Below are 271,298 nucleotides of genomic sequence, written 5' to 3' on the forward strand. Positions count from 1 at the left end.
AAAACAAAAAATGGGGGAAATCCAGTTAATAACATAAACCTTTCTTCTCCTGTAAAGTTACCTTTTTTGGAGACTTTAACAGTGATGATATGTTGGTTCACCTCATGGAGTTTCAATCTGCCTGAAGCAGTTGTCATTACTGTAATACATATGGAGAGTGTTGCGTTATGAAATTCTGTGAGTACACATGCTTCGTGGAAGTGATAAACTACTGTGCTAATGCGTGTACTGACAGCCTTCTCAGCAGTGCTCATTATAATACAACCAGTGGAGCACAGCCTTGGCACACATATGTAGAATGCGGTTCACAGTGTTTCACCATGTGCTGCTCTCTGTAGGGTGTTAGCTGTGCTGCAGGATGTCCACTTTCATCGTCGCCAGCCGTGCAAAATCAGTAGGGGCCAGTAATGTGGAAGCTGATGTGCAATTTCTTTTTTCTGTGATGTTTTAATTGCTTTAATCCTTTACAGTTGTAGTTGTAGCTGTAGTAGTTTCATTTAAATTACATTATATACACACCAGACTGCGCAAAAGTCTTAGTCATCACAGAAAATGGTATGTAAAGACATTTACCTTTTTGGCATTGTAGTAAGCATCTATTTGTTTGTAACTGGGATCTTATGGGCCCCAGTGCAAAAAACAATTAATGGGCCCCCAACATACAAAAATGACTTTCAATCAATAAAAAAGGACTATATAATTTGCATGTTTATTTGGTATTGTTCTGTCTCAAATGAGTTGGTGCTCTCAAGGCACTGCCACTTCAGCCCATACCATCTAATGTGTGTGGTATGCTATATAACATTGGAACAAATGCAAATAAACATAAATGCAGTTCAAATAATGTGTTGTTTGGCACTATAGTTGTTGATTATGTAGGTTAGATGAATACAGTTAGAAGAATGCAGGTTTGTTTCCTGACTTTTCGCTGCAGCACCTGATTTAATGTAATGAAGGACTGATTAGATGAAATGGAAATTGTATGGTGACTGTAAATTCTGGACCTCATCCAGAAGAGATCGGGAAATGGTTTCACTAACACACATTAAATCACAATGGATTTTGATTTGTTTAGTAGTATTTATTCTATAAATACTATAGAGCAAATACTTGGAGCAAATAAACACATACCGTCTAGATAATTAACTTTATGACGTTATATTAAAGAGCCTAATTAATCCATACATGAAGTGTGTCAGCCCTATAATCAGCTCAGTTGCCTAAACATTCCAGTTTAAATAATACTCCATTACATAAGATACTTTAAATACTTGGACATGTGTAGTTTAAGCTTAGTGATAACTTTAATGCTTTAAATGTAACAATATTTTTCTATGTTTTCTATTTTTCTCTGTAGAACTTGCTGGTATATGCTGAGCTTTACCGAGCAGAAAGTGCAGAAAGGGAGATATTGAAATAGTGATGTTCACTGCATTGGTAAGTAAGTAAGTTTCTGGGCCTTTTTGGTCCCTGTCATGCATTATTAATAGAGACAGGAAAGTTAGAAAGCCAGCTGCACAGTGTGTTTACATGCAGAAGGGCTAATATAGCTTTCCTTTTACTAGAGCCATGAATATCTTCAGCTTAGAGAGGGTCATTTCCTACAAATGGGTTGACATGGGTACATTGCAAAAGTCTGAAACTAGAAAAGGTCAGAGGCTAATTGGAAGTGTTTGTAAGACATGTTGATGAACATGTTGGTGAACATGTTGATTCCTCACTCTCATTACTACATAACTTACTTACCTTAATAACTGATGAATAATAGGGCTGCATTATATATGGTTGGTTAGTGTTATCATGATATTGACCTTAGCAATACTGCACAGAAGGCTGGGATATGCAAAGAAGCCTCTAATTAATCAGTGTGTTTTGTTTTTTTTTAATGTGTGCTGTGAGTATCTTGACCAATCACATGTTTCAGATAAGTGTTTCTGCTGGCATTTTTATGATGCATTGTATTCATGCAATCCACCCCAAGTCACAGATTGCAAGCACAATCCCTGTGTAGCTGGTTCCTTCACAGTCCCCACCAGTGGGATTCAAGCACTTGGTTATGGATTGTTCAGTTTCGAATGCTAATGCAAGTTGATTCATTTCTTGTCGATAGTGATCTGTGTCATCGGAGGTAAGATATAAATAAAAATAAAAAAAAACAAACATTTCCACACGTGCCGTGGCATAATGCTTTTGCTAGACTGTTTTTCTGCTAGACTTTGTTTTTTTTAAGTTTGCTGCTTTTTCTGTCTTTATGTACATTTTACATCATATAATTTATGTCCTTTTCATTAGGTTAAATATTTTGCTGGTCAAAAATGGATGCACGCTTTATAGGGAAGTCTTGTGTTGGTTGATGGATTTATGTTAACCTGTGTTCTCATTAATGTGTACATAATCTTTCTACACTGTTAGAAATAAATGTTCTGTGCACTTACATTTTTCATTCATCAAGGTACAAACATTATAATGTACCCTCAAAGATACAACAGTGGTTTTAAGATCCAATTAAGGACCTTAAATATATTTTTCCCAGGTGAAAAGTACAACCTCAATTCCAAAAAAGTTGGGATGCTGTGTAAAATGTAAATAAATGTAAATAAAAACAAAATGCAATGATTTGCAAATCTCATAGACCCATGTATTATTCACAATAGAACATAGAACACATATCAGATGTTTAAAAAGTGAGACATATTACCATTTCTTGAAAAACATTAACTCTTTTAGAAAATGATGGCAGCAACGCATCTCAGAAAAGTTGGGACAGGGCCGTGTCTACCATTGTGTAGCATCTCCATACACTGGAGACCAGTTGCTGCAGTTTTGCGTGAGGAATGTTGTCCCATTCTTTTCTGATGTAGGATTCTAGCTGCTCAACAGTCCTGGGTCTTCTTTGATGTTTTTTGCGTTTCATGATGCGCCAAATCTTTTCTACTGGTGAAAGGTCTGGACTGCAGGCAGGCCAGTTCAGCACCCGGACTCTTCTTCTGTGAAGCCATGCTGTTGTGATGGATGCGGTATGTGGTTTAGCATTGTCTTGCTGAAATATGCAAGGCCTTCCCAGAAAGACCGCTGTCTGGATGGCAGCAGATGTTGCCAAAAGCTGTATATTTTGTTCAGCATTAATGGTGCCTTGACAGATGTGCAAGACACCTATGCCATGTGCACTTATGCTCCCCCATACCATCATAGATGCTGGCTTTTGAACTGTGTGCTAATAACAAGCTGGGAGGTCTTTACTTTGGAGGATGCTGTGTCCATGATTTCCAGAAAGAATTTCAAATTTTAAATCATCTGACCACAGGACACTTTTCCACTTCGCCTCGGTCCATTTTAAATGAGCTCGGGCCCAGAGAAGTCAGCGGTGTTTCTGGATCCTGTTTATATATGGTTTCTTCTTTGCATGATGCAGCTTTCACTTGCATTTATGGATTGCACAGCGAACAGACAATGATTTCTGGAAGTGTTCCTGAGCCCATGCAGTGATTTCCAGTACAGAATCATGCCTGTTTTTTAATGCAGTGCTGCCTGAGAGCCAGAAGATCACGAGCATCCGATATTGATCGTTGGCCTTGTCCCTTGTGTACAGGGATTTCTCCAAATTCTCTGAATCTTTTGATGATATTATGTATGGTAGATGGTGGGATATCCAAAGTCTTTGCAATTTTACATTGAGGAACCTTTTTCTGAAATTGTTCCACAATTTTTAGATCCAGTTTTTCGCAGTTTGGTGAACCTCTGCCTATCTTTGCTTCTGACAGACTCTGCCTCTCTAAAATGCTCTTTTTATACCCAGTCAATGTGAGAGTTAGTTGCAAATTGCTCCTCCAGCTGTTTTTTTATTAGTACCAGTTACTTTTCCAGGCTTTTGTTGCCCCGTCCCAACTTTTTTGAGATGTGTTGCTGCCATCAAGTTATAAACGAGTTAATGTTTTTCATGAAATGGTAAAATGTCTCACTTTCAACATCTGATATGTGTTCTATGTTCTATTGTGAATAAAATATGGGTCTATGAGATTTGCAAATCATTGCATTCTGTTTTTATTTACATTTATTTACATTTTACACAGTATCTTAACTTTTTTGGAATTGGGGTTGTACTTTACTTGTTCCTTTTCATAACCTAATGTTTTAAAACGGAACAATAAAATAAAAAGCCCAGAGACGAGACGGGGTGTGTGGAGTCAATACAACTTAGAAAATATAATTTCAATGGATTATGGTACAATTATGTTCCCTGACTAAAGGTACTGAGATGTACCCTTAAGGGTCCCCCTCCCAGTGACAAGAGGGGTACTGCCCCAGTGACAGTTTTGTATCTTTTTTTTCTGAGAGTATACTGTTTTGTCTCAATGCGCTCATAGTGGTGATGTGCGTACACTGCGGTTAATATGCTGCCATTGTGGTGCTGCATAGACCTTCTTTAACTTGCTGTGATATCATACAAAATCACTGACCAGCCAAAAAGGTAGTCAGGTAGGAGTGCACCAGACATTTGTGCCCAGGGGCCAATAACCTGATGATCTGGACCCACACTTAGAGCCCTCAAACGTTCAGAAACAGATAACTTTACAACGTGTATGTGTCATGTTTCCAACCACTGTGTCAAAGCGAGAGCACATTACAGCCCTTCAGACAGCACCCTTGATTTCTGGTGTGTGTTTAGGAAAAGAAAAACTCTGTATTCAGTCCACCCAATTACAAAGAGCAATTAGAACTGGAGCGTCTCCGCTAGTCAGGCCCACTATGATTAATGTTCTGACGTCTGCACCTCCCTGTCTGGGTCTTTTCACTTGTTTGATTACAAATCAGGTTGGAGGTGAGGTTTTTTCAGGGCAGTGAGTCCTCATGGAACCTTCAATTGAGTGGATTGAGGTGTGATGATGAGGTTTTGGACGTGTACTGCGGAACCTGTGGCGGTGGGAGTGGCACCTTTGGCTGCTGCCGCTTTTTTCATTAAAGGGAACACGGCAGATCAGCCTGATAAAAGGCAGTGACGCGCAACGCTGCATGCAAATGGCTGCTGGCCCGCGGTGGATGTGGTACAGCCTCCTAAAATGCTGCTGTTGTTCTGCTCTGTCCACTCACATTAACTTCTCACCGGAGGGGAGGGAGGAGGGGTTGCACAATGCAAGCAAAAAGATGTACGCTTAAAGAGTGAAGAAACAATCGAACATATTAATCAAATATGTCAGAGTAAGAAACACTCATCTAAGATCAAATCTCTTGAGTCCATGTAGTCCTATTCAGTGCTTTGTAAAATGTATAAAGTAAATATAGACCAGAATCTTTACTTTAAGAAGTTTTATGATATATAGTTAAATTTGGGCACACAAATGAAGACTTCTTAGACTCAAACAGTGCTAGTTGAGAGCATCCTTCTCCTATTATAGTCTTTAAAATGAAGGTTCTGAGCCATTAAAAAACCAAACTTATCAGACTCTCTTGACAGTCTGGCAAAAAACAGCAGCGCAATTAAAAACAAAGACCACCATCATACACTCTCAGAAATAAAAGTGTGAAACTGTCACTGGGGCAGTACCCCTCTTGTCACTGGGGTGGTACCCTCAAGGGTACATCTCAGTACCTTTAGTCAGGAAAATAATTGTACCATAATCCATTGAAATTATATTTTCTAAGTTGTATTAATTGCACACATCCCGTCTCGTCTCCAGGCATTTTATTTTATCGTTCTGTTTTAAAACATTAGGTTATGAAGAGGTACAATTATGTACTCTTCACCTGGAAAAAACGTATTTAAGATACACAATTGAACCTTAAAACCACTGTTGTACATTTGAGGGTACATTTACATTGTTCGTACCTTGATGAATGAAAAATGTACCTGCACAGAACCTTTATTTCTAACAGAGCATAGTGAAAAAACTGAATGCTGACTTGTAGGTAACTGCAAGCATGGGCCAAGAATTAAACATGTAGCTTAGTCAAATGCATTTTTTCTCAGTCTCTGTCTCCTACACTTTTCAAAACATCTTACTCAAGCAAATAATATTGTTTTTTTAATACAACTGGGGAACACTGACTCTGGTTGATGATTCAGAAAGTTGATTCATTTATCAATTTATGCATTTTTATCGCTGAGTAAACTCAATAGTTCCCCCTACATATCACAATATTAATGAGGGAGCAGGGATCCATGTCAGTTATAGACCAGGATGAACATTTGATTGGTGTAAAACTTTTACGTAATGTGGAGCCATCAATGGAATCACTTTATGAGAATTCTTGTTAGCACCTTTGTACTTAAGTGTGTAGCATCATAAACTTATATTAAACTTATATTAAAAATCTTCTAGGTCCAGTTGGCTGGGGAATAATTAGAAACTGTAGCAAGCAAGCAAGCAAAGTTTATTTATATAGTGCTTTTTACAATAGGTGTTGTCACAAAGCAGCTTTACAAGGAAATCAGCATTACAGAAAGAAATCCGGGTCCAAGCCCCCATGAGCAAGCCAGAGGCGACAGTGGCAAGGAAAAAATCCCTAAGAGAAACAGGAAGAAACCTTGAGAGGAACCAAGACTCAGAAGGGGAACCCATCCTCCTCTGGTCGACACCGGATAGTAAAACATTGTTAGTATAAAGTATTATAGTACAAAAACAGGGAAAACAGGTGGAGCAAATGATTAATTTGATTAGTTTAATTCATGCAGCAGCAGCGGCAGCAGCAGCAGCATCAGTGGGATCAGGTTGTGAGGGTGAGGTCTGCACGGCGAGCAGTGGCACCCGATCAAGGCAGAAGAGGCAGCAGCATCAGAACGCACAGGATGGGCAGCTGTTCAACTCGGCAAAGAAAAGAAAGAAAGGAAAAACACACAGAGTTCTGTAATGGGTGACTAATTAATTTGATTAGTTTAAATGATTGATTCGTTCAAATGATTCATTTTGATTAGTTCATGTAGCAACAGCAGTAGCATCAGTGGGGTCGGGTTGTGAGGGTGAGGTTTGCTTGGCGCTGTACAGCAGGAGGCTCAGTGGTGGTAAGCCGGTCCAGAGGGCTGGCGAGCAGTGGCACCTGATCAAGGCAGAAGAGGCAGCAGCATCAGAACGCACAGGATGGGCAACTGTTCAACCCGGCAAAGAAAAGAAAGGAAAAACACACAGAGTCAGTTCTGTAATGGTTGACTGATCACAGGTTACAGTGTTAGCAGAGCAGCAGAGACTCTGGCAGGTATAGAACTGACAGGGAAAACTAATTACCAAAGGCTTGACTATACAAGTAAGTTTTCAGCTTAGACTTAAACAATGAGGCTGTGTCTGAGTCCCGAACATTAACAGGAAGATTATTCCAAAGCTGGGGGGCTTTGTATGAGAAGGCTCTCCCCCCTAACATAACTTTATTAATTCTAGGTACTAGTAGTAAGCCAGCATCTTGTGATCTAAGTAGGCGTGATGGTTCATAGTGAGAGAGAAGTTCACTCAGATACTGAGGTGCGAGTCCATTTAGTGCTTTGTAAGTCAGTAAGAGAATTTTATAATCAATGCGAAATTTAACTGGTAACCAGTGTAAGGTTGATAAAACTGGGCTGATATGGTCAAACGTTCTGGTTCTAGTAAGAACTCTGGCTGCAGCGTTCTGGACTAGAAGCTGTAGCCCAACTGATGCCATGTACACGTTGCATTGCCCATCCTCTAGTCCAGTGGTTCCCAGTCTTGGTCCTGGAATGTTCCTGGCTTATACATTTTAGTGTTTTCACTACTCTAACAGGAACTCAGGAAAGGCTTGTTAATTTGCAGATTAGTTGGTGTGGCACAACAGGAAAAAACATCAAGGTGCTCTGTAGTGCTGTGAAAAAGCCATGATGTTTTCTATTTTTGTATATTTGTCACACTTAAGATCTTTCAGATCAAGACAGAGACAACCTGAGTAACACAAAATGCAGTTTTTAAATGATCACTTAATTTATCAACCAGTTAACCAAATTTAGTTTATAATTGGAATCAATTCAAATGGACACACCCAAGCTTCCTGCCAGCACTGTTCAATCGAAATTTCCATCAATGTGAACTAATATAAAAAAGATCTGAACAAGCAGACACTATGCCATGATCAAAAGACATTCCGGAGGAGATGAGAAAGAAGGTTATTGAAATATATCAGTCTGGAAAGGGTCACAAAGTCATATCTAAAGCTCTGGGACTCTAGTGAACAATAGCAGAGACATTATCTCCAAATAGGGAAAACTTGGAACAGTGGTGAACCTTCCCGGAAGTTGCCAGCCTATCACAGCCTATCACAAGAGCACAGCTATGAATCATCCAAGAAGTCATAAAAGAACCCAGATGAACATCTAAGGAACTGTAGTCCTCGCTTGCAAACCACTGCTAATCAAGAGGAACATAAAGGCCTGTCTCACAATTGCCAAAAAACACCTTGATGACCCCAAACCTTTAGGAATAATGCTCTGTGGATGGATAAGTTGAAAGTGGAACCTATTGGAAGGACCACTCCAAACCTCGTCTCACTGGGCCAGATGTGATCTTGTAATGATAATACACATCTGGGGACAACCTGTAAAACCTTTTTGCTGAAAAAAAAAAAAAGAATGCAACTAGATTGCTCTTAAAGCCTGAAGTACTACACAACACAAGCCAAAAAAGCTATCTAGAAAATTGCTATGTTTAACTAAGAGAAATGTTTTTCTCTCACAAAAGATTGCATTTATTTTTACATCATTTTTTTCTCCACACACTCGAAACACATCTAGGCACTTAACGAGAGTTCATGGGGGGCTTTTCAGTGATGCATTACATCCGCAGGCAAACAACAGACAGTATTAATAACAAACGCACTATCATGCCTTCACAAGGCATCGGATTGGTTTAAAATTTTCCTCACAGTTTGTTCCCATAATAAATTCCCATAAGTTCCCTAATAAGTCTGTGTTCCCATCAACATTTAGCTCAATTTTCTCATGGATGTCCCCAGATGTTCTTGTTACAAGATCACGTCTGGCCCTGCGAGACTATCTAGTGACGTGTATAAAAAAAAACAGCAACACTGCTATGTCTGATATACTCATACCAGCACTATACACACTACCATGTTACTATCACTGCTGAAAATGATCCAGTCCCCAAATAATATCAGCTTAACAGAGGCCCTGTGGTCAAAAACTGACCATTAATCAATGGGGGGTGGAGGTTGTCTGACAAATTATGCATGACAACAGATACAGTCTGTAAATGTAGTGGACCTAGTTGCAGCTCATAAAGTGGCCAGTAAATGGAAGTACTAGGTAGGTGTTCTATGGTGGAACAAGTGGAAGGTGCGCTAAGATGCCAATATTGACTTTATCTGAACTGTACTGAATCCCTACTCAATTATGATCACTTTAAATCACTATAATCCCTTCTGTCTATTTAAGTGAGTGTTGCCAAGGTAATAAATCAGAGTATGAATTGAATTTCTCAATAATATCTTCATATGCATCAGAGGAAGATTCTGCTGTGTGTCAGTTTAGATAATAAAACCTCTATTTGATTGCTTTCTTTTTTAGTTTTAGGTGAGTTTTTCTTTTTTGTCTTTGATTAAGCCCATTGGCTTTTTTGGAATATATACATATATACATATATACACACAACCCCATTTCCAGAAAAGTTGGGACGCTGTGCAAAATGTAAATAAAAGCAAAATGCAATGATGCAAATCATTTAAACCCTATTTTTCAGTGATAATAGTACAAAGACAAAATATGAAATGTTAAAACTGAGAATTTTTATTGTTTTTTGAAAAATACATGGCCATTTTGAATTTGATGCCAGCAACACATTCCAAAAAAGTTGGGATGGGGACAACAACAGGCTGGTAAAGTTGAGTAATGCTAAAAAAACACACCTGGTGGTTGATTGGCAACAGGTCAGTAATATGATTGAGTATAAAAAGAGCATCCCAGAGAGGGTCTTTTAGAAGTAAAGATGAAGAGGAGTTCCCACTCTGTGAAAGACTGTGCGAGCAAATAGTGCAACAATTCAAGAATAATGTTTCTCAACATAAAATAGCAAAGAAGTTCTGCATTTCATCATCTACAGTACATAATATCATTAAAACTTTCAGAGAAACTGGAGAAATCTCTTTATGCAAGGGACAAGGCCAAAAACCAGTGTTTGCTGGCCATGATCTTTGGGCCCTCAGGCAGCACTGCATTAAAAACAGATATGATTCTGTAGTGGAAATCGCTGCACTGTCTCAGGAGCACTTCTGACAACCGCTGTCTATGAAAACAGTTTGTCGCTGCATCCACAAATGCAAGTTAAAACTCTACAATACAAAGAAGAAATCATATATAAACAGGATGCAGAAACGCTGCCACCTTCTCTGGGCTTGAGCTCATTTAAAATGGACTGCAGGGAAGTGGAATAGTGTCCTGTGGTCTGACAAATCAACATTTGAAATTCTTTTGGAAATCATGGACACTGTGTCCTCCGGACTAAAGATCACTCAGCTTATTATCAGTGCACAGTTCAAAAGCCAGCATTCATGATGGTATAGTGGTGCATTAGTGCACATGGCAAGGGTGATGCACATATCTGTGTAGGCACCATTAATGCTGAACTAAATATACATGTTTTGGCAACATATGCTGCCATCCAGACGACGTCTTTTTCAGGGAAGGCCCTGCTTATTTCAGCAAGACAATGCTAAACCACAATCTGCATGTATTACAACAGCATTGCTCCATATTAAAAGAATATTAAAAGAGTCCAGGTGCTAAACTGGCCTGCCTGCAGTCTAAACCTGTCACCCACTAATAACATTTGGTGCATTATGAAATGAAAAATATGACAAAGAAGACCTCGAACTGCTGAGCAGCTAAAATCCTATGTTAAGCGAGAATGGGAAAACAAATCACTTTCAAAACTACAGCAGTGTCTCCTCAGTTCCCAAACACTTACAGAGTGCTGTTAAAAGAAGAGGTGATGAAACGCAGTGGTAAACATGCCCCTGTCCCAGCTTTTTTGGAATGTGTTGTTGGCATCAAATTCAAAATGGGCATATATTTTTCAAAAAACTATCAAATTTCTCAGTTTCAACATTTGATATTTTGTCTTTGTTCTTTTTTCAATTAAATATAGGGTTTAAATGAGTTGCACATCATATATATATAATTTTGCACATCATATATATATATATATATATATATATATATATATATATATATCGGGGGGGGGAATTGGTGCACTGTGATGTTGGGCTTGTTAATGCTGAGAGAGAGAGAGAGAGAGAGAGAGAGAGAGAGAGAGAGAGAGAGAGAGAGAGAGCACTCTGCAGCTATCTGGCAGCCTTCCAAGGGCACTGTTACTTCAAGCGAACAAACAAAATACTGGTCAGCTAAATATAACATTTCCCTTTATGAGCAGGCCTCGGGTAAAAGAGGGAGAGTGTGATAGAGTGAGGGGGAGAGAAAGGGAAAGCGAGGGGAAAAGATGGAGAGCGATGTAGCCTTGCTGCTGCACCAACATGCCAACATGAGGTGTGCGGCGTGTGCTGCAGAAAACTTACCTGAGGTGAATGTAGCTTTGATAGCTCAGATATGCACTGGCCTCTTCTCTCCTGAGCATCGTCTCCTGGGCCTCCTTTTCTACGCACATGAAATTTGCATGCTCTGACCTTTCCCTGTCTTCTGCCTGTTTGCTCTTATCTTACACTTTGGCACAGATTTTCTTATTGCCATTTTCACCCCAAAACTACAGTCTGGAAAAGAGCCCTCACCACAGGGACGGTCTAATAATAATAATGCACCCTGAAATCAAGGCTTTGTAAAATTAAACGCTGGTTAAACAGTTTTTTTGAAGCCTGTGCCAGAGGCAGACACTCGTGCGCTACATGAAATGAACTCTAATATTTTATCATTGGGGGAACTGCCCATTTAAAAAGCACTACAGTGATTCTCTGTGCATTAAGCACCGCAGATCAAATTGAGGAATTAAAATAAACACTCTCAGAGGAGAGAGAAAGGTTGTAAAATACACACAAGCTTATCGTTATTATTCCGGTTGAGCCTGGAACCTGCCTGAAGTGGATTTTCAACCAACTTTACTTAATCCCTCTTTGTCTCTGTGGGAAATTTGAAGCATGGAGAAGCTCGCACGGAGAGAAAGCGTCTCTGGCCAACGGCTATGTCCCTCTTCCAAGAAAGAGATATGGCCGTGGGAGAAGGTCGTGGACAGACGAGGCCCACTGCTTGATGCAGGCAGAGGCAGACAGTGCTTTTCTAAGGGGAGTCTAGTAGGAGAAAAAATGCACTTCACTGTACAGTAAAAAAACTAATGTGACTTCTGCAGGGGTTTGGATATGAGGTTAATGACACTTAACTGCTGTCTCAAAAGTGCCTGGTGTGAGCCCAGCCTCAGACTGAAGAACTGTCTCAGTGTGACAGCGTCAGTCTGCCTCTGAAACTTGCTGTCTGTTAATGTTCAAATCAAGACCTTCAAATGAGGAACATATTTTACTTGTTACTGTTGCTGTCATGTTTGCCCCACCAGAGCTCCTTTCCACAATAGCACCATACTGAGTCAACTCCACACTGTCTCAGCATTGCCTGCTCCACACGGGCATAGCGCCACTCCAGTTTCATCACTGAGTTAATTACAGTTATTATGTTCACCTGTGTAGGTTCAGGGTGTTGGATATAATCACTAAACACTGGGCCTCGTTCACCAACTGTTCTTAAGAAGAAATTTCTTGCGCAGTTTTCATGATGATTCAGACATTCACCAGTGTTTTCTTATTCAGGATTTTTTCTTAGGTATGAACAGAATCCACACACACTCAAGAGCACAAAGCTGCGAACGATTCTGTGGTTTAAGAACACCTCATGAATCTCATGTAGACCTTTCCTTAGAACCTTTCTCAAGAACAAATTTAAGAAAAAACTTCAGAAGATATTGGAGAATGAGGACCACTGTCACAGTTGGCACAACACCTTGTATATCCAAAATATAGAAAAAAAAAGCATTCTTAACTTTGTATGGAAGTCAACTTTTGCCCAAGTAAATTTAGACCATTTCTATTGGTCTATTTATTATGAAATTTCAATATATTATAAGGGATCATTTGCATTTTCAAATTCTGTAAAAAAAAGAAATTTCGAGTTTTTGTCCTGACAGTGATGCTATTTTAAATATTTATATTTTACCATAATTATAAATTAATATTACCACATATATCATGGTAACACAGTGTGATGATGTCTAAGTCTGCATTTCTAAAGGAATACCTTGAAAAAAAATTCTGCTTTTTCAAAATTTTTGAATAACAAACTGCAATCAATTACTGCAATGTAAACAAAGTCATTCAGATTGGTTTAATGTGAACTTGTGCACCGTAGAGAACGTAACCAATTTATTTCAATTGTAGTGGAACCAGGGGTTGTGAAGACTTCAACACAAATATAGCCATTTATTTACTGTCCAAAATAACCACTGAACCTACACACATCCTCTGAGTTTTATATGTAATCTTGATAATGGTAAAATAACAATAAATAATAATAATAATAATAATAATAATAATAATAATAATAATAATAATCATAATAATAATAATAAATCCAAAAAATACATATAGACTAATTTGCCTTATGCCCTGCATGTACCACTCTGCCATGAATGTATTGTAAAAATATGCTTTAGACCAAAACATTTTCTTAAAGCCATCGCAAACCTTTCAGGCATCAGGCAGCGTATTCATAAACATTTTATGTATTAATTTCCTGTGAGGTAGCTTTTAGAGGCAGTAAATTCTTCAGACGTCTGGTTCCCTTCACCACCTCTATGAACAATTCTGATTCTAGAATAGTGAATTTCACATCAAAGTATTCTGAATGACATTGTTTACATCTTTATGCTAAGAAAATGTCTTATGAACAACTTATTTTAATTGTTCTGGTTTGTTTTGTTCTGTTTATCCCACCATTACACCCAAGAGAATCTTACACGGCATTGTAAAGGCTAATCAGATACAAAACAGATTTGTATAAAGACTTTAGTTTTTATGTAATTCGAACTTTTCTTTCAAAACAATCTGCAGCACCCAGCAAATCACAACCACTGCAGTTTGCTGACTTTTGTTATCCATAAATATGTCTATTTATGTGTGTGTTAGTGTGTGTTGTGCTGGTCTGAGTGGATCAGACAAAGCAGTGCTGCTGGAGTTTTTAAACACCTCAGTGTCACTGCTGGACTGAGAATAGTTCACCAACCAAAAATATCCAGCCAACAGTGTCCTGTGGGCAGCGTCCCGTGACCACTGAAGGACTACTGGATGACAAACACAAACTGTGCAGCAGCAGATGAGCCATCATCTCTGACTTTACATCTACAAGATGGACTGACAAGGTAGGAGTGTCCAATAGAGTGGACAGTGAGTGGACACAGTGTTTAAAAACACCAGCAGCACTGCTGTGTCTGATCCACTCGTACCAGCACAACACACACTAACACCCCACAACCACGTCAGTGTTACTGCAGTGCTGAGAATGATTCACCACCCAAATAATACCTGCTCTGTGAGGGTCTATGGGGGTCCTGACCACTGAAGAACAGGGTAAAATGAGGCTAACAAAGTATGCAGAGAAACAGATGGACTACAGTCTGTAATTGTAGAACTACAAAGTGCACCTATATAGTAAGTGGAGCTGATAAAATGGACAATGAGCATAGAAACAAGGAGGTGGTCATAATGTTATGTGTATATGTGTATATATGTGTATATCAGCCAGTACTTGGTTGTCTGTTTGTGCTTCAGTATTGGCTGTTCCCTTTGTTTGGCTTTAGCTTGTGGTTCATAGCCTAGCTTGTTCTCCTAAGCCCAGTATTGTTGCTGCCTCTGTATATCTCCTCTCAGTTTGTTTTTTGTTAATATGAGTTTTTTCTGCGAATATTGCACCTACTGGAGACGTATCTTTGACTTAGTAAACAGCTTTCTGTTCTGGAGGGACCTAATAAAAAACCTCCGCACTTGCATCCTAGCTCTGTGCCTCCAATGTTACACTTGCTTATTTTTGTATATCGCATTTATTGACTTCAGTCAAATGAACGTCTTGCATGCTCACAGTGCTGTGGGAAGTAAATGAAGAATGCCATTCTTTTCCATCAATATTTAAATGCTGATGTGGATGTGGAGGTGATTTTTTTTATTTAATTTAAAAAGTGAATATCTTTTCCAGCAAACTTGACAACCTTAGCTAATGCTGATGCAATCTTCAACATTTCGTTTTCATAAACAGTTTGCAGGTATTTATTTCATTCATTTGGCAACTGTCTCCCTCAGCTAAACTATGCCTCACAGTTGCTAAGCTGGGCGCTTTCAGTGCTTTGAATTTATCTGCCATGCACATATTATCTCTGGTGCATTGCCAAGCTAAATAAGTAGCAGGTTACATTGCAGTAGCATGGCTTTGTTGATGTCTATGTGGTGAATTGCAGCAGGCAGAACGGGGGTCAGTGGAGAAATCGGCGGGCGCAGTTGCTTTGTTAATGAACGTAAAGAGTCTGTAGTAGACAGTTGTTACCAATAGGCCTTTTGCCTAGACAGCTCAGACAGAAAAAATATGGGAAAACAAATAACAGTTCTTTACAAATAATAACAGCACAATGCTTCAATAAAGCTGTTGATTAAAGCTTACACACATCCAAGTGTGGAATATTAATCTGCTCTAGGCATCTATTTTTCATGGCCACCGGTGAGGCACTTCATGTTTCCAGTCAGCAACACATTCCACTGTCTAACCACAGTAAGACAAATAAGTAATAATGCACAGATACAACTCATAAAGAAACAAAGAGAGAAATATGGCCACACACAAGTCCATGTTGCCAGAAGCAGGCCGCATCTCTTCGGAATGGCATTTAAAATGTGTGGGCTCTAATTAGAAGGGGTACGGAAATATTAATAGAAATTCTTGCCTTGGATGAATATTAATCATGACGGAGAATTCACACCTCCGCTTTTGTCGGCCCTCTCTCCTCAGCAAACAGACATATGTGGACAGATAGGCGCTCGCTGGCCTGCAGCTGCATATATACGAATTGACATTTCTATGTAAACATTACAACTAATGATAATATGTCTGAAATATTTTTAGTGGCAAGGCTTCACTGACATATGGGGACCAGACAGTGAGCATGTCACGCCCTCTGAGCTGAGAGAGGTGATACATTGAAGGACAAAACTTCTTTTGGCATGAGCACCTACACACCCCATAATTGCTATATTGCCTTTTTGTTCTTTCATAAATGTTCTCATTCATAATAATATGACTGGTTTAGATCAGTCACATGGTGTAGGATATAACATATGCAAGAAAATAGTATCTGAACACACAGCATAATTTCTAGGGGTGTAACTGTAAATACATTCAACTCAGGATTTGATTCAGTTCACAATACTAGGGTGGAACATGGTCTTGTGAGGCCCCCTACACCAATGTTTATGTGTAAGTAACACTGGAAATTTGAGTATTTTTTGTTTTGAAACTAAATAAAATGAATTATTAATATGTAATACCCTATTGTGTCTACACTTTTACAGTTTGTGTTGAAAAATATGAGTGAAGATTTCTTTTTCTTTCAAGCCAGGCTAACTCCTAATACAAAAACAGAAGAAGTCCTAAACACATGGAGGGGTATTAGCTAACATCCCATTTAAATGGCAACAACAACATCCCCTGATGTTCAGTCAGTAATGACTGAAAACATAAAATGCGTCTGAGAACAGATAATATTTCTTTATGTATTTACTTTACTTTAACATACATATTCACAACTCATGCTTACATCTGCAGTGGACCATACCAAGTACAGAAAGCAGTGCTTAGTAAATTCTGTTTATGAAAGGTCACATTGTTGGGATGTTGTAACTTGAACTAATGTCATCATAATGGCAAATTCATTTTAAGTCCTGCTAATTTCGATTAGCTACAGCAACTTAATCCAGCTCAGTATATAACTCAGTATTATGTAACAAATCTAAAAAAAAAAAGATTGCTATAATTTACTATTATGCTACATAGGATTCGGTGAAGACAGTTCAACCTGGCAACAGCAGCTATGAAAGATTGCATTTGAGGGCGGAGCATGGATAGGTCTTTAGATGAACTGTTAGATGGCATATTAACTGCCAGCTGATAATGATATCTCCGCAGTGGTAATGATGCTTTTTGCTTTGTGATACATTTTGCCACAATATATTGTTGCACCCGTAGTCATTACCCTCCTGCTAAAAGATGCAGGATGTGTTAATGATGTTGTGTGCTTTGTGTTTTCCACCTCATGCAGCGCTTGTCTGTTGGCTCAGCGTGACAGCATTACTGAAGGGGGATTTACCCCTTTGGCTGCCACTTGTATGACTGGCAGGGGTGCAAACATCTCCAAGGGCAATGGTGATCATTTAGTGTGAGATTATCATGGGGCTGTGATCCAAAAGCTCTGGAGGTGGCAATCGTGTGCATATGCGTGTAAGCGTGTGTGTATGTGCGCACGTTTGTGTCTCAGTCTGAGAAAGAGTGTGTGTTTGTGCATGTACTCAAAGGCACATAATCCCCTGTGGTGACACAATGGGTGAGATGACATGAGATATGAAGTGTAAGCGTGTCTATGATGCAGTATACATCATATGGAATGCATGGAAACAGTGTACTGGTGAGCTTTTAGTAGCTCACACAGGAAAGGGGCTGTCCTTTATTTAACCACAGGCAGTATTCAGTGTTACATAATAGCAGCCTCAGCATACAGCATGCAGCTGCACACCCTTGGAGGCAGTCTCTTACACTGTGGTTATGAAATTATTGCACACTTCTGCTACAGAAATCTCTGTATATTGCCAAAAATGTTTAATATAATGCAGTGGTTTCTAAAGCCAATTTTACACCAGAAGTGGCACAGCACACGCTGCAAGCTTATATTTAGTATTGTGGGCCCAAAAATATTCTTGTATCGAGAACATTTAGGGCCAACCATGAGACATTTGGGGGTAAATGTGGGTGGGAGTATAGAGTTATTAGGATAGGAACTAACAGAGTGTAAAATTTCTAAACCAGTTCAACAACCCAAAATGGAAAATAAGTTAGCATAGCTGAAAAGCAGCCCAAAAAACTCCAATTAAGCATGCAGATGTGTGTTGCATATACGGAGAACACGATACATGCAGTAAAAAGAAACATGACCTCATACAAGCGAAAACAGCTGTGTTAGCTAATACTAGCATTTTGCTAGCACATTAAAAGAGCATGTAGTAGAAGAATTCATGGGGGCAGTCCAGCACCAAAAGTTGAACAAGTTGTCCCTAAATCTCATTATAATCTCAGTATGCTTTGCCCACAAGTGCTTTCGCAGTAACCTTTGGTAGAATGGACAAACTTTAAAATGTTTAAACATTGACAAAATACCTAAAAAAATACCTGCTCTCCCCGTGTCTGTGTGGGTTTCCTCCGGGTACTCCGGTTTCCTCCCACAGTCCAAAGACATGCAGTCAGGCTAATTGGACATGCTAAATTGCCCCTAGGTGTGTGTGTGTGTGTGTGTGTAAATGTGTATGTCTGTCTGTCTGCCTTGCGATAGACTGGCGACCTGTCCAGGGTGTATCCTGCCTTCCGCCCGATGACAGCTGGGATAGGCTCCAGCACCCCACCGCGACCCAGAAGGATAAGCGGTTTAGATGATGTGTGTGTGTGAAAGGTCACATTGTTAGGATGATGCTGTTTCACACTAGACACGACTCATGCGTCTCATGTTGATGAAGAGAAGAGCATGTTCTGATCACATTTGTTTATCCAGTCACCAATAGGTTAATACAACCTGGAAATGTCTTTATTGAATTTACAAATAAAGTAAATATTTTATAGGCAACTTTTGAGCATAGCTTTTAGCTACTAACTATTTGAAAGTGGTTTTGATTGGCTGATTGCTCAGTTATTTCCATCATCGGCCCAACAAACTCTCATCTCGTGGAAAGAAAGTAGGAAAAACAACACAAAGTGGAAAGCTCTAGTTCCCCTCAAAACAAGACGTAACATTGTGGTATAAGAGCAAAAAGCTACAATCCCAGAAGAGCTGAACATCTAGCCACTGTTGCTCTCACTGGACATCAGTGAGAAAAAGTGGAAACTGTTTTTGTGTTTATATGAGTTTCATGTCCAGGTTCATGTGAACTCAGCAGTTACCCAAAGAAAACAGTGTTTTATTGAATTATTGAAAGTAATAAATACATTCTGATGTAGCTTATTTTGTCCACTCATAATCTTACAACGTTGTTTAATTACTATAAAATATTCTGTAATCAATTTATTCACACTGCACCCATAAATGTGCTCTTTTAACGTAATTGTTGCAAAATTCAACAAGCCTTATAAAATCTTATTAAACCTAATTACAAGATCCTATTCAACTTAATTGTTATTGTATTGAGTTTCCAGTTTAAAATGTTACATTTCACTGGTCTATATTGTTGCAGCAAATACTACTACTACTACTAATAATAATAATAATAGTAATAATGATAATAAAAATAATAATGTTTTATTTATACAGTGTCTTTTTAAAGCTCAAGAAAGGAGGCCAGCAAAGAAGGAAACTATAAGCAAAGCTAGGCAAGAAGGTTGTAAACGACAAATTTGTAACACTGGGTTGATGAATTAGACACTCGCGGATATAAAATAAACCTGAAGCTTTATTTAAAAAAGGATTGGTACAGAAAACTGGGTTAACACCAGATGACAGCAAAATACAAAAGAGAAGAACGCAATACGCTGGAGCAGGCAAAGCCGTAGTCAAAAACAAACATGGGTCAAAACCAGAATATATAACTACCATGCAAACTAAGCCAATCCGAAAGACAAAAAGAGATAAAACTCCCCAATATGTACTCAGGTGAGCTGGATCTGCTGTACTGAGTTGAGAGTCCGAGTGTGAACCAAGAAGCATGATTACTTCAGTTACTCACCAAACAAAAATTCAACCTGTGCTACCCTTTCACATTCATAAAAAAACATAATTTTTAATTAATAACACACTGTATTTTTTAAATTTTGTATGCTACAGTTTCTCATTAGGCTAACCTAGGCCGAAGTAGACATAAGATCTAGTGGCTGAGCATAAGATCAGTTACTTTGAAATGTATGCATGTTATGTAATATACTTGTGTGTGTGTGTGTGTGTGTGTCACAGCCGGGCCTATAAACAGACACCTTGGGGGGGCAGGAGTTCAAGGGGAAAAGGAATGAAACTGAATTTATGAAAAAAATTGAATTTAATTTTCAGCTTATTGCAGTTCTATCAGGAAACAGTCATGTGTCAGAAGAAAGCAAACACAGTGATAGGACATATAAAATAAAATCCTAACATATAAGCCTGTAGTGTTACCCACCACACTAATTAACTCTTATGAATGAGTTCTAACTTTTTAAGAGTTTTGTTTTTTACAATAACAAAAGCTTTATTAGGTATTATCTTCCATTATGCTGATATTATGTTTGGTTGTTGTTCAAAATAACAATATTATGCAATGTGATTTGTGTTTTATTGGTGAGATTTCCATTGCCATGGTGATGAGCGATTGGTCGAGGTAGACCAAGGTGAAATCTCCATAGGCAGCCGGTACTTCACCAGAGGGGGCTCACAGCAGTGATGAAGCTCGCTGGAACGCATCTTGAACAATGGCAGAAGCAAAATAAAACTCAATTATTATGCACACCAACCTGGAGGACATTGCTGCAGTCTGATGGCAAAAAGGGCAGGGGGTCAAGCCCACCCATACACATGCCTGATAACTGCTGTACTTGGTAGAGAGATGCTAGTAGGTACATAGGGATACATCATCGGCATCATCGGCAGTGTGGAGCCTCGTTAGTTTGGAGTATTAGCATTCATATTGGGGCAAATATGTCTGCCAGCCGCATGGGGAGCGGAGCCCTGTTTATATCATATTTAATTTGGAGGTGGGTGAGTGAAACAGGTGTCTGGGCCGCTGCCTGCAGGCAGATCAGCACCTCTCTTCATGCCCCTGTATCCTCAAATGCCACACCGTGCTGGCACTTCACTTACTCCTGCCGCTAAACATGCTTTAATCACCCTGCCTCCCACTGTGGGCCACACAGCACTGGCGTAAACAGTAAGAGCCACATTAATGCATTTGTTCAAATCCACATCACCACGTTTGCCTAAATTGCACCTCCTGGGGAGGCAGAAGGGTGGAATGGTGAATGCAGCTTTCTTAGCCTTACAGAACAAGCTCTGTGAAAATTGGTCTGCTTGGGGAGGTAATTGTAGATCCGTCATTTTGTTAAAATGTTTTTATCCCTCTGTAGGAATTATTACCATTTCACATAAAGAACTCCAACAGTGCTTTATTGCTGACAGTGATAAAACATGCAAAAATGGTTTACGCTTTAAAAAAAATGTATTTACGGGCAGGACTGTTCTGCATACAAGGGCCTATATCACGGAAAACCACACTTGCTCTTATGGAATAAAGAGCTGGATATACTTTGTAGATATTGTTAAAAAAATAAAATAAATAATACATTTACTTTCCATGTATAGAAACCAGGCTGCAAATGCGGCCTGTTTTGAATTTCTCATGGTTGTGATGTAACAGCAATGAACACACTTGCATATGATCACTCATTTAGCCTATAGTGGTTAAACCACCCATGTTCGCAAGTAATAAGAAGAGTTGTTTCTGTTGACAGTCTGTTTTCGAGTTATTAGACTGAAATTAGATTGACCTCCTTTGTGAAGGAAAATGTAGAAAGTAAATGTTGTACTGTTCCCACCTTTTGTGAAGAAAACATATCACTGCAGTCTTCTAAAGAAGAATTTGACTTTTTTCTGATATCCCTGAGGATTTCAGTCCGAACTTACCGGTATATTCAATACATTTCATCACAGACTTGTATTTTGAGACGACATACAGGGTAGCCAATCAGAACCAAGCATATTTGCATATGAGTCTTAATGACACAGTGACAAAAAAAGTCTGTTTAATTCTAAGATATAAATACAGATCTGAACATGTGAAAATGTGTAACAAACAAGGTAAGGCAGGATGCATGTATGAGACAGTTTTATTGTAGGGGTGCTGGGAGTCAACATCAGTGTGGTAATCTCAGGTCAACAAACATGTGCAATTGTACATTCAAACAAAGAAGAAAAAATACAGACTTGAAACAAGTTAAACAGTGAAACAAACCAAGAACTAAACAACCTAACTTGGCAACAGACTCTGGTATGTGGTAGGTAATTGGTCTACAGCGGTGGTTCTCAAACCTTTTCCATCATGCCCCCTGAAGGAAGAAAAGTTTTTATGCCCCCCACCTCAACAAAACAGTGTCAAAATAGCCCATGTTTAACTTTGCTGAAATAGCATCAAGATCCTGAACATTCCTTTCACCTTTATTTCATCATTTCTGTTGTGCAAATAAAGAAGCAACTTCCACTTCAACTTTGTCTAACTACTTTTTGTGATTTGTGTCAAGATTGCTCAATCAGTCTGTGTGCTTTTTTCATAAATAGAGAAAAATGAAATAAAATTGGCAACACTTTGCTAGAATGATAACAAAAAAAAAATATTTGGCAAGAAACATAAGCAAGTCAATTTGTAAGAAATCGTGTATCATCACTGCATTAGTGGCTGCAATAAGCCTGTTTTGCACTGCACATCTTTTCCAAACAGGTTTTTGGTTGAATAATGTCTCTTGTTTTGTTTGTCTCGGAAGAATTACCTGTTTTTCTTTTCATCCCTGTCAAATATCTCTCCATTCTGTAAACCAGAATGGACTATCTGTCTGAACGAACACCATTGCTAATGTGTAAGCACGGATCGTTTATTGTTCTACCCTGAAAAAGATTCCAATATCAAAACATTGTTTCCACACTACATTTTCCACCCAGTCACGCACAATCACCCTACCGTGCCTCTGTGACCCCCCCCCCCGATGTGTGTAATTGAGGAGTGGGTGGAGCCATGGTGGAGCTGGAAAAGAAAGACAAATAAAAGGCTATCATGCAGGCCCAGGAGGGGAGAGTTTATTACAAAATGAATTAAGACTAAGTTTTAAACTGCGCTATGTTTTTTTTTTTTAAATGAAAGAAGTAGCATTACTCATTCAGGAGAAGAAAACATGGTAAAATATGGAGTCTGTGTGCTACTGTGAGACACATGCACAGGCTCAACAAGAAGGTCTGGCTCAACAATAGTAGATAATCCACTTACATCCTCGGAAGACACATCGTATATCAAGTTTTGATTGAATACTCTTGATTTCTTTGAATACTCTTTCAGTGCGCTTGCAAGCATCAGACTCATCCACTCGGGGGAAGGGGTCCAAAGCACAACCGACTTTACAAAATGTTCATGTTGCAGGCAATTACACATTTCTACCAGAGAGGTCTCCAAATCCCCAAATCCTCAAATCTTACATAGTGTAGCTTAAAGTGACCATGTGCTTGTCTGTTGCATCAGAACTGCATAAAGCAACACTGAACATGTTTAAGAAGAAACTGGTAGATGATAGTATCCTTTGTGCTAGACCACTATATAGCGGAGCATTAATCCATAGTAACCTTTAAAACTGTGTACCTTGAGGATGCATGGTGAAAATCTGTGGTGGGTGAAAAGGCCTTGGGTGACAGAGTGTATTATTTCAGCAGCTGAGCACAATTGCATACAATCAGTTTGAACACCCACTCCACTCCCACCGTCGCTCATCCTTACAGAACCGGCTCTCTCGCACTCTGTTACCTGCTGCCTGCTACAGATTACTGCAGATCTGTGCATTCATTTAAAATAGGAGATATGCAGAACACCATCTTCCCTCTGGTTGAAACTCTGCTCAACCTCTTAAATCCCACGGGCCTGTATGTGGGTCCATACTTCAGTTCCTCACTCTCATAAGTGCACAACATTAGTTTCACAGTATCTTCTAGACTACTGACATTAGTAATATGCTTATCAGCCAATCTTGACTGTGGAACAAGCATGAATCATCAAGACTGATTGCCTAGGCACAGAAAAAATGTATTGAATGCCACAGAATTTTTCAATACCAAATTTCAGCACCTGAGTGATCATTAAGATTGATTGCTTAGGTAATGAAGTTTGGTTTTGAATGAGACAGAATTTTTCAATACTCAAACATAAATGTACTGAATTTCATCCAGTACTGATAGCCACCCTGCACATGGCTGGGCCCCTGGACAATTCTGCTGCCTACCCCCCCCCAAACTAGCCACACAGTGTACACTTCAAGTACATGAACATTAATACCAATGTGATTTAGTTGAGATACTCTATGCTGCTATATACTTTTTAGGATGTGTGTAATGTGACATGCTAAATTGATTCTTTTTAACCTGTTTTTTTAATAGCCATTTTATAGTGTGATTACTATGATCCAATTTGATTGATGATGATAGCTACCAGTTTAAAACTGGCATTGCTGGACATAGTTCTTGGCGAGTAAAAGAATGAAGTTTGACGCTGAACTCACAGCATTTCTTCTAGACTAGTAAGTAAACAGGGGGAGGGGGAAAGAGGGAGGAGAAGGGACTGTTAATAAATTCAACAGGTTGCATCATCTTACATATTGCTCCTCTGAGCTGGACCAAAAAAAAATTCTAAGCAATGATGACCCATCATAGACCCTATGGTTTTCTCTCTCTCTCTCTCTCTCTCTCTCTCATCTCATATATATATATATATATATATATATATATATATATATATATATATATATGTATACAGAAATAGAACCAGAATCAGGCTTTATTGGTCATGACTAATAACTGAATAATAATAAGCCTAGGGCTCAAAGTATTCTTACATATCACACACCATTCATTTCTCTAAAACAGAAACCCTGTAGGAATCAAACACAGAATTTAAATTTTTTGATTAAGAGCAACTCCATATTAATCCCCATATTAATCCCCATGGGTTTGGAATGGGAAGTCCAACAAGCTCATACGGCTGCGATGTACAACTGTCCACATACCTTTGGCCATATAGTGTATTTTGTATGGAATTGAAAGGTCTCAGTGTTGGGTTAGATGGGTTTAGTGTTTTTAGGCCTGTAGTGTAGCTAACGTTAGCATGGTTGGTTGTGTTTTTTAACCTGCTTAGTTTTGATTAGCTACAAGATAATCCAACTCTGCAGTTTAGAATTTTTAAACTGGAAAAGCAGGTAAAGAGTCATGCAAACTCATGTAAGTGACCTACAAAATTCATAAGGTTGAATGAGATTTTTCTTGACGAATCTCGTAACGGTTGCTACAACTCATTTATGGAGCGTGAAGGGGTCAATTGCTCAAGGACAGATCAGTCGTTTTTCTTGGAAGTTGTAAATCTATAAGAGCAGGTGTGTTATCAAACAATGTGTAAAGTGGTTCTATATGGGAAGCAGTAGTGGACACGGAGAGAGGACATTAGCCCAGCGGCTCTGTGGCTGAGGAGTCTTTTATAGGCACTAGTCTCCTCACATTAGCCCCATAGCACTGGACAGAAGAGTGCCAATCTCTCTCTTGTTCTCTCTCTCCCCTCTCCTCTCTCTCTCTCTCTCTCTCTCTCTGTTGCCACTGCATTCCTCTGTCTTTTTCCTAGTCCATCTCCTCCGCATGACTGAGTCCTTCACTTGCAATTAATGCAATGCCTGCTATTGGCTGTGTCTGTCGCAGTATGACATAAGGAACAAAAATAACAACTCATGCTGTATAGTTTACACTGAGGCTCCTGCCACCTACTCTCTAATCAGATGAAATAGCAGAGGCTGATATGTGATGCTTTTAATAATAATTTCATCTCTCCTCGCCACTGCGATGAAGTGCCAACACTGACAGCCATTCCCTTCTGTGATCTTTTAATTAAAAGCTCCACCTAAAATGACTGAGTTTATAGTTTCACTGGTTGTTTAAAAGCAGTAGTCATGTTTGGATTTTCTTTAAACATTGTTTAGGAATGTTGAGAAGGATGTATGCTTGTCATTTCTTTTGTTATTCATTTTGTTATTCATTACTTCTTGAAAGCAAGACACTTGTTTACTGTTTTAAGGACAGCTGATGCTATAGGACTATAATAATAGTAGCCCTAAATTATATTATTAGACAATAATAACCTCATGCTATTTTTATCCTTATTACAGTCCTGTAACATAATAATTATAGGACTGTAATAATGTCCCAGGTTGCGATATAATGGAATACAACTATGGGAGTATGTATTCAAAATACAGAAATGAAGTATTCAGTAAGTGGCATCAGTGTTGTACTGGACCTCTGTGTGCATTTTGTGGTATGATGTTACGTATATTTCAGTAACTAATAATGATTTTGTTATTGAGATATGGAATTGTTTATAGAATATATCTATTAATTTATTTGAATTTTGCCCAGCTGTCCAGGGTGTTTCCGCCCAGTGACCACTGGGATAGGCTTCTGCACCCCCCGCGACCCAGAAGGATAAGCGATTTAGATAACGTGTGTGTTTGAATTTTGTAGTATGGTCAGTTTAGTGAAAGGACAGTACGAATTTAATGATATGTATAAGTATTGTGAATATTATAGTTAACTAACTGACACATAGGGTTTTAAGTGCTGTCCCACCTTTGTTGAAGATAAAAGTAGGACACAGTAATGTTATACATTACTGAAGACATTTAGGATACTGTATTCAATATTTAGCCATCAGTACTTAACTCTGGGAGTGTCTAGTAATGACCAAAGCCCAAACTGGGCAGTAACAGACATATAAGTTTATTGCATGTTACACATAAGTCTAAGAAAGCTGTTTCACATAGAGAATGAATTTACAATATTAACATCTAGAATGTCTTGTATTTGAAATATGGTGATCAAATATAAGGCAGATAGCTTATCAGAAATTACTGTAAATAAATAATTACAGTATATTGACATCATTTCATAACTTCTTGATTGTTCCAAAAATAGAAAACATTGAATAAAACACATCCAGTGAATAGTGAATTAAAGTGCATTGTGGTGTCTAGCTTACAGTATTTCAGTATACAGTGAGTTATTAGTGAATAAAATATGAGTAATTATTATTAAGACAAGTGATTCCAATCTTTGAACAGTAGAGTATGATCCAAGAAAATGACTATATTCTGCTTGAGTCATCCATCGACACCACCTACTTGAGTTGGCACAAGTTGTGCATCATTCCGTGTCATTCTTCTATTAGTGGCTTTTTAGACATGCTTGTAGTGAGATTTTGGTCAGAGATGTTTGACACTGTCAGCTCTTTTTCATATGCTGTCTTTCATTACAAAAGCACTAAATTATAGGTGAGTCACGTTACGTTCTGAGACCACAGTTTAAACTCACCATTAGGAAAAGAATTTTTGGTGAGGCTTCACTGGAGGCCAGCGTTCATAAGACTACACAACACCTACATAACAACTGAAACATACACCTACATAGACCTTTATATAGACTTACTCCAACAAGGATCAGTTGTCATTATGCTGGATGAGGTGAAATGACTTTGAAATTGACCAATCGAGCAGTTTATTTAGCGTTTATGACAACTGATGCTTGTTGGAATAAGCCTCTATGAGGGTTTATAGGTTTATATATATCCAGCTTTCATGAAAGGCTTGAGTAACTGTCATGTGAACTTACGAAGCCCATATGTTGCATATCTAAATGTTTATCTTTACTGCTACTTTCCAAAACTGCTTCAGCAACTTCAGTGGCTGTAAACTTTTTGCATGCCATTTCACACATGTCTCTGATGTCGACTGAATAAGGAATGAAAAATTATAACTTATAACTGTGGTTGTGAGTCATGGTCGATCTCACGAAAAGATGAAATCAAAAGGGCGAGTCTACAGATTCAGGAAACGTTTGAACCATATTTCTGTACTGTATTGTTGCAAAGATAGTAGAAACTTTGTATTTGACACACGGGCAAGTTCATGGGTTAAAGACCCATGGAGTTTAAAGAACCTTCACATTTCCATAAACATGCATGCTAAGTTGTGCAACATTTGCTGTTTTGAGTGATGAATATGCCATTTATGTGAACCATATGGACTTTATTAGTTTTTAATTTTGAAAAGAGGGGGTGGGGATCATGTTCATATATTCAGATTTCTTTCTTCAATTACAGTCAGCAAAAAATGTTAAATTAAAAATGCATAACTCATATTGGTATAGCAGTGCATTTCTTTTGTCTAAAACTGATTTCTATGATTTCTGTGGACTGCTGTAACTGCTATAACAGCTTAGCAGCCTAAAATTATATGACAAATAGCAATCATCGGGACCTGACACGCCGTTCTGGAGCCAGTAGAACACAAACTATAAGCAAAGTAGCCTCTATTTATAACACATGTGGCCTCTTAAAGAAGCTGTATGCCAGTTTGACATTTTAAGAAATAGATTTTTAACAAAAAGTCAAAGAACTCTAAATAAAATCAATTTTATCCCAGCTATGATACCACTGGACCCCACTGCAGGGGACTGGTTTCAGAACTTTTAACCTTTTTGCCACTTATGAGTTTTCATGTCTGTAGGATGAACCTGAAACTGGTATAGAACCTTTACATTATGTGAAGGTTCTTTAAACCTTTAAAAGGTTCTTCACTGTCACAAATCTCTTCAGGGTACCTAGAGTGGTTCTCCTCTGGCATCACTTAAGGAACTCCTTGATGAATCTTTATTTTTAAGAGTGTTGGAGACTAGTTTCCTTAGGCGTTAGGATTGTTTATGGATTTTGCTTGAGTTCATTATTTCATCTTTTGTTTGTTGTTGATTTTCTTTTCCACTGTCAGCCATTTTTGTTGTTTTTCTTTTTGCACATGGAAGCCATTTTGGGAATAAATCTTCACATTTTTGAGCACTACTCCAAATGCACTTTGTATTTTATGGCCTCTGCCAATTTTAGCAGTCTCCCCTCTCACAGCCACCTATTTAAAAGAAAAGACAACTCTGCACTTCTGCCTGTCTCTGAACTTGATTCAGCATGCTGGGATCTGATGCATCTCTTTTTTCCTCACTCACTACTCACTTCTTTCTGCTCTCTTTTATTGCTTTTCATTTTCTATGACGGACTGAAAATTTATTTTGGATGTTTTGAATATCTTACTAATATTAATGCAAAACAAAGAGAACCGTTAGTAAGACACACAGGTCCTGTTTAGCTGAGCAGAAAGCCGTGCGTAGCTCCTACCTTTCCATTAAGATCCATCCAGTGCCTGGCTTTCCAAACTTCTTCATTACTGAAACTCAGTTTGCCTCCAATGATTCTGTTAAATGAGCAGTTCATTTAGATATGACAGCTGGGTTGAATTCCAGGAAGATGCTAAAATACAGTCATTATTTCCAGTGAGCACAACATTAGCAGCAGTGGTCCATCTCACAAAGGACTGCCTGATGGTTCATGGAAATACAGCTCATTATTGATATTGATTTCATTGTAACACACACACACACACACACACACACACACACACACACACACATATATATATACATACACACACACACACACACATTAATCTAAAACATATTTACTAATATATACTTTTGTGAGCAGTGGATGATTCTGAAATGACTGCAATTAAGATCCAGAATTCATCATATTTATATTAATTTGATTATTTTATATATCCTTGCTGTCCAAAGAAAAACAAGTATCTCCAAAATAGTAACTTTACAGGAGAGGGCAAAAACACTCTCAATTTTGGAGCTTTTCTATTGGTCCAATCGTCATGAAATTTTCACACAATGTAAAGCACAACTGCTGAGCTCAAATGAGATACATGTTTTTCATTGGACAGTGATGATATTTTAAGTGGAGCTTAAATCTCAAGGCAATAACAAGATTATAAATGTATAAAGATATAATTACAGTAAATAATTTACCATTTAAAACATCTAAAATTGCCTCCGTTCCAGTAATACTTGCATTGTTTTTTCATTGCTTTCTGTAGAAGTGCGCTCATTCTGCAATTGAAGCCTGCAACATGTTCCACAAAATGTTGGGACAGGGCAACTAACATTGTGAAATGTTAGAAAACAGGTAATGTAATCATTCTTGGTTATAAACAGAAGCATTCAGGGAAAGCCTGGTCCTTAATGAGCAAAGATGGGTTGATGACTCCAAATTTTAAACAGTAGTATAAAAAAAATCATAATACACACAAACACAATCACTCAGACACATGCATGATTTTTTCCTTTTATATATATGGCACAAAATATTCTTGATGCTCCTGTCCTCAAAAATATTAGTATAATATTAGCATTTTTTCTAAATTTTCTGCATGAAAATATTCATTTCTGTCACTTTATGTACATAAATTGTTTGAAAATAAAAACATTTAAGCAATGAGATTTCCAAAATATGATTTATTTTGCATTGGCTGAAATAAAATGCCTTTGAGATAGCGGACAGATGAAAGCAGTGAAAGCATTGCTCGTGGGATTGAACACTACACTCATATTCTTACAGAATTTATTGAATGGGCGAAACAGTAAGCAACTTACAAAATGCAATTGGCTTGACAACAAGCCCCCAGACATCCAGAAGCCATTACTGGAGCACTGTGCCAAGCTAATGTGTACTAGACCTGAATAAGTAATGACGTACATTTTCACCAGGAACTCCTCTATAATATTTGTAATTAGAATGCTTTCAATGCTAAATCTTCTCAATAAAATGAAACAACAAAGTTCTCCTGAGTTTGGAGGCATCGTTAATGGTGTCTGAGTGAGATGCAGGTTAAGGCCCTAATCTCAAACAGCAACGTTAACACATATAGCATGTTTGTCCTAAACCAGGTCATGAGGCAAAAATTAGCCTCTGCAGGGAGCGAACAGTTCTCATGAACATTTCGCTTCATTTAGCATGCAGAGCAATAGTACTGCGTAAACAATGCCTCTAATTCCACGCTTACGTAAGCCAGGCCTTACTGCAGCGCTTGTTCTCCTAGCTACCTTGCTATGTGTGTGGTACAAATGGGTCAGCAGCAGCAGAGATAAGCAAGCTTGCCTGCATCTTTGTTATGGCCTTCAGATGTTTAGCTGGCTTCTCTGTGGAGCCGCGTTCAGAGGCTTCTCTGTAAGCAGGGATCGCCAGAGATGTTTGTAGAAATGCCCCCGGATAGCGAACGTCTTCCCCAGAGAGGGCTGGTGAGGCTGCGATCACAAATGGCCCCGCGTGACCGTCTGATCGGAGCAGAGAGGATCTTTTCCTTCAAAAGCCTGGCTGAATGAGCTGGCGGTGAAAGCAACACACACACAGGTCATACCCACATGCCGGAAAGAGCTTAATGTCATTGCTAAGGAGACACTGTGTACAGTTTTACATGGGGAAGTGGGGTAATGTTTCTCAGTGATTTTAGTCTTGTCCGAATACACAGTCTCATTTTTATGGAGGTCTGTAAAGATTCCGACCCCTTTTACCTAGTGTATTAATATATCACATAACCTGGGATTAGAAATATATTACTATATTAATCTTGTACAATTTGTAGTGTCAGTATATATTACATCATATCCAGTGGAAAATGAGTTTTCACTGTTTTTGGCCCAAATATAGCTGATATATTCCTAACTTTGCTGTCCGACTCCATGTAAAACGATAGAAAAAATGCCTAATTTCATGCAGCGATGTTTCCAAAGGACATGTTTGAGTGTTTCCTTAAAGTTGTAAAGCTTAAAATCTTAGCGTTTTTGGGCTTATACAACTTCACAATTTGATTTCACATAAGCAGGTTCAGCTGGGTACACTGAATACCCAAGTAGCGGGAGCTCACAGTGTGAGTGAGAATATAATGATAGCAGAGTGGATAACAACACTGATCGACACATAGATGACTGGGAGTTTGATTCTGCATCTAGGCAGGAATAACACTGCTATACCAATATGAGTCCAAGACACTTAATGCTGTATTCGCCAACTTTTGTATAATGCCGGAAAACTAGCGCTTGAACACACTGCAAAGTCTACAGCTAACAGTTAACTCGGTATTAAAGAAAATGACATATGAAACTCCTAAAAAATTTAGGAGAATTATAGACTATGGTTTTATAAAAATAGGCTAAATCTTCAGAACGTAACAAAATATCTTAGCCTACATATCGGCACGGTCGCTACTTAATGCGAAACTGAGCACATCTTGTTTACATCATTCTTTTTCATACATAAGAACTTTTTTAACCCTCTAGACCCCACAGCGGCCTTTACCTGCTGCTCTGCATTTGAGCATACTGGCCATAGACAACCGTGATTTAATGATATGGAAATACATTCAAGATTCAGGTCTTTTAAAATGTTTGTTTATCAATGTGTTTTCACAGTTATGTTTGCTGGCTTACTGAATATGTCAGTTCATACTCCATCATGACTGAAATAAGTTCTGCAGGTGATCATAAATCAGTTCAGTATTGATGAGTTGGATTATAGGGACATTTTAGATGTTATAAGAATGAACTGAACAGGTTAGCTAGTCTGTTATCTCTGTTTCCCACAGCTACACTGACCAAACGAGTTAATGAGTAGAGGAATTATGCACCTTTTAAAATGAACTACACTAGTAATTGTCATTTTATGATATAATGTTTATTGAAAACAGTGATGAATAAATCTCTTTATAAAATGGATAGTTCCTGTCCTAAAATCTGATTGGCTGAGCCACGTTCAAAGCTGTTGTAAAATCCATGATATACCACGACTATAACTGCCACACAACAACTGAACTCTGTATTACTGTGCCATGGCAGGAAAAAAAACCCTGTTGTTAATGGATTAATCTTTGAATCTAATGCTGATCGCACGGAGCACCGAGTGCACTGTTGAAGTAAGAACCTGTTTTTGCTTAAACTGAGGGGCTGGCATCGTATTTTCTTAACTAGAACTAGGCTGGTCAGTTAGCCAACAGACTAAAAGATAGCAAACATGCTAAACAACTCCAAAATTAATATCACAGGCTTGAATTAAAGTACTCACCATATGATTCACTGAAAAATGGCAATATAAATTCTAAAGAATCCCAAACGGCTCCATACTCCCTAGCTAAATAGTGTGCCGTGTAACATTAAGTTTAGAAATTCTAGCTTCTGTTTTCAAATTGTGCACCGCTTGTCGGGTATGGATGTGGAGGAATCCCAAATGACCAGTGTTTAGCGATATTTTGCATTATTGGGGTGCAGCGGTCAGTATTTAAATTCCTACGTAGTGCACAATGTAGGGAGCAGAGAGCCGGTTGAGATGCAGCCCCAGTGTGAGAAAAGCGGCATCGTCAGACTGGCAGAAGAAGACTTGCGGTGGTAATTTGGTGACCAAATTTAAAGAGAGCTGTGTTATCATATGTTCACTGTTATACGAAAATAGTTTTAAAAAATTATGAAATGTCTGTGGTGTACAGTGATGGGCAACTGAACGTTCTTGTGCTCATTCAGTGGTCAATGGTTGCTTAGCAACGATACCATACTCTGAAGGAACTACATTTCTTGGCAGAAAACTTGTTTATGTTGATTATTATTAATAATTACTCAATTAAATTATCTAAAACATTGTGCATTTTAATATATTTTATGTTGGCTGCTGCTTTATAAAAGCAATGAGCCACTTGAGGCAGTGTGTTACTGCGATTTTATCACAGGGAAGGGAGAACACCCAAAGAACACCCTTCCCGTGATAAAATCGCAGTAACCCATGGCCTCTCGGCTTATTGCTTTAGTTTCTGATCTCTGAAAAGTGTTAGGAATCCACAATCCAAAGAGTGTTCTAGAATGGAGGGAGGGGACTCTGTAGGAGTCAGAAGGCTTACGTTAGTTCTCTATAGGACTAGATTCCATATAATATTCCATACAGCCAATTCACAGCAGGTTAACAACAATGTGCTGTGGGTAGTGTTATTAAAACAAGACAGTTCAGTAACCCCACCCCCAACACACACACACACACACACACACACACACACACCAGGAGAAGTCTATGTTTGTGATCCAAGGAACACCAAAAGATCTAGTGTCATGGAAAGGTTAACAAACTAGCTTAGTTTATGATTTTCGTGCTGCTGTGAATCTGCTTAAGTGATCTTAATAAATAAGTGGTGTTGGTAATAAAACATTACCAATTGCACTGGCTTTGAAATATGAAATACTCTATGTTTGTCCTCTTGAATGGGTCATTTGCTTGCTTTGTACATCCCACAGATGCTCAGTGACAGTCCACAGCCGGCTCGGTGTCCCAGGGCCCTAAAGCCGCTTGTTGAACATTTGGAAACGGCCACCACAGTTGCCCAGATTGATTCGTCTGGAGTGAAACTAATTTTACTAAAATGTTCTTGCAATTCCATATTTCCACCAGAGAGGCCTCTAAACCTTTTAACTTATGTAGAGCGGCTACATTAAATGTAGGCTTGCAATTAAATGAGCAAGAAAACAGATAGGGCTCAAACTGCATACATATGTGTTTGTGTCATGCTGACCTTATGTACTATGCATGAGTGAGACCAGTAAGAACTCTGCCCTTTCTCTTGAGGGGAAAATATTTTTCACCTCTTGCAGAAGTGCATATAGCAACATTTCAGACAGGGCCTTTTAGAGCTTTTAGAGAGAACATGAAGTGATGTAATTCTGTCTTGTTATTGCCATTCTGTGTGGTTTTGTCCTTAACTGCCAAAAAAAAAAGTCTAACAGAATGTAGTTAGGTCTAACAGTGGGGTCGGGTAATATGTGGCAATATCACAAATGACTGTCTGAGCAAAATATTGTTGTCATTTTTACAAAATGTCCCTGTAATAGCTTTGCTTTTTCTTTAGAATTTTCTTCATAGGTCACTTACAGCACTCACGACCTGCAATTGAAGTGCCATTTTTCAGAATCAACTCAGAAAACTGAATTCAAGCCTTTGACTCTATCTTGAGAGGTTATTCCTTTCACTCATGCTGCTACCTGAAAATACACGAGACATACATAATTCAAACAATTTTATGTTACAGTGCCTTCCACAAATATTGGCACCCCTGGAAAACATGAGTAAAAAATATGGGAGGTAAAAAATTCTTTATTGCTTATCCTTTTGATCTTTTATGCAAAATATTAACAAAAATCTAACCTTTACTTGAAGTACAGTGATTTAAAGAAAAAAATGAATCTTATCAAAAAAAAATATTTTTTACAAATGTACATGTGTGACATTTGTTGGCACCCCTAGAAATTCTTATGAATGAAATCTAACTGATGTATATTTCCATTTATATTGTATGTTTTTAAGTTCACCTGAGTGATTAGGAACACTTAAATGGTCAGCCATAACTTCCTGTTTCCCTATGGAATATATATGAAATGAAACACAGGCCAAATTCCCTCAGCCATCCATCACTATGAGAAAGACCAGAAAATACAACAGCAGTGTGTGACAAAAGGCTGTTGACCTGCATAAATCAGGAAATGCCTACAAGAAAATATCTACACAGTTGAAAATGCCCATTTACACTATTAGGGCAATGATTAAGAAATTTAAAGCAAATGGGGATGTTAAAAATCTGCTAGGAAGAGGATGCATGCATAAACTGACCCAATGCAAAGACAAGATTATGGTTCAAGTGGCCAAAGAATCTCCAAGGATCACAGTTGGTGAACTGCAGACATTAGTTTGGTCTTTGGGTCAGAACGTCTCCCAAACTACAATCAGACACCACCTACATAACCACAAGTTGTTTTGGTGAATTGCCAGAAGAAAGCCTTTGCTGTCATGGGCCAACAATATCAAGCACTGAATGTTACAGGAATTTTCAGTGTAATCGTGTTCTATGTTCAGATCAAATAAACATCAGAGGTGAGTTTGGCATAGATGCAAAGATAGCCATGCAGAAAAGTACCTCATCCCCACTGTGAAGTATGGTGGTGGATCTGTGATGTTTTGTATGTTTTTGTGATATTTTGGAGCTTTTCTTCCAAAGGCCTTGGACAACTTGTTTGAATACATGGTATCATGGTTTTTATCAAGTACCAGCGGATATTAAATAAAAACCTGACTGCTTCAGCCAGGAAGCTTAAACTGAGAGGTGGTTTGATCTTCAAGCAGGACAATGAATCAAATCACAAATCAAAATCAACACAAAAAGTGGTTCACTGACTGAATGAAGATTTTGCTGTGACCATCCCAGCCATCTGACCTAAAATCCATATAAACCTGAAAGAGATGACCTGAAAAGGAGAGTCCACCTTGGAATCTGGACCTCGAAATCTGAAGGATCTGGACAGATTTTGTGCAGAGGAATGTTCTCAGATCCCTTGCCATGTGTTGTCTAGTCTCGTTAAGCATTATAGGAGAAGACTCAAAGCTGTTATTTTTGCAAAAGGAGGCTGTACAAAATATTAAATGAAAAGATGCCATAATTGTGGCCAGATTTAAGTTTTTTGTTTTAATCATTGCACTTCATAAATGTTAGATTTTTGTTATCTTGGTTTTGGAATGGAATGTCTAACAAGCTAATATACACTGTATAGCCAAAAGTATGTGGAGACCTGACCATTACACCTGCATTAGCTTGTTGGACATTCTAAAACTATGGGCATTAATACAGAGTTGTAAAACTATGGGCATTAATACAGAGCCTCCATACTTCTGAGAAAGCTTTCCACAAAATTTCTGAGGGAATTTGGCCCCATTCAGTCAAAAGAGCATTTGTGGGGTCCGACACTGATGCGGGCTGAGAAGCTCTGGCTTGCAATTGACACAAAGCTGGAAGCATATAATTGTCTAAAATGTCTTTTTATGCTGTAGCATTAACATTACCCTTCACAGGAATGAAAGAGCCAAGCCCAAACTCTAGAAAACAGCCCCAGATCATTAGCACTCCTCCATCAAACTTTGCTGTTGGCCCTGTGCATTCTGGTAGGTAGCATTCTCAGCATCTGACAAACCCAGATTTGTCCATCAGACTGCCAGATAGTGAAGCGTGATTCATCAATCCACTGAACATGTTTCCACTGCTCCAGAGTCCAGTGGTGCTGTGCTTTACAGCACTCCAGCAGATGCTTGGCATAACGCATAGTGACCTTGGGCTTGTGCGCAGTTGCTTGACCATGGAAACCCATTTCATGATGATTTCAATACACAGTTCTTGTGCTGATGTTGCTTCCAGAAGCAACATCAGCACATCAGTTTGAAACTCTGCAATGACTGATGATGAAGAAGATAAGTTTTACATACTACATGCTTCAGCACTTGGTGGCCCCACTCTGTGAGTTTGTGTGGTTTATCATTTTGTGTCTGAGCTGTTTTCATTTCTAGATGCTTCCATTTCACAATAATAGCACTTACAGTTTATGAAGGCAGGTTTAGCAGGACAGAATTTCCATTTGTGGCAAAGGAAGCAGCAAATGACAGTGCCACATTTAGTCACTGAGCTCTACAATATAACCCATTCTACTGCCAGTGTTTGTTTATGGTGACTGCATGGTTATATGCTTGATTTTATACACCTGTTAGCAAAGAGTGCGGCTGAAACACCTCAATAAGTAGGAGGGGTGTCCACATGTTGTTGGCCATAAAATGTATATGCGCTGGTCGGGTGTCCACATACATATATATACATATATATATATATATCCCTGTTTCCCAAAAAGTTGGGATGCTGTGCAAAATGTAAATAAAAACAGATTGCAACGATGTGCAAATGAATTAAACCCTATATTTAATAGAAAATAGTATAAAGACAAAATCTTATAGTTTTTTGAAAATTACATGCCCATGTTCAGTTTTATGCCAGCAACATGTTTCAAAAAAGTTGGCACACAGGCATGTTTACCACTGTGTTGCATCACCTCTTCTTTTAACATCACTCTGTAAGTGATTGGGAACTTAGTTTTGAAAGTGAAATGTTTTCCCTTTCTTGCTTGTTGAGCAGCTGAAATCTTATACCAAGCCCCTGAAAAAGACATCATTCAGTATTAATGATGCCTTCACAGATGTGCAAGTCACCCATGCCATGTGCACTAATGCATCCCCATACCATCATGGATGTTGGCTTTTAAACTGTGCGCTGATAAGAAGCCGGATGGTTCCTCTCCTCTGTAGCCCAGAGGGCTCAGCATCCATGATTTTCAAAAAAATCCTCTTTGCTACGTGGATACATTGATGGACTGTGTTCACAGACAGTGGTTTTTGGAAGTGTTCCTGAGTCCATGGGTTTGCACTTACAGTTTATCAGGACAGTTTATAAGGGGTGATGTCCACTACAGAATTGTTTCTGTTTTTAATGCAGTGCCACCTGAGAGCCCAAAGATCACAGCCAGCCAATATTGGTTTTCGGCCTTGTTCCTTGCACACAGAGATTCTCTGAATCTTTTAATAATCTTATGTACTGTAGATGATAATATTCTGAAGTTCTTTGCTATTTTACATTGAGGAATGTTATTCTTGAATTATTTGCCCAGGAAGTCTTTCACAGAGTGAACCCCTCCCCATCTTTATTTCTGAAAGACTCAGCCTCTCTAGGATGCTCTTTTTATCCCCAATCATGTTACTGACCTGTTGCGGGGCAAATGTCCCATCCACTGTCTTGCATCACTTTTTCTTTTGACAACACTCAATATACCAGCCTTTTGTTGCCCTGTCCCAACCTTTTTTGAAACATGTTGCTGGCATCATATTAAAATGGGCATATATATTTCAAAAAACAATAAAAAAAATCTCAATTTCAACATTTGATATGTTGTCTCTGTACTATTTTTAAGTAAATGTAGGGTTTACATGATTTGCACATCATTGCATTCTGTTTTTGTTTACATTTTGTTGCAACTTTTTTAGAAATGGTGTTGTATATATTTCAATAATATATATATAACAGTTTTGTGCAGTTTTTTTAAGAGCCAGGAAAATGATGGCAGGGCATAGTTACCATTAATAAATGAACAAGTTTCCACAGAGCAACCTGAGTAATAGCACAAAAGATAAATGGATCAATTTTCCCCTCATTTTCGCTCCCATTTCGTCTTACCATTTTTGATATATAAGTGATAAGATAATGAGGCAGGGAGGAGGGACAGTAATAGTAATAGTACCCTAATTAGCTCATGCGCTTTGAATGCTAATATCAGTGCATAGTGATGTGGACCGGCTGGGCGAGAACACTTCATCACTGGAGCGGCTGTGTAAAAGCACCGGGTGGCCACTCCAAAACAGAAGGGAGCTCCATCCTCTCCTTCAGCTTCACTCGCTGCTTAGAGGCAAACATCATGGCATTTGGACTGGATTCAAAAACAGGCTCAAGAAAGCTCTTCCTAACCATTGAATGTTGCACGGCAGTTAATTGGATGGGATCATAAACTTGCCATTTCATTTTATATGGTCAAAATAAAGCATAATAAACAGAATGCAAATTATTATGTTGTGGTATTACTATACAGCACGTAGCCTTTGTGCGCCTGAATGTGGGCACCCTGGTATCTTCTAAATCATCAATGAACAGAATGACTATTGTCCAGTGATTGCATTTCATGTTATTGATAAAAGCTCTGAGCACATACAGGGCCTTGTTCCATTCACAATAACATCTGCAGTGCGTCTTTGCTCATGCCAAACCTCAGTAAAGCTCAAAACACTAAACCCAATGTCCTCTTATACCTTCCCTTTTCCTTAAAGGGCCCATATCATCATTATTTTAATAAAAAGAAATTGATTTAGCATGTTAATAAATTAGCATGTTTCATAATGTACCATACTCTCTTCAGTTCATGTGATCCTTATATGAAAATTCAGCTGCAAAAACACTTTTAAGCTCAATGTTTATGTGAAAAAAAATGCATTTGCATACGGTCATTTGAAAAAAAATAAACTCCAGAAAATATTTCCTTTTTGATATATTTGGGCATACTAGTATTTGATCATCAGCTAAACAATATGTAAAGATAAATATTATGTAATAGACCACTTCTTTATTCAGAATTGTCTCAACTGTGCAATGTTTGAGGGCTTCTTGCATGTTCAGCCCCTTTCAGATACCCACACAGTATTTCAAAGACATTCAGATCTTTTAACTAGGCATTTCCACAACCCTACATTTCTTCCTTTTGAGCCATTCCTTGGTGAATTTACTGGTATATTTGGGATAATTCTCCTGTTGGAAGGTCCACTTCTTCAGCTTCAACGTCATAGCAGATGGCCTCACATTCTCCTCAAGCACTCTCTGGTGTGAAAGAGAATTCTTAGTCGATTCCATGACTGCATATTGTCCAGGCCCTGAGGCAGTAAAGTCACAGCAAACCATAACATTTCCACCATCATTCTTTACAGCTGGAACACTGCAAATTGATTTGTGCTTGCCAAGATTTCAAATCTTATATCTGGAAATATGAGATGAATTATCTTGTTTAAGAAGTTATTTTCTTGTTTCTATCTTTGAATTTTGTCATATATAATTGATCATGAATATATCTTTTATATTCTTTATTAGGAAATCTTAAAATTGAGTAATTTACTGGTAAAACAAGCTATATTAGATATAGTACCAATTTGTACCATTCTCTTTTACTTTCAGATTCAGCGACACTCAAGGTCAATTGCTTGTTTTAAGAAGCACACATAAGACATTAAAAAAAAAAAACATTTTTATTCAATGACAATGGTGTGCTTATCGATCTATTTGTGCTCTCTTTCAATCACTTGTTATCGTGCACCTGTGCCTGAATGGCAAGCTAGGACATCCATTTTTCCTTCAGTTTCCTCTTCTAAGGTTTTCTTATTCATGTACTTTCATTCCATTCAGAAATATTTTTCTCTCTGATGTTCAAACAGTATAACCTTTTTCTGTTCTTTAATCGTCCAGTGTCATCTCTCTCTCAGTCTCTCTCTATCTCACTCTCTGTCTCTCTGTTCAGTTGTCAATAAATGTTGAGGAAATTTCACTTGCAGTCCTGGTTGTGATTTCAGTGAAATCAGTTTCCTGTTTAAAGATGTATGCTCTGAGATTAAGGACTGGTTTTATATTAAATATGGGTTTAGGCCTTCTTATTTCAACTTGTTTCAAATAACAGCATAATTATATTAGTAATCATCACATCATATAATTAAGTAATTTATAAATTAGTGATTTATTTTCTTCTTCCCTGGCCTTAATTTTTTCAAAATTAAGAAAGCAAAAAATGAGATCTATTTTCTTATGTTCAGTGTATTTCACTTATTACTGTGCAATAGTCTGATCTCAAGTAATTTGATCTAAAAGCCAGCATTTTCTACCTTTAAACACTCATCAGAGCCTACTTATTTCTAGATTTCAAGATTTCTTCTCAAGTAAAATTATCTTGCTACATGGACAGACAATTTCACTAGTATTAAGTCATTTTCTCCTCAAATTCAGTGTTTATGTCTTGTATTTTAGCTAGTCTTTTTTGCAGTGTATGAGGTTCTTCTGATCAAATGCTTTCTTCGACAAACTTGGCTTCTGGTACTGTGGCCAAAAAACTGTCTTTGACTGGTCTGTCCATAGCACATTGTTCTAGAAGTCGTTGCCTAGATATTGATTAGCAAACTTTAGCCTTGCCCTGATGTTCTTTTTAGACAGCAAAGGCTTCCTCTTAGTGCACCTTCCATGTAGGTCACAGTTGTGCAGTCTTGTTCTAAAGGTAGATGCATGGACTTTGACATCTACAGCTACTTGGATATCCTGTAATGAACTTTTAGCATCTTATGGTCTGCTCTCAGGTTCTGTTTGCTGGGGTGGATTGGCCTGGACATGTTGGCAGTAGTTTTAAATCTTCTCTACTTGTAGATGATCTTCCAGACAGTGGAAGGAAAGATTTCTAATATTTTGGGAACACTTCTCAAACTCCTTCCCAGCCTCATAGTCATCTATAATCTTCTTTCAGGCTTTCTTTCTTTATACTTTCTTTCTCAGAGAGCTCTTTTGATCTAGGCATGATGATACCCCACACTCCAATAACAAAGATTGAACTAGACCAGATATCTGAGGTTTAAATAAGACAAGTTTCTCCAAGATATTCTCCTTAGCACCTGATCAGGTGCACCTGTTATCAATTTGACACATCTGAAATAGTGATATATGTAGGGGTGTACTTACATTTTCCACATAAGGAAATTACGTTTGTGTTTATTTCAATTATATAAAGGATGGCAAAAATGTTAATTTTAGGTGTTACTTGTTAAATTATATCACTTTCATCTAACAACTTTGTTTAAATGAAAACCAGATCTGTATATCTGGATGTACTTACTTCCTCACATGACTGTATATCTGCCTATTTAGGCTACAGCACATTAACCCTGCAAATTCATGCTGAAGGTACAGTATAAGGACAGTCTTACGCCAGACTGCTTTACAAATTAGGCATGAAGATCAGAGGCCAGAGGTTACATATATCGTTTTTAAAAGCACAGTAAAAAAAACATCCTGATTCATTCTAAAGGAGAGACAGAGGTTTGAAAATGGCATGTAAAAATGAAGTATGACTCTTTGGTCCACAAATGTCATAATAAAATACGAGACAAATATAGGATATGGGCCCTATAGTATCATTCGGTATCATTGCAAGACCATGTTCAGCAGCACAGGGTCACAAGAGACCGGCAGTTATCCTCAGTGCTCAGTACGCTGTGCATTAAACAGACAGATCAGAGCCCTCTGTGGTTACATAAAGCACCCCTCTGCTGACTGCTGGGGCTTGCGATCTAATTCACTGAGACACAGGCCTATTGATTATGCCCGTGCACCAGCACAAACCTATTCCCTTCATGCAATCAAACCGCGCTCAGCGTGTGGTGCACAAAAAGAGGTAAGCGATCACTGATGTGACAAAGGGGACGCTGTGTGCGTGTATGTGTGGGAAGGGTAAAGTAATACTGTGGGCACCCAGAAAACCACATAAGGTGTGAGTAACTATTGGCTGGCTCCTTGAGCTCATGGGTCAATAAGAAAATCAATTTCATCTCTGGAGAGTTTGAATAAAAATAGGACATTTTCTTATCGGCCGTTTACCAAGTCGAGGGTGTCGGGGTCACCCAGGCGGCAAAACCTCTATGACGGCTGCGGTGTGACATTTATATATCCATTAGTGCTTGGTCTTCCTCTTCCCCACGGTGTCCGGCTGCGGCCGGGGACACGCCGAGCTTATCGGCAGCCCGGGAGCTGTCGGCAGGACGAGTCTATTTTCAGCTTTATCTTGAGACGAGGCCTCGCAAAAACATGGGCCTGGAGCACTCGCTCTTGCAGATAAGCAAGACACAGACACAGTAACCCATGTGTACGGACAGGGTGGGACTGACAGCTTCTCTTGCCATCCGATTCGGTCTCTGTGGCTGCTTCCTAGTCTGGTCAGTGGATATCCATGTGCTTGGGCAGGTCTGGGGGTTTTTGCTCTGGTAAAAGTGGGTATTACCTGCAGGTGGTCTGCATCAGTGACAACCATTGGCAGGGAAGTTGCACTGCAGCCTGTAGCGCAGGGGCTTAATAAACCCACGACTCACGGAAACCTATGATTACTTAATAATATACTTTAGCTGTTAGCCTACATTACTTCTTGGTTGAGACATTGCAATAGTGAGTAAGCAAGCATTTTACATTGTCATTTTTAGCATTGAAGGTCTTTCCATTAATTGTTTTTGAACTGGTGCCCATAAGGTGAAACCATGCAACTTCAGTTGCTTGAAACTTCAATGAAACTAAATTGCATGAGTTGCATAATGTAAAATATCCTGCAACCTGAAACTCACTTGCAATAGTTGCAAGTGTCTCAACAGTGTGAAACAAGTTTCATGAAACAGCTAATAAAAATGCCAGTAATGCAACACATGATCACATCGAAACATAAGAAGGTTTATCGGGCGGTTGATTTCTTAATGCAAAATTTTCTGTAATTGCTAGTTTCATTTTCTCCTCTCTTGATGCACCATAATTCTACACAGAGCTCAGATTAATTTGGGATCCAAAGGATAAAAATTATTGTAAAAGAAGAGACTAATATATAGTCCTCAATGAACTTGTGCTTCTAGGACAGGATAAGTGAGGAATCAAGTACACTATACCTGTAATGGCTACTTCATTCATTCATTTTCATTCATTTTCAAACTCATTCATTTTCAAAGGCTTAACATATAAAGCTCAGATAAAAAATCTCAAATATATAGTAAGGAGCTCCAGACAGATAGATAAATGACAGATATATAGACATAGAAAAAAAGAATGGCAATGAAAGTTGGAGAAAATAAATGACGATGATAACAAATGCTGCTAGTGTGTAAAACATATTAAAAAATGTCTTTATAGCAAGAATGATATGATGTATCAAAAACTGCAGCTTGCTAATTTGGTTAACTAGTAGAGTTATGTGTCTCAATGTGTTTGTAAACGAAAAATGTAAAGCAACTTTGTTTTTGACTTGCTTCGTGTAACTGTCATGTTGAAGTTTCACTGTGCAAAGCCAACCTAAGATGCAAGTTACAGCACTGATCTGCCTCCACACGAATATACAACATGCAAACAAACACAAACACCACATATAAGACCAGCTATAGAAAGAAAGGGTTTGCTAAGGCTGTGTGCTCTTGAGAATTCTGCACAAGAACAAAAAACCCTGAAGGCAGCTGGCTCTGTTGCCTGAATAGCAGCCCTAAAGGTAAATAAGGTCACCTCACCTGAGTACAGCAGTAGAAAACATACAGATACAAGCATATACATGCACACAAACTAAACCCTAACCATGAAGACTCCTTTGTATAAAAAAATAATCTCAGGCAATGTAAACAGCAGCCCTATCAGATAGAGTAGCAGAGGCTTTATGACTGCCTCATTCTCACTGTCTTGGCAGACAGCAGCACAATATGAATTGAAATAACACAGCAACATCCATGAAAGAACCTCTGTGCAGAGGATAAGAGAAATTCATTTGCACTGCAAAAGCATTCATTAACAAATTTAAGTAGCAATACTTAGGTATAGCTTATGTCAATATTCATTAGATGAAATGAGATCCTTTATTAAGCAAATGACATTGACATTGTATAGATATTTTTTGTTCCAGCTTAATAAAGGAATTTGATTGACAAAAGTTTTGTAAATGGAAAATGTACTGTTACTTTAGTTTACTGTCCAAAACAACCAGTGAACCTATACTCTTCTGAGTTCTTATATGGAATGTTGATGATGGTAGAACGGTGGTAAATCTGAAAAAAGAGAACTATTTTGCCTTAGAACACCCAGCATGTACCTCTCTGCCATAAATGGATTAAAAAAATACATTTTGGGCTGAATCGGGCATCAGGCAGTGCATTTGTAACCATTTTGTGTGAAAACTTTCTGTCAGATAACTTTTAGAGATCTTAAACTCCTCAGACATCTGGTTCCCATCACCACTGCTGTGAACAATTCTGACTCAGTAAGTTTCTTTAAAATGTAACGTTTCATATCAAACCACTCCAAATAACATCTTAATAATTTAATTATGCACAAACTTTAAAAACGTGTGGAATTTTAAGACTGCTATATGTAAATGAGCTCTATTTTGATTGGCTCACCCTGTTCTGCTACTGTGCTTCATTACAGGCTGAAACACTCCTTATAGCTTTATTTTGAGTGAATGTGTTGGGCTAAGCTAGTGTGGGCTGAATAACCACACATATAAAAAAGTGTTTATTTTTGCGACATCACAAAAACATTGAATTCAAAAGCTTAGCTTCCATGGACTGTATGGATCTTTGAAACTTTAACAAAGTTTACATACCACACCAAACTCTATAATTAAAAAATTGAGACAATTTGGTTTCCATGATATGGGCCCTTTAAATATGTTATCCAGTACTTATGCATATGCTTTGAAGTCTCTAGCAGAAATTCTTCGAGCTAAAGAAATGCATGAAGCCCTCATTTCAGTCACTTCAGCCTCTTCATGTTATCCTCCCATGTAATTATGTTCTGTACAGCAGTGTAATGCAGCATCACATTCCCTTCTCTGTCTCTCTCATGTTTCTCTCCATGTACTGACAGCAAATCTCAGAACAGAGCAGCTTCAGCCTAACCTGACATTTCTCTCAGTCTTCCCCTAAACACAGAGGCCTCAGCTAACGAGAGACAGGATATTCTACGTCTGTGAGGGGCACTGATGATGGAAGTGGACGTCTCAATTACCCAGGATCATTGTCTGTATCTTCATGGCGGAGTTTTTGAAATGTCAGAGAAGCTGTGATTGGAGAAGAAACAGCTAAGACATACAACCCCGACAGCCTCTGGGAGAAACAAAATGTGCTTCTAGACATTCATACAATGCCCTATACAGACACGGTCTTATAACATACTATAGCACAATAATCATGTCAGGTCTCTAAGACTGAGTAGAGGTAGGTCTACGTAGTTGAAAAATTGCTGCCATATACATTTTTGGGATTTATTTATTTATTTATTTACTTACTTAGTTACTTTTTTAAAACAGCACTCTTTACATTATAGAAAATATTTCATGATGATTGGACCAATAGAAATGGTCAAAATTACTTGGAATAAAATCTCATTACATTAACCTATATTAAAGTTAAGTACATTTTCCCTTCTTCTATAAATTTAGCACTTTGGAAATACAAGGTTTTTCTACAACAATACAATGTATGTAGCATCTGAAATTGGTTTCTACAAAATAAGGCCTATTGGGCTCTTCTCAGTATATCCAGTATCAACAAGAAAGGACCAGGTCAAGTGGCCAGAGATCGTCTTTCATATTTGTCGAAAACAAATCATTCCTGAACCATGTCCAGGCCTACCATCCAAGGCATAAGCAAATGTGTCATGTGTCAAGTTTATGCTTTTTATTACATTAATTGTGCAATTCAGTGAGGGCGGCTAAAGCTAATTAGAGAAAAAGTCTATTGTTACTTATTGGGCTGTGGACTGCTCTGGACCCCAGCAATGCATTAGGATTTTAGAACTTAGTTTGTTTAGGGCAGGCGTTGGGAGCTTGGATCCTGGAAGGCTGGATTTGTGGTGATTTTCCTGCATAAGCACACCTGATTCAACTCCACAGTTAATTACCTGGTTTAGTTAGTGTGCTAGAGCAGTGAAATCACCAACCTGTGTTGGACTCTGGCCCTCAGTAAGCCACCTCTGGTTTTGGTGGTTAGCAAGTAAGTGAAAGTAGCAGACCAAAGACCTACCTACTGGCCAAGACCTGCACTGAGCTGCCAGTTTATTAGGTCGACCTAACATGCAGGTATGCTCATTGGCCAGCTTATCAGGTATACCCACCAAAGAGGTGCACTTCGAAGATATACAATTACTGACTGTTGTCCATTTCTACAGTATAGTTCATCAGCCACACACATCTATCAATGGTAAAAGACCACTATGGGACAACTGTGGGACCACCAAAGACCAGATTTTGTGATAGACCATAGTAATGGCAAGTTAGTGTGGGTTGTGCTGGTACAAGTATGTCAGTAACTGTTTACCTACAAAGTGTACATACTGTAGCAGGCATAGCCTGCCTGAAAAAACTGACCAATGGGTGGAGGTTGATTCACCAAATAAACTAGCAATTTAGCATACACTGGTAGGCTCACAACACCAACACTATAAGTAAGTTCTGCAAACATTCCCATGGGATTTTAGTAGTTCTATGTTAGTGCTAAGCTAACAGTGATTCACATGAACATGTTCTTGATAAAACGCATACATTTGAATAGTAACAGACATTTTAACTTATGTTTTACCTTGTAGCAGCTCAGTAAAGAGCACTGACACAGAGCTGCCACTGTTTCTAACAACTGACAGAAACACATTCACTCGTACTCACAGTCACGTATATAGACTTCCAGAAGACCTATACTGACATTTTTCTCACAAAATCGTTCCCAACCATTGTAAATCAAAACAAGATTGGTTGATTCCCTTGTAACTTAATGATTATGTTAGTGGTTAATCTGACACTTTAGGGTTTCAGTTCAGCTCCTAAAGTCCTAACCAGAGGAACAACTCGCTTGGCTGTATCTACCTAAATACCAGCAATGAAGAAAATCTTGATAGGATAATTGTCCAATGGATGTCTGAAGATTTTAACCCTTTTGTTTCCAAACAAAACTTAAAAATGAGTTAAGAGAATGAGTGCAATACTTGCAGAGTTTAAATACGACAAGCATGATGATTCTATTAAATAAAAATGAGCTAAAAAAGTACATGCATGTATTTTTTATTTACAGAGACCATTTGGCTTTCTCTAAAGGTCTAGAAGGCCCTGACCATCTGTTTTGCCTGGTCTTGCTGAGTTGAAGCCCAGGGCTTCATATAGAACGCAACGCAGTAGCAGAGAATGGCTATTTAGTTAATCCTATTCTCTTGCCCTCCCACTTCTTGGTGTGTCGCCACTGATTATGTAAGCCACCTCCGCTGCATGAGACAGAGTTTATTTAGGTATAAACCTTGGGCACAGTCCTCACTCTAGAGAATCATTCTAGGCCTTTTTAAAGTCCCAACAGTGGCAGTGTTTGCAAAAGCAATGTGCTCAGCAATGTTGAGATTTCCCATACACAAGATTGTAGAAGTATTTACTTATTGTAGAACATGTTCTCACATGGTCATTATGTGTTACCTACATAGTAAGCTTACGGTTTTTACATCCTTATCAATATGCTTGACCCACTTTTGCATGTAAGGGCCTTATGCACAGCGCTGCATTTATTTAGAGCAGATCTGGTCTGTTCCAGTGTTTCTAAAAGCATGAATATAGCAATGCATTTGGGAGCACTTATGCTGGAGAAGCAAAAAAACATTCAGAAGAGGCTACAGTGAATGGAGTTTAGGTCAGAATGATTAAAGACATGGTGCAATACCAGTGCAGAGTCAAAAGGCAGGGAAGCATGCAGGTCTTTGTTAATTTGCTTACCACTTACATCTCATACATTCAGACCCTGGGCTCTATTTTTGTGCAAGTGCAGCATAATAGTATAACAACAGTGTTGTTTTTTTCTTTGGGCGCAAGTGAATTTTTTTCTGTTTTTGCCCAGGTGCTATTTTGGTAGCCACTGTGCTGATATGGGTGGAGTGGTGCAACAGGTAGTTCAACTTTGGGGTGGGCAATATGACAATATTTATTTATACTTAAATAACATCACAGTATGCTTTTGTGAGCATATCATGGATATTGAACACGGACCAACTGTTTGTTACATTACAGAGAGCATAATTAGTCTTGTTTAACTGGAATTAGTGCAGTACAGTTTGTAAAATGTTGAAAAACAAACACTGTACTCAAAGTTTTTGATCATATTTTTTGAATGTGGCATTACTGGAGATTATATTCTATTCCAACTTATTAAATAATATGGCAGACCAATCTCATAATGCAGGGCGAAATGGCATTGATTCCTGAGTCCTATACAAATCTATGAAGGCGTTATGTAGACCCTGCCATTACAAATAGGTCTCTGTGCCGAGCCACTGATTTTAAATGGAAGAGAAGAGTTGGTTTAATAAGACATTGCCGCATCACACCTAACCACACCTCCTAACAACATATTTATTCTGACCCAACCCCTCTTTTACAACTGCGCCGCTCTTTACTAGGTTACTGCCTGTAAATGGTAACGAAAATACCCAAAATATAACCGCCACACCTCCACATGCTAGCACCAGCACAAGATCTTGCACCTTATTTATGCTACGATCGGCCCTATTTTTTATTCAGTTCCTGTAGTGGGCAAAGACAGCAGCATGCCTGCCTTTTGCTCAAACCTACAGTAAGACACCCTCATAAGTTCCTGTGAGAGCTACAGTAGGTAGTACCATTGATCGATAGCAGTCCAATGCCAGTCAGCTGACTGTGGGCATTGTTGGAGGAGGCTAACAGTTGGCTGAGTCACAGTATCTCTCTCACGCTTGAGGGAAACTGGGCACTCGATCAGTGAGTGGTCACTATTCATATCAAGCGGTGCATGTGTATAAGCTCCACTGATGGACCAACTGTTCGATGACTATAAACAAAAGATGGTTTCATCCTACATTACTATTATTTGAATGTACAAGCTGTACATTCACATAACAGTAATGAAAGACAGAATCATTAGAGATGGCTCAACACCACTTTTTCTTTGCCCTTCTTGCTGTGAGGCAACCCACTGTGCCACCATGCCGCCCCACTCCTAAAGTAAAGATTCCTAAATGGTTCTTGGCTTGGACATAGAAGATCCTAGAAGAAACCCTCAGTATAGAATTGGCATAGACTCTTTAACTTTATATTGAGATTCTTTAAAGTTTAAAAGGATTCTTAACACTTGCACATCTTATCTACAAAAATAGATCATTGAAAGATTCTTTAGGGAACCAAAAGTGGTTCTTCTATGAAATCACTCCAAAAAGCACTATTAATAAGTGTAGCTGAATACAAAACACATCATAAGCCAAGCATTTCAATGTTAGTCCAAATCCTTTCCACGGCCTTGGGCCCTTTGGTTTCCCCATCAAATTACAAAAGTTTCCATTAAGGTTTCTGCTGTGCAGAAAATGATTAATTCGTTACAGCAGGTTATCCCTCTCATTAGCTCAAGGATGAAAGACATTGACACACTCTGATAAAACAAACAACTAGGTAATTTGAATGGGGAATTCATTCACTTCAGATTGGCAAAAACATAAAAGTCAGCTGGCAAAAGCCCTTTCCATCTCACATGAACTGACGGCGTCAGACCTATAATAACAAAATCACAATAATCAGAAGATCAAAATTTGAAACCGACATTCAGATAATTCATCAAAAGATGCTGCTTTCTCAAAACACCAGAGCAGATAACGGGTATCAGTTCATCATCCCCTACATGTTGTCAAGGCAAGATGACAAGCCTCAGTTCAGCGCTAAAATGGTGCATGATCCAAAGTGCTTAGTGGTAGCCTAGGAAACTGGGGACAAACCAAGCACAGGCAGGCCTGATTTTTTTCCACAAGTCCTGCCTGCTGAGCTAGCACTGGCTAGTAGTTCATACTCACAGTAAGTCCTGCTCTAGGATTGGCTACTAAACAATCTTAGTGCAGAGGGCGGAGCTTGTCATAATGCAGGTGGAAAAAAATAACTCCACAGTAACAATGTTTCAAACCAAGCCATTTCCATACTAACAGGGCTGACAGCAGACAGCCGTGACCAAGCAAATTCCACAAAAACACACATCAACTAGAATAACAAAAGAGTGCTGCTCTAATTACAGTGGGGTTATGGGGTCATGTGATGATTGCTGCTTTGTCTGTTGTCACTTGAGGGGCGCTGCGGCCAATGGAACTCGGTAAATGTCATTTTGCAAAACAAAACAAAAACAGCAAAAAACTTCCATAAAGTGTTGATATCACCAAGGTCATAATCAGCGGGTGGCTATAAGCATGAACACAGTGGGATTGCAGAACAATTTCCACCATACTGGAAATCATTCACAGGCTACATCAGTGGCAACAAGGGAGCACATTGCACATACACAGACCACCTTAACCTTGCTGACTCACAATCGCCTTTTCTACTTTTCAATAAAATAAAATATATCCACCCCAACATGCAACATCCCTCCTGATGAAACTGATCTAAAGCATAGTTTAAAAAACAGACAATTTTTCAACAATGTGTGCTCAATCAGAGCTGAACTTGTGCCCAAGATCACTCAAGATCATAATGTCTGTATTGTTGAAGGGCTTTGACCTTCAAAGGGTTTCAGTCTCTGATAAGACCATGATTACGAACATCAGCAGAGATTTCTGAGGCAAGAGCACTCTATCACCATCAGCATACTTGCAGAAGACAGTGTTAACATATGGGCGATTCCACGAATGGGGTGCCATTTGTGTCATACTGATGTGATATTTACAAACTTGTATGTAAAGGTAAAAGACCTTTTAACATTTATTTTCAGATAAATAATTTAAAACAATAATAAAAAATATCTGAAGCGCTTAGAAAACAGTAATTATGCCTGTTACAGCCCACTAGAACTGTAATTAAAATACTTTAAAAATCATATTTTTTATTAATGTGTGAATCTATTTAACATGTTATGTATAAGGCATTCTTTTTCATGAGTCATCCATCATATGCTGAGAAAAATGTACATTTGGGTTGTGTCCCTCAGCAGTCACTCAACCCTGTTCCCTGAACACATTCAACCCTATGAAATATCAGGAATATTCCATTAGTCACATGTTCAACAGAAAGTTGCATCACCTGAATTTCCTGAAGATCATATGAAGATGAAAAGTAATTTTTTTTCTTTATTTTCAATCATATTGTAATATTGACAAAGTCACTTAAAAAGTACAACCTGGTTACCCAACTTATAGACTAAAAAAATATGACTTTTATAAGTTATACGTTGTTAGGTAAATCATTAGAATGTCCTTACTGTCTTCATGCTATTGACATCGATACTATTAAACCACATTTTGTGTATTTGCTAATCCGGTGCTACAAATCTCTTTCATCCCTGTTACTCACTTACAACTTGGCCATTGTCAGCCAAGAAACCTCGTACAAAATAAATATTGTTCCTGAGATTGGTTTACACATCTGATTAAATGCATGGTTAAATGGTTTTCTTAGATACAATGTTGCACATGATTTAAAAAAAAAAAATTAAGAGCTACAAGGGCTGAATGGCACCCCAATCGTGGAATCACCCCCATCAGCATGTTCTCCATTAAGTGATTGCTTATCTATCTCTTAGGCCCATTTATCGATCTGTTGATTGAACCAGTAATTACTTTAAACAAGAGCTGTTGTTTTAACCCTTATAAGTCTAACATTATTACATTGTGCTATGCTATTCTGATGTAATTGCTAGGGGTGTAATGATACACTTCAGTTCTTGTCATTGGTCACGATTCAATATTCCTACAATATTTTGAACAAAATTCAAATGAAGTAAAATGATGACTGTATCCATGATGTTGCACAGCTTATTAATGAACATGCTGGTGTGGGTTATTGATTGATGCTGTTTGAAAACTAATTGTTTAAATAATGCAATTGCATTCAGTGTCATAATTAATAGAATGCCCATTCCCCATGATGCATTGTCACATCTCCACAATACACACTATTGCATTTTTGCATCAGATATCATGTCACAATGCATTGTCACACCTCTAGTAATTGCATATTTACATCTTTAATTACAGACTTACACAAAGAAGTACAATTACATTCGATTTACACTCAGAATCAACAGCTGCAAGTCTGCCTTTTTTCCATTTGTTCCGATGTTAAGACCCAAGCATGGCAAGAATGTAAAGGATGTTTTTTCTTTGCATAAAACAACATTAACATTTCATCATATTTAAATATTTTAACATATAAACAATAAATATTAAACTCTCTGCTTATTTCAGAACACTAATGAGGTATTGACTTAAAGTTTAACTCTTGGTCTTGGTGTTGATCTTGAGGCCTCTTAGCCTGTTTAGCCTCAGGCTTGAGGTATCTGCTACAGTCTTTAAGGTCTGATCTTGGTCTCCAAGCTCCTTGACCATAGTTCTGGTCTTTTGGTAAACAAGAAAAAATGTATCCTCTGCTTAGCTAAATAATTCAGACAGGGAATTGTTTGTGGTGCACTCTCTAGGCAAGTTTCTTCATACCAGCTCTGCTAGAACTTTAGCATATTAGCAGTGAAATGAGGGGCACCGCTTGTCAGTTACAGGGAAGCTTGCAATAACCCACAATCACAGCTCCGCCATTCAATTTTCATGTGACCTGAATTTTCCTTTTTTCGTTTCTGCTGACTGCATGACTTCCGCTCGCTTCCATTTCACTCATGTCTTGTAGACAGGCCTGGATGTTTAGATTACAATCTACATACACTACAAGCACTGAGAATGCATCCTTTCATCAAGCTGTATCTTCAGCTGAGGAGAGATTATGGTGGTCTTTATGGCATCATGGCTGGCATCGATGGTGCAGAGATGGGTCAGTGTCCAGCCTGTGGATTCTTTCTCTCAACTATTGAGAATGATGGAACTCTTTCATCCAGCATACAACACATGAATAATCAATTCTCTGGGCTAAATAATCTAAACATTCTCACTCATATTTTTTTATCTTAAAAACAAAGGTGCTGAGAGTGTTCTTTGGAGTGATGCTATAGAGGTACATAGAAGGGAACAGAAGATGCCGGTACATGTAGCCCTGCACATGATGGTGTTTTTCCTGCTCCATAACTGATCCACCTAATCAGCTAATTAACCCCTTAAAATCCCAGGCTTATTCTTAAGTAACTACAGGGACTTCAATGCAAACTGGCTGATCTATTCTTACGTTATAGAAGTGTGTAATAAAACTTTGGGCCTGCTGGTGGGCCCGGGCCATTTTAGGGGTTAAAAAGTTCTTTCTGAGTTGAAGTAGGTGTGTTAAAACAGGAAAAAACACAAGGCGCAGTACAGGGGGTACTCCAGGACCAGAATTGGGAAACTATGTCTAGTTCTTTAAAAATCTTTGTGCAAGCAGTTCTAGGATGGTTCTAGAAAAATCGTTTTAATTGGTTTAGACTCTTTTACTATATGTGGAGATTCTATAACTTAAAATATTCATATACGTAAAATTCTCACAAATTTTCACAAATGATTCTGTAAGGAACCATCCATTGAAAGGTTCCCTACAGAACCGAAAGTGATTATCTGGCATCGCTCCATGAACATTGTTGGCAGCTTTATTTTTAAGAGTGCTCATGTTGAGAAGACAGGACACATTACATATTGCAGATCTATAGTGCTATCTGATTCAAAACATCTCCCCTCAATTATTGACTAAACAGCATTTTACTCACAAAGCAAGCATAATTATATGATGCATTACAACAATACAACAGGTGCAGACAACATAGCAATAATTATCCTTAAACAGTACACATCCTTCAGCTTTTGTGGTTATAGCCCTTTTTTGAAATCAGCCAATATTAAGTCGAGGTGGTCTGCAGAGAGAGAGTCTCTTTTTTTTGCTTTCTTTTCTTTCATTCAATTTCTGTCCCCAGTGGCTGTCATGATGTGCTCAATATTCTGCTCAGCAATTGCACCCCAGAAGAGATGACATCTCCAAATCTCATTTCAAACACTGTAGCCTGTCAACCTTCTGTATCAAATGAGAAACAAGAGGACAGAGTGTTGTGACTACAATAAGTGACACACTCACTGCAGTTTGATCAATTCACCATAAACACATATAAGCAGTTCAATATACAGTAATCATAATGAACAATGCATAATGGCAGCACCAGATTTCTCTCTCTGCATTATTTTGTGGTACAGTGAAGGGGACAATGCTAGAATGTGTTTAGTTGAACCTCTAATCTCTATTTGATGGCTGTCTTTTCTGTTCTCGTCTGCAGTTTATGTGCTTTTTTTGTTACCCCAACACATGCGACTGTTATACTGCTGACTCATGTTTTAATATTATAGCAGATTTCTCTAAGCTACTGCTGAGACATTTATAGTTCATGCAAAATATGCAGAGGCACACAGTAGCAAGGGAATAAAGTGATGTTGTGTATTCATGCGATGACTAGTCTCCCTAAGGCAGTGGGGAAGGCAAAGTGGACGGAGTTCAAAGGACAGTTGGTAGCTCGGTGGTTGAGGATACTCACTAACCAGAGGCTTTTTGATCTGTTTGATCCAGTGTGGACACCCTAGGAAAAAGACATTGGGGCACTGGGTTGCAGCACCACAGATTCTAAGGTCACTGTCCTCTCAGCAATTGACCTATCCATGCTATGCTTTCTTTCCTAGTAACTGTTGGGTGAGCTTTCCAAAACGTTGAGAAATAAGAACTTGTAGCAACACAGTTTTTTGTCGAAATACCTCCACTTAGGGTGTTATTAGCTTTACATTGTTATTCTGTATGTCTTTTTTACATTGTTAGGATAGATAAAATGTGTCTTTTGTCAGGCAACTGAGCTAACGTTAGCATGGTGGTAAATTTGTTGTCGCCGATTAGTTTCAATTAGCTTCAACACCAAAGTCCAGCTTGGTAGCAAAGCATTTTAAAGTCAAACACTATACCAATTCTCAACAAATTGCACTACATTTTGTTTTTCAACCTTGTTAACAGTTGCAGAAAGTGGGTGAAGCAAGGATAGGCCAGTTGCACCCTTAAGGCACTTTACTCCAAGTTGTTTCAAGGGTGGTCATCTTATTACCATCCCTTCAGGGTCTGCTAGTAAACAAAATATGCATAAAGCCATGCAGTGAAGAGGTTTGGATCACCCTGTCAGAAAAATCAGCATTAAACACAGTCATCTATGTGTGATATGAGTGATTTAACAATGTCTAAAATCCCTTGAGGATAAAGTAACATAACTCTGAAAAAAAAAAATCCTCTTACTCGCGAAGAAATACTGTTTAAAAATGCAAGGGGAAACCTTTGAAGCTTCATCCACTATTTAATCAGTTAATATTTAAAGCAGGGATGTTCTTTTTAAAGCCAGAAGCACAGCCAACCGATAAAAAGTGTGTTTAACCGTTACAGACGAAAATCTTCTCTGCCCAAATGCAAATACTTTGGGCGCCGTCTCCCTGATCATTTGTATTCAGAGGCCACGGCGGGCTGTAGTAGGGATGTGGATGATGATAAATACAGCAACATTTTGTCGAGGCAGACCTCTAGGGAGCACCGATCATCATCTTGTTTTTTTATTGGACTTGCGCTCAAGCACCTCCGTCTTCCTCCCTCCATAGCCTTCCGTGCATACTTTACAGATAAAGCACAAATCAAGCATAATCTGACTTTTTTTAGGTGGGGTGGGGGTTAGATTGCCAACAAACAGATTTGAAAGCTCAGTCCAGCTGTTTATGCACTGCCACTGCTGCAACACAGCTGGACACATGTATTACCATTCTTTTATCTGCTCCAACTGCATCGCATCACAATATCAATGCTAATATTTCCATCACTGTTAATATATCCAACTGTGGATGGATTAAAGCTGCAACAGATACTGCACCCCTCTGGGCTCGTTAGCATTTATTTGTTGTTTTTTCTTTTGATATAAATGTTTTAACCATACATATTAAACATAATTATTAAAAGGAGAGAAGTGAATTCTGCATTACTGTTCACTTTAGCTATCGATCCACAGCTTTACATTAGCGGTGGTGCGCTGCCCCCTGGAATAACCCCCTGCTGTTCCAGTCCTGCCTTGACAGCACAAGGCTGATCTGGGGACATCGATAACTGTTAGCTACCTCTGTGATATTTCACCAGGGATGCTGAGGCAAGGGGGGACCTTGTGGCCCCAATCCTGCTTTACAGCCTAGGCTAACAGCGCAGTAATGAACACACCCCTCCTCGCCACCAATACAATCCCCACTCATGCACGTTGCTATGCACTAACAAAGCACACATGCATAATGCTATTGTATTGCGTTAAGAAAAGCACTGCGGTGTTGTGTCCTGCCCCTGAATAAAAAGAAAGGCCGAACCGGTCAAGCATGTTAGGGACTTCTTTCTCTGTCTGGCATAGATATTGAGAGGTTGTGGTCGCCATTATCAGACAAGAAAGCAGAAGGAAACTTTCAATAAATAAACAGAATAAAAGGCACTTATTTAGGCAAGGTCAAATAGACCCTTATTAATCTACTTTTGGTCTATTTTAAAAGCAATAATTTAGCAAAAAGTCAAATATAAACAACTGTTACCACACATGTAATCAAACAACCAGTGTATGTTTAAGGTCTCAAGGTTACTTCTTTAGTTTTGCACTGCTGCTACAATGCTACTGTAGCTAACATAGCACTGGCTATGAAAACGATATAAATATGGATAAAATTCAGTCCTCAAGATGGCTACTTCTACTGCTCTTAGCTCTGCACTGTACATTTCTCCATTTTTATAGATAACAGGATGTCATACAGTATCAGAAACCACATTAGCACATTACATTACTTAACCATTCACCAAGTGTGTGATGTTTTAGGCCTACACTTTGCACAATGCTAATTAGATTTAACTAATTTGTCCATTACGTATTAGCTACATTAGCCTTGTAGCTTCAGTGCAAAACTAAAGATGCCAATTTTGGCCAATCATGTTTTAGCTGATCCTCAACATTTGAGCCAAATGGAAAAATGGGTAAATTTGATTTTTGGCTGGAATGTCGATTTAGGACAAAGAAAGTCATGTCCTTGGGAGAAAATCAGTGTTTCATGTTTTCACTCTAAGGACATTAAGTAAATTCATGTCATGTTAACATTAAAATGGAGGCAAAATCAATACCATTGGGAGAGTTAAAACAGAACAGAAAATGTGAAAACAAAAACAAAAGGAAACACTACAACCTTTAAGCAAACAGAACACTACACTGGCTAGTTTGCCTCTACTGGTTTCCCTTTTTTGAGACTACAGTCAATACAATTTGTCTTTAGGTACCTATTGTACACACCAGTTGCTTCAGACAAACGTTTGTATCACATCAGCAATAATATAGAAATACAGAGCACATGATCAATGCATGGAGATTATCATTCCTTTTAAAACTGGTACAGAACATTGGAGGAGTGATTTACAATACAGACAGCCTTAAGTTCAGGTGTATGGTACACATCTTTCTTTATCAACAACCTTCAACCAGTGGTTAGTCATTTCTCTACTCTAGTGTGGTGTGTCTCCCACCACTAAAATACAAAAAAAAGAATCAACCAGGGCAAGAATACGAGTAGGAGCTCTGCAATCTCCCCAACAAGTGAACGATTCTACTGCAGCTGTCCAAATTGTACTAACAAGGGGTTTTTCAAAGTGGCTGTTGTCATTTTTGGCAAGATATATTCTTGATGGTTTCCCCCTGTTAAGGAGTAATGGGGTAAAATGAAAGCAGAGTGTCGCCCACAATGCAGTCAGATAGGGCCCTTTTGAGGAATAATAACTTTTCTGGCTAAAAGAAAGCTTTTTGCTGCAGTTGGCCTAAAATGACTTTTCAGGTCAGCTGAAAATGTAATGTTTTGAGCTCACGTGACATCTGACACATGAATTATATTATTCAAACAGCGGTTTGGCATTGTAGGGCACATGAACAGTCAATACATCTGGCCAGTCATTCGAAAAACATGGTCCAGCTTAAATAAAATCACATAGAAATTGCATCAACAGAAAAAACGAGTTAAAGTGACAATGATGAAGTAGACACAGTCGCTGCACATTCATTCAAAGAGCTGCAAATATTTTTGAATTTGCATCCATGTGGATTTCAGCAATGTTTCAGCAAGAATATGTTAAATATGTTAAATATATACGTGCTATCTATCAGTTAACTCTTTTTCGTTGATTGAGCTTCCAATTATTGAAAAACAAAAACAACGAGGTCATTGGAATTGGCTGATTTACAGTCAGAAGAAAAAAACAGGTTTTGCAAAATGTAAAATTTTATTTTCAAAAATGTAAGCAACAGATTACACAGTTAACTTTCAGCAAATGCAATCCTAACTTAAACAGTACTCACGTCCGGGACTTCAAAATGAAAGACTCACAAACTTACACACTATCTACCTATAATATACAAAAAAATACATAATAAATATTAAAATGGCCACAAGAGAAAAAAGTAAGTTAATCAAAACAATCAGTAGAGAGCAAATGTCGGGAAAGTATAAACAAGACGCTGTGCCTTAAATACAATGTCTTTTTTTGTTGTTTTTCTGTTAAATTTTTTACAAATTGTGCAAGATTTTATACTAAGGCTCTGGTCTTGACGTGACAGTTGTCCAGCTTACACACACACACACACACACACACACACACAGACACGCTCTCTGCTCCCTGCATTCTGCGCACTCAGTGGGGTGTAGGTGTGTAGCAAACCGTTGCAGGATAAGAAATGGGGCGTCTGGTGCAATGCCAGTGGTGATGCTCATGAAAGTGGATATGCATTTAAAATGAACATGCACTTCACATCAATGTGAAAACACTCCCTTATATGCCTGGAGACATTTTTGAGGAGCACATCTGAAAATCAGACCCAAAACAAAAAAAGAAATCAAAAATAAACATCATAACCATTAAGGCAAGAACATCTGGAGTGGTATCAGCAATACTGTAACAATATGTCAGTGTTCAGGTACATGGATATGAAACATTGAACTGGTTCTCCACTGTCATTTTAGCACAAGGTTCTCAAGAGCAACTTTTAAAATCCAAACATTAAGACTGTTAGAAACTGAGATAAGAAAAGAACATTGCCAGACACGGACATACTGCATGGATCATAAAACTACAGGAAATAATTTAAGTTGCAATTGGAAAACCACACATCAGTATCCATTGAATCCCACCCCCTCCCCACCCACCCCCCGAAAATTGAAAAAAAGAAATCACTTACATTTAAACCAATTTTATCCTCTTGTGAAGGTGTATTCCAACAGAGTCTGTCACCCCACATGTTTGTTTACTTACAGTGAATGAGAAGTCTGTTGCAAATGAAAGCATTCATATTTCAGTTAGGGGGGGAAAAAAAAGAGACATCCTTGCAATGCAACTCAGCGAAAAAAAGCATCTTTTTAACTTCTTTATAACTTAGTGCAACTTTTAAACGCAAAACCATTCCAGTGATTCCCAGAAGGGAAAATTTGTTTTCTGTCATGTACACCTTGAGTCTTCAACATATCCAAAGCAGACGGGTCAGTCTAATGTTAACATCACATTTCTTTCCTTCTTTCTTTTTCTTGCTTTCTTTTTTTTCTTTTTTTTTGCGTATCTGCTTTAAAAATGGCCTTCCACAGCAGTTGTTTACTAGAACATAAACACAGGAGGGGTCCTCTGCTCCCTGATTATTTTTATTCCCTTCGAGCTTCATGTGTGACGCTCATTCACATCAAGAGGTGTGTATGATTGACAGTTCCACATCAGACCTATGGGGTGGGGGCTGGGGTGACTGGGGAGTGGGACTGTAGTGAAGAAGAGAAAGAGAGGAGAGCTATACAACAAGATGTATCCCTGACAAATCAGGGAAGCAAAAAAAAAATACCCAAGACCAAAAAACCAAGCCTTCATATAACACAGTAGGGTTCCCTAGGTAACCTGGATTTTCTGCAGTAGAGGAGCGTGGTGCTGAAGCATCGTCTGAGCTCCCGGTTGGAGAAAATGCAGATGAAGGGGTTGACTCCCGCCTGAGCAAAGCTCATCCACACGGCCGCAGTGAGGTAGCCTCCAGGCACCACGGGGCCCCTGGCGAACACCCTCCAGTAGCAGGCCACCAGGTAGGGCCCCCACAGGCTCAGGAAGAAGAAGGTCATGATGTAGAACATCCTGCTTATCCTCTTTTCAGTCTTGAACTCGTCCAGCACCAGCAGACGCCTGCGGCCCGCCGCATTGCTGTTCTGCCGGATCCCCAGCAGGGTTGGAGGCGTGGGGCCTCGGCCAAAGCCAGCCAGCCAGTTGGCCGCAGCCTGGCCGCTGGCCCCCGGACCATGGAAGGTCCAGTTCTGGCTGACGGCCGGCACAAACTGGACAGGTTTCATCTTCCGACGGTCGTGAACGAAAAAGATGAGCTTGAGGTAGACAAGCTGAGTGGCCAGGAGGATGAGGGCGAGCAGCAGCATAAAGCCCAGCGAGTCGTTGGCGCGGAAGGAGCGGTGCTGGAAGGTGCACTGGTCCTCTTCGCGGATGAACGAATAGGTGCCCACGTCCAGCACTGGCGGGAAGGCCATGGCCACGGACAACGTCCACACCATGCAGATGACGGCCAGGCAGGTCCAGAAGGTCAGCCTCTTTGTGTAGAAGCGGTGGTGGGCGATGGCTAGGTAGCGCGTTACGCTGATGCAGAACAGCATGAAGGCTGTGTGGAAACAGGAGAGCACGCCTAAGAAGGCAATCACTTTGCAGGTGAGCGTGCCGTATGTCCAGGCGGAGCCATTCTTGACCGAGGTGAACACAAAGGGGAAGCAGATGGCAGAGCGCAGGATGTCCGAGGCGCACAGGTCCAGCAGAAAGTAGTAGGGTGCGCGGTGCAGGCTCTTGTCTTTGACCAGCAGGATGGAGATCAGGAGGTTTCCGACCACTCCGACGCCGATGATGAAACCCAGGGAGGTTAGTTTAAGGAACGTGGCAAGCGGAGAGACATTCTGCAAGATGTTGTGGTCCCCTGCATGGCTATAGTTCGCCATAGATGGAGGAGGGATCATAAAGATGATTAAAGCTTCAGCCAAGTATCATGATCTGGATGCAATGGGGAGCGATAGATCCATTTGGTGTGCTTTGAAGCAGATTCCAACCTTGTTATCTGCCTCTCTTCTAAGGCATCCTTTGTTCCTTTGTCTCATCACACCTAAAAAAAATCCCTGAAAAACACGATCCACCCATCAGGATTTGCTAGCACAAAACAAACAGGCTGATTTTCATTGCATTGCTCCCTCTACATCAGGCTTGGAGCCATTGCATAAGAGGCACTCATTTTCGTGCTTTTGTCATTTATTTCTCATTACCTATTTGAACATCACATTACAACTGCAATGGTATGCAGGCGGTGCAGAGCCTGTTTCGACTCACACAGTTGGTTTATTCAATTCGACGTGACACAGACATTAATCCTAGCAATACCAGCCGTTTTTTTTTTTTCAAAAAAAAAGAAAAACAGGCAAAACTAAACACAAACAACAAACAAACAAAGAAACCCAAAGGAATATTAACAGAAAATGCTCATCTATAACAAGCCTTCCCAACGTGAACGACGTTATTAAACACGGAGGGCAGACAATGGCTTTATTTCGAGGTTGCAGTGTGGAAGGAGTGAAACATTAACAGAAATGCAGCAAGAAAGCTGTTGATCACACCCAGAGAATCTGCAGAACTGATGTGGGCTCTTATTTAACAGGGACCATCTCGTCTTAGCCTTTGGGTATTGTAGAAAATGAGCGGAGAGCTAACTGAGCGTCCATGTTAGCTGACTGACTGCTGGCTGGAATGAAAAGAAGCCCAACACTGAGGTAGCATCGCTTATGAAAGCCTTCATGGAGAGGGATAACGGTATGCTACCCTACACGACAAACAGATCACAAAAAAAGAGCGAAAACACGGTGTCTTTGACTTCAAATGACACGGACACATTAGTAGTTACACGATTTCTCTTATTTATACATATATATATTTTATGTGGGCTAATGTAAACCTGTCACATTCGACGACAAAAGACGAATGAAAGCACCAAGCCTGTGCAGACGAACGTTAACGTTAACGTTACTCCAGTTAGCATCATTCAGGCTGCCTCAAGACCCCCATTCGAATAACGTTCATGTCGCACCGATATTTTAAAAATCATCACTGTACGCCTGTATTTGTTAGCCATGTTGAAGGCGTAGTCGAACCTGTGTGTTCGGACAGTAAAACTATACACACGGCGTCCTATCTGAGCGGTTATTTCTCATTTTTTTTACCTCACCGAGTCTCTGTCAGAACCGCTGTGGGTCGACTCTGACCGAGCCGTTAGCTCTCGAGCAGTTTCCAAGTCCCCGCTTTAGGAATCGACTGCAATCCGAGCTGCGTGTAAAACTGCGAACAGAAAATAGCGAAGATATCAATTAAAAAGCATACCTGTTGATACTGCCCTTTGTCTTCCTGTAGGTTATTTACATGGTAGGAGTCGCTTTGCCGTAAAAATGCTCGGTTTTTGTTGCCTGCCCTTTTTTCCCCCACTGTGAATATACAGTAAGCGGCGCAGACGGAGCATGCGCACTGGCGCTGTTTGTGATCTGGCCGCGTCTCGTCTCTTGTTGCAGCAGCAGCAGCAGCGCCGTCCTCCCTCGGCAACATCTGCACAATGGGGGCAGCATCACTGGTCCTTTTCACCTCCTACTCATCAGCCACAGTCCGTCCACCGTGCTCAATATTTCTAGGTCTATTTAGGACGACACAGTGACCGTCTGAAACAGCACTCATGAGCCTATTGATCTGTGTCTAACGTGCCTGCATGCATCATTTATGTATTTACTTCGCTCTTGCATCCACCCAGCAGCTAGAAGGAATCTGATTATTATTCCTGTGGCCATGGATAGGGGGGTTAAGGGCGAATAAGCTGGGGTTCACCTCAGGATAAGCACACTCGACACGCATAATTAAGACAAAGCTAACTCTCCCTGCAGATGGAAACCTCACTGTATGCACATGCCTGAATAACAAGCCTACATCCTAAGCTCCACCCCCTTCTATGCTTTTTTTTTATCTGTTAATGAGTCAATGAATTGGAGCTGCAGGCCTGTTTATGTGGCACTGCGCGTTCACATAACATCAAAATCACATCGGTGGAAAAATCACGGGACACGCCACAGCTGGCCAACATATTGCAAAGTTTATTCAAGAAAGAAAACAAGGCAGCAGCGAACCACTGATCTTTGAACAGTTAACACTGTAAAGATCACACGTTTAAGTGCAAAAAGCAAGGGGCAGTCTGATGCACTGAGAAGCAGATACACAGAATAAAGTCAGGGGACAGATTTCAGAGGGAAAAGTGGAATGATACACAGTATGTATGCCAGAAAGGACAGTACAGTATTTTCAATAACATGTCAAATGACAGCCACCCTATATGAAAGCCCAATGAGTCCAGTGACTGTAAATCCATGTGCTTCGATGACATGATCACATCAGGCCGCAGTCACATGTCGACCAGGAAATGGTGTTGCTCTGGAGCAGCACACTGTCTGTCTCTCTCCTCTGCTGTTAGCATCAGTCCTCCGGGAATGGCGCACGGACACACAGGAGCCAATGTTTCTAACTCCTCCAGCCTTAAGCTTTTAGCCTTTTTAGCCATTTAGCCACAGTAGGGTCTCCCCCCACACAGTCTCTGCCCCGTGCGTTCAGGGAAAAGAAGGTCTTAAGGGCGCATTTCAGGAGGCGAGAAACCATCATGTCCAGGCCTGGAGGGCCGAAACTTCTCAAAACTGTCCGTTTCGTCTCCGCGCGTACCAGCCGAGGCAGGCACAAAACCCGACCACCGTGATGGTCATGCCCAGGAGAAGAGCCACAGCGTCGCCGCCGTCAAACGCCTCTACGGTGGGGACGAGAGTGGTGAGGAAAAGGCAGAGCACCGCGAACAGACGCTGAGCTTCCCTAGTAGTAGCCATGTTGATCATGCTGTATGAAGCTGACGAGCGCGTCACGTGACCTGGCTGCGCTTCCCTATTCTGCGACGACCAATCACAGCAGCGCTGCACTCTCAAGTCCCACCCCCCTCTGCTCTAATTACACCACGATTGGGTAAAAAATATAGACTAACATCATTATTTGTTTATTTACAGTCTATTTTTTGTTAAATATGCAATATTATTATTGCGTGTTATCCCAAATGTTTTTGTATTAGTAAAATAGATTTAAGTCCTAAAAACTAAATGGAAAATAAAAATACAAATAAAAATTGATTAATAATGTAATGTATTCAGTTATTAGTAATAAATTAATTGAGAGTACAGTAAATTAATTTATTTTTTTGCAAGCTTATTATTAGATGTTTCTGTAGTTTTTGCATTAGAGTGCTTGTTTTTTATTTTACTTGTTTTTGTGTTGTTGGTCACAGACTAGAAAGTTGGTAAGAAAAGTTAATCAGTAATTTTGTCCACTAAATTTAATACCAAGGCCCCTAGGTAGCCCACCCTTCTAACAACATAACTAAAATATTAATTATGAAAACATGCTCACATAAATATGTAGGCTAACTCCTGTTGGACACTGGATTAAGTAAAGAAATGAAGGACACACTGCTGATGTGAGCTGAATATGACCAGTACTCTTAATAAAACAGTATAGTGAATAGCAGTTACAGTAAACATAGCCAATAAGGAGGATATTTGCTGAAGCCAAGTCATCACTGGGTACTTATTTATTTATTTAAATAAAGAGATACATATTTATACATACATAAGTACATACATACATTAACAAGAAAACTAAGAGCATTGAAACATGAAACCATCCATGTTGAGTTGTATATGTGGCATACACTGTAAAGAAAGAAATAGCTCTGGACTAGAATTTTAAGTACTCTAAATATCATCTTTCAAAATAAATAGATCTATAAATGAGTAATTATACAGAGAAAAATTATTACTATCTGAAACAATCTCTCAACTCCTCTTAGAAAAAAAAAAAAAAAAACACCAAAAAAGGTTCTGTGGCTTGTAACATAGCAGAACCCTTCATGGTGCCACACAGAACCATTTTAAGAAGGTTCTTTAAATCTAACAACAGGTTTCCCATCATAGTAAGTTGTCTCTTTTCTATATATAACCACTGCTGTTACTAAAGAATCCTTGAAGAAACATTTTTCTAAGCATGTAGCAGAGTTGATTTAATTTCGGTGACAAATAGAATCCAGGTAATGAATCAGATAAATCAAGGCTAAAATCAAGGATAAGATAATCATTATCACCTGGTGTGGTCTTAATTTGAATCAGTTTTTACAGCATTTTTTTTTTCTTCATTAAATTTTTTCATTGGGGTGCCAATCATTCAAGGCCTTTGCACAACCAACCAGCCAAGATAATTTTAGCATTGTTTATTTTATTATGTATTGGAGGCTCAATATTGAAATAGTTTCCATAATCTGACAGCAGTGTAGTGTCATATGCTGTAGTGGGATTATATGTGGGGCCTACCTTAAATCACATCTTCTATTTAAGTGAAAATAAGTTAACACATCCGCACACATTTCGCACATTTTAATGCACAATGACTGTTTATTTGCTCAATTACCAAATAACATATTTGGAAAAAATAAAAAACATAAAATGTGGCCTGTGCAAAAGTTAAGGCACATTTTATATTTTATTTTTTGTAATTTGTTAAACATAACAATTAAATAGACATTGTGCACAATTTTTTTTTTTTTTTTAATGTTTAGGTTTGTTCCTTGTAGATGATGTGTTGACTTATTTTCACTTAGAAAATCAACAAAATGTCATTTAACTGAGAATATTATAGCGTGATCAAGAAATGTGTACATGTTTATTCTGGGTTATTTGTTCTACAGTGAAGGCTGGGTTAGCCCGCTTCGTTCTTTGTAGAACAGGAAGAACTTGTCAGTCGGAGCTCAAGTGCGAGTGCAGACCTGAGTTAATACTATAGCTAGCCGTTAGCCTAAGCCTTGCTTTCTGTGTGGCGTGGCTGGGGCCGACTACAGCCTTTGGACTTGGGCATAAGTCGTGTGTCCTCCATCATAGTGGTAAAACTTTTGCATACGACTCACATTATTGTAGCATGTTATGATGTTAGAGCCTATGTACATAGCATGCCCCATAATTTGAAAGGAAGACAGTAAAAATGTTAGCGGACACTGGTTGCTCCTTGAAGTGAGCTGTAGCCTAATTCAGAAAGTATGTCAGTGAAGGTCTGGCAACTCTCTTTTAACTGTTTGTGCCTTACTTTAAAGATATAAATGGACTCCAACCAATATTTTTGCTGATTTACAAAAGTATTTTTAACTGGATTATGCCCAACTTTCTCTTTGGCTTGGTAAAGTTGGAGAGACCATGCTGAACGTGCTCCAAATCAGCCGCGTTTCACTGGCTGACATGCCAGGCTATGTTTCACCTCATGCCACAAATTAATTGGCATATGGCGCAGTGGGGGCTCACCGGCTTTGCATCTGTCTGTGGCTGTGTGATGCAGGACTCAGTGAATTAATTAGAGCGTACCAGCCAAAGTAAAACATTGACCTTGTAAGCCTGCCATGATGTCCGACCGCCCCGTCCACCGCTGTCCGGCTCGTTTACGATGCTCCTTCCGCAGCATGCCGGTGCAGGGATTATCAGCGGGTCTGAAATGTGAGCCTGTTACTAAAAAGCCCCATTATGATGCAGAGCGCACAGCAGAGGAGATTAATGCCACTGTCCTAACCTGCTGGACAGACGCTCCTATTTCTCGATATTTGCTCTCCTCTGTGCTGATCGATGACCAGGCCTTTGCAGGGTAGAGAGATATGGGTGGCTTGTGAGAGCTATGAGGAGTAGAGTGGGTTAGGGTTAGGGGTGGCAAATTGTAATGGAAACCAAAGACTTTCAATAGTTCTTGCAGTAGACTCTTAAAAATAAAGGTGCCAAAAAAGGGTTCTTTGGAGCGATGCCATAGAAGAACTACTTTTGGTTCCCTAAAGAACCTTTCAACGGATGGTTCTTTAAAGAACCACTTTTGTACATGAGATGTCTCTTTTCGAAATTGAAAGCAACTCCACATAACATAACAGTTACATATCAATTTAATACCTTCATTTTTCTTTATATTCTTCTTTCTTAGAGGTCAGCCTCTAACATTGGTGTGGTTTTATGCACCAAAAGCTGTCATTATTCCTTTTTTACATGACCACTTTCTAACCTCCCTTTAGAATTAAACAGGCTGTTTTTGTTACTATGTCTTTAAGACTAATTTATGTAATTTATGTAAATGAACGTTCCTTTAAAAAAGCAGTCTGGGCTGAAACGCTCCTTATAACTTCAGCATCAATGGGTGGGGCTAAATTGCTGTAGGATGAAAAGACGTATATAAATGAGTTAGTTTTGTGACATCACAAAAATAGATAGATAGATAGATAGATAGATAGATAGATAGAGGTATAAGGCAATGAAATGCAGTCCACCAGAAGTGCAAATAGTACCAATAGTGCAAAACAGACAGTGCAAATGTGCAATAATATACTTAAATATAACATATCTATGAAATATATAACTATATGAATAAATATATCTATGAATATGCTATATAATATATATCATCTGGGCTGTGTGTATATATATATATATATACACACACACATTATACGATAAACACAATATATACGGTATGTTACATACTGTTAGAGTAAGCAGTTATGTGTTATATTCAGTATACAGTCAGTTGTATGGAGATGCTAGGGAAAATAAATAATAAATAAATATTTTGTGCAACATACAAGTAAGAGTATTAGTAGAGTGGTGTGGAGTTCAGCAGGGTGATGGTGGAGGGAAAGAAGCTGGACCTGAGCTGACTGGTTCTGGTCCGAATGCTTCTGTATCTCCTCCTGGATGGGAGGAGGTTAAACAGTGTGTGGCTGATGTGGGAGGAGTCCCAGGCTGTTTTTGCAGCTTAGTTTCCATATATGGACTGTACTGACCAGGAAGTAAATGGGTAAGTTTTGAATTTTAACAATGTTTACATACTACATGATTTCAAAAAAGGTAGAAAAATTCAGTTTCCCATGATATGGGCTCTTTAAAGCTTTCTCCTAGAAGCATATGCGGGAGCCAGGAACTATTTCCAAAGCTTTATTTTTAGACATGTAGGCTTGTTCCTCTTTAAGCCTACAGCATGTGTACCTTATGCCTCTTGTGTGTGAGCTAGCTTGGCTGCCACTCCTAGGATATATATCACCATGACGTGAAGGTTTTGAATAGAAGTAAGCGCTACTGGTTTTGAATATTAGACCTTGGCCTCTTCCACTTCAAATCACGTTATTTTCTTTCCTCCCAATTACTGTCTCCATTTGTAGAGACGGATTCATCCACCTGTGCTAGAAAGGCACACACAAAAAAACATCCTCTCTCAAGATTAATTATGCACTGAAATAGGTTTCTTAGAAGAGGGGAGTGAAAGTGAGTCTTAGAAGCAATTGCTGCCTTTGTAGCCAGCCTTTGGTACATCCATAATGAATTCCTGTGAGACGACATGACAAATGGATTGTCCTGTGGCTTTCGTGCTAATGTTCTGGATGTTAAATACTTAACAGAGCTGAGATGTTGGCGCAGAAGAAGGACGACTGGTCCCGCTAAGTCACACAGGCTGGCAGGGCAGCTGAGGAGAGGCACTGTGGTTCGAAATGGCTTCGAGGTAAGCTGGACCTACAAAGCAGCTCGTATGTCAGAGCTGGCCTGGCTTGGCTCGTGCAAGAATGCAGAACGTGGCTAACACCTTGCTGCTTGCTGTCATGGCTCAACAGTTGGCAGGCTGGCAAAAGGGAAATCTATTCATGGTGAAATAGTTTGATTGCATCGTTATCCAATTCATTTCCTTCCTGACTCCTGTCCCCCCCTTCCCTCCCCACCCTCCCCCCTTTGGTCTCCACCTGGTGAAAGACACGCACTGTCCCACTTCCAATCTGGTGCGGTGTCAAATCTTAATGGAATTTATGATCAATGGTTTTGAGCCCAAACCACTTTATTTTCTTGTTTTGTTTGTGTTCTGTCTAGTGCTCTTTTTTCTTTTTTTTTCTAACAAAGATAAATTGCACAGTGGCGGCTGTGCTACTTTTTCTTCTACTGCTCCTAAATTCTCTCTCTCCCCTGGAGAGAGAAAGAGAGCACGAGTGAGAGAGATAGAGAAAACCTTTGAGCTGTGTCTGTGTAGTAAAAAACAAAACTATTTCATGGGCCAGTGCTTGTGTGGTTATTGCAGGACAACCCCCACAACTCCTCCAAACACATAAAATAGGATGATAAAATGAGTGTCAGAATCAGCATCAGAATCACAGTCATTTCTTAGTGAAGCATGTTTTCACACACAAGGAATCTGTCCATTGACAAAAGTATCCTGCGCTGGGAGCAGGGCTGTTTCTGGCTATAAGCAGGTTATGCAGTCGATTAGGGCCCCAAGCCATGAGGGGCCCCATGTCATTTTTATTTTATTTATTTATTTATTTATTTTTTTTTAAGACAATCATCATCCATGACTGGGAGTCCAAGGTAGGATTGCTTCTCCTGTCCTCCCATCACTCAGCAAACTGCTAGCCAACACAGGTGTTTGTTAGCTGACGTAACAGAATTGGCAGTTAGCGTGTTAGTTTTAGCGGCAGTTTGAAAAGATGAATTGGTGCATCATATGTTTCGGAGGAAGCCTTTACCCTTCTAGCTTTGTAGACTTGTGTAGTAGGAGGGGACCTAGCTAGTGGGGGTGACTTGGACGTCATTATGTACTAAAATGCACAAAAAATGTTTTTGTGCTGCCCAGCAGCTTGTTTCCATCAAACTGACTCATAGCAGTAAAAAGCATTACACACTTGAGGGAAATCTGTCACAAGACACTAAATGTGTGCGTAAATTCATTGTTTTTCCTGAAAAAAAAAAATGTTTTCAATGTAGGTTTTCGCATTGTCAGGTACCAACAAACAATTTATTATTAAGTTAAACAGAAAAAAAGTTTTGTTAGCATTCCTAAAATATTACCAACAATTTCCTTTTCCATAACCTACATTTTTCCATAGCCAAACTCGTTGAGGTGTTGTGATGGATAAACATACTGTAAAGAACCTGTTTGCATAGTGTAAAAGTTTCCATACCACTTTAAGGGTTCTTCCTAGAACCTTTACATTATGTAGAAGTTCTTTAAACTTTAAAAAAGGTTCTTCAAACTCACACATCTCCATTTTAAACATGGCTCTTAATGGAAGCATTCACTGACAGGTTCTTTAAGGAATTAAAAGTGGTTCTTTTATGGCACTTCGTAAAGAGCCTTTATTAGCACCTTTAATTTAAGAGTTTATATAGTTAATTATTTTTATGCTGTAATTACCTTAAAGGTCCTGTATTGTTTTTTTATGGAGTTTGAAGTAATATATTAATTTTTTTAAAGTTTCACATATTATTCACCACCCAGTCCATATTTCCACTTATTCAGCCTACAGCAGTTGAGAACCGCCCGTTTACTTTGCAGTTGTAAGCAGTGTTTCACCTCTGAGTGCTTTTTGAATGGCTGCCAATCAGAACAGAGCTCATTTATCTTGTATCAGTCATAAAGGCACAGTAACAAACTGAGCCTATTTAGTTCGAAGGGATACAGAGAGGTTGGAAACCAAATCAAAACCAAAGTGAGGTTGGTAAAAATTTAAAACCACACAAATGTTACAAGCAGACCTCATGGGAAAAAATAAAATGCAAGAAAAATGTCAGATATTGGCCCCAATGTTTATTTAACTTTTTTCCTGATTGAAATGAACAAAGTGTTTATTCTTTTTCATTAACATATTGGGGAAGGTGATAGGGTTCCCAAGTAGAATGTCACTTGGAGCCCCAAAATATTAAGTCCTGACAGGGTGAAACATTGGGGGAAAGGCTTCAGGCATGGGGCCATGAATGAGGCATATTGAGTGAAGTACAGATGATTTCTAGTGCTGCCAGTGGAGGAACTGACACCGCACCACGTCCCCCCTCACTGCTTTAAATGTCATCATCGTGTATGACGAGCGCAATCATGCACTTCATCTGCGTCTCTCTTTCTTGCTGTCTCTGGGCTGGCATGATTCTCTTAGTCAGCCAGACGGTGTGCTGCCCTCCTTATCTGGAAATTTAATCTAATGTCAGAATCGCTTTACATGGGGATAATCCTGCTTATGTCCAAATACCATATTTTTGGCGTTTTAAGCAGCGTGTGCTATATACTTTTTTTTCTCTCTCAGAGGAGCAAAAATAGCAGCCTGATGAGTACAAGATGAAAGAACACAGCCTCACTGATGTTTAGAGCTCAGTGGAATCCCTAGAATGTATCTTTTCAGACATGTTTTGTAGGCTGGCTGGGGAAGGGGGGTTGTGCTCATTGTTATAATGGCCACTGTACTGTAGTGCGATTAGATAGAGGAGGTATTCAAGCAGAAAGGCACTCCGAGACAGATGCTGGAAAGTGTGCCACGGATGCTTGCTGGCTCGTGCCTCCTCCCCACATTTTTCTAGAAGCCCCTCTCCTTATGGCCACGGCGTCTACCTCGGCTAAAAGCATGTCACTCTGCCTGCTACTTATCCCCACTGGTCTCCCTGAGCTAAAAGCCTACATGCACTCTCCAGGCAACCTCCTGCACAGATGTTTGCGTCGTCTAATCCCTTACATTGCACTACACGTCGTGGTCATGTAGGGCTAAAGGAAATACATGTCAGGCATTTTGATTCACTCATAGAGTAAGGTTAATTCATGTGCGGCTTAATGCTGAAGCAAAGGAGCGGGTGACGTTTAATGAAATCACCACAGCACACAAACACTTGTATCATGGCTTCTGCCTGAACGTTCAGCTGGAATATTTTTCCTGCCTAGAGGAACGGTGCGGGTTAGGGAGAGGGTAACATTTCAATGGTTTCGCTGTTTCCATGGCGACTCAGACTTCAGCCTCGCTTCCACTGTTGTGCTGAGGCGCTTGCCCTCGCTTCGAGTTCACAGTCAAGATGAAAACATGAAGAGAAGAGCCTTCGCTCACTGAAGAGGTATGTCAGCTGACAAATAATCGGCCTAGATTGCTATTACTTCATGCAAAGCCCCTTTTCTATTATTCAGAATCAGTGTAGCTACACACTCTGAGCACGCTGACTTTTTATTTCTTTTTTTTTCTTCTTTTTGGTGCTTTTCAAAAAGCGTATTGTGCTGAGCATTCTCTTTGCCATATGGATGCACTCTAATGACAAATCCTAAATAAATAAATATGGAGAAATCTCTCCCTCAGGCAGTTTTTGGGTCGATGTGTGCCCAATCCATAAAAAATGATCTCAACCCCACACAAAGCCCTGAACGCAAATACACATTCGTTTTCTAGACCTCATCCACTGAGATGGACCCTGTACATTCCTAGCATTCCGCTGTGCTCTAGCTTGCAGAACCTTCTACGTCTTCGCTCCTTCTCTCGTGCATCATGTCAAATTGCGCAGTAAACAGCCTATTAAGTGACCTATTTATCCACGGCCAATTCTGCTGGCTCACTCACAGCAATTACTTTGGCTGGATGTCTGATGTGGAGCGCCTCAAAACGCTTGGCTTTCAAATCGATGATTCTGCAGCCCGTACTCCCACATCCCCCCACCAGGCCTCCGTGCACCCCACCCAAAGATGAGAATGGACACTCCATTGTGATAACAAGATTGGAGAGAGGTTAGAGAGAGAGGGGGCAGTGATTGCTGTCCAGAACATTGCCGACAGTAAAGATGTGTTTTGGGCCAAAAGTGTCAGATTTTTTGACCTAAGTCTGATCACACAAGCACTTGACTGCTGAAATGTGAATTTAAGGACTGCAATGCCCAGCCTTTCTCATGTAGAGACCTGTCCCATGTTTTGAACTAAAATGGTACAGAATGTTACAGGCAAAGATAATGTGGAGTGTAGGAAATGTTTATATCATAGTGAACTGAATTGTTCTTACTATTTGATGTACTATGTAAACACTGTTATAGTTTCAAAAGTCAGTCCAGTCGATAGAGTCCTGATGTAGAAACTTAGGTGCTAAAACAGCCGTTTTGGATTCACTGTTTCTGTGATGTCACAAAAACCAACACATTTACATAACTATATATCCACCTATTCTAGCTACAGCAGTTTAGCCCCGCCCATTCATGTTTCAAACTGACTGTTTAGATTAAGGCACAACACTGGGCAGCCAATCAGAGCAGAGATAGTTTACACATATCAATCTCAAAGACACAGTAACAAAAACAGCCACTTTAATTCTAAGGGATAAAGAGAGGTTGGAAAATGGTCATGTAAGCCATGAAAGTTATGACCATTTTGGTTACATCAGCCCGCACAAATATTACAAGTGGTTTTCAGGGGAATCAATAAAATGCAAGGAAAATGTAGATGATGTGCCCTTTGACACCTTGAAGGAATGGTTCTGAGACCAAACTTGTCTTGGCCGATCACCTACATATGATTTTTTTAATGATTTTTTTGGTGAGTTATTTTTTCAAGGGCCAATCTTATCCACAAAGGGCCGGTGTGGCTGGAGGTTTTCCTTCAAAACAAGCTGGAGCACACCTGATTCCCCTTTATTAATCAGTTGGTCTCAGTCTTCAAACTGCTGATCAGGTGATCTCCTGCTTTGTTGGAATGAAAACCTGCAGCCACACTGGTCCTTTGTAGATAAGATTAGACACCCCCGGTCTAGAGGGACAGTCAGTTTGTGGTTTGTGTATAAAAGTTTATTTAAAGTCTTTTAAAGTTTAACTGGAAATGCATAAACTGTAGCCTACAGGTGGTCTTAAGTTATGGGTGCAGAAAATACTTTTAAAGTAAATGATGGACAGTATATATGCACTGTAATTTTCAGACAACACAACATAAAACTGCTGGTCTACAACTGCTGCTGCCCCCCAGCTCTGCAGTTGGATGCATCCTCAATGGATATATTACATATGAGTTTCATAAAAATCCTGAATAGTTACTGAATAATAACAGATACACAGTCATTATTGAATAATAAGTCTACAGTTTAGCTCTGTCTAATTGCTCCTTAGACTCTAGTGCATAAGTCATTGCAGCTACAGTTGGATTTTAACACTTGGTTTCCAGCAGTTGTGCAGTGTAATGGCATACAAGTCCAAGAGTGCCTGCAGATATCTGTTCCATTTTCTTTCCACTATTAAACCACAGCCATGCATTTCCTGTAACCGCGAGAGCAGCACTTGCCAGTCTGGGAAATTAATGATACTGTTGATTGCACTGCTGGTAATTACGGAGTTCAGGGAAATGGCTGCTGTGTCAAAGAAGCGAACTATTTTCAGGCTGAAGTTTCTCCCTTCCTCCAATGGCCCTGGCAGCTAATACATTATAAATGGTGGGTAACTGAAGTAGTCATTACTATCCTGTGAAACAGCAAAGATGTCTGTAACCAGTTTTGTAGCCTTTAATGAAATGTTACAGAAAGGCGACCTACGGTCAGAGAGAGTGGAAGGTGTTGGAAATCGATAGTCAAAGAGAATTGGAACTAATCACTTACCAGGTGGCATTTTTTTCAAATGCGAACTTCAATTAAACAGCAAATATAGTCATTTCAGCACATCTTGGTTAATGATTAGCTATTCTTCAGTCATCTCAAACCAGTCAGTAAGAACATATAATGGACAACATAGCAGGAATATATAGCAGGTCAATAATGTCAGTGATTTTCAGGCTTGGAATTCCCATGGATTCTCTTCAGTATAGGAGTAATGAGTCTTTTTCTATAATATCATCCTAAGTTTTTTCTTAAATTTGTTCTTGAGAAGGGTCCTAAGAAAAAGTCTATGTCAGATTGTGAATGATGTGTTCTTAAACTGCAGAATTGCTCAAACTTTTGTGCTCTTGAGTGTGAGTAGATTCTGTTCTTACCTAAGAACAAATTCCAAATAAGAAAACATTGGTGAATGTCAGAATCTTTGTGAAAAACTGCGAAAGTGGGTTTTAAGAAGAAATGTCTTCTTATGAACGGTTAGTGAATGGGGTAACCCAGTGTTCCTGGGCTCAAACTTGATGTCAATGTGAGCTATAGTGTTATCCACTAAGCAATTCAACTTCAACATAGTCAGAAAATCCTATTAAAAAAAATCATCAAACACAAAAATAGAAATGCAGAAATGCAAAACTGCTTTGTAGGCCAAAGGATTAATTGTGAACATGATGAACTGTATGAAGTTGTTCAGTTGGAATTGACATGCCTAGTTTACAGTAATGTAAATGGGCAGTGTGGTAACTGTCCCTAATAAACACAAAAACTAAGTTAGGCAACAGAGTCACAATCGAATCTCCAAAGTATTATGTTCATTTTAAGAATCACGGATGGGGAGAAGGTCCTGGTAAAATACCAGAGATCTCCACCTGAAACTAGGACTACAGAAGGCTAAATAGTCTCCCAAAAGGGTGTTGGTCCATTTCATTGGTCAAAAGAGTACAAAGAACCAAAACTAAGAACCAAATCCATTGGTTGTACCTTATTGTGATATGAATAAAGAGAGTGTTGACATGTATGCCTAATAAATGAGAAGGAAGGAAACCCATGTATGGTCTAACTGTTCACCTCACATCTGGTATCTTAAGGGTGTGTTGGCCTGTAGCTCCCAGGTCATAAACAATGGTCCACTGTCATGGTATTCCTTAGCTAGTCTCAAGATGAAGCAACTGAGATACAATTTATGTCTAAAGTAAAGGAGGTGATGTTTTAATTTGTAGCACACTACTAACACAGTCCAAAACCACAAGTTAACCTTCAGGATCAGGCAGTTTGCACATACACACAGAGGACAATTAAAATTCACCATTAGAGTACTGTGTGATTAATGATATGAATGATTTTCAGTGATTAATGATTTTCACTATTAATAAGTGCAAATAGCATTTCTGCAACCGCAGCACACTGTAAATAGACCCATACCTGAGACTGAGAACTTTTTTTTTTTGGTTTGTTCTTTTTTTACTGTATCTTCTTGGTAATTACTGTTTTAGCCTGAAGATGCACTTTCTGTATGAACATGTATGCAAGACACATGCTCCAGTAGTCAGCAGTGGGCCCTGATAGGGTCATTTGGATTCTGTCAGTGACTCTCCAGCCTTAGCAACAAGGACCTGCAGGGGAGGGATAAAGATGAGAGGATAAAAAAGAGAAACAAAGCAAAAGGGGAAAAATCAATAAGATAACAGGATGTCATGGTTTTGAAAACAGAGTGAGGACAGTGACTATAAAGCTTTGTCTTCATCAGTGAATCAACAGGGACATTGGGAGCCAATGAGATTCTCCACAAAGGTGAGTGTCAGAACTGCAAGTGGATCTGGAGCTGGTGTCTCTAGAGTATAGACAACTGGTTCATACATGCTTCATGTTTACGTTATCCACCAAAGCATTTCTTGCAACAAGGTCACTTCTGAAATGTCTCCAAGTTTGATTACCAAAAATGAACAAAGCGATGAATCATGGTTTTAGTTTTAGCACCATGATTTTTGGATGCTCTGATGACTCAGCCTTTTAACCGACACCCTCTTTCCACTGAAATCATTCACTTCATTGTGTGCTCTGTCTTTTATCTGACAGCCCAGGCTTCATCCCTGTCAGCCCTGCACTCCGATAGCGCGGTAAGTGCATGTGAGTGTGGAGTGAATCATCCCAAGATTAGAATGCAAAGCAGCTTTTAGTAAAACGTTGGTGATCGGGGAGAGGAGGAGAAGTGAGGCTTTCGCTTTAAGACAGGTCAGTGACTCAGCAGTAGAGCATGGACCAGATGTTTGGGCGCAAGCATTATCAAGGCACCATCAGAGATGTATAATGAGAGGAGCCCACATAGTGTCACTCAAGATATGCAGAATGATTCAAAAGCATGACTGTTTCAATAGAAGATGGCTTCATTCGAATGTTTACATGGACAGCAGTGGTCCAATATTTGGTTTGATATTTTTCTAACACATGGTGTTTTTCCACCGGGCAGTACGGTACCACAAGATTTGGTTGCAAATCCGCACCCTGGTCGAGTACCTGTGTCCAGTACCTGTGTCCAGTTCTCAGTGCATAACAGAAACTTGAAAGTAGGCCGTTATTTCGTCTGCAGTTTGGTGTTGGCAGGGTTATCTGTTGGTGTTGGCTCGGCACGCTTGCTGAGCAGGGTAACCAAATTTTGCATGGGTGCTCAGATATGGTAGAGCTCACTTGGCAGTGGAAATGACAACAAAATGTGTGATCATGGATTTACAGTTGTAAGCAAGATTTTGAGCACCCCTGTCAAATCTCATGTTTTGTTGAATGTCTAAATGAAAAGAGGTTAACACGTCATCTACAGAGAACAGCTTTCTGCATATTTAATGCACAGTTGTTGTTTATTTACTAAATTTAACATTTTGGGAGGAAAAAACATAAAATGTTAAAAAAAAAAATGTTATGCTTTATTTTTTCCAATATGTTAAACTCAGCAAATAAATAGACGTTGTGCAGTAAAACTAGCAGAAAATGGCATATTTAAATTATTTCTCTGTGTGTAACTTATTTTCATTTAGAAAATCAGCAAAACATGTAATTGGACTGGGGGTGTTCAAACTTTTGCATACAACTGTGAAACCATGCCGGACCGTTACTGCCTGGTCAAAAAATGCCATAAGACTGCAGGACTAACTAAAAGATAATCATATAAACAAAATAGATCTAAGAACAGATATAATCTAAGTGTGATTAAAACTTGTCATCCAGGCTGATTTTGGCCAGATTATTCCAGATACATCTGGACATTATCAATCAATTAACCGTTATTTCGACTCGGAAATACATTGAGGGTGACCCTAATTTACAGTGTGACACAACTCTCACAACTTTATCAACTAAGACAAATGAAAATCAGCAAGACGAAGATTTACAAAGAAATAAAAATAACACCTCAAATAAGAAACTAGCAATAAATAAACTAGCATCAAATATCAATAAAATATATAATGAAAACACATTAAAAGTAAGTAAACCCCGTACAAAGTGATCGTCAGATCTACCTACAAAATTACTTTATGTGGTAACAGGTAAATTAACTAGTTTTATTCAACCTAGTAAATACTTTGAATGAACAATTCTTTCAATCAAAGAACAATTTTTTTGTTGAATAAAACTAGTTCAATTGCTTGTTACCACATTAAGTAATTTTAAGTAGATCTGATGAGTCACTTTTTACAGTGAAAGAACCAAATAAGATGATAAGCATTAAGAAAACTAAAATTCTTAGAACTCAAATTATTTACTAAAATAGAAGAGTAAAAGAATAAACATCAAATAAAACAGTTGCAACAAAATAGTGAGATAAAATAAAAAAATAAATTTGAATGAAAATGAGAAAGGAAACAGTTCCTGGCTGTCTGAATGTGGTTAGAGACTAAAAGTTGAAAATGATTGAGTGACACCAGCGAGCCGAGTTTTAGAGACTGTTGTTGTGAATATTCCAGCTCACTGGTGCACTGGTGCTGACAGCAGATTTTTCCAGTTCAGTAAAAAATCTAGGTACCTAACAGGTGATCCAGTCTATAGAGCACATCTGATAATTACTGTTGTTTACAGAGATCATACATGAGATATCAGCTGGCAGATGGCCGGAGAGTGATTTATAATCAAAAACAAGCCAGTGTTTTTCCCATCATGCTACTAGTGAGGACCAACCAACTTTATCATACAGTCTGGAGTGGTGAGTGTTGTAAGGCTCGACAGTAATGATTAGATAGATTGAGTCTAGTGGTTTGAGGGTACTGGTGGATGCATGTCTACAAGCTACTTCACCGCAGTCTGGTAGTGATAGTAAGGTTGCCTCCACAGCTCTTTCTGTGGCATACATAGACAGACAAGATTTATTTCCATATTGGAATCCAAACCTCTGTCTGCACTTACTGACTACTTTATTAATATGAGATTTAAAAATAAGCTTCTCATCTAGCCAAAGGCCAAGGTACTTATACACTGTGACTCGCTCAATGCTGGATCCTGTCAGGGTGGTAATATTCACAGCATTAAAATCAATATTTGAAGATCTGGAGAACAGCATAAACTTAGTTTTCTTGGCTTTTCAAACTAATTTGTGCCTGTACAGAGCGTTCTGTAAAGTGTTAAATGAGCACTGGAGTTTTTCTATTGCTGCATGAGCAGATTCAGTAGAACAGTATAAAATTGTGTCATCTGTGTACAAATGCACTTTGCAGTCTGAGGCAGAGGCAATGAGTATATATTGAGTCCCACAAGGCTATATATATATATATATATATATATATATATATATATATATATATATATATATATGTATGTATGTATGTATGTATGTATATAACAGACAGTGTCATAACAGATTTCACATCCAAAGTTGATGATAAAGTTAAAACCACATTTGTGATTTTAATCCTCAAATGCATAAATAGAAGCTACTGAATATCTTTTCGATTGAAAGTACATTGTAAATTAAAACACACTTGAGTAAATAATGTTGTTGATTAGTCATTTATTTTATTTTTGTTCTGTAAATATGTGTGTCCCATTTCCTATTTGCTACACTAACCAAATGCCATAAAGTTTTTTTCAAAACCAAACTAACTTACTTTTGATGGGAACATCAGTTAGCCAAAAAGCATATGAACAAAATCATAGGAAGCCTAATCTAGATGTCCTTGGATTCACAGAAATGCAAAGTAAATATTGTCTTTGTCCTTTGTCCATGGCCTTACTGTACAGCTTATAACCAATGTATTTTGAGTTAGACTTTTAAAGCAGTTTCATACATTAGAAGTTTTTTTGCCAAAGCTAATGTATATAATGTAATGTAATGCTATTTGCCATTTATACTCAGACACAGTAAAAATGTCTTCACTGCAACATGCCCTACCTGGAATAGTTTGTGTGTAACAGAGTGTTGTAAAATAAAACTCAGATCAGAACAAAATTTTGGGTAACACTTTACTGTAGGGTAGCCTCGAATTTAAGGTGGTTTAATAACTCCTGGGTCCACAGACTCACCACAGTGGAATCAGACCTTTTTGAGGGAGCCTACCTATGTTCCCAGGTTCTATGTTCCTAATTTCCTGTGTACTTACAATCCCCAGGGTTCTGCGTTGCCAGGGTTAAGCTCTATGTTAAGCTTTTTACATGATGCAATAAGGGAACCTATGAAAGGTCATGGTTAATGTCATGGGCTCATCAAAGGTCATGTAGGTAACAACAAGGAGCAAATCTTTTAATAGGAATGCACTTTGCCTTAGCTAGGCTAACCTCAGTGAGCTTATTAGCTCAATAAGGAAATGTCATTTAAACCATTTTTGAGAACTTTTTGAATAATTGCTTTGTCTGGTTTACATACGGTGCACTGCCCTTCTGTTTTGTCGCTGCTTTTATGTAGCCCTTAGCTTGATGACAAGAGCATGTTAAAAACAGTGTTGAAATAGCGGCTGGAGGAGGATGTGCTCAGAGAGTCCATTGTTAGCATGAGTAAAGCAATGTATGTATCAACTCCTGGGTCCACAGACTCACGCGTTTGTTTGTAAATATAAAGGATGAAAATATTTTAACATTTATTTATGGAAATCATGCTGGTCTGTTCTCTTTTTTTCGGCAGGGATTCCAGGAACAGCAAAAGGATATTCATCTAGGAACATGTCTTACGTTCACGGGCTGCTAAGTGCTTAGCTAGCTAGCTAGCACTGCTTGTTAGCAGGACCTTTTTTGTGAGATAGACTATATTGTCAGTTGTAAAGGTTTACATGAGACTTTCTTCTGGCAGAAAAGCAATGATAGCCATTGCAACCGTTTCGATAGAACTATATTCAATCCTATGATAAACAGACAAAGATCTGAGGGTTTGAGAATTCTCTATGTATGCCAAGATTCTTAGCAAAACATGGTTGATACTTCGCTTCACACACATTCTGGACTTGTTCTTTGGTGTTCGCCATTATGTAACAGCCTTCTTAGCATGCTTTGCTGGAGGGCCAGCTGTCTGTGTGCATGTGTCTGTCTTTAACGGTGCTGTGTCACATGAGGCCACACTTGGAGAAGTAATCCCCTGGATTTAATAACGTAATCCTGACCACCTCATGAGGACAGCGGAGATGTCTTCAGCCTCTAATTTAGAGTCATGCAGTCGAGAGAAAATGATTCAAAATTCTTCATCTCTCCCTCTTTCCCGACTTGCTCGTCCTCTAATTGATTTTGTTACAGCAGGCCCTGATTTGTATGGGCATAGAGTCGCTGGCCGCCAGATATGTTTGGAATGCAAAGAATTATGCGAGCAGCACTCGCGAATTACAACAGTGACTTTGCTTCATCTGTTTGTCAGTGTTTGGCTTAATCTATAAAAACATGATTTTGTACACAGGGCTTACATAGATTTTCCCAGCTTTGCTATTGATTCTGCCTGTACTCCACAGCTTGTTGGCTATTTTGTACTGTAAATGTTGTGGCTGTTAAAGGAAGTCATAACAAAAGGACTGAGAACAGCAAATATTGTCAAGCATATGAAATAGCTCACCCCCCTGGGTACAGGCGCCGCAGTGCTGTTAGACTATGCTGGACAAATAGGATAATAACGGAAATTAAGCATGGTAGGTGATTACTCTAAGAGGAGCAACCTGAAGCTGGGTACTGTGGAACTTTCTGGAGGAGTTTAGTGCTCTTAACTTAAGCCTGAACAGAAACTACTGGCAGCTGCTACATTGTGTTGTTCTTCCATAGACAGTTTGGGAAACCTTGGACAACCTTGACACATGAGCCCACATGAGTGGGTCCCTGTGTTGGACTTAAGGAGATTGGCGAGGCCGTGCAAGCACTTTCACCTCTTTTAGAATCCAGTCTCAAATTATTTTGGCTTTATTTGGGGTCATTGCATTGTTGCAATGTCCATTTTCTCCCCTTTATTGACTGTTGAGTTTAAATCCACCTCTAATATGTCGATGTAGGACTGGAAATGATTGCAGTGCAGTTCATTGCTCACTTTTCTCTATGTGACTGTTGTTCTTGCTGCTTTCAGTTCATCCCACAACACTTTTTGAGTGACTGCTGGCTCGTCTCTTACCTTCTTTATCACCACAATATAATTACAAGGAGGCATAATAAAAAAATTATCTATATTATTAATAATTTAAATATGTTCACCTACAATTCCTACTCCTTCATCCATGTCCCTCTCTGAATTAAACATGTCACTGGATTAGGACGGCGGTTCCCTTTGCAGTCCTCAAGGCCCACTAATGCTAATGTACCCCCATCTGTTGTTGAAAATGTGGACCGTTTTGGGGCCTCAGTTGACGCATCCCCTATGGAGAGAATAGTGAATAGCATTTTTAAGGGCCCATATAATGGAATTTTCAGGCTTTCTGGATGTAGTATATAAACACTGTTAAATTTTACAAACATACAATTCATTCTCCAGTCCACATAGTTTTATATAATAACTAAGCTGTTAAAACAGCCCATTCTGAATCCATGGTTGTTGTGATGTCATGAAAACCAACACATTTTCAGATATCAGCCTATTCAGCCAAGTTATGAGGGCTGTTTTAGCCTGGAAAAATCTTCTGTGGCGCACCTGTCCGAGGATCATTAGTTGTGGTTCCAAGAACTTTCCAGCTGCATATTATCGAACCAGTTGTACTGTCATGGATGTTTAAGGTCTCTGTTGTAGCGCTGTAGCTATTTCCATTCAGATGTTGTTTAATAACGTTGTCCCTGCAAACTTTAGGAAGCTTCTATACCTTCACCATAATTGCTACTTGCTGCATGAAATCTTCCCGAATAAATGGAAGCATCTTTTATATTGACACCAGGTGCAATTTGCATGAGAACATAATTGTTTTAGCAGCAATAATCTGTTGAACTTGATATTTTTTTATTTAACCTTTACAAAAACTATATGTACATGTTTAATGTAGTGAATGCATTTTTCCCTGTCAGTTTAGTTCTTTCAACTGCATGAATACATGCTTTTTTGTTCATACTTATAAATACAAGGTTAAGAGAGATGATGTGTGTAAGTTTGATATGGATATATGCACAGGAAGTATATTAAATAACAAAAACATAAGACGCTAAATACTTGTTTTCCCTCATTGTATATCATAGGTTACCACAAAACACTCATTTAAACTGTAATTTAATTCTGTTCCCTTGATGAGACCCTCACTGTAACACTGAAAAGCAATTAAAGTGTGGCCTTTTATGCTGCAAATTTGTTGGACATTTGTCAACTTTATAGTCTCACAGTGGCTGGGGCTGAAATACCTCTAATTAACATGACACTACCAATCATGACCAAATGAAATCATAAACACAGCATTAACAGGCCTGGATAATTGGCACAGCATTGAGCAAATTACAGTTACATTGTGCTATTTTGAATAGAAACGAGTAGGATTCTGATTTCACTTTCAAGACCACCTTGCTATGCAGTGTTTGTTATCTGTAAGATTTGCATTGTGTTTTAGCCTTTTGATGAAAAATACACGTTTCTATCCTTTTAACATTTCAGTATAAATTCCTTGGCTTTGTGGAACTGCTGCTGCAGAGTGATGAAATAAACTCACAGCTTATGTAAATCATCAAGGTCATGGACATTGTTCATAAGCAAAACAGTGGAGAAACTGAACTGAATGTCTTGAAAAACTTCAAATCTTTTCCAATGGACAAATTTAATCATAAATTCCTGCACATATCCGTTCCAGACCATAGTTCATTGGCATAGAGGTTTAAAGCCTCTGTACACTGCATGGTTAAAAGGGGAATTCCACTGATTGTTTTAACATTTCTGCATAATTTAATGGTTGAGATACAAACAAAGGCATTCAGAGTGGCTTGATGTGAAACAGACCATTCTAGAGAAATTTACAGAGACAGAATTTTTCACGGTGGTGATGATAGGAACCAGACATCTGAAGTATTAAGTGTCTCTAAAGGCCGCTTCACAGAAAACTATTACATGGCATAGACATGAATACATCCCCTGATGCCTGAGACATTATTTTATGATAGTTTTGAGAAGGCTTTGGCCTAAAAAGTATTTTTAAAATGTGGTGGAGGGGTACATGCAGGGTGTAATAGGCACAATAGTACCCAAAAAACATATTTTTTGGGGGGGGATTTAACATTATTTTACTATTATCAACATTACATTTAAAAACACGGAAGTCATATGTAGGTTCAGATCAATTTAGGTAGTAAATAAAATGACCATATTTGCATTGTAGACATCACAAACATTGTAAAGGAGAGAGAGTAAGTTTCTCTACAATGCTCTGTTTCATACCAAACCCCTCTCAGTTACCGGTTAATAGCATTTTTTCATTCCATGTAGATGATAACATCAATTTGAACTGGCTTATTATTTATGTCTTACTTCCAAACTGACATATGGCTTTAAATCAGCTTCATGCTTTTCATAGCTTTCATTCAATGTATCTTTTCACCAAAAGATCTTTTGACCACCACCACTACATAATCCATGGAGCAAGCAACGTAAATTGAGCCTAATGTAAAGGTTTTCATAGCGTATATGTGTGAAATGATGTCTTTACAAATACAAATACAGCTGCTGGGCATAATAGTGCAACCCTGCTGTTTAATGATTTCAGGCCTACATACAGCTTATGTAACAGGAATGTAATTAACTGGTTTTTTTTGTTTGTTTTTTTTTGGAAATGTTAAAACACTTCAGAGTTCAGAGTGAGATGATTGCTTTCCTTTTCCATTTCTAGTTCTGGTGCAGTCTTTGTCCAAGGGTTGTCAAGGCCATAATATCATCTAAAAGACACCCCTCTTCCACAGCCCACCTCTCAGTCTGTGTTTGCGTTTAGCTGGCTGGCAGTGAGCCGGAGGACACACAGAGGTGTATCATAATTAGAACATGTGATGTGCTGAGAGAGTTGATGCCAGCTTGATGTGGGGAAAAAAACCCAGAGGAATTCCTCTGTCTTTCTTCTTTGCTCCACCTTTGGTCAAAGCAATCCTTCATGTCTCTTCTTCTCTGTCTCGAGGTACGGAGAAGTGACACGTCCATTCACTGTCAATTTGCACTGCTGACAAATATTGTACAGGTGACAAAGACACGCCGATGACAGTTACATGTCGACTTCTTCATGAGTGGCAGGATCCAAGAAAGACCAATTTGGAGAAGACGTTAAACAAGAGCAGCTGTTTTTACCATCTTCAATCAGACCTGTCTTAACCCCCATTTTGGTTCCAATCACAGCATGATTCTAAGGGACCACTTACAGCTACAAATAACCCGAATGGGTCTGTGTGGTCTTAGAATTCTTATGTTGAATGCATGAGTGCGTTTCTGCGTCCGCCCTTGGTTTCTTGAAGTACGGAAAAAGAAGAACATTTGCATGCATTATTGCTCCTCCAGACTGGTACCCTGCTGGGCTGAAGAGTGTGATTAATGAAGTGAACTCCAAGCACACAGCCATGCCACACGCACAACCTCACTGTCTCACAGAGAGCAGGTCTCGTCTGCATTCACAATGAAAGGGGAATTCCACTGATTTTTCAAATTGTCTGCATAATTCAATCACTGAGATGTGAACAAAGTCACATCTGGTTTGATGTGGAGTGGAGGATGGGAACCAGGAGTTGTGATGTCTGCAACAAAATGATCAGTCCAAAAGGATCAGTGAACCTCAGTTTTTATGTGTAATGTTGATAATGGTAAAAATAACTTTAAACAATACATTTTAGGCTAAACGTTTATCTCAAAACTAGCATACAACAAAGACATTTCGTGTAATATCTATCCAGAGTGTGGCCCATGGACCAAAGTTGGCCCACCAGAAAGTTACGCCTCGCCCAGTGAGAGAATATATATATATATATATATATATATATATATATATATATATATACTGGGTGAGAGATATATGGACATATATATACACACACACACACATTTTATCAAGGTAGGATACACCCTGGACAGGTTGCTAGTCCATCACAGGGATATATATATATATATATATATCCCTGTGATGGACTATATATATATATTAGAACTTAAATTGTATTTTTGAAGTTTTAGTATCAAAATGCAATATACTGTTATAAAATTAATTTTTAAAACTTACCAACCTTTTTTTCATCTACTTTTTTTTATTTGTATTTTGTTTTGTCTTTTTGGCCCTCAGCCTGCGACAAAAATTGCACTTTAGTCCTTTAAAATGAAATGTTTGGCTACCCCTGCTTAAAACACTTTGGACATCTGGTTCCTATGACCACCACTGTGAACAATTCTGGCTCTGTAATTTTCTGTAGAATGGGGCTTTTCAAATGAAACCTCTCGGAATGAACTTCCATACTAAAGATTTTATTATGCACAACATTTAAAAAATCAGTGGAATTCCTTGCAAAAATAAATGTTCCTAAATGGTTCTTTGCTTGAAAGTACGGTTATATATAAAAAAAAACATTATGTGGAGGTTCTTTCAACTTTAACAAGATTTTTTCTTCTTGCACAAATTAATTGTTTACAAAAATGATCTTTCCATTGAAATGCTCCTTAGAGAACCAAACGTGGAACCCTTTTTGGCACATTTATTTTTAAGAGTATAGTTTTATTTTGGGATGTTTTATATGTGTAACCAAATTTGAACTCCCACATACAGTCGTATGCAGAAGTCTGGACACCCCTGTTCAAATTATGTTTTGTCTTGTTGATTTTCTAAGTGAAAATAATCTATAATCTTCTACAGAGATCAAATCTCCACACATTTTCATGTTTAGTTACCATTTATTTGCAGAATTTCACATATTGGGAAAGAATAAAACAAAAAATTTGGCCTATGCAAAAGTTTTGGCACATTTTATAAATGATGGTTTTAGTTTTTAAAATATTTATATATATAAAATATTTATTGTGTTCTCTGTATAGGATGAGTTAATTTATTTGCACTTAGAAAATCAACAAAACATATGATTGAACATTTGATTTTGTCACTAATGAAAGAATCGTAACAATCAAAACTTTACCATGTTTCAGTGGTGACTGTTTTGGAAGTGATAATTATAGTTAATTTTGAGAATAACTCAAAAATGCTAGCCAGTACATGAACAGCAAAAACAGCTTTGAACAGTTGTACACACAAAAAATTATAATTTAGGGGTTTAGGGTTTGGAACAGCCACTTCTCAATAGAAAGTGATCTATAAATGATGATTTTATATATATTTGTCTTATTACTAACCCAATTAATGCCTTTAGGGCTTTAAATAGAACATAACATAATAAATGTCTAAATAAGGTCTGAATAGCTTTTTACAGTGGGGCTGCAGTTTAAACTAATTTGGTAAGATGATCCATGTACTTCCTTTACTCCTAATATGGAGCAATAACTGTGAAAAGAGAATGCGGGCGGCTCAGTGTCTGAGCAGTATGTTCATATAAGACTTTTTGCCTAACAGGCTGACAGTCTCTTCTGTTCTCCGAGCTCTGCATGGATGGATAAGCATGGAGGGATGGAGAGTTTGCTGCTCTCAGCTAAATTAGCCGATTAGCGCAGACACAGCTATGAGGAAAATGGCATGTAATAAGCGAGAGCATTTTATGTGTCCTTAATAGCATATTGCCTACAGTGTGTAGTCATTGTGGCCCATTATTCCAGATAAAGTCATGTTGTATGGGAGATGTATGTGGGTTTTACAGTCAGCAGGAACTGTGTTGGCAAGGATAGCGATGACAAAGTAAGCCAGAGTGGATGGAGCTGGCTCCGGTTGCTTTTATTAGCTGTCTGACATTCAGGCAGTGGAGCTGGTGATGGAGGGGAGGGGAAAGAAGGGGGTAGCCTTGGAAACCCTCTGCATCCTCCACCATGCGTGCACTGCCATTGGTGGAATGGATGATGTGCCAGGGCGTCTTTGCCTGATAAGGATTCCTCCCGTCTGTGCCTGGAAGAGGACACCCCTGCCCTCTCTCTCTCTGTCTCTCTCTCTCTCTCTCTCTCTCTCTCTGGCTTTCTTTCTCTCCATGAAGACAGCATGTGCCCAGTTAAACAAGGATCCTCTGTAAAAAAAACGAGGGCAGGATAATTTGTGATTTCACACAGGCGAATTGAGAACGAAAGAAATTGAAGGGGGAGGTGGAAGGGGGTGAAAAAAGATGGGTTTTAAAAATCAGCCTCCTCTGCTAGACCATTCTGGTCATTATTATACAGAGGACCATTATTACAGTGGGCTAATGTCATTTTTTTCAAGGTCACCTCGGCAGCACTCAATTTCACTAGTTAGACAGGTCATGTCTGCCCCGCTCTGACGTTAATATGATCCTCATTGTACTGCTTATTGAAACAGCTTGGACAAGCATTAGCGAAATCACTGCTGAGGAACAGCAGCCCTTGTCAATCGTGTTTGTGCATGTGGGCGTTCGCATCCCTGCGTGTAAAATTTACCTGATGTTCAATAGCACTACATTTTAGAGGGCTAAAGACTTCATTGATTTTGCTGCCCGTCAGGAATCTGGGCATGCCGCACTCTGCCGATCCCCAAATATGGCATCTGGCCAAATACTCCCCAGCATCTGCTCAAACACACACACACACACCAGGGTTTAGTGCATCTACAGCGTGCCCTTTTTTGTCTCACTGAGATTACACAAGCTCTCTTCGTCAAGCAAGCTGCTGGATCAAACCAACTGGAATGAATTAAATGTGGTTTTGATATTGAGAGCAAATGACTGCTCTATTTGGACAGTGGCACACAATGCTGTCTGGAGGCGGGAGCACTAGCCTGAACATTTCATCTGATTCTTTTTTTTCCAGGCTGCAACTGAATTGCATGCTACTCTTTCTCTCTCTCTCTCTCTCTCTCTCTCTCTCTCTCTCTTTTTTTTAATATTGATTCAATGCAAAGACAGTCGCTATGGCAACCTATCAGTTCTGTAACAGATCTCTTCCGCCTCCACATACTCGTATGGCAGGCATAGGCCATGGAGACATGCTGGCTGTTACCTCCTATAGCACTGTGACAGCTGCAGAAAGTGCCTGGCTTTGACAGCTCCCACCTCTGCCATTGTGCGTTTTTTTCCTCTCCCTGCTTGTACAGTTCTCCGCACTACCTCATCCAAAAGCTGAGATCAGCGAGCTGACATTCAGCGCTTGTGTGAATGAACCAATAGAATGGAAAACGCGTTCATGGAAATGCACTATGTATCTGAAGGTTTGAAGACACCTGTTCATCCAACATGTCTTCTGAAATATAGGAAGTATTGCTAAGGAAACAGCCTCTGATCTTCTGGGATGCTAGATGATGGAACACTGCTGTGAGGATTTGCTTGCATTCAGCCACAAGAATATTCCTGAGGTCAGGTAGTGATGTTGAATGATTAGTTCTGGGTCACAAACATCACTCCAGCTCATCCCAGAGGTATTGAATAGAGCTCCATCACTCCAGAGAACACAGCTTCACCGCTCCACAGCTCAATGCTGGGGTGCTTTACACCCCTTTTGCCAACAATCAGCGTTGGGCATGGTGACCTTAGGCTCATGTGTCACTGCTCCAGAGCATCCCATTCTATTGGAAATGCTGTTCTATGGAGATTATACAACTGAACGCCTGTATTAGCAATGGGAGCATCTGTGTTTAGTTGATTTACATCTTTGGCCCATTGGCCCAAGTCTGGCATGTCATAAGTCGCCCACGAACAAAGTTATGGAACATTTCTCATAATATGCTGCTGTTATGTGTTGCACCATGGAGCCTGAAGAATGACATTTTATTACAATGTATACAAGTTATGACAATAAAGACCACTTGACTTGACTTGCAGTGTGTCCAGGATTTTAAAAATGGACTAACACAAGGTGGACTAGAACACACTAAGGACTGGAACCACTTAATTATGTACAGAACAAAGTAGCATTTGTAGAAAAGCTGATTTATACTTAAAATAAAATTACTGTACTGGCTTCATATTCGCTCTTTAGTTTCTAATACTGTAACTCTTTCTTCATTTCAGCCTCCTCTCCCTAAATCTATTATCTTTTCTGTTCATTTTTTCTCTATCGTTCTTACAGTTTCTGTGGTATTCCGCTCTCCTTCTTCCTTTCTTACGTTAAATTGTTATTGTTAATGTTTTATTTGTATAAGTTGACACTAGATGAAACATGTTTCTGTAGCTGTCTAGCTCCAGGACAAGTTCCATTAGGCTCTATTTTGATTTGTTCGGTTTGGTTTCGTGTCTGTTATTCAGTAAGTCATGTGTAGATCGTTTGTACATGCCATTATGCGTCATTCTGGCACATAAATGTTTATGTGTTTATGATATGTCAGAGGGAGTCTGTGGTTTGAGTTCTCTAGCCTTTAGTTCTGTGGCTAATCACCAAACATTACGCTTTATGCAGTGTGAGTTGCCAGATAAAATAGCATTTCAGTTGTTTCACCATGCTTCCTGGTTCTGCCTCTTCTTTGATGATGTTACAGTAGTGTGACCTTCCCCAAGCATACAAAATAATCATGGTAATGGACTTTAAAGACTTTAAAAACAGTACAGCTTTCCTACAATTAGCAACAGTGGCAGACAATTGTTACTCTGTTTGTGGGCAGAGTGTGGATAAGTTAATTTCTCATGAGGTTAAATGGGTTTTTTATCAAGTGTCCAACCTAACGATAGTTGCTACAAGAGAATGCATTTCTGGGGTGAGCATGGATCGGTCAATTTCTCATTAGGTTGAATGAGATGTTCTGTACATAAACTTTGTCTAACCTTGCAACAGTTGCTATTAAAGGACACATTTGTGGGCAGAGCATGTATAGGTCAGTTGACTACTTTGGTTAAATAAAGGCTAAGAAAATAAAACACACACATACACACTGAGGAGGATGTTCTCATGAACTGACAGAAGGAGGTGGAGGTTTGCCTGCCAGTCAGGGTAATATCTGGTGCTGTAAATAGCCATGAGGAGAAATGGACCTTTTTCTTTTATATATCCAAGACACTGAATCTTCTCTATCTGAAAGTGTGATATATGGCAATTTAGGCTGATATATATGTTGTATATAATTATGTGAATTACTTTGTCATGTATATATGACCACAGCAGTCATGATTATGGGTGGAAAACAGAGAAAACATACTTAAGGTATGAATATGGTGTTAAAACTGTACTGATTAAAATCAGTATAGTTATACAGTGGAGCCAAAATGTACATAAGTTAAAGTAAAAATATCAACATTTAATCAAACGTATAAAAGTAAAAAGTAAGTTTTCTTTGTTTGGTGGTGTGTGATGGCAACTATCTGCAGCAATAGTGCTCTCACAAAGACAAACTAGCATGGCTGTGGGCAGTTTAATTTTACACTAATGTGTTTGACTGTATGTTTTATTAAAACAATCAATAAAAAAAACAGAAACTCAACTGACAAGAAAAAGAGAGAAAACGCTGCTGGCCTTTGGGATTTGTAATTTAAAGGTCTAGCTGAAAATATAAGGAGCAAAAAGTTTTTTCTCTCTCTTGCGGAAGTGCAATTGAGTACAAGTATTTAATATCAATAATACTAAGTACAAATTTCCCAATTAAATGTAGTAACAAAGTAGACTTTCTCTGTCTCTGATAAAAACTGCTACTGGAAGGGAAACACTAGCTTCACCTACTGTAAAATAATGGTCAAATTATCTATTAGTGATTTCAGTGTAGAATTCATAAGCTTAGTAATGGGACAAATAATGTATCTGCTTCTTTTTATAAGAAGGAAAAAATGTCTAAGTTTTTGTTAATGTAACAAGACTTTATTCTGAGTCATGATATAGCTACGATATACAAACTAGAACTTTACTGGGAACAAATATAATTTAACCCCTTAACATTCCAGGTTATTACATACTAAGGCCTATTATTTGTTAACTACAGGGAATTCATTGCAAACTAATGGAGCTTTTCTTAGGTTATAGAAGTGTGTAATAAAACTTTGGGCTCATCGGCAGGCCTATGGCTTGGTAAGGGGTTAACCAATATAGTGTCATATATTATTTTTTCATGTGGGCTAGAAGTTCACTCATCCACTCCACCATCACTTTTGCTTCTGGCTATCCATTTATGGAGAACTCTGGACTAATTTGTCTACATTGGAAGCAGCTTTGGTGTGTGTGTGATGCAAGTGGCGTCAGAGGCATTTGCTGAGAGCAGGGAGGTGAAAGTCAGTCCTGTCCTCTTTGTTCTCCGTCTGCTGGGAGACGCATGGCCTACTTACTCATCTGCTCACCGCCACTAAATACTTTACCTGAGCCAGAAAAAGAGCCCATGTGTGCTGGAGACTCATATTTAGTCATGTAATCTATCTGATGCACTTCTTATATGTAAAAGAATATTGAAGCCCACTGGTTAAGGTTGCCAACTCTCAGAATAATGTGATTGGGTCTTTGATAACACTGTATATGCCAGATTTAACTAAGTTCCCAGCCAAAAAAGCTGCTGGAATCCAATTAGTATTGAAAGATGATGCTGACCTTGTGTTTGAGCTTTCCTGTTTGTATTCTCAGTTTGATACATCGTTGAGCTATATAGCCTAATTTTAGGTCCATTTGTACATGTTTCTCAGGCCCAGGTCCACACAAACTTGTTGTATTAACCTAGATGCATACATCAGGTCAGTAGCAACTTGTGACCTCACATGACCCCTTTTCCTAGTCCAGTTTTTTTTCTTTTTTTTCAGATAGGTCACAATTTTTTTTTCCCCCAAAATAACAACATATATCATTGCGGCCCAGATTTAGGAAATAACGGAACTCATGTAATGGTGTTATGTAACCAAGACCCCAAAAAAGATACAGTTAGAGAAGAAAGACAGTTGACAGATGACTTAAAATAAAAGTAGGATGATTGCTAAGAGCATTACATTAAAACCACTCTTACATCACTGTTGGAGATTTTCTTGCCTGTAGCCATCTTCACAACCTTAAGGTTCACTTTGCAAGAAGCTTTCATATATGATTATTATCATTATATTAATGCTAATTTTTACTAGCCCTTCGTCAGCACCTAGAGAGACAGAGACAAATCTCACTCATATATTTATAGTTTTTATAGTAAAGCACCAAGTATTTTTTTAACATTTAATAAGTGTCTTTTTAACAATTTCTGGACATGTTTCACGTATTTGTTCTTTGAAAGAAATGACCATATCTCATTCTATCACTCTGCGTATGGACTGTTTCCAGAGAATCATACAGGTGTTCACAAGCGCTCATCAGGATATCAGATGTCAGTCACGTTCTAATAGGCACTTAAAAGTGGACTGCATGACAGGCTACATCTAGCAAGCATTTAATTTTACATGTGACAAAAGGTGTGTTGCAGCTTTCTAGAACACAGTGACCAAAGACATTAAATTGCTGACGTTACACATCCACTTGCAACTTCACCTCACCGCTCGTCGGGTTACAGTGCAGCGAAATCTGACTCAGAAAGAATTCATGAATTTTATAATCTGTGACAGAATTCAGCTTTTCAGCTTTATGTAAATTACTGCAGCTGTAATTATAACTGGGGTCTTCATCACTAACAGCAAACTTCATAACTTCAACACTACTGTATTCCCGGCTGAAAGAAGTCATAGAAACCATTAACCCAATTCCCATTATAAAGCAAAAGCATCAGGGTTTAATCCTAATGATTCTAATAGCCTTTGTTCAGCAGGGTGCATTCACCAGCTACTCAAACTGCAGCCTCTAAACTAGTTGGCAGTATTGTGATGTCAATTCAGTGTGCAACTGTGTTAGCTCTCATGTAGCAATTGTCTGTATTGGCTCCTTAACAACTCATTATTCAGAGGATCTGGTGATGTTCAGAGGTTAAATGTCTAAACGGCAAAATATATCAGCTGTGGAACATTTTATGTTACCACAAGACACGACAGCAGCAATTTTCCAAAACACTATTCATTTCAGTAATAGAGAAAACCAGCTTAGACTAAGAGTTCCTAATATGGGAATGATGCCAAGCACAGAATGAAGTGATGACATCAGGGGTCGATTTGCCTGTAGCAGTGCAACACATTTCTAGGGAAAAAAATTTGATTTTTTAACAAACTGCTTCAAAATGGGAGAAAAAAAACAAAAGTGTTGCATTTATGTATTTGTTTAGTATATATTTCTGGGCCACTAACAACCTAAGCTATGTATGATTGGTTGGAGGAGTAACCATGAATTTCTGGGTTAAACATGCTCTAGGATTCAATAAGGCAGTTACATATGCAGCCTCAGGCCATATCTGAGCCATACCTTGCGAATAATTCCCAATGACCTCCAAGCAGTATAACATGAATATAGATAAATGTCGGTTTGTGTCTATATGTTTCTGTGTTCTGGATGCGTGCATTCTGTGTGCATATTTGTGTGTGTGTATCTGTGCATGCATAATGAGGGGAAATTCAGACCACCAACCCTGCTTGAAGCCTCATTTCCTGATGTCATATGACAAGACAGATGTTTGGGGCGTTGGGGACAAAAGATATGAGAATGATCTCTCGCACCGTGTGCCGTCACATATCAGCATCACACGCCTGCTGTCCTTTACCACACTTTGTGTGCGTGTGTGTGTGTGTGTGCTCGCATGTGTATTTGACTGCAAAGTAATATTACTGCAATGTGGCGGCTGACTCACTTCATTAATAGCGCCAACAATGCCATCTTCTGATACCACTGTACCATCTGCAGCCTGTAAACAATTGTCAGTCTGAAAAGAACATAGCCAAATATAGCCAATCAGATAAGACATGTTTAGTGTCTGAAGTGTGATTCTTTATTTTAGCACTGGTACATTCAGGCTAATGTAACTAACAGACAGTGGCGATTAGAGCTAAGCCTTCAGTTTGATTCATAAATGTCAACACTTCCAAAACTTTCAAAAATCCACCTCTACAATAATGCTAACTTCTGCTAGCATCCCTCTGGGATTCTAGTAGTGTATAAGTGATAAGCTAATTATTTGCATGAACATTTTTTGTCCATTCTAGATCAAACACAGACATTTGAAGCTTTTAAAAGACATTCCATGTTTTACTTGAAGCTTGTGGCAGACTTATTAGCATATATTTTACCTTGTAGTAGTTTCACTGTGACTCTTTGGGTAGAGAATTCTGGTACAGACCTGCTGCCACTGTTTTCCATTTCTAGCAGCCCATTGATTGGGCTGCTCTTAGTATTTACAGTCAGTGACGTATCTGGGTCTTCCAGAAGGCCTACAGCAGGCATGTCAAACTGGGAAACTTCCGGACCAAAGTGTTGCAGAGATTACCCTCATTTAATGCTCTGAATTCAGTTCATGAAGGCCTTGCTAATTAGCTGATGATCTGAATTAGGTGTGTTTAATGAGGCAGTGTGCTGAAGTCTGCAGTCTTTTGGCCCATGAGGCCTAGAGTGATGTTTTTTCTCATGAAATTAGTCCCACCTATTAGATATCAAAACATGATTGGTTGATTCCTCTGTCATGTCATAATTATGCTGATGGTTCATCTAAAGCATTAGGGCTTATCTTTAGCTCTTGAAGTCCCAACAAATAAGAGAGGTTTGGATATATCTACTTAGACACCATGGAGAGAAAAATCCTGATTGGGCAATTTTCAGCTGGGTATTTTAAGAATTTAACCTGTTTGCTTTCACCCAAAACTTAACAAGGAAACACAAGTAGTACTGTGGTAATTGTACAGTTTAAATACCAGCATGATTCTGTTGAATAAAAATGAACTAAATGTTACAGACATCTGTTTTTTAGTTTCCAGAAATAGTTAGGCCTTCTCTAAAGGTCTGGAATGCCCTGAGGGTTCCCCACTGCTAAAAAGTAATGGAAGCTCATAGACACCCATTAGCATTATACAAACTTGTAATGTAAAATGTAATTACAGTGAAAAACCTAAACTTTATTTTTTCTTTCTCATTAGTCATGGTCAATTCCATGGTCACTGGTCAGGACTTCCTAGACTGGATGATGCTGCCAACACAAGCTTTCTCAAACTCCTGGCTACAGATGGCATCACCAGGATTCAAATTCACTTGGGGTGAACATCTTTTCGGATGAACTCTTAGCCACTTGCTCTACCTGAAAGCATGAATGCTGTCATTAGGAGTGACAGTTTTAATTATACTGACTGTTATTTCTGCAAATTGACATATAAATAAGCATTTAATGCTATGAATTATCAGTCATTATCTTTTTATACTCAAATAGCTGTGTACATACATTGTTAATGGCTGCAATATTAGAGGACTTATGAATACAGCAATTTGCTGTACTAGTAGTTCAGTGGCAACTGTGCTGCCATGTGGTTTATCCAGTCAAAATGTAATGGGCATCGAGCAAACGAGCAGCCTGCCAAACTTGAAGCAATAATATTAGCACAGTAGCGCCATGTATCCAAAAAATCTGCCATAAGGAGATTTGTGTTTAATGGATCTAAGAATGAAATAATAAATAACCCTATTTTATCTTTAACCACTGTGACATATTAAGGAGATAATATATACATGAATGTGTCTTGTAAGTAAGGTAGAAAAACAAACAAAACTACACTCAAATACTGTTAATTAAAAACAAATGACAGTCATTTACATTTTATCGCTGTTATTTTACAGGACAGAGAGTGCTTTTCTGTGATTTCACCTGTCTTTTCCTGTATTCCTAAAAAATGGAAAAAAATCTTACAGCATTTTGACCATAAAAGATTGCCTGTTTCACACTGTACATTGCATACCTAAAAACAGTGGTAGCAGCCATCTTGAAGCCTAAGTTTCTCCTTACCTTGGTCATTTTCTTATGATAACAGTACATCATACAGGATCAGAAAATACATAAACAAGTATATTTGAGATTTTTCAAATAAATTAACTCAAGGCAAGTGTGTGCTGATATAGGTATGCTGTTTGCACAGTGCTAACAGGTGCTATAAACTTCCATTACATGTTAACTATATGAGCCTCACAGCTTCAGGCTATGTCGTAGCTGGCCCACTATTTGGGGAAAATTGTGTAGGTTTTCTCTGGACTATCTCTTTAAATATAATTACATGTTTTGTTGTTTGTAATTAAGTTAACAAACCCTCTATGGGGAACAAACTTAAATATGGCATTTTCTGCTAATTTTATCACACAATTTTTAACATACTGGAAAAAAGTTAAACATTAAATAAAAAATGTGGCATCATTTTTGACAAGGCTATCTTTGATCTTTTTTCCTTCAATATGTTAACTTCAGCCAATAAACAGTAATTGTGCATTATAATGTGCAGAAGTGCGTTCTCTGTGCTCTTATTTTTACTTAGAAAATCAACAAAACATGTAACTCGCCCAAATTCTTGCATACAATTGTATGTGAGTGTTCTACAGGGGACTCTGTAAAGCAGGCACTGATCTGGCATGCGAGCATTACACTCAACTTTAGTTACATTCCACATGCTCAATTTATCATCTGCACCTTTACCACCCCCACTCTTACCAGAATAACCAGTACAAACTCACAGTTCCCTCCTCTGCTCATCCCTAGCTACTTTATCACCACTGGCAGGCAGGATTGTGGGTACGCCACGCTGGATCTAATCATAGGTGAATGTGTTTGGCTTCTGTGCCTCTCAGTGCTGACGGTGATTGCAGTCTGTTTCCCCTCAGTCAGAGCTTTTATCAGGCAGTCAAAAGCGCGCTGGCGGTGGAGATGGATTTCATGTTGGAGCTCATGTGTTTTAGGCTGGGTGCTAATAAAGCACTGCTCGCAGGCTCCTGCACTGCACGCTGTTTGGCTGGGAGCGGGTGATTTAAGGCCATGGGGCTGCTCTGGAGAAAATCGATGGCATCTAGAGTCACCTCATCCTCAGATGGAGGACAAGCCTGCCTCCCTCCCTCCCTCACTCATTCACTCAGCCTCATTCTCCTCCTTTTCTCCTTGCTCACCTGCTCTAGGGTAGTGGGAGTGGTGGGGGGCTTCAGTGGAAAGGCTTTCTTTGAATGGAATGACCTTACAAGAGAGAGAAAGAGAGAGAGAGAGAGAGAGAGAGAGAGAGAGAGAGAGAGAGAAAGAGCCTCAATTCAGTTTCAATTCAGCCACTATTCACAGTATTCTTACACTATACACTACCATACTTTACTACCTTTATTAATCTATCTATCTATCTATCTATCTATCTATCTATCTATCTATCTATCTATTTATCTATCTATCCGGATTTGGATTAACACTAGAGAGAGAGAGAGAGTAAGAGAGTGAGAGAGACTCTATGTTTCGATACAGGCAGTGTGCGAAATACCCCCTGGTATTCGGGGGGGGGTTCCATGTTGGCTGGCTACTCCAGCGCTGGCTGGCTGCTAACTCACTCGCCATAGCAGTTGGCTTCAGTGCCAACAAAATATTTAGTTTAACTACTCTTCTTCTGGGAATGATCTTAGTTTGGTCATTTGCTCTTCTACACATTCAATGAGACCTTACACATCTCCTCTTCTGTCTTTGGGTTGAGAAATGTGGAATAAGTCTCTCCTCCCCCAGTCTCTTGGGAAATTGGGCAAGTTTTCAGATTTACAAATATGCTACAGCATATTGTAAAGTTTTTCTGAGGTATTCCGGGCATAGTTACCATAGACCAACTTGGTGAACCAGTTTGCTACAGTGCCACCCTAAGGCAGACCAGTGCTGCATCTCTAGTTACTTAAGAATATCAAAGATGATGAAGCTGGCCGATTGTGGGTAGAGCAGCTAAACAATGACCTTCCCCTGAACTTGCATTTGAGCATCTGTTTCCCCCACCAGACAGCATACATCACAATAAGTTTATTTTCAGGGACCCCCAAATATTTTAATTTTGAGACATTCAAGGGGTCCAAGAGGTTAATTAGGGGGTACCGGACCCGCCAGAACCCTCTACATTTCGCACCTTGGATTCAGGCACTCTACATACTGTAGCAACAACAAAATTGACTGTTCTAGTTGTAGATTAGGGGAAAAATGTAAGACTTAATGAGCAGCTTGATTGACAGCTCTCTGTCAAATAGTCCTAGGTTGCTCCGCCACTCATACAGAACCAAAATCATTATCCAGCTTTTATGTGAAATAACTGGATGAAAAAAATCACGGACAAATGGACAGATGAACAAATTAAAAATGGATGGTCGAAGCATCGCACAAAGGAACGGATGAACAGATGTGCAGACTGACAGACAGATGAACAAACCGATGGACAAAGTAATGCTTGAATGAAGGGAGAGATGAACGAACAATGTTCGCGTTTGGATAAACGAATGAACAGGTGTCAGGCAGCTACAGACAGGTGGTGTAGCTTTTGGTTTTGCTGGGTTAGCTTTAGCTCGCTAAGTTTCTCTGACTCTGAAAATTCACATAATTTCAAAAAGTAGAGAACAACAAGCTCACCCCACCGGCCCCTAATTTTGTGCCTGCACAAAGCCAAGCACAAATAATGTCATATACAGCTGAAGGATGGAAGGATAAAGACTCACATATGTAACTCACATTTTTTACTGCAGCTTCCTCTGGTGGCTCCTCCCATTTCAGCAGCCTTAGAACATCAATACAACAGTGTGCTATGTTCCATACTTAATTTCTGAGGCTATAGTGCATCATCTCACCATTAACAGAACACCAGTTCCTGTTTTTTGCACTAGAAGTGGCTAATGAACTACAGAAATTCTTGGCTTGAGACCCGGAGAGAGAGAGAGACAGAGAGAGAGAGAGAGAGAGAGAGAGAGAGAGAGACAGAAGGAGAATAGAGTAGTTCCACCACGGGATGAACTCATGCATTCAGTAGCTCACAGTATAAAGGAGAGTGTGGCCTGGATAGCTGGAGAAACACACAGGCACATGGCTCTCGCAGGAGAGAGGATGAATCATCCAGCCGTTTATCTTCTTCTCTGCAGCCTCAGACTGGGAGACTCCCCCATAAGCCTCTACTCTGAGACCAGGTCATTGGACGTGTTGATATAAAGACTGCACAAAGTAAACCATTCTGCGCAGCTTTCAAGGGTTGGGGACAGATGCTGTGTCTTGTTACTGATGCCATGAAAAAATATGACCTTATTCTAAGGTTTCTGAGAAATGTTTTCTGCACCTTTAAAAGGGATTTCCACCCATCTTTCAAAATTTCTGCATAATTCGATCATTGAGATGTAAGGATATGTCTTGATGTGAATGGTTCACTGTAGAAAACCTTAGATAGATTTCTCTAGACTGGTGATGATAAGAACCAGGGGTCACAATATCTACAATGCAAGTATAGCCATTTTATTTACTATCCAAACCACCAGTGAACCTAAATGTATCTCTGCATTTACCTTGCTGCTATCAATGGCTTTTAAAATAAAAAAATGTATTAGTCCAACTTAGCAAGAAGGCATCAGATAGCATAATGATAAGCATTTCATCCATGGGCGTCAATTTGGGCTGAATATTGAGGGAGCAAGAAAAAGAATTTTGAATGGATGTCTTCATCTGACAGATGTTTAATTTGGGGGAAGGACATTGAAATAAGAGCAAGAGTCGTGGGTGAATACAAGTAAATTATTAATAATTGGTTTCATTTTCATTTTCATACACTTCTGTGACACGGTAGTAGATAATGTGATTGCTTATTTGCACTGCTGTCCTCTCCTAATGTTATGAGCAGATCATACGCTGGAAAATTGGCTGCTCTGCTCACAATGTTAACTGATATTAAACACTACCTCTGCAAGAGTGGCGCAGAACGTCTTGTTTTAGGTTTCGGTGCCCATGTTAACAGGTCACAGCTTTCACATTTAGACAGCGTGAGGCACTGAAGCAAAATACAATGAAATACTCCAATTAAACCTATTATAATGAAACAGAAAACCAAATAAATCTTTTTAAAAAATGCATATTCTCTCATTAATGATTATATATATTATATAATACTAGTTAAACATTCCGTGCTGCAAACAGATTTAATGGTTGGTTCATACCAGGCCTTAAAACTGTCGTCCAATCACAAATCAGAATGCTGTCAAGGGTACACAGATGTACCTGCTCTTTTAAGAATTATGTTTTTAAGCAAAGTGGCTGATTAGACTGTTTATCTGTTTGGATAAAGTATATCTGTAGACAGTGGCATAGAAACCAGGGGGACACATCCCACCAAATAATGGAAACAGGTGCATTTGTCCCACCCAACAGTTATACTGTGAGGGAGAAACGTTATTTTGAAAAAGCGACATTGCATTTTTCCAGCAAATCAGACTACCTTACCATTTCATGCTATGTTATGTGTTGCGTTTCGTTGGGCCTTCATTTAGCCTTTGTCAAGGCTTGTGTTGAGGTGCTTTTTCAAAAATACAGAGCTTTTGCCTAAACAAAATCATGCTGTGTTTAAATATCCACCAATCACCAGCTTTACTGGCCTCAGCTTTTACCTCATTGTAGTGTCTGGTTAGTAGTGAGGTTAGTTTTCACCAGCTTTGAACTTAAGGTCAGTAAAGAGAGCACAGCAAATAGCAACAATGGCTAATTATAGCTATAAAAAATGGCTTGTGTATAACTTCTTTTTATGGTAACACACTAGGAGGGTTTGGGTTAACTAACTTTCACATTAACTTTCCTTAAGTCATCTAAAAACACCCTGAAATGTCAGATAACGTTAGTCTCTGGCCGTGTCCCAAACGGCTTACTGCCACACTAAATAATATGTAAAAGATAGTAAACCACCATTAGAAGTGCATTCAGTAGTGCAGTAAAGTTCCAGAGTGTGTTTTTTGGGACGCAGCCTCACTGTCTAACATTAACATTATTCTTGCCTTAGTCTTCTAATGCTTGAACTTTCTCAGAGTTAACCTTAACATAAATTGTTCTGTCATGTCATTTCAGCAAAATGGCACCAAAAATAGATAAATAAAACCATCACAGGGCACAACCTTACTGAGGTTTTTTTAAAGAGTAGCCTTAAGCCCTATTCGGACAGGACCCGGTTAGGTGGGGTAATGCCAGTTTACCTCAGGACATCTGTAATGTTTAAAACATTTAATGTTATTTTGTTTACCCTAAGCAACTACCTTACTGTCCTAAGCGAATGCAGTGCATCATTAGCCTCACTATTAGCTTTGGAATTCACAGCAAACAGTCAACTTCACTGCATAAAATCAAACTTTTTTCTGTCATTTTTACATGTTCTGAGTTCTACACGTGAGACTGGACAGTAACAGCCACAGAGAACAACGAGGCTGAAGTCAGCTTCCTATCTGCCAGCTTCTTGTTTGAATGCACGTGCCACCTTAAATGGTGCAGCAGATACATTCTGGCGCTAATAACAGTAACACAAGTAAGCGCTTCTCCAAATGTCTCCATACTGTTCAATGCCAGTTTCTCTGATCAATAGAACAGAAATAATACAATATGCTTAGTTTCTCATAAGCCTATTGAGTCCCCTTCAAAATAGTTTCAAGCAGCAATTCAGCTCTGTGACTTCAGGAGCAGATTTATAGAAGCAAATGTGTCCCCCAATGTCAAACTCACTCCAACACCCTTGTCTGTAGATCTTTCTTGCTGCTTCGCTCCACAGCACTACAGCTGTATGTGTGAATGACCCATGCAAGCTAGCTATAGCCATCACACAGCCCCTCAGAGTGAAACAGAACCGGAAGCAGAAAGTTTACCCAAAACTCACCAGAAACTTAAACAGACCCAAAATGTGTCCAAATGTCTGAAACAGGGTATAAAGAACAAAACATTATTATACAACCACAGTTCTAAAAAAGTTGGGATGCTGTGCAAAATGTAAATAAAAACAAAATACAATGATGTGCAAATCATTTTAACCCTATATTCCATTGAAAATGCTTCAAAGACAACATATCAAATGTTGAAACTGAGTTATTGTTTTTGAAAAATATATGCCCATTTTGAATTTGATGCCAGCAACACGTTTCAAAAAAGCTGAGGGGGTAAATTTGTGTAATGCTTAAAAAAACACCTGGTGGTTAATTGGCAACAGGTCAGTAACAAGATTGGGTATACAAAAGAGCATCTCAGAGAGGCTGAGTCTTTCCAAAGTAAAGGTGAGGAGGGGTTCACCACTCTCTGAAAGACTGCACAGGCAAACAGTGCAACAATTCAAGAATAACGTTTCTCAACATAAAATAGCAAAGACATTTTGTTTTTTATCATCTACAGTACATAATATCATTAACAGATTCAGAGAATCTGGAGAAATCTCTGTATGCAAGGGACAAGGCCAAAAACCAGTACTTGCTGGCCATGATCTTTGGGCCCTCAGGTGGCACTGCATTAAAAATGAATATGATTCTATAGTGGAAATTACTGCATGTACAGGTTTAGAATGGTCAGCGTCACCACCGAATGAACTGCACTCTTCTGCCACTTCTCTAGACACTTTTACGTGTCTAGGTGTCTTTGTGTTGCGAGCTATTCAGCACTGGGATCAACATACTTTCAAAAGATGATTCGTTTTAATTTTAAAACTTTTTCCGTAGCCGCTGTACATTTAGAAAGCAGTCCAAAGGAAGTAATCTAATCTAACGCCACTAATCTAACGCACTGGACTTTCAAACCAGCCAGAGTTTTCCTGATGGAGAAAAAACCTGTGACTGAAACACATGCTTGCGGAAAACAGCACAGTGTTTCTGGTTGCCATAGCAGCCCTGCATGCTTAAAATCCCTACTGTTAATGCAGTTTCACTATAGCGGCCGTTTTCAGACTGGTCTATGCAGTTTCACAAACCCATGGCTTTTCCTGACCTTTGCGCTAGGATTGGGAAGGTGTTGCCCCAAATTCTTTAGTTTTGGAGGGGCGAATGACCCACTGCCCCCCCACCCGCTATGATTTCTCAGAGCAAAGCATTTCACATCAAACCATTCTGTGCTAGATTTGTGACTGATTATGAATACAAGCAGTAGCCACACCAATGTGCTGTCAGCAGTAGGCTTTGCCAAGGTTCTTTACAACTTTACAACAGTCAAACTGCTACATAGAGTGTAGAACATGTTAATTAAGCAGTACAACACGAGAGGGTTCACATGACCTTGAGTGTCCTATTGCTTTTATACAACCGTTAAATAAATAAAGTAAGAAATTAATAAATTGGGCCGTGAATGCAGCATTTAATGTTTTAATGTTAGCAATTCCTTCCGCCAAATTCTAGTTCCTTAAAAGCAGCTTGTTGCTACATCAGAGTAATGAACTCCGCTCACTCACTGCACAGCCGGCAGCTTATTCTCCAGCTCCTTAAGCAGACCAACTGATAGTTGGGGAATTTAGAGTAGTCTCATCTTCAGAGTCTGACCAAATCGGCTGTAGGTCAAATGTGATTTTAACTGTATCCATTTTCTGTTTGTGCGCAAAGTAAGAAGTAAAAACATTCAAATGGCTTGAGCGTCACGTACAGCTGTCAAAGATGTTGCTTAGCAACGGCGTCTTGTGAAAAACCTGTGATGTTATGCCGAAATAACAGCATGGCTAGAACGCTTCTCAACCAATCAGCTTGCGTGGCCGGTACTAACTGTTGTATAATGCCTGTTACAAGCTTCAAATTAAAACTATAGAGTGTCTTTTAAAAGCTTTGCAGAAATTAGCATTGGAGCTTGAAATGAAGGTCAAACTCCAGTAGTCACTGCGGTTTTTCTATAATAAAAGGCTTGTTATTTGAACCTGTATTGAATTGAGAGCAATTTGAGTCTGAGTTGCTGACTCAAGCCACTATCTCTGATGCGTGACATCATACTAGTACACTCTTTGAGTTCAGTGAGGGTGACTTGAGTCTAAGTCGCTGACTCGAGTCACCATCTCTGATGTATGACATCATAACAGTACAGTCTTTGAGTTCAGTGAGGGTGACTTGAGTCTAAGTCGCTGACTTGAGTCACCATCTCTGATGTATGACATCATAACAGTACAGTCTTTGAGTTCAGTGAGAGTGACTTGAGTCTGAGTAGCTGGCTCGAGTCACCATCTCTGATCTTATTGGACTCAAACACTGAAGTGTTGCACACTTAAGCATCTTTTAGAGATGCTACTGCTGTATTTGTTATTTATGTACAGTGCTGTTTACCATTCAAAGCAAGGCAAGGCGAGTTTATTTATATAGCTCATATCATACACTGCAGTCATTCAAAGTGCTTTAGAGAAACGAGAAAATATTAAAATAATTCAAATTAAAATTGAAAAAGATGTAGGTGAGCAGAAATGATTAAAACATGATTAAAACAACAGATTTAAAGATAAGAATTTAAACATCCAATTAAAAATCAAATTTAAAAAGGGGAGACATGCAGCAGAGCTAACAGTGTCATGCTGAATTAGATGCCAGAACACCTACACTTTTCAACAGCCCCATCAACAGTTCTTAATACATTAGAGTTGAGATGATAGGAGAGTACAGACTTTGGCATAACACAGATTGTAGTCTGAAATGTGTCTTCAATGATGCACCAACTGTTTACAAGCTATAAACAAAAGATAGTTCCTAAAGATGGCACAGACCCAATGAAGTATAATTATTGAGCTGATATCAGCAGAAAATGCTGGATATCAGAAGGAAAAATGAATGAATCTGTCCCAGTCCCGTAGCAAATCTATACTGTAATATTACACTCACATTATGTGAAGTGAAGTTCTTAGCTGTGTATTTCTTCCTGTGGGCAATAGCTTGTTTAAGAAGTTTGAACATGATAGCCTACGTTTAGTTGCTCATCTTACAGGGGAATTTCACAGATTTTTCAAATTTGCTGTATAATTTCTAAATTAAGATGTAAACAAAATCATTCAGGGTGGTTTGAAGGTAAATGCTCCATTGTAGAAAAAGAGCCAGAACTGTTCACAGTGGTAGTGACAGGAGGCAAACATCTGAAGAGTTTTATGCTTCTAAAAGCTACTTTACAGAACGTCATTAGATGAAATGGTGCATCAGATGAAATAGTTATTAATATTGTCACACTGATAACTGAGACATTATCTTATGATAGTTTTGAGATAAACCTTTGGTGTCATTTTTTTAAAGACTATTCATGGGAGGCAGGTACATGCAGGACGGTGCAACGTCAAACAGTCCCTAAAGATAAATATTTTTTTTCAAAAATTAACTATAAAAACTAAAAACTCAGAACACACATGTAGATTCACTGGTCATTTTGGATAGTAAATAAAATTATATTTGCATTTCCGACATCGCAAATCCTGGTTCCTATCACCACTACTGTAGTTAAAGTCGGTAAGTTTCTGTACAGTAATTCACATTTCATATCAAACCACTCTGAATGACTTTGTTTACATCTCAGCAATGTAATCGTGCAGAAATTTTAATAAATCAGTTGAATTCCATCCTCATTGAAGTGTTTCTATTGAAAACAACTCATTCTTAAAGATTTCAATATCATTATTGGAATCGGAAAATAAGAAGTGATATTGTGGAATCTCTGACAAACACACATCCACAACCAGCAACATTATACACAACAAACATCATACATCTCAACCACAGAGAACACTGCATTACACAACCCGAAAGGCCTGATCATAATGACATTTGTCCTTTTAAATCTCCTGCTGATTGAGCAGTTTAACTGACTTGTCCTTCCAAGCTAAAGGAAGCTATGATAACTCCAAAAAAACACATTCCCGGTGATGTGGGTCATGTTCCTTTTCCCGTTATGGCTGGCCCAAAGAGAAACCATTACTATGGCCTCATCACTTTATCAAATGTTACACTGCCATTTGGGTCAGCCTGACACTTTAATGGCACTGGAGCATGGGTCCCTTTAGCGTCCCACAGGCTGTGTGTGTTTGAGGGCTGTTCTGCCGATTGCAGTGCATTGCAGGGCTGCTGTGTGTGTGTGTGTGTGTGTGTGTGTGTGTGTGTGTGTGTGTGTGTGTGCTGCACTGGAGCTCATGGATCACTAATTACTGTAAAAGCAGGCAGGAGTGATTGGCTCAGCCTGGGTGGCTGTCAGGACTGGTGTGGTGACTAAAGGATGAAAGAGAGACAGAGGGAGAGAGAGAGGGGGAGAGAGAGAGTGAGAGAGAGTGAGAGTAAGTGTTGGTCGGCCCCTGTTTCCCGTGGGATATTCTCTTAGGAGAGGCTTGTCTCCTTGCATTAGGAGCCCAAGCTGCAGTGCAGAAAAACAACTCATCGTGATTCACTCAGTGGAGCCACTGCCATCGGGCCCCAGAAGCCTCTGGCCAACTTCTATACACCTACATGGCCTCTCCCCTCCTCTCTCTCTCTCTCTCTCTCACTCTCTCTCTCTCGCTCTCGCTCTCTCTCTTCCTCACATGCTCTCTTGTCATTTATATTCTTATCTGTATGTCTCTGGCCCCATATATCACATATGTAGGCCAACATTTTAGTTCCTGACTCTACTGAAACTTATATTCATGTCATAGTAAATCCTGAATTAGCCAGTAACTACAATGAAATTAATACAAGTCTCAGAAGTACTAAAGCCAGTAAATTAGTTTGAGCAAGGCTGTTTGAGACTACTTAAAGGAATTTTTATGAATTAAAAATAAGTCTGCATAATTTACTACTTGAGAACTAAACAAAGTGGTTTTGCAATGAAATGGTTTATTGTAGAGAAAATAACAGACTCAGAATTCTTTACTGTGGTGATGACAAGAACCAAGAGTCACAATGTCTACAGAGTAAATATAACCATTTGAATTACAATCCAAAACAACCATTTAACCTACGTGCATATTCTGATATTATGAGTCTTTATTTGTGATGTTTATAACCATAAAATAGTGGCAAACACACAACACACACACATTTTCTAAGCCACATATCCTTCTGGGTCGCAGGGGGAGCTGGAGCCTATCCCAGTAGGGGTAAACACTGATTACACTATGTTCTGTAAATACATTAAAATGAAGAATTTAATAAGTTATATATCATATAAAAATCACTGAATGAAGGGGCTTGGATAACTTTCTGGTAGGCCAAATGAAACATCACGGGCCAACTTTGGCCTGCAAATCATACTTGCGGCAGCCCTGATATTGACCTCAAAACTATCACAAAACATACACATAAAACATAAACTATTAAAACTATCATAAAAAATGTCTCAGACATCAGGTGCCCTATTCATGATCATTTTGTGTAATAATGTACTGTTGCCATGTCCATCAAACTTTCAGTACAGACTACATGATAGCATCCATAGCACTTGTGTTAACAGACTAAAAAAATCAGTAGTGTAAAGAAAATTTAGAAGCACACAGCAGAGAACATTTAAAACATTTTTCATTAAAAAAATAAATCTTCTTCACAAGATGATCAGTGAAGACATACAAGTTTGAGAACTGACAAAATATAAATGTTGCCCAATTGAAAGCGAACAAAAAAGGATTCTGGAAATTCTTTTTGTTTACATCAATCAAACTATTTAGTAACTCAACATTAAAGCAGTAGGAAGTATTATGTCTAATAAAGAGATTTTAGAGTCATAAGCTGCTCCTTCAGATGAGCTTATAGTAAAACAGCAGAGCTAGACAGAGCAACATTAGATGCTGAGGACCCATCATCCAGCAGCTCTAATGATTTTTTTTTAGCAAATTTGGCAGATTTTTTACCAAATACAGTATCCCAGATAAAGTCGAGCTTACCTTAGAGCTAGTAATGTTAATTTTCCCCTAAGCTGTGAGTAGAGTTGCCAACTCAGCCCTGTGAAATTACTGGACACTCGATCAGTCACATGATTTTTTACCAAATTTTACCAAATTCAGCAGATGGGTAGCTATGCTCACAATGCAGTCAGATGCTGTGTTTACATTATGGTTTGTCAAGGGCAAACCAGATATTCCATTGTTTTCAATAGTGCCGCAATGACATGCTGCAGCGGTCAGCAACTTCTGCTATACTATGTGTCAGTTGAATAAACTGAATGTTGGGATTTTTGAGAGCCTAGGATGTCTTACAGTTGAAGTCCAGGTGCATCCAGTATTGCACAACAAAAATGATAAAGAGTTATAAAGTGTATTCTCAAGCCTATTTAAAACTTAAACTGTCAACACTACGAAAGCCTTCTTCTAATAATTATCCATTTTCACCAGTGATGCTGTCACCATGGCAACAACTGTGTAATTGCATGCCACCAATCAGTCGCAGACTGCTCTAAGGCATGGAATAATGTGGTTTTTCTACACCAACATGTAAATACAGCAGAAGTAAGATAGATGAGAACCAGCTATAGAACCAGGTCTTTTAAGTTATCATGTTGCAGTGCTGCCTAAACATGCCACCAACTTTGCAATGGGTAGCACTGTCGCCTCACAGAAAGAAGGAAGAAGGGCCTGGGTTCGGTTCCCCAGCTTGGTGACCAGGTCCTTTTTGTGTGGTGATTGTATGTTCCCCCTGTGTCTGCATGGGTTTCCTCCCACAGTCCAAAAACATGCAGTTGTGCCAATTGGACATGCTAAATTGCCTATAAGTATGAGTGTGTGTGAATGTATATGTCTGCGTGTCTGACCTGCGATAGATTGGTGACCTGTCAAGGGTGCATCCGGCCCAGTGACTGCTGTGATAGGCTCCAGCTCCCCCCGTGACCCAGAAGGATAAGCAGTTTAGAAAATATGTGTGTACAAACATATTTAAATGCTTTGACATTTTGTGAATTCATTTTTTCCTGGACAGACAAACAATGCCCAGGATGCTCCAGATAAATCCTGGATGTGTAGTAACCCTAGTTGGAAGTGTGGTCTTCCACATAGATCCAAAAGTTTTTCAGCTTTAGGAGAGATATAAAAAGATGCCATCCTCCAGATGATCAGATAATGCATGTGAGGAAGTATACGTTCCTTAGTAACATCTTTCTTAGTCTAATAGTGCTAACTAATTTGCTGTCACCGCCGTTCTCACTGCAGGTTTGTTTTGAGGAGTTTCGTTTCATTTGGAGGCAATCTTGGTTGGCTGAGAATCATAATTTTGCAAACAGTCAATTATAACATACGTCTCTGGGTCTTACAGAGTGTGCACAAGCAAAATGCAGAATCACCTAACATTTCTATTCAGTGTTAATGAATGCAAACTGTAGAAGGGTCTGATATTTCAAAACGTCTGTGGTAGTTGCAGTAGTACTTACTGTATATTGTAGCCTATTATAGGCTGCTATACTGTATCAATCCCCCTTTTCTGGAGCTTGACACATCTCTCTCTCTCTCTTTCTCTCTCTCTCTCTCTCTCTCTCTCTCTCTCTCACTCACACACACACGAAGGTGACAGGAAGGTGCCTAAGATTGTGTGGGAGTGTATGTGTATGAGAGAGAGAGAGAGAGAGAGAGAGAGAGAGAGAGAGAGAGAGAAAGATGTGTCCTCACAAGCTCTGGACATACACTAATGATGCATGAGTGTTCACCCTCTTGGGACGCCCAAGTTATAACCCAGATTCTGTGTGTGGACGTGCAGGGAGAGGGGACAGACAGGGTGTGTGCATATGTGTGTGTGTGTGTGTGTGTGTGTGTGTGTGTGTGTGTGTGTGTGAAATCAGCAGTATCACACAGTATGCACTGCCATCATGTGACAGACATTTCCCTCCTCAGCGCTCTCTTCCTCTGTGGCCTGGTTCACCTAAGAACAGTCTTATTTGTATATATTAGTGTATTTGTGCAGATTGTCTTACTAGATATATTAGTTTGCCTAAAGCCTGGTCACCGGGGACGTATGTTTGCTTGATCAAACTCATTCTGTCAGTGTGGCTCGGTGGACCCTATTTTAGCACTTTGTAGTGACACAAACGAATGTAAAGGAAAGTAGAGTTACACTGCCATCTGCTGGCAACATATCAGAATTGCAGTCAGAGAATTCAAAACACATCAACCAAACAAAAGATAAAAAAGGTCATTTTACAGGATGGCAAAAAGTTTTCATGCAATTTTACGTAACTAGATCATTTTAAACCATTTCTATTGGTCCATTCATCATAAAATGCTTTTATAATGTAAAGGGCAGCCGCTGTGCTAAAAAAATATAAAATAGTAAATACAGAGATGTGGTTTTGATATGACAGCGCTGATATGCTTGCCGTCTTATTTAACCCAGGTTATGAAGTACTTTTTCCTTCAGATATACAACACATATCCGAGTTTGTTTGTTTGTTTGTTATTATTCAAAATCTTCATCATGCATTTACATTACTCATCAAAAGTATGGAGACACTTTGCATTTGTTTGGAATTCTGTGAGTAATGTTTTGTTTTCACTGCTACAGACTATTCCAGACAAAACAATTCACTGTAAACACTGTGAGTTAAGAGGTTCCCTGAAGGGTTCCACTAATGTGACTGGCTGAGGAACCCCAAATGCAGATTTGAGAATAAAAAAAAAAAAGGTTTTATTAAAGGGCCCTATCTTACATTTTCTTGCATTTTATTTTTCCAGTGAGGTTCACTTATGAAGTTTGTGTGATTTTACCTACCAAAAACAGTCATAATTCATTTTTATATGACCGTTTTCCAACTTTTAGCCCTTAGAATGAAACAGGCTATTTTTGTTACTGTGCCGGTAAGACTGATATATGTACATGATCTTTTTTTTTTTGCTGCCATGTATTTTGCCCCATTCAGAAAGTAGTCCAGGCTAACACTCTCCTTATGACTTCAGTGTGAATGGGGCGAGGATAAACTGTAGACTGTAGACTGAATAGGTAGATATCACCTTGTATCTCCAAAATGGTAACTTTACTTTTTAATGTAAGTCAATGGAGCCAGACTTTTTTTCAAGTCTTTTTGGGCCATTCATCACGAAAATTTACATACAATGTAAAGGGCAATGGGTATTTTCAAATTATGTCAAAAACTGAAAAATGATACAAGGTTTTATTCCGACAACAGCGATATAAATGTTTTGATTTTTTTATGACGTCACAGAAGCAATGAAGTCTTATTTTCCATATATGGGCTGTATAGATGAGGGAGTGAACAATATGTTTCAAAACTATATAATAATATTTACCTACAAACTCTTCTAAGTGAAATGTGGGCCCTATAACATAAACAGCTATTTACTAATAATTTGGATATATTTTGCAGCTTCACATTTATCAAAGCATCTTTGTTGGTTTGAAAAGGCATTCTTTGACCTTCTATACATAGAGTTTTTAAACACTGTGTCCACTCACTGTCCACTCTATTAGACACTCCTACCTTGTCAGTCCATCTTGTAGATATAAAGTCAGAGACGATGGCTCATCTGCTGCTGCACAGTTTGTGTTGGTCATCCTCTAGTCCTTCATCAGTGGTCACAGGACGCTGCCCACAGGATGCTGTTGGCTGGATATTTTTGGTTGGTGGACTATTCTCAGTCCAGCAGTGACACTGAGGTGTTTAAAAACTCCAGCAGCACTGCTGTGTCCGATCCGCTCAGACCAGCACAACACACACTAACACTCCACCACCACATCAGTGTTACTGAAGTGCTGAGAATGATCCACCACCCAAATAATACCTGCTCTGTGAGGGTCCATGGGGGTCCTGACCACTGAAGAACAGGGTAAAATGGGGCTAACAAAGTATGCAGAGAAACAGATGGACTACAGTCTGTAATTGTAGAACTACAAAGTGCACCTATATAGTAAGTGGAGCTGATAAAATGGACAATGAGCACAGAAACCAGGAGAAGGTCATAATGTTATGCCTGATTGGTGTAGATAAAACACTATAAATCATCTCACATTCATATACATCAGACAGTAATTATCATAGTTATCATTTTTTGAGGTCAGCAAAGATTCAAATATAACCGTGTCTGTTTATTTCCCTTAAGGACTACTAAATTGTTCTATAGTTTCCTTTTTTGCTCATTTTTATGCAGTTGTTTCAGCAGATGATCACAATAATCTAAAGCATTTATTATGCTGTTTAATCATGTCCCTATATACTAAATAATATATTAATAAAAAAAAAACATGTATTAACAACATCATAGATTTAGTACTGCTCTTAGCTGTCTGTATAAGCCATGACCAAGTCTTCCAAAGAATTCTCACCTCAAAAAATATCTCTCACATGATGGATGATACAGCTTTATATAAAGAGGCCTCTCCTCTTCATGTGAAGGATATCAGTGTTGGAGAGCAGTGAGGTTAGAGTCGGGGTCATGCTCATATTTCAGAATGGTCATTAGAGCTCAACCCAGCTGGTTACTGTGAACACATTCAGCAGTCAAGATACCAACTAACATAGGCAACCAAATAAACTAAATATAAAGCATTTGGCTGCCAATTCTACAGAAGGGAGTAGTGTTTAGATCTATGTTTTAAAGCATGCTACAAATGAAAGTACTGGGTATTCTGTTGTTTTGGAATAACAGACAGGTAAACAAGCCTGTAAACCTGAAGGGAGCTGGGGGAGTTTAAAATTGTGACAACAACACAATATGGAAAGTCATTGGCCCCTGGGGGTCATGACCCCTAGTGTCAGAACCACTATAAAAAAGTGTAGTTGGTATGCAGCTTTGCATAATCTGTGAGTCACAGGAGCGCCTCATATCCACAGTCTTTTTGGTTTTGATCTCTTCACGGTGCACCAAAGACGTAGCCTATCACTGCCAGTGCGCACTGAGATTAGATGAAAATGTGTAGTGTTGTAGACTGTCTTTAAATGGCAGGCAAAAACAATGTTTTGTAGACAAGGGATGTTTTTCCATACTTCCAAAGTTTAGTATTAGACGTTAGTTGCATTTTGTGCTCGTCATCATCCAGGTAATCCCAAGCACATTCAGTGATGCTGAGGTCTCGACTCTGGGGTGGTCATTACATTGTTCTGAGAACATCAGCAGCTTCTTTCTTTGATTTGCAAGTTATTTCCTTTTCTCAGTAAGGGCTTCTTGACAGCTACACATCCTTTTAGACCCATAGTGTTGAGTTGTCTTCCCACAGTGGAAAGATGGACAGAAACACCTGTGGATTTTTTATGTAAGAGTGGAGCTTGATTTTCTCCTCTCTCTCAGAGAAGAAAACTTTAAGTACTGTTTACCTGATGGTGACAGTATTGGTGCCCTACCAGATTAAAAGTCCATTTTCTCTGTATATTTTGATCATTTTATTGAGCTCTAGTTTTTTTCCCCTTTTTTGGACATTCCCTTCCTTGTGCAGGAAGATCATCTTTTATCTGATCTCTTCAGAAATATCTCCTGAAAAACAAAATAATATAATAAGTGTTTTGACTGGACATTAAATAAATAAAGGGTGATATATACCCAGTTCCAGCCCCCCAACCCCCGACACACACACACACACACACACACACACACACATACACACAACCCACTCTCTCTCTTTCTCTCTTTCTGTTCTTCCAGTGTCCAGAACATGAAGAATGTGACAAATCAGCATATCCATTAACTGCATAACCTGTACAGTAACTGCATTTACATTGTCTAAGCATTTACATAATCTAAACTAAGATCTTTCAGTCTATGCTGAGCTCATAATGTCTCTGTCAGGTGGTTTAGGTATTTGGCAAGTACTGTACAAAAAGCATTTTTGTTATTTGAGAGTGAAGTGATTTGAGTGTGATATGATTGCTCAGTCAGTCAGAGTATGAAGTGGTCAGTAACTCTGGGGGGGGGACTTTCTGAGTCCTTGGCAGTGTTGAGCTGCTGAGGAACTGCTTCCTGATGAGGAGCTTGAGTTTGGAGTCCATCCAGCTCTGGAAAGGTCAGAGTCACGACAGACAGGATCAAGTGGCTGCAGTATCATTCACTGAACAGCTTTATTCCACACTCAGAGCCCAGTGTACTCACATGAACCTTCACCCTTCATACTCACATGAAAAAACACGCAAACAGCACTTCTCAGAAGTTCAGAATCATTTGTCATGTTAGTAATTTTTGATATTTTATGTAGAGTAATGAAAGATAGTTAAATAGATTTAAATATTATGAACTAAAAAAGGCTTTTTGGATGCTTTATTTAATTAAATGATAAATCATGTACTGTGATTATCTATTTATAGTCACTTCAACTTATCTTCTAACTTATTCTCAATGTTATACAGTTACATGGAATATCTACAGCTCAAATTTCACACAACTCAAATATAATTTTTTACAGTTTCCTACTAATTATTTACCACCTGTGAAGTTGCACTATAATATTAGAATCATTTCTTATTTTATTTTTTATATCTGCATCAAAATTAGTTATGCAAACCTCTTTACTGAAAACAATGATTCCAAACTTTTTGAACTGCACTGTGTTTACAGCTCTTGTGCTCTTTCCAAATGGTTATAAATGTTGCTTATGCACGCTATTGTCTGTGTACGTGGTCAGAGGCACTGATACATGGAACTTTAAGTGCCGCCTCTCATATGCGGCTCAGTCTCAGGTTACATGTGTGAGTTACGTACGTGACAGAGATCAGGTGTCCCCGTGGATCCACTCTCTCTGTCTCTCTCTCTCTCTAACTCTCCTCTCTTGTGGTCAGTCTGGGGAAAATCACATGGTGGATGTTGCAGGAAATGTCACGTCCATCACGCTGTGTCCAAACACGTAGCAGGTGCTCCATGAGGTCAGAGCTAGTGTGAGGATGACCAGCATACTGCTACTTCACCCTGCCCTGCCTATTGAATCAATACTGACATAAATGTAGCTTTTGTCATGTGCTCTGTGGCTTATATGCATAACTAAATACTTAATCTAGCATTCAAAAGTTTAGAATCACAATTTGAAAGTATACAATTACCGTTTTAAATAGAATTTAAAAAATAGTGACTGTAGGTAAATGAATGAAATGATTCTATTATGATGCTGAGACTATTATGATGCTGCAAAAAAGACAAAGTGTAAAGCTGTAAAGCATTGAGAATGGAGTTACACTAAAATTAACATCCAGAATACCACATATTTGAAACATGGTGATCAAATTTCAGGCAGATAACTTATCAGGACATTACTATAAATGAATAATTACTCTGTATTATTTATCATTTAATAGCTTTTTGGTGTTCTCAAAAAAGACTTGAAATATTGAATAAAACAACTTGAAACACCTTCTAGTGTCTAACTTAGAAAAATTTTGATAAAATAACAGCAATTATTAATATGGGGATGATTCCAAACTTTTGAACACTATTGTAGATTTTAGATTTGTGTAAATAGAAGTATACATTGTCTTTTTACCACCAAAACATTTTCCAGCTAATACCACTTGTAGTCAAGAGCAGTAAGATATAATTATGGGCACTGAAAGACCTACTTGTCCAAAAGGCAAGCCAAACCCTTGCAACTACATACTCACCTGAATACATCATATCCCTCATATTCCATTAGAAGCTGGTTGATTCTAGAAATTCTGGAACCGACTTTCAATTCCAAGTGAAAAAATCATGGCATAGGAAACGAAATCCAGCAAAACCAAAAGTTCAATGTAAATTACACCATTATGTTCATTATACACCATTATGATTCATTTGATGAATCACAAGGGATCTTGATATACAGTATTACTTCATGTGCTACCACGTCAGTTGTTTGTCAGGAACAGCTATCACACACACATTTTCTAAGCCGCTTATCCTTCTGGGTCGCTGGAGCTTATCCCAGCGGTCACTGAGCAGAAGCCAGTCTATCACAGGGCAGACACACAGACAAATACATTCACACACACTCACACCTAGGGGTAATTTAACATTGCATGTCGTTGGACTGTGGGAGGAAACTGACGCAGAAATGGAGATAACATGCAAACTCCACTCAGAAAAGACCCTGGTCGCCTGGCTGGGGAATCCAACCCGCTGCATCACCGTGCCGCCAAACAGATATCAGAAGATATCAATTTAAGCTTAGGTCATATGATTTAGTAGGTCTTAGCAAGGCAATTAGTAGAGCTAACTCTTGCTATATTGACTTTCCTGATTTTCCTCACTCAGCTCCTTTCAGCACTGGCAAGGTTGTTTGATTGTAACAACTGCTTTTTGTTAGAACTTACGTTTTACTTTGTTTTCCACTTTATTCAAAGCAAAATACAGTCAATCTATTCATGTGTGCGTTACAGAAGGATACGTTTTTCAGACAGGCTGTCTAGACAGTGATATCAGAATATCTCACTACGTGTGTGCGCAAGTGTGGACAAACTTGAAAATCACAATGTGGAATCAAGTCTAAAAATGATTCCCAAATACCTGGAATCAGAGAATCTGGATCCTAAATTTGACAATTAGCATGACAGACAATAACACAAGCAAACACTCTCTCAAACTGCATGACAGGCAGACACTGTTTGGCTAGGCGGTGTTACAGTTTCATCTGCAATTTATAAGGAAGCATTATAAGGAAGTCATTTGAATTATCTTGCTGTTTGCACTGATTTTGTTAGCTTAGCTAAATACTAAAGCTAGCAGTTATCACACAGCTGCTTAGCAGTTTTGTTTTGGTAGTAAGCATAAAATCCAGTGTTGACTTCCTTCTGGATCTCTCTGAATTCTTCTACTTTTTCTTTCAGCTTCTGTAGAGAAGACAGCAATGATAATTTGAGCCATATGCCACCTGCTTGCTATGCCTTTCTTTGTTAACTCTTTCCTTTGCTAACTATGGAATTTGCTGATCCACTGACAAGATGTCTCATTGCTAACCTGGCAGTATGTAACCCAACATGGACCCCATGAACATGCTTCAGGAATTCCCTCCAGACCCCCACACACACACTAAAAAATATGAGGTCAGCTCAACTCAGAATAATATAGTAACTGATTACGTGGCTTTTCTTAAGTTGACTCAACTTGAGGACACAAGAGTTCACACAACTCAAACTTCTTAATTGAGTCAAAAGTTCTCATAGGTTTTTAGTTCTACATCTCAGTTAGGTAAATAAAAGGAACCTGTTTTTGTATACTCAACTTGCCCACAAGCCAGGACTTTTTCCATCACACAATCCTGCTAGACATTTTTTCTCTTGGGTACACACCTATGGATGGCTATGGCATTGCTGGGGCATTGCTGGGGCTCAAACTCACAACGTCCTGCTGGGGTGACGGCTTAGTCCACTGCACCACTCAGGAGTACATGAAGCAACTCCGATTTTTGTGTCTACAAATGTTTAATACACTGTAGAAAATATTTGTTGGTTTAACTTTAAAGCATGGTGTTCACTGAAGTGGTGAAACTGTCTAATAAGTCATCCCACCCTCAGGAGATTGTGAGCAATCCGTCCATATCCAGATGCCTGAGAGGAAAGTATGCCAGATGGGACTGTGTAATAGAAGGTGTAAAAAAAAAATGCAAATTCAGTTTTGTTTATCTAACTGAGATGCAGACCTAGAAACAGCAACTGGGAGAATGTTTGACTCAGCTAAGATGTTTGAGTTGAACTCTGGTGTCCTCAAATTGAGTCAACTCAAAAAAGCCATTCAAACAGTTACTATATCATTTTAAGTTGAGCAGACTTCTCATTTTTTACAGTGCAACCTGAATCTTTCTCATGGGCCTGATGGCCACTTGCTTAGAACTACACAGAGGCCAATTGTGTGGAGCTATACAAATTATGGAGACACTGAAACTCTATACCACCACTTGATTTCACTATATCTTAGTGACGTACAGCATAGTAAGATCAGGTGAAATGAATGAGTGCCCTAAGAAGGCAGGTCTTCAGAGTCAGCACATTTTAGTTCAAGCAATAGTTTAAATTTCACAGAATTTATCAGAATTCAACAGGGATGAGCCATTTTTCAAAGCTTTATATGCCTCATGCATTATAGAATTCTTTTATGGGAGCAATAGTAAGTACAACTGAAATATCCAGCTTGCTTATTACATAGTTCTGCACTACAACTGCTGTATTTCAGTTGTTTGCATTTGACTCATATCACCTTGCATAGCACTTACATTAGTGGTTCATACTTATAACATGTTCTTTTGTCTTTTAAACAAGCATTTGTCTCTGTCTTTGTCTTTCTACAAGCATATGAACTTGGTCTCAGGTCCAAGATATTTTAGCTGTGATGTCATTTTCAAACCTCAGAAACCTCTAAATTATTTTATTAATGAAAACAACAGTACTTAGAATAAAAATAAATGCCACTCTATAAATAATTTAGTCAACTTATGTTGGGCCCTTAAAATTCTTCACTTGACTAAAGGCCAGAGTACACTGACCCAACAAACACCAACAAACCCAATCTTTTGGTTGGTGTGCCATACCTGTGTGTGAACACAGGTATAGCACACTGGTTCATTTGACTTGTCAGTTACTTGTCAATATAAAGCCATATTCCAACATTAGAAGATTGGTGTCCATTGGGGAATGTTTGGTTAGTGTGCCATGGCCTTAAAAGAATAATACTTTCTGATGTTGACATCAGTCCACACTGTCAGCTGTGGTTACTCGCTTTTTCATGCTCTGCCCACACCACCAGCACACGGACAACAGGTAGATGCCCAAGCAGACCGGCAGGTCATGCAAATAAGCGGTTATAAAGATCAAAAACAAGATGGTATACAGTAGAGCCTTGGATATGTGCCTTGGGGAGCAGAATTCGGCCCACCATGCAAGGAGGCTGCTGGACATCGTGCTCACTGACGGAGTGGCTGTTTTGGACAATGGGGCAGGGTACTCTGCCTCTGGATCCTGGAGATACTGGAGGTCCTGAGCTGGCCTGTGCCTCAGAGTCTCCCCAAAAGGGCCAGAAAATAGTAAGGGTCCAGCCTCACTCACAGATTCTGTCCAGCCAAACAGTCCAGACGAGTCACTGGAGTGGCTGGTTACAGGGAGAGTGGGTGCGCTTGTACAGGTGTCAGTAGTACCATGAGTCTTATGTGGTTCCTTGCATGTGATAAAGTCTTTGCAGGCATCACCTCCACCTTTCCTTCCATGTATTACCTTGTCTACTTCATATGGTTCTTCCTGACCTCCCATCTTTGCTATTGAACTGATTTCATATTCTCTATCAGCTATATCCTTGTCGACTGCTACAGATGACATTGTCTCACTTTTTTCAGCAAGTCCCTCTTTCTCTGGCTTATGACCCGCTATCTCCTCTTCCTCTTGTGACTTTGAAGCTTTTCTGTCAGACCATTCAGTCCCTGTGTTGAATTCTTCTTCATCAAACACCAAACTTCTGCTTGCTGAAATCATTTCCATGCTCTGATCCCTCAACTGGGATGGTTCCTCATTCTCTCCTTGCCTTCTGCTTTCTAGTCCCTCCGTCAAATCTCCAGGATACTCATTGCAAGATACCTTCACTCTAATTTCTACTGCAATCTCGTTTTCTTTCCTGATGTGCTCTTTCACCCGCTTTAGCTCTCTGTCCTCATCTGTACACAGTCTTTCTAAGGGCCCCCCTCTTCCTGTTTGTCTGTCTGTGAATGGCTTATCCTTGATCTCTCTAAATGTCAGGGTGTCGTCGACCATTTTGTCTGAGTCTCCTTTTACATCCGCTTCTGGGCCTGAGTAGTTTGGGTTGCCTACACATTCTTCTGGTGAGACTCTGTGTTCTCCTTTGGAATCCTGAGATTCTGTGGCATCCATAGTTTGAACCATCTCCAGTGGGTTGGATTCTTGGAAGGACGCATCTTCACTGAAAGACTTTTCCCTGTATGTGAGTCTGTCCTGTGTTTCTGTCCCCGGTTGCACCCACACCAATTCTGATTCTTGGACAATGTGTGTTTCAGGAGTGATGCCTGGCCTTTCGATATACTTGTTATCCAATGCCTCCTCTTTGGCATGACATGGCTTGAAGTCTTGCCACTTCTCAGCAGGATCAGACTCTAGAGTTTCCTCTGGGCTAAAATATCTGAGTGATCTATTACCAATGGTGAGTGGACTCTGTAGATTCTCTGACAACACCTTCTCCCCTGGGGTGGACATGTTACATTCATTGTGTGACGGGAGTGAAGCCACACAAAGCAAACACTCTTGATCCAGAGCATTAGCATGGGTGCCTGAACTATCTGTCCCCTTGAGAAAAGCTTCCCAGGCATCAGTGGATGACCCTGTTGACTCTTCTTCTGCTAGTTGCTTCTCAGGGATATCTGGGCTGGCTCCACTGTGTATCATAGGAGTGTTTGGATGTGTGGGAGGTGTTGTGTGTTTGCCCCAGTCCAAAGAAAGTAAGGGGATCTGGTGGTATGTTAGGATTGGTGGTGTATCCTGATCCTTTCTATTGTGCACTAAGGATACCCCAGAGGTGTCTAGCCCCACTGGAGTACTAAGATGTGATGCAGGTATCGCCATCTTTAAATCTCTCTCCGCTTTCTGAACTTCTGTCTGCCTCTGAGAGAAGTAGTCTTGCACTCGTGCCAACCGAGCTGCCCGCCGTCTGTTCCGTCTTTCCACCTGTCAATCAAACGCAGTCATAAAAGCAAAATTTCAGTTCTGTGTAACCAGGAGTGGAAAGTACTGAAAATCCCTACTCAAGCAAAGGTAATGTTACTGTAGTGATAATTTACCTGAATACAAGCAAACATATTAGTAAAGAAAATTACTGAAGTAAGTAGTTTTTTGGAGTTACTTTCTTGTATATCCACAGTCACAACCTGAAAATGTTTCTGAGTTGTCCTGGCTACATCAATGTGAATAATCTGTACAGACAAAACTAAAGCAAAACATGATTTTATGTGAGAAAAAGTTGCAGAGACTGATCTGCTCCGCTAGTGCATATCGTCGCTGTCCAAAGAAAAACAAGTATCTCCAAAATAGTAACTTTACTCTTACTTTTTAATGTAAGTTAATGTAAAGGACAGCTGGTGTGTCGAAATGATGTACAAAATTAAAAATCTACCAAAATGGAGATACATTGTTTCCTTTGGACAGTGACGACATCTTTCTGTGAACTGTGAAAGGAACAAGGTTTACATTGAAGTACATGCACTTAAAGGTTAGATGATTATATAAGACTTCCTAGCTTATCTGTTTCCAACAAAGTGGTTTATCTGTTTCCAACAAAATGGTTTAGAATCCCTGAAAGGCTGTGCAGGGTTCACTGTTTAATGAAGTCTACTATTCAATACAATACAAAAAACAGATTACTTAACTGAGTCAAAATTATGAGTACATTACTCAATTAATACGTAATTTTTAGTGACAGTCCTGCTGCCCACCAGCTCCTACAACATTAACTTACATTAATAGGTGTCAGCCTATTAACTACAAACAGTAAACATTACATTCACAGCCATAAAACTGTATATATTAACTGATATATGTGTGATTCAGTTCTACCGTTAAATTCATTATCAACAACAGCTATTAATCCAGTGCTGATTTTCTTTACTGTCACATATTTCACTGGTAATCATACTTACTTCATACAGAATCACACATTAATTTGTACTCAGTTAAAATTAAACATTGAACTGAACTGAACAGCCTCTCACATAGTTAAACACAAAGGCAGAGAGGGAGTGAGAGAAAAGTTAGGTAGAGTTCTGTGATGAACTGACAGAATTAACTTTCTTGATTCTGGCAAGGACGCATCTTCACTGAAAGACCTTTCACTGGATGTGAGTCCGTCCTGTGTTTCTTGTTTTATCTGTCAGGTGAGATTGAGGAGTAAATTTACAGTCAGACCAAATAATCAACATTATAGCACAACACTGTTTAAACTCTGTTTGAGTGATGTCCTGATGTCTCTGATAGCTCGTTATTGATGTGAGGTGAACTCTATTTGGTTTGTGTACAGTGTGCACAACAAAAGAACTTCATACCCCACCTGCTGTCTGATCAGATTAGGCCAGTAAGATTAAAAAAGAAAGCCTGAGTTTATGGGGAACCTGTATTAGACGAGACTTTCCCATATCACGGTTGTACATGGTCACTTATCTCCAAAATAGCAACTAAACTAGGCTATATTTTAAACCATGAACCACACTATGGGTGACACCTGTTAACTAAAGTAGCTAGCTGACTACTTTTATAATAAAATATGATATTTTAAGTTTAATAAACACATACGTGACAAAAGTAAAAAGAAAAAGGTAGTACCTGTACATAGTACCTGTTTAGCTAGGATTAGAGTTGTGGAAGCAGCGATCTCGGCAGCTTTTGTGTTTAGCCACTGATAATAATGCCGTTTTCTGTAGTTCATTTGTAAAGGAATGAAGATGACCATTGGATGTGTGCTGCTAAAGTTCTCTTCTTTCTTTCTTCACTAAACTGGACATCTATGTAGTGTTTTGGAGGCTGGGAGCTGCTCTGTTTTCATTTTTTTTTTAACTGATTTATGAACTGATGCTCATGATTTATTTTTACTCTGTAACATTATTAACAACGAAAGCATTGAATTAAAGTATTTCAGTAAAAATGAACTTGAGTAAGAGTAAAAGTACTATGATTTGATCTATTACAGGGAAATATGTACTCAAATATAGTAATGAGAATGATTGTAATTTGTTACTTTCCACCTCTGTGTTTAACGAATATCAAACTGTTGGCAAAAAAAAAAAAAATCAATCCATTTTTCACTTACTCCGAAAGTAATCAATCAGCAAAGACATGTTTGGTGTACAAAGTTTTTTTCTTTAGTTTTGCACTGGTGAGACAAACCTAATGTATCTTACAATTAATGTACTTCCATTAGCCTCATGCAAACTATATTTTGCAAACCACAAGAGTTCAGGCAATATTTAGGCTTCAGGATGTCTGATATGACTGTTTTAAGCTATCCAATGTACAGATATATGTAGATACATACATAACAGTGTGCCATACAGTATCAGAGGCTACGTAAGCAACTCAACAAGTGTGTGATAATTTAGGCGTGCAGTTAGAGCAGTGCTAACTGATATCATATTGGTTTCTATTACTTGTTTGCTATTACTTGTTTGTTAGCCATGAAGCTCTAGTCCAAAACTAAAGAAGCAAACTTCACCAATCACATCTTAGCTGACTGACAACATTCAAGGTGAGAGGAAAATTGTATAGCTTTTTGCTGAACTTTTGCTTCAAGCTAGACTTTTTAAGCTAAACTTGGTCATGTGGTATCTTTTGTTATGGCAGCAAACCTAACTGTACTGACTCACCTATTTGTGTTTACATGAGCATGCTCGGCATTGACAAGTAACATTAATAGTTTTGCATGTGACAGCTATTAAAGAATGCATGGTATGTTCCTTGGGGTCAAGTTACTGCCCACGCTTATATTGAGCACGCTGGACCCTTTGAACTGAGGCACATTACAAGCTGTCCTAATCCCAACCTTTCTCACTCAGGAGCCAAAGCATTTCCACTTGTCAAAGTCTGCTTCTGCTGAAAATACTATATGAATGAAATTTCTAGCTTCAAATGCATTACTTTCCTTTATATAACTTTTTATTCAGCTACTGATAGTGTGGACGGAATGCAGAACAGTTATGCTAAGAGAGAAGTACTGTAGAACTCAAGTGCAAGAAAAAGTGAGCCTTTGAGAAACTACTGGGTAGTTTCAATGTAACTACCTAGTTGCAAATTACCAATGTGCACCAGTACTGCAATCTTGGCAAGAGAAAACATCTTAAATCTACTTAATGTACCTAATATTTCTTATTATGAGATTGCAGCAATAATATTATAAGATTTTGCATGTTTCAAGTAATATTTCCTCAAACAAGGACAAATATCTGCACTGTTTCTTCAAACAAGTAGAATTGTCGGCAAATAGCATGAGACACGTTCACTAGATGAAATTGCTTATACCAAGAAAAAATGTCTAGAAATAAGTACAGTTTTCTATTTTGGTAACACCTTAATTGACCCCTGCTACAAAACATCTGCCATGACATGTTTATGGCATACTTATGTTATGTAGTAGTGTACAAGTGAAGTGTTACCAATATTTCTCATGAAAGATGTTAGCTATATTGAGCTATATTGAGTATATTCAAGATGTTTTCATCTGTCAAGATCTTGCAGTCAATTTGAAATAATCAATAAATGAAGGGCTTGTTTCAAGCCCTGTTCATGCTTTGGGAAATGGAGCTGTAGCTATAATCAATTCAATACAAACTGTACTGTCTTAAGAATTTGGTCACAAAAGTGAGACACTATTGAAAAGTCTGGAAAACAGAAACTAAATCAAGCACAATCACTAAAATCCGTGTAATCCATTGCTACTATTTTTACCTTCTCTTTTATGCATGCCTATGGTTATATGCCACAGCCCTGAAGGACAACTGATGAAGCTTACCAAAGTTTTGCGGCACGCCTCCATCTCCGCTTCATTCTGAGTTTTCTCTTCCTCACTCTCCTCAGACTTAGATGACTCTGGTTCTGAAAATAAAACACTTCCATCATGCTTGGATTCAAAACAGGTCGAGTTGACCCCACAGTGATTTTACTGGCTGGGACACACACCTGAGAGATCACTGCTCGAGCCAGTGGACTTCAGCTCAGCATTGCTCCACTTTCTGTAAACAAACAGAACAGAGTAATATTGTGTGACTGGGGGAGTCCTAACTAGTGGGTGAAATTAGAGATGACTAAATTGGGGAAAAATTTGGGGGAAAGAAAAAATCACAACAGAGGTTATTTACATATATCAATTCAAAGGCAAGGTAACAAAAACAGCCTGTTTTATTCTAAGGGATAAATAGAGGTTGGAAAATGATCATGTTAAAATGATTTCTGACTGTTTTTGGTACATAAAACACCACAAACTATATAAGTGAACCTCAGGGGATATAAATGAAATAAAATACATAAAGATGTGGTATATGGGCCTTTAAAACATTTTTAAAAGAAAGCAACTGCATCACCATCTGCATCAAATGCCTTCTCACCTTCTACCTTTCAAGCAGCTCTTCTTCTCCTTGTAATTGTTTTCCTCTGTATCCCTTTCTTTCTCTCCTTCCTTCTCTTTCAGCTCCTTTGCTTCTTTCTGGTGGCAGAACAGCACATAGTTTGTGCCTCCGTTGTTGGCCCAGAAGGTTCCAGCAGAGGATTCGTAGCGGAGGCAGAACTCCACCCGAGCACCCTCTGCCTTGAATGGGGGTACCAGGGTGAACCTGAAGGAGAAGCGGTCTGTCTGTCCATCACTGGAGCCGGGTATGTATTCGGCCAACAGGTCGAAGTGGGTTTGCCATCTGTCCAGTGTGGTGCGGACATAGACAGCCTTGTGGTAGGAAAGATTGAGCACCCGGATGATGCCTCGGATGGTAGTGGAGCCAGGCAGGAGCTCGATGCTCTCCAGCTCCAGCTTGTTCTGCTGCAGCAATAGTGAAAGCTCCTCATTCGAGGATGGGACAACGAAGAGGCTGGATAGGTAGTAGTTCTCTTCTCTGGCCTGCATCCTTCCCAAGCCATCAGGCCCCGTCTCAGCTCTGCTATCAAACTCTTTGACTGACACCAGCTCCAGGCCAAAGGCATCTGCAAAGGAAACCTTCCTGCGTATCGCTGAAGGTGGTGGAGGCTCGGGTTCAGACTCTTCGGATTCATCACTGGAGCTTCTCTGAGGCTCCTCCCTTCTGTTTGACTCTTCGAAGTGCTGGGTGTAATGATAAAATTCAATATTATGATACATTCCAAATTCATCACAGCAACAGCAACATACACTCTTAGAAAAGAAGGTATGAAACTGTCACTGGGGCTGGACCCCTCTTGCAACTGGGGTGGTACCCCTAAGGGTACATCTCAGTACATTTAGCCAGGGAACATAATTGTACCATAATCCATTGAAATTATATTTATACAATAATACAAAATACATATTGTATTGATTCCACCCACCCCATCTCATCTCCAGGCTTTGTATTGTGTTGTTCTGTTTTAAAACATTAGGTTATGAAAAGGTACAAATATGTGCTTTTCACCTGGGAAAAACTTATTTAAGATACACAATTGGACCTTAAAACCACTGTTGTACCTTTGAGGAAACATTTATATTGTTTGTACCTTGATGAACGAATAATGTACCTGCATAGAACCTTTATTTCTAACAGTGTAGGTATTTGATGACATTAAAGTTTGCATTAAAAAAGTGAATATTTCCTGAGTGCTGGTATGTTATGCTAAAATAACGTCTTACAAGCCTGACATAACTTGTTTTCCACTGTTTTGTTCCACTCTTAAACACCAAAGAGAACCTTACATATTATAAATATGAACCATATATAGAATGACATAATAAATATGAACCATATATAGAATATTAGAATACGTCTTAGAACGCTACTCCATCAGTTGTTACTTAATAGTAATGAAGATGAGGAGAAGATGTCATCAGACTAGAATAGAGTGTTAGCATAAATAGAATGCACCTTATTTATCATTGCAACTAAAAACAAACATTACTGTGTGAAACCAATACTGTTAGACCAATATAGACCATATATCACCCAGCATTACCTCCTCATCTTTCTCCTCCTCTTCCTCGCCTTTGTCCTGCACCCAGGCACTGAGGGTAGGGGTCTCTGTGCAGTAGGAGGCCACCAACAGTCCAGGCTCTTCTGCCGACATCCCGGTTCAGTGTGTGTGAGAGACAGACAGAGGCAGTCCACTGACACCCCACACACGATGTGACTACACACGATGGCTCGGGTTGCAGCTCAACATTGTACTGAGAGCCTGGCTTAAAAATAGCTTCCACTGCCCATGCTAGTGTGCCCTCCGTGGACACCGAGCAGATACAGTATGTACTAGCTTCTATCCTTGCTGGTTAATTTGACTCTGTATAGAATGTCTGGCACGTAATTCCAGTTCATATTGATCCAAAGTGTTCCTTATTTGCTATTATGTAAGGGGTGATATAATGGAATAAAGTTGTCCAGGTTGACCCCTTAGACTCTAAAGAACTATTGGCGGATCAAGATGTCCATTCCTGGTTAATTCATGATAGTTACTGTATAAGCCTGAAAATGAAGAGCTGAATGAAAGGGCAGAGCAGCAGTCAGTGCAAGGACATTAGAACCAATGTCCAATTTGTAATTAAGAGAGGACAGTTAAGGGAACTGTGGAAGTCAAGGCAAGATCTAGAAGAAACCTCTCAGATAGACCTGCTCATACGCTGGCCGAAAAAGGCAAAGCAAAACCCCCATATGACAGCAAAGGACCTGCAGTATGGTTTAGCTGACACAATAGTGGTGATGCACAGTTTCTCTATGCAGTGATGCTTGCACAAACATGATCTGCATAGAAATGTCATCAGAAGGACACCTTACCTGCAACCTCATTACAAAGATCAATGTCTGTAGCATACAAAACAACATCTGCCAAGTCGGTGGCATTTTGGAAACAAGTGCTGCGGACTGATAAAGTACAAATGGATCTTTTTGACCACGATCACCAAAAGTATGTGTGGAGAAAAAAAGAAGCAGCATTTGATGAAAAGAACACCTGGCCAACTATTAAGGCAGCCACTGGCAGAGAAAACACTGCAGTGGTAGATGGAAGAATGGATTCCATAAAATATCAGCAAATTCTGTAATCAAATGTGACACAGTCAAGAAACTGAAGCTGAAAAGAAGCTTCTACAACAGGACAATGATCCAAAACATACCTCAAAATCCACAATGAACTACTTCAAGAGGTGCAAGCTGAACCTTTAAGAATGACCCTCACAGTCCCCTGACCCGAACATCATTGAAAATCTGTGAGTACATCTTAAACATGCTGTCTATGCAAGACAGCCCATGAATATTGCAGAACTAGTAGCGTTCTGTAAGGAAGAGTGGGTGAAAATATCTAAGAGAAGAACATTTCACATACAAGGGAACATTAACACTTTGCACAAAACGCATTGGCTAGTTCCAGTGTGACACATACAACTTAGTGCAAAACAACGTGAGTGCTGAACACAGACAGTTACTGATAAACAACAACTGTATGCAGCACAGTATCTTTCCTGGGAAGGCTTGTGGATGATATCCAAATGGAATAGGGAACATACACAGCAGGAATCCACCTCAGCATTTGTTAGTAAGTTTACTTACACATATGTAGTAGATGAGGTGAGCCAACACCCGGGAGGTTGTGGGTTCAAATCCCAGAGTTGACTAGGTATACCTGGTTGTACCCTTGGGCAAGGCACTTAACCCTCCTACTGCCCCAGGCAGTGCTGCTCTGCAGGCGTCACTGTGTTGCCCCTAGTCTGGGCATAATTAGTCAGCAAATTGACAATTTCTCTTGCCCGTAGCACAACATTGCTCACAACTCCCACTTTGCAATTTTAGCATTTTATTTTAGACCCAAAGGACCCCCAAAATGAGAAGAATGTTGTCTTAACAGACTTAGCATACTTAATTTCCTATTCTATTTTTTAACGCACTTTTATTTATTTTATTTTGCTACAATAACAATACTTTTACTTAACTATGGGTTTAGGCTACTCTACCCAATCATCAGTGGCGTGATTATAGGGTGGTGGAAAGGCACTCACACTGGGGCTTATGGCACAGCGTGGCCCACAGTGACCCCTAACATCTTTACTGTCCCCTCATATAGAAATTGACATGACTGTACACCAATGGCTCATAGAAAGATTGTTTCTTAACAACATACCTCACCATAACTAGTGAGTAAACAAGCTGAATCCATTGCCTTTTTCATTCACTGAAAGTAATTTTAGTATAGAGGCACCATTATTTTTATTTGATTTTTTTATTTGTTTGCATTGGGATCCATAAAGTCGTAGTTACGCCACTGACAATCACTGATGAAGATCAGGCCTAATCAGTTTCTGAAAATCATAATATTTGACTCTCACCACAAGATGGCACTGTGAGCTCACATTTAAGCAACGCTCCCTGCCTGCTGAGCGCGCCTCCTCTGGGTAAGTGCAGTTTTAATATTGGACCGATAGGTGGCAGCAACACCTAACTCTTTGGGCTGAGTCTGGAGTCTCCAGTGAATTTCACACTCATTATTTTCTTCTAATTCCACACGCAGTTACTCTTCGCAAAATTTCTAATGATGTAATCAACGAAAGGAGGCAGCAGCCCGGATACCTGGCATTAAAGCTTATATTTGTTTGTAAGTGTTATAAATTAAACTATGATTTTAAGAACAAAATAGCACTTCTTGAACTGACTCGATGCATCTGATGTTTTCCAGATGTGGAGAAGAATTATTAATAACGAGCATTCTGCTGTACGTTGTATTTCGTGTATGTATATGTATATATATATATATATATATATATATATATATATATATATATATATATACATGAAATACAACGTACAGCAGAATGTTCGTTATTAATAATGCTTCTCCACATCTGGAAATATATATATATATATATATATATATATATATATATATGTATATATATATATATATAAGATTACAACTTCGATTTCTCTGGAATAAATGCAGACTATTGTGATCTTGATGTTGTGATAGGTCTGATTAACTAATGAAAACGTTAAAATAACTCACACTTTACATTCTATACAAACACACATCGTTTCCAAAGATCTGATTATAAAACAAAAAATGGTTGAAATGTTGTTTTTTAATAAGAATATTAAAATTCACACGAAAGTGATGAACAGCTCTGCTGGCTCCATAGATAACCACCTAATTCTGAATAGTTTTGTGGCTGATGTATTTCTGTCCAGGCAGAATGAAAGCCGGACTGATGGACTGTGGGACTGAAAGGATGTGTCGTCATATGTCATTTAAATTAGCGCGAGCACAGATGACAAACAGCCGGCGCCTTTACTCTGTGTGTGCTCGCTGTTTTAGAGGAGTTCAGGAGAAAACTGTCCTGAATTATTTATATTAAATTACCATGGCAGTCAACGCTGCAAGATCAGGGACTTAACCTACGATTAGCACAGATCTGCTTGCTTGAAAACTTTCTGTTCAACACAAAGGTCAGTGAATGTATGAACGCAGAGTGGACAATGAACCTGAAATCGCAGCTGTAGTGCGAACATGGCGATGAAGGAAAGCGCAATTATCAGGTTTTTGATTATTGTAATGATGTCATTAAACACATTTTAAACGATCTCGTTCTAGTCAGTTAAATGTAAGATGTAAGATGAAAATGTCAAAAAAGAAATTGTGGAAATAAACAAGGCTACATTTTTTTTAATGAAGGTATTATATACATGTATACTAGACTAATTCTATACAAAATGCCTATAATATACACTTATACTTCATATTTAATTTAAATACATATGCACACATAAGGATGTCTATATATATATATATATATATATATATATATATATATATATGTATGTATATACACACACACATATACATACATATATTTATAGTTGTGTGTGTGTGTGATGTGTGTATGTTGTACACTTGTAATACAGTCATAATAGTATACAAACACACACATCTATCTATCATCTATCTATCTATCTATCTTTCTATCTAAAATATATATTTCTTTTTCCTTGGCTCGTGCTCTCTCACTCTTTTGTTCTCAAATTTCCAACAGAAAATATTCTTCCACAGGCTGTTTGTCGTAGACGCCAATGAGCAGCTCAGTAGTGGCTTTCAAGAACTCAGCTGGGCAAAAGTGTGAAAAACCCGCCTAAGTGCAACTTCTAACGAGTTTTGTTTTCTGTTGTTGTTTACATAGCAGGTGGACATGACGTCACACGGAGTCGCGGTACTCCAAAAAATAACAAAATCCACCTCCGCGGAAGAGCCTCCCCTGGGGGGCTGCTTTCTAATCAGCTAGTCCCAAACGCTCGGCGGAATACATCTTGATGTACTGAATCGTAACGCAAACAAGCTGCTGCTTCGTATTGCGCCTCATGCGCGAGCATTGTAACAGGACTCAGTGTACTCGGCTTGCTTTTTTTCTGTCTGTGTTGCATTAGTAATAACAGCAGCACACTGACTGAAGACAGGAGGCAACGCGTGCATCTCCGAGCGGAGGGATACCTCAGCGGTCTTATTTACTCTACGGCTTGTTGTTCATTTTTTTAAAACCTGCTTTTATGATTAACTTGTACGCTCACGTGCGTTAGCCTGTTTCCCCACGACGCCGAAAGCGAGCCGAACTTTTGTGTGTTTTCTACAAACCTCTGTTGTTGTTGTATTTTTTTTATTATTTTTGCTTCCCACGGAGGAAATAAGCGCGTGTTTTGGTGAGTTTTCCACTTCACTGTTTTATCGCTTTCCAGCCTCCTGTGTTGTGTTGTGAGTTTCACTTCAGCTGCTGCGTATCGACAGGGAGCCGAATCCTCAACTTCACCTAAACAGTTTGTGGTGGTGCGAGCAGTGCAGCTTCTCTGAGGGCTTTCAGTGAGAAGGGGGTGATATTTTGAGGGTCTTTCGCTCATAGTTAGTCTTTGTGGGGTAGTTCTGGTGCCCAAAGACCCTGAAGCTTTATCGTTAAGAGTCCGGCGTGGGTCACACAGAAGTCAACACACAGAGGAGAGAGAGACAGAGCGAGAGAGAGACTCCTCACTCTTTTCATTTAGCCTTTCTATATGACTCAGTGCAAATAGCGAGAAATGGCACGTTGTATGTAGGTTTTTTCCGCTAAAGCATTAGTTGGTTTAAGACTGAGTAGAAGCAAAAATAGGCATGATGAGTTAACTTTTTAAAAAGTTTGAAACAATAGAGAATAAATCACGTATTGTTGGCTGTTTCGCTAAAATGTGGCACAGACGGTGCGTCTAAAATGTAGACTACACGATTTCCTTGCGTAACTGTTTAATTAGCAGTATATCAATGTAATTTTCACATGTTATGTTACTAATTAGTAATACATAATGTTATAATACATAGCTAATTTTGTGCTTGCCGGACAGATTATTGGAAACGCAATGTATATTAGCTGGCTTTTTTCTAGAAGTTTTTTTTTACGTAGAAATGATGCTGACCTCAATAGTCAAATTGCCTACGTCCTATTTCTTTAGTTTAAAAGCACGTTGGAACTATTTGTAGTTTAAGACAATTTTTAGTGTGTGTTTTAATGTTATTCTGTGTTAGAATCTTTGTTATGCATTAAACAAAATATCAAAGCAGAAAAAGTGTTAAAAGTACCTTACTAATTATTTTCTAAAATTGACACCTTAAAAATGATGATTATTATTATTATTATTAATATTATTATTATTAGTTTTATTATTATCATCATCATCATCTTACCGTGTTTGCTTGCTCCCATCTCACGGTCCTTGTGAAATCTCCATAGTGTGAGTACAGATAGTAAGTGGTAATGATGCAGGTAATACAGAGTCGGATAAGGGACAGCACTCCTCTTAGATCCAGGCCCATTTTATGGCAGTATCTGAGGGGCTTGGTGGGTAAAGGATATCTGCGACTAAATGAATAGGGTAGGTGATTTTTTCCCCCCTTTTAACCCTTTTAACTGCTAACAAGATGTGTAGTAGCCCAGCTCCACTGGTGACCCATGATTAGCTTTCGAGCTTTCACCTCTGTGTTAGCTGGGGCCGAAGCCTGTGGTTTACTCTGGCAGCTGTGCAGGTGAAGTGCAGGTGTGTCTCACACCATTTCATCACTCAACACGCAGCCGCTTCAAAGGGGCCGTAATAGCAGTAGTAAAATTTTGCCGAGCACACCTCAACGGCTCCGACCTCTCTGTGCAACCTGAAGCCCAGCCCTTCGTTAGCCTCACGCAGTCTTCTCCAGGTGATTTTAATTAGTGCCGTTTCAGTGCGCCCACTGTGGAGAGGGATGGGGCACACGCGCAGTGCCAGTGTGATGGTTTGATGGGGGACAGCTGACAGCTGACCCGTGACTGGGGCCCAAACCCACGTTCAGCCTGGCATTTTGCATACATCCCCCAGATTGCACCATTCATCACGGCTGCTCCGTGTGTTCTGCTGATAGGAAAATGTATGGCCTCCCTGGATTAATGTGCATGCATTTTGTTAAGTTGAAATCATTTGTCAAAATTAAGGGTTGAGTCGACTGCTTGTAGGTTAATGTACATATCCATATTCTTTTCCGTCATGGCATTTCATACCAAAAACACACAATTATGATCTGTTTATTCACCCATAAAAGGTCAGTATACACTGTTTGTGCTTATCTGGATGAATTATTTCAGTCGTTAGTATAAGCTTTATTTTTTGCGTATTTGTTTGTATGGTTCATTTATCAAAGAAATTGCTTTTTCATGTGTCTGTATTATCTCAACTTTCCCGTTCCCCCTTGCTATGCCCCCTGCACCGCTTTTAAATCAAACTGCCCACTTGCTCGACCTTGAGGTGTTGCACTATTTTGGAAAAAAGGAAAAACAACGGCCAGTGATCTGCAGTTTGCACTGCCTGATATCTCTGTTGGCCTTTTCCTGAAACCTACGGATGCCTAAACAAGGTCCAAAAACACTAATGGAAATTAAGCTCGAAAGCCTTCTGTTTTTATCCACATTAACTTCACAGAAATGTTTCCATGACAACCTCCATGCAAGTTAAGGCAACCAGAGGTGATCAAGTTTTTTTTCCCCCCTTTCTCCCTTCCTCCTCCAGTAAGAATGGAATCTGTGTTGACAGTTCTGGCCTTTAATGGCACTTTTGTGCCGCGTGAAAGTATTTGTTTACCAGGATCATATGCTTCTAGCTGTCAGCCTAGGTGAGATTGACTTCTTTAGATAAAAGACTGTATTACATGCTTAAGAGGCCCTCGTGTGCCATAATTATCCACATCATCGTAATGGTGTTTTGTGTGCTTCAGTAACTAAGAGGCTGAGAGCTGAGGCTTTTTTAGTTACGCTCTGGGTCACCTATTAAGCCTGACTAGAGCTGCTGTTTTCAATGAGAAAGTGCTGCGAATTCTGGCCAGGAAAAAAGAAAAGTTTTTTTTTGGGTGGGGTCAGCGGATATGGATTATATGTGGATTGCAGTCTAGGTTCTAAAATGTCCAGTGTCTTGTTTGAATAAAGGCAGAACAGAGGAACAATTTCATTTCAGTGCTTTTTAGTAACTGGGGGTTTGGACAGATGACCCAAAGCTTTCCACAGTCCAACTGCTGCCTGGACGCGATCGTTTGATACATGTTTTAAATTAATTCTGGAAATATTGCTTTAACCTTAAGCAAATTGTTGATTTCAACCCTTCCTTTTTGCTTTTCTGAGATAATTCATCATGAAAAGTGGAGAGAGCTTTGTATCATTAGCCATGAGAGGAAATGGGTGCCTTTAAATGTTCTTCAGTCGTTATTTGTGTAATGATCTCTCATGTCAAGCTGGTAAAACTCATTTTTGTATCTGTCGTCCTCTGTGGTGTGAAGGCATGGCATGCGTCTCAGGCTGAGCTCACAGATTCAGAGCGAGGTGACAGCACGCTGGTGTGAAAGCGTCTTGGTTTCAGGGTCCAGTCTGAATGAAAGATCGGGCGGAGGGGTGTCATTTGTAGTAAACGGCAAGGTCACAAGCGCTCAGATCACACTCGCCCCTGGCCTGACTGTATAGTAAACAGTGAACTGCATCAGGGAAGACAAGAGAACAGGACAGGCTGTGACCTTTTTTGTTGTGCTTATTGACATTGTTTCATTTGGTATAGCAGTTAAGTGTGTTGCTTTTTGGCCTAGTTAATGCGTTTAAGTAAGTACATTTTAAATAATTATATTAGGCCAGCTGGAAATGTACCATTAATAAGCGAAATGTCTCGCATTTAAATAATCAGTAAGCATCATTACACAGTATAAATCCTGAATACACTTTGTATAATTTTCATAATCAAAACAGTACAGCCAAATGGCGACCTTCTAACTGGAATCTCCGAGGACAGTGCTGTTAGGAAAAGGGAAAAATCTGTTTATTTGAAAATGTTACAAAAAAAAAAAAAACGTAGGATTTGTGATGTTAACATCTCCTGACAGGCGTATTAGGCTGCAGAAAGAGCATCGGGCTTGGGGCTGGGGGCATATGGTGCTGCCTTCTGCTGGCATAGCTCTAGAACAAGTTGCAACACTCTGGCAGGGTCACGACTGTCTCAGGTTTGTTCCTCCTGCCTCCCTCTAAATAAAAACAGGGCAGAAAACAAGCACTTTAATGTTGCCTTTGTCTTACAGAAGGGCACAGCAAATGTTTTCTGTTTGACTCCTTGGCCTCAATTTTTTTTTCTCTCTCTCATTCTCTCTCTGAAAATCAGAGCACATAGCTGTGTTGTCACATCTCTGGTGGGATATATTTTTTATGCTTTTCTGAGTTAAATGAATGACCACCATATCATTTGTTGTTGAAGAAAGGACCAAGATCAGTTTCTTTTTAGTCTTTATAGTCAAAACTTTATAGTCAAAAAACACATTCTAATATCATGCACTAATGTTATTTTATAAAAATCTTGAAATTTGTGATTTGTTTCTAGTTGTTCCTTACAACACTGATGCTAACTAGCTGAACATTGCCCTCCTCAGAATGATCGCAGCAACTGCTTTGCAGTGTGTGATTTTTAATTCCTCTAGAAAACTGCATCCCCTGCTCTGCACAGACTGACAGTATGCACTTAGGGGCATGCAGGAATGCGTTGTGAATAACACAGGAGCCATTGTTTTGTTTTCTGCACAGGGATGTCTTCAGTTGGCAATGTGCTGTGGTTGGAGATGCAGGCTGTGCAGAAGGTTAATTATACTCTGAGTGTGTACCTGAGAGGCTTTTGTCTTTGATAGGGCCACTTGCAGCATATGGCCACAGCAATACAATGGTTTATTTTTATGATATTTGATGAGTAGTTTTTAATTTAGATTGTCACTCCTGGCAACCAGCAGGGCAGATGGTGCAGACTTGAATGCCCATCAGAGCCTAAATACCCTCTAGGCAGCTGTTGCTAATAAACTTTTTTTCTGTTTTTTTGCTGTTTTTTTCCCTCTGTGCGCTTTAGGTCAAGAGGAGTCAAACCTGTTACAACACCTGTTTCTGCATATGTAAATCTGTTGTTTTGTCATTTCATTAAACAAGAAAAAAGGCAACGGTCCCTCGTGGTTGCAAATGCGACTGGCACAGAGCCCACTTGGCACCATGCAGGCAGAGAGGAAGAGCGAGAGAGAGAGAGAGAGACAGAGAAAGGGGAGGGCTGAGAGACGGTGAAAAGACAACAGTGGTTTGTGTGGCACGACCACAGAGCCACTGGATGAAGCTTAATGCCATTTTCTAAAGGGCCGCCTGTACTTTGTGGAGTGAAAAGGGCCTGTTTCCTGCAACTGCACAAGAAAGGGTCCAAGAACGGGATACAATTCCTCTGTTTTTCTTTTCTTGTTCTCTATGGAGGGGTCTTTGCGGGGGGGTGGTCTGAAACAGGGTATGCCCAGAAGCCGGTGCTTGGCACACGAGTGCTTGCCACGCGTTGCACACCTCATCCCCCCTGTGCCCCCTCCACTCCCCTTATTGCCCTCTCATCATCTGGTGGGCTCCCATGGCCCTGCTCCAGGCCACATGTGCCAGCCCTACATCTGCTCTGCCTCTGGGGCTAATTGCTCCCCACTAAACTGGCTGCATATAGGCTCTTAACCCGCTCCAGAGTCCAATAACATCAGAGATATCTTCAAACACTCACACTTCTTCTCGCCCCCACCCGCTCCCTCCGCCTCCGTAAGTTGTGGGATTTGAGTTGTAATCCTGTCTGTGTACGCAGGATGCAACAAATATGGCGTGAAATTAGAGGTTATTCCCCAAATATTACACCCAAGCTTTGAAGATTACCGTCATTATTGTGGCACCTCCATGAGAATCGTGCTTCGCCTGAACTCTTGTGTCCTTGCGCACTGTACACGCACCCACATAATGCTCTCCTTGTGATTACTCGACACACACATATGTCAAGATGTCCATGTCTGCCATGGTGGCAGGCTGGGTTTTATTACTTACAGGCAGCAGTCCTGCCTTCAGGCCTGATTCACTATACTCTCCAGCACACGCTGCGCTACCTGAGTGTTTTTTTATTCCACCGCTAATGTGCGATGGAGAGGTGTGATGGAAAAGAGGCTGTGCTTGGCTTGGCCAGGCCCATGTGGGGCTTCAATGAGGGTCCCTGCAGGACGTTAATCTCCCTGGGCCACGGAGGTATCCTGCCTCTATTTACCTCCTCTGATTTAGCGTCTCTCCCTCTCCCTGTGCCGCTTTGGAGCGCCACACACCCCTCTCTGATATGGAAGTTCATTAGGGATGTGCCTTTGATGGGCCGGCTTTTCATGTGACGGCGCTCTCAAATACCTTGATGTAGAAGCTTAAAAAGCCATTGTGCTGTAAGCCCTCCTTTTGATGCGTCTTATTTAGATCTGCATAGTAAATCAAGGAGAGTAAATAACGAGGCAGCAGATGGAAGCAAGGAGATAAGAACCAGGCGAACAATCGCATTTGTATTTTGTTATGATGTTGACAGCAGCTAAAATTCACTAATCTAGCTCCACTGATCTGCATTTCAAAGAAATCTCATTTAGCAGTGGGAAGGATAAAGTTCTTTTCATTGTGCTCTTTTTTATTGCATTCTTTGCTAATTTATCTGGTGCAGATTTAACGTTGGGCTGGGTGCAAGCGGCATGCATGTTGCAAAGGGGGTCTTAAATACTCTGAAAGCGGTAACGTCTAGACTGTGAACCGGGGGTAATTACACGTCCAGTGATGAATAGAAGGAGTTTGAAGACCCATCTTTGTTCGGAGGCCTTGAATTGCTTGACTAACACAGATAAGGGGCATTTGGCCTCTGTCAAAAAATATTGCGGCGACTTTCCCTGTAATACGGGAATGGTATTTACTTTAAAGATAAAAATTATTGTGTACAGTAATCTGACTTGTTAGCATAATGTCTTCTTTCGTCCTCACAGCCCGGTATGGGGCTGTGAAGGTATTCCTGCCCCTGATTTGAAATAGTTTATCTTGACTTAGTGCGGCGCTTCATGTAAATATCAGACATTGGCATTATTAGAGCCTATGAATGGCTGATGGAGTGTGTATATATAATTTGATAGTATTTAGAGAACGCTTTGTATGGAGAATAGAAAGCGCTACGGCATTGTGTAAACCCTTGATGCGGAGGTCACGCAGACTAATAGCATTGGTATTGCATTGCTGTGATTTAAATTGTGAGTTTTCACAGTCCAGGGGTGTTGCGGTATTAAAGTAAACTCAGAGGCCATTTAAAATGAATGGAACATTAACAAAAAATAATGTTTTGCCAGGATAATTATGTGGTGAGTTCATGTTATATTGCATTTCATTTTCAGTGTTTATTTACACAAAAAAGGGCTGAACAGTTTGAAATCTAATTTTCATAATAAGTCTTTGATTCAAATGTTGACTGAGCAAGTAGGCTTAAATATACACCAAGCGCCACACTGTTTGAGGGAAGAAACTGAGCATTAGTGCATTAGTGGTTCTGAAAAAGATACTGCAAGCACAAACATTAATAATAATAAACACTTTTAAGCGTGTGGAGGTAAAAACAGTGCAGTCTTATCAGCCTTGTCCTGATGGCTGGGCTGATAAAACAGTTCACACTCTTTCCTTAATGCTCAGTAGCCGAGGTCTTTGCAACACCTCCCTGAACTCAGGCAGTAAACGTAATGGCACTTGGCAGTTTTTGTTTGCAGCAATGCTCTCCCGCCCCTTTGTACAGTTCAGGGAGCACATTCCACAGGATCCAGCAGTTGCTAGTTGCCTACAGGGGTCATTGGAATTCTGAGAGGAAAAAAAATCACAGGAGTATCCAGGCCACTTGGTTGAGAAAGTGTGTGTGTGTGTGTCTGTTCTATGCCAGCAAGTTCATGTGTGAAATGTTTCTAACAAAAGACAGTCATATGCTGCAACACGCGAGTTTTTTTGAACTATTATGAGCTGATCTGTGCACGCAGATATCTGTTAGTGTCAGCAAAAATGAGAGCACTTAGTGAAAAGTTTGCCTTATGCATGCACGGTTGCTTTTTGAGAGGCACAGTAGGCTCTTTTTAGGGCAAAACATTTTTCTTCTCTCCTTCACTTGTAGCTTAGATTATTATTCAAAATCTGATACATTTGAATCTAGGCCTCGGGTAAAGGAACACTCAACACTCATATAATCATATGTTCTTCGAGATGTATATTTCTGTGTAAAAATGTCTGTATAAAGTTTTTGCTTCTGTTTTAAAGTAGACAAATCACTGAAGCAGTCTTGCAATAGAAGCAGCTTTGAGTGAGTGATATTTGATGTCTTGTTTGACAGATCCTTTGCATACCTGGACTCGCCCCTCAAAAGAAGGACATCGGCTGAACGTTTTTCCCCTCAGGGTAAGTTTGCGAAGCACAGTTTCTATTGTTCTTCTGTGAGGGCTTTCATCTTTTTGGCAGATATGTTTTTTCTTTAAAGAAATGAGTGAAAGACAGTTTAAAGACATCAGACCAGACTGGCATATAGCAAATGATCTTCTATCAAATTACTGTTTTATTTGCTACCTTGATGTTTCAATGACGCCCTTTGTTTTAATTCCCTTTTCTTTGGAGTACCATCTGAGCTAAATGATAAAAACAGAAATCTATAAATCTATAGCGTCTGATGTGTTTTTGTTTCATTTAAGATTTTTTCCAAGTATTACTTACTAAAGTCATAGACTATCAGTTGTTGCTATGTTGCTAACAAGACTGCAAAAAAGCAGGGAAAAAGTATGGAAACAGTTCAGTGGATTAGGCAAAATGTTAACATGTTCATATGTGAATTTCCATTCTCATTTTTCTCATTCAGGATGAGATCTGGTATGGCAGTTGCACACTGCATAGCCCGAGCACTCTGAAGCCAAGGCAGAAGTGGTGAGTAAATGCACTCTTTAAAGTGGTCATTTGCATGTCCCATCGTCTTGTCTCAGTCATAATCGAGATGCATTCTCGAAAGTCTGTCCCATTAAATATTCCATCAACTACAGCCAGAGAGTAACTCTAATGACGTGTAGTAGAGAAAACGAAAAGATTCTGCACGCATCTTCATTCTTAGAAGGCCCTTCCATCGCTCTTTCCTAAATTCCTAAAACTCTCAGAACAGTAAGTGCCCACCACTCACTCTGGAAGTGTTTAATGTTAATGACAAAATGAGCTCATTCAATTGTACATAGTGTCTGAGAGCAGCCGCAGCGGGTCCTCTGGCCCTCTCTCACAGGCTTCAGTAACGGCAGCAGTTTGTCACCAAGTCAGTGCAGAAGAAGTGCGAGGAATTTCCTCACCCACTGATTATGTGACAGCAGTGGCGGAGTTTGTCATTAGCAATATAGCCCCCTACAGAGAAGGCATAGATGCCGTCATACAGACATTGCCAGACACTGAACTACAGTCGTGTTGGAGAGAAAAAAAGAGAAACTCTTGCTCACATGCTAGCTGGGTGATGTGGTGTCACGTAGAAATTCAGTCACGGTAAAGGAAAACAGAAGATCATTTGGGATTTTTAAATAGTCTTGAAATGGCTTGATGAGCATTATTAAATTCCAAATGTTGACATATTCCTGTTGAAACAGGAAATCCAGGCAGAACATGAAGAGTTTGTAGCCTGAAGCGTTCAGTATACGTCAAACTCTGGCGCGTGTAAACACTTTACCATAACTGGTTAGTTTGGAACTTACTGCAAACTTGTTCACATATGAAAGCATTCAGTGGTTGGGAAAGGAAGCAGCATACAGACCAGACAGTTAGTACAAACCAAAGACACACTTACAAAACATGATTTACTGCTTGCTATTGCAAACTGGTAGTGCACAGAAGCTATTAATAGTCAGATGTATTTAGGTAACAGGTTATCTTTCAAGACAGTATTTAACAGGACACATCATTGTTTTTCCCATTTTTGAGGAAGTGACAGGTTGTGTATTTAAATCTGTTGGGAAAAATAGCAGTTTTTACATACACTAAAAGCTCCAAAACCCATTTTGAGTTCATGACGGCTTTAGGAAGTATGCATGAATATTTTTGATTGCATCTCAAAGTGCAAAGTTCATATTGACATGTAACAGTTATATTTTCTTGACTTGACAGGTGTTATTCCCAGAAGACATAATACTTTACTAATAAGTTATATTTTACAAAAGGTACAAAAAAACAAAAACATTTTAAGCTAATGTTAGCGTTTACGTACACTTTAAAATGCAAGATTTAGAGAGAATAGTTATTTCAGAATAGTTATTCCTTAGTGTCTAATTTCATGCGGTAGAAGCTCTTCCTATTAAGTCATACCTCCATGTTCATGATCAGCGTTTCTGTAGTTAGTAGAGCTAAGTTCTGCTGGGAGTTTGTTTTCTCCTCTCACAAAGTTCCAACCAGTGATAATGGGCAGCTTGATTAAACCAGTCCAGTGGATTTTTATACTGGAAAAGCCTCTATTCGTGTGGCTATCCCACTCCACAGCTCTGCCTCTGCTGAGCTGCAGAAATGATTAAAGTTTGCCGCGAGGTTGGGTGGCTTGGCTGTAGGCCGAAGCTCATATCCCATGAGTCATCGCTTCACAAGACTTAGCAGAACCTCGCTTCCCTCTTCCCACCTTAAAGAGATTTGAATATTAGTTTTTAATTTGTCGAGTATCCAGTTAAATCTTCAAAGATGAACTCTTAAAGCAGATCTGTTCTGGAACAGAACTCTTCTCATCAAGGCAGGGGAAAAAAAGTATAATTGCCCCCCAACTTCACACCATGAATGCACACGCGTCGCGAAATCTGCTGCAATTAAGCATATCTCGCCCCAAGTTTGAAGATGGCAGTTCGGATGGACAGCTTTGCTCATGCTCCCCCTTTAAAAATTGATTTCTTGTTCTGGCAGAGCGCCTGTCATTTCCTTCCCAAATGGCTCTTTGAGAGCTCTTTCCTTCCCCAGCGTGGAGAAGTGTAACCTCCACAGAGCTTTGCTCTGGCCACTTGGAGCGGAGAAGATGGGGGATATCAAAGGCGCTGGGCTCCGTCCCTATTGGCAGGTCTCATTGTGTGGCTGATTTGGGATTGGAGGGTAAGGTGGATGGGATGGGATGGGGATGAAGCTAATCTTTATCCCCCATTAACCCTAGCACCCGGAGTGCTCCTGGGATCAGGTCACTGGTCAATCCCCCTTTCACAGCCACCCAGAATATTTTAAACTTAAGCTTTTTCCATGACAAAAAAGTCCTTGTCATCAAAGGTTCACTTTTTTCCCCCAGCGGTTCAAGGATCTGGCGTTTCTCTCATTCTTAAACTTTCTCCGCTTCATTGTTTTGTCTCCGCTTTAGAACGAAGGAGAGTTTTTTTTTTGGAGCTTGACCAAGTTTCCATATTCCTGTTAAACTAGGTTTGGTTAAGGGCTGATAAAGTCATGCTGTGAGCAAATTGGATCTTAAGTGGCTCCTTGTCTTCCTCTCTCAAAGAGCTTTCGTCAAATATGCTTGTAAAGTGCTTTTTTAAAAGTAAATTCAGGAAACGGGCTTGCTGCATAAAATTGTGTGTACTTTCCGCACGTTTACACTGTCCAGTACTTTGCTTTTAGGGGTACAAAATGTACCTGAACAGTCATCTACCATACAAGGCAGTTTACTGCACATTTCTTCTTAACAGTGTAAATAACTAACTTGCTGGTTACTTGTTAGAAACAGAGAAATGTAGTAATGAAGAGAGGTGCGAGAAAATACAGAACATAGAAGTGGACGGTATGATTATATGTTATGGTTATCATGCTAAATTATGATCTCACATTAGTCTTTTCTGAGTGTTTTATAACTCATGCTGAACATCATAAAAAGGCTGAAAGATATAAATAGATTTAGACCAGTTGTACAAATTCTTTTAAAAATGTGGCACCATTATTTTGCAAACCACAGAAAAACAAAATATTATGATACATCATATACAATGAAAATATCTTCAAGTGTCGTGATGCTACATTTTTGCCCACCGTACTGCCCACCTTTAAGAGAATGAGCAGTTACCATGAGAATAAAGTTACAAAGGAGAGTCTGTGCCTTGCTGCCATCACTCCTGATGGAGGAGACAGACTGACTCAATGAGGTTATTGATCCAGTGGGGAGCTATGCTAATCACCATCCTGAATGGGCTGAGATTCAGTGTCCTTCACTGCGACTTCTAATCCAGCTCCCTCTCTTCTCTTCTTCATTCCTCACCCCCCCCAACATCCCCTTTACACTTCTACTGAGAGCTGCACACCAGACCACAACTCTGTCAATAACTCTGATAGAAGAGCATCAGTCCTGCATTCTTTTTGTCAACGGACGGTATCACATTTCGTGTGTTATTCTTACTCGCCGACTTAATTGGAAAAAGTGTGGGCGCGGAATCCCAAAAGGTGGAATTTTTCCAAGTGCCTGAGATGATTGTGAAATGGGACCCTGTTCCGGCATGACATCAGAGCAGGCTGACACAGTGTTCACCCCATTATTCCAGGTGGGGGGAATTAGGAAGGCGCTTTTCTCGAAGGTGATCATGTCCAATGCATTGGTCTCACGTTGTCTCGCCCTCGCTATGTCGTCTAGCGTTGATTATCCCAGCAGCACTGTAGTCCCCCGTGATCAGCACGGTCATGAGCTGGATCGCTGTCTGCAGCAGACATGGCTACTCTTGCTTTTGTTGTTGAGTTACAGCTTGATTATATTGCTGTATCATTTTGTGCTACTTTTGTAGTTATATATTTCAGTTTAACAACTGCCAGATTACACGCATCGACTGAAGGACTGTGCCAAGAAAATAGTTTAGCCAAACCTAAATTATAATATAAAGCATATCATGTAATAAATACGCTATTAGCTGCAATTGGTTTCTCAGAAACAGTTTTTATCCACTTTGAAGCAACTGAGTCTGAAGGATTTTGGCCTCCTGTGGAGTTGTAAGACTCTTAGATTATATGAATAATTGGCCACAAAGAAGGTTCATATAAATGTAAATTAGATTAAATTAACCCAGTCTCATTTTTTCTTTCCTCACAATTCAGGAGCACAATATATGGCAGCTTTTTTCATATGTGCAATTTTGATGTTTTGTGTAAATAGTTTATAGCACATTATTGTTAGAATAATCAGTCACTTTATTTTATGAAAGTAGCCTTAACTCCTTGAGTTGCTTTGATAGCACTGTTTTGAAATACTTTTTTCCCCGTTTGAGCGCTTAGAGTCAAGTCGCAGTCATTCAGAAGATTTTACTACAAAAGAACAAGCCCACTGCTTTGTTCTCTGTGATCATTTGATCGCGGCTTGAAAAGTGATACAGCGGAAACAGTAGTACTAGAGCTTGGAATTTGGCTTCCCAACCACAAACCACAAGCCTGCACAATGTAACCGCGTCACAGCTACCTGGCTTGATGGAGCGGTGTGAAAGTGTTTGTCTGGGAGACGTTGTTGTCTGCACGGCTGGTCAGAAGCCAGTCTGGAATGTGGACGTGTGGACATGCATGGACTTCTGTGAATGTAGTGTGTTATAATGACATATATCAAACCTTTTAAATCCTCTTCTCTGTTTTCACCATTTGAAACCACCAGCTGATCTTTACAAGATGTAAACATTTCGTGATGAATGGATCAATAGAAAACATGCAAAATTACCTGATATAAAATCTCATTACATTATTGTATCTCTTTTGCATTCACCATTTTGGAGATATGAGGTTTATTTAAGACAGCAATAATATGTGTTTGTGCGAATGTGTTGACAAACTAAGGGAACATTTGAAATGGGGTTTCTGATTACTCTTGTGTGCACCATGAAAGCGGTGCCTCCGGGCCAATTGTGTGGTCACACTAGCTGACTCTGAGGCTCGTGGAGTGATGTTGACTGGAGCAGCCAGAGGGGAGTCATGTGAGAGGACTCCAGTCTGCATAAACATGCCGTTTCAGCAGCACATACAGAGACAGGGTGTCCTCTGGCCCAGCTCACCTGTGAAGACCTGTCCTTTAAAATGCTCTCCCCTCCTCTCTCCCTCTCTCTGTATTTCTTTCTTTCTTTCTCTCTCCATCTCTTTCCTTCTGTCTTCATCAGAGTGACTTGTATTTTCCAAGCTCCACACTTCATGTCATGTAAAAGCTCTTGAGTTGTCTTGGCTCTGCCATCACTCAGTGTCAGGCCCTCACCTGTGTTTTGTTGTACATGAGCTATTCCACACTGTCCAGGGAGTGCATCTCTCTCTCTGTCTCTTTCTCTCTCTCTCTCTCTCTCTCTCTCTCTCTCTCTCTCTGTCCAGGGCCCAACTGATTTGAAACTTTTGTTACTGTGATACCAGTAGTGATTTTAAGGAGCTGAAAACTCTGATAAGCCATAATACATATGATCAAAAATTAAACAGACTTCTGAGTTAAACAGCTCTTTACTGATATGACTCTGATTTGTCAGATGTGAGTGATCAAATATGATTGCCATTTATGAGCTCTTAAATTCTTTGATAAACAGCAGAAACCTTTTGGAGTTGGGGTTTGGCGAAAGCTATGGAGCTAATACTGCAGCTAACTGGCACAATGTTGGATGTTAATAAGATCTTCTATACAAGGTCTTTTCTCCTCATTGGACAGTGTGCCAACAGAAAAAGAAATATATCTTTATTGTTTCTGGACCTAGCTAACATCAGCTAGAGTAGTTAGCATTGTTAGTAAAAAAGCCACACTGCCTTCTTAAGAAAATGTCCTTAGCACTCAGGTTAGCAGATGATAAGTTTGCTACTTAAAAGATATATTAGTTTGAAACTACTAACAACCACTAACTTACAACATACACCAAGTAACTAATTTTCAGTGTTTTATCTCCAGGATTTGTGCAGATACTGCTAAATTTGTGGGGTGTAGATATTGGACAATATTATCGGCCAGCCGATATATCGCTCAGGCCCTACTCCTCAATCTCCCTATCCTCACACTTGGCTTCTTTCTCCAAACCCCATCTCCATCCCTTAATCCACTTTCTCTCTTTCATTCTCCAGCCCCCACTCACTCCTGTCTGAGGCATGGTTCCTTCTGCTGCTCCTCACACACATACACACGCACAAACGCACTCACACACATACACACACGCACGCCTCGGGCTTTAATGCAGACTGACGCCGCTGCCACAGGACTGATTGAAACTCATGTCTCAAAGTTGCTAATGTTCACTGAACCATTTTATTGAAGATAAAGTAAATAAAATAGGTTGCCTTATGAGAGTTCACCGAAATAGACTGGAATGATCTGAAACATACACACACACACAGAAGACAACGCGCAGACCCGACCAGGATTGGCTGATAGAAAGCTGAAGAAGGACTGGGATGAGGCACTTTCTAGAGGTGTGAGTTACAGAGGGAGGGAGCTGTTTTTTATGGCCCAGGAATTTCACAAGTCCAATGTTTTTTGAGAGGTCTCGGAGAAAGCAAACGGTTCGATTTAAAACCCCCTTTTCCAAGGAATGCCAACCATAAATTTACTCAAAGTGTATTGTGCAGTGTCTGAGCGCAGTCATACTTTTCTGGTGATGTAATTCTGGCCGTTTTTTGTTGTAAAAAAAATTGTTTTCACCAACATGACGCATCAAATGTACTGTAACTTCCTTTCTTTTTGAGTGAAAGAGTGAAAAGTTAGCATACACAGTGTGGAACTCCGTGTTAATTGCTTTGATGGTCTGCAGGAAGCCACGCGCACAGATCATAGAGCAACGTTTCCTCATTCATGCTTTTGTTCCTCATACAGATGACTTAAAAGCATTGGGCCATCAGTTTGAGTGCGTTTACTCTGAATCAATGCAGCAGCCTTAGATTTTTGGAAGTTGAAGCGGTCTGCATTAGATAAGCGCTATGTTAATTTTTAAGCCTTTGAAACCACTCCATTTTCCATAGATTTACATTCATGCAAATTTGAATGTAAAACCATTTTCCTCTGGAGTTTTCTCCACTGGAGGGAAGGAGCGTATTCAGATTTGGATGTGATTTCCTTTGGGCTGAGGAGTAGTATAGGTGACACAGTAATACATTACTATTGTACTCAATAATAAATATTCTACCAGCTCCTCCTCAGTCTGCTGGCCCTGAATGCTCTTGTGCTGCGCGTGTATTGTGGAGAGCGCTAGGTCATTCTGAATTCACTCTCTCCTCCTTTTGTCAAACATTTCAGTGCTTTGATAGTTTTCTCATTTATTTAGTGAATAGTGGAAGGGGGGAAGAAAGAGAGAGTTTTTACATTATGTAAATGATGGAACGGTTCTTATAATCTCTCACATATTCATCATGTCATTGGACCGAGTGATACTGGCCTCCATTTTGCCATTGTTTGGATTTCTATCCTCTTTTCTCTTCTGCTCAATGCCTTTACCAGGATTTAATCCAGCCCACCTTCGCCATGACAGTGTTTACTAGCTATCATTCAATAAGCACTTGACTGGCTCAGTGTTCGCCTTGACTGCAACCGGTGTAAGAATAAAGGTATTGTGTAGAGATACAAGAATACAGTCATGAGTGGATTTGTGTCTGTATGTGTGCGTGTGTACGCGCCAATACGAACATGCTTGATATGTGACAGGCCGCCAGTATGAACGGTTGATATGTGTGTTCAGGAGATTACACAGGCTGCAGAAATATTGTGACATCTGTATCAGTCTCTAATATTGCTTTTCTTTAATTATAATATGCATTAACCCTTGGAAGATGCAGTTATTTCCAGAGATAAGAAAAGCATGGTGTAGTTGGAAATTAATTATTTCTCTAGATGACTGAAGGAAGTGACGAGTAGTGCTGAAAGCACAGATTCTAATCTTTCCATACTACGCTTGTGTTTGTAAGCTGAAGAGGAGATATTTTGTTATGATTTGGATTTGATGGAGATATTGTTGTGTGTACAGTCTTGTTGTGCAAAAAGAAAAACTATACTTTACATTTTGCCAAGTTATTGTCACTGCTTGACAATAATTCTAGTGGAAAAAAGCTAAAAGTGCAGACTTTGTTGAATGTAAATGAATGTATATTGTCACTGAACAGAATTTGCATAAAAGTACCTTTACAGGAGGAGGAAAAAACATTCTGATGTTTGGATGGAAGTTTATGTAACAAGATTTTACTCCAGTTTGATGGTTCGTTCGTCATTTTGACACAGTGTAAACGGTAGCTTTGTTCTCAAACTATGTAAAAATTAAGATTTTTTTGTGGAGATTCTGACAGATTTAATGTGTAACTTACTATGCGATTAAAAATGTAGATATATAATTACATTTTAACCATATAGCAAATAAAAGTAATGGCTCTTTCTTTTTTTTAAATAAAGACAGTGAAAACAAAGCATATGGAGATGTTTACACCACGTGGCTAAGCCTGGTTCTGTCACTGTGTTAAATGTGTATATGTCCATTGTAAAACACAGACAGGTGTGTATATATATATATATATATATATATATATATGCACGCACACACATACGCTGTATGTACATAGCATTAACCTCTCACGCTTCAGAAGTTGCCTGTCTGCTGAACAACAAACTAAAGCTACTAACACTGGGTAATTATTAGCTTTAAGTAGGGATTAGAATGGAAATGTTGACAGCAAATTGGCTTTTAGCATGTGTTTCATGCACCTGGGTGTGGATCAGAGACAGTAATACACAGAGGCTCCAACATACCACACACACACTGAAATCCAGGGACACACAACACTCTCTGTTTCTCTCTGGCTGAACCCTTTCTTTGTGAAACCATGCATATGCCGACTAATGAGCTTTCTAAATATATAATTTACCCACTTTTCCACAAAGATGAGGTGTTTGTCTGGCTTTTTTTCCCTCCTCAAATTGTTTTCCTTTCATTGCCTTGACAGCGGAGAGGATTAGCGCTGTAGCCGCTAACAACCATCAACGTGTTTTTACTGTTGTCACGTAGTGTTTTTTTCTCTGTCTCTCCCCCCAACTGTCTCTCGCTCTCTCTCTGCATGCACCATGTTAAAATGAAAAACAATCACTTTGACCTCCAATGGCCCTTTTTGACATACAGTCAGTTAAATGGTTTGTAAGACGTTTAATTACCAAATGGTATAATCGTTCTTCATCTCATGATTAGATGTATAATATTAAGTGAATCGCCTCCCTTGAGTACAGTGTTTCACAGATCAATAGATTTAGAGCTGGGAGGGGGTTCTTCTGGGCCTTAAAATGAACAGGAAATCTCCCCGTGATGCTCAGTGGCACAGCAGTTCCTCATTTATATATAATTAGCTTTTATATGTTTAATTAAATGCAAATTCTAATTCTTTGTATAGGAGCAATATGGAGTCTGATTGCTGGTGGTCATTCCACAGATTTTATATAATGGTTTTTAAATGTTCATGCTTTTATTTAAATCATGCATGCATTGCATATTTACAAATGTCTCTCAGTTGTTTTGCCTGCCACTATTTTTGTGAAGATTTTAGCTGATCAGAGCAGGGTAAGCCTGTTACCACTATTATATAATCGCCTGATCGCAATTATTTGATCTGGGCATAATTTTTTAAGCTGACTTATTTTCCACAGTTGTTAGCTCTCAGAGTCACATGTTTACATTGCAATAAACAGAATGTGAATGCGTTTTTATCCATTGAATTGAGGCAAAGATATGTACGTAAAAGAAAGCAGGAAATGTATTTATTAAAACACATTATGGGCCAACGAAAGTTCCAACGTCTGGCTGCTGTTGTAGCACCTTTAGAGGGCAGTGGTGAGTAATGTGTGTTTATCTGATGTTTCTTAACACATGTAGAGGGCAGTGATGAGTAATGTTTGTTTATTTGAGCTCGAGTTGTGTCTGTTGTCAGTCAGTTACCTACTGAGTATCAACAACAAAGAAGCAAGATGGCTAATCAGCCAATTTGACCAATTTAGGCATGTGCTGTAGTTGCAGACAGTTAACAAAAAAGGACAATTAAATTGTAAATCACGATTATTTATATGGCAATTAATCATCAGCTAAAACGTTGTGAAAGTGATAGTCCTAGGGCTGGGTATCAAAATTAAAGGCTTTAATGGTACTGACTGAAGTACTTCAATATTACAGAGAGTTGCAAAATTCTGTGTCGTTCACTATCAAATTTCAGTACTTAAGTAGCCAGTGTTATCAGCCCGAGTGAGCCAGTAAGCGTACTTTGTTCTACATGCTGGTCGTTAGCATCACTGCTTCTTGCAGTCTGTTGCGGTTGGTAAATATACCCATTCTAGCACCTTTGGTTTGTAATTTAGAAGAATATATCGAATTAAGTGTCATTCAGACATAGGAATTGAAGTCAGTGGTAGGTCTTTGTATCTAAAAATTTGGAATGATATCCAACTCTAGTTGCTAATAATAGACACTTACTTGAATTATTATTTCTCGTGATGGTGGGTGTCATTAATAAACTATTGTACTGTAACCTACTGTAACCTACTAATATGCACACTTTATTTGAGAGCTTGTCACAGTTTCCCTTAATCTTCAGTCAGCACTGGAAACGTTGGGCATTGTTTTCTTTTGTTATTTTTTGTAGTTGAAAGTAAATTTTGAACTGTGTGCTTGTTGGAGATCAGGTCTAAGATGAGGAAATGAGCTCGTAGCACTTGAGGAATGCTCAGAAACATCACATGATGGCACTGTTTCCTTTTTTCTTCACCCAGCCCCCACGGCTGCAGCAACAGGGTATGTTTTATGTAGGCTGAGTGCACTTGAAAAGGCAGGAACTTCAAGAGTGCCAGAGGCTCCTCAACCCATGTCCCAGGGCAAGCGCCTCTAAATGCACCCAGCGTGGAAGCATGATGCTGGGCACAGAAGGCTCAAAACCACAGCTCACCCACTACCTCCAGCCCATTATAGTGCCTGTGAGGGGTCAAAGACTAAAGGCAGCACTAGGAGATTGCTGTGAAATCAGTTTTCTGCCGTAGTTTGTTATGTTTATTTAAAGCAGTCCTTTTTTGTCTGTTTTGTCATGCTTTATGGGTTTCTGCATAATTGTTTTCTTTTCGTTTGTAGTTGTAAAAAGCGTGTCAACAGTTTTTGAGGCCAGAATTGTATTTTATTTGAGGAAATGTGTGATGCCTTAGGGTGTTTATTCAGATTACATTTGTTTTGACTGATGACAGCAGATAATTGTTTTTCTGCCAGTGAATTATGCATAATCAGAACATACAGTATCAGCGAAGCACATAGTGTATATTGTAAGTACACTGCTGAAGTAGGCAAAAACTCTGGTGTAGCGCCATATTACTCCTCAGCCCAGTCCGTCTTAGAATTCCACTGTTAATTTTCTGCACACATTTCCTACAACAGGAATTCTGTGGTTATTCACCCGGTTAAATTAATTAAATCAGATTCCTCTGATGCTGCCAGGCGTTCTGATGATAATTGCATCAACACGCCGAAGCATAATAGGGCTGAAAGTGTTTCTAAGGTGACAGTTCATTTCAGTCTGAATCCACTGCTCCAGCAGTGAGACTGTGGCAAGAAAAACCACAGTCAGAAGGGCCTGTACTCGCCTGGACTAAATCCATGCACTGTATAATGCAGGAGCAGATTCAATTAAGAAATAGCATTCAGAATCATTTTACTAATAACTACCTGTTTCCAGCATTATTCATGCCAAATGGTGGAGCATTTTATTGTGCGCAGTACATGAACTTAAACAAGTCCAGCTTGCTTTTAACTCAGAGGAAGCTAATGCACATTTCCATTGTAGCTGTACTTTACTGTATGTGAGACAAAACAGCAGTGTGAAAAATTGCCACAGTTATGTTTCAATGCAGCGCTAATCATAAATAAAGGTGGGAGTGTAATTGAGTGGCGTGCATAGGGGAGGCTGAGGAGGGATGAAAAATGGAACACTGTATACTGGTAAATAGATAATCACACAAAAGTAATTGAGGTTTTCAAACCCCAATCTACTCTGCCAGCGTGAGCTCGTTTGCATGTTAATCACGAAAGCGATTTCCTTCATCACAAGGAAGTCCGCACTCTTTCATAACCAGCTTTTAATTGCATTTAAAATGTCACAGAGGTGGAACATGTGTAATTTAGCCATAACTGTGTCCAAATTAATGGCCTCTGCACAGACGTTCCATTCAATAGGCCCAGATGAGTCAGGCAGTTTGGTATTTTTATGATTTTATTTTTTAATTTATTTATTGGAAAGGCAGTAGGCAGTGCCTCACTCATTGTTCACGTCTCCAGCGATGGTGCTGGTATCTGTTTAGAGAATTTATTCAGTGTTAAGCTCAAGACAATGTTTAGTCTGTTCTGCCAAAGGTGCGCACGTACTGTATAGGTTGAAGCTTGCGAAACGTTGAGTAACGATTGTCTGGAAGTTAACAAGGGGGAAATGGAGGAGATTAAAGGAGGGTGAAAAAGTCAACGGACTAGATTTAAAGAATAAAAAAAAAGTTTATTTTCTTTCATCACCAGGTGTTCTCGCACATATAAATTACTGGGATGATGTTTCCATAACACAGCTTAGGGCACTCCAGAGAGCCAAACCTGCAAAACAGACCTATTTAATTTTTCATGGAGGAGGACCATCAGGAGCAATAAGCCAATATTCTTCTTCCCGTTTTCCAGATGCTTTCTCGAGCCCTGCATCTTTCCAAACCCCAGCCCTTACTTTTTTTTTCCCCTTTTTTTCAGGAAAAAAAGCAGTTCTGCCGAGACCCACATGAAAGGGGAGAACTGTTGAAATGTTAATTTTACCATCTGCTGTTGAGGCCTGCTACCTTTGTGTGTATGTGTGTGTGTGCATGTGTGTATGCGATTGTATATGTGCACTTGTGTTTTCTCTCTCCTTAAATTCCCAGTGGTTCTGTTCTGTTTTATGAATGTGCTGGTATTTTGGTTGTTTGAAGTTTTGGATCAGGGAGCTGGAGAGTCTGACTTGGAAGAGCAGAATGCCACGAGGAGTGACACAGCGATTAGCCTGGCATCATAGCCCTGTTAGTGCCTGTCCCTCTCCCACTCCCACCACGCTACCGTCTGTCCCTCACACTTACTGTCTGTTCTATTTCCCAGTCCCTCCCAGACACTTGAGCGCTCCCACACACACTTAGCTCTCCATGCAACTCAGCTAAATCCTCCTTCTTGCTTTATTCAGTTTGACTGTAGATTCAATATCATGATATAGTTTGGACGTATCACAGTATCCGATGATATTCTAGTCTGCATTGACAAAGTTAATGAACCCATGCTTCCTGAGTACTAGCACTGTATGCTAAAAGAAACCTGGCATAGCATGATTTGATTAGACTGTTTTGTTCTTTTTGTTCACAGCTTTCACAGTGCCATTAACATCAATCAGACAGAAACCACTTCTCAGTAAAAGAAACCTAGTACTTACTTACTTTTTATGTATTTTGAAATAATCAAATGATGTACAGTACTGTGCAGACGTCCTAGATCTGAGAAAATTATATGTGAAGTAATTTATTGAAGCAGTAAACATTTGTTTGTTAAAAAAACAGTAATATTAGAATAAATACAAATAAGATATACATTGTGATTTAATGTTCAACCATTTCCAAACCTCTCCTTGAGGAATAGTAGCTTTTACAGTTACCATACAACATCTTCGTCAGCTAATTAGTCCTTCATTAAATTAAATCAGGTGTGCTGCTTATGGAATTTAACAAATCCATGAAGAAGACATGAGAAAAACCTGTGTTCGTCTAACTATATTCTAACCAACATGTTAAATGGCCCATATCCTACATTTTTCTTGTATTTTATCTTTTCCTTTAAGGTTTGTGTGATTTTATGTATCAAAAGTGGTCATAATTCATCTTTACATGACCATTTTCCAACCTCTGACCCTCAGAAAGAAACAGGCCGTTTTGTAACTGCATTTAAGACTGGTATAAGATACATGCGCTGTGTTCTAACTGACTGCCCTGCATTGTGCCTCATTCAGAGGTGAAACACTCCTTAGAGCTTCAATATTAAAGGGCAGGACTAAACTGCTGTAGGCTGAGTAGGTGGATTTATGTAAATGAGTTGGTTCTTCTGACATCACAGATACAGTGGATTCAAAACTGTTTGTGCAGCTTAACTTCCAGGCATGGACTGTATGGATTGCATAGTGACTGGTACGTTTAGAAATGTTTACCTGTTACATATTACTATTACATATCCAAAAAGCAAGGGAGATTAGGTATGCTATGATATTAATAATTTTTAAAAACTAAATAAAAAAAATTGGTTACATTTTATTCTGTTTATGTTTATTTTTATTCATTATAATGTTATATGGTCTATTGACTGGCAAAAACATCCTTACTGCCTAGATAATTATTTTCAAGCAGTTTTTATGGCTGAGTAGGACTTTTGCACAGTATTATACATTGCAATCCACTAAATTTTAAATTTTGTTTTCTATCAATATGGCTAAAACTAAAAATGAATTTCACTGTGTGACACCAATACCGATATAGATGATACCAGTCAGCACTAGCAAAAAAATGAATTTCCTTCTGTATTTAGAGTTCATTGGGTTAACATTCTGTAAAATAGTCCCCTCTTAAAGGTTTTGTGAGTGTTCTTTGCCTCTCCCTCCATTACTCTGTCAACCGGCAATGAAATGTAAGAAATAAACAAACAAATGTAAGAATTGCTGCCAGGACTGTGTTAGAAACTATGATTCTTTCCGAACGATTTTCTCCTCATTCTGGCCCAAGTTGTCACTTTTTTCTGTCCTAAACCACGTTTTATCTGGTCTGCTAGCGAAGCCCTGGCCAAATGGACAGATTCCATTGTGAGATTTGATAGTTGGCAATTAGGCTGAGACATCCTGTAATGCGACTGTGTGCAGAGTTGCAGAGCGTTTGCCTTGGCTGGGATCTGATTGTTTAGTCTGCTCTCATTGTGAACCCGCACTGTTTCTGAGTAGCAGTTGACGGTTGTTTGCAAAGTGCGGGGGGAAATGTGAGAGGCCACTGCTTGCCTCTATTTATTTATTTTTCTCTGTCCTTGGGACTGGAATCTGATTTGTGTTCATGTTGCCCGATTCCTTTGGAGCATATTTATCTTTTGTAAATGCGGCTGCTGAAACGTAGACTTTGCATGACCTCACCGTGCAGCCTGTATTTCATTAATGACCAGCTCTGTGGTTTGGGGAGAAGAATATTTTTCATATGACACCGCCTTGCATTAGTGCAGAGCAGCAGCTGCAGAAAGCCCAAAAGCAGCCAATTTTGTGGCTTTGAAAGGTGTGAAAAGTTCAGCTCCCCATAGCAGGATCCTTGCATTTATAATTTGTGTGTGTGTGAATTTGTGTGTCTTAAATCGGAACTTCCGTAGACTTATAAAAAAGGGACAAAAAAAAAGTCACCTGCTAATGAAACATTTGCCTTTCATTCTTATGGCAGCTTGTCAAGAAAATTTGGAAGATGGCCCATATAACAGTACAGCACACTGACATTCTGCTTTTTTATGCTGAGTACTTCTGAATATTGTAAACCTAGCTGACATTTAGACAATTACTGCACTGTTAACTCTGAAAAACAATTGCAGAAGAATTACATTTTTATGGCTAAACAAGTTGCTGGACTGACGATTCTCAAATAAAAAGTAACTACATTGCTGTTCCCTCCCACACTAAGTCTTCATGTTTGATTCATTTGAAGTAGTTTTGTTCTTTGTAAATAGTACTTAAATTACTTAGCGGCTTGCATGCTCAATAACTTCTATATATCCACAAAAGTAAGCCAGAGTGTACTACTGTAGGCATGCCCTGCTACTTGCAGAGTATTGAATGTCCTAAAGGAAAGCCCAGATTTGTCCGGGCCAAACAATAGAACCCTGTTCAGGCCCCTCTCCTGCTGTTCGGCTCTTCTTCTGATGGGGTCCTGTCATGATTACTAAATGCAAGTAGCAAAATCGACATGTTTTTCTAACATGAGATAGATCACGCATATTTCTGCGGTCATCACGGTTATTTATTGTGGGCCTGTTTGTATGCTGGCATTCAGAGTTCCGTTGTTAGTTTAAGGCTTCAGTCGGAGCAGTGGGGAAGATGGAGGCTGGCCATCGAGCCTCAGTGAATCCGAACAAAGGAGGGATTACCTAATAGTCCAGCTATGTATTTGAAGTCGAGTCTTCTGTTTGTTTGGGGAGGTGGATGGTGTATGTGCTTTTAGATGGCCTGGCAGCAGCTGTTGGGCACTTTTAAACTGTCATGAACATCCCTCCTTTTTTTTCCATCACTCTTTCGGGGAAGGCTGAAAAAAAAAGTCTGTGCTGAACTCTTAAGTGGAATAATGAAAAAAAAGTAAGTTGTAGGTGTCTGGTAGTGGGAATAAGCAGTGTAGCCATGGAGTGTGATTGAGTTTGGATGTGAAAATTAAAATCGCCCACGGTTATAACTTTCACAACTTTCTCAGAGGCTGCTCTGGGCTCTAGGGGGATGATCCCTTGCTTGATTCAGATATGTCTGTTATGAAAATGTGCCTGTAATACATGTGTGTGTGCATGCATGTGTACGTGGGTGGCAGAAAATATCAAAACCACCACAAAGCATACAGTTTGGTACCATATAAATGACTACAGTAACTACAAAATAATATCAGCTGAAGGAAAATCTATTAGCTGCATGTCAAAGTAGTAAAAAGAAAGATCCAGAATAATATTACGAATGATGCCTAACTGAAAGATGAGAAGCTTCAACGATCACTTATGACTTTGTTGTGTGTTTTCTATAATCTTTGTAAACTTTTCTCTGTCTAAAGATACCATCTATATGAACTTTGTCAAGGGTGCATTTCAAATGTTCTGCACCCAGAAAAGAATTTCAGTGGCAGTTTCTCTTTCCTTATTTCCCTTATTTTGCTGATAGTTGATGAAAACTTGAGGCTTGACAATCTCATGATTTTGCTTTTCATTCTCAACTCTGGTTCCTACGAGACGTTTTGATTGCTAAGAGGATACATTTAAGTGCATTTACGAAAATGTCTGTAATGCCCTCTTCTTCAAATTTAATCTTCCTTCCAGAGATTTGAAGTAGTTTTCATTTGTCTGTTGTTTGTTTGGTTTTCAAGTGCTTGTTGTTTGAAACAGGATCTGTGTGTTTTTGCGTAAATGCTAGCGCTTTTAAGTCCCACACCTCTTTCTTTTCATTTTTTGCCATAAACAGTTATAATTTCTGCTAGTCCAGGAATTAATGGAAGCCATTTGTGTTGAGGAAAATTTGTACATTCAGTCCTGTTTTCAGTGTCACCACAGACTGCGATTCTGTGCTTAAATTACAGAACATGGACTGCTTTTAAGGTAGTGCGGCAGCAAACTGATAAGTGGTTCATTTCACTTTCTAAACCCTTTTTATTGGAACTGTAATAACTGCTGTATTATAATTTATAATGTATTCCTCCGTTTGCTAATGCCCTTCAATATAGCCGACTGCCGTGGCTAAAATGCGGTCTGAATTTTATTGTGGCTACCTTTTCAAAGACAAATCAATTACATGTTTTTGGTAATGCACCGCAATTCTGCTGTCAATCCGTTTATGGGCGGCCGAATGGATGGACTAGTATGAGTGAGGGAGTAAAGAAGTACATGCACTGTCAGACCCCACAGAATGAAAGTGTTTTTTTGTTTGTGCAGTATGTCATCAGTGGTCCCCAATCAAGACTATGTATTCTATAACCACTGCAGCCTGAACCGGAGGCCTTTGAACCAACGGCAATGCTATTACGGTCATTTCTACCTGATGGAATATGGACTTTTCACCCACTGTCTGACTCGGAATGTCATTAAAGCAATTGTCGCGAAAAGTTTCCCTCCAACTCGACGGTGAAAGAGTTCGTCGCCTCGGCCAAATTGCAGAGCACAAGACTGAAGAAGGATATCGGTGGGGGGAATCTTTGGGAAGTAAAAATTGCCACTTGCATACTGTCTTTGACCGCAGTGCAAAAGCTTAACCACTCCTGAGGAACATGTGCCGTTTAGGAAGATATAAAGGAGTGATTTTATTACCCAGTACATCTCCCCTCAGAAGCGATTTCATTTCTCCTTTCAGACTCCACAGGAGCCTTTATTTGATCTCATATTCCTGAGTTTAACTGCCTCAAACCAGCCAGCCTCAGTTTATTTTCATTTGGAAAACACATTTTCTGTTCACCTCAAGAGGAGGTGAAGGTGGTGGGGAGGGGGGGCTCTGCCAGGCTCTGTATCGAATGTAAATGTCTTCTTTGAGCCACTTTTCACTCTGGATTATTGGATCCCAAACTTCTCATTCCCCTCCCACCAGGACCGGTAAGAGAAGCGTGCGGCTGGCGTCCATGTCCATAGCCTCCCGTTTCTTTCTCCTGTAAGGCCATCACATTCACAGGCAGTGACTGCATTTTACACACTGTGTAACATTCTTTGTGTGGTTTGTGATTGGGGTTGGGAATTAATTTCCATGCGCTCACATTCTCAGTTTAAAACGTCCTTAGTTCTCTAGTTCTCTCCTACAACATGTGTTGGATTTACAGTGTATAGTAATGCAGATTGGTAGTCTAAGTAGATTAATCCAAACTCACAACACTGTTTGCCCAGTTTACACCAGCCAATGCATAAGTAATTCCACTGGGTTAGTAGGGGAGTTGGAAGAGTCCAACCAGTCGGTATTTCTTCGATGGAAAGTTTGCAGCAGTGAGATTCAGCGGTGAGATTCAGAAAGATGTCCCGTCTCAACCAGTTTTACAAGTTTAGGCTTTAGACCTAAGTCTGGAGTATGGCAGCTCGTAATTGTTATTGTCTGACTTAATGCAGGGCAATAAAGCAATCTCAGTTCTTATTGGGATGAACTTTTGCTTCATGACAATGATAAGCTTGGTGTATGAAAGTTTGATCTTTTGTGTGATTTAAGCCAAAACAGTGTTTGCAGCGTATCCGCAACATGTAGGATAAGAATATAGACAGAAGGTCAGCCATTCAGAATGCACATGGCTGGATTACACACCCACTTAGAGCAGTCATGTTGCAAACAACATAGTCAAGAAGTGATACAGGCAGATTGCAATTAAAGATATTTTTGTTTGAGATATTTTTGATAAAGTGGTGCCTTTCTGTTCCTCAGTCTGGTATTAGCAGCAAGGGCTTAAGCTTTGAACAGTTGCTGTATCAGTACACTAGGTGGTGATGTGCACCTTTTACTTGCTAGATCGGAGAAAAAGAAGTCTAGCCATTCAGTAACAACAGCAGGGCAGTTGTTGTTATAACATATTATGTAACATATTATTTTATCTTATTATCATATATATATACAACAAAACCTCATATCTCCAAAATGCTTTACTTAAAAAAAAAATTAAAAAACATACTTTACTTTTAATGTAAGTAAATGGGTCCAGTCATTCTGGCTCTTTTCTTTTGGTCCATCCTTCATGAAATTTACACACAATGTAAAGGGCAACAGGTATTTTCAAATTATGTCAAAAACTGAAAATTGGCAAAAATGGAGATACGAGGTTTTGTTCTGACATTTTTCCTTATGGTTAGTAGTTGAGCATTATCAATTATACAATTATAATAATCATCAATAATTATCATTATTATGGTATTGAAAAATGTATCATACCAGTTAGAGGTGGCTGATATGGCAAAAATGTAGTATCACAATGCTTCAAGAAGTTTGCACAACGCTATGAATTCAGTGATTATATTCAACATTTCACATACTCTTACCCAAAATCCATTTAAACATCCATTTAAACAAGTTATGCCCTCCTTTTTTATGCCTGTTTTTAGGTACTGATATGCACAATGTGCTCAGAAATGCATCATTTGACATATTTGGAATAGTTTATCACAATAATGATAAATATTGTCATATTTCCCAGCCCTAGTACCAGTTGTTTTTCATACCATATTGTAAAGCAGTAGTTTTACTGGTCTCGCAGCTTTCACAGTCACATAGTATTGAGAGAAGCCTTTAGCTACTGATGTTGAGCACATTTATTGCATAGCTATGTAAATGCTGTTTGAAAACACTGCAATTAGATTTGACCCACTTGCACCATCCAGTTCCCTTGGAGTCTGAGATGGCCTTTGCCCCACTGCACAGCAGAAAGTGCGCTGGACTCCTCCCGGGACGAGCTGAGAGTCTATTCCTGCCCGTTTCTCCACACATGCAACACCTATGTCTGCTCTAAGCCCCATCCGATGACAGCACCATGAAAACATTCTGCAGTTTTCAGAGACCGGAACCCCACTCCCCCCTACTCCTCCCTCCCTCTCACTCTCTCTCTCACCCTTTCTCTCTCTCTCTCTTTGGGTAGCCTCCACTGGGCTCAGTTCCATGCAGTGAATTACCTCCAGATGTAATTCCTTTCTCCGCCCTCGCCGAATTAGTGGCTAGTAAAAATTAGGTTTAAATTAGCAGCGGCATGGAGAACGGTTAAGTTTGAAATTTCCATATAATGAGTTTATTATTCTTTGGTAGGATGCCATTTTCCTGAATTAATTTTCTTTCTCTCTTTCTTGCTGTTTAATTTGTGTCTGTTTGAATAGACCTTAACTGCTGAATGGATGAGGTTAATGGTAGTACTGAGCCCTGATGTAATGTGAGAGTGTCCTGGTCTCTCTCTCTCTCTCTTTCTGTCTCTCGCACTCTTTCTCTCTCGCTCTCTCTCCTCCATTGCGTTGAACTTGCACTTAATTCCAATGAATCACATGTCAACTGCGCAAGTATATTATTTCTTGTCACTGATGCTGTCTTGGTCTCTTTTTTTCTTTTCCCTCTCTTTTGTTCTATTTATTTAAGCGTTCTCAGCCAAAATGAATGAGTGTATTTTGAGTCTTTTTTTGTTTTGTTTTTATTTGTCATTGTGCTGAATGTGTCGAGTGGTTGTTATACAGTCCTCATCGCATATCCTTTCATCTGATTACAAGTTTGGCAGCCGTGAGCGTATCAAGTCCTGTCACCTACGTTTTCCCCCAAAGTGAATCTAATACAAATTGCAGCCTTTACAATATGATAATATCTTGTGTGTGAAAAGGGAAGTAGGCTGTCATGCAGCATGCTTTCATCTTGCTCCAATCTGCTGCATAATAGGTAAACTGCTGTGAGGTGTACTTGCTTGTATAAATTTACCCACACAGTCAAGTCTTTGATTTCATCAACTCGCCTAATTCAAATGCGCTTTTGAAGAAACCCACATTTTAAGGGAAGGTGCAGAAGAGCCAATTTAACCTGGAGTGTCTGTCGCGTTCGCCGGGGCTTTCTGTTTGAAGTGGCCGGTCAGCTTGAACTGTCTGACTTCTATCATTTCTATCTCTTTTATTTCTCTGCTGTAATGTATACTTCAATTCTCCCTGCAGCTGCTGGAGTGGTGCAGGTATCATTAAGCACACAAGAGAGAGAGAGAGAGAGAGAAAGAAAGAGAGAGGGTGAGCGCTGCTGAGTGCTGTATGTGACTCCTGCTTGTGCATGTTGATATTCCAGCCCTTACGAATGTGTGCTGGTTTATTTTCAATAGGAACTGAATCAGGGCCCTTCCCTGGAGCTGCTTACTCGCCCTGTTGATATGGAGTCGAGCAAACACTCACTCGGGGATGTCCTGTTGGGCGGCCGGCCAGAGTCGCAAATGGAAGTCACATGTGCGAACTCCTGTGTAGGGATCCTGCGAGGCGAGCGGAGAGGAGCAGGCCCCGGCTCCACAGGAGGCCTCCTCACACTCGCGCCCACCGGCCTTAATTAGCGTTTTAATGGCGCGGCTTATTTACCCGCCCGGATAGCGGCTTATTTTGATGTGCATTGTGTCTGTCTTGAGATTTGTCTCTTGCTCCTGTGCTCCAGGCTTGTTACTTTCCAGATTAATGTTAAAGATTAAGTATACACATGCTTACTGTGCTTATTGTTGAGCTTTGCTTTGCTCCCCCCACCCCTTGTCTTGCCAGGGATATGCAAATATATTTGGACACTATCATTATAGGCTACTTAATAGGGATTTCATTAAGGCTATGCCTTGCAAGGCAAAGGCAAGTTGCCATGGATACTCCAGAGCTTAAGTACAGTATATTACAATGTTTAGTTCTCCCTTATATCATCTCTGTGTTCTAATGGTCCATTTCAGGCCATTTTGATGTACAATGAAGAACATCATTAAAGCCGAAGACTCGTTGGTCCTATTAGTTTGTTATTAATCTCTTTTTTTTCACAAGTCCATGGCCTCTGCACAAAGGCACTATTTATGGACATTTCAACCCATGTAGCATAATTAGACAAACATACTCTCACCTTGGAAGTGTTATAAAACCAGCACTAAAAGAGAAGGAGTTTGCAAGTTAGAACCACTGTTTCTTCACAAAGCACTGTTCATTGCAGCGGAATATTTAGCTGGAGGGAATAGATAAATGAATGACTTGTAACTTTATCTGGTGGGGATTTGCCATAGAAGCGGAAAGGATCTTTGTGTGTAATTTTGGTGTTGTTGATGCGCTTTTTGCCTTTCAAGAAGATATTTTAGTAATTAGGTGATTTTGGTAATTTGCTAAATTTGTGGTATTAAGCTAATACTCACTATTTGGACCACATTTAACCAATTACAGTATATTGACCCTGCATATATGGCCTCAGATGCACTAGATGTCTCTGTGATGATGCTGATAATGTTTGGTTAGACTGAACTTAGTGTGGTTAGTGGCTGAGTTATATTTGAATTTGCTTTGTTCAAATGTCACATTCTGTTGAAATCCCATACATGTACAAATAAAGGCAGGTCTATGGGCGGGAGACAGACAGCAACACGCTGTGAGTTTATTAGGGCAGTGTTTACAAGTACCGTGTGCATACTGCACGGCTCGGACATGGGGGGGAGGGAGAATGGAGGTGGAGATGAACTCAAGTGGATAACTCTTCAACCAGAGAGAACAGCTTTGATGCTTGTGGCAATTCTGTGAGGCCTGAAACGCATCAAATTCTCAATGACTGCACACGAGCTAAGTCGCGTGGCCTTGCCTTGCTCAAGAATCGTCCATTCATCTACGTTTCACGATGTACGCTATACCATTAACTCTATGATGATTGTTAATACACCATTGGTTTCTACACTGGTGTGCATATGATTTGTGCTCTGAGTGATCGGTTTAAGCAGGGCTGTGTGATTGTTACTGTAAGACAGGCTGGTGGCATTGGGCTAAGGGAGGCCACATCACCCCCCATGAAGGAGCGAGGAAGATGGAGATGGGCTCTTGACACTGTCTGCTGGCTCGGGGCAGCGCGTTTTTGTGTCTGCTTTAATTGAAAATGAATCGTTAGAGGGGGTTGCTATGGAAATTATGCCATCGCTTGGAGACGGAAAGCTCCACCGGCATGGCGGTGACCACCGTGCGCGCGGCACCCCGTCCCCCCCTCACCCACCAGCCGTACGCTTTCTTCTGCCACTGCTCAAGTGCTGCTGCTGGGATTGTTTGTCCTCATTGACCTTGGTAGTCCAAAGCCCTGCAAAATGGAGAATAAAAGAGAGAGAAAGAGAAAGCAGGGAGAAAATTAGCGGTGCACACATATGAGGAAGCAGCGAATAGTGCTAAAATTGCAGCTAAACTGATGGAGAGGGCCATCAACATAGCTTAGCTGAAATGTTCATTTATAATGAAATGCTAGCCAGACTAATGTCAATGGCTAAAAGCCATCAACAGCTGCTATTTGATGTAGCAGTCTTTGCTCTGCCTTGTTTAGTGTTTATCCCAGCGCACAGGGTGGAGGCCAATAAAAACTGTGTTGCAGTTCTTGGCCTCAGATCAACAGTTCTAATGATATCATACTGGTAAAATATGCTCCAGTTCAGCTGGTAGATAATACACTATTCAGAGCCTGTTAAATCATGCCAGCAAAGCGCTCGGAGCAGAGAAGTGGTCTTGCGCTGCGTTGATGGCTAGATCTTTAACTAAATAAATCTGTCATGCCTGCCTTGGGTGGATCTCACACAACATGAAAGTTCTTGCTCGCTCTCTGGCAGTGTTTGTGTGGGTGTATGAGATGAGCGTGTGTGTTTTAACTTGGGAGTATGTGCACATGCAAGAGAAATGATTGATTTCATGAGTGGGCTGGGTCTGTATTTTTATGTCATTTTTATATAAATTGCAGGTGAAACGCCAATATTTTGATCCTTTGCTCCGTTTTCTGTTCTCAGCAGCGTTTTAAACTTTTTCAGTCTCACAGACACACGTGCTCGCTTTTTGAGTTACCCGTTCATAAACAGCTGGCTCCCTCACTTGTCTTCCAGTTGTGTGTTCACACACACGCAGCCAGACAAGTCTCACTCTCTTCAATCTCCATGTCCATGTGGCAGAGGGAGCTGGTAGCAGATGGACTTGCTTTTTGCATCTGCTGTGTGCAGACCGGCCTTTGTACTCCACTCCTGGGGGAGAGCGAGGGCTTTCTTCTCTGCAAGTAGATTCCTGTCTGTTGGAGCGACTAAGAAAAACATCTGTGGCATGCAAGGAGGGAGAGAGGGAAAAAAAACAGAATTGACAAAAGGGTTGACAAACACCATTAGCCAAAGATGTTCCATGTCATTGCTAGTGTGTACTGTTTACAGTACGGCACATATGTCAATACATCACTGTGATGGCTGCCTGGCAGAAGCCCCTGCTCTGCGGTTCTAATTAAGGTTAGTAAATGGAGGAATCCGCAGCTCGAAAAGGCCGAGGCTTGATTAACATCTGTAAAGACAAATTTGCCTTTGTGAAGTGGTTTCCAAGCTTTATCTGACGCGGGAAAAAGCTGTGAAAAAGCTTGTCTGGTTTGCGTTTTCCCTCCTCCTCCTCCTTCTCTCGCTCCTCCACTCACATATTTGCTCTGTAAGGAGTTTTTTCTTTCTTTCTTTTTCTTTCTTTCTTTCTTTCTTTCTTTCTTTCTTATTTGGCTTTCAGTAGGCTTGCCCTAATAAGGGATATTTTCAGAGTTGTTAGTGCCTGTTTAAGGGACTGACACATTCTCCTAGTAGATGGTGTTTTTACTTTATTTATCTTGCATGTATTATATTCTGAAAAAGGGAGTAAGCAAGTGTGGAGTAGTTAGTTGTTTAAGGTTACTCCTCTTTGACTACACCAGGTCACTACCCTTGTACCACCACCACAAAAAGGAGAGAGAAAAAAAAAGAGAAAGAAGTCCTCTGAGCCCCTTCCCCTCGCCCCCACACTCCCCCCCACCCCACCAACCAAACTACCAATACCTCCAGCCCCCCAGAACACCCCCCACCCACCCCATCATATTGCTTGATTTTTTGTGTACCTTATGTGCCAAAACAATCAGAGGTCTGGCTGATTTTGTTTTAATTACGCGCCTAAGTAAAATGCAGCGGCTGTGGGACGTGATCGGGCAGAGGCTGCTCTGGCTGTCGTGTAAATACTGCTGTAAATAGTTCTTTGATGATGGCTTTGACAGTGAGCGTCAGCTAGTTTTCCCCCCACCACCACTCTCTCTCCCCCCTTTTCTATTTTTTCTCACTCTCTCTGATGCTGTTGCCTACCAGTGGCATTCTTTTTCCCTCATTTTGATTCATATTAATGCTTCAAGGCTTCTAAGAATATCTTCAAATGACTCTACCTTTGGGGAGTGGAATTCTCTGTCATTGTTTAAAAGGTAGGTTACTTTTCTTTCTCTCTTTCTGACAGCTTCTGAGAGCTGATGTGTTTGTGTATTGCTCTGAGGCATATTCTAGCTATGTGGCATGCTGTTTTTTTTTTGTTTCCTTTTTTTTAAGGCTGTGTCATTCCCTGGCAGTTAAAGACAAGAGGTTGCTAATTGTTGTTTAAGAGAGGAGCGTTCCCTCACTCGTTTCTCTGCCGAGGCTACCGGCTGCTGTTCTTTCTCTGAATAGACTACTCTCATTTAAACACACGCAGGCTAGAATAGAAAGCAGGCAAACATACCTTTCTCCGGGAGCATTAAGGGAAGCTCCAGCCTTTGTTAAGTCCCCACAGCCAGAGTCCGAACGCAGGAGCGTGCAAGCTTGTGTGCCTTACGGAGAGAGAGAGCATGCGTGCGTCTGCCGCCGCTCTCTCGGAGCGAGGGGTGCCTGGCAGAGCGCGAGCGGAGGAGCAGCTCCCGCACAGCCTCTGAGAGAGAGGCACGCACACACACACAGCATCGCCAGCGTGCAGCGCAGTCTCACTCACACACACACACTCACCTCTCTCACTCTAACTCACCAAAGAACAGCGCGGCGATTTAAGAAAAAAAGGAAAACGCAGAGGGATTTTTCGAAGGTTATTTTCAGAGCAGAAATAATTGTCAAGCAGTTCAAATGTAAAAACTGCAAGCAAATAAAAGGATAAATAGTGTTTTGAAGTAATTGCGATATATTTCATCAGAGACAAGAAGTATGTTGGTGTAATTATTTCCAGTGAGGCAGAAAAGGAGAAAGGCAGCTGGTCGAGGCAATACATTTCCATTTCGGACACTTTTCTGCTCCCCCCCTCGGCCCCCCTTCTGCCGGGACGGGCACGTTGCTGCTACTTCTTCTTCCCCCCCAAAAACCCCAGCGTCTCCTATTGGGCCCCTGTCTGTCTGTCTGTCCGCCGCTGTAATTGCCCGGTGACAAGTGGAAATGATGGAATAATTGTCAGGAGAGAGGGGTCCTTTTTTTTCTTTTTTTTTTTTTTCTTGTAATGGGTGCACCGGTAACTTAAGTATGCATGAGCAGCGTGCGAGGGACGGGGGCGAGCGAGGCGCTTGTTTATGATGCCAGACTGTATAAACACAGTTGGAGTGATGACACAGATAAGAGCACGACGCTGCCCGTGACAGCAGCTGCCAGCGCGCCGCTAAACAGCACAGCACAGCAGCCCCGTCCCCGCTCACATGCAGGTAACGCCGACCTCTCCATCCATCTCTCCATCCGCTCTCCCTTCCCTCTACCTCTGTCCCTCGCTCCTGCCGCTTTAGCGAGCAGAGGTTTCATCCTGCTCCGGCTTGTTCCATTTGCTTTTGTCTCTGGGTTAATTACTGCTGATATGGCAATCACGGTGATGAATGGATGTGTGTGAGTGTGCGTGTGTGTGCGCGTGCTGCAGAACAGAGTAGTTCAACTTTGCCTCTTTGGTGTGTGCGCTTTTATTTGAAGTGTTCTCTGTGTTTAGGAATGTGCTGCTGCGAAGTTTACAATGTGCTAATAGAGCAATCCACCATCATTAAAATCAAGAGGTGAAACTAATGTTTTTATTGTACTTCACTGTCTGCTGGTGGTGATATATAAAAGAAAAGAGGAGGCCAGCCATTATGTTTCTTTAATAAGCTAATAGTGGTAAAATATTAATGAGTTGCATATATCTGTTTTACTACGGTGAGCCTTTTTTTTCTCTTTTTTCATTTGAAGGAGTTATTTAGATTTTTCACAGTCATCCAGAACTTTATAGAGCCTATCCCACTTTGAGGAGGAGGGGTCAGTAAAATTATGAGCAGTGAAATACTAATTATCACTATCAAAGGCGGGCGGATAATTTGTTTACTTAAATATTCATGAGGGTGACTAAGGCATGGTATTGGGCTATTGTGAGCATATTATTAACATTTCATAGGGCTTGTGCTGGAATGCAGAAGGGCTCTTCTTCATAATTTAATACCCCAATGCATAATGAGCTATGTGATTAGTTCATATGGAGAATTGGTCCAACTCCATTCTGAAGACAGATAATTCACATTGTTCTCAAGAGCCTGAATATAATAGGTTCTTTAGTGCAATGAAATTAAATGCTACACATTTTATATTTCAGCTTACAAATCCCCTCGGCAATATTCTGTTTGGAGTCTATTTTTCCCTCTTTCCCCTCCCTCTCCTCTTCTCTCACAGCCTCTCTAAAAAGAATGAATTTTAAAATTGTTTAACTAAAACACATGTTTACCTACATGTTTTATTTAGAATGCACCCGGGCCAATTAACACCGTTCATTAACCGAGCGGGGTATTTGTTTTGAAAGTTTAACCAATCACTTTGTTATGCTAATTGTGATGTAATTTAATTTGAGTCCCATAATGATGATGCCGCTATTATCCCCATAAATGATGCAGTTAAGCATCACAGGCTCATTTGCATGTGCTTGAAGGGGGAAGCTGGATGAGCTGGCTGCAGCAGCACTCTATCTGCTTTCATTTTCCACCTCTGTTCCCTCCCGCCCTTCGGCTCCTCCCGGCCTGTCGCTCCCTATTGATGATCAGCACTTTTATCTGATATTTTAATGACAAAGAGCGGACAGACTGATTACTTACGCTGCAGAAGTGAAAATGTAATAACGGAAATAAGAGATTATTAAAAAATGCAAATGGAGCCTCAGTCATGTCAAACCTTAAGTGAAGTCTATGAGATGCGATTGATTTGTAGTTTATTTATTTATTTATTTTGTCTTCTTTTTTATCCTGTTTGGGAGAGTATATAAGCTTAAAAAATCTTCCTCCTTCAATTTTCGTTTGCACATCAAAGTGCTCCTTTGTTGGCAAGAGTTTAATTTTTTATCGATTGATTCCATCGAGAAGACTGATTAGGTTTATGTGCTGAAATGTAGTGTGGCTTCACTTTGTACAGTGTGATGCTTGGGTTAAAAAAAAAATCAATTAGAAAAATCTAGGAGGGAAAAGAGCAGCTTCCTTTTGTAAATGCACTTTTTGAGGAGCCTTCAGCCTGGTTAGCCTAGCCTGTGACTAAGCCGCTGCTAAAGACTGCCCATTATCTGTTTTGTCGAGGGTTAGACTTGGGTAATTTTCCTCTGGAAAGATTATTTTTCTCTTGACCAATCCTGCCTGTTACGGCCCTAATTGGTTACATAAATCTTGTCTGGTATGAATGAGAAATGTTGCGGTGTTGTCAAGTATAATCTTCACCCTTATTTACCAATTCATTAAGATCTATCGATGCAGGACTGGTGAGAGGGAATGACAACATAAATCAGAGCTGGGGACATAATGACCCTAATCAGCCCCAAATAACTGGAAACGTCACTATGAGCTATGTCTCTATGGCTGTGCAGCTGCGTGGCAGTGCGGCTGGGCCGCTTCCTCTCGCCAGCCCCTCGCCGCTGTTAACGCCACTGTCTGCCCCTCACCTTCCCTGCCACAAGACTCGTAAGCACCTCTCAGCACTGGCATGAGAAAGTCAATGCCCCCTTTTAATATTTAACCCCCTCCACATAGCCCACTCCATGCAAAACAGCTGGCGACACTGAGGATAATTGGACCAGAACAATGCCACGGTGAAATGAAATATGCATTTGAGTCGGGTAAATAGTCCAGGAAGATGGATAAATAGAGCTTTGAATGAATGAGCGAGTGAGTGAGTGTGAGAGAGAAAGAGAGAGCGATAGAGAGAGAGAGCACTTGCCTCAGAACTGTTCTCCTGCCAAAGCTGATTGGAGCAGACAATGGGGCCTCCCCCTTTTATAGGTCAATTACTGATGATTAGGTGGGCTGAGTTAATTAAAGAAATTACCCAAAATGAAAACGGGTGGACTGCTTGATTAGATAGTGTCACTGTCTGTTCACCTACTTTCTGAGCCTTGTTCTCCTACAGGGAGGTGCTTTTGCTGGGTAAAATTTTAATTATATGGAAAGAACTGAAGAATGTTGCACAGTGGTGCTGGAGAAGACAAGAGACAATGCCTGTTTCATACGCTCTACATCTTACCCTACATTGTCTGGATGTGCTTTTAAATTGAAATGTGTCACTTTCTAGAGAACTTTGCCAATTAAAATATTGGATTAATATTTATCGTTGTTTGTTCGGTCACATAGACGATTCTTAGTGTTAGTTGTCCTTAGGTAGAGTCAGAATGAGCAATCAGTGAATTAGTGAAATGTGGTAGTACAGGTTTCAGTACATGCATTTATTTCACAGAGACCCTTTTGAGCTCTCACCACATCCCACACCCTCGCACAAAGATTGACTCAATTGTCTCTCTTTCTCCCTTTCCATTCTTTCTTTTATCTCTTTTTGTCTTTTCTTGTTCTACTAATGTAAATAGAACTGAATTAGCGCTCTCCGCAGAGTGACTCATGTGACATAAAGACTATTTATTGTTGGCTGAAATGATGAATTGAAATTTTTTTCCTTTTTTTTCCTCTAAATGTGCTGTCTCGTACCACAGATAACAACATTTGATTCTGTTACTTTGCATAACGTTAATCCGAAGAACCAGCTTATTATTCTCGGGCTCCTTTCATTTTAGAACTGGTGATTTTGTAAATATAATTTTTTGCCCACTCTCTCTTTCTAAGGCAATCTCATCCATTGTGAATCACTTTGAAATCCTCCTATCTGAGAAGAGCGCTGCGCTATTACTCAGGTTTATATGGGAGTCGTTAACTCTCTGTGTGGTGGCCCTTTAAAGCCAAAAAAAGATCATCTGGAGTGCATTGTTAATCTTCAGAGGACTTTTGAATGTTAAAAGTGTCTGTATTTATTCTCCTGCACCTTAAAGCCTGCTTTTATAGACATGCTGTTTATTAGTCACTGTAATTCTCCTGTTCTCCTCAGTACCTGCATCCGGGAGGTAGAGCAGCAGATCAGACGCACGGAATCGGATAACATTTCAGCTAGTGTGGCCAGGCTAACGTGTTTCAAATGGTGCAAATCTGGCATTTTGATTTATTAAGCAATCCCAGCTATTAAATATTTGAGCATGCCGGGTGCTGCACTTCTTTATTTTGTATGCATTGTAACTTATGGCAATGATGAATTAATTTCAGTGGAGCACAGAATTTGTGATTATTTTAAACAGTATCCATATCTTAACTGGATCAGAGTGGGAGTAGCTAGCAGACTGTGAAATGTAATTTTTAGTTTTTTTCTTTCCTCCTCCACTGTTAGAATTCCTAGCACCTGAGCAATGCACTGATAATGAACAGACTTCATGAATGACAGAGTGTGCCTTTTCTGATGCTTTCAGGCTCTGTTACCTGTCCTTTTTAGGTGGAGCGGGCAGCTACTTTAGCCAAAGGGGCATCTTTTATAAAAAAAAGTGTTGAAAGTAATGCTGAAGCATGAGACTTGTTTCAGGCATTTGGCTATGATTTCGGAAAAGTCGTATCGAGTGAATCACTCTCATAAAAGCATCGTCATGTTAGCTAATGAGTCAACATTAGCGTCTTTGAAGTCAGCTTATCGAATTGGTTTGTGCGTGTGTGATCATGCGAGCGTGTGGTGTGTTTGCGTGGAACATCTGGGCTGTAAGTGGCTCTCTCCCCTCCCACACCTTCCTCCGTCTGCTCATATATATCCCCCCAAAATCGCAGCCGTAGCCCTGAATGCGATGTCAGGATTCTGTCTGGGATTTTTCACCTGATGGAAAAGACAGAATTGCACGTCGTATGAATTTGAGAGCAAACATTTACACAGACAGTGTGGCACTGTTACAGCATTCCAAAAAGAAGAGAAAAAACAAAGAGACGGGGCAAATAGCTCTTTATATAAGAGCTGCAGTGATTGGCTGTTATCAAGTCAACTCTTTTTAAGGCAGGTCTGGAGCTTCTGTGAGGTCACCTTTTGTTTGACTGTCTTTCATTTAGCTAATGTATGTAGAATTTACACAGCAGTGATTGTCACCATGCTGATGGATCTTATGATTGGTGGCACACTTTTGATTAACATCTCAGTTATGAAAACACAGTTTTTTGGACTGTGCCAGTTTGCACACAAACCTCATTGCTGTGCATGAGAAGGTAGCCTAACTGTAAAGAAGTTGCAGGCACAGCAGCACTAACAGGAGCTGTAAATATTGTTCCAGCGGGGCTAACCTTCTGCCCCAGTGGGTTTTTCAGGAAAGGACGGTCTGATACAGTGACAGCCTGCTAGCCCTTAGGGCCAGTGTGTATGTGTGTCTGCAGAGACAGAGGTGCATTTGATGAACACATCTCTCTCTCTCTCTCTCTTGCTCTCTCTCTTTCTCTCTCTCTCCTGTCACTGTCCATCTCTCTCAGCCCGTACAGTGAGTGGTGACACTCCTTCAGTCCGTGGCGTGCACACACTCCTCCCCTGCTCCGTGGCGTGGAAACGAATGCAGGCGAGGGTGTGTTTCTAATTGACATTGTAATTGGCAGATTTGAATGCTGCTGTTAGATGGCTAATTAATTTATCTCACCGCTGTCATTAAGGTTAAAGCACCATCTGATCTCCCTGAATACACTTTGCATACATCTGCATGCCTATTATTTCCAGTTACACACCTACATTCAACTTTTGGATAATGTGGATTTGGAGGTAAATATGGTGTTAATGATGTGTGCGTCTTTAATGATCTCATCAGTATTCAGGGGCATTAATAGAAAATCAGGTTCTGATTTTGAAGAAAATGTGGCAGGCGTATTATACATTTTTTATATTTTTTCTGCAAAAAAAGAAAAAAAGGATAGCTGAAGCCATTCTTCTGGGTAAAATGTTAATATTACATTGGAATTTAATTTCTACACAAAAAATTACCATCTTTTCTTTTTTATATTATATATGAATTTCCAATTTATTAAACAAGATCAGAATGATTTTAATTGGAAGTTTGTAGAGTTGATTTTGTACAAACTTTTTTTTTTCCGAAAGTCTTTTCTTATCTGCGTTATCTTCAAGTTATGCACTTCATTGCTGTTAAAAAACACTCCATTAGATTGTTCTTAAAATTCGAGTAAAGGCAATCAGGCACTCTTTCTCTGAATATTTAAAACACAGGGCATGTAAAATTTATGCCTAATTTGAATACTCATTAGTCGCCTGATCTCTACGGCAGCTTTGTGTTTCTTCAAGAGAGATTCATCAGCATCTCAGTCACTCTTTCTCTTGCTCCTTCTCTCTCACTCTGTTTCTCTTTACCTCTCTCTCTCTGTCTCTCTCTCTTTCATTCTCATTCACTCCCTCTGTCAATGCTGTTTTAGTAGCTGGCATTGTTTGTGGCTGAGCGTGTCTTGTTGGTTGTTTGTTGACTGTGGTGTGGGCAGCTGTCACCCTGTGTGTAACTTAAGTCGTGTTTTCTGCCTAGCGTCCTTCTGGATGGCGTGAAAGCGCTCCCTCCACTGCCTCTGCCTCCCTTTTAAGCAGAAGAAAGCCCCGTGCCGTTAAAATGTCATTTACTGATCTGAAAAGCAGCCACGGATTAGAAGACATCTTCTTTGTTGTGTCGAGCATTTGATTATCGGTGTTATTTTTCAACGCTAAGCTGTCTCGCTACTGTATACTCTTATTCAAAGCGCCGTACTAATTGCCCATGCAGAGCAGGTGACAAAATTGATGTGCTTAATCTAGGCGAAGGAGGATGGCAGCCCTGTCAGAGAAATAAATGAAAATATTGCTCAAAAATGAATCCGCTCTAAACATTACATGAGATTAGGGTTATTATACAGGGATGCAGCCCCCATTAATATAATTAATATTGTTTATATTTTAATAAGATGAAATATGAGACGTCCAGTAATCATTTCCTGAGAGGAACAAAATGTGTAATGGGGAAGAAAGGAGGAAAAAAAGGTGTTTTAATGAGTATATGAATGACAGAGAGGCGATGAGGTTTGAGCTGCGGAGCGTGTGAATTAAAAAGGCTCTTGTGGGTATATTAGCTATGCAGAACACACCTTGAATTGCATTTGTTGGGTCAGGCCGATTCTTTTATTTATTGCGAGGATCTCCACAGATCTTGGCAGGACTCCTCATTGCTCCTTTGAAAGTACAGAGCATTTATGCAGGGAAAATGATAAAACATTTATTACTAGAGAGGAGGTAATATGCATAATTTATGCTGTTTTTAGCACAATCATTAGTGATATTCGTGATAGATTTTTCTTTTCTTGCGTCTGCTCCCCCCCCCCTGTTTTTCATATCTAATAGATGCCGGTGAAATTAATTTAATATCCTTCATTTATTTGTCCGTGTTAAAAATCGAGGGTTAAGACACCCCGTACCGTTTGATTTGGGCTCTCTGGCCGCAGTAATTGTGCTCTGGGGATGGGTGCTGCACTAAATGTTTTAAATGTCACCAAAAATAATTGAATATCGCAGGTTTGATTAAAAAAAGAGAGAAAACTAGTCAATATGTGTCAAGAGGATTTTTTTCTCCTTAAGAAGCCTTGCAGGCAAATTTTATTTAGCTTCAGTTAGAGGAGAAGACCATTGTATCGTTCATCACGGGATGGTACCATGTGATTTGTTACACTCCCCCCTCCTCTCCTCATCTCCGCGACCCAATTTTAATTTTGCATGATTAGCTGTGCGTCATTAAGCAACTTCATTCAGTCGAGACACAGCGTAAAACTCTGACACTGTCAAGGCGGGGGATATTTTAGGAGACTGTGTATGAACGGGGTCCAAAAAAAAGCTTATTATGATGTGTGTATATATGTGCGTGTGTGTGTCTGTGTGTATGTACATTCACACACATTTATGTTCATGTGTTACATTACAAAAGCATTAATTTGAAAATTCCTATCAAAAAAAGGAGCCTGGAAAATTCTCATTTATTTACATGTACACTTTTAAAAATGTATCTGTGTGTATGTGAATATTCTGTTCAATTAAGGAATCCAAAGCAAATTTAAATCTGCATATACAAAAAAAGAAAAGCACCCAACACTCTCCTCCCCCATGGGCTCAGAAAACGTGCATCTCTTTGTATTGCTTCATTTACACAATGAATGCATAATTTCTCCTGCATCTCCCTCCCCCTCCCCCTGTTAAATGCTTTAATTTGCAGAGAGGGACCAGGGCTTGATAATGCAAATAAAGGGGGATTGTAACAAGAGCCTTAACTGGTGCCTCTTAATCACTTCTAGGTATTAAGTCATGATGCAGGAGTCGGCCAGTGAGACAATAAGCAACAGTTCAATGAGTCAAAATGGAATGAGCACCCTAAGCAGCCAATTAGATGCTGGCAGTAGAGATGGAAGATCAAGCGGTGACACGAGCAGCGAAGTAAGCACAGTCGAGCTGCTGCATCTGCAACAACAGCAGGTAAGTTGTGTTTCTCGCTCTCAGGGCTTAGATTCACACTGACACGCGGGCACACGGGCTCTAAAAAAACTCTGTGTGTTTAGATAGGAATTGGACTTTTTTGTAGGTTTTTTTGTGTGTGTAATATTTTTTTGTTTATTGATATGTTGTTTGTGTGCTGATCTTCAGGGTTGCTTGTTTGTTGTGGCAGTGTTGGTTTTGGCAGTGCTGGTTTTGCTGTAAGGAGTAGTTGTGTGACGTGTGCGGAGATTGTGATGCTTTTTTGGAGGTATTTACTGCTTTTATTTGTATTTCTGTGCCGGGGTGAACGGCACGCTGCAGCCGAGGCCATATGTGTCTGTGCGTGTGTGGGAGAAGGGGGAGTGATCCGGCGCGCGTGGATGTGTTTGGGTTCTCCAGCTGCCACCAGAGGGCGGCCTAACTCGACTTCCACTGGTCTTCTCCGCCAAAAGAGAGAGGGACTTTTCAAATGTGGCCCGTCTACTGTAATGTCTTAAGCGTTAAATGGACTATACGTACTGTGCTGCTTCTTAGAGGACATTTACATCCAGGTAGAGAACTTAGTTTAGATATTCTGTGATTGAAACATGTTTTTCTTTTTTTTTTTAGAAACATGAGGTATGTAGATATCAGGTCTTTGCAGTGCTGCTCTGAGTGTGCATGTATATGGCCGCAGTGGTTTTGGGTGACAGCAGATCAGGGGAGTTCTTCTGTGTCTCCATTCACTGACTGATGGCTTTGACAGCTCTCCAAAAGCGCAGTGCTGGGGGTCACCCTGGGCTGCAGGAGAGAGTTAAGGGCACAGAGGAGTGTCTGTGTGTGTTCATGCATGAGTTTGTGTGTGTGTGAATTTTGTTATATTTTTGCAAGTTGTCACATATTCATATTAACATAACATGAACTCTGCTACTTATTTGTGTCCTACAATGTTACCAATATATTTTGTTTTATTTGTATATTGTTTAGTTAATAATTCTACTTATTTCTAAATGTATCCATGTGTCTGTGTTTGTGTGTGGGCACATGCACCCAGAGCTGGTGTAGGCAGCTGAAAGCCATTGGTGAGGGAGCATTGTAGCAGAATGAAGTGTGTCCTGCAGGGATGTGTGGGCCCCTCTAGTACCCCCCCCCCAATACACACACACACACACACACACACACTCCAGCTGGTGATTACAACAGCACCCCGACACCATGGCCTCTCCCCCCATTCATCATCACAGCGTCTGTCTCTCTCTCTCTGTCTCTGTCTCTGTCTCTGTCTCTGCTTCCGCACACGTCTGATTGAGGTCAACCCCCTACCTCTCATTACTGTCCTCTGTTTTAACCTGCACACCTACTGCAGACTGTGTGTGGGAGTTTGTTGGGGGTGGTGTTGGTGTGGGGGGTTGTTTAGTTTGAAATGTACAACTTTAAGTGGCTGTAAATATATTATTATTTGTTGTCTAATAATTCACTTTTACATTTAAATATAGGTATACAATAATAATAATAATAATAATAATGATTATTATTATTATTATTATTATTTATGTTGTTAATATTTATACAATGATAGATTTTACATAATAGATATAATTAATTCATATACTTATATAATGAGTCATTTTTTACTTATTTATATCTTATTTGTGTGTGTGTGTATATATATATATATATATATATATATATATATATATATATATATATATATATATATAGAAGAAGAAGAAGAATGCACAAAGAAATTTGGATCACTAGCATTTTATAAATGTTTATGTATCATTCATATATATATATACATTTATAAAATGCTAGTGATCCAAATTTCTTTGTGCATTCTTCTTCTTCTTCTTCTTCTTCTTCTTCTTATTATTATTTTCTTGTTAAGAGTGCTGTAAACAGTGCTGTAGGATGCTGAGGGTCCTTTTTTATAAAGCATATGGTAATGAGTGCAGGAAAGGACAGTGAGTGTGGGCAGCAGGAGTGAGCAGAGACAGTAGAGAGAGTGACAGTGTGTTCCCATGCTCAGGCATACAGTGAGAGGGAGACAGTTTTTTCCTGTGCATTGAAATGAGCGGTCCGGCTAACAGGCCTCCAGAGGCTTCTTAAAGAGAGGCCAGATGCTGTTAACTTCACACACTTCCTGCGCCCAGCTTCCTCTTTCTTCTCCCCACTTCTCTCACATGCACGCCCGAGCCAGAGGTAGAAAATACCTACACATTTAATAACCTGCCCAATCTCTCTATTAGTACTCTCCCTCTTCATCTCTCTCTCTCTGTTTTACTTTGCATGTGGAACAGTTCCTGTAGAATGTTAACTGTGTTAATATTATTATTATTATTATTATTATTATTATGAATATTAGTATTATGCTTAATAATGATAATAATACTTAAAAAAATACTACTTATAATAATAATAATAATAATAAGTGTTGTTACTAGTCATTAGTAGTAGTCTGTTTAGCAGTCCTAGGATTAGTAAGACAGGAACAGTAGCTTTTCTCATAGGCTCTGCCTAATAAGTGGTGAATAGTAAAGACAGGCTCTTTTTAGTGTTGTGTTTATGTATAAACTTTTAAACAGCATCCTTCACCATCATTACAGACCCATAGCTTTATTTTCTGCTGACGTCTTTGAAAATCACAACCTTCTAAGATTTGGTACCTTTGTTTTATTTAAACTCCCAAATACTTTTCAGATGTTATTTTTCTCATTGAAAGGAAAAACAAATGTAATAAATTGTTGTATATTTTCTCTTACAGTTTAGTTATAAAAATATGGGGATGGAAAAGTCAAATTCATTGCCATGACGTTGTATTTCTGCTGGCATTTTGGTTCTTATTAATTATTTCACTGTTTCACTTCCAAAAGTTTTGCTCATTAAGTGTTTTCAGATGAAATCACAATAATTTCATTTCCAAAAGTTTCTCAGCTAGAGAAAAAAAGCCCCATGAAACCTCTGTCGCAGGGTGATAATAAAAATGCTTGCTGCTCTTAATATTTATTGATTATAAGTCTGTGTTGAATAGATGCTTTAATGTATGGTAATGATAATGTGTATACATGAAGGCTTTACATTGATCTGAAGATCCATACAGTAATCTACTGTAATGGAGCTGTTAGGTGATTACTGTGGTCTTCAGTCTATGCATTTTATTGCACAGGCTGTTGGCTCGAGAAGAACAGTATAGCTCAGTCAGTGAGCTTCCTTCTTGGAGAGGGAGAGCTATGCTCTGGGCAGCTTCAGACTCATCCTGGACTCCTTTATGACTTTCAGAAGCAGTTGCCAAACTCTCTATTTTATCAGAGGAAACCCACATTCCTTTCATTTTCCTCTTGCAGTGTTAGAAATGACTGCTGAAATCCAATCACTGTTCTTTGTTGAGCTCTGTAGCAGAATGATGCTGTTTGCTGAAGTTGTGTTGGCCTTTATGAATGCCATCCAGATGCAGAGGACATTTCTTTTTCATGCCCACAGCAATCGTTACAGCAAGTCGCCTGTAAGTCACTGGCCCAATGTAAAAGTGACAGCAATTAACCCAACATTTTAGCTTGAGGAGAATTTAAGATGAGATATCTGACAGCCGATGTCAGCCATTTTTTTTACTGTTCTCTGGCTTTAAGAGCAAATGAAATTGGAGGTAGCATTGGGAGGAGGTGTTGGGGGCTCACAGGATTGGGGGGTGAGACTGAAAATGAAGGCGCTAGCTATGACTGATATTATTTAATATTTGGTGCAGTGGTTTTAACCTTTTATTGTTTGATTGTATTCGATTAGTTATCTTCTTCTTATCTTCAGATAAACGTTTCACTCTTTGTGATATTACCATTGCATTTGTACTCAGTGGGACACAAACCGTTACACAGTGTTAATTGATATTCAGGAAGGCTGCCTTCATCGTCACCTAACAAACACTCACCCAGACTTCACTGGGGCCTCTGGGGCTCCATTGAGTGTCATTCAGGAGGAGCTGTAAAGGTGGAGCCACCATACAAACGCTTGCTTTTGCTTCTGTCTCTATCTCCCTCCTCGTTCTCCGCAGCGTCCACAGGGAGCAGAGAGTGCAACATCTCAGGCAGGGTGATGACGGGTTCCGCTCATCAGCCCAGTAAAAGCCCCTCTGATGCAAATAGCGCTTTGCCCTTGAGCATAATTTAAAGCGGTAATCACCCCTGGTGTCTTGGCCGTGCCGATAGGCTGAGCGGGGTGACTCTCTCATTTACACTCCAACACAGAAGCTCATTAGCTTTATCACGCCGGCCCGAGACTCCGCCACTCCAGTGTGTAAATAACACACACTCAGACATTAGGGGTAGGCAATATGGCAAAAAATGTAACATTGCGATACCTGAAGACATTTCCACAATACAGTAAGTATATGATTTGCAAGTTCAAACTGACAAAACGCTCCAGCAAAACAGCAGCGCCACAATTTTAAAGGCTTTAACAAATACATACAATGTTTTTTTTGTTTTTTTTTTTCATTTATTATTTGCAGAAATAAACTAACAAACTTATTACACACTTCTACAGTGATATGCAAAAGTTAAGTATGGCAAACTTATGGCAAATAAAATGATATGTGTATAACTTAAATATGGCATTTTTCTTCAAATTTTGGAGCACAGTTTATGTTTATTTGCTCGGTTTAACAAATTTCAAAGTAAAATATAAAATGTTAAATATACCATAACGTTTGCACAGGGTACATTTTATGTTTTTTTTTTCTCCAATATGTTAAACTCAAATTGTACATTACAGTATGCAGAAGGGAGGGCAGGTTAACTTATTTTCCCCTATTAAAAAAATTACTTACTATAGAGCAGGTATACTTACTGCTCTTGGCATAAGAATAACTCAGCTAGTTCGCATTGTAGTCTATTTAGTTACAGAATAATAAGTAGAGGAGTAGCAATGCAGCATATTTTATTGCATCGAATTGTATTTTAGCGAATCACTTTGTATCAAATTGTATTGCAGTGAACTGAATTGTATTGCAGTGCATCATAACGTATCGTTGTATCATGTCTATCAGGTTAGCTTGTGGCTAGTGTGTTAGTTTCAGGCTGGAGCATCAAATCAGGACTTGTTTAATCTTGAATTCTCTTATAAACAAAACATGGAAACATTAACATTTTAATCTAAGGCACATTTTCAGCCACACCACTGTATCACATTGAATATGCATATTGTATGTATATTGTTTAACCTCCAAAAATAAACCTGCGGAAATAATAAGCCTGGACTTTTAAGAGGTTTAGCGGGGACAGGAGGAAATATTTGGGGAAAACATATTAAGAAAAAATAAGATCATCTTTTTGTAGTCTTTGGATGACATCAGTGTTGTCAAAGTACTGATAATACTCATGATAGCCTCAAAATCATGCATTTTAACAGTTTTATCATGAGAATGATAACATACTGCCTACCCTTAACACATACGCACACTCTCACATAGACCCTGGAACACCTGCTGAAATATTTGCTTGCTCACAAACCACAGCATCCCTGAGTAAATCTCAGATCAGAGGAAATAAAATAACAAAACAAGGCAGTTTCTGTGGACTTTGTGTTTTATGTGCTTTTGATGGGCCAGCATTCTGCAGTGGCCCACATCCTACTTTATTTATTGTGCTCTACATTTCATTGTTAACATTTCACTATCTTCAGTATGGTCCCCGCTGTATAGTACATTGAGGACTGACATATAGAGTTGTCGTCCTCCAGGCGATGACACTGTAAGATATAGGGCCATGAATGACAGTGTAGCGTGTGTTTGCTCTGCTCCCCAGACAACACAGAGCATTATTCTATTATCACACACACACGCACACATATGCGTGTACTGTGCACATGCATTTCTTCCAGTGCTCCGGCTGCAAACCTGGAGTGGTCATCTGTGTTTAAGGCACATTACATGTGGCTGCATGGAATTTACAGTGTGGCTGCTGTAGTAACTCCATTTCACATCAGGGTCTCCAGAGACCCGGTGAAATGTCAAGCTGCGGCTTTGAAAGAGGCATGGAGAGAGGGATGCGGGGAGAGGGAGAGAGAGAGATTGAGGCAAGCAGAGGGGGGAGAAAGACAGAGTGAGAGATAGAGAGGCAGAGTGAAATCTCCTGGAAACAAACACTTACTACCATTTTATGCTTGAGCAGCTCTCTGCCATTGTGACGGTGAGCGGTGCAGGTCAAAGACGATCACAGGTGGAGCGCACACACACATGGAGATACACACACTGCTGTATATGAAATAAACCCTGCACCTACACAGAGTGTGTAAGATTTCATACTATGCATATATATATATATATATATATATATGCATATACAAGTGTATATATATATATATATATATATGTCTTTGTGTATGTATATAAATGTATATACATGTATATACATGTGTATGTGTGTGTTATGCACACACCTCTGATGCATTATAGCTGTTTAGAACTGTTATATAACTTTATAATATACAGTTCAAAATTTGAACACCCTGGCTAAATGGTTGGTTTTTAAAGTGAAAGTTTACACATTTTCTAATGGGGACAAACATAATCATGCCAATTTTTCAATACATTTTAGTGCACACTTTCATTCATTTGCTGAGTTTAGCATATTGGAAAAAATATAAAACATAAAATGTGAATCTTTCATTCATTTTTAAAATGCCACATTTTACGTTTTAGATTTTTCTCCCAGTATATCACATTCAACAAATAAACAATAATGTGCAATTAGTGAACAAAACTGCATTAACAGGTGGAGTATTGTGCTCTGTGGGCACCCAGACTTCTGCATACAACTGCATATACTGATGCCACTCCGATTGCAGCTGTTTATGTCTGTTATATAGTTTTCTGAATTCCCACAATACATACATATTATACATATTTACGAAATACCTAATGCGGTTCAGTATGATACGAAGGAGTTTTGATTCAGTGGTTTAATAATTTTTTTTGATACTACAAGACAATGAGTACCTGAATATTCAGCATTATGAAAGTACAATATTTGAGACTTCAGTATAAATTTTGTATGATCCATTTAGTAACTAAACATAAATTAAGCTGTACACATTCTAAAGCAGTCTGGTTACCAAAAAGGGGGACATGGTTCCCAAAATGAGTGGATGGTTTTTTAGAGAACCATTTTTGTAAATGATAAATGTGAGTGTGAAGAACCTTTTTAAGGCCTAAGAACCTCCACAAAACATAAAGGTTCCAGGAGGAACCCTTAAATTGGTATATAAGCACTCACAGATCTCTTATCAAACATGGCTCTTTAGGGAATCTAAAGTGGTTAATATATAGGTTTCTTCAAAGAATCCTTTGTGGTACCTTGTTTGTAGTGAGCAAAGTGCCTTGATCTGTTGTGTCACTAACACACACTGTACAACAATACAGTACAACACGTATGATACTTTGCAGTACAGTATGACACAATGCAGTATGTTTTAATATAGTGCTTTAGCATGCAGCTCACTGTTTATGTGACCCAGTGGGTTATGTTTAGCGATTACAGGTTAATCTCCATGTGTAAATAAAACTCAAACAGGCAGCCCAGGTCAAGATCAATGACCACTTCACAACTCATTTCCTTTTATGCCTGCTAACTACCTCTGCCTGGGGAAATTAATGACACTGGATCTATAGAGCCTTAACGGCAGAGGCTTCTGCCTGCCCCCAACAGCCAAGCATTTATACACTGACCCATCCCATTAAAACAATGTCTTAAAGGTGCACCGCTCCAGTTGCGTGTTTATAGGCAGCAGAGCTAACGCCTGAAACTCATGATTTGAAGTAGTGAATGGAATGGCTTTGCTTTTCCAGGTGAAAGGCCCCACACAGTTCTGCATGTATTAGAGTAAATGAGCACAAGCAGAGTGAAAAGACACACTAGGTTGCTGCTGTTGGATGAGGGGCCATTCTAAACGCAGGCAGCGTTTTTTTTCCTCGACGTCTTTGACAGCCTGCGACACTGCTATCCATTTAACAGAGCTTAAAAAGCCCATATATGCATATGCCGACCGTCTTAAGCTGACAACCAAGAGGCAGGATTTGCTAGAAGGCAGCTTTGGAGCCTTGTGAATTTAACAAGCATGTCTAGTATTACAGTTTCTCTCTGCTTTGGCCATGAATAGTAACAAATCAGCCTGTGAAACGCCTGCCCAGGGATGTTTGTGTGTGGGTTTCCTCCCTCTCTAACAAATATTAAAATGATGTAAATCTGGTTAAGGAGGTGAGGGCTGAGATACTGGAACTGTCTCTCTCTCTCTCTCTCTCTCTCTCTCTCTTTCTCTCTCTCTCTCACTCTCTCTCTCACTCTCTCTCTCTCTCTTTCTCTCTCTCTCTCACTCTCTCTCTCACTCTCTCTCTCTCTCTTACTATGCACGGGGTAGTCAGGTGTTCGTCGCTTTGCACTTGAAAATTTCGATTCCATATTGTTGGCATAGAGAGAGAGAGAAAGAGAGAGAGAGTTAGAGTTTGGCCCGGCTCACAGCCCGCTGCCCCCAGACGCTGAATACATATGTAAGAGGGCCTCTCAGCCTGCAGCTCTTTGGGGCTTTTGAACAAATGCGGTAAATAAGCCCTGGCCTCACCTCACAAATACACAAGAGGCTTTTCAAACACGTACACGTGTCACTTAGAGTGCGTTTTCACTCTTTCTCTGTGGGTGGGTTTTTTGTAGTAAGGGCTTGTAGGGGTGTTTTTAAAGTGGAGGGTCGGTGCCTTCCTCGTTGCTGTCATCGTTGGAGGGATGTCTTCATTTTCACCCATTGCAAAGTAGTGTCAGCAGATGCCCATGAGTGGTGAGCGATATGGCAGAAATACAACATGATGCTTGGCCTGAACAATTAATCGTTTTTATATTGAAGTGCAATTTTTGTTATATCATACATTATTCAACAAGTTTCAAGTAGGGAAATTTAGCCTAAGAACACAGAGCTTAGATTAGAGATGGCAGAATGACATTTTTTCAGTAGCGATACCAATATTGAAACCTTGATTAACCAACACCAATATAAACATTTCTTCTTTGAAAACTACTGAAATTTAAAAGGAGCTATTTTTAATTGAAGGTCTTTACATTAGTTGATTATCTAAAAGTAGATTATCAGTATTAACTACACAAACACTCTGCTACCCCGAGGAAGAGATAGACAGCTAACAACATCACATCACACAATGTGAGCTGATATTTTTAGATTTGTTACAGGATTGGAACAGATTCTTTTTTTTCCTCTCATATCCAGTCCAGCATTATCTGCTGGTACCAGCACAGATACCTATCATTACCGAAATGCCTTCTCTCATGATTTTTAGTTTTTCTGAGGTTTGATAAGTTGCAATAGACAAAACAATAACACTGCATTTTTTGTATTCAGCGTTTCACATTGTTGGGATTCAAACTCACAATTTCCCACCAATCAGATGAAACTTTAGACAGTTATGCCACTTGGGGGCCCTGTTTAAATCTCTTTATAATCTACATGCAATTGGTCTGTGTGGGTGTCTGGTGATACCCACTCTACACTTAGAAGAGCATATGTTACATAAATGACCACGATAATGATAAAGTATTGCCATATCACCCATAATAAAGCAGTGTGAGCCTACTGTACATGCTCAGACAGCAGTTGTCTGGCCTACCGCTTTACCACAGCACCGCAGTGAGAGCATGTCTGTGTGTGTGTTTGTGTGTATTATGCGATAAGGAAACATTGTGATCGTATACAGCGCATACATTAATGTTGTGTGCGATGCTTCATGCTTGACTTGACGCTAAGCTGATATTGGTTTCACGCTTGAGTCTTCCAATACCGGCTCCGTTTCAATTGAAATGTGATTGTTATTGCCCGAGTATTTACCAGAAGTTATTTGATGTATGTTCCTGCTGAGTGAATTTGCCTGCCAGGCCCCTCTTTCACTTGTGTAACGATGTCAGACTTTTCCTGCTTAGAAATGATCTCAATTTCCAGCAATTGTACCACACATGGAATAATTTAATGTTGTTGTCATAACAAAATCCCCAAAACACTTACTTTTAATGTTGATGCAGCAAGATTTTTATTAGTCCATTAGTCATTAAATGTTTATACAATATATAGAGAAGTTGCTGTTATCAAACATAAACAAAAATTTAATTTCTTAGTCTTCGGTATGACTGTGGTGATATGTTCTGATTCAAAGATGACGCTTTATAAACAAAAGGTCATGTACATGTCCAGTCAGAGGTTTGGATACACCAACTCGTGTGGACAGGTTTTCTTTTTTCCCTATTTTTCCACATTTTAGAATAATAATAAAGACATTAAAACTATATAATGGTTCATAGGGAATTACCTCCCTCTTGTCACAGCACAACTGATTGATTGAAATGCATTAATGAGGACAGACGTTCTAGTAATTAAGTTGTAATGAAAAAAATGTTGTTAGGATGATATTGTGATTGTGGTTCCAATAATTTTAAACTCTAAATTTCACTAAAGTCGTACATGAAAACTACTTGTACTAGTTGTAGCATCTACAAACAGTAGAAATAACAGCAATCGAAACAGTGCCAAGCAACAGCGATCACTCGTGCATTGTCATTCGTATGTCCATGCACTGGATAATGCTTGTAGTTGTACTACATGTAATAATGGACTCGTCTGTCCTCTGACCGTCACTGATGACTTTGGCTGTGTGAGGGTGAAATGCATCACTCAGTGCCTTTTATACTCTCACACGCCTGCACTCAGTGGCTGCTCCATGAATAATGTGTCATTTCTTTTTGATGGAGATTGTAGTCAGTGGGTTTTTTTAATAAGCAGTATAATTGTGCTGTTCTTGTCGGGAGTGCTTTGGAAGGAGCGATCATGCTTTTGGCACATTTATCAAAGCAGAGAAAAAAGAAAATGCAGAAAAAAAGAAGGGGAGGGGGGGTTGCTTCTCACATTGGCAGACTAAGTGAACGACACAGTGATAAATTTTCTTGTTAGGAGAAATTACATCCACTAACTTGAGCTACTTCAGCATGAAATTGAAAAAGAAGCATTTCTTCTGAATTTCCATTCTTGATTCAATGAAAGATGTAGATTAGGTCTTTGGAGGGGGGGGTATCTGGGGGAAATGAACGAGTATGACTTCGGTCATGCTAGGTTCCTCTTATAGGCCCGCCATGGGACGCCTGTGGAAAGACTCTTGTTTATGGAGGCTGAGTGTATTCAGACAGTTGAGAGCTGATTACAGACTAGTCTCCAAAATAACAGTGCCAAAATGGGCTCTTCAGGGGAATGACGTAGAAGAACCACGTTTGGTTCCAATAAGAATCTTTCATTTATTTTTGTAAATTAAGTGTGTGAGTGTAAAGAACCTTTTTTTAAGATTCCTCCATTGTGTAAAGGTTCCTAGAAACACACATCGAAGAGCCATTAAGGATTGTGAGAACAGATATTTTTGTCTGTGTACAGTGGATACATCTTAATCAGTGCATTCATGTGTGCATTCGCTCACAGCATAGTTTTATCTAATATGTAATCAAGCTCTCTCTTCCTTTCTCTCTCTCTATCTCTTTTTCTTTTATTCTCTTCTCTCACCATTGTCTTTCTCTATCTACTCTCCCTCACCCTTTTCACATTCTTCTCTCTTTCTCTCTTCTCCCTCTTCTTCTTCTCTCTCACAACTTTCTCTTTTTATTCCCCTCTCCTTTTTAATCTGTCTTTATCTCTCTTTCTGTCTTCTTCTTCATGCCTTATTATTCTCTCACTACTATCTCTATCTGTTCTCTTTCTCTCCCCCTTTTCTCTCTCTTCTTCTCTCTCCATTTACTCGATCTCCTTTCGCACTCTTTTCATCTTCTCTATTCTCTTTCTTTCGCTCAGCTTCTCTCTATATCTACTCTTGCCCTCTATCTTCTCCTTCCTCTCTTCATCTTTTTTCTCTTTTCTCCGTCTTCTCTGTCTTGTCTCACATTGCTCTCTCTGTCTATTCTCTCTCTCTTCTGCTTTTTCCTTCTGAGTTTCTTTTTTCCTCTTTCTTCTCTTTCATTTTTCCTCTCTCACTACTTTCTATTTTCCACTCTTCCTGCTTCTCTTTCTGCTTCTGACTGTCTCTTCCCCTTTCTTCTTCTTCTCCTGCCTGTCACTTTTCTTCTCTCTCACTACTTTCTCTTCCTATTGTCTCTCTCTCTCTATGTGAAGCAACACTGATTGATAGACGGTGCATGTCATATTGGGAGATAACTGTATCTCATTCGGCTCTCAAAAGGTCAGGCACGTGCTGTAATCGGAATATTCACAAAGCGAGCGTGCAAATCAGAGTGCATGCAGTGCGGTAGGGCTTCGTAAGCTGCTGGGGCCAGCGCTGACGGAGATGCATTGGCCCTCCTCCAGCTAGATGCAGTGCTATTAACTCTGCTGATCTTTGGTGGAGCCAGACACTCATTCAGATGGACTGGAGAGATCCATCACACTGGCTGGATGACTCCTCCGGCCCACCGTGGTCTAATGACACTCTGATGCTCAGGTAAATGGACTGAAAACAATAGTTTGCCTTCACCTGGAGTGCAGACAAGATCAGCTCCACTCTTGTACTGTATTTGTTGAACTCTATCTCATTTCATGCTGGCCATTTCTTCCCCACCCCAGCGCACCAGGAGTGATAAAGTTGGAGCAGCTTTTGCTCTCCTTACTGTACTCCTACAGGGTTGAGCACATATTTCTTCTGTGAGCAATAACTTTGACACGTTCGGAAAGCGAGCCTACCACACCACGGCCTCTGAGATCACATCCACGGTAATTAAGGTTAAGGTATTTACATCTGAGGTCAGAGAGACGCTTGATCGACCCCTCTGGGTAACACTGTACGAGCAGTGGCTCAGCCATTCCGACTCAGACACACACTATTGACCCACAGATTGAGTGCCTCCACGTGTGTGACCTGGCCATGCACGCATACACATGGGCCCCCTGGCACACACACACACACACACACACACACACACAAACGTTTCATTTAATAGAGATAGCAGGAGAGCTTGTGTAGATCAGTGAAGCATAGTTCAGTGCACTGAATCACTGTTAATTGCTATGAGAAGAGTCCAAAAAAGGTGTGACCTCAACCTTAAAGGGTAATTCCACAGGTTTTTATCATTTCTGCATAATTAAATTGTTATAGTGTAAACAAAGTCATTCAGCATGGTTTGATGTGAAATGCACCATTTTACAGAAACTTAAAGAATTAGAATTGTTCACAGTAGTGGTGATAGGAACCAGACATCCAAAGAGTTCAATGCTTCTAAAAGCTACTCCACAGAAAGTTATTACATGACAGGGTTACAAATACATTGCGTGATGCCTGAGACATTGATTTACAATAGGTTTGAGATAAGCTTTTGGTCTAAACCATATTTTTTAAATACGTGGTAGAGAGGTACATGCAGGTCATTGTCAAATAAAATAGGCCCAAAACCTCAATTTTCTTATTCACCACTATTTTACCATTATCATGAATACATACATCAGAAGACACATGGTTACTTTGGATAGTCAATAAAATGGCTGTTTTTGCAATGTAGACACTTGATTTCTGTTACCACCACTGCAAGTTTCTCTACAATGAATGATTTCACATCGAATGACGAATCAAATGACTTTGCCCACATCTCAACAATTGAACTGTGCAGACATGTTGAACAGTCAGTAGAATTCCCCTTAAATCTTCCTTTGCCTTGCCACACTATTCAAATAGAACTACATGCCTACCACTTTAGGGATGGCCGGTGCATCATTTTATAGGCTTCGAATGCTCTATGCCATTCCTGAATGACTACTTATGTACTCGTTCTCAAAATCATATTTAAAAACAATGGGCCTCATTCACCAAACGTTCTTAAGAAGAAATTTGTTTTTAAAACCCACTTACGCAGTTTTCATGAAGATTTTGATCTTCACCAATGTTTTCTTATTCAAATGAATTGGGCCAGCCCTACACATATTTGGTTACATAATAACACAATGAACGATATGTATCTTCAATATATGTTTTGACAGATTTGGGTTTGCAATATTTACGAAATTCTTCACTTTTCTTTTGGTGTTAAGAAATGACAAACAGCAAATACAAGACTATGTGCTCAATAATAACTTTTCATCAAACTCAAATCATAAACTACATCCTTTTTTTGCTTATGAACACAAGTGGAATATCAGTTGAAACTTCAGTATCTGCACTTGCCAGAATTTCTCAGCCTGTTTCAGTGAGAAATAACTAGAATGAAACCATGCTTTAGTTGTCACTGGCTGTCTAGGGTTAATGCTTTTATTCAGTTAAAAAAGTGTGTTTTTTCTTACCTTAATAAATTAAAAGAAATTGCAGACATCAGTACAGCTAGTAAGCTTTTCTTTCATTTGCTAGTTAATTTTTCATTTCAAACCTCATTGTTTGTGTGTATGAGATGCTACGAGCATGGCAGTCGAGTGTATTGGTATTGACATACAGCACAAACACTTCTGCTTTTGTCGATGCTGCTGAAAGATTGGCGGCTTCTCCCCACGCTGCTCTTCGCCTCTGGCCGTGTACTTTGGTGTGTGAGCCTCTTAATAAGTGCTTGTCAACAAAGACAAGACCCAAACGGAGGAGCGTGGAAAACAACTTCATTCAGCTGGAACCCGCCGGCTGCTGAGACTAAAGAACCTCCTTCCATGGTGCACTTTACTTTTTTTTTCCACTGGCCTCGCTCTAAATGAAGTGGAGAGTGCTTTTTCTCTCCCTTTAATGCAACATTTATTAAGAGGTATTCCTCCAACTGTGTGACGCTCATCGGCGTGGAACTGTGAAAAGGAGATGGATCATAATCACTTGAAGGCCAAACGGAGCGGATCAAGTGCACACTAGGACCAAGGGGAAGTGGGCGTTCACTGGCTCTCTCTCTGCCTTTCTTTTTCTTTCTCTCTCTATCTTTTTCTCTTCCTCTTTCTGCTTCTCTCTTATTCTTAGATTGTTGCGCACACGTGTTGATGGTGTAAGTGAAAAGCAGTGCTCTCTCTTGCTCTTTCTTTTTTTTGATAGCAGATAGTGGAAGCTCTCAGTTGTGGCTGGTGTAAAGGACTTCTCTTAGAGGAGGCAGATAAAAGAGCAGTGAATGGCCCTGCGCGTCACCTTATCTAAACCCCGCTGCTATACAACAGTTGAAAGTGAGGGCTTTACTAAAGCTGACCGAAGAGAAGGGGGGATAAATTGAATTTCATAAGTGAGGGAGCAGGCGGAGAGACACTCTGAGACAATGTTTCCAGAGAGAGCAAGAAACAGACTCTACTAGGAGTGGACGATATGGCAAAAATGTAATATCATGGAATATCAAGTCATTTTCTCGATAAACAATATGCATCATTATATTTAGTTTTTCTGAGGTTTGATATAAAAGCCATAAAGACATAAAAGCACCAGTAGTGCCACAATTAAAAAATCAAAAACTATACATACAGTGATTTTTATCCAGCATTTCATGTACTGTACTGTACTATATCCAATTACACAAGACCAATTATGGTCTCTTCATGATGAAACATGCATGGCCAGTTTTCTTTAACTACTGACAATATACACAGTGTGCTCAGGAAAGCATATTGTGACATAATGTGATGCAATTTATCATGATAATGATAAATACTGTCATATTGCCCAAGATACACTTACAAGTTAGAACAGACACAATGCACCCACAACATATTTGTATACAAAGATTACCCCACACGTAATCGATCTGCTGAGACATGTTTGGAGTCCAAAATTTTGCTTCTTAAGTTTAGATCTGGAGCTGCGAGGTTAACGTTGCTATCAAACACTAGAACTCACTCGTCCCTCAAATAGCCCAAAATTGTTTCCATAAAAATACATTATCAAAACTTCTTTTAAAGCCACTCAAACTGTATCCAGGTTCTCATTAAGCTCACACAGTTGGTGTGGTTTAGGACACAGTGGTTTATGACTTATTGTAAATTATAAAAATGACCAGAACTGTAGGCAGCCACTTCAGACAACAGGGTCTGTATTCACAAACTACCTCAGGAAGAAGTGCTGATCTAGAATCAGCATTTTCTGACAATGACCGTCATACTTAAAGAGGAATCTGAGCCAAGATCTGTCCTGCTTTGTGAATACCAACCAGCCCTGGTGTTTTCTGAAACATCTACCCATAGCAAAGAACTTTTGTTCAGTTTTATATCTCACGGTAAGTCATTCTGTGCTCTGAACCGCTTTGACCTTAATGAAGATCTAGATGCAATTTGAGAGAAGTTTTGGAGATGTTTTTCACAGAATGTATTTAAGCTATTTGGGTGACTACTGAGTTCTAGTGTTTGTTAGCAATGTTAGCCTCAAGGCTCCAGTTCTAAACTAAGAAAGCAACATTTGGACTCCAAACATGTCTTGGCTGATTGACTACATCTGGGGTAAAAAGAAAAGTGTGTAAATTTGATATTTCACCAAACTATTACTTTTATGAAATGTGCAGTTGTTCAGCATTCTTACAGTAGTGATGATACCCACTATATACTCAGAAAAGCATATTATGACAATATATGGTCATTTCACCCACCCCTCTACTGCAGCTGCAGCACCTACAGTGGTTAAGACTGATATAGCCCAGAGCAAAACTCAGTGAATGAGTGTGATTGTAGCTCTAGTAATTAGCAGCAGTAGAGGTGATTGGGTGGGCGGGGGCTTTTCTTTTCTCCATTTTGCTCTATTTGTTGCTGTATTTCTATGGGTTACAGATGTTGTTTTCAGTATGGGGCCCCTACAGTCTAATTCTCTCCGCAGGTTGCTGGCGATACTGTAAACTATTATACGTGCTCCATCGCAAAACGTGTGGCGCGTATTTGCGAGAACCATCCATAACAGCGTCTGCAGGAGGCGGGAAGTGTATGAATGTTTGTGGTTGCAGTGAACGATGGAAGGCCGCTCTGTTTGGCCTGTTATTGCTGGCAGGGCTTCCCCAATGAGAGCCTGCTGGAGTCATATATATATACACATGCACACACACGCGCGCACACACCAGTGTTGGCACAGAGACACATGCACACACACACTCGTCCTGATGGGCTGAACAGGCCCATGTTTTGTCTTCTTGCACTTGGAAAAATAAGTGTGAGGTTACACAATGAGGCAGGATTCTGTCTTTTTTTTTCTCCTCACTGTTTCTCTCTCCCTCCCTCCCTCTCTGCCTCCTATAAATGCACAGCTTCCTGGGGTAGAAATGACTGAATTCATCTCCAATTCACCAGGGAAGGCTGCGCTATGCCTCTCTGTTTACAGTGGCAGAAAGTTAATATAAATTTTCATCAGAAGGGGAAGTTTACACATATGATTCTATTTGTCCTTCATTATTAGCACCTGAGTCTGGGCCGGGGAAGCATAATTGTCTACAGACACAGGCCAAATAGATGCAAGGGAAAGGCAAATAAGCACACCCCAAAATAATTTTATGGTTGTGTGTTACAATCCCTCTCCCTGGGATTCTTAATCTAGAAAATCAATAAACAAGGAGAGAGAGAGAGAGAGAGAGAGAGAGAGAGAGAGAGATCTGAGAGCATAGAGTGATAGGGGAATACATAAATAAGAAATGGAGGGATTGGAGAAGCAAGTGGAAGAATGAGGGAGAGAGAAAGAGAGAAAAAAGAACAAAAAAAGAAAGAAATAGAGTGAGGAAAGCAAGAAGGAGAGAAAGTGGTCGAGGCAGCCAGAGCAACACACAGAAGCCCATTGTTCTGCTGGTTAGCTCGCGCTCCGTCCCGCACTCGAGGCAGATTCTCCACGGACCGGCCCGTGCACTGCACACTCTGTTGATTTATTGAGTCATACATAAAAATGCTCATTATCCCCACATCCTTTTCTCTTGTCTGGGAAGCCTGGCATTCGGCTGAAGAAAAACACACTGAAAAACAGTCTGATTCCACAAAAGCTCTAAAATCTCTCTCTTCCTCTCTCTCTCGCTCTCTCTCTTTCTCACTATCAATTTTTTGTTTATCTCCCTGCCCCTCCGCTGCTGAATCATCACTAGAGTTCAGTTTAGGACCTTGATAGGCTATGCAATGAACTTCACAATGCAGTGAATGAGATGCAAGTGGATGTGTGTGTGTAAAAGAATATAAGAGTTTATGTCTGTATTACGGTATGAATACATGAAACAGTACAAGAATGGTTGTTTGCCTGCACAAAGAGTTTTTTTTGCACTGTGAGGTACTACATAAACAAATATAAATTCTTTATATGTGCAAACTTTTGGTTGACCAGTAGGGCTGATAATTTAATCATCTTCATATTAAAACCACAATTTAAAAGAATGCAGTTCGGGCTCCCGAGTGGCGCAACTGTCTAAGTGTTGGCCCTATCATCAGGAGATCGCAAGTTCGATCCCTGGTGATGCTACAGCCATCCGTAGCCGGGAGTCCAAGAGAGCACAATTGGCATCGCTCTCTCTGGGTGGGTGGGATGGCTGCCTTTCTCCCCCCATCACTCACTAAGCGCAATGCTAGTCAGCGCAGGCGTCTGTTAGCTGACGTAACAGATCTGGCGGTTGGCGCTTTCCTCCGAGCGCGTTCAGCTGTCCAAAGACGTTGCGTGAGCGGCAGTTCGAAAAGATGCGGTGGCTGGTTTCACAGGTCTCGGAGGAAGCCTGTGTTAGCCTCGCCCTCCTAGCGTTGATAGCGTTGTGTGTGATTGGGGGAGTCCTAACTAGCGGGTGGAATTGGCTACGACTAAGTTGGGGAGAAAACCGGGTAAAAATTGAAAAAAAAAAAGAATGCAGTTCAGATCATAAGAGTTCCAGTATTGATTATATATCTTACATTACTGAAGACTGTGCTAACTATAAACAAGCAAAAAAATTACTTTATAACACAGAGCTTCTTAACCAGCAGTCTGGCACGCTGCATTCAGTGTTTAAGCTTTAAGTCTGAAAAATGGATATACTAGTCTTTTTTGCAGGAAACAAGGCCAGGAGCATAATTTAGAGAAAATAATCACACATGAATCACAATTGCAATATTAGTCAGTTAGATATATGCAGATAATTTTGAATATGTGTATCATTCGGTCCCACTGACTGACCTCCATCTTCATCAGGCTTTACTTAATTGGCCATGCAGGTTTGTTATTGGGATTGCTGAAAATAGTAGTGCTATAACAGCAGTAACGTTTAAAGCTGCAGCTGTGCTTTTGAATATTGTGTTTTCCAAACAACTTACTCCTTGTAAAGAATGAACTTTCGGTGTCAGCTTTTAGAAACTGATGGCATCAGTTCCTTCTTACAATCATACTCCAGCCACATGAATTCTTTCTTCCACTCAACATTTTTCTCATAATGATCATTGATATGTTTTTTTAAATGTGATGTTGTGTGTTTAAATGTGATTTTATATGTGATGTTATTACATACCATTTAAAGGGATATCAGTAGAGCCATGGAACTTTAATACTGGTTGATTTTTATTGGCTAAATGGTATAACCAGCTTTTTCTTTCTCAGTACTACTTCTGATATCAGAACTCAGTGTACTGATCCAGTGCTCTAATAAGGCACTTGGCTTTCATAATATCAAAGAACATAAACACACAGCAGGGCACTAATGCCCACCAACTTTCTTTTTAAGTAACACTTTTAATTATATTGTTAATTTGTAGCAGTTTTATGACTGTGACTAAGCAGCAGCACTGAATGTGGGTTGTCACATCTGTTGAAAATCTGATCTATTTAATAAGCTCAGTATCGGTGCAGATACCGATCCAGTGTATTGGACTGGTGCATCCCTCTTACTCAGGTGTGGCTCTCTCAGGTGCTCTTATTCCAGCTCTGATTCCTCCATTTGTGAAGAGTCAGTGGAGCAGAGGCTGCTGGGAGCAGACTGAGTCGATTCTGCTGGGCTGATAAGACTGTACTCAGTGGAGCTGCACAGCAGCAAGTGACCTTTGATAAAAGGATACCAGCCTGGTCCTTTCTCAGACAGTGACTTCAAACCAGCGACTCTTAGACACACTGCTACCAGACACACACTTGCCGCTTGTACATGTTCAGTTGGACCTCTGTCCAGCCCTCCAGCTCCTGTTCTCCACACGGTGTGTGCAGAAGCGTGTATGGCGCATGTAGAAATGTGTCCTCAGCCTCTCGGCTTGTAAGCTGTTTATGAAATCCGTAGCCTGAAGTACGGTTTTATATTCATGAGTGGCTTGGCCCTCCATCAGACCCCTGTGTCCTGAACACACTTACATAACAGATATGGTGTCAATATTTTGGAGCGGAGAGTTAGGCCCTATCTCTGCACAGCCTGTGCAGGCCGCCAGCCAATCAGCTCTGTTTGTTTGCTCAGCTTAAACTGTTTGTCCCTTGTTTTCAGCGGCAGGCGACTCCTGCTGGTTTGATAAAAGGGTTGTGTTCTCTCGCTGCTCAATCTGTTGCGCTCTCTCTCTCTTTCTCTCTCTCACTTTCTCTCTCTCTCTGTTGCTCACTGTCTCTCTCTCTCTCAGACCATGTATTTCCCTTCCCAGCGAACAGAGCAGATAAGCAGGTTGACATGCCTTCCCTGTCTACAGGTCTGGAGCTGTTCAGGCTGAGAGAATGGTGTTTCACTCCCACCCACCTATATTGCTACAAGGCCATGTCACATACAGTGGCAATGCACAGTTAGAATGTGCAGTATGAGTATATGTTATAATTATTATAATAAATTACATCACACTCTTCTTTTTTAAAGGTATTATAGGTGTTGTGAGAGCTTTTAAAATATTAAACAGCAACCCTCTTGAAAAAAGATTTAAACCGATTTTAGGGAGCTTATAAAGTTTCTTTTTCTCCTCTTCTTATTTCTTCTTAAATAGTTTATTTCATTTATTCAATAATTTATTTCACAAATGTTTAAGTTTAAAAAAATCATTGCACTGATCATTTATGCAGTCCTTTTTTTACATTTACAGGATTTGAGAGATGCTCTTATGCAGACCCTGTAATCCAGAAATAGGTGACTGTAGCATTAGTATTAGGAGTCTTGCCCAGGGACTCTTATTGGTATAGTGTGGTGCCTTTGCCAAGACATGGAATTAAACCTCAACCGGCCACATGGAGGACATCAGTCTTACCGACTGTGCTTCACCAGCCCTGCAAATATATCATTACTGTTTTGCTGGTGCATTTTGTCCATTCCAACATGTTTGCAACCCTCAGAAAAGCAAAATACCGTGCAACTAATTATATATTGTGTAAGTGTCTTCAAGTATTGTGATATATTTGCCATATTTCCCACCTTTAATGCCCAGTTACAGCTTTCCAGTGATATTGATTACAGCCTGACTGTTATGAAAATTTTGTGTCTGATACCGGTTTCAATTTTAAGAGGCAAAAATACCCTAAAAAACATCGGTTGTCAATATTGGCTAATATCATCTTTAAAACAGTGTATAATTCAAGCCTTAATATTGAACCTACCTCACACACCTGCACTTATTAGGTAATATAATCAATTATCAAAACAGTGCCTTTGGTAGACTTGTTATATCTATTAAATACACGTTCTCTCAAGTCCGACAGCATTCTTTCCCCCATTACACATTAACTACACTCTAAACAGACAGGCTTGCATTTGCGCATCAGTTCCTGCCTGTTTTCATGGGCCCTGCATTCCTCAGAATCCACATCACTTGGATATATTTCCTTTCTCAAACAAATCAACTTCCTCTGACCCTCAGGAGGTAATTCATCTTGCATGCTATCTCTCCCCTGTTTGTGTTTTCTTTTAATACCTTTAGTCACAGCCATGGAGTCTGTATCTGGCTATTAAAGCGCGGTTCAAGTGGTGGTCTGGAGGAATGGTGACGTGTTTGTAATGATGTGCCAAGCTGCGGCTGGCTGCTAATGTATTTCATGCTTGTTTTAGGCTAGGGAATGGTCTCACAAAGGTGCATTGTGATGTGTTCCTTATTACTGCTGTATTAAGTGTAAACACAGACCGTGCAAAGGGATGGTGGTGGGGGGGGGGGTTTGGAGGAGGGCGATAGCTGACATATGTTTCTTTCGTCTGTCTCTCTCTCTCCCTCTCCTTCTCCGTTGAGCTCTGCTCAGCTATTAATGTTGCTGGGGAGTGCCTATGTAAACATTCGTGTTTCTCCCTCCGTTTCGCATAATAGTTGCTCGTATCGGCTTTCTCCTGACCTCGCTATCTGAAACCAATTACAGCAGATCCATTTGGGCTGAATCTTATTTTCATAAGGATCCTGAGCTGCTGCGTGCTTGCGTCCTAGTGTGTGTGGGTGTATATGCACATAGGTGTGTGTGTGTTTGAGTGTGTATTAGTGTGCAGAATGTGTGTGTGAGTGTGTTTCTTTTTCTCCAGGTCCTCAGAGATAGATATCAACATCAAATATGTTCCTGAGTGTCTTGTTATTTATGTTCTAGCCAGGGATCTTGAGCTCCTAGCTCTGAGGAATGCAGCACATTGTGCTGTTTATACAATGTGTGCATTAATGGAATGGAGCTGGCATTTCTTGCACACAGCAACACTGGTTTAAATGGACACGTTCTGCAGTTCGGGCTTTTGAGCAAAGTTTTGATGGCTGCCTTACTTTAGCTCTTATTGTTGAAGTTTTGAGGGGATCTGATATAGCTTTGTGTAGGCTTCTATATGAATTAGAGCCTAGCAGAGAAGCTGCTATGGCCTCTGCATTGATGTCACTAATGACAACTGTCAAGGGCATATCAGTTGGTAAGGGAGATGATGATTTCAGGTGAATTTCGGGGCCTCCGAATGCTGAAAATAATGACGCTGCCTCTGAAATTCTCAGAACCTGAGAACGTGATTACTCTAATAAGCAGTAGGAAGTTGATCGGTTTCCTGTACACTCTTCACTCCATTCCTACTGGAAAAGCCATTCTATACCGTGCACCACACTCTTCTACCAGTATCTTATCGAGTGACGTCTTTGACTTTGTCCTTGTTCACCCGAGGACAGGGAGCCTGTATTGATCCCAGCTCAGATAAACATTTTCCTTCTGTTAATTGTTGTGCCGAGCCCATTAGCCGACCGCCAAAGCCCCACAATCACAATCAACGCTTGGATGGGCGTGAAATCTTCCGCAATTTACAATCTCAACCTCGAATCTTCACCAGTAATGACTTGAGACCTGGAGCAAGTTTTGCCGCTGCTCATAAGTCACTCATGCGTCCAAAAGCATCACTTACACCATAACTAATCAATCAATTCAACATTAAAATGGAGAGACCAGTAAAGCAGTCTGATATCATGGGCCCTGAGATATTTCCAGGCTGTGAACAAGAAATTGACGATTTATTAGGCTTCAGTGACAGTCCTTGTCATTTCTTTGGCATTTGGAGACAATGGCAGCGTGTGCTCGAGGCTGAAGTGGAGGGAATGTGAAGTGCACCAGCGCTAGTCTCCGCCCCTAGTGTCCTCTGAAGAGTAAGGCCACATCAGTGGGCTGTGTGTGTGCATGTGTCTGAGGAGACAGATCGATGCTGTTAGGACCCAGCGTCACTGTGTTGTGTTTGTTTACTGGGGCTCCTAGAGCCTGGCTCCTCCGAGCCGCAGCCAGACAGACAGTGGCAGCTCCTCGCCTCTGTCTTTTCATAATTGATCAGGGGGATGGCTGCCATCCCAGAGGGTTAAGACGTGGCAACTTTTTTTCCTCTCCCTTTCTCTCTCCCTCTCTCTCTCTCTCTCCCTCTTTCTCTCCCCCTTTTCTTTCTCTCTCTCACACCCCCTCTTTCTCGCCCCCTCTCTTTCTCCCCTCTCTCTCTTTCTCCCTCTCCCTGTTTGCTCAGCATCTCAATGTACTAGTTCAAACATTGTTCTCACCAGCTGGCAGAGCGGTGCCATATGCACATCCTGTCAAGGCAGCTGTTGTCATGGATACTGGCAAGCACCAGAAAATAAAACAACCCCTTGATTTCTGCAGGAAGAAGTGTCACTCTTTATCTGAAGCAGTTTTTTCTTTCTCCCTCGCTCCTCACCTTGTCTCTCTCCACTTGAAGCAACACCTGTGAACATATTGTTTTGTTTATTTATTTTTTTTAAAGTCTATTGTTGTTGGGCTTCTGGGAGCCGTAGTTTGCAGCTGCACCGGAGAGGCCTATTTCTTCTGCCTTTCTGTGTCGGATAAAGCGCAAAGAAGTCATAAGAGTGGCCTCACTATGAGCTTAGCTCTAGATGCGGCTGTGGATACAGTGCATGGACAACATATTACATCATCCCACCCTGCCTGCCATTGTCATCATCTTACTTACAGAAAGAAAAGAGGGGAAAAAACAACCTAGAAGTGTTTTTTTCCTGGTTTCATTGCATTTGCTCTGTTTGTAACATTAGGTAGCAGTCTTCCCCTCAGAGAAGGCACAGTAGGCAGCCGGCATGATTAGGCCTAGAAAGCCCATTTTCCCCTTCTCTGCTCATAAGCACCGCTAATGCACAGTGTAAAACCCCAGCTCCTTGTTAATTCACTCCTAAGGTAATCTGATGTTGATTTTGTCAACTTTAATTACAGCTTGTAGGAACACTTCACATCGCCTGCCTCTACTTCAAATTGATATTATGAATATGCAAATGGGCTGGTAATTTGCAGAGAAGTGGGTATTTCAGTTGAGCACACACTAGACAGGTCAATTCTACTGACGCGCTCTGTGGTTTTTTCACCCACACTTCAGGGGTGCTTTAGACAAACTGTATTTATTCTTCATCACGGCTTGGTGGATCATCATGAAAAATGTATAATATGCATCCGGTATTTTTCAGGCTTCATTGTTAAACCAAAGGCAGATAGGACTTTGGATTGGTGGCATGATTTTCCTATGTGTGCGTGTGTGTCATACTGTCGGATAGAGGAAAGGCCAAAAAATATCTAATTTTGCCGCCGTCTTCCTCTTTTCTTTTTGCAGGCCCTACAAGCAGCAAGGCAATTACTCTTACAGCAACCAGGCAGTGGCCTGAAGTCTCCAAAGAACAACGACAAACAGCGTCCGCTGCAGGTGAGCAGTTCCTCGCTAATCTCTTAAGTCCATCCATAATACATGGTGCTCTGGAAAAGATTTCCTCTGTTCCACCAGTCTGTTTGATTTGGCAATGTAATTCTGGACTTGTCACTGAAATTCTAAACCTGTCAGGTCTGCCCTTCTCCGAAGAAACACACACACACACACACACACACACACACACACACACATTCGCACAAGATACATCATTCTTTTACTAAACTTTCTGCTGTCCGCTTGAGCAGTACCTCCATTCTGTCAGGCTTTCTGAGACAGATGTTTTCACCTCATGTCCTGCTGTGGAAGTATTGCAATGGGTGGCATTAAAATATCCTTGCTAACAAAGAATGAATAATAACACTCATTCCGACAACATGCATGTCACATACTCAGTTGTGCATGATTACATTAATATGCATGCTTTCCAGGATAACCCTTACATGAATCAACAGATAGTCCATTTGCGCACACGAACACCAGTATGAATGGCAGCCTGCTGAAGCTCTTCCTCACACTGTAGTGTATTCTAAGTAGCTGCCATTTGAACTCCACCAAGATAATTTGCCTTACTGATTCCAGCTGCGCTCTATTTCTGTTGTCAGTGATTTGGTAAAGGTCACGATAGCATTGTGCGTGATGCATTCCCCTCGTGCTAGAGCTGTTTACTCCTTCCCTGTCAGGGAAACTTATTAGGCCATTTCTCTCACATCTTCACAATGCAAATGCAGCATTCGATTCCTGCTTGAAATTATGTAAGCACTTGACATCTGCCGGGCTCTGTATTTTTAGGTTCAAACTGAAGTGTGAGAGTGTGTGTTCTCCTCCCTGCTAATAAGTGCTATCAGGGAGTAGTGGTTTACCTCATTAGTACTCTGTGCATTTAATTAAAGAAAGGGAAAATTGGCGTTAACCCTCATCGTTAATATTTTCACAGAATATAACAATGGCGACACCTTCAATTGGAGTCACACCCCTGTGTATCTAATTATGTGGTGGCAAAAGATAAGCTTGGCGAAGGGTGCCGTTGGAATCAGCCAAATCAATTCTGTTCTGAATGTTAATACACTCAGACTTATCACTACAAATACGCATCTTATATGAGAGAATTCATAACTCGGGATTTTTTTTCTCTTCTTCTTTTCCTCAGAGTGCAAGACATTAGTTGTAAAACAAAGTCTAGCAGGACGCAGTATTGAATACGCTGAGCCTATTGAATTTTCCCAGCCCTCTGTATACTTAGAGAATGGATTCCCGGCACTCTGTGTGACTGCAAATTGCCACACGTACGGCACAATACTTTAGACGAGAGCAGAGTGATATTGGCTGAGGAACGTCTGTGATAACTGTCGACCAAGGACCAAGACTCTGACTCTAATAACACTAGAGGATAGTAAATATTGAATATTTACATTTGCTTACTCCATCCTTGCCTCATGTTAGCCATATGAATCAATATGAATCAGGGGCCTGTTGAGTCATGTATAACAGGCTGTAGTTAATCACTGCTGTTGGGCCATCCTTTATTAACATCTTCTCCTCTTGGTATAAATGGACAGACTGTCTTGGGAAAGGTAAACTTTTAAACTGCGATCCAGTTTCTGTCAGATTTGTATTCAATTCGTATTTTTTTTTCAGTTCGTCGACTAGTTCCCGGTTCAGACAGCAATGCCGTAAACAGTCAACAGCTTACTCGGTGGCGCGCAAGCACCCTGCTTGATTGGCCCCTCGTTTCAGTAAGTGAGAGCCCGTTTACACCCGACACTGACAAATCCCGCCGTTTTCCTCGCAGGAGGAAGGGGAAACGATCCATACATCATGCCGTATAAATTATTTACCACACTAGCATCTAAGTGCTGCGGCGTGCAGTTTTAATTACTTGCATTAGTGTCTAAAGGCTCTCGCCTGACTAATTCTATCCGTTGCCTCATCGGAGGCTGTTGACGTGCACACAAGCTGCTTTTCCACATTTGCGTAATGTGACAGGTCTATTATTACCCAGTAAGCCCACGGGAGCACTCAATAAACACCTATTTCTCTCCCGTAAATCCCCGCGCCTTCGCCACACTGCTTACAAGGATTTCCCAAGGCACACAACAGCCCTCTCACGTCTCCACGCCTTTTTCTCTCTCCGCATGGCAATATCTCCTCCACATTTTATACACTGACATTTAAAACACAAATAAAGAAGCGGCGAGGACGTAAGGGAAGGCGGATTACAGCCAGCTCTTGCGCCTGACAATCGTGTCCCACACCCACCCCCCCTTCCCTCCAGATCAGCTCAGTTGTCATTCCACATCTCTAAGCCGCGTGTTAGTTTGTTTGTTTGCCATTGTCAGGCTCCATTCTTCCGCCGATGCGTGCAGGCCACCTAATCGCCTCATCCTGGCGGCAGAATGGGCATTTAGCAGAGTAGAAACAGCTGCCAGAGCTCAGCGCTGACACACGCAAGGTGCGCGCTGAATGAGAATGGCGAGAAAACACAGGCTGTGCAAACACCCGGCCTGCCATGCCAACATGTGTATGAGTGTGGGGGGTGATGTGATCGAGCACGGCCGCCTAGATGTCAGAGCAGAGTGTAAAGAGGGAGCGTTGACCCCTGCCCTGTGGTCTGAGCAGGGCCTGTGAGTTCTAGGGAAGCATTAACGAGTCAGAGGAACACAATGAGAAAGCGAACAAAAGCAGTTTGAGCCTCAGCACCCACGGACATGCCACTAGCACAGCACAAACAGCCACAGGCCTGCGAGGGCTGGTGTTTCCATGGACGAAAGGAACCGCTTTTGGACACGCTGACCTTTGGTACACCCCAGGTCCAGCACTCACTAAGCAAATGCAACTTTTAAACGGAAAAAAAGACCTTCTCTCAGCTCTCGCTCTATTCTTTCTGCACAGTTCCCTCCCCTTGCACCAGGCTGGATGGAGGTCTGCATCAGGCCTAGTGGTTGGCATGGTTTTCTGGATGAAAAGAGAGTACAGGGCTGGGAGATAGCCCACCCAATCACGCCGTGCGCACTGGGCCATCCTCAGGGTGTCACCGTTTTAAAGGTCACTGCCGCACACATCTCATCAAAAGCACCACATTCCTGCGCCATGTTCCTTAAAATTCATCTACTTAGTCTACCAACTGGAACCGTGCGAAAAAGCCAGCTGAATTTATAGAGAGACATATGCTCCCACATTAACATTTATTATTAAGTCCGCTCCCCCTGGTGGGATCGCAAGGAGAAATGGAGAAACGAACGGTTATTGTAGAGGAAAGAAAAGACTTACATGGGGGACCTTTGCAGGGTTAAAAGTATGTCGGCATATTTCTCTCTTGGATACCTTCAGTTATTGCCTTTGTAACCAGAAAACAAGCTTTTTTTTTTTTTTACTTTCCCGGCTGGGTAAATTGCAAGGGACAGCACGCAGGATTCATCATTGTGATGCAAAAGAAGTTGGAGTATAACCCTAAGGCTAGAGGTAGGGAGAAGGGGGGGAGGGAAAAAAAGAGTGCCACAGCGCTTTGATGTAGCAGCAACAAATTTACCTTCTGACAGAAGATTCATGGGAGCAATAAACGAGTTCTAGCAGCCCTTACACATGCAATCTGATTACTCTGGCCAGGGTGTTAATTGGATCCTAACTGGCAGATCTGATATGTGTAGCCCAGTGGAGGGAAGTCTTTCCAAGTGATGAACTAGAATTCGCCAAGCTGCTTGAAGCTTGTGTAATTTATTGTGTGTCATTTGATGAGGCGCTGGATCCGATGGACTCCCTATTACCTGTGACATCAGAGAGCAGACAGAGAGAGAGAGAGAGGGGGACTCAAGAGTGTGCCTTGTGAATGTTACACAATACACCCCTTTAATTATGGTAGTGTGGACATGAGTTTTTTTTTTAGAAATGAATTTAAAAGTCCTTAAAAACCCTTATAGTAGCCTGCGAGCATCCGCAGCCTTTGCTTCGTCTTACGTGGCTCATGATCAATAGCACTTGTTAGCTGTGGTGCATTCATATTTGAAAGGTTTTTTCCTTCAATTCCGTACATTACTTTATCTCTGCTTTTCTTCCCCAGCTCTTTAAGGCTCATTACAGCTTCCTGGAAAGCGCAGCCAGGCTCAGCACAGAAGTCTCCATCTGTAGTACAACGTGTGTGATCCTTCCCTGTATTGATGGAAATGAAAGCATGATTATCTACATGGAGATAAATCTTTGTGGAGGGTCTATTGTATCACCATTACCCCTTTAGCTCTTCTAATGGAGCACTACATCCACTTTATCATCACTTTAAATGCATTACACTTCCCATAGTGTGTTGCTGAACTGCAAAATAAATTGATTTGGGAAAACGTTCCCATAATCTACTTAACTCTGGTCCCGAGGATCACTCGCATTGATCCCCTAATCCGAATGATCTTTCTCTTTGTGTGCATGTCTGAGAGAATCATTGTAAAGGTATGTGAAAGAGTGTATGTTATATCTGTATCTTCATTGGCTGCTGCTCCTGTACCCTGGTGGTTCTTCAGTAAAGCAGCCCCTCTATCAATAAAGCCTCGGCTGCCATGGCTATTAATTGCAGAGTGAATTAGCAGTGTCAGCTCAGCAGAAGTGGAGGGGTCAGCCTGAGCGCTCCATGGTGGTCTGACTTTGGGACTTGTCGTCCCTCCGGAGTCTGGGATTGAGATGAATTAGCGAGTGTGGAATCCCACTCTCTCTCCTCCACTGTTCCTCCTCTCCCTCTTCCTTCTCCCCTCATTTCTCTGATCAAACCCAGGCTTTTACACCTTAATTAACACGGTGGCTCTCACAGCCAAGCGGCTGAAGCAATTACCACCCCACGCCCCTCCATTTCTCATTTTATTTATCTTAACAGTATCTGTGGCGAGTGTCGCCATCGTCCCCTCCTCTGAAGTGGCCACATTATTCATCCCATTCAGCAGCCTGCCTGCCTATTCCACACATCTAATCTGCGCTTTCCTTTACTTAGCCTATGAATGGTGCGGAAATGGTGAATTGAACAGGCTTGCGCTAACTGTTTTGGCTCTAACCCTGCCTGGCTGGTGATAATCTCACAAAGTACTCCTGGCTGTTGTAGTGAGGATAAACCAGTAGTGCAAATGTTGCATGTCTTTGTCAGACTAGTGGGAGAGAAGTGAGCAGTGCTTTGAAATGGGGAAAACACATTACAGCTCCTAATAAGTGGAACTAAGAGTGTGCCTTATTCTTGCCTTTGCATGGCTTAGGCATATTATATGCCACTGCACACTGACTTTGTCAGGTGTTTACCACCTGATGTCTGTACCAGCTTCTATCCAGGTTTGAACAGAAGTATCTCACATGGAAGAATGACATTTGTGTCTTTTTCACCAGGTATAACTTTGAGCTCTTTTGGCCGATTTTTCTGGCTGAAACTTTTCTTTAACGCAACAGGCAACAAAGACAGCAACACTGTTTATTTGCCCTTTATCCTTTCCTGTTTTCCCTACACACTGGCCCTCTTTTCTAGTATGGACTAGAGAACAGTTTAACAATTGCCTGCTGCTCATGAGAAGATAGCCTTTTTTAGAGAGACAGGGAGTTAAAGAGAGAGAGAGAATGAGAGGGCTTTAAGTGTGGTGAGAACCCCATAAAGATGTGCTTGTTCTTCATGAGGACCAGTGATGTTTTCTCATCACCAGCCAATTTGAAGGTCTTTGTTGTGCACTTTTCTCTCAGGTGCAGAAGCTCATAGCTCTGAAGAGCAGGTCAATGGAGATCATCTGGCTAGCTTTTATTTCATTCTTTATTTCGCCTGGAAATACAGTGGAGACCTCGTTTTATTTTTGACCGCATTAAGTCAATAGTTGTTCAGAAAGGCTGTGAATCCAAACAGAGAGAGGATCCAGGTCTTTATTACTTTGTCAGTGAAAACAGTCTCTAATCAGTGTCCTCAGCCAAGGTCTCCAGTGGGGCTGATTTTAGATGATTCTTTAAGAATCCCATTTGTCCCGAGTGTGTGGTAATAGAATTTTGGCCGTACCGCTGGGGTGTTCTTTTGTTGACTATCATGGCTATGCTCTTGGTGTGGCGTCTGCGCCAGAGAGCTGCCTATTGTCTGCGGCTGTTTACCGCTCGACCCTTCCTGTAAATGCTCATTAATTTTGTCCCTTCTCTGCAAAATCATTTCCAGGAGAGGCAATTCAGCCTCTGTTCCTTTCAATTCACCCGACTTGTCAATCATCCCCCGGTGCAGTATCCAGCGGAATGGAGGTGTTATATTCCGCCAATTATCATGTCATATACTCGAAAATGTAAATGAACGTGTGTGTAAAATTAAATTTATGGGTTGTCAGTGAAGAATAAGAACCAGGAGAGCAATTACTTATCTGCTTTCATCTTTCAAGCTCTGATACATCAGGCAGAAAAGCATGCCGTTAAATGCTGGAATTAGCATTGTGCAGGGCTCGCAGTGAATGGGCCGGGGCCCTCCACTTTGCCTTTCTCCTCTCGCCTCTTTTTGTTTGGAAGAGCGATGAAATGAAGATGATTATCATCCATCTCTCCACTAAAAAGCTAATGAAAGGCTGAAAGGCGCTTCCTGACTTCATTTGTTTGCTGTTTTCTCTCTCCTTTTGTCAGGACGGGCTTCTTGCTCGCTGCCTCTGAAACGATTAGGAATCACATGCTTTCAGGCGCCCCGCTCGGCGCCTGTTTTACCGCACGTAATCGGACCGGATAGATAAATAAACTAATACTGCATTGTGCGGAAATTTACATGTTTATTGTATTCAGTGGACTGTAGAGCCACCAAGGTTTCTTTTGTTATTCACCAAAAGCTCATTTAAATAGACAAATAATGAGCGTAATGAGAACATCTCCTCTTGCGTTTCTGTGCTTTGGTCTTTGTATTGTCATTTAGTCCAACGCAGAACCCCGCTTGAACCTGGGGGTAATTACACATCACAAATGTGTCTTAAGGTTTAATAACATTGAAGGTGTAAGCATACATTTGCATAATTACATGCAGCTGTTTAATTTGTGACTTTGTTGCTTTGTTCTTTGTTTTATTTTTTTTTCCCTCTTTCTCTCCTATCACTTTCTCTTCCCCTAGAGAGTGTTAGAGAGAGAGAGAGAGTGCGTGTGTGGTGTCTGGCTGTGTGTGTGTCAGCTCTTCCATGGCAGAGCTTGTTGAGTTTTGGGGCCAGTCTAATGAAGAATGGTGCTTGGATTTGTTTGAATATGAATATGAATGTGCAGTGAGGATAGAGTGTGACCTTCAGCTGTGCGACTCAGTTCATCAGGATTAGTCAAGCTGGGCGATCAGGAGCGCTAATGCATAATGACTTCTAAAATGAAAAATGTGTAGTGACCATGCAAATGTCTCTGCTAATCAAAGAGGGGAACCTGAGCCAGGGCGAGCGAGGAGAGCAAAACAAGGACGTGTCAAGGCCCCGAGAGCTCGGATGTATGGAAAGCAATCAAGCAGCTTGATTAGCCGGCGTGAGGAGCGCCCGTATCTCCACAGCCCCCTGACACACACCCCACACACCAGCCTCACACCGGCCTCACACCACAGAGTCCACTAGCCCAACACAGTAGCCGACACTTACACTCTGCTCTGTGTCATTTTTTAAGCCAAAATGAAAACACCTCCTCAAAGTTTGCGCGATTAAGTTATAGCTGTCATAACGTAAGCCCTTATCTTTGAAATGATACCTTTATAGGACAAAAATACATTCTTATCTACTATTTTAGAACCATTTCTCTTGGTCCGTTCATCAAGAAATATTCACACAGTGTAAAGGGAAGCATGTGTTTTCAAGTAGTATGAAAAAAACAGAACTAATAAAAATCAAAGTATGAAATTTTCATATGACAGTACGTTTACTTGTACAAAGTAATCTGATAACTGCAGAAAATCAGATTTTGGCGATAATTTGTTCAGCACGTTTACAAGCACTTCAATAATCTGATAATGAGAAAACTCTAGGTCTACATGAGTCACCAAATTTCTTTCTAAATACTCGACGTGCACCTCTACCGTTGCCTGGCAACCCGGCGGTAAACTCACCAAAGAAATGCAGCACAGGACGTAAAATTGAAACTTCTTGCACTTTTCCTTTTAACATTGTGTCCCTTTACTGGTAAATGATTATTTGGAAGTTAATATGGCTTCAGACAGCACATAATACTGCCATTTCGTGGTTGTAGTGTTTAAATAAGTAGTGTTTACAGCTTCGCAGAGAACTTACTTTCTAGTTCTGCTTGCTTATGTGTAGAGAAATGAAAGAAATCATATTACGCTGAAAAAGTCTCTATCATATTTCTTTAATCTTAGATTGGCATATGTTGTTTACATGACCACTTGACTAATCTGATAATTGATGATGCTGAAATCAGATAATGATCTTATTATTGGTGTGCATGTAAGTGCGCTCAGTGGCAATGTTTGAGTTGGGTTGAACTGAGTTAGAGTTTCTTTCCTCGATGTCTCTGTTTCCTGGCCTCTCCATGCAGAGTAAACATATTTTAATCTGAATACTCAGTATTTAATTTTTAAGCATGTAGAAAAACTGGGATGAATTAATGTATGGGATTTTGCACGCATTTTCCTGCTAATATGTGCACAGGCAGTCGTAGTGTGCAACACAGAGAAAAAGTTGGATCCACTTGCTCTATTGATCTGTTTGTTTCTGAAGTCACTGCTGTCTAATAAGAATTGGGCTGGAAAAATATTTTCTTTGTTTTGTTTTCACTCTCTCTCTGTCTCACACACACACACACACACAAAAAAAGTTCTCTCCGCACAGTTTGACAGCTGGTATTTTAATGATTCTCATCACCTAAAAAATGACATGAATTTTTTAAAATGGCATCTTGAAGAGGATTTGTGCCTCTGGCTGCTTTCGTGTGTGAGAGTGCAACTTGAGAAACTTCAGTGCACGGTTTGAAGCAACTAGTAATTCCACTCACCTTCCTATAAACAGAAGAAGCTGGAGCTCTACTTCAGTGGGTTCTTCACACAGAGAGAAAAAGCAGAGAGCACACATGCAAACACGCGCAGTCTGTATCTGTCTCTGCTCTGTACTTCTACAGGCCAAGTGTTCCTGCTGTCTAGTAGAAATGCGTAGCACGGGGAATGCCTAAGGGAGTTCAAAGGTTCAGCTAATTAAGGTCCTCTACTATTTAAAGTGCCATGCTTTTCCCATTGAGGGAACTGACAAAAAATCTAAAAACACACACAGCACAGCACGCATACAGCTTGCTGTTCACAGGGCTCGAGCAAGAGGGATATAGCAGTGCTTCAGCCCTGCACACATGCATCAGTGAATTGAAGGAGAAATAGGACTGATCTGTTTCTCTCCTTACTCTTTCTTTCTCTCGATTTTCTCTCTCTCTCTCTGTCTCCAGGTGCCGGTGTCAGTGGCCATGATGAGTCCGCAGGTCATCACTCCCCAGCAGATGCAGCAAATCCTCCAGCAGCAGGTCCTCTCCCCTCAGCAGCTCCAGGCCCTTCTACAGCAACAGCAGGCAGTCATGCTACAGCAGGTAGACGCATATACACAGTGAAATACACTGACGTTAATCCACATCTAATCCTGCATCTATATATTTGCTTATGGACTTTTTCAAAACAGTTTCAGTTCATATAGAAGTATATGCATCCTTCATGTCCTGCTCCTGTCCTTGATGTTAGATGAAGGAAACAATAATGGACAGGCGTATAATTAGGTGTTTTCAGTAGGGACATCTTTCAGAGACTGACACAGCATAGACATAAGCAAGGCTGACAGGAGAGACTTCAGCATGCCCAAGCATTACTAGCCAGACCATGTGTAACATGACGCTCTCTTAACCCCTTAAACTGCAGGCCTATTGTTCAGTTATTAAAATGAACTACTATGAATTATTCAGTAACTACTATGTGCTAAGACGTATATTATCCATGTACATATTAGTACATGGATAATGTGCATAGCACATAGTAGATGCCTCACTTTACAGTGTTTTTACCACAGTTAATGGGGTTTTAGGAACTAACACCCCTTACCTGTAGTAAAATCTCTGCAAAACACAGCCTCTCAAGGCTTATTGCTTTATTCTTTGCTGCTTTCTTGTTATTATAACTATAATATGTAATACTGTTCGCTGTTCTTACTGTAATAAAAAACACAGTACCTGCCGAGTTAATCCACCTAGTTCTTGTTGTTTAAAATAGGTTTAAAGAAAACCAGGTTCTTATGTAGGGTAGGTATGTTCAGTACTGTCCAGTACATTTACTTTATATACATGCTGATTCGTCACAGTAATATGGAATTCAGTCAGGCTCTGATAGATGTGCGTGTATCGGTGATGTAAGGCATTTAAATGTGGCTCAGATAAACAGATTTTAGGTCCGGAACTCGCGTTTTATAATAGAAGTGTGGGCCTGCATATGGGTCTCTGAGAGTTTAAATGGTTAAAAATGCTGCTAGGAATGTGAGCACAGCCCTAATTTCATTAGTTTTGCTCTTTTAATGAAGTCTGCATTGAGACGTCTCTTGCTAAAAACTGAACAGCCATGTTTCTAGCAGGGCTCATAAGGCCAGCCCTCGGTGGACGAGAGCAGAAGTGTGTTAAAGGCATTAATTCACAGTGATGAATCTACTCCTCCGAGTGTGCTGTATTCACCTCAGCATTTCACTGCCTGTCAAGGCATCAAGAGGAGAAATATATAGTGCAGGTGATTAATCGGTCCTCATGCAGTATCGTGCAGGCACATTTGAGGCCCATATGGAGAAGTGCGAGGGGAAGTGCTAGTCCGCGACGCTCACCCTCAGAGCGGAGGTTATTTATGAGCACCCAGCAGCGCTTTCAGGCCTGTGGTGCGGCCACAGTAGCTCAGCTCTGGCCGCAGATTTGTTTGTTCAATTGTTTTTCAGCCATCAGGAATGAACTCAGGGAACTCTGTGGCAGATTTTCTGTTTGTGGTTATGAAAAACAAGAAGAGCACCCAAAAGACTGAAAAACACTGGACTTTCAATTCAGTCCATTTGCGTAGTTGTTATTTATTATGTGCTATCACTAAGGTTACTGTCATAGTTTTATATTAGTGTCTATGCTCAGAGGATCCACAGAACCATCCTTCACTGACTGTATGACTGTGTGTTCACAGCAACACTTGCAGGAGTTTTACAAGAAGCAGCAGGAGCAACTCCACCTCCAGCTTCTGCAGCAGCAGCACCCCAGCAAACAGGCAAAAGAGGTACAGCATGGCAACATACATTCATAAATGTATACACATACACAGGGCTGCCCATACGGACAGAATACTAGTATTGTGATTCTGTTTCTACATATTGTGATTGCGATACAGCATGAAGTATAATAAAACGGCTTTAGTGAATCAATAATGCAACGTTGACCAAAATAGTGTACTTTTTAACTTGATTCATGTGGAGCTGGAACTGTGGTCAAGATGCTCACAGCACACAGTAGAAAGCATTGTGGCTGGTTAGAGGTTCAGTTTCCATGTTGCATCTTTCTGTGCTGTCAGTATTACAAAGAACGATTTTGTTATAATGTTATCAGAAGCAGGGCAGCCCTAACACATACAAATTCAGTGAATTTAAGGACTATTACAGTGATTAGGTGTGGGCAACATGGCAACAATATCATATCACAATACATAAGATACACAATATGTTTCACAATATTTTGATACAGACACAATGCACTAGTAGTGCTACATTTAAAAACTGCCACCAGTCATGTTTATTCAGCATTTCATATACTGTGCTACACTCAATCTAATTATACAATAATGTTCTCTTTTTAATGAAACGGTTGGTCAGTGTTCTTTAAGTTCTGATGTTATCCAGTTATTTATCAGGATAACGATAAAATATTATCACTTTGCCCACTTCTACTAGTGATTTTCAATCTAATCTCAGTCTGCTGCTTCGATTATAAGCATGTTACTTCCATTACAAGTGTGTTTTGAATCAACAGTTTTTCTTTTCCTAAGTACAGGGAAAGGTGCCAAAATTACTGCCTGGTGTACTCGACCGTATGCTACAAATGCAGCAGACAGAGGTTAGTTTAGAAAATGCTAGAGTATTACTTTAACAGCAGAAAGCCCCTATCCTGTCCATCTTATTTGCTCAGCAGTAAAACTTGTTCTGCTGACTCCATGGAATGCTGGAAGGAGTCTCTCCTCTTTTATGTTAAAGCAAACTTTATAGGCAAAGTCTATACAGAGAATGTGTTCTAATGGCTGCTAAGAAAGCTCCATGCTGACAGGGGTACAACGGCGGACAGACGCAGGGCTTTGGCAGGTGTCAGGCTGGCGGAGGATGCAGAGCGAGAGTGCTGTTAAAGGCCCTTCGTAGCGTGGGACGGGACAGGGTCCGCTGATTAATGAAGCACTACTGTGGGTTCGGGCCCGGCGAGCCGAAAAAGTTCGACCACAACACGCTCATAAATCACGCTGACAGTCAGTTCACAGACCCATCTGACAGACAGACAGAGAGAGGGAGAGAGAGAGAGAGACTCAGACACAGAGGGACAGGCATCAAAAGCAGAGCGCAGTGGGAGGGGGTGGGACAAATCCAAACAAAACGTGTTGAAGCAGTTAAATTGATCAGCTAGGTATGGTAGACCCCCCCCCCTGCCCCGCTTCTTTTCCCGTGGCCCATTATGCAGGACCTACAGGAAGCAGGCCTGACCTCCCGGAGGCTTTGTTTCTGTTTGGATTTGTGAATAGAATTTTCGCAGGCCTCTACCATCAAATATGGAATAGAAATTGCTCCCTTATTTCTCTCGAGACGCCAGGGCCAATCCACACAGCTTGCTCCATTATGCAGGCTGTTTTCCAGTGAGCGCTTCACAAGTTTTTGCCCCCCTCTCTATACCTCTTTTTCTGCCTCTCTTTTCCCTCCCTCTTCTCTCTTTCCTAAAACTAAAAGAGAAAGGTCTTCCTCAGCAGCGAGTGTGTCCGAGGCTCAAGCTGAAGTGTGATGTGTTGAAGGGCTCCTCTGGGGCCTGCTCTACTCCACTCGTTCTTGTAATTCCTGGCAAAAAATGGGAAGTTAGACTTTTCTCCTGTAATGGGGGTCCCTTTTTTGCCGCCTTTGACTGAGTACTTGGTTGTAATATATTCTGACAGCAGAAGAGCAGGAGAGAGAGAGTGAGAGAGAGAGAAAGCTGAGGCTTGCAGGGTGTCTATGGAAACCCTTTGCTAGATCCCAGTTTACTAATAGACCTCTGGAGACCATGTTCATAGTCCACCGAGAGACGAAACTTCAGACATGTTTAAAACAGGCCCCTAAAAACCTCGCAACGAATTCAATTCATAGGACGTAGAAGTACTGCATAGTAGTGGACTTTGACAGATACAATTCATAGGACATAGAAATACTATATAATGGTAGATTTTGACAGATACAATTCATAGAATATAAAAATACTCCATAGTGTTAGACTCTGACAGATACAACACTTTAGCACAGATACAGCTTTGGCTTGTCAGTCACATCACAGGCTGAATGGAAATTAAAGGATGTTTTTCACTCTCAGCTAGATGCTCCCTCTAGTTTTTTTGGTTTTAACCTCAATTTCCTAATTTATTGTTTTATTTTTGAGAGTGAAACAATGCGTCATGCTCTGTGGCTATGCTTTGATCGCATTCAGCTCGCTTTGTTTTTCTGCTGTTGCTTGCCACTGCTGTTGTTGTTGTTTTTGTTGTTGTTGTTGTTGTTGTTGTTTTGCTCCAGCTTATGCAAGAGGCAGACTAAGCTGGCAGTAAACAAGGCTGGGGGAGGGGGGGGGGCTGGGGTCTGGCTGCTTCTCTCTCTGTCTCTCGCCCCCTTTCTCTCTCTCACTCTGTCTCTCTCCCTGCAGCCCCATAAGCTGTAATAAACCATTAGAAATGCAAGACAATTAACTATCTGCGATGGGAGGGAGGAGACTCACCCCTTAACCCACCCTCTCTCATATTATACACTACACACTCCCACAGGCACAGAGAAAGAGAGAGAGGGAGAGAGAGAGAGAAAGAGGAAGAGGGAAGGAGAGAGTTAAAAGAAGGGAAGAGGAAAAACAGCAGTAGGGTCATATGTATGGCAAGCGCACACTTTCTTGTTAATGTGTGTGATTTGTGTGTGTGTGTGTGTGTGTGTGTGTGTGTGCTCTATCTCCGTCTCTCTCACTATAGCAACAGCAACAGCAGCAGCAGCATCAGCAGCAGTTAGCGGCGCAGCAGCTGGTGTTTCAACAGCAGCTCCTGCAGATGCAGCAGCTCCAGCAGCAGCAGCACCTGCTGAACATGCAACGGCAGGGCCTGCTCTCTCTGCCCCCAGGCCCAGGACAGCCCACCCTGCCAGGACAGAGCCTACCGCCAGGTAAAGCCCCCGCGCAGCGCTTCCGCTAATGTCACGTGACTCACACTCACATGCTCTGTCTGTCCATAGCTCTCTGCTATGCTCACTCTATCCCCTCTCTCTCTCTCTCCCTCCCACTCTCTCTCTTATTCTCTCTCTATCTGTTCTGTCTGTATCTTGCTCTCTCTCTGATTTTCTCTCTGTTCTCTCTCTCTCTCTCTCTCTCTCTCTCTCTCTCTTTCTCTCTCTCTTTCTCTCTCTGTTGTGTCTTGTCTTTAACTTGCTCTCTGATTTTCTCTCTCTCTCTCTCTCTCTTTTTCTGTTTTTTCTACCTCACTTGTATGTCTCTCATGGTGTTTTCATTTTCTTTTCCCTGTTGGTGTCTCAATTTCTTGTCTCTTTATCTGTTATTCCCTCTCTATCCTCTCTTCTTCCATCTCTCTAATCTTTTTCCTCTCTCACTCTTTCTCTCTCCTCTCCCCTTTTCTTGCACTCTGTCTCTTTTTCCTCACTCTCTCTCTCTCTCTCTCTCTCTCTCTCTGTGTCTCTTCTCTCTCAGGGCTGGTGCCTGTGTCTGTGTGCTTGTTGTTCTCTCTCTGCCTCTCTCTCTCTCTCCCCTCCTCCCTCCCTGGTGTTGTTGTTGTTGTTTACTGCCTTGCAGTGCGAGCCCAGAGAGGAGAAGACGAGGAGCCGTTGCCATTTGCTTTTGCTGGAATAAGCACCTGGTGCTACAGTGGTTACCAAAATGGCGCTGGATAACAATAGTGGCGAAATGGCTCTTAATTGCAGTGCTGTTGGAATGTTCTGGAGTAGAATTGTTGTTGTCTCAACTGAGGGATTACATGATGATATGATTTTGCAGACAGAAGCTTGTTTGTGAAGGTATAATCATGGCTAGATGAGTTTCTACACTGCTGGCGGAGTCTAGCAGGCTGGCACTTTTTGGATTCTGGGTCTGAAGTGAAGAGCAAGCAAGAGATGAGTGTCCAAGCGGATCTTACCCCAGTCTATCTGCAGATGCTTAAAAGAGACAATGGAGTTTTGGCAAGTTTAAATGGAGAGTGCTTGACTCAGCAGAACAGCGCAGGTCTATCTACTCTACTTCCAGCGCTTATTTTACTGTCTGTTTTTACAAAGAGCATGTGAAGGAGGATAGGAGCCGGTTAATGTTAGGTGAAGTGATCAGATGTGTCCAAACAGACTTGACTAAACTTTTTTTTTGTTGTTTGTGTTATGCAGCTGGCCTGAGCCCAGCCGAGCTCCAGCAGTTGTGGAAGGACGTGACTGGCGGCCACACCATAGAGGATAACGGCCTGAAGCACAGCGGCCTGGACCTCAGCACCACCAACTCTTCCTCCACTACCTCCTCCACCACCTCCAAAGCTTCTCCACCCATCTCCCACCACCCCATCTCCAACGGCCAGTCTCCAGCCCTCAACAACCGCAGAGAGAGGTACCTTCATACACATTCACGTTTGCACAGGCACATGCTTTTCAAGCCTACATGTGCTATGCGTGCACATACAGACCCGCACATGGAATTCACATGCTGATATTTTCTCTTACGTCTTCCTTCTGGGCATACACACATAAATAGAGCATCTAATGTATGTATAAATACAACACATGCTCACAAACACAAACTGCAGGCGCCTGTTTAAACTCCTTTTCATGTGAGACATCATCTGATGTGTGAAAAAAAAAGAACGGTTGTATTTGTCCCCATTTAGAACAAGAGAGACATATTTTCTTCCTAAAGGGAGAGCATAATATTTTCTTGTTTGTTTGCTTGCTCATCAATACTTTATTAAAGCATGTGTAATAATAGTCAAAACAAGGCAAAAGCTCCCTGGGGATCTGAGGACTGTGCGCTCATTGAACGCACTGTCTTCCACTTATATCAAAAGCATGGAGGTGCATCTCTCAACAGCAGGCACAAACAGCTAACCTCACTGTACATTAAGTATTTAGCGCCTGCTTTTTCCTTTTGAAATTACCTCGCCCGTACAGCTTGTCATGTAAACAGAATACCTGATGCCGGCGTGGCATTTTCCACGCTGTTTATCCGTGTGATGGTCCTTTTATTTGCTGCTCTGCCGGTGTGAAACAGTGTTCTGCATTCCTGTCTACCTGCTCCATGCATTATTCAGGCTCCTGCTGCCACGCGAGCGACGTGTAACTAGCACCAGCCGTCGACTTCACTGGCGGTGGAGCTATTGTGTAATTGGGTTAAAGCAGATGCTATCTGAGCAGCCACTTAAGCCCTACTCAGAAAAAATATATCTTCAGAAACAGTCTTCCCTTGAAAGAGAGAAAAGCAGAATTAAACGCAGGGGGAAGGAAATAATGCTGGAAACAGAAAACTCTCTTTTTGTGGTTAAGAGTGTCTCAAGGGTCTGCAGCCTCTCGTAATGATCGAGCATGGAGTATTGTCAAAGCTTACTAACGGGAGCCGATCAATACCGGCAGAGCGATGCGGTATAAAACAGCCAGTGAGGTCTTTCTCACACATGCACACACACACACACACACACACAAACATACACAGAGGCCTGTTCTTCCTCTTAGGCCTGTATCCCAAGTCTAGTTCTTAGCTCTAACAGGCCTGAAGTGAGACCGTAACTTCCTCTGGTGGCTTTTCACACCAGGCCATGTCCTTAAAAACGGCGGTTACCCTACAAATTAATCTCCTGATGAAAATTATAGCACCGGGTCTGTTTTTTTCACTGTTTACATGAGTGGCTTTTAATAGCTTTACAAGGTGAAAGTCGCTGGAAAAAATGTCGGAGGCTGATTTTGCTTGGCCGCACAGCTGTTTTTCACACGTTGCTTGCTCCTCGCCTGCCCTCTGGATCAATGATCTGACAGTGGTACCACGGAAGGGCCGTTTGCCTGCTTTTCCGGCCTTTCTGAGCAGCTGCCACCCCGTTAATGCCCTCTCCTCCCTCCGCTAGCCCTGCCAATTGAACCGTTCTGGAGAACTGAGCTGAATTGACCTGCTTTGACCCGATTGTCACTGATTGTAACCTGACAGGCACAAGCAGCCTCCAGCTATTGTGCCCCTTTGTGAAGAAATCTGACGCCACCCCCCCGCCCTTTCTGTCTCTCTCCACCTCTCTCTCACAGCTCGTTACATGAAGAGACTGGAGCGTCACACTCACATTCCCTCTATGGTCATGGAGTGTGCAAATGGCCAGGCTGTGAAAGTGTCTGTGAGGACTTCGGACAGTTTTTGAAGTAGGTGTCCCTCAATATGTATATAATTATGTATGTGCAGGGGGAAATATTGGAATTTATAGGTTTCCAGCATCCTGAAATGGTAAACTTTACTTTATGAATTAGTTGAATGAATTAGTTTTTAATGGTTATAGGTCATAAACATCTAAAAAATCATTAATAAATAGTTACAACACATACATAAAAAGGGCAACAGTGACCCGTTGCTTGCCAGATAGTGAGCCCATATTCATCTATACTGTTAGACCTCGGATCTTGCTGCTACACATCTTACTTTGTCTTTTCCATCAGTCAGCATTATACATATCAGCTTCATCAGATGTTTATATTCATCAGATATAACAGCTCACTGTTGCTCTTTTTATTTATATTTTATTTATATTTTTAGACAACTGTTCATTAATGATTTTTAAGGTGTCTATGACCTCTTTATTAGCTATAAAATCATTTTAAATTATTCATAAGGCTAGTCTTACTGTAAATTGGTACCTCTGAAACACTGATGACTGTCCTTAATGCGTTTTATGAGTTAGTATCCTCTCTCTATGGTCAGATCCAAAAACTCCCAATGCATGAAGAAATCTCAACCATAAACTTGTCCAAAAGAAAGGGTTGCACTGAGCAGTTCCCATACCTTTAAGCACTTTGTGGACTAAATGAACACACTGATATGAAACCCATAAGATGGTAGGGTAGGGTAGACCTAACACATGCTGAAAACATGAATTCATACTCATGTACTTTGCTGGCTCACATTATTTACATGACGAAATCATTACACAGATCAGCCAAGTCAAAAAAACAAATTAGCCAACTGCTGATTGTATGTTAGGAGCGAATACCTGCCAATATCAATCTTGGACGGTTCTGATTGCCAACGATTTGTTAACTTTTATACATCCACATCACATTTCCTGTGGTTAGCTACTTCAGTAATTATTCATTAAAATAATATTTAATCAAGTAATCTGTAAAAAAAAAAAGCACCTAAAGAGTGTTTTTAACACGAATGTTGAAGAAGTTGAAAGATTTCACACTCAGTTGGTAAGTGTAAACTCAGGTAGTGATATTCCAGACTGACTTGCCATGTTGTCTGTCAGGCTGTCAGAGCCTGAGCATCAGAATGACCACAGATTAACTGCGCCTCAGCCACAGGAAAAAGCATGATAGGCTGGTGAACAGTGCCACCAGCAAATGGCAGCTTGTGTAGCCACGTTAGCCCATCACAATGGGACACATTCAGTGTTGTCATGGTGCAGCCAATGGAGTGAAATGAACTCTTCATGCTCCATCAACAATTTAGTTAATTAGCTCATTTGTAATTGGTCTGCTTTGTTGCGGTGGATGTTAGTGGGGGCCATCAAAGGAGAAGGTGTTTGCCATGCCGGAGATTACAGGTTATCACATTGCCACTCGGAGAAGAGTGCCTCAACGTCAGAAGAAAAAGAGAACTGTTCATTTGAATATTCTAATTAGGTTCATAATTAACTGTGAAATAATGATCTTGCACGCGTTATGTGGGTGTAAATGTCCACGTCAGTTCGCATAAACAGCATTTGAAAGTGGGGGACATTGTTTCTCTTTTTTTTTCAAACGGTCTGGGCTGGGGGGGCAGGTTCTCAAATGCATTTGACAGAACTAAAAGAGTCCACTTCAAGCAGAGTGGAAGATTTGGAGGAGACTAATCAAAATTACTCTTGCTAATTACAGAGGCTTTCGACTGGGACTGCACCCCTCCAGACATTTATATTCTAGTAGGCTTCTAGTAGTTACAGCAAATGTGCTGCGGAAAGTGTTTTACCCGAAAATCAGCACTTTCTGCAATCTGCACTTATCCAAATTGTGATTAATAAGGGCTGATACAGATTCTGATATAGAAGAACATATATACATGGCATGCCCTTTCATCCCGGAGGTACATCCTCCTCTTCTTCTTCTAACTCTGTATATGTTCTCTGCCTGTGTCTGACACTATATACAGTGTATAGTCTGATCTCTAACTTGCTGAGCTCGATTTAGTATTAAATGAAGCACAGAGACATGCATAACACAAGCTGAGAAAAAGAAGCGAAGAAGCTCTGCATGTGACAGGCTGCATAGTAGGACACTGCCATAACAATCAGCATACAAACCAGCGTGTTTCAAGTGTGCAGCGCTGAAACGGGGATGAGACTCCCCCGATCATTCCCCGAGTCAGAGGCTTCCATACTGTAACCTGCACAAGAACACCCCCCCACACACCCCCCAACAAAGCCGGCATGATCTGAGCCGGTGAGATGGCGGGTGTCGCTGTGCCTTGGAGGAGCTATTGTCGGTGTCAGGAAAAGGCTTTTAATGTTTTAGGATATGGCAGTCACTGCAGCGCATCAGCCAGGTACACACGCCTAAAATGGTTTACATAAAATAGGTGTCAGAATCAAATGGCACCTTTGATGGGGTTGTGGGGGTAGGGGTTTTGTTGGGGGGGGGTGCTTGGCTTGTAGCTGCCGGTGAAGGAATCTGTTCTGTGCGTTTAGGATTCTGTGTGGTGCTGCGGAGAAACTTGTCAAGATCAGCATTTAATAGCTCTTCAGTGTTCTTTTAAGTGTTTCTCACCTGGAGAGGTAGCCTAGAGGTACCTGGCACCTTACATTAGCTCTGAAGTTCAAATGGAATATTACTCTGTGTGTGTGTGTGTGTGTGTGTGTGCATGTGTGTGCATGTGTGTCACCTCAAGATATGTATATTTATGCATCACAGTATACATTATTCTGAGAGCTTCTTGTGGTGTGATTCAGGGCAACTTATTTGGAAAATATGTCAAATTAAAAAGAAATACATAATAAATTCATCCCCGCTCGAGTTCTGCTTTTTCCATGCCGGCGAGTTTATTATTATATAAGCTACAGATTGCTGCCCTACTTCTCATATTGATTTCCTTTCACATGTTTGAGGAGGGCGGCGAGGGAAAGACAAAGAAAGATAACACCAGCAAGAAAGTTCCATGCCTTTTCACTGCATATTTACAGCAGCTGTCTTCCAGAAGACTCTGACGTCTTCTATAATCTCAATCCCCCAGCCTTATATGGCATCTCTTTAACTTGGCGAACTTGGCGCCTAGATTACCTCAAAGACCTCTGAGGTTGTGTTGACAGTTGGCCGTTAGCATCTGGAGGAGCTCTAGGTTGAAGTCAGGGCTGGGTAATCTGGCAATATTTATCATTATCGTGATAAATTACATCACAGTATGTCAGTATGCGTTTCTGAGCATATTGTGGATATTGTGGATAATTAGGCCTGATTAACTGGATTTGGTGCAGTGAAACACTGAATAAAAATAATTTGCATTCATAGTTTTTGATAGTATTGTTTACTACTATGTGGCAGATGTCAGGAAAACATAAATATCATGACATTATGTATTGTGAAAATGTCTTGAAATATATTGATATGTTAGCAATAACACCCAGCTGTAGTTAAAGCTCTTTTTCTCTAAGGGAAAAATGAATAGCGTTACTGAAACTCACCTATATCAAGCTCTGTGCAACCCACCAAACCTGCAAGCTTTGTCAAATGTGGCAGTTAAGAGGCTTGGGCTGTAGAGACTTCAGAGGTCTGTATCCCTTTAACAGGGTCTATTCTGCTCATATTCATCTCAGCCATGTGAGGGTCTTTAGTACCTGCAAACCATGGGAAGTGGTTACCCAGGTCTCCACCGGTCACCTGCTCGCCAATCCCCGAAACTGGTTGATAATTAAAGCCAGCAGGCTGCCCCGGGTCAGCCCATCTCCTGGTGTGTGTGGCTGGGGGTGGCAGGACCTTTGAAAATGTGAGAGGTTTTTGTAAGTGCTGTCACTGCTGTTTGAGTAGCAAATTGTTTGACTGCCAGCAGTTGCTTCCTGAACATGCTAGCCACATATTCCAGGACACAGTTAACAAATACATTGTGGCTTTAGATTTCCCACATGGTGACTTTATAGGAAGTTCTTAACTTGAATGTATTTTAATGTGAGAAGATTTTAGTCCAATTCATTTTGCACGTCATTTTCAAAATGTTCACACAGTGTAAAAGGGCACATTTTTTATATTTTCGCTGCAATATATGTGAGCAATTATCCCTATTCAGACTACATTCAGATCAGATAATCTTTTCTCATCTGAGGTTTTGTTAATAGTATCTTGGCTGTATTTCTCAAGCACACTAAATGGTAATCTCAGTCAGTCAGTCTGTCAGTCAGTCAGTCAGAATTGCTCCTGTCAGTCTTTTTTTTTCACGGAGCCCATTCCCATCACAGCTCTTATTCGCCTTCTCAAAACAAAAATCAATATGCCTATAAAGTGACCCATAAATTACAGACGGCTGCAGAGATGTTTGTTCAGGAGCTGTCTTTGTGCAGACTCTTCTCACCTTTCTGTTTGAACTGAGCCCACCGCCTCTGCCTCATTAAGAGATATTGGTGACTCCATCTAACCCCAATCTCTCTCTCTCTCTCTCTCTCTCTCTCTCTGGCCCTCTCTCTCTGTCTTTTTTTCTGTCTCTTTCTCCCCATTCTTTTTCTGTTTCTCTGAGTCTCCCTCTGTCACTCTGATCCTCTGTCCTTCTGTTTCTCTCTCTGTCTCGGTCTCCCTCTGTCTCGCTCTCTCCCTTTTCCCTCTGTCTTTTTGTTTTTCTCTTTCTCCCTCTCTCTTTTCTCTGAATCTCTCACTTTCTTTTGCTCTCTCTCTCTCTCTCTCTCTCTCTCTCTCATTTCTCCTTGCCCTCCTTTTCCTTTTATTAGCCCACTCTATCATGCGCACAGCCTTAGCTAACTGACCAGCGCTTGCCTTTGTAAGAGATTCAGTAAGTGACCACATCACATAAGCAGTGTACCCTTTTTCCAGAAAAGAGATAAAGGAGAAAAAAAAGATTAAATCTAGATGGCTGATGATGAGTAAAGGGATAAGATATGTTTTTCCAAAGCCGTCTTTGGGGAGAGCGGAGCAAGGCGCCCGGCCCTTTTGAAGCAGCTGTAATTTATGACATCCGCCATACATCAAGTGCGTAAGATAGCATTATGAGCATTGAAATGAAAAGGGTATTTGCAACATTAGTTCCCCTCTTCCCTGCGAGGGACGTGATTAAATGATTAATGAAATGCCCCTTTGCATGCGCATTCTGAAACAGCAATTAGGCACGGGCTGGAGGAAGCCACCAACTCTCCCCAGTCCCTCTCTCTGTCTCTCTCTCTCTCTCTCTCTCACTCTTTTTTAAAGCATCTCATTCTTGATTTATAATGGAGAATATCTGAGCATTAGACCTGAAATGGTTACAAAAGCAGAAATGATCATGATAAAATGAAATGATTTTAAATGGGCATGGCTGTAATTGAAAGGTAGTGGAGCTATTGTGCTCTTGGATGCCCTCCGCTTTGATTGGCGTGTTTTGGGAGGGTTATGAATACGTTGTTAGTTTGCATATTGCACATAAACAATAGAGTGGTCCAAATGAATAGGGAAAATGCATAGCAGTGGTGTGTGTGTGTGTGTGTATGTGCATATGTGTGTGTGCGTGTGTGTGTGTGATTTAAGCTCACTCTAATGCACTGGAGGCTGTACTGTAAATGATCATTGAAGGGTCTGCAAGCTAACCTATAATTACAGGAAAGAAAGTGGCAGCTTTGGCATTTCATAACCATGTCTCCTCAAAGAGCGCTTTGTGGGTTTGTCACCAATGATAATTTAGATAGAGGCTCATTACCGAACATCACAACACTTTTAAAAACCTTTTCGCCTCCGTGCGTTCACTGGGAATAAAGGTCTATTTTAATGGCGAGCTTCTTTTGTGTCCTGCAGACAAAATCCAATCAGGGAAAACCGTCATTGACTGCTTTTGCAGTCTGCTGTGCGTTTTTTTCCCCCCCTTTATTCTAATGAAGGGATGAGTAGATACATTTAATACATGGCTGAATAATGCACTCTTCATAGGAGACACTTTTTAAATGTTACTCAAGTTAAATTGCATTTATTGTTTTCCATAAATGAAGAGGACAAAACCACTCTGCGATGCCTTTTGTACGCCAACATCCCTTATCCCTCATAAGCTGGGCTGCTGTGCGCAGGACTCTGATTTAGATGACAGTGCCCCTATTGTAATGTTAAACACTAGCTTTCAGAGCTCCATGGAGAACACTCACAGACAGGGAGGGTGGGTTTTTTTGTTTTTCCAAATGGCTAATAATGCAAGATGACCCATAAAGCATCACTATAACAATTTTGATGATGGTTTGATTAACTAAAATAACAACAAGCTTTGTTATTAATGATTTTTTTCTTTTAGAATCAGTACTATTGTACCTGGAGATGCACTGATACTGTGGGACGATGCCGATGTCCAATATTTTTATGTACATATATGCCAATGCTGATACATTCACTTTTATAAAATGTATTATGGATTAGCATACAGAGAAATATAACATTTCTGTCAGCTACAAATGCATTCAAAAATGAATAAAATGCAGACATTTTAGTACAGTAACCCTATATATATAGGGTACAGTAACCGTATGTTCTTGGTCAGTGCACACATGTATGACATGAAATATGCTAAACAGACCAGACAAGTAAGACTATTAGCAAATATTAAAAAAAATGTGACTTATTAGCTAAAGAGAGAGCAAATAAAATAAATATGTTGGTTAATATGAGTGTCTTTATTAATGTTGATTGTGGCTGGGACGTTTTCTTACTCTCTGTCCTCTGATTTTAGGCACCTTAACAGTGAGCATGCTTTGGACGACAGGAGCACGGCACAGTGCCGGGTCCAAATGCAAGTGGTACAGCAGCTAGAGATTCAGGTACTGTACAGCACTCAGCATCACCTACATGATCACCAGTGTAAATTTCAAAACTGTAAATACAGTAGAAATGTTAACCTCCAATAAATGGGTGTAACACCACTTTCCAGGTCTTACTTCATCCATTATTATCGAAAAACATGAAAAACAGTGCAGACCTTGTTTAGAGGATGATTTTAGTGAAACAAACGCAACCTAGGAGCATGGAGACCCAGCAAGAGCCGTGGCTGGCATTTTTTAATTGAATTAGGATTTGTGCTTATTTTCTATCCCGTCCAATTAATATGCACGCATCTAGGGCTGGTCGGTGTTAATTAAATGCACTTTGCACCTGAAGGAAGCTCTAAAGAGGGCCACTATTTTCAGGAGGTGGAGCGTGACCTTATTAAGGAGTCACGCTGGCAAGATAATGAGTGCAGTGATTGAAGGACGTTATTACTCAGCACTGAGGCCTGCCTCTCCTGCCAGCAACATCTTCACACCCCTGTCTGCCCCAGTGCAGCATGGGAATGAAACATGGGTCACTCTGAAGGGGCTCACTCTGGAGGGATGGAAACACCAGGCTTTGTTTGATAGTACTTACTAACAACTTACAGTTTAAGATTTGTAGTGGATTGCTGGAAAGGTTCCAGATGGATCAGTTTTATTTGAAGCCCAAGAAATATTAAGAAAAAACCCTTTTATTTCCATGTAGATCCATCCATCCAGCCTCTATAGCGCTCTGACTGTGGCCTAAACCTTTGTGATGCCTGTCTGAATGTAAGCGAAGCGTTGCTCTCAACCTTTAAAGGTTTTTACGCTCTGCGAATTTATCCCTATTTATTTGTTGGGCTCTTGAATCTGAACAATGAATAATTCTTGTTTATATGTAAAATAACAAAAGTCCACCACCTTTTTTTTTTTTCCTTTTTTTTCCCTCTGAGTGCACCCAAAGACCAAAGAGGCGCCAACCCCCGTGCTTACACTGTGACCAATTACAGCAGTGTTGCTGTTTTCCATCTTGCTTTTTTTTTCTCTCCTACTCCGTTTCTTTTTTCATCCCTCCGTCAGTGGTAATGAGGCCCGCTTCAGAGCGGGTTACGCCGGCTCCGTGCTGGAGTTCAGCATGTGTGCGTGGTCGCGGGCTGGTCTCTGTCACTCGCCGTGAGCTAGATTGATGATAGAGGATCGCCGGGGCACTAACTGGACCTCGGAGGGACCGAGTGGAGGCAGTGGAGGCGGGGCTTGGCTGGCACTCTGTTTGTGGGACCCCTTCACCTCTTGGCAGCTGCTGGCTCCAGTCCAGCCCTAACTGTGTCCACAGGACTTTGACTAGACGCCCAGGACCCTCTAATTTATGACCTGAGTAGCTTGTTACTGTCAAAGCATCGCTGACCTAAATTCTGCTATTGACAAAAAGATGAAGTGCTATTTGTTTTCCCTGACCTCTTAGCACCACCACACTGCTCACCAGGAATGGTTCTCCTCTCTTCTTCATATGATGCTTTCTTTCCCCTTTTTTCCCTGTTTTTCTTTTCCTCTCCTCATATATATATATATATATATATATATATTTGTTTTCTCTCTTTCTCTCTCTCTCTCTCTCTCTGGCTCTATCTCTCTACTTCTTTCTCTTCCTTAATCTTTTTCTCTCAGTCTGAGGTTCTTGTGGTTGTCTTCCTATTATTCTTTCTTTCCTCTTTTTCTCCTGTTTTTCTTTCACACCCCTTTTACATTTCTGTTTCTCTCTCTCTCCCCCTCTCTCTCTATCTCGCTCTATCTCTCTATCTCTGTCTTTGAGGCAGGCTTAAGAAAGCCAGACTGGGCATATGCAGGATTCATTACAACCAGACAAGCTCAATAACAAGATGTATTACTGTGGTAGTCTGGGGAAAATCGCTCATTTCTAAAACCGCTCTGTTTTCTTTTTTTTCTGTATTTTTTTTCTCCCCTCCCTCTCTCTCTCCCACTCTTTCTCTTAACAGCTTTCTAAAGAACGTGAGCGTCTTCAGGCAATGATGGCCCACTTGCACATGCGGCCCTCGGAGCCCAAGCCATCTCCCAAACCGGTGAGTGCATATTGCTCCACATACGGTAAACAGGGCGGCAGGGCGGCAAATGAGCTCTCTAAACGCCACTGTTTAACAGCGCCAAGAGAGAGCGATAGCGAACGAGGAGAGAATGGGATTTGTAATGCCAGGTTTCACTGCTCCCCATCAGCCACGGCTAGGGGGAGACTGCGACGACGGTGAGTGCATTAAATCATACCCCCAATCTGAGCCAAAAAAGGCCCAGCCATTACGGCCTGATGGCTTTAATACTGCAAACAACCTGTTGGCCAGCAGAAGCTGTTAAGCTCCATGACCTGAGTAGCACTTAAAGAAGCCGGAGGCAACAGAAGACATTTCATTCTGAAAACAAACAGCTGTAATGATAGATGGAGACCAGCGAAGATGATGTGAAATGAAATAACCAGCAATCTGTAAACAGTCTGACAGGTAGCTGGAGAGATGACAGATGCTGTCTTTGAAAAAAAAGGATTAATAGCATGGAAAATCTGTAAAAACATAGCTGGATCAGACAGAAATATAAAATGTGTGGTTTACACAAAACTATTTACAAATAGACGTCAGCAAAAATAAATATTTGTGTCAAATTTATTTATCCCACGTTCAATATTTTGCAGAGGAATGCATAGTGTGTTTCTACTGCTTAGTAAGTGCCTAATTTCAATGGCATAATTTTCCTCATCACCTCCCACCATATAAAATAGATAATCACAAGATAGAATAATTATCCTGCAGATCCGCCAGGAATCGGGCTGCTCCCCTCTGCCAATTTATTATTCAATCTCCCCTTTTTAATCTTCAAAACTCCAGCAGCTTGGTTACATCTACACTAATAAAGAATTTCAGCCTGTAATCCAATACTGCATATGAATGAATAATATTAATGAAGTATTACATTACATAAACCACACATGAAAGGGCTGCTAATTGCATTTGATGGCGAGCAATTAATGGCAGATTTTTAAATGAGCGATGATGGCCTCAGTTTTTTCCCAGTTTCCTTCTTTTGTCTGTGTGTGTGTGTGTGTGTGTGCATCTGCATGTCTTTTTTTTGTGCATGTAGCTCTTTGCAGCTCTGTGTGTGTGTGCACGACTGTACTTGATATTTCCAATTTCACTGGTGTAAAGAGAACACGTATCCTACACACCATATCCACCCAAAAATGTATGTACTACACAAAAGAGGAGAGGTAATAGATATCATGGCACGGATTTCTGCCCTCGCATGCATAGGGCTGAGAGGGAGGCAGCCCACACATTTGATAAATATTAATAGTGCGAATTTATTAGCAGGGCGAAATGAGCCCTGTTGGTTCATCACCGCACCCTTAACAGCTATCAGTAGCCCAACACAAGGTGCAGACACACTGTCTATTATATGACCCCATTTACGCCCTGAATGGCACTTCATTAAATGTTACCTTTTGGCCATGCCATGGATGGCTGAAAATCAAAGTTACCAAGGCTGCAAGTCCTGAATAATGAGGGTTTTTTTCCCTCCCTCTCTCTCTCTCTCTCTTTCTCTCAGCCAACCTTGAATATATATTCAGATGAGCGGAGGTGGCAAAGTGCTCATCCCTGCCTCTCATTCGCTCCTGCTCAGTTAGGTTTTAATAAATTCCATTTTGCAAATACAGGATTGTGTGCCTGCAAACATGTTACGCTTGTTGCTGTAACCAGGTGAAGAGAGAGGGGAAGAAAATCTTGTCTTAACACTATAAATATACATGCCACACACACACACACTCGCACGCAGTCACTCTTGATAGGATTTATTATGAAATGCCTTTTTTTTGCTATGTTTGACGGTGTATCAGCAGCCTTTGTTGTTCCCAGTGTAGAACAAGTAGCGAATAATTACTGGTTGATATTGTGGTTTTGCGCGTGCAGTCTGCTGCAGTGAATGGGGGATTAAGAGGGAGGCTCTTCAAAGCATCGGCCCGTTGCCTTGACCTGACCTCGGCTGAATTATATGGAGATTCCTGTATTATACACATCAATGGAGTGCTCTGCACAAAGAGAAAAATGACACCGATGGATTCACAACTGCACTTTTTTCACCCATCACCAGAATGTCACGCTCGTTTTAAAGACACAAGACGACTGATGTTGCCATGTTGTTGTTTCAAGCAGCACAATTACCATCTAGTCCAGATTTGCCATATTTTCACAGGTAATTTTAAAGAGAACAGTCTATTAATCTCAATTTAATACCTAGAATACATCTTTAAGTCAAGTTTGGACAAGGTACACTGTCCCTCTAGAGCCTCATGTGACAAACACAAGGCCTGCAAAATTATTTGAATTTTCTGTCAATATTAGCCCAATTCACCATGAGCTGCACTACAATCCACAGCATGCACTGCAACATAATGTGCTTCTATGAAACAGCACCATAAAAAGAAAAAATGACAAGTGTCTAGTTCAGGTGTATAGACAGGTGTCCATATATTGGGGACGGTTAAAGAGGTTTAACAGTTATCTGTAGCAGTGTAGCCTATTGTTTTATACAAAGTCTATTGATTTAAATAAAAGAGTTAATAGGTCAAATATTCAGTGCCTTTTTTGTTTCGGCATATTTTGAATAAACAATGGCTAGTTCGGGTCAAGAAATAAAAACACAGCTGGCCCACAGATTTGTTGAGATTTTTTATTGTGGCCCTTTTAGTGGTTGAGTTTGACACCCCTGCTTTAGTGGAGTGCTTGCCTTTATTTAACTGTATATACAGTGCCTGGACCCCTTTCTGTTGCCATTGTGTAATTACCATTAAGTAGAGTTATAATTATCAATTGCAAAGGCACCCAGCCGTGATGGAATGGGCAACTTGACATTTCATACTATTTATCAACACATGCCACACATGATTGTTGATGCCTGACTCCTTTTCTTCTCCCTCTGCCATTTCTGGTTTTCTTTCCATTCAAACCAGTTCAGAATCCCATTTGCCAGTTTACAATTAAGGCAATTTAGTTTGAATATGTAATGATGTCATTACCATTCCCACGAATTAGCAGCAGGGACTAAAGGTCAGGGTGGAATTTTCCAGTCAGTTGGACCCTCTCACATGAGATTTGGAACGGAACACTAAAATGAAAGAAGGAAAAAAAAAGAAAGTTGGGAGACGTCTCAGTGTCTCAAGTCTCAGTGTGATGTGCTGTGTTTGGAGGTTAGTCTAGGCTTTTAATCCAGGTGCTTTAAAAAAAAAACAGGTGGTAACTCTCTCTCTGTGTTTTGTACACATACTCACACTCGCACTCTTATACATGTAGGAGGCTCTTGTGGGATGGAGATGGGCTGGGATAACACAAAGGATGATCATTAGATAATCTTTAACAGCGTGCTCTAATTAGAATTCTTATGATACAATTTTATCCTGTAATTAGTGGAGATTGGCTGTTTCCTCTGCAGCTTATTAGTGGAAACACAGCTGTACAACTGAATCTGTTCTTGTTTGTCTGAGTGCTTTAAACTTTCTCTCTCTCTCTCTCTCTCTCTCTCCCTCTCTCTATCTCTCTCCCTCCTTCTCTGTCTCTCTCTCTCTCTCTCGCTCCTCCTCCTCTTTCTTCTCTCCCTCATCAGTTAAATTTAGTCTCGAGTATCACCATGTCGAAGAACCTGCCGTCAGCTTCCCCACCGAACCTGCCCCAGACCCCCACCACCCCCACAGCCCCCGTCACACCATTGAGCCAGATGCCCCAGGTCCCCTCAGTCCTCAGCCCTGCCAACGTGCCCAGCATGGGCGCCATGCGTAGACGCCACTCCGACAAATATTCCATGCCCTTGTCCTCAGGTATGCATTCCTTCATGCCTAATCATATAGAAAAGTACATAAAGTTTTGCTATATAGTTGCAGTCATTTCTTTTCTATTCTGATTATTTTGTCATTTGGAACCACCAGCTGCCCTTTACATTTTGTGAATATTGACCAATTTACCAACTTAAATGATCCAAAATTACTTAAAATAAAATCACTTTTAATTAGCATGCATTCAAAGTTGAGTTTTTTCCTTTTTTTTTCTCCCATCAAGTTACCATTTCTGCAATACAAGGTTTTGTTCCCACAGCAACAATATAGTATTCCTCAAGTGAAATTTTATGTTCACACACAGTCCTGACATGCTCTTTGCCTCATTTGGAACCAGTATCCAGATTAAAGCCTTTTATTTCTTGTCTTTCCTCTATGCAAAAGAGACAAATATCAGGCTGTATAGTGCATCAATATTTTATGAACGTTAATTACAGTCAAATAGAAAATGATACAATATTCATCACATTTAAAATGGCCATGTGTATTAAGTTATGCACGTTACAAAATCCACTCTGATGTTTATATTTACTGGTCTTGTGCAGTTGCACATGGGGTGCATGAATTATTCAGATACATACAAAATATCTACACAGGCTCTAATTTCACGCCTGTGTTAATGTTTAAGATTTCTCTTGAGAGAGATTAATTAAAAATGCATTTTGTTGGACATGTAAAATGCTGATTTGATGTGCACACCCCCCCACTCCTCTTTCTCTTCCCCTCTTTTTTAATTTCATTAAATCCTAAGTGAATTCAGCTCCTTGAGGAGTTGCATTTAGCAGTTATTCCATGTGATGACAATTTATACTTATTTATATTTTTTCTTCATTTTTTTATTTTATCCATTGCAGAAATAGCCCCAAACTATGAGTTTTATAAGAACGCTGATGTCAGACCACCATTCACGTATGCAACGCTCATCAGGCAGGTGAGTGGGGAAATAAATTAGCTTTCTCCTGATTAGATTAGAATTAATTGCTGCTTGAATTAACATTGCAGCAGGGTGAGAGTGGCTAAACGGCCTGGTTAGTAAAGCATTATTTGATGGCGTCTTGTTGCAGGCTATCATGGACTCGAAAGACATGCAGTTAACGCTTAATGAAATCTACAGCTGGTTCACGCGCACCTTCGCCTACTTCAGACGCAATGCCGCCACTTGGAAGGTAACGTCCCCCTTCCTTTTTCCTCTGCCCCTCCCTAACCTGTCCACTGGATAGCAAGAGACAGAGGCCCGGAAGGGACATTTATTTACTTGACACGAATAGATTAGTATCGCGCTCCCCTCTTTTTAACCTGCCTCTTGAAAAGGGTGAATTTCCTCTCCTTCTCTTTCTCTTCTCTGTAGAAAAATGACAAGTGAAAGAATAATTCGGCCTCTGATATCGTTTTCTAATTTGGTGCAATTAATAGCTGAGGCTTGGCGGGGAGGTGTGCGTTCTGACGCACTAATTACTACCCAGCCACTCAATCATCAGCACCTTTTGTTAGATGCAGTGTATTACTCCTTCTTCTCTTTCTTTCTTTCTCTCTCTCTTTTGCTCTCTCTTTCTCTCCCTCATTCTCCCACCCCCCTTGCATATTATTGGTTAATTAGTTTGAAAGATGGCTGTTTGCCTTTCAGACACAGTCTGGGATTTTTTTTTTTTTTTTAGTGTTGTCGGGTGGTTCTTTGTACACACTGTGTCTCATGTACATAGAAAGAGAGAGAGAGGTTAGCCCCTGTCCAACACTAAGTAAATGCTCCTGTCACTGCTGGAGCATACTTTATTTACCAGGACAAAGGCTCTCATTTGTATCCCTGTCCCAACAAATTCAATGTCTGCTATTTTCTGAATAGAACAAGAAAAGGAGACAAGAGGTTTAAAAATGTTACCCCAGATCTGCTTTTTTTGGAGGGAAGAGGGGTGCGTGGTGAAAAGAGGGCTAGAGATACACACACGCACACACACATGCATATATATATATATATATATATATATATATATATACACATTGATATCATTGAACTGTTTTTTTTTTCTTTTACTTCAGTAAAATGTCTTTTAGCCAGGAGCCCTTCTCAGAGCCAGGCTAGGAGCTTTCTCCCTCTCTCTCATCAGCATGCTAAGCGTCTCCCAGCACTAGATTTAGCAAAGTGAATTAATTTGGATTTGGGTTGCTAATGATGCTGGTGTATGATTACAGCTCCACAAGGGTGTGCAATAGCTCCCTGTACATCAGTACACAGGGCCAGAACTGCTTTACTGTATATGGGCTTCAACACTAAATATCAGAGAGGACATTGGTGCACAACATCTTTGCTCATAAAAAACATTTACATCACCTAAAGAGCTTCTATAGACAGTATGCAGTACAGGTAGAGCTCTTATCTCACGCCCTCTTAAAAAATATCCTCACATGTGCACTAGGTTCTCACTCCTTATCACTAAATATTTTAATCTGGCCATGGGTGGAACAAAAAAGCATCGGAGTAGCTTTAGGAATATTCGGGTCCCTCCTTTTACAATAGCCGAGCTGGGATATTTACATTTTGAGCCTGGCTGCTCCTTTGTGCTGGCTTTACAAGGCTGGGCTGTGATGGGCTTGTCATTTGATTAACTGAGAGAATTTTTAAAAAGGAATGAAAGGTGATTTAATATCTCTGCTTGGTCTCATCAGCTCAGCTTGGGGATCCAGCTCTCGGCCCCGGCAGCTTATTAGTTATAACTATATAGCATGCATAATAAAACTGCTCATTTGCTCATTAATATTAAAATTATCATATTCAGAGCCATGGGCATTAAGATCAATCAAATCCTGGGATTTTCAGGTCAGATGCGAGATCTGCTTATGAGTTTTTTTTTCCCCTCCTGTCTCATAGAATCCCTTTCTTAGAGCAAAACCACTACAACCCATCCCTGAAATAAAACATGAAAAAAACTGTAATATTAAAGCAAAGGTTATTATTTGGCTGCTGTTGCCACGTGTTTTAATTAGATTCTTTCATGATATAAGAGGTGTGCTGCAGACCCCCGTCTTTCCACCCTCCTTGATTATGAATGTTAACGTGTTTTGGGGTCATTTTCATAAACCTGATTTGTGGGGATTATTTAAATATAGGTGTGTTCGCACAAATAGATGTCAGAAGAGCCATGTGAGGTTCATGCTTAATTCAAAGACCTCCTGGATATTATTAGTGACCATCTGAGTGTATGCACATACCGTGCGCCGTTCTCAACACAGCGAGTGGTGCATAGATTAATCACATATGTGTGATTTGATGAAGAATATTTGCACCAATGTTGCTTTTGTATTCCTTTATTATAAGCATCATAGACATATTTAGAGACAGTGATATTATATTCATTCAAAGATAAAGATATAGGACGATAAGAGAACTTGATATAATGACGTAATCAATCTATATCTATAAATGCTTATAATTACTATACTCAAATTGATATAATGATTATTTGTATATTTGTAGCTTTTATAACTGTAGCAAAGGATGTTTATGTGTTGTAGAATGCAGTGCGCCACAACCTGAGCCTGCACAAGTGTTTTGTGCGAGTGGAAAACGTGAAGGGTGCAGTGTGGACAGTGGACGAGATGGAGTACCAGAAACGCAGATCACAGAAGATAACAGGGTAAAGCCCGCTGTCTCTCATTATCTCTCTTTCCCTCTCTCTTTCAAACAGTACTACTCAGAAACTCCACTCAGACAAAGTTGCAAGAATGTACCATGTCATTATTATAGCTGCAGAAGGAAGAATATACATGCACGATCAGTGGTCGTTTATGATCATTTTAATTCGTCCCCTAATTTCAATATAGACGGTTCTTAATGCTTTAAGACGGTTACCATGGGTAAATCCCAGTGCCATAAGTCTGTCCCAGACCCACATCACCCAGGTTGCAAGGGTGAAGGTCTAATGACAGTGATGCATATGAAGCCTCCCTCCACATTGTTGGAGTCTGCAGGCCACATGTTACTGCTGAACACCTCTACACATTTAGATATTGATGAGGCTTTGACTCCTCCCTATGACTAGCCATGTAGTTAGGACAGTGAGTGATGGAGGTGTGGAACCACATATGGATCTTTAGGGTTTAACCCTTTGAACTCTATGCTTACTGTACTTACTAGTCAGTAATTTCTGTAGGCAGGAGAGTGAGAAACTAGTCTGTGCCTATATACATAGGCATATCCATAGGGTTTAAGAGGATAAGCTGTGAAGAAGTGATTTTAATTGAATAGAAACTGACGTAAATAATTGAATTTGTGTGTTCTAATGGACAGGAGCCCGACGCTAGTGAAGAACCTGCCATCCAGTCTGGGTTACGGAGCAGCTCTTAATGCAAGCTTGCAGGTAAGCAGCCGGCTCCTCTTTTAGGAATAGCCCCCACTTTCAGACCATGACCTGTTCTCAGAGCTGAAATAAAAGAGCAGTTTCACTGTCTGCCTGAGTACACAGTTTGTGTATGCTTGTCTGTATTCTCATAATTACAGCCTGAACAGCAGGAGAATAAATTCCTCAGAGTTTTCTGTGTGTGTGTGTGTGTGTGTGTGTGTGTGTGTGAGAGAGAGAGAGAGAGAGAGCCAGGTTGGCATGAGCAGTGAGAGTCTAGAAGGACACCGTGTGGCAGAGGCAGGTAGCTTCTCTGCCAGTCTAGTTTTTCTGCATGCCTGTGCTTCAGATTGATAGCAGCCTGCACAAATGCAAGGGAATATGCATTAATATTTATCCAAGCTGTCATAAATGATTTGGCTTCGTAGTGTCGGCCAGTGAGGTGCTCATGGCAAAAACTTTAAATTTTAATTACCGTATATAACTTTAATGTGCAAGAGGCAAAAATTGTCAGGAGATTTTTTTTTACTATTTTCAGGTAAAGTTTTTGGGTAGTTTAATAGTCATGCAGATGCTTGATGTTTTTTCTTGCTGCACCTCTGAGGCCTATCTGTCTCAGTGAAGAAATTCTTTTTGGAGCTCACAGGTGTCCAAACAGATTCTTTTCAGTTTCTCCTCTTCCATATGATTTCGTCAAGGCCAGAGTGAACTTATTGCAGTTAGTGACACAAAATTAGAGCCAGCCAGGGAATAGCTTTTGAATAAATTGCATATTTTAACATTGTCACTGTCGCCACTGTGTTTTTCACACCATTTGAAAAAAAAAACACGATGTGTACATTTCATGAAAAATTGACTAATAGAAATTCTGAAAAGCAAAACATTCAAGTTTTTTTTAACTAATTTTATTAAATTATATTTGGTTTTTTTAAAAAAGTGTAAAAATTTATATTTTCTAGTTTTAGAGATTTTTAGAGATTAGATAGAGATTTTCTTACAACACCAAAATGCTGTTGGAAAGTATGAAATTAAAACATGAATTAATATAAATGCTCTCTCTCTCTCTGTCTCTCTCTATCTTTCTCTCTCTCTTTCTCTCTCTCTCTCTCTCTATCTCTCTATTCCTTCCCCCTGACTCTGTTTACTCTCTCTCTGTTCTTTCTCTCTATCTTTCTCTCTCTCTCTCCTCATTCTCTCACTTGCTCTTTACTTTCTCTCCTTCTCTTTCTCACTGTCACAGGCAGCGTTGGCGGAAACGTCTCTGCCGTTGCTGGGTAATGCGGCACTGATGAACAGCAGTGCGTCGGGGTTGATGGGGGGCAGTCCACCCGGTCTGTTGAGCGGCAGCCCACCCAGCCTCTTGCAGAGCAGCACCCACGACGAGCTCAATGGCACACTCGACCACCTCGACACTAACGGTCACAGCAGCCCCGGATACTCCCCACAGACCCATATGTGAGTGGACACACTGCAGATCAGACCTCCACAGTGGTTTACTTTACTTTTAGTTACTCTGTTTATTTATATACACCGATTATGGCCATTGTTTTATGATGTAAATATGACTTACATGGATTATCATTACAGTATTATGTTATTAGTATTATATGAATTGATGTAAACATGACAAGAATTTGTGAAATGGCTCATTTTCATCAGTCAGTGGACAGTGGAAATCTCACAGTTTGAACAGTACCTCTACACACAATCAGATATTCAGCTGAGAGAATAAACTTACATGAGTCAGAAAAATATGTATTACAACGACCACTATACTCTTAGCGTTCTATATATGTACCAAATAAAAGGTACCAAAAAAGGTCCTGTGACTGGTAACAATTGCCGGACCCTTTTTGGTGCTACATAGAACCATTTTTAAATGAAAACGAACCGTATACAGCGGATCTTCTTAGAGAGGCAACATTTAACCATGAATAGACCCATTTATGCATTGAAATGGTTCTTTGAGTGTTCATGCCTCTACCTATAACCACTGCCTTTAGACAAGAAACCACTTTTTTAAGGGTGTAGGCTGTACTGTGAATTAAAGTGCAGTCCTATGAAAGGCATGACACACATTCAACCTTTATTTGGGGCTTTGGACATCATACTTCATTGTAAGTTTACATTTGGTTCTAGACTTTAACCTCTCACCTATAAATAGGGACAGTCCTAATTACAGATTCCGTTTTAATTACTCCAACGTCTGCATCGTAGAGGTTTAGATGTTATATTTTATGCAAGACTGTTCCTATTAATATTTAGCAGCTAACTGTATCATTAATTACTTTAAAATCTTTGCCTTTCCATCTTTTTTAATGGTGCGGAGAGAGAGCAGGAGAGAGAGAGAGAGAGAGAGTAGGGTGATTAAAGATTCATGTGGTGTGAGTTTGAGGAATGCGTATGTAGAATGTGCCCAGCACTAATCAGTGATGTCATACATGTCACTGTGCAGTGTTTACCGGGCCAAAGATAGGACACTTAGCACTGTCACACATACACAAACACGTACACATGCAGAGATACGTAGACACATTCTCTGCTTCTTGTCATTCCAAAGCAGGATTCCACTCCAGCTGTGCTAATGGTGCCTTATCACCCCTATAAATTAGCAAATACAGCCGGGCATGTATGTAAGCATGAGCGTGTGTGCGCAAGCGCATGTTGGTATGTGTGTGTCAGGTTGGGAAGTGGGACAGGAGTGTTAACTGGGGCAAATCTGAAAGCCAGACAGAATCCCAGTATATTCACTCCCTCAGGTTATTTAACTTTTAATAATGGACAGTTGAGTCTGTTTCTTGAATGCTAGCATTCTCTCTCTCTCTCTCTCTTTCTCTCTCTCTCTGTCTCAGACACGAAAGGTGGCCGATGCTGCCTCTTCCTTACATGGCCACTACATGCCCAAAATGGAAGAAATGTGTTTTGTAAGTGGCTTTTTCTGGGATGCATTTAATAATGAAGAGGCCAGCTACCAACATCATATTCACGTCTGCCCACCAGAGAATAACCACACAATCAGACTAACCTTTTTTCATAACGTGTTATGATTTGCGCATTCAGTCAAGCTATGGATAGCGTCAGGCATGTGTGGGTTTTTGTGAGTGTGTACTGGCACTCTTTAAGATTTGGTTAAGGGAAAGTGTATACAAATACAGACAGAAATGTTAATAAAAAATGTTAATAATACAAATACAATGTCTGAAGTAGCTTGTTTCAACACGGGTTATGACATTTAATTCCATAATCAGCAGCATTTGACATCAGATACGTTTTTCAATTTTAAATGACTCAGATCTGCAAGTCATTACCTCAAAAACAAACACACTCACTCACACACGCAGGCTGGCACAGGCACCAGCTCGTGGCTTGCTAATGCCAGCCTCTTGTTAACCACTAAATGACTCATCCTGATGTCTTAATACAGTGGAGAAAGGACTAATCGTTTTCTTCCCTCCTCCAAGCCACACAAGTGTGCCGCTGATTTCTAATGAATGCAAATGAAAGCTGTAAGCCATGCTTCTTCACATGCAGGCTAAAGGCCTGTGTCGGGCTTAATGGCCAGTGCAACGCTGGCCTGGCCGGGGATCATTTGTCTCCGGGTAATATCTTTAGGCCCATATCTGCGGACCTGTTTGTTATGGCGTGATAAATGTGAGAGGCAGCACCTCCTCTGAGCTCTCTGTGGCTTTTAAAGAGCCAAGCAAAGAGTGAAGGTGTAGGTCAGCGATAGCTTTTATGGCCCTATATCATAATGTGTCATTATAATGCATGTTTACAGACACTCACAGCACATTTGTTGCTCTGTGGGTAGAAACAGTCATGATGTATCCTGTGTAATTACAGATAGAGTGCAAGTGCACTATGTGAATGAGATTTAGATCAGCTGCATTTATAAAGAAAAAAATATCAAAATATCAGTATATACTGGATGTGCTGTAAGTGTTTCAGTGGAGGATGTGCATGTTTGACGCGGCAGCAGCTTTGCCATAGTGCTGAACGAGCTGACAGGTTATTAAGGTCGTCACAATACCAGAAGTTTAACTTCACCGATATCAAGTGCAATATTACAAATTATCTGTCTCAGTTTTATTCGCCTGTGGGCGGAATATAATGCCAACATAGTGTTAGCCTATTTAACCCCTTAAACCCCATATTTATAATTCAGTTTTGACTCTTATAAGAGTAACTACTATAAATGATTCAGTAACTACTATTAAAATGTGTAAGTTGTTTAGTTATGAGAGTGGGCCCTTGCAATTTATCCTGTTCATATTCATATTTTAATATTTAAATGTCCTTAGGAGCTTGCCTGAGCACAAATCTGAAGAACTTTTTTTTTAATCCATTAAACCATACAGCTAAAAAGTGATTATTTATCACTAAATGTATTCAATTAAAACAGTATTTTGGACATATGGGGCTACTTGTGCAAAATGGTTGAAAAAATAGAACATTTAAAATTTGTTTTTATAAAAATATGAAAATTGAATGATCAAGGATGGGAATGGGTTAAGAGGTTAAAGGGGAATTCCACAAATTTTTCAAAATTTCTGCATAATTAAATGGTTTAGACACAATCATTCAGATGGTGTGATGTGAAATGTCCCATTCTATAGATTTACCGAGTCAGAATTGTTGAGTCAGGAACCAGACATCTAGAGAGTGTAATGCCTTTGAAAGCTCCCTCACAGAAAGTTATTATATGAAATTGTTACGAATACACTGCCTGATGCCTGAGACATTGTTTCATGATAGTTCTGAGATGGTTTTGGCCTAAAACATTTTTTTAAAGTCATTCATGGTTGAGGGCTACACGCAGTGTGTTCTAAGGCAAAAAGTACTCAAAGAAAACTTTTTCGCATTTAGTATTTTTTTAACCATCATCAGTGTTACACATAAAAATTCAGAAGACACGTAGGTTCACTGGTCATTTTGATAGATTTGAATAAAATGGCTACATTTGTGTCATTTCAGTCTTTCTCTACAGTGAGACAATTTATTTTTCAATAAATTTTGAAAAATCAGTGGAATTCAACTTGAAATAAAAAATTGAAATTACTGAATGTTAGACTATTAACTGTATACATTTAATACAAAAAAAACTTTCAGTACTTTTCCAACTCATTACTGTGTAGTCCTATTTAGCCTACAATTTAAAAGTTTGAAATTTTTTTTTTTTATTATTCAAATAATAAAGTTTTAATAATTACTAGGAGACTGAGAAATAGTTTTAAAAGTGTCCAGTTTCAGAGTGATGAACAGAGGGGTAGAGGATTCTAAAAAGACTAAAAATAATGAAAATCCAGAATGCCTCATATTTCAAAAGTGGCGATCAAATCTTGAGGCTGGTAACTTGACAGAAAATTATTCTGAATAGATAAATACGATTGTTTATCATTTTATAACAACATGCTTCAAATATTGAGTAAAACATCTAAAAATACCTTTTGACGAATAGTTTGTGATATTTAAATCTATGTTGTGTAAGTCAGCATTGAATATAAAATATCCAAAAAAAATGATAGATGATAAGTGATTTCAAACTTGTGAACGGTAGTGTCTTTCTCTCTTTCTGACTCCGTTGGCTCAGCAGACAGCAGCATCCATCCCAGCGCCAGCAACCCTCCTCTACCACATCTGAATATTAATCTATTTTGCTATAAATATTAAAGTAATCTGTACCTTTTAAAATTCTTTTCAAATTCAAAGTTCCCCCTGCCATTGATGAGTGCAGCCCAAGAGATGACTGCCAGACATGTTCTAATGCAGAGACTAGTTGATAAGGTTTTTTCTCCTCTCTCTCTCTCTCTCTCTTTCTCTGCCTAACTCTCTCTCTCCCTCTCCCTCTCTCTCGCCTAGTCTAGCGGGATTTCCCGATGCATCCAACGTGTCAGAAATAATTAGGTTTTGTCAGATTTATCATGGTAGCACAAACCCCTTTCCCTGCCAAGGGCCCAGGATCATGTTAAGCCTTGTTTGTGTGTGACAGCGTTATTATTCTTGTTAGTAGCCCCACTTCCACCCTCTCCTCTCTGCTGTTCTGCAGGGGGGAGAAGCCGCTCACTCGCCGCCTCACTGTGTTTTTTTTTTCCTCCCCTCTCCATTTATTGACAGTCAGTAAAGATATTCATCCATTTGGAGTTAAAAACATGGATCATGGTGTCCGAGTGAACTGACGGACTGGAGTTGATTAATGGTAGAAGCCTAGCTGCAGGTTCTCTCCCCTCTCAAGAAGCGCCACCGCAGCCCCTGCATATTAACGAAGGCCTGCGCTTTCTATTAACAAGATAAAAAAAGCTCCACTCCCCCCTTTGCTCCAGGGGGTGAGGGGATGAGAAATTCTCCATTATTTATAATGGGGTTGCTGCTTCTCTCTCTTTTTTTTTTTCCAGCCAGGTGCCATCAGTAAACTTTTCAATGCCAAACATGTCGAGGTATCAACCGCTTTGCTCTGCATTTTTATGACTGCGCTGTTAATCTAAATTTAATTGCTATTTACATTTATACGAAATATGAAAAAAACAACCCCTGGCTTGAAAATTTGCCAAAGGTGTGTTGAATATGAAGTCTACTTCTGGATTGTATCTGTGCATGAGTAGAATGGCAGCTATTACAGAACAGTGCCCTTCCCTTTTCTACCTCATGACTACACTATATTTATCCTTCTTGACTCACAACTTCAGCACATCGTAGGTAGAATCCAATCACAGAGAACTGACAACCCCCGTTATGCTATATTTAACCCTGTAGGTCATTAAATGTATTTAAATATATTAAATATAGTTTCTTTTCTGTTACTGTTCACAGGCCTCCAGTTCACGTAAAGGAGGAGCCGCTAAACATGGACGATGATGACTGTCCGATGTCATTGGTGACGACAGCCAACCACAGTCCAGAGCTGGAAGAGGAACGAGAGCTAGAGGAAGGCAACCTATCGGAGGACCTGGAGTGATAGTCGTCTCTGCCCACGTTTGCTGGGACTCGCCCCTCTAACCACTCCACAAACCACAGAAAGGCAGCAGATCGAAGCGAGGAATATTTATTTCGAATGAACCCGGGAGACTGGCCCAAAGAAACTCTCTCAGCCCTTTGAGGACCACATAAGAACAGGCATGAGATGTCTGCTTTTTAAAATGACTACAAATGAATTAAAAAAAAAGAACAAGATTTCATTCAGATGGCATGGCCACCACACACCGTGAAACACCAAGACTCATGGACGGAAACGAATACAAAAACTTGAGTCTTTACTGTAAGAAAGTCATTGGCCACATATACTGCCAAAAAAGTTTTAAGTTTGTGAATATCCAGCCCACAGTAGTCGCTGATGTTAGATACAATTGCTGGTTCAATTCAAGTTGTTGCTCTGTTATTATTTGCACAGGAGTAGTATCAGAAATTAGTGTCACTGCCTGTATGTTGCTAAAATACTCAAAAGACAGTATTTCTTTCTTTCTTTCTTTTTTTTTTCTTTTTAACAAAAGCTTATTTTCTTTTCCGTCACGTTTGCAACACCACCAACTGTAAATGCCATTTTTAAAACTCACACCAATAACAGAACCGCGGTATCAAGACTGTTGCAGCTGTCCAAAAAAAAGTAGGTCTCTCCAGTGTCTCTTTATCTCTGTTTGTGCTGAAAAGTGAAATGTGATTACTGAGTTGAAACGTAAATGTTTGTGTAAGCACCACGCTGAGGAAAAAAAAAAGATGAATTTCTGCATATTCTTCTACTAGTCTCTTTACCTCCTTGTTCTAAAGCTTTGTCTACCTGCAAAGAGTCACAGGCAACAGCTATAAACCAAAGCCAACACTATCAATGGCCAATAGCTTAGACAGAAGCCACCAGACTCTTTGGTCAGCCTTCTGTGACTTTAACTAGTACAAAGAGAAGCTTTGTTTTCCGCTAACTACCTTCGAATAACCTCTGGGATTGTGTCGTTTAGCCCTGTACAAAGATTTTAAAGAAGGCGATTTTGATGTTTAATTTGATTCCAGTTGGGGGAGCTCACATTGACGATATGCGGAGGGTCCGCCGCGTGCCGGGGAACAGGCAGAGAGAGCAGGAGTACACTACAGGCGTGTGGGCTGGCTAGAAGCAGTAGAGAGCAGCTATAAGTGGATCATGACCAAAACAACCATTTGTGTATCAGTGGAAGTGCAGAAAAAAATTGTTGTGAAGATTTTTTTTTTTTAGTTTTATATATAGATATATATACATGATGTTTTTATTTGTTTTAATCTTCATTATTTGTGTCCGCCATCTTATCGTTTTCTTTCCTAGTGAAATGTGTTGTTCAGTGGAACTGTCTGATATGTCATGTCTTCTCTCTGTATGGTTTTCTTCTCGGAGCCGCGTCGAAGCCGAAAACGTAAAATATATAGGAACCAAACTTTAAGATATCTAGTGAAGCCAAAAAAATCATGATTTCAAGTCGATATGAAATGATTATGGCTTGGTTATCTTGTGAAAGCAAATAATATAGCCATTGTAAAAGAGGATATCAAAGTTGAGAAGAACCTTTTCTAGGTGAGATTTGCTTTGCTCCATAGATTCTCGTAGAAAGCGTCCTTAGCTAGTATTGGCTCTTGAGAAGGTATACGGGGTACAGCGTGTGCTCTGTATAGACGAGATTAGGTATCAAAGCAGATGTGAATAGTCTTTGAGTGTTTTGAGTGTTGATCATAGCTAATGTCATCTAGAAAAGTGGCTGTTGCTTTAAAGGTCATTTCTGTTTTCAGTCAAACCAAAGTTACACAAAATTCTGCCTCCTCTCGTGTGGGATAGAGATGCTAGCACACAAAGCTGTTGTAAGGCTCACTCAGTCCAGCAATGTTCTCCTTTTCTTGTTTGTTTCTTTGTTTGGTTGGTTGTTCTTTTTTTTGGTCTGCTGACTTTCCTGGTCCTCGTTCTGGTCAACTACCAACACAGCAAAAACTGTCTGAAACCGATAATGCTACGTATCGTACCTGAAATGTCAAAGTTTGTTTGCTTTGTACGTATGGAAACATACTGTGCAGTCGTCGCTCTCCAATGTTGTGCCAAACCGAGGGGTTGGCTGCTAGCTTAGCGCAAACACTCACACACACACACAGTGCATACATACGTACATACGCACACACTCTAATACGATTCTTACACCAGTTCAGCTCAAAGACGAAGCTGGATCCAGGAACAAAGCTTATCCCTTATCCTTTGCTGGAGTCAGCAAATTGACTTGAAGACGTTAATAATTTTATCACACCAAATATAGGGACGCAGCGTCTTTCGTTTTTGGGGAAAAAAAAGGGTTCTCCCACTTATCCAAAAAGGCTTTCTAAAAGGTTCTACCTCTTCACGATGACGATTTCTGAACAAATATGGCAGATTGCACGACTTATTAGAAAGCTACAAAAGCCGTCACATTACGTCTCCACCTGACTCAATAAGACGTTGCCAACAGACAGTTTACATTCCCAATGCCAGATATGGAAAGTTTTTGCATTGTAATAGGTTGTCCTGAAACATTTGTAGAATGGTTATGTAAAAATATACCTGTAAGGGGATATTGTGTTTTAAAAATGCATGTCTAAACTCATGTGGTGGACTGGAAATAAGAGTTAATAAAAGCATATAATAAAAAGATCAGGATGATGGCCTAAGTGTACAATGCATATAATATGCATACCTCAGCTATACTGTTTTTTTTTGGGGGGGGGTGGGAGGGGTGGAGGATGGAAAAAAAATGAACTCTCAGCCACAGAATGCATATTACCTGTAGATTTTGCATGGGTTTTGTAAAAACATTTTAAAAAATGTCTAAAATAGTTGCTTGCACATAATACCAGAAAGACCTCCAGATCAGCAATCTGCTCCTCCACTAGATTTAGGATTGTCTGGATTTTTTCTGGGATGATGATTTTGTCTGTATTTTGATAATTGTGCATATTATGTAAAAAGATAAAAAAAAATGTTGGTGGACCCATGAATTTACCAGACATTTTTTTTCTAAGCTAAAAGATCAGTGTTTCTTTTCTGAACTTCATGACTTTTTACTGTTCTCACATTGCTTGCTAAGAATAGCAAACCTGCTTTTTTCCTGCATCTGCGTTGCGTAGCTGTAAGGCTTTACCTAATGTGTGTATTTATTGCTTGTACCTCTGTGCATACGTTATGGAGCATTATGTCTGGCCGATGAGTCATGTATCGTTTCTATTACTATCATTCTTTAATGATCGGGAATATGATCCCCTATGTATACAGTAAATTGGGACAGTAGCAAAAACATGTTTATGTAATTGGTGAATACCTTCTTTTTCTGTTATATTCCTTTGAATCAAGGTTAACTAATTTTTGATACTTTTCATTACCGTGTACTGTGTCCATACGTTAAGGTTTTTCGCCGAGAGTAGAGATCATGATGGAGAATTGTAACAGGCGTTATTATTTTCTGTATTCATGGCTTTTCACTGCTGAATAAAATAAAGGACCAAAACTAGGATTTGAAAAGCAACTGTCTACCTCCAACATCAGGGAGTTCCTACTTTTTTGTACACATATATCTTTTATTCTACAAAGGCCCACGGAAATCAGGCCGGCATTACGCTTTTATGCAATGTAGAGGAATTCATCGCAGAAACTCGTGGCCCCAGAAAGAAAGCCAGAAAGTGAGAAAAAGAAAAAAAACAATTAAAGTTTAATAGCTATGTTACAAGTTCTTTGTTCCAGCTTCCAGCACCTAGAGTGTTGTTTAGATGAGCAGGACTGGGGGAGAGCGTGGCCAGGCCAGGCTGGGCTGGATCTAATGGGTACGGCCCGTGTTCTCCAGCCTCGGGCTTTGATCTTTGGAGAACATGGCCTGGCACAACTTACTTGAAAGGTTATTTGGGGCTAGAGCGTGCCCTCCCTGGGAAAACAGCGCATTTTCCCTTCATTCCTGCTCTTTTTCTTTAGCTCTCCAGCCCCCAGTCGCACCGTGGTGTGCGTTACGTGTTTACAAGTGCATTTGAAGCGTGGCAGAAGGGACTGCTGCAGTTCACCCAGCTGATATAATGCATAGCATTGAGCATCATGTAGTCTTAGATGTCTGCCAGCAGTAGGATAGCTGTAGCATGCAGGGGGGGCACATTCATAATTGAATATGCTGGGCTTGTGTGCAGGGCATTCTCTCACAGAGCACAATATGTTTTGTCTTTTTGCACCAAGGAGCAAAACTGCACTTCAGTTTAGGGTTGTCACTACTGATCAGTATTCCAGTAAAGCGCTGAATATTTTGACGATTGAGTAAGGTCCAGTAATAGAGATGAATCATATTAAACCATGCATAGGATTTCAGAGATTCCAAAAAAATTAGAAAGACTTGTTATATGTCCGTGTGTGCGCTCGTCTGTGCATGTGTTAAATATATGAGGGGGTAAATTTTACTTGACACCTTTTTAAACGAGTAAGTGAGTTTAATCGACTAATCATGACAGCCCTGCTTCAGTTTACGCCCAACTTTGACTCACACTAAAAAGACTCGTGATTTGTCTTAATATCTCACTTTGCCATTGAAATGCACTGACCACAAATGTAACATGAAGAGCCGCAAAAGGCATCGAGAGCGACTCTTGTCACAAGTCGCAAACGTGACTGAGTCCAAGTCTCTGGTGTAAAAGTCTCATCTCATTATCATTCACACCAGTCCCACCATGACTGATAGCCCACTCTCTCAGTGGCCCTTAAGTCTGAAGGGGTTTGACTTTACCTCAAAGAGTGGTCTAACAGGTCCCTGAGAACCCTTCTGTAAGTAGCTCACCAGTGTGAGCTACTTATAGGCACACACACACACCTACTTACATATATATATATATATATATATATATATATATATATATATATATATATATATACACACACACACACACACACACATTTGGCGTTTTTCAGTTTTCACAATGTATGTTGCCCCTTACATTGTGTGTAAATCTCATGACGAATGGACCAAAAGAAGTGGCCCGAAATTACTTGAAAAAAATTCTGGTTCCATTGACTTACATTAAAAGTGAAGTGTGTTTTTTCCTTCTCCTGTAAAGTTATCATTTTGGAGACACTCTGACAACAGTGATATATAGATATCAGGGCCACCTTTGATTTATTTGATCTCAAGTCAAAATTTCTGGCTATTGTTCATTTTCCAGGAGATATTTCTGAGATTACATACAAGATAATCCACTTGCACCAGGAAGACAAAAAGTTAGAAGCGAAGATAAACTCAAACTGGGCTTAAAAACTGTGAAAATACAGAGAAAATTTAACTCCAAACAACTGTGCAAGACCTGGTAGACCACCAAAACTGTTACCATCAGATAAACAGCACTTAAAGCTTTCATCGATGAGAGAGGAGAAAATCAAGCTCCACTCTTACTTCACATCTGAAAAAATCCACAGGTGTTCCTGTCCATGCTTCCACTGTGAGAAGACAACTCAACACTGAGTCTGAAAGAATGAGTAGCTGTCAAGAAGCCCTGTCTGCAAATCAAACAAAGAAGCTACTGGTGTTCTCAGAACAATGGACTGACCACCACAAAGTCCAGACCTCAACATCACTGAATGTATTTAGGATTGCTTGAATTGTGAGAAGAAAATCCAACCAACTTCTAAGACTGAACTTGGAGGTGTGGAAAAGTCTCCCTGCAGATTTCTTTGAAAAACTGAAAGCAAGTCTCCTGAAAATAACTGGAAATTGTAATAAAGATAAAGAGTGGACACTACATACTGAAAAGTTGTATTTACTTAATGAGGCTTCTGTGTTAAATATATGTTTTTGTAACTTGTACTCAATAACTGGAGTGACTGGAAATGAAATAAATGAAGGGTGGTCTCTGACTTTTACACAGTGCTTTTTACAGTTTGATCAAACATCCTGCCTGATATCTGAAGCTCTATCACCTGCCCCCTCAGCCCAGTGGCGGTAGCTGCTAGTTACTAGCTCTGGCTCGTCTCTGGCATTCACAGTACAGTACACTACCTCTCGGGGGCAACTCTTCTTCTTCTGTGCTATTTATGCACTTGGAAGTGTTTGTGAATTCAAGTGAGGGATGGCATACGGCGCGCAACAAGGGGCGCTGTGTACTACACAACATCAGAGAGAGCGCAGACATTAAAGTGTGAGCAACATTACAGACCCCTCTTTCAAAGGCCATGAAATAATAATGTGTTGTGGTTTAGTGGGGATCCGCCAGTCACACTGGCTGCTTTTCATAAAGTGGAGTTATTTACAGTGCAATGAATAAAAGAAAGGGGTAGTGGTGCAAGCCTTTCACACATGAACTGAAGAGGAAGGAGGAAGGCACTTTAAAACGGCGCAGGAGAGAGTGAGCGAGCGAGACAGAGAGAGAGAGAGAGAGAGAGAGAGAGAGAGAGAGAGAGAGAGAAGGAGGAAAAAGAGAGATGAAATGCTGAAATAGGTCGCCGTGCATTTCACTCTTGAGGAAAAGGTCCAAGTCTGTTCATTAAATCAGATTGTAGTTGATAGCATTTTGAAAACAGAGGTGATGTTCCATTTATTTTGGTGAATAATACATCACAAGTGTTCCACTCATGAAAGAGGATGCTGGTTTTGAACGAACTCCTACAGCGGTCATTTGTGTCCAGCTGGAATTTTACTGATAAATAGTCCATATAAAATGCAATGTATCAAATTGCTGCACATGCTAATTTATTCCATACCAATAAATAGCATGATGCCCAGTAGTGACCGATTACCTACAGCATTAAATAAACTCATGTGGTGCTCATTTGTGTCCAGATGGACTGATTTAAACACTACAGGAGATCTTTCAGACTTGGGCTTTTGCTCTGAACTAGATACATATTTACAATACAATTATAATATGTTTATAATACATCTATTATATGTTCATATTTCTATAATATTTGGCAAAATATTTCATTGTTTGATGTAGTGTTGATTGAACATGTACAGTGCTCATTTGTGTCCATCTGAACTAAAATCTCCGTCTCTAATTCAACGAGTGTGGTCAACACTGGGAAGCTTGCTGTGTATTATATATTTATAACCATTCAAATAATATGTTGTATATATATTTTAAGGATTATTTCAGCATTTTAAACCAAATCTGCTGTCTATCTGTAACATACGTTCAGTCACCACAGACAAGAATTTTCATGAACACAAAAACGTTGACTCGAATAAGACTTATAATGGAAATCAATGGGCACCTGCTCAGGCACCTGCACATTGACTTCTATTAGAACACTTTTTCTGTTATACTAAGGCCTGGAAAATATTTCTGTGGTAATGAACTGTACGGTTTAGATGCAGCAGATAGAGATTAAAAAATTCTGAAATGTTCATTTAAAGCCTATATTCACTGTATATGTCAGTAGGGGACACATAACTTTACACAGGCCTGATAATAGTGCATGATAGTGGATGAGAATAGTGATTTATCATGATATATTGAGTTTATAGGTTCACTGCCCAGAAATGTCCCTCTTCTCTCAACCCTGACGGTGTGTGTCTGCTCTGCAGCAGGACGCACCCTAGGGCAGCAGAATCGGCCACTAAATAGTCTGAGGCGATGGCAACGCTAATTGAGATCATCATTATTATAATTGCAGCTCCAGAAAAAAAAGTGTGTCTTAAATAATTTGCATTGCTCTCGAGTTGATATTGGAATGTAGTGCAAAAAATAATTGCATGGCTGGGAGGCACGTTTGGGTTGGACAGCTCTAGCTTTCTCTCTCTCTCTCTCTCTCTCTCTCTCTCTCTCTCTCTCTCTCTCTCTCTCTCTCCCCTCAGGGACACCACTGCTCTCTCTCCCTCCTCCTCTTCCGCTGGTCACGTTACTGATGTGCTCCACTCCACAGCCACAAAGGGCCAGGCTTTCATGTCTGATCACTGCACCGACTCACACACTGATGAGCATTTTTATTAAGATAAGAAAGAGCACAGCTCTTCATTACTCACCGTAAAGACGCGCGCATCTAAATCACTATTTACGCTGTGATGCATTACTATATGCTGAAGCATTGCGCTCTATCTGGAGGGAAGGAGGAGAAACTGGCGTTTTGAAAGTGTTGACTGTCTGCAAAGTGCCAGCTGTCTACAGAAATTGTGTGGAACCTGCTCCGGAAACCTGAATGATACGAGGGATAAAACTGCATGTGTTATTATGAAAGTCTATAAAGTGAATCCTTGCAAATATTCCACCAAACTTTTCTGGGGGGCTCTGTGTAAAACAGAAAGCCATTAGAACAGGTGTGGAAACTCTGGAAATTGCTGACACTGATAAATTTCAGCCTGTGGCACATTTCTACCACACACACACTCACACACACACACACACACACACACACGCGTGCTTTCGCATTCCTTTCCTCTCTCTCTCTCTTGCTATCCCTCTTTCTCTTTCCCTCCATTTGTTTTTCCACCTCTCTTTCTTCCTCTCTCTTCTCTTCTCTTCTTTCTTCCCTCTCTCTCTCTTTATTTTTCTTTTCCCCACTTCCTTTCCTCCATCTCTCTGTTTTTCTTTTTCCTTTCTTCCTTCCCCTCTCTCTGTTTCTTTTTTCCCCCTCTTCCTTTCCCCCCTCTCTGTTTCTTATTCTTTTCCCCCTTTCTCTCATCTATCTGTCTTTCTTTCTTTTTCCCTTTCTCTCTCTCTCTCTCTCTCTCACCCCCTCTCTCTCTCTCTCTGTTTCTTTTTTCCAGCTCTCTTTTGTCCTCTCTCTGTTTCTTTCTTTTCCCCCTCTTCCTTTCCTCCCTCTCTGTCTTTCTTTTTCCACTTTTCTTCCTTCCTTCCTCTCTCTCTCTTTCTTTTCTTTCCCTACTTCCTTTCTTCCATCGCTCTGTTTCTTTCATTTTCCCACTTTCTTCCTCTCTCTTTCTCTTTTGCCACCACTCTTCCTTCCTCTCTCTCTCTCTATCTATTTCTTTCTCTTCATCCTCTCCTTCCTTTCCTACCTCTCTCTATCTCAGTCTATCTTTCTTGCTCTTTCTCTCTGTTTTCAGTGAGCTAAAACAAAGTGTTGAGTCTGAATAGACAGCTCATCTCTCTGTCTCTGACCGGTAAAGGGCCTCTCTGCCCAGACACTCTGGAGACCTCCAATGGAGGGTCCCACTCTGTATGATATCCACTGATGCCCTAGTGTCAAAGTTCCGTTGTTTCACTACGCTGTATTTTCTATCATAACCCTAATACTGTATTTCATGCTGTCTCACTGTGGAAGGCTGGGTCCCTCTTTGGGCTCCTGCGCTGCTCTCAGAGGGTTCGCCTTTTTATTTACTCATACTTTGTTTATTTTGGACGATAAATAAACAGGCGCAGGGTTGTATTTAGTGGTATTTTGGTGAATTTCTTAGTGGGACAAGCCAAGTTAGCAATGTGGAGGTCATTTAAGCTGATGGGAAAAAGGCAACAAATGGTCTTGTCCCAATCACTGCAAGTGCAATTTCCTTCTTTCCCTCAAAATCACACAAACAGGCCCTAAAACACATTTTAACAGATTAATAACAATAAATATGATGAATATTATCATAAAATTAATAATATGTAGCACCGTCTTTCAGTTTACATTGATTTTGAGTGATGAAAATCATGATATTAAATGCAACTCAATTTGTAATTAAAAATAAAGCCTGCCTTGCTGTGTATCAGAGTTTTAGCACTTAGCATGAATCCAAGCAGACAGAAAATCAATAAAAACATGGCTGCCTTATGCTAATTGTTTATTTTTGCTCATAATAACCAATAGAATGAATCACCATCAGCTCACAGACACTCCAGACTGTCAATTCCTGAAAATGTATCTGAGGTGCAACTTGTTCATAAGATCTGTATAAGCTAAAAATACAAACATTTGCTAAATTCATAAAGATATCAAATTTCTGTTAGTATTTATATGTCAAATAATGGCATATCTGAGTACCCCAGGGTCTCCTGAAAATAACAACATATGGCATGTCTCATGTAAATACTTTACAATTGCAATTGGAAAAGGGTTCTAAGGGTTAATTCATTCAATATTAGTCTATGTGTAGCTGCAGGAGTGATAAATCTCATAAATGATCATTTCTTAAGCGCGTTTTAGCACATATCAGAGTTAAAGATGTAATAGTTTAAAGTGGCTGGAGTGATACGGCTGAAGGAGCGCTCCACTATCAGCTTCAATCCGACGCTCAGGGTTCACATCCAGACCTAATTGCCAATTCATCTGAATTTATTAAAGAACGATTTCAATTACATACCATCACCAGCACCACCATCACCACTGAGTTCTGATGCACCAAATTAAATTAGGACACTTGATTATATCTGTCTGAGAAAATCTCAGAACATTCAAAGGCCTACAATTTTCATCTGGAGGAACTTCTGAAGAGGAACTTTCTGTACAGTACAGTGGTGTCCTGAAGAGAGAGAGAGAGAGAGAGAGAGAGAGAGAGAGAGAGAGAGAGAGAGATGGCATTACTGAGGAATAGTGGGTTAAATCACTTACTGAAGATTTTTAATGACATTTCAGTGTTCCTCGTATAATTACTCTTCATCTAAGATTTCCCATAATGATGTTGGACAGTCTCGGTTCAGGCTCGCTGGCGCGCTTCATTAGCGTGTCATCCCCATTTCACATCAGAAGATTTAATTGTAATGCTGAATATGCGCGCCTCTCTGCACAGGCCTAATCAAAGTGGATCCACTTGTATTATTAATATCGGAATATCGGCCGGCTTGCTATTTTTTATAAATAAAAGAATACAGATGCATAAATCAGCTGTCATTTATTAGCGCGATGCTGGCATATCCGCCAGACAACCTTTCCTCCGCTTCCTCACCACTGCTGCACTCATCAAGACTGAGGAAGAACAAGAACGGAAAAAAAAAACTACATTAAATATACATACTAATTCCTGCATGAAGTAATCAGATTACAGAGCAGGTGACACTGGCCACTCACAGTCAAATGATTGGCAATAATGAGGCATGGAGAGAGAGAGAGAGAGAGAGAGAGAGAGAGAGAGAGAGAGAGAGTTTGTGTACAGGAGAGAAGAGAGAGAGAGACAAAGAGGGATAATGTATGAGAAAGAGAGAGAGAGAGTACAGGACAGAGGAGACAGAGAGAGGGAGGGAGAGATAGGTTGAGAGGAGGGAACAGAGGGAGAAATAGAAGAGAGAGGAGAGAGTGGCAAGAGAGACAAACAGAGAGACAGAGACAGAGTGAGAGAAAAACTGAGCAAGGAAGAGAAAAGAGCAGAGTGAAAAAGAGAAAGACAAAAAGAAAAGGAGAGGGACAAAGGCAGGAAGAGAGGAAAAGAGAGGAGAAAGAAAGAGAGAGAAGGATAAAGAGTAAGAAAATGAGTGAACAAGAGAAGAGACAGAGACAGAGAAAGATGGACAGAGAGAAAAAGACTGTACAGGACAGAGAGGGAGAGTACTGGAGAGAGGAGATAGAGAGAGAAAAAGAGAGACAGAGAGGAAGTAGGGAGAGAGAGAGAAGGGAACAGAGGGAGAAAGGGAAGAGAGAGCGTAAAGAGATACAGAGAGAGAGAGAAAGAGAGAGAGAGAAGCAGAGCAAGGGAAATGGCAGAGAGTGACAAAGAGAAAGATAAAAGGAGAAAGAGAGAAAGAAAGACAGAGGAAGAGAGAAAGAGAAGACAGAAGGACAGGAAAGATAAAGAGAGAGAGAGTAGAGAGAGGAAGAAACAGGGAGAAAGAGGAGAGAGAGAGAGAGAGAGAGAGAGAGAGAGAGAGAGAGAGAACGAGCGAGAGAGAGAGAGAGAGAGCTTGACAGAGAAGAGCAGATTAGGATTAAGGGTTTATGGGTAATGGTGAATATTCTCTCTTTGGCCTTAAAGTGTGAATGAATGTGGATGAAGACCGCTGCCTCTTCTGACCACTGTGCTGACTTGGTGGCCACTGCTGCCTCGCCACGGCTGGAGGATTTTACCCGACACAGCTCCTCAGAGATGAAGGAAAATGACACTTGTGAGAAATTAACTCTCTTTTTTAGTCTGCATCACAAGCGAATATATGAGTTCTTGCCCTTCAGTGTCACCTAATACGATCTGAAATGCTGAAGCATCTCTAACTGAATTATTCCTGCATAGATCTTTCAATTAACGACAAAAAATCCCTTCAGAGTGTGATTAAATTTCCTGATATCAAAGACGTAAAACAGTTTCTCCTCAGCGTTACAGACTCTCTGCTCCTCACTGAGGTTGATGGGGCTCTGATGTGGCAGCTTTCAGTCCAGGCTGATGTTGATGATGTTGTAATGGAAGGTGCTCAAGAACGCCGCTGAAGGTCATGTGATATGGGCCATTAGCAGTAGTCACGGCAACCCGGTGTTGGGCCCGTTCTCATCTGCATGTCATCTGGTGCGGTCTGCTTTTACACACGCTGCTGAACCCCCCCCCCTCCTGTGCTCTGTGCATGGATGCAAGATGGAGAGACGCTGTGACCGTGACTGTGGGCTGCAGCTTCACTCTCTGATCAGAAAGACTGCTGGGATATTCTGCTTAGTACACGAGAAGCTTTTAAAACAACAGTGTTCATGAGGTTATAAAATGTGTGTTTATGTCTCTGTTACATAATGTGTTTATGGTGTTTGTGTTGCACTCTTAGTGAGGACCAAATATGCCAGGAATTAAAACTTTTGATGTTGTTGGGACATTTGGCTGGTCCCCATGGAGAAACATATCGCTGCTGTTGGAAAAAAAAAAAACCTTGTATCTCCAATTCAAAACTGCCTGTTTCCCCTTATATTGTGTCAAAATTTCATGAAGAATGAACCAAAAGAAATGATCCAAAATGACTTGGAAAAAGTCTGGTTCCATTGACTTACATTAAAAGTAAAGTATGTTCTTCCTTCTCCTGTAAAGTAACCATTTTGGAGATATGAGTTTTTTTCCGACAACAGTGATAAGAAATATAAGTATTCACATTCAAGGGTTTTGGATCATTTGTCAGATTAATGGGCAAAGTTTTTTAAAAGGTGATTGAAATACTATAAGCTAGACACCAGAAGTGTTTTAAGATGTTTTATTCAATGTTTCAAGATTTTGGACAAACCAGTGTGACTGTATTTTTCAGGAATTCCTTGATTATCTGCCTCGGGATTTAATCAGTCATTCTGGGTAATTATTTCATTCTGGATGTTCTACAGCTTTCTCAGTCATATTAGAATCATCACCAGCTCTGTTCATCATTCTGGACACATTTAATGCTTTTTTATTTTTTAAATATGAAGCTGTAGAGCAGTAGAGTCATAACAAAATCATTTTATACTTTTACCTGCAACAAAACTGTTAGTACAGTCACAAACACTCCTACTCTGTTAGAAATAAAGGTTCTGTGCAGGTACAAACAATGTAAATGTTCCCTTAAAGGTACAATGGTGGTTTTAGGGTCCAATTGTGTACTTTAAATAAGTTTTTCCAAGTGAAAAGTACATATTTGTACCTTTTCAAAACCTAATGTTTTAAAACAGAACACTAAAATAAAAAGCCTGGAGATGAGACAGGGCGTGTGGAGTCAATACAATTTAGAAAATATAATTTCAATGGATTATGGTACAGTTATGTTCCCTGACTAAAGGTGAGATGTACCCTTGAGGGTACCACCCTAGTGACAAGAGGGGTACTGCCCCAGTGTCAGTTTCATACCTTTATTTCTGAGAGTGTGGAGATTTAGTTTCCTGCAGATTTCATCTCCAGCCCAAATCTAACGCCTTATTCAGCTAATCAGCACTTCTGAAGGCAGTAATTGCATCACAAATCTATTAGAACTTCATCACAGATTCTGTTCCTTTTTGGAATATTTGCTTTCAGTTTTTTCAAAGAAATCTGCAAGGATGTTGTCCACACCTCTAAAGTTCAGTCTTAGAAATTGGTTACATTTTCTGTTTCTCTCAAGTCAAATAATCCCAAACACATTCAGTACTGCTGTGGTCTGGACTCTGGGGCGGTCAGTATTGTTCTGAGAACACCAGCAGATTCTTTGTTCAGACTGCATTTTTTTTTTTATTTATTTATTTTGTCTATTCCCATTTCTCAGTAATTGTTGAGTTTCTTCTCACAGTGGACGGATGGACAAAAACACCTGTGGATTTCCTCAGGCTGTTTTTTTCAGTACTGTTTATCTGATGGGGCAGTTTTGGTGGTTTAGCAGGTGTCACATGGTTGTTTGTAGTTCCATTTTCTCTGTGTCTTTTAATCATTGTTTGAACGTTTTTGAAATTCCTGTTTTTTCGGTTATTTTAATTTTACTTTCTCATTCCTTAGAAAAGTGGATCTTCTGTGTAATCCCTTCAGAAATATGTCCTGAAAAATCAATCATTTTAATGGCTGTTTAGCTGGAAATTAAATGAGAGCTGGTCTGATTTTTGCACAGTACTGTATCTGGTATAGTGTGTGTGTGTGTGTGTGTGTCAGAGAGAGAAAGAGAGAGTGAGCGAGAGAGAGAGAGAGATCAAAAGCACAGTGTTTTCTCTCCTGCATCTGAAGCCAAAAAAGTGTTGAGTGAGTTTTTATACTTTATCTGTATTCAATCCAGTACTGCGCCTCTCTCTCTCTCTCTCTCTCTCTCTCTCTTCGTCTCTCTCTCTCTCTCTCTCTCTCTCTATGCTGCATGGTCAGTTGTGATCAGCATCCTGCTCTTTTTCTCCTCCGTGTAGTCCACCCGTCACACCTGCCTGATGATATTCACACCAATCTTCCTTTTTTCCACCCAACACGCGTTTGATCTCTTATTTGCATGTATCTGCCCACGGGGCACGAAAATTATTTGGATGAGATTTTTTTCTCGCTGTAGCATCTTCTCATATACCCGAGGGTGAGGGAGACATGTTTCACCCCACACGCGCACTGCACACAGACGCGCAGGTACACACGTGCACCCACACACACACACCCACAACACACACACACACACACACACACACACACACACTCACACTACACCCAGCAGATATTTAATGTCTGGTTCTTCCGTTTAGCTCAGGTTTGAAACAAACAGCCCCCGAACATGAGTTCAGTCCGCCCTCTTCACCACACTTTAACCTCTACTACAGCACAGAGTAAGAGAGAGAGAGAAAGGGGGAAGAGAAACATAGAAAGGCAAGAGGGTGAGAAAGAAAGGGTGAGAGTAAGAGAGACTGAGGGAGACACAGAGTGAGAGAGATAAAAAGAGTGAATGTAAAAGAGAGGAGATAGACAAAAAAGAAAAAAGAAAGAGAGAGAGAGGAGAGAGAAAGAAAGAAAGAAAATGAGGGTGAGGGTTGAGCGTAGCTTAAAGAAACTGATGGAGGATCAGCCACAGAACCCCACACAACACCTCCAGCAGGCCTCTGCAGCATAACCAGCCACGCTGGCCGTCACTGGAGCTTCCTGCGCATGCTCAGCGCGGCCTGTGTTTCTGCCTGACGCCATGTTCCCTCCATGGCTGCGTTGGCCCCGGTTCTCTGTGCATTTGATGCTTTTAAACAATTTATGTTTGTTATCATATCAAAGACGAGACGTGCAGTTATCAAAAGCGTGCGAGGAACACGCCGCCCGTGGGCCCTTCTCCTGCGCCGCATTGCTTATTCCATTTTATCTTTCTTGGTTTTTTTGACTAATGTCAGTAACAGCTACCGGTAATAAACTGCTTGTTAGGGCTTTGCTGTTGCCTCCAAGCGCAGCGCTTTGATACATTGTCAGCCAGTTTGCCAGCATTTCCTGATTAACTTCCGCCCCGGCTGCATGTTTATTGATTGGAAGTTAATAAACTGCTCTGCCACACACGTTAAAAGAAGACATCTGGCCTGGCCTTCCAAGCGCATCCTATAGCTACGCAAACTGCACAAGTGGCGTTGACCACATGCCAACAGTAAGTGCTTTTACATGCACTTAATAATCTGATAACTGCAGAATATCATATTTTTTCAGTAATCCAATCAACGCCTTTATATGCACTTCAGTAATCAGATAATGTGAAATCTCTGGGTCTACATGAGTCAAGCAGTAATCAGATTTCTGCGTAAACATAATGTAAAACTGTATTAATAATGTAATAATGGCTTTTTTTTTAAACATTGCGCCACTTTACCTGAAAATATGAACATACATCATCTAGAAGATAAAGAACATTTAAATCCTTCGTTTCATCAAGTATGTAGTTGGTTTCAGTGTCTCTCCAAAAGTGTTTTGCTGCCATTTCGTGGCATCAATGCTTGCTTATTTCTGGTACCACCATCTGTTTCGCAGACTGAGAAATCCAAAAGAAATCTGGTAAATTCATTACATTAGCATCGTTCTGGGATGGACCAATGACATCACTCACTGCAAAAAAGGCATTTCTCAATGCAAAACAATGGAATCCAGGAATTGTCACCTCTGATGTCATTGATGAACACTATATGTCCAAAGGTATCCAGACAATTCAGCTACTTTAAGGTGCACCCATTGCTGATATAAGCAATCAGGGGTGCACATGCAGCTTGTATACTCCCCATAGAAAAGCACCGCCAATAATGTGTTCTGGAGCAGCCACACAGAAGCCAAGGTCACCATGCCCAATGCCAAGCCTCAGCCTAAGGCGTATAAAGCCCCCCAGCACTGAGCTGTGGAGCAGCGGAACCGCCCTCTCTGGAGTCTGTGATCTAAACCCAATCAACCAACATCAGTATCTGACCTCACTGAATGCACTCTGGCTGAATGCAATCAAATCCTCACAGCAATGTTCCAATGTCTAGAGTAAAGCTTTCCAAGAAGACTAAAGGCTGTAACGACAGCAAAGGTGTTCCTTACAATTCAGGTAAACAGGAATTGCCTAAGTTGGCACCTCACAACTCTCCCAACCATTCGAGTGTATTTGAGCATCTTCTTTGCGGTAAAATTGAATAGCTGAAAATTCAAGATTTCAGGGACGTTTCAGGGACAGCACATAACTATAGAGGCATGGTAGGTAGGGGATGCCCCCAAACAGAACCTTATCCTACATTATTCTATATTTACACCGGTCAGGCATAACACTATATATATAGGTAACACTACTATATAGGTGCACTTTGTAGTTCTACAGTTACAGACTGTAGTCCATCTGTTTCTCTGATACTTTGTTACACCCCTTTTACTGTATTCTTCAGTGGTCAGGACCCCCATGGACCCTCACAAAGCAGGTACTATTTGGGTGGTGGATCATTCTCAGCACTGCAGTAACACTGACGTGGTGGTGGTGTGTTAGTGTGTGTTGTGCTGGTATGAGTGGATCAGACACCGCAGTGCTGCTGGAGTTTTTAAACACTGTGTCCACTCACTGTCCACTCTATTAGACACTCCTACCTTGTCAGGCCACCTTGTAGATGTAAAGTCAGAGATGATAGCTCATCTGCTGCTGCACAGTTTGTGCTGGACATCCTCTAGTCCTTCATCAGTTGTCACAGGACGCTGCCCACAGGACGCTGTGGGATTGGATATTTTTGGTTGGTGGACTATTCTCAGTCCAGCAGCGACACCGAGGTGTTTAAAAACTCCAGCGGCACTGCTGTGTCTGATCCTCTCAGACTACAGTCTGTAATTGTAGAACTACAAAGTGCACCTATATAATAAGTGGAGCTGATAAAATGGACAATGAGCGTAGAAACAAGGATAATAATGTTATGCCTGATTGGTGTATAATGCATTTTAATTTTCCCTCTGAAGTTCACTTATGATGTGTGTTTGGTTTCATGCATCTCTTTATTCCTTAGAATTAAACAGTTTTTGTTACTGTGGCTTGAAGATTGAAATGTAAATGTGAAAGAAATGTAAATGAAAGTGTTCTGATTGGCTGCCCTGTATTGTGCCTTGTTGAAAAAGCAGTCCAGGCTGAAACACTCTTTATAAGTTCAGCGTGAATCGGTAGGGCTGAGCTGCTATAGGCTGAATAGGAGTGACATTTTTGTGACATCACAAAAGTGAATTTAAAATGGGCTGTTTTTTCAGCTTAGTTTCCACCTATGGACTGTACAGACTAGGGCAGGGGTCGGCAACCCAAATGTTAAGAAGAGCCATTTTGTCCTTTCAACAAAAATCAAACTACCTTGGGAGCCACAACATTTTATGTACATTTTACTGAAGTTACGTTTTACCGTTTTGTCTGTAAATATGTCTCAGTATGTCCTAGTATAGGCTAAAAAATATAATACAAATGAAAATCCAGACTAACTTTGCTCTGCTTTACGCTTTAACTCAGCTATAGCTGCTTTTCTCGCATCTCTGGCAGGATAGGATGGTTTCTTGTGAAATGTCTCTTAACATTCAACATTTTACGAGGCTGAAGTCAGCTTGTTATTCGCCAGCTTCTTGTTTGAATTTTCCAGTTCCACCTTAAATGGTGCCTGAGGTGTCAGAATGTTGCTAACCACTGCATCATTTAAGGTGGAATGGAGAAATTAGAAACAAGAAGCTGGCAGATAACAAACTGACTTTAGCCTTGTGACTTTTTAGTGGCTGACTGTTTCTCATTGAAGATTAAATGTATCAAGAGACAGGCTGAGTGCTTATAAATGCAAGTAAGTCCATTCATCTCTAAATGATCATTGTTCATATTAAATTTTTCTCTTTTTTTTGCAATTTCATTAGCTACTGGCTAGGCGAGATTGTAGTCTGCATTGCTATGGTGCAGTCTGCGTACCAACCTTCAGGGTTAAAGGTTGGTGAATTAGCAGTTCTACATTAACTCCAGCGTTTAAGAGCATTTATCATTAAAACTGTGTTAGAACTGTGTGTTAGAATGATCAGCAAAGCTCTTTACTGCAAAGGAGGATTATTTTATTTTTATCTAAAAATCTAATTCTGCTGTAAAGCCGCAACAGGGCAGTAAAAGAGCTGCTTGTGGCCGACCCCTGGACTACAGAGTGATTACATACAGCATTAAACTCTTTTATTTTAAAAAAGTGAGTGAAATTTTGGATTTTCATGATATGTGCCCTTTAAATCATCCAGCTAACCTGAGAAATCCTGCTTTCTGAAACAGGCTACCCACCCAGGACCAGTGTGTGTGTGTCTGTGAGTTTGGGTTGAGGGTGGTGGAAGGTGTAGCCTAGTTTGGAAATACACGGTAGTGACAAGTTCCTCTATTCATCTGAACCCATAACATTGTCACTTTCTCTTTTCCTCTGCTGAAATCTGTAACGTAGGTTAAAGCAGACTTCCGCTTCATTACATCTGCTTGTGGCCCTGAGAGGATGCTTGAGAGGATGCTTGAGAGGCAGCAGAACAGCAGAAAAGCCCTTTCTCACGCCTCTGTGTTGTCTGTCTCCAGCTAGACGAGACGCAGCCTGGCATCAGATCAGAGCAACGTGTTTAAACATTCAGTCAACAGCGGCCAGCAAACAACAAGCTGCTTCTTTCCTATTCATGTATGCAGGTGTACACTGTATCATGGCGTACAGCACTGCAGGCCACGGACGCACAACACGGCCATTCCATCAAAGTTTGATGTATTCATTTAGGGCAGTGAGTGCTGATAGTACAGATGGGGGGGGAAGGTGGGGGTTTAGGGGGCTGTAGAAGAGCAGGAGATGAGCAAACACTGCTTATCTGACCGAAGAGCTGGTCAGTATGCCTCTGGTGGAAGTGAGGATCATGCTTTGCTTTTCACAAATATAACATTCTCTCAATGCTTCTGACAGTGTTAGTGATGTTTTTTGTGCTAGGAGCTAACAGCTAGGCTCAAGTTTAATGTTTATTGCAAAAACATTGTTATTTTTATATCCTAAAGCAGGTGTGTCCAATCTTGGCTACAGGTTTCATTCCAAAAAAGTAGGAGCATAAATGATGAACTGTTCAAGACTGTTTAAGATCAACTGGCTCTCTGCAGATATGATTGGACACCCTTGTTCCTAGATCAGGGGTTGGCAACCCAAATGTTAAGAAGAGCCATTTTGTCCTTTCAATAAAAATCAAACCATCTTGGGAGCCACAACATATTTTGTCCATTTTACCATCTTGGCTGTAAATATGTCTCAGTATGTGCTGATGCATTAGTAAAGGATTAAAAAAAAACATAATATTAATGAAAACGCAGACTTACTTTGCTCTGCTTTAAGCTTTAGCTCCACTATAGCCGCTTTTCTTACATCTTCAGCAGGAAACTTTTCCCCAAAAGTAGAACAGTTTCTTGTAAAAAGTCTCTTAACATTCAACATTTTACGAGGCTGAAGTCGCTTCTCATTCGCCAGCTTCTTGTTCGAATTCTCCTGCTCCACCTTAAATGGTGCCTGACACACCAGAATGTAACTGCTGCACCATTTAAGGTGGAACGGGAGAATGCGAACAAGAGGCTGCTGATCGAGAAGACAACTTCAGCTTTGTGACTTTTTAGTGTTTGACAATTTCTTTTTTTTTTTTTGCAGTTCAAACGTATCAGGAAACCAGCTGGAGTGCTTGTAAATGCAAATAAGTCAGTTTGTCTCCAGATTGTCGTTGTTTGTCTTAAATTGTTCTCTTTGCCAATTCGTTAACTACTAGCAAGGCCAGATTGTTGTACCTTCAGGATTAAAGGTTGGTGAGTAAGCAGTTATAGGCTACATCAACTCCGGCATTTAAGACCATGTATTGTTAAAACTGTGTTATTTTACTGCAAAGGAGGATTATTTTATTTTATATCTAATTCTGCTGTGGAGCCTCAACAGAGCAGTGAAAAAGCTGCATGTTGCCGACCCATCCTAGATGAACACCTGAACAAACTCCAATAGAAATGGCCAAAATTTACTTATACTAAAATCTAATTGGCATGTAGTACAGGTAAGAAGGTGTGTGTGTGTGTGGATATGCATGTCTGTGTGTCTGCCCTGTGGTGGACTGGTGACCTGTCCAGGGTGTTTCCTGCCTTCTGCCCAGTGAGCACTGGGATGGGCTCTAGCTTCCCCCCACAACCCAGGGAATAAATATGAATTCTTTTATTGAAGTTATTGAAACAGAACTCCATTTTCACTGAGGGGTGGGACATTTCCCAAACAACAAAGCCTTTGTGATTTAATCTGGTAAAAATATTTGAAAGTTATGCAATTTTCTAAATGTCAGTCTCAATATTTTTTAATGCCACCTTGCTAAACTAAGCAGAACAAGAGACGTGATAAAAAAAGGGTAGTTCTTTACACTCCTATGAGACAAGACTCCTATCTGTTTGAAAGAAGAGAGACTTATAAACTCAAAAACTGAGAGTTGCATTAACATTTCAAAAACATATTTGAAATCATTGGTAAAATTAGACAAAAAATAGGCATAAATAGTATTTGTAGCATTTACTTCAAATAACACACAAAACATGTTCTGACTACTACACATTGTTTCCCTGTAAACAAATGGTAATTTAAGTGTGATAAGCCATGTAATTCGGTAGACTGTACCCTCCTCCTTTCTAATGTAAAGACTTTGCCAGAATCCAGTGAACCCACACGAGTGACGAGTGTGAATCATTATTTTACAGTCTATTGTTTGAAACCTGTGCATAGAACCAGCATATTAGAATAATTTCAACCATTTTATGCGCCTTTCCACACAAAATTGTTGTATTTTATTGAAAACACTGATTCAAAATGTTTGTGTACACATCCAAGATTAAATGTAATCTTAATGTAGGATTAAATCAATCATGAACATGTAAACATTTCTATTTTTAATGCAATAATTGTGATACAGGTGGACCCACCAGAACTAAACATATCTCTATGGATCTGGATTTTATACAGTGATAGGCTATTGAAAGTGCTTTAGCCTATGTTAAAAAATAGGTTGGGTCACGACCCTGATGGCCCCCCAGTGCCACAATCCATGAGTATGTATGTGTGTGCAGCCTATACATGTGTAGATTCCTCTCTCTGGCTGTGTATCAGTGAGTAAATGTGTCTGGTGTTGCAATCTCTCTCCTGCTGCATTTACATCCTTGTTTAGCGTCGACTTATCAGGGTCAGAGTAAAGTGCTTTAGCCCCGGGCTGGCTCTGAGCTTTGTGTACTGGTGTGTTTGTAGACTGCTCCTCCACACACACTCCTCTCGCCTCTCTCCTCTCGTCTCACACGCTCACGTTCTTTTTTTCTCAAATTAGTTATTATAAGATACCCGGTGGCATCACCCTGCTTTACCCAGCCTGAGCTCCAGCAATATGTAAATACAGAGCACTGAAAGTTCATTTACAGAAATCATGGCTGGAGTATAAATTAGTCACCCCCTATTTCTCTCACACACACACACACACACTTTCACACGCTTCCGGCTGTCACACTTTATGTTGCGCCTTTCTTGGATCCGTCCCAAAAAAAATCTCTTCATGTCAAAATGTATTATGAACATCAAAACATTTCTGTTTACAACATCACAGTCGTGTCAATTAAATCTGATAAATTATTCAAACATTTATCTTCCCACAGCCAGGGGAATTTTAATCATGTGCAGTATTTACTTTAATTTAGCACTGTCAAGTGTGCGTTTGTGTAAAATCCCTCGTATCATTAAAGATTTATCAGTTGAAATCTGTTTGGGTTTATTCTGCCGTTAATTGGCTAAGCGGTGTTCGGCGGCTCTCCGCCAGCAACAAGTGATGCTGGGAAGCCGCGTGAGATTGGTCAGATTAAGGTCACATGATAAAAGCACAGTGGCTGTCTTTCAAAGGGTCATTCTCAAGAAAATTTGTCTGTAGGTACCCTTAAGGCACTGATGAATTAACAACCTTATTCTTCAAAGCTTCATGTCTATGTTGTTTTAGAGAAACTTTACTGTGCAATTCCACTAATTAAAAGGCAAGTCCACCAATTTTTCAAAATTTCTACATAATTCCATCCTTGAGATGTGAAGTCATTCAGAATGTTTTAATGTGAAACGCTGTGTTGTAGAGAATCAGACCAGAGGTTGTGATGTCTACTATTTTATTTAATATCAAGGACGACTTGAACACACACACCTATATGTAATGTGATTAATGGTGAAAAAAGTACTATGGCTACTATTTTGCCTCACAACATTATTTACATATTTCTCTGCACTGTATGCATTTTACGCAATACATTTCAGCCCAAAACCTTGTAACCTTGTAACAGTGAACTAGTTTTCAGAGGCTTTAAAGGCTACAGGCGCAAGTTTCTCTACAAATGAACCATTTCACATCAACCACTCTGAATGACGTTGTTAACATCTCATCAACTTCTCTTTTAAAACTTGACAGAATTCATTTAACTCTAGCTGGAGATGGAAATTACATCTCTATGAGTGAATTTAACACTGTAGGAGTTCATTCAGCACTGCAGGTTTCACTAGAGAAGTAAACAAGTCTTGCTTCTTTCAGTAAAATTAGCTTTTGGGCAGCATCCTGTTTACTCCTTATGTAAAATACTCAGCTGGGCTACAACAAAATCTTATTCACTTATGAGCAAGGCTATCCTTGTGTCTCAATTTGGGCAATGTGCACTACGCTCCTACACTTTGCATTTTGTACTTCACTGATTTTGTGCCTGGATGTTCCTAGGGTCTCAAATCATTTCCACTAAATAGAAATGATGAATGACTGCAAGATGAGTCCCATGTCATTTCGCAGCCTCCAAAAAACAATAGTCAATTTCATAATCATAAAGTTTTCTTTGCCTAATTTGAAATTTTTAAAACCATTCTTACAAACAGAAACTGCAAACTAGGTGTATACAACATATGTGCAGAAGGATGACTATAAACAGATAAAAGTGGCATTTACAAAAGTAATTATATATTTAAGAAAAGTCATACAAATACATTTATATATAATTTACATTCTATATTGACAGATATAGACTGCGCTTCTGACTTTTGACTGTTTATTCTGATGCCTAGAAACAACAAAAATGTAAGAAACATAACCAAAATACCACACAACAGAAATTTTTCATCAAATTATAATCATAATCTCCTTGCCTGCTTGTGGGCACAGATGTGGTACTGACTAAATCTATGACAGAATTTCTTAGCTTAGTGAGTCAGAAATAATGAATACAAAATTATACAGCATGCTTTTGTTATTACTGACAATAACACAGCAATCCTGAAAAAAATAAAACTGACCAGTTATCACAACAATTATGTAGTAACTGCAATAGGCCTAGTTGTAGTACATCATGTTAATATTACTTTTTTCACAGCAGCCATAAAATGCAAATTCCACCTGTTTTGGTGGTCCTCAAGTCAAACTATGCATTTTTTTTTCAATAATATTGAAGGACGTAATGCAACGCAACTGCAGAGACACTCACGGATGTTGTTAAATGAAGAGGCTTTACTGTTTTAGTGTGATCCAAGCTCATAGTGAAAAAAACAAACACAGGTCAGATCCAATACAATCCAAAAAGACACAAGGAAAAACACAACAGAGTCACACAACCAAGGTCAAAAGGGCAAAGGCAAAAATCAGAGGCCAAAGTCCAAAAACACAGTCCAGATACACAAAAGGCAAAACCAATATAGACCACACAGTAGCTCTGGGAAAAGGAGCAATATCTCACAATTTGCTAAGCTAAAAGCCTGGGCTGACTAAACTCATGTGACAAGCAAAACAGGTGTAACAGATTAGTATTCAGGTGAGGGAGCATGTTGATTTGGGAGCATGTTGTTGTTGGCTGATCAGCGGTCACGTGATCTCCAAGAGAGTTCTGGGAAGTGTAGTTCTCAGATCCAGAGGAATGTGTGACAAAGGAATGCAATTTGATGGAAATGTGAATGATTTACACACACTGTCCTTGTAGGTGAGCAAGAAAATCAACACTTAAAGTGTCTTGGTTGTGCCTAAATGCTATTTATTATTATGACAGTTGTAAATGATTGTTTGATATGAAGAAAGCTACAGTCATGCTGTTCATTCTATTTCAGCATGGCCATCTTTGTGGAGTGGGAACTGTTTCCACTGCAGGGGTTCTCACCCCTCCCCTTTCACCCGTCATTGCTCCCTAGCAGCTCAACACAACATATATAGAGAGCCTGGTTAATCTGATATCAGAGCTACGGGGAGGAAATATTATGTTTGATTATATTGATTTGAAATATCCTAGTCGACTGTCCAAGGGGTCTGCAGAACGAGGTTAACATGCATTTCATAGTGTGAACACATTACTTGCACTAAATGTGACTAGTACACTAGAGAAGACTATGAGGTTCTGGTCAGAAGCAGCTAAAGTGGAGGAGACTGCAGGCTGTGAGTGAAACGCAGGTGGCCTCGGCACTCCTCACTGAAGGATCAGAATATTAATAGGACGTGATAGGAGAGGATGAGGGCTTCTCTGAGGTGGTGTGTAAGGAGGAGATCAGAGTGGCTCGCACACAGACACACACACACATAAATATACGCACACATCTGGCCTGTGCCCCTTTGCCGCTGCTGTAACCACAGCCAGGTGTTTGCCCCGAGCGATGCTAACGTCTTCAGGCCTGCAGACGCTGATGTAATTGCTCTTCGCGGTGAACCGTGAAAACAAGAAAAAGGAAAACTTACAGTATTCTAGCTCCGATTCAGGCAGAAGGAGGGAAAAAAGCACCACAGACATCTGCGTGTGTGCGTGCATGTGGCAGTCTGTCTGTCTATCCATTTGGCGTCTGCATGTATGTCGCCCTGTCCCGAGAGAGCGAGCAATACAATGATAAAGAGCCAGGATGCTTTTAGCGAGGATGTGAGGGCAATATCAATTAATGTATTCATGATATTTATATATTTAAATATATTTATAAGGGAATAACCCATAGGGGGTGGTGGCCCCCGTCTTACTAATGATATGCAAATGGGATGTAATACCTAATGTTTTGTTCTGTCTCAAGTTTATTCTAGTGTGTTCCATGGTGTGTGTGAGGAACACCATGGTCTGCTGGCGAGAGAGATTCTGATCTTTTATTCATGACGCTGCCAGAAATCTCCACAATCCACCACAGAGACGGACACTGAAGAAGAGCAAACCTCAAATGGATATATAGACTTCTGTACCAATAACTTTTATCTTAAAGACCCCAAATTTCAGGCCTGGCGTTTCCTTACTCAGCTGCATGTTGCTGATGGACTGGACTACAGGCTCCCTGTTGAGAACCGTCATTAATAATTACACTGACGATGAGCACTTTTGTTTTTTTGGTGAATATGTACTTTAGAATGAGTCATCTTACTGTCAGGGCCTACTGAACTCCTACTGCACCACTACTCCAGTGGCAAACCGTTAGCGCTATTAGAGCTAGGACTTCAGCTTGGGGCACAAATGTTAAAAACCAAGAAAAAAAACACCTCAATGATTTTTGATTCCTAATTTCTGCTGGTGCCCCTATTGGATCTCTCATAGTGTATTACCGCTAAACTAATGCTGGTTAACATGATCATTTTTGGCCATTGTAGATAAAACACAGACTTTGAGACTTTGAGTATTATTAAGTAACTAATGTAATGTTAGGGGAGCAACAGTAGCCTGTTTCACTATAGACTAAGCTAACAGGTTCCACCACTTACGGACAACATTCACCTTTCTGTGTGAAAAATTGTGTGACACACTATCGCTCTTTCTTTTCTTTCATTTTGTTTTTGGAAGCCAGATATTTCTTTAGGAAGCTGAGACATGATGCTTCATGGGCACTTCTCACTTGCAGTCCACAAGTACCATTTGCACCTGGTTTGGGGGCAGGACCGAACCATTTCATGTAAACAGAGGGGGTGAGTTTCTGGATGTTTATTTTTTGCCAAAAACAAGAAAAGAAAAATAAATCAGTAGTTTTATGGGTACATTGGAGATAAAATATTCTATTAGTGATGTTAGGTTAATGATTTAACACTGAAAAAATTACCAAATATTCTAATAATTTTTAGGGCCCCTGTCTGAAAAGAACGTCTACAATAGAAAGTAACAGCTATTATATATGGAGGTAGAGACTATGGAGATAAAAATCTTGATTGGACAATTTTCTGTTGGGATGTTTCAAGGTTTAACCCTTTTGTTTCCAACCAAAATGTAACAGTAAAATAAGAGTATTACTACAATCTGTGCAAGCCTTAACTGAAGGCCTGGAAGGCTTTGATTATTCTCCATTGATCTTATCCCTAGCAACATAACCATGTATATATTATTAACTTATAAATTCTACCTACTGCCTTCCACTTGATGACCACTAGGATAGGCTCCAGCACCCCGCCACGATCGAGAAGGATAAGTGGCATAGATAGTGTGTAGATAAGCGGCATAGATAGTATCTATCTATCTATCTATCTATCTGTTTCACATATTTCACATTCAGCCCTGAAATGTATAAGTCGGCATTCAGGTGTTTTTCTCAAATTGATGTTTGGTAGATAAACAGCGTTTATTCAGAGTTAATGACTGCGGTGTTGGCTCAGGGCCCCTGGTAATGTCTTGCTGAATTTGAACCTTATGCATTTGCATCTCTCCCAATATCTTACCATGGGGAATTCAGCTTTTAGATGAGTTTGACTGCATTATATTAAGTCAGGGAATACCCTCCCCACTGATAAGCACCATATTTCATTAACCTTAAAATGACTTTACGAGTAAAACCATTACATACACACCCAATAGGGGGTGTCAGCTCCTGCTATAGATTGAACAGGCTGTCTGGTGTCATTCGTAAGCACTCTTGATGGTGTTATTTGATTGTATATTATTTGTTAAGGGTCGGAGATCAATATCAGAGATCAATGGACATGATCGCTGTTCTCTTAAGCCCAGTGAGCTGGCTCTGCAGGCAGGGTGGCCTGAACTTCTGAAGAAAAAGCGAAACAGGCCAAGCTCTTGGCTTGCAATGCTCCGTGGAACAACCGTTGCCAAATTTACATTCCAAGGCAGCAGAGATAAATGCCAAACAATGCAGCACACATACTCTCTCTCACACACACACACACACACACACACACACACACACACACACACTGCTCGTTGTCAGAGCACATTCTGATAGCATCTCCCAGAAGCTGTTTTGTCATGTGTAATGTCGCTTTGCTCTTAGAGGACAGGCTATTTCCTATGAGGCCTCCTGATTACTGATAAGATTTCACAGGCCTTGCTGATTTATGTAGGCCACCCTTTCTACAGCATGCAGCCTGTCAGGTGAAAGAACCTGCTGGAACGATGTGCATAGACACTAGTGGCTAAAAAG

General features: G+C 40.2%; 4 protein-coding genes across 4 annotated transcripts; 1 reads left to right on the forward strand and 3 right to left on the reverse strand.

Moving 5' to 3' along the window:
- Positions 1-59,301: 59,301 nt before the first annotated feature.
- gpr85 (G protein-coupled receptor 85) lies at positions 59,302-63,714 on the reverse strand. The gene is made up of 2 exons (XM_036577486.1): positions 63,513-63,714; positions 59,302-62,263 (listed from the first exon to the last, which is right to left on the reverse strand). Exon 2 carries the CDS (start codon positions 62,105-62,107, stop codon positions 60,974-60,976), a length of 1,134 nt encoding a protein of 377 aa, XP_036433379.1. The 5' UTR covers positions 62,108-62,263; positions 63,513-63,714; the 3' UTR covers positions 59,302-60,973.
- A 533-nt stretch (positions 63,715-64,247) lies between these two features.
- Positions 64,248-65,073, reverse strand: LOC118812452 (small integral membrane protein 30-like). Its single transcript, XM_036577487.1, has one exon. The coding sequence runs from the start codon at positions 65,048-65,050 to the stop codon at positions 64,853-64,855; it is 198 nt and encodes a 65-aa protein (XP_036433380.1). The 5' UTR covers positions 65,051-65,073; the 3' UTR covers positions 64,248-64,852.
- Positions 65,074-119,655: 54,582 nt separating this feature from the next.
- Positions 119,656-128,598, reverse strand: ppp1r3aa (protein phosphatase 1, regulatory subunit 3Aa). The gene is made up of 5 exons (XM_036577489.1): positions 128,325-128,598; positions 126,761-127,464; positions 126,336-126,388; positions 126,169-126,251; positions 119,656-122,342 (listed from the first exon to the last, which is right to left on the reverse strand). Exons 1-5 carry the CDS (start codon positions 128,433-128,435, stop codon positions 120,366-120,368), a joined length of 2,928 nt encoding a protein of 975 aa, XP_036433382.1. The 5' UTR covers positions 128,436-128,598; the 3' UTR covers positions 119,656-120,365.
- Positions 128,599-132,737: 4,139 nt separating this feature from the next.
- Positions 132,738-243,566, forward strand: foxp2 (forkhead box P2). Its single transcript, XM_036577490.1, has 19 exons — positions 132,738-133,036; positions 141,056-141,120; positions 141,572-141,636; positions 176,476-176,653; positions 201,559-201,648; positions 211,021-211,158; positions 212,765-212,854; positions 215,804-215,990; positions 217,209-217,422; positions 219,096-219,206; positions 225,934-226,021; positions 227,986-228,069; positions 231,650-231,860; positions 232,730-232,806; positions 232,940-233,041; positions 235,383-235,504; positions 236,158-236,227; positions 237,447-237,661; positions 243,014-243,566. The coding sequence occupies exons 4-19, from the start codon at positions 176,486-176,488 to the stop codon at positions 243,156-243,158; spliced, it is 2,112 nt and encodes a 703-aa protein (XP_036433383.1). The 5' UTR covers positions 132,738-133,036; positions 141,056-141,120; positions 141,572-141,636; positions 176,476-176,485; the 3' UTR covers positions 243,159-243,566.
- Positions 243,567-271,298: the final 27,732 nt, after the last annotated feature.

The sequence above is a fragment of the Colossoma macropomum genome, unplaced genomic scaffold, assembly GCF_904425465.1.
Source record: "Colossoma macropomum unplaced genomic scaffold, Colossoma_macropomum, whole genome shotgun sequence".
In the NCBI taxonomy this organism is placed as follows: domain Eukaryota; kingdom Metazoa; phylum Chordata; class Actinopteri; order Characiformes; family Serrasalmidae; genus Colossoma; species Colossoma macropomum.

Bases quoted from the DNA above. Each gene is read 5' to 3' on its own strand.
- LOC118812452 (XM_036577487.1), bottom strand. From the start codon at position 65,050: ATGATCAACATGGCTACTACTAGGGAAGCTCAGCGTCTGTTCGCGGTG.
- gpr85 (XM_036577486.1), bottom strand. From the start codon at position 62,107: ATGATCCCTCCTCCATCTATGGCGAACTATAGCCATGCAGGGGACCAC.
- foxp2 (XM_036577490.1), top strand. From the start codon at position 176,486: ATGATGCAGGAGTCGGCCAGTGAGACAATAAGCAACAGTTCAATGAGT. The intron at 226,022-227,985 runs GTACTGTACAGC...TTCTCTTAACAG, and splicing joins TACAGCAGCTAGAGATTCAG to CTTTCTAAAGAACGTGAGCG. The intron at 231,861-232,729 runs GTATGCATTCCT...TATCCATTGCAG, and splicing joins TTCCATGCCCTTGTCCTCAG to AAATAGCCCCAAACTATGAG.
- ppp1r3aa (XM_036577489.1), bottom strand. From the start codon at position 128,435: ATGTCGGCAGAAGAGCCTGGACTGTTGGTGGCCTCCTACTGCACAGAG. The intron at 127,465-128,324 runs GTAATGCTGGGT...CATTACACCCAG, and splicing joins AGGAGGAGAAAGATGAGGAG to CACTTCGAAGAGTCAAACAG. The intron at 126,389-126,760 runs GTGAGAAGGCAT...GTTTGTTTACAG, and splicing joins AGCTGCTTGAAAGGTAGAAG to AAAGTGGAGCAATGCTGAGC.